The sequence below is a fragment of the Trachinotus anak genome, unplaced genomic scaffold, assembly GCF_046630095.1.
Source record: "Trachinotus anak isolate AG129_WGS33_773 ecotype Australia unplaced genomic scaffold, CSIRO_AGI_Tana_v1 ptg000007l, whole genome shotgun sequence".
NCBI classification, from domain to species: domain Eukaryota; kingdom Metazoa; phylum Chordata; class Actinopteri; order Carangiformes; family Carangidae; genus Trachinotus; species Trachinotus anak.
In genome coordinates, this window is record NW_027273858.1 from 21,434,448 (window position 1) to 21,717,593 (window position 283,146).

The window sequence follows — 283,146 nt, forward strand, 5'->3', positions numbered from 1 at the left end:
GGACGTGTTTCATTCAGTCTGAGCCTTTTCTCTCCACTTTCAGCTGAGTTCCTCTGGCAGGAATTCAAGGTTTGGGAGCGGCACATTCCACATCCTGGGATTTAGCTCTACCATAAATGGTAAGCTCGCATATAACACGGTGACGTACCGGCAGGCAGACATCCCTAAAACAAACACTGGAACTCATCTGAGAGGAGCGAGAACGTGAGGAGGGATCACTCTGCTCTGCTTTCAAAGAATTACATGACGTGGAAAGTTCAGCATTATTCATAAGAAAAACTTTTGACCTCAGACAAAGTAATGCTTTGATAGTGGAGATGCGCCCACCCATTGTTTAGTTTATTAGGGAATTACATCTACATGGAGCCAACCAAAATGACATCAGACATAATGGGCTACAATCTGACAAAGGAAATCCATTAGTAGACATAAAAAAGCACAGATTTCTCACTCTCATTCAACTGGAGTCCTGTCTTTCTGTAGCTTGTTTTTTTGAACAGCTGAAATTAACATCCAGGCTGGATCCTCAAAATGCAGTTTCAACCTACTGTCAACAATACTTTGAGTTTGGAGTTGATATGCCAGTCTAACTTTGAATATACAGGGTTTTTAAATAAGCAATGACACACAGGTGTGCTGATATGAAAATAATAGGTGATAAAGTAACGACGTGAATGTGCATGGCCCTGAGGAAGTTTTATTTTCAGTTTAAAGGCATAGGCTGACACTAACTTATATTATTCTTAAATCACCAAATCTCATGATAAGACCAAAACTAACAATGAATGACTCTGTCTCTGAATACTTTCTAACTATTCTCCCCTGTCTGTGGCATCCAGCCCCAAGCCATTTCATCCCACTGAATACATAAATATATATAAAACAGGACACATATGTCACTTCAGATTTTAAATAATCATTTTCCTAAAACATTTGGGCCCTGTAATTTTTTATTATACATCACTCAAACAGGAGTAAAAAATACATTTGTTCAGGACTATTTTCAGACACTGCTCTACAGCAGTTTATTATAAGTAATAAACTACCGGGCCCATGTTCAACCTGTCGAGGTAATATGTCACTCAGTGCAATGGTGTGGCTCACTGATGTGTTTTAATCGTCTTTGGACATGACTGGAGCTCTGAGGAATAAGATGTATTAGGCTGTGGCTACACAAACAATACCAGGATCAATTCACAGTTGTTTTTTGTCTTTTCATGGGATCTGTTAACAATAAGAAAAATAAAGCATGTTGCCAGTCCTAGCTTTTAACAGCATTTTTTTTAGAATCTGTGAGAATTAGTGAATGCAACACATTTTTTCCTACTTTCGCGTACCCACTGCGGAGTGATACATCTTCTTGATACGCGATCTTTGATCTCTCACTTATCAGCGAGGAAACTTCAAAATCTATTCGTCCGACTGCAACCTGAGGGTCCGCCCTCCTCTAACGCTGCAGCCCGGCTCCGACTCCTGGCTATCGATCACGGCACATGTCGTGTGCTGTTGGAGGTGGTCTGGTGATCTGACACAGCTCTTTAAACACAAGTTAACTACAGTCGGCCTCGTCTAAAAAACTCAACATTAACGACATGCCTGTGCGGGTGGTAATGCAGGGTCCCGGACCCTGGGGATTCAGGCTGGTCGGGGGAAAGGACTTCGAGCAGCCCCTGGCTATTTCCCGGGTAAGTTTTACTTTGCTGCATTGTTAACAAGTGGTGTAACCGCACCTGGGCTTGTCCCGACGAAACTTTCTCCTCTTTTCCTCTTCACTGGACTTCGCCGTCAACAGACAAACAGAAAGCGAGTTAACGTTGGCTCCTGTTTAAAACAGGCGACCGTTACTGGCCAGAAGCTGCGCTGGGCTCTCTTTAATGCAGCTAACGTTAGCCGTTAACCGTTACAGTGTCGGGTCGTCTCACCTGCCGGAGCTTCACTCAGACATTTTTACATCCAAACGTGGTGGTTTGTGAACGAGAAATAATTATGAATATCATTTTCATCATATCATCACTGTAGCTTTTATCGCAACCTTACAGGTTAAAAAGGTGAGAACAACTGTCGAAATATACCAGTATGTCATCACACCCAGACTTTTATATGAACTTGGGCTCTCATATCTTATCTCTCAAAGTCACAACTTCAAATTAAAAGCATCATATGCCGGGGAATTTTTAAACCTTTATTTTGACATCCCTCAGTGTCGATAAACCCCTAAGCTCCTCTTTACTTTGTGTTTCTGTTACTTCACCTTCACCACAGCATTGTACACATCAATACAAAGCTTTGTCAGACAGTATTACACAGGTTTACAGTGTGACACTCCTGTGGTGATAGTAATAAACCAGAATATGACTTTTCATTGTGTACTTTTGCCTAAGTGGAGGCTGTTGCTCCTGTTGTAAATGTTGTTACAGTCGTTGGTCCACTCCACCCATGGAAAAGTGATTAGGAATTCCTGGACTGTGCCGTAGTCTTCCTCTGCTTCCAGGGAAGCCTTTATCTTCACTGGAGAGGCTGCCCTGGAGCCAGTGCTCAGCCTGAGCCACTGGCTGAAAACACCTCCCTGCAAGTGTTTACTGTAATTAAAGAAATGTGTCCATGAGGGTCAGGAGTTAAATGGAGTAGTGGCAGTTAACTCTGACTGGATAAGAAGCTCTTATGTACTTGACTTTAAATAAGATTTGTGTTTCACATCTGTAAGAAGTTATTTAATGCTAGCGTGGCATTCGTTTTTTTAAAGAATCTCTCAGGACTAAATATTTTAAAAAGGGTGTTAAAGCACATATATAATGACTTTGACTGCAAAAAGACAAAATCTTATGTCAAACTAATTTACAGCCCCAAAGGTTGTTGCTTTTTATAAATTAAGCCTCCTGTGTTGCAGGTCACCCCTGGCAGTAAAGCAGCCCAGGCCAACCTGTGTATCGGAGACATGATCCTGTCGATCGATGGAGAGCCGACAGAGAACATGACTCACTTGGAGGCCCAGAACAAGATCAAGGGCTGCATAGATGAGATGGTGCTCTCCATAGACAGGTAGGAGGTGGCAACGTATGCCAGTCTGATGTGTATAGCCGCAGGCCTGAAAAACACAGAGCAATATGAGACAGCTCACCCGCAGTCCAGGTGTTCAGGAAGCAATGTTATGTTTATTCATGCTTTTTTAAAGGGCAAGTCTGTCTTTGGTTTTCCTGAAATCCTTAGTTTGTGATGTGTATGTTTGCTAAGCTTTGTTGTAATTCTGTGTCATGTTAGTGCATTACATCATAACTCTCTGGTAGAGGATGATTTCAAGCTGCAGGGATGTTGAAACGGAGTCAACAGGCAGGTCGAAGCAGATGTGTCTGTTCAAATTAAGAGAACATCAGTTGACTGTGAGGTGGGGCAAACCGCCGAGGAAGCCAAGCAAAAGAATATAACTACAAGAGCGAGCTCTGTCGCATTCAAATACACTGGTATATTATCGTGTTCATGTGCAGCTACACAAGAAAACACCCAGAAATGGAAAAAGAAATTCAGGCACGTTACTTTTAAACTCACTATGTGTATAATTATTGTGATTATAGCATCTTTTTTCCTTGTCCTCTGTTCCTCAGATCAGAAACTAAACTGTGGTCGCCGCTTTCATCCGAGGAAGGGAAGACACATCCGTACAAGATGAATCTTGCATCAGAGCCACGGGTGTGTGTCACCATCAAAGCTGAATGTAGGACTTGAGCTTTTAAAGTTGCTCCCCCAGCTCTGTTATTTAAATTAAAATCAGGGGAAATCCCAATTACAGGTATCTGTAGAGTTTCTGGAAGTCTGCACATTCCTTTCCCACCACACCCGCAAAGGCTTGTGGGTTTTTTTTTTTTGTTTTTTTTTGTTTTTTTACAGTGCCAATGATGAAGTCATTGTTTACTCCCCAACAGGAGGTTTCCTAGGAGACGGTAGTTTATCAGCCAAGCTCTGACGCAAGCCTCAGTTCCTGTCCGCTGAGTGGAAAGTTGAGGCCGAAGTGTGAATTCATGTAGGAAGCAGTGTGATGTGTCGCAGCCTCTGTGTGTTTCACGAGTCACAGATGTTACGCATTTTTCTCACACACACAATAACATATGTTTCAAGCACTTGTCTGGCGTCTGTCACTTTGATGTCTCTACTTTTTGATACGTTTAAACCACTGTATCATTGTTTTTAAGCTGTTCTAACACTGGTCCATGCAAGTATTGTCAGTGTCTTTTTGTGCGTTTACTTGCTTGCAGAGACTCTGGGGTGTTCTGTAATTTAGATGTCAGACACTTGAAGCATGAGCTGTATTTGGAGGCATTTCCATGTTTCCACTGTGAAGCATGCACTAGATTTGGTGGTATTTATGTGCCCACTTTGATGGCATGCCAGTGTCATGATGCATTCACTGGTCAGCTATAATTCAGGCAGAGTCCTGTCATACATTATGATGAATAATGAGTGACTTTGTATCAAATTAGAAGCGGCGAATTAAGAAGAAAATGATGTTTTCAGTTGAACAAACCTTTTTTCAACCAAGTTGCTGCAACATTATTGAATTTTACTGAAATGGCTGAAAGCTAGTAGTCAGTGTGTGTTTCCAAATGTTGAGCAATATTCATAACCCACATGATATCAACTGCATGTTTGTACATGTGCAAAAGGTTAAAACCACCACTGCATTGAGTGTGCACAACGTGTGTTGCATGTGTCAGACAAAGTGCAAGTTATTTTCACAAATACCTGCACTCACTACCTTTTTACTTTGTTACTCACAAAAAGTTTTAACAGAACATCTTTACTCTCATTTTCACAGGAAGTGAAACACATCGGCTCGACCCACAACAGGAGTGCACTGCCGTTCACTGGTTTCGGCTCCAAAGTTGTGACCAACCAGTACAACAGCCCGTCTGGTCTGTACTCCTCAGAGAACATCAAGGACTTCAACTCAGCTGTGGACGAAGTTAAGACCATGGCTGCGCCCAGTGAGCCCAACGAAAAGTAAGATAAACCTGAATTGATAGCACTTAAGTCCAGTTCAAGTGAAGACTGGGTCCCAAGAGGGTCTAGAATAAGTCAAGACAGACCACAGAGCTTTTTGAATCATGGAAACACTGGAAAGCCAATTACTGCTCGGCCCCTACTCTGTGCAGACTTTCAGTGACACAGTTTGACTCCAGGTTGAAACATGTAATGTGATTTTTACAAGTTAGCTGTATTTCAGAAATACTTTCTTTGCATTTGTGACCCAGTGAGCATACTGCATGACTCTTACCCATCTCAGTTTAACTCTAGTTTGTTCAGTAGCTAATTCATGTACTTAGTTAAGATTGAGTCTGTGTCATTATCCAGAGAGAAGTTTAATGACCTGCCCTAGAGGTTGCTTAGATGCTTTAGCTTAATGTTCCATTTAGCTCATTTGTTATTGTGGTTTATTGCTTACGATCCACAGTGCATTTTGTTTAAACAATTCCTGACAGATGTATCTACTATTATATAACATTTATTTTATAATTTTTAACTTTAACATTGAAGCTGCATTTTTTTCACTGTACTGCCTCATCATCAAGTTCTTATGTTAAAATGTAAAAGAAAGAATAACAATAACAACCTAAGAATATTTTTTTTATTGATTGATACCTTCACCCATAGGTCACTGATTGATTGGCTTCTAACTGCTGGAATAAGATGATTCTCATTAATTTTTGATCAGTTTACACAGCAAAAATTGAATGTGCAAGATTTAGGCGAGCTCCCAGAAGACTGGGCAATAAATGTCTTCCGAAATGATTAGTAATGTGGATTTGATGGCCAAGCTAGTAGAGATGTTCAGAGTTCACGCCAGGAAAAGACAACGATACAACACTATATTAAACTGTATCACAATATTCAGGAAAACAAAATCCAGGCAATATTGTGTCTCAGCTTTTCCCAGGTTTTATCATCTCTTAGACGTTTACAGCCTTTATGTATCAACACAAGAGATCATGAAAAGATTAAGTGTTTGCTGTCAGTTTGCTGCTGACATTTTTGGATCCTGGGCTCGTGCAGACAAACTGAAGTCAGCACTCTTGCTTTGCAGAGCTCCATCAGATCCATCAATGACGGGCAAGCGGCCGCCAGTGGCAGCAGATTCAGAGGTTTACAAGATGCTGCAGGAGAACCAGGAGTCTGATGAGCCTCCTCGACAGTCGGCTTCATTCAAGGTGCTTCAGGAGATTCTTGAGACAGGTACGGCCCCTGATTATTACTCACAGCTCCCACAAGGGCTGATTAAGGAGTTCTCTTTTATACTGTGTGGCTTTAGGGGAACAAATTATCTGTCACTTTTAATTAGAGACCAGATTTCATGGGTTTTTCTTTCCTGATGACTCATTGCTTAAAATGACAAAGTAGAACCAAAACTGTGTGTGGAACCAGTGAAACCTCAAAGTATGCTAAGACTTTTGGTCTTTGTGATGTTTGTAGGTGACTCTGATAAACCATCAGGATTCAGGAGCGTGAAAGCACCCACAACAAAGATCGGATCATCGGTGGGAAATGCAGAGAAGCTGCCCGTCTGTGACAAATGTGGATCTGGGATTGTGTAAGTGTTTTATGATTCCTCAGTATTGATGTGTTACATGTGGTGTGTTTTATATGCACTGCACATAGGAAGTATGTTGGAATTGGAACCCAGACCTCCATTTCATTGGTTCACCTGAACTGTCATGAGAGTCAATGATGTTTGATGATGCCATTTGTCTTGTTTAGTGTTTTCTCACTTGGAAAACTTCCACCTGGTGGCAAAATGTTGTGTTGCAACACAAAGGGCCCCAGAGTGTTGTTGTCTTTGTTAGGAGTTTGTCTCCTCCCTGTGGCTGAATTTAGTAAAAACCTCCAGATGAACCTCAGTCACAGCTGTTTTCATGAAGGTTTTTTTTACCCCCTCCTACCTCAAAATTAACTTTAATTAGTCGATTTTTCACAGTTAATATTTTCAGTATCACCTTTTCTTGATTTGAGTGGACTCAGTATCCCTAAAATGCTCAGTCTAGTTAAACCCACTGACTGACTTTGGGGATGGTTATTCACCCAAAAGTTTCCAAAGTTCAGCAATCAAACAAACTTTAGTTGTTAGAGATTTAAAATGTAATAATAATAATAAAAAGAAGAAAGTGCGAAATACCAACAATTCTGTTTTACGTAATATTGATTCAGCCATTTGTCTTGTTAGACATTGTACCATGGAATCGTTTCATTATTTGTAAAATCTGCCCTTTTTAAAAGTATGAAAGTGAACTTAATCATTGCTACATGTTGTGTAAATTGTATGACATGTCTGTACCAGCAAGATATGCTGGTTCAGGTTATGACTCCCTATAGACCACATACAGTTATCTTTAATAGTCAGCACTGTATGAGAATCTGAATGGGATGTGACATAAGGATGGTCTCATGTGAGGCTCCCCCATAGCTTAGCTAACCGTCAACCACCAAGTGAGAGGCTGTGTTTGCTGCATCTCTCTCTACTGTCTCTGTAGTAAAAGCATAAACATGCTCCTTCTTTATCTAGACGACAGTCACCACAAGTCCAAAGTCGGATCTATTAACAAGTGTTTTTCCCAGTTTGATGTGGAAGAACTTGACTGTGTGGCGTCGAGCCCTGACATCAACCCCACCCTGCACCTTTGGATCAGTGGTGTAGTCTACTTTGTTTCAGTGGGTGTACTGTAGATTGGCTAGTCAGCCAGCAGCTGCTGTTTAAGATCAGACATCCCTCCATGGGTGACTGAGAAGCTGTATGTGTCACCAGGGACAGAGCTGAGTCACCGATACTGTCCCCCATTCAGCCCTGTATCTCGACAGCCTGATGTTGATTCTGATATTCTGATAGCCACAGTGAGACAGAGACAGGATAGTCAGGGAGAGAGGGGGTGACATGCAGCAAAATGCCACAGGATGGATTTGAACCTGCACCGCTGAGGTTAGAACAGATCTTTAATGATATGTACTCTACCTGGTGAGCCACCGCGACATCATACTGTAAGCCATATGTGTAGAAGGCTACCACTGACGCTGATGTATGTCTGTCTCACAGCACACAGACCTCATTAGGCTACTGCAGCATCAGTTTTGATGCAAGAAATTGCTGAAGTAGAAGTTCTGTCACAAAACTATGTTGTTTCGTATCCTTGGGTATTTTTAAGTGGTTATACGGAAATTCTGGAGCTTTCTCAGTGGGTATATGGTGTAAATCTGCACCACAGCTTTGGGACATATGGAAACAGCCACTGCAAGTGAGGCCTTTTCACCCAACATCAGTGTGTGACCTCACTAATGCCATGTGGTTGAAGGTGAACAAACCTCCGCAGCCAGGTTCAGAAATCTGGTGGGAAAGCTAAACAGAAGAGTGGAGGCTGTTACATCAGCAGATTAATGCCCATGGTTTTAGAACGACATGTTCAACAATCACACGTGGGTCTAACGTTGAAGTGTCCAAATAGATTTGGCATGTAGTACAGTCACATATGAAGAAGAGACGTTTGTGTACATCAAGCTTAACATGATCTCTACATCTACTCTTCAGGGGGATGGTGGTGAAGCTGAGGGACAAGTTCCGTCACCCCGAGTGCTACACCTGCACAGACTGCGACGTCAACCTAAAACAGAAGGGACATTTCTTTGTGGAGGACCAGATTTATTGTGAGAAGCACGCACGGGAGCGAGTGACTCCACCTGAGGGCTACGACGTGGTCACAGTCTTCCCCAAGTAGAGCGCTCATGGAGCTCAGCCTCGGGACTGCACACCACTGTAGGACACCATGACGTCACAACATTTAACTCATGCTACTCCTGAGACTATAAGATGTTCGCTTTCTGCTTCAGTACAGTCACTGGTAGGCAGGACAGTAAAGAACAACATGTTTTTAAATGTTGATTTGCACATTAATTTTGGCTTCTACAAAAAGAAAATTAACAAACAACTATGAGATGATGACATCTTTTCTCTCCCTAAAAACTGTTTTCTATTTCAGCTGTGTTTAATGTTTGTCTGTACATTTTCATTCTGTTCTTTTGAATCATGGAAACAATGGAAAGCCAAACTCCTTCCATCCCCAACAGACCACATGTTTTCTACAGTTTTATTAAATAAATAGACCTACTTTTATTCAGCAACATAGTTTAAAAACACATTTGAATATCACAGCCAAATAAATATTTTAGCTTAAACCAGTCCTCTTGTCTTCCTAAATCATTGATTGTGCTTCACAGTCTTTTAGTGACATTGTGTGTGATTGTAAGAATGAATATAATGTGAGGCCAGCATGAGCATGGAAGCACTTTTCAACGCAAACAACTTCAACTGTTAGTTATGGCTTACTTTATGTAGAAAATGCTGTTGCGCTGCTCTGTATGGGCAGGTTTCTGTCCAATTAGAGAGCGCAATCAGTGACGTCAGTACAGATGATTTGCACCTGCTGTGACGTCACTGATCAGCCGCAACAGGTAGAAAAGTTTTCCATGCTTTGCGGAGCAGCGCAGTAGCAGTTTTCCTCTCTATACAGAAACATGGACATTATCAGAAATCAATAGTGCCACATATGAGTGAAACTGTCACCACGCAGTGACCTGAAATAAAAGGAGACTGGAATAGTGTTGAATTCACCACTTGTGCCGGTTTTAATGTTCATCTCATGAACTGAGGTGTCAGAGTTTCTCGGGTCAAATTCAGCTGACGTCACGTAGCCAGACTCCGCAGAGGAGACGCTCGCCGGGCTCCTCAGGTCTGAGGCCAGCGGCAGGTAGTCCGCCGCCTGTCCGTGCTGGTCGGCCATGCGCAGAGTCTCGGTCAGAGCCCAGATGTAGTTGTGGGCAAAGCGCAGAGTTTCGATCTTGGTGAGCTTGGCGTCGTCGGGCAGCGCCGGCAGGATGCTCCTGAGCGCGTCCAGAGCGGAGTTCAGGTTGTGCATCCGGTGGCGCTCCCTGTCGTTTGCCTTCATCCTGCGCCGGCCCCGCTGCCCGGAGCGCTCACACCTGGCTCTGTGTTTTGACGGGAGTTTATGAAGAAAAGTTTCCTCTGCAGTGTCACCAGCTTCAGTCACGGAGCCGCGGAGCGTCGCTGAGTCTCTGGATGTGCGCACTGTAGGAGACATCCTGCGCAATGAAAAGATGCTCATTTATCAAGTTATCATCAAGCTCTTATAAGAGTTTTTTTTTTTTTACAAGTCTGCAATGAGAAAACAACAACAAATAGCCTTTTTTAATGGGTCATTAAATGAGGCTTTGTGATGTCATGTGTCCTAATTTTTTCCTTCAGCCTCTAACACGTTTATAAATCTGCCACAGTGTTGAGGTGAATTTATTTATTTCCACTGCAGGTTTTTACCTCTTTAAATGATGTAAGTGATAAAAGGAGGCAGAATAAACACATAACTGCAACTACCACCTAGAAAAACTGTGGAAAAGTTCTGATAGATTCAACTTGAGAGGGATGGATATATTTGCACTTACTTCTACTCGTGCCAGGTGATGTCCGGATAAAGAGACAGCTCGTCGTCCTTGTTAATCCTCTCCTGCAGCAGACAGTGTACATGGGCAGCTGACAGTGAGGGATGGATGCGCATCTCTGTCATTTTATATGGCCTTTATCTTATCTTTTTGCGCGGTGGAAGCCTGAATCAACAGCGCCTGTCAAGTGGCCAATCAGCTTCCAGGCAGCGGGTCCTTCACCCTCCCTCTCTCATTCTTCACACTACTGTATTTCTTTGTGTATTCTTTGTAATGTTCAATTGAATATATGTGTAGTAAAAAAAAAATGCCATCAAAATACAGTCTATATAATAATCATGTTTTACAGTCTGAGTGAGATTTCACTTATTTTTCTCGCAGAATATCAACAATCAAACACCAACTCAGAAATCTAACAGCCTGTTTTTAAAATACTGGAGGCAATATTGTAAAATGAGACACGATACACGATTACTGCCTTCTCTGGGCTGTGGCTCAGAGGATTATTTTTTTTTTTATGATGAATAGTCTCACTTAGCATATAAAAAGTTCTAATAACATCTTGTCAGTCATCCAACCACTGCTCCACCTAACATTGGCAGTGGCATCTTGGTAAAAACACACCAGGTCCAGTGTTTCTAACACACAATCCAGAGAAACAAAAAAGATTCTTTTTACGCATAGAAAAATCTTTATCCAAACCAAACACTGTGAACACTATATCATTATATTACATAGAGGAGTGTAGATGGTGATTATCCAATTCCATCGGAGGCTCTGAAGGCTGCAGCGCGTTGTCATGATTGTTATAATGTGTCTGTGACAATAAAGTTTGAAAATAAACGTCCAAATTAGGCTGTTATTGTTTTTGATGTACAAAACCTTATGAAAATAGCAACTATTTGGTATCTTAACTTAATTTTATTATTATTATTTTTCTAGAATGGGAATATTTGTGAAGTACGAGGTTGCAGTTTGCTCTTGCAGATGTTATCAGCTCTCTGCCCTTGAGTTGTTGGCTGTCCTACTCGTGATGCCACATTTTACGCACTCAGAATACTGGCACGTGCCGTGCAGGGCACACAGTGGTCATGGTAACGTGGAGAAGTGGCTTCTGGGATCAACTTCAGGTGCATCCCAGCACTGAAAGCTGGCGTGAAAACAACAGCACCTGCACGATTATTTGCAAATAAATTGTTTAGAATGAAATGTGGAGTTGCGTTTCTTTGATTATGTGCGCTTATCACACGAGCTGGCGAGGTTGGCATTAAAGAACTTTGAACTGCTGCAGAGGGGTTTTCACTCGAGAACTGCCCAAAGCTTTTTCAAGGAACGACTCGTCTCTGTGTTAAATCAGAAAATCCTGCTTATATCAAAGAAAATATTTATTTTTAAAGCCAAACATATTTGGACAAACGTTTGCTTACTGCGTTAGAGCGCAAAGCTTCGGTATTTGGACAAAGACAATTACGCATGGGGCCACCTAACAAAGAGGATCTGACAGGGTGAAACCTGTTGTGCGAACTGATAATACAAAGGCTCCTGTTGTGTGTCACAACAATAAAAGCTCGATTTCTTCTTTAATGTGAGCCTGTATCTGTGCGCCATGACATCTCCAAAAACATGTCCACTATCGCCACAACTCAGTGGCGCATTACAAGTTTATAATGTAACTTTACTTTTAAAGTACTTAAGATGAGTAAACTGTGTCGGCAACATGCAGACACGTTTCAGCCCTGGTGAGGGGGAGAGGGGGAGTGTGGCAGAGCTCAAACATGATTTACAATTGCCAACAAAGGATCACAAAAAGCTCTCCTTAACTTTCTGTCTAAATATGTGTTTTGGGAACAATCTGATAACCATATGCTTTCAATAAACTGGACAAATACACTAGTGAGATAGGAGATGGTGCCTTGCTGTTATAAAAGGCACGAAAAGTCTAAAGTAAACTGAATATTACCACTTTACAAATAATCATTGATGCCAAATCCATATTCGGATATCGTGGACAGGTGTGGGTTTGAAGTTGTCAGTCTCTCTCCTTGATTTTTATCAGTGTGCTGTAGTGTCCTGCTTGTTATGCAAAGTATAGGCAAACATAAGCGCCCAGTTGCTGTGGAAATAGCAGATATCGGAGCAGACTTGGTACGAAAAGTGATTTAACAATATTTAACAATAAACTGAGTAAGCTTCAGAGCAGGTGATACCTGCCCGGTTCTCCTGATTAATACTTCCTCTACTACTTCACTTTACAGTCTCTTTTGCTTATTTATTAAACGAAATCTATTTATTATTATTTTAGCAAACAGAGGTACCAGGTGGGGCTTTATTTTCGTCTTCAGCTTTTTGTTTGAAGGACGTTTTGAGGGGGGCAATCAAAGTCCAACAACTCGCTGACCAGATTGTTGTCATCCCAAACTAGCAGCGCAGCCATTCAATGTGCCCCCCTCCTCTTGTTCTCTCTGGCAAAGAGCTGCTGGGAGAGAAAAAAGAAAAAGGAAACTTCTTCAAGAAAGGAAAAACATCTTTAAAACATTTAATTGCAACCCGGATGCCATATGTACACCTCTTGTGAAACCCCTCAACAATGTGACTGCCTTTTAGAAAGTATGGAGTGCGCCTTTGGAGACGTGTGCGCTTTTGGAGAGGTGCGCGCGTCGTGACCAGAATGACCCCGAGCACACTTATGACAAGACGTAATTCACTTTTAATGTGCTTTGGAGTTTCCTTTCACAGGCAAAGCATTGTACCTCTCACCTCAGCTTTTGAAGACAGTGTACACCAATTACAGTGGAATAGCTGTCCTTTGGAGGCAGTTTGTCTTTTTGTAAAGACTGAGGGTTTGAAGAACGAATAGGGCTGTGGCTGCAAGTCGCCCGCTTTCACCCCCTAAACTAATGCAGAATGTACCTTCTGTCTTCTGACAGGTTGTTTACAAAGCTGAATTTAGCATTTATCAGTGGCTCTTGTGGATAAAAAGAACAAATGGGCATTTTCTGTAAATGGATGAAGTCCTCAGATGAAATCCCACATTAAAACTTCTATAAATGTGTAAGTTAGCCAAAAAGAAGAAGCTCATATAACAAGAGGTCTTTCTTGTGGGGCTTTTTTGTTTGTTTGTTTTGAGAGTTTGTCTGAAGTGACATCAGTAGATATGAACATAAAAAGAGACTTGGTTACAGTTGAGCATCACCATCTTATTTCATTTTTCAGTACTCTGCACTGACACCGAGTGAACCCAACATAAACGACCACTGACTGCTAAGAATTCATCCACAGGTTATTTTAACTGTAATTTTAAACCCAGAGGACACACTGCAATCTTTCTCACAACTCTGGCAAATCAGAGTAAACGCTGAAAACATTGGAAGAATTGGTTGTTTGCGGAAGAGTGGGAGCCTTTGTATTAAAATCACAAGCAATTGTATTTAGCTGAAATGTACAAATTTTGAAAAAAAAAAAGTAACAAATAAAGAACTTAATTTAGTTTTTCCCCTCTGTACCACAGGCTGAGCTGACTGACTATCAGTCATTGTCAAAAATATTGGTCCATGCATTTTTTATTATTATTTGATGAAGTTCTTTGGTAGTTTGTCATATAGGAATATTTACACTTTTTGTGGTGGGTCAAACTGCTGTATTAATATCAAAAACGTATATGCATTATAAAAGTAGAGAATCTGTCTTAGGTAGAAATAAGACTCGTGTCTGCAGCATCTTTGTCTTTAGCACAGTGTTATTGCAGTGCCCCTGCTCGGCTGCTCTGAGGCGCTGTTTTCACTCCTAAATAAAAAACAACATTTCACGTCATTAAAGTAATACTAATTGATGCCTTCACGTAATGTAGGAAATGCGGAAACTATAATTAGGATAAAGGTGAATTGTGAATGCCACGGAGTTATCACCGTTTTCAAAATTCAGAACATCACATATTCATGGCTGTCATTTCAATCATCCATGTTTTTTACGCAACAGCACTTGGTTTGTCAATAAACATCAATTTCACATGAAAGAGTAGCTCAGACGTAGTAGGTCTATACCATAAGATACATCATATTCATTGCTATACTTTTTTCCCAGTAAAACTATATATCACTGAATGATAATTTTGAATTTGTTGGATACATTTAGGATCTAAGTATTACTGTAGCCTATGGATTGAAAAGAAAATGTCCTACTTCCTAGGCTAAATAAACCATTTCAGAAGAGTAGGATTATGAGAAAAAAAACCAAACCAAAACAAAACAAACAAAATCCCATGACCACAAAGATTTAAATCGTTCTACTCTTCTTAGCTTATAAAAAAGTTGAGAAATTGAATTTAAAGATCAAATAATTATTTAGAAATAAGTATATAAAGGACTTGGTCTAATGACCTCTGTTTATACTGTATTTGTTATTACTATCCTGATTGATCGATTTGACTGGTCTGGTAATCGTAAGTTACGATGAGTCTTTGAACGCAACATCAGCTCTCTGCTAACCCATCCAGTTGTGAGCGTACAAAGCTGCGCTGCGCCGCTTTCTCAAACGGGGGATCTACAGGCGCCGCGGCGCCTCACGAACAACAGGCTATCGCGCACTAAGCCCCATCCACAGCAGGTCAGGTCTGCACATGCGCAGGCGGCGCGCATCTACTGCAGGCCGCTGGCTACTTCCTGAATCTGGGTTAGCTTACTGCCGTGTGTGATAGGAGCATGTAGAGGAGCAGCTGAAGACTCACAGCAGACTGCGGGAGGTCACTTTCCTGAGGAGCAGACCACAAAAAGAGGGTTTTCGGAGAGAGTCAGCCTCGACGACATGGATTACTGGGTAGGTGTCGCCTCACTTTGGTCTGTTTTGGCTCATTACCTACACTGCGAGACTCGGGACAATGACAGCGCTGCTACAAGGCGCTCGGAGAGGGGAGGACTTGTTTATCGGGACTGAAGTGAGCCAGTGACCCGACTTGTTTCGCTCTCTGTGATGCTCCAAGTCCACACACAGCGAGTTTCACTGTGACCTTTGTTATCAGAGCCTTACGTTACAGAAGAAACACTTAACCTACATTGATGCTTTGACCCCTTGAAGCGGGACAAACATGAGATGAGCCACATTATGTTTTCAGACTATTATAATAACGCAATAAAAGAAAGCTGCCTATGCATAGCTACATGGTATGATTTTATTAAAGCAAAACCTGATTTATTTTATGATAAAGTGTCTGCTGGTGGAGAGCACCCCCCTGTAAAAGCTTTAAAGCTACTTCCTATTGTTTATTGCAGCACCCACTGTTTAAAATTAGAGATCCTGTTCAACATAAACCTGGAGGAAGTTTAAACAAAGCATTTCTCTCTGTACTGCGACCAGAGAGCTGCTGAGATTTGAGGGGTTTTCCTTAAAGCAGCACAATCAACTTTTGTTGATAGTAGACTCCAGCAGCAGATATAGACAAAAGACTGAGCACTAGAGGGCGGCTCGCCTGACACACATCTGCTGTCAGTGCAAAGTCAACCTCCAGTCTGTCACCGTGACTGGACTCATCAGGATCAGAGAGGGAGGGAGGGAGGAAGAGGAAGAAAAAGCTTGATTTTGAAATTTTGAAATTTTGAAATTTAGATTTTGGTCCTAAAATGTGAGTTCATGTCATGATGCCTCAGAGGCTCTGCAGGGCAGCTGAAGAGAAGTTTTCCATACACCACAGCTGTAATTATTTCCCCCCTGAATCTCTCTTTGACTACAAGCAGCAGTGATGTTGTGCTCAGAGTCTGTTTTCCCTTGATGTATCCAGGAGCAGCCACCTCACACCCAGTACATTTCCATGAGAACATGACCTCCCCTCTGAGACAACAAAAGCTCTCCTTACAGAATAGTCAAATGTTGTATGAGGGGGAGCAAAGGAATGGGCGTCCACTGCTCCAACAATGAAGGAGGACAATGCTGGTACAAGAGTCTTTGTGTGAACCCGGTTCAAGTTTTCCTGAGGCAAAGATAGCACTGAATGGGTTTTGAAGCAGTGCGGGTGGACCAGAGGGCGAAACATGGACAGAAAATGTGTTGGATAAAAGAGAGAGAGGCCTGGACATGAAGGGGCAGACGTGCCTTTTGCACATTAGATAACACAATTTAATCTTTTCTTTATGACACACGTGTCCAATGATCACCGCGCACCTGTGCTCGACATTTCCGTGTGAATATTGTCCCTACCATGAACACTCAAGTCAGGCCTCCTGAGACGACACATGTTAACGGCTTATTTTCCGTTGCTTCCCACTTGCCTCTGTGCAGCTGATCTTGCCAAACCTGTATGAGAACATGTTATCCAAACAGGCAGGTATGACAGCTGTGCTCCGAGCAGGGGGGGCGGACTCCTGTGTCTCACTGACAGCCCTCACACAGCCCAAACAAAGCTTCATTCACTGCAAAAAAAAACCAAACAAAAACTCATTTTCTCATCATGAAACTCTGTGGATGATGCAGACTGAAATAAAACCTGCCATCCTTTGAGGTTGGAACAAAGATGGAGAAACCTTCCAGAGACAATAAACACAGTGTTTCCTTTATGCAAGGGGAGGTTGCCTCATTGTACTATTATGGGATGTTTATGTCAGACAGCACAGATTGTGATTACTTAAGATACTGTCTTTTGAACCTTAAGCTCTTCTCCATCTGATTGTGGCTGAGGTGGTATCACACTGCCTGCTATTGAGTTGTAAAAAACACCACGGGGGAGAGATAATGAAAAGATAATTTCGCTGCACTTATGAAACGGCCTTCGTGACTCATTTCCTCTGATTTAAGCTTAGTCAGACCTGCTCAGACTGGAATCATCACATTCAGATTCCCTTTAAAATACTTCAATATTTATTGGTGATCATGTGATCTGAGAGCTAAACACACAGTGTGGTTCTGTGTGTTTCAAAGCGAACTTCCCTTTCTTGTCTCAATCATGCTTGATTGCAAAACAACCCCTCAGCTGGCTGGATGTGTTGTGGCCGGTTTGTGCAGTGGGCGGGGCCTGGTGATAGTGGTCCACTCGGCAGAGAGCGTTCCCTCAGTCTCACCTGGGGGACGAGGAGACGGCTGAAAAACTGAGCAGTGTTAGTGTGAGGAGGAAACTGAGCTGTGTGGGTCTCACAATGTCTTTTGATGTAAGTACTGAAGTTTGTGATCTGTGATGGTATCTGGTCACCAGGTTGTTCTTCCTGAATAGTGAGTTGTCAGAGTGTTTTTCTGTGTTCATCTACTGCACATCAAGATTTAGGGCTCGACTCGACTTTTATATGGATAATCAATCAAATCAATTTCCCTGTAAAGGGACAATAAAGATACTTTATTTAAAATCTTCATGATTATTACTGTAATTTAACATCCTTATATCTGGACATAGATTTTTTATTTTATTTTATATTTTTGGGGCATTTATGTCTTTTAATGAGATAGAGACAGTGAGAGATGGACAGGAATTATGGGGGAGAGAGAGGGGATGACATGCAGCAAAGGGCCCAGACTGGATTCGAACCTGGGCCGCTGCAGTTAGGACTGTGCCTGAGTGGTACACACTCTACCAGGTGGGCCACCGGTGTGCTCCTGCACTTCAATTCATAGGAATTGAATCTTTAAACCTCTTGTAAAAATTCATTGAAACTGAGTCATTGCACCATTTTGACAAAACAGGTCAAACAATGACAAACTTCCATCATCGCACTTCCTCATGTTAATGTGAGAAAATATTGATGACACATGTATTTGCAGTTACAAAGTGTTTTACTGTGAACATGAATAATGTGCTGCTGCAGGGTTTGACATAAGTATTAACAAACTGTTAGAGATCAAACTTCTTCTTTGTATCAAAATGTTGTGTGTCTGCACCTCAGTGTTTACAGTCAGTTCAGTTGTAATCCGTGAGTGTGTGTCTGTGTGTGCAGAGTGCCTTGGAGGTGTATAAGGAGATGGTCCTGCTGTACCTGCAGGAGGGCCGGCGACAGGTCAACCTGCGCTGTGCCGACCTGGAGCCGTGGCAGATTATCGGAGTGACGGTCATCACCACGCTGGGAGCGGTCTGGGTCAAAGGCTTCCTCTTCCAGCAAGAAAGTAATCTTTCACACATGACACACGGGAACAAAGCAGGTCGGCTGCAGGCTGAACCAGACACGATAACACATGAGATGAGCTGTTTAACTGTCTCCTAAAATTGTAGAGGCCATGTTCACAAAGCTTTTTGAGTCAGGCTGTAATTTGCAGGCACATTCACTGAAGTGTTGACATCAGGTTTACCCTCTGGTGATCTGCATGAAGTGTGGTCTGAGCAATGAAGCGAGCTGCTTTTTAAAGTTCCTCTTGTGCTCTGCAGTTAGTGTCCTCAAGTTCAGTACTTGTTTCTCTAGTGTGCGCGACTGAGAAATACCTTCAATCAACAAGACTTTCTAGATGTGCAATCAGTCAATCAATGGTTGAATTCCTCAGCAGCAGGGTCAGCTCCACCCGTCGCGCTTCACCTCAGAGAGTTCAAGTTGGTCAGAGCGGGGAAGCGCGCCTGAAACTCGCTGCACGTCTCCAGAGCTTTCAGGGTCAGGATAAAATGCTTTGTCAATATGGCTGCGATTTTCGTGGCACACGTCTTGTCCTCGCTTGTGATTATAGGTCAGAGTCAGCTGTTTAATATCTTGTGGTTGAGTGTGTGCCAGCGTTTCACCACAGCTGCTCCTTTTTTTTTTTTTTTTTCCCTGTGGCTAATAGGTCTCACATCCCGAATCAAGAAGCAGTGCTTTCGACTCATCAGAAAAATACCCTTTGTTGGCGTGGCAGTAAGTATCAGTGGTGAATCTGTTCCTTCTTTTCCCAGCAGATGTTCACTGACTCTGTGTCTCAGACTCCTGTGAGTCACTCTTAGATGACTGAGTACAGCATGCAGAGGGGGGAGGGGGAGGAGGGGGGGTCAGACCTTTGGCACACTTAACATCATGCACTGGTGATAACATTCGGTTACTTCTGGTCATTATGTCACCAGTGGAGAGCTCGCTTTCAGGCTTTATCAGAAATTTAGATTAAAGGCTGATAACACATGGACATGTTGTCACGATCAGTCTGAAACACACATCCTTCATCTTTATTCCATTTTCCAGCTTTACTGTACTGTTATTTTCACTGCATCCAGAGACAGTTAATAAAATCACTCTGTCCCCTCTTCATGGCAGATCCAGAGCCAGCTGAACAAGGCTTTGGATGACATGTCTACCAGTCTGTGCACGCTGAAGGAAGGGATGAGCTACACTAAACAGCTGCCATCTAAAGGTCTCTCTCAGAGCCAAGTGCTGGACAAAATCAGAGAGTACGAGACTCTGAGTAAGTCGTCATTCTTTCCTCAGCTCGGCCTCGTGCTTCAGTTCACGTCACAGCTGAGTCCCTGCAGAGTTCTTCTGACCTTTTTTGGAGAAAACCAGTGATTTCTGAAGAGAGGGTGTTTTGTTGCAGATGAGGTGCAGTGGGAGAAAGGATGTGTCTCGGGTGCAGTGTACTGGGGCGATGAATCCCTGACCAAACTCCTGGTGAAGGTTTGCATCTTTGTTTCTCTGGACTTTGTATTTCAAGCACGGATCGTCAAGGTCGAGCCTGAATACATTTTGGCTTTAGTCACAGTTACAGGACAAAGTTTTTTGATTTTTTTTTCTTGTGTAATTTATGAGAAACAACTCCTGCTTGTCCCTTAAAATGAAACAACTGCCACCCTGTGTGTGTAAATATTTAGACATTTGAATGTTCTTTTGCTCTCAGGTATATGGAGATTTTGCATGGAGCAATCCACTCCACCCAGACATCTTTCCTGGCGTACGAAAGATGGAGGCAGAGGTTGTTAGAATGTCTTGCGCTCTTTTCCACGGCGGGCCCAACTCCTGCGGCACAGTAAGTCACCGTACAGTCAGTCAGGAAACACTGCCAAACTGTAGGTGGACATATCTGACGCATCTTTACTTCTGCTTTGTCCAGGTTACTTCAGGGGGAACGGAGAGCATACTGATGGCCTGCAAGGCGTACAGAGACATGGCGTATGAACGTGGTGTCAAATACCCTGAAATGTAAGATGTTTCGTATCAGGCTACGTTCACACTAATATGTTTTCATTTTAACATGGTGTTTTAAATAAAACAGTTTCCATCCAGACGAGCGTTTTAGCTCCAGATCTCTGTCGATCTCCATCCATACCTACACACCTGAAAACACACGTGACCGTTCATGTACACTGGGCATGCACGAGCCGGTGTAAACAGGAAGCAGCCTGCAGTTGATTAGTTGCACAAAATACTACGAAGGAGGAACAGCAAAGGCAGTTGTAGTGTTAAAATGCTGAATTTAACTGCACAACAGCTGCTAGCAAACACAACAAGGTCAGTAACGCTGACTGTAATTCACTATTCGTGTTGCTTTCGCCACTTGTGGTCAAGGCTGATGAGACCCAGTCAGGGAGCGACAGATGGTGTCTGCGTCTTTCTATAGATCTCCATTTTTTGCCCGTCCAGATTGAAACGCAGATACTTCAAACTAAAACAGGTCGTAAGGCGTAAACATGTGGACGTAGCCTAAAAATGGGCCTGCTTTTTCCTTCTTGACTGTGTTCTCCACGGAAGTGTCCTAACTCATTCATTATTTTCCGACAGTCTTGCGCCTGTGAGCGTCCACGCAGCCTTTAACAAAGCAGCACATTACTTTGGGATGAAGCTGGTTCACATTCCCCTGGACAAGAAAACCATGAAAGTGGACGTGAAGGTGAGAACACAGAGTACACAGAGAGGATGTGCTAACTAAATAATAAATTGTTTATAACAAATAATACATTTTATGTATAAGCACCTTTCAAGATGCCTAACAAAGGGAATAGAACATTTAGAAGCATAAATAAGATAAAACACAAACAAGATAAAACAATATATGAATGAATGAAAATAAAAATAGATATGTGTACATATATACACACACACACATACTCATATATACACAAAAGTTTTTTTTTAAAATGCATAATGTACATTTCACAGGACACTAGGACAAGCCAGGCTAAATGAATGCTGTTCTCACACATCAGTTCTTCCCACACTGTTTGTTCTCTCTCCAGGCTATGAGGAGAGCCATCAACAAGAACACAGCCATGCTCGTGTGCTCGGCGCCTCAGTTCCCTCACGGAATCATGGATCCCATTGAGGAAGTCGGAAAGGTCGGGAGTGACAGATTTTTCCTCCTAAATATGTTGTGAAATGAAAACAGGGAAGTCAGATCTGTGACACTTTCCCTTGGTGTGTTCCAGCTGGCTGTGCGCTACAACCTCCCACTGCATGTGGATGCCTGTCTGGGAGGTTTCCTCATTGTCTTCATGGGGAAGGCTGGTTATCCACTCGCCCCGTTCGACTTCAGGGTAAAAGGTGTTACCAGCATCTCTGCAGACACGCACAAGGTAAGGAGTGGCTGTTTATTCCCATCAGATCACTGCTTCTTGTCATTTTATTTACATTATTTTTAAAACCAATAAACAAGCCTGACAAATAAATTGTAGCTATTTTATGATGTGTAATTCAATAGTCATGAATTATAAAGTTTTATCTCATATGTACCGAAGCCATGATTTTATGGTTGTTTTAATACAATGTGTGTGTGTGTGTGTGTGTGTGTCACATTCCTCTCCAGTACGGCTACGCCCCCAAAGGTTCCTCTGTGATCCTCTACAGTGATAAAAAGTACCGTCACTATCAGTACTTTGTAGCTCCCGACTGGCAGGGGGGCATCTACGCCTCACCCTCTGTAGCAGGCTCCAGGCCAGGGGGAATCATCGCCGCCTGCTGGGCGACCATGATGCACATGGGAGAGAGCGGATATGTAGACGCCACCAGGAAGATCATCAGCACAGCACGCAGAATCAAAACAGAGTGAGACTCTCAGACGGACACCGACGTACACACAGACAGTACAGTTTATCCTGTCAGCTCTAAGGTTCATTCATCTTTTCTCTCGCTGACAGAGTCCAGAAGGTAAAAGGAGTGTTTGTGTTTGGGGATCCGGAGGTGTCCGTGGTGGCAATGGGCTCAGATGTTTTTGATATTTTCCGTCTGTCGAACGCTCTGACGTCGAAGGGCTGGAATCTGAACACACTGCAGTACCCATCCAGGTACACGTAGGGACGGTAATTTAACAGATTTAATGGTATAATAAATATCCATAAGTAACCACTAACAACTGTGTGATCTCCTCTGTCACAGCATCCACATCTGTTGCACAGTTCTGCACACCCAGCCGGGGGTCGCCGATCAGTTTATCCGTGACGTCAAAGAGCAGGTCGCCATCATCATGAAGAACCCCAAAGAGAAAACCACAGGAATGGTGAGATAGCTCTGCCCACGCACTCGACAAATTCACATCTACTGAATACACAAAACCACCTAATTAGGTACCAATACAGTCTACACCACAGCTCAGCCATAATGAATCACCTTCATCACCATCATCATCATCATCTCACCTTGACAAAGTTTATAATGTTCAGTTTCTTTTGGAATTGTGTGAATTCAGTCACATGCTTATTACTGAGGTCACAGGTATTGATTATACTAAGAGGTGTTTGTGTGCAGAATATTAGAAACACCTTTCAATATAATGTAGACCAGTGCAACAAAGTCACTAACTATGACCTCAGTCCTTAAATGTATAGTTGAAACATCACTGTTTGTCAATAAAAACTGAACATTACAGACATTAATAATAGTTTATGACAGTACAGTTGCGTTGGATTTCATCTGGCAGCCAATGGTGCTGTCAACACAAAAGTGCTGATAGCGGTGGAGTCAACAATAGAGTAGAATGGGTTAGAATAGAGTCAAGAAGGGTGGAGAGCAGAATATGAGTTCATAGCGTTGGTCAGCTGTTTGTCTTCCTTGAGTGCTGACAGCGCCTACTAATTATAATACCTAATGTAGTGGACACTGAGGGTACGTTCACTACACTGGTATTTGATTATTATCCTGTACACTGTAGCTCTGTATAGGAGCTGAAAGACTTAAAGTTTTATTTTGCTGACAACAGCCTCATCACCAATTTTATCATCCCAAACAACATGGATATAAAAAGAAACTGCAACACTGAAAGAAACTTTCAGTATGACACTGTGCAAGTTGTTTTAGGAGAAGTTCACGCTTCAAAAATATCACTGTTTTAAAAAAAAAGCTGTGAAAAGCCTCTGTGGTGAAATCTGTTCTGGTCACAGTCTCAGAATGAATATCTCACTGTTTGGCTCTGATGCTCCACAATCACACAGTGTAACCTGTTACATTTACATTAACATGTTGCCTTCTGTCTATTGTCTATTACAGAGCTAACACATAGTAAATATATTCACTCCTGTAGTCAGTTTATAGTGCAGACTCCTCCTCAGCCGATCATCTGTCATTAAGGCTGAACATGAAATCAAACGGAAGCTGTTTGTACATGTGGCGTTTTGTTTTCTGCAGCACAGGCCGTCATTTCAAGTTAACACAAACTGCATGTGTTGTTGTGGGAGTTGGTTTTAGGTGAAGGGGAAACTCCACCTGTGAATGAAACGTTATCTTCATCTGAATATCAGACGTGAAAACAAAGGCCGCACACAGAGTAAAATCCTGCTGAAAAAAAACAATCCTACTGGAGGATTAAAATAAATCCAGAAATTACAGTATAACAGTATAAATAATTAATTTTCACACTCATTTTTCACTCACTGGTTTAATTTCAAACAAGTCTGGTTTGGTCTTGTCTTGAGGCTAATACAGGGGTGTGCCCTTCTCTGTATTATAACTCCGTCAAATCTAAACACACAGGCATGATGCACATAATTTTAGGAAATCATTATCCCTAACGTCCATAAATCCACTTGGCTGACTTGTTGTAGCTCCAGCATTTGGTTGAGAGTCATCATGTTTCCTCAGTATCAGAGTTTTGAATACAGACTTGCACTTACACAGGACTTTTCTAGTCTTACTGTCCACTCAAAGGGCTTTACAATGCTCGCCACATTCACCCATTCACTCACAAATTCATACATCACACCCCTACACACACTCATACATAGGGGCAAGATGAGGTTCAGTAATCTTGCCTACTTCAACACGCGGCCTGGAGCAGCCAGGGATCAAACCACTGACCTTCTAATTAGTGGACCACCCGCTCTGCTGCTAATCCACAGCCGCCCACGTGGTTTTCTAGTGATAATCATCTGCAAACTGCAAACAGGACCTGCTGACATCACACGTTTGCTGTTTCTCTCCTGACAAAATGTAAACAAATATGGACCAAAGAAGATGGAGCTCATGTTTTAGCCTACAGCTGACTCACTGACTCCATGGCAACAATATACTTTATGCTTACAAAGCATCATGACAACTGTAGCTCCAAACCTACACCATGACTGTGTACTACTGTGTCACTCTCTCTCTTCCTGCTGTTTCAGGGGGCGATCTACGGCATGGCCCAGTCCATCCCCGACAGATCGATGGTGACAGAGATCTCCAGAGGCTTCCTCGACTGTCTCTACAGCACCGAGGTACCCAAGACAAACACCAGCCACATGAACGGCAACGGCAAAGCTCACTGAAACAGGACTGGGCCCCCCCGTGGCCCCTGACCCCCACCGCACGCAGGGAAACGCGCTCGTCTCCTCCCAGAGCTCTGAGTTAATCACTCAACGGTTGCCTTATCTTGCATACCTACAGCATACAGAAAACACGTGCAGAGATCTGTGAAGCACAAGCCATCGTCATCTTAATCAGCCCAGACGGAAACCGCTTGTCACACTGCGCCTAAATGGCCCACAGAAGAAGAGACTGGTTTTAGTCTTTTTAATTTGATTTTCCTAACGTCCTAGAAGTGTTTGTGTGTTATTTTATTTGTTTTAAATGTTCATTTCAATTTTAGCTTTTGTTAAATGCACATATCTGTCACCATCTCTACTGATTTCACTGCAAAACCATTCAGTTTTTTGTTGTTTTTTTTCAAACTCCACAACATTTCAGCATCACTGCTTCAACATCTGTGATGACTCAGCAAAAACCCAGACCACTAAACGCTTGTTAGAAACGCTGTGCTGCCCTCTAGCATGAAACCTGAAGTACTGCTCCTGACTGTCTCCAAATGTGGACGTCTGTCTGTCGATATCATGTAACAGCTCTCTGGAGAAAAACAGCATTTTAATGGGAAAAAAAGCACTGCAATGCCCCGACAAGAACATATCAGGTTAATCTGTAAATCACTTGAAACCACAGTTCTCAGATGTTATAGTTTGTCTGTCAGCATGAACATGTTTTTTCTCGTTTGTTAGCACTTAACTTTGATGATATTCTTTCTGTTTTAAGCCTGTGGTCCATCTGCAGTGGTTGGATGTGTAGACAGAGGGAGAAGGATTTGGAAAGTAGGAGATCTGAATGTCATTAATATTCAATAAAAATGTCTTTAAATTAAAATAAGGGAAAAGTTGTAACCAGGGCAGGAATATTTTTTAAAAGTGGCTAAAGATCATCAGCCTCTTTGAGTTGGTGAGGAGACTTCCACACAGTGAATTAGCTCGTAAAGTAAAGCAGTGACAGACAGGACTGAAGGCTGTCTACTGTATATTATCAAGTAGCAGACACTCAGTATTTCCTCACCTGTGTACTACCTTATTTTAAACACGTGTCTCCTAATTCAATCTACCTCAGCTTCTACTCTAATGTCATTTATTCATCCACTGAAACACATTCGAACAGGGCGACCGTTGTTTTTTTTCCATTTCTAACATAAACTTCACAATGTTAGGGCATTTGACAAACTGTAATAAAGAGGAAACAGATCCACTGTGATGGAGCTCTCCAGCCGGTCTGAATGTGGATCTACAGGATTACGTACACATTTACTAACAGGCTGATAACTTAAAGCATACTGTAACACCAAAAGGACCTTGTGTTGTTCTTTTTGTTCCATGTGCTTTCCTAATATTGCTCGTTGATATTGTGTATTTCCATGAAATTATTTCCATGTTTGTGCAATATGTAACTTTTCTTTTTATGAATGAGACACAGGGGGAGTGCTCTACTATTAATGTTTAAGATGCGTTGTTAGAGGCATAGTGTTGAAGCCTTCTTGGTGTGATTTAACCATGTGTGTGACCACTGGGTGTTTATTAATCACTTAATTTGTGAGTCTTTTTTTGTGAGTTGTTTGTTTTAAAGAGATCAGACATGAATGTATTTAGGTTCCTGTTTTCCATCTTTTAGTCAGCGCCTGGTTGAAAGACTGACGCTAGACAGAGGACGTAACACCCCACCCCACTAATAACTGAAGCTCACACCATCATCCGTGTCCATCCTTTAATACTGCGGCCAGTGACAGGATGTGGAAACTCATGTCTGTGCAAAAAAAAAGAAAAAGACTTTTTTAACAATGACTCATCCTGTTTGCTTTGAAGAAATATCCTCAAAAAGTGTGACGATCGAATGGCTAAGAAATCCCTTGAATAAAAACTTTTATTGCAAATTCCTGTTCAAGCAGTAACTTGACAGTCATGACTCAGCAAAGTAGATTCTGTAAAAGTGAATGAATAATCTGTCCTGGTTTGTATTCTGGTGCTTCTGAGTGTTCACCTCTGTGCCTCCACAGGTTTAACTCATGACAACTCTGCAGTTTTTCTCTCTTAACATCATCGGGGATTTGGTATCAAAACGCAGAGGTCATTAAGGTCCTCTGCTCTCTCACACGAACACAGGGAGGACAAAACTTCACTTTAAAGCAGCACCTCCCAACCTTTTCCAACTCAGGGCCCACCTAAAAATGCAAGAAATGTTGGTGGCCCACAGCCGACCCCATAACAATACAGAGGCCATATAAAACCTTCTCAGAGTACTTTTAATGATAACAATGAAGCTTTTGCAATGAATATGGTCTTTGATTTTTTTTTTTCGGTCAGTTTTTATACCTTTATTTGATTGGGAAAGTGGAGAGATAGTGTGGAGAGAAACGCAGCAAGGGGTTGCACCAGGGACCTGCTGCTCAGGGCTCATTATGCCCATATGTATGCACCCCAACAACTCTAATGTAATGTAATGTAATCTTTGAGCGTGTAGTCAGACTGAGATAGCAAGTGGCGACAACATAAAAGTTTGCATCATTAGCTAATCACAGTCAAAGGCATTAATACAAGAAGAAAAACTACGAAAGAAGTTTTAAAATATTTTTAATGCTTTAAAGGGTCATTTCTTTTTAAAACATTTAAAAACATTTATATTTGTATCACTTTTTTTATTATTACATTTTTTCATCGAAATTGTAATGTTATGCAAATGTGTTTGGCCCACTTGCAATACCTTTGTGGCCCACAGGTTGCGAACCACTGCTTTAAAGTATATTGTAGTCCAATTCAGCAGCCTGTGACAAACACAACCTTATGTCAGGCTTGTAATATTGAATTTCATAGATTTTGCTTCTGAATGTACGAGGTTTAATTCTGTGCATCTTTGTTTAGCCGATTCATTTTTAGCGAGGAGGCAACTGCTGGTTTCTCTTAGCAAATGATCCATAGCAAACACTGTTAACACACTCTGAGCAGTTAACAGTTAACACAGCAGACGGTCTGCAGGGTTGTGTTTTCAATAAAATGGATTCAGTCAAAGGGGAATCCATTTCTGGTCATTTTTCAATTATGACGAGACATAGAAAACAACTTTTTTACTGAAAGTACAAACACACTTGGCACAAAAGACACGCGAGACAGAAGGACACGTACCACTGTGAATGTTATCTGGTTGCTGTGGAATTACTTGAATCATTTAATGTGTAAACATCATTTTACCACTTCCTTTGGTTAATAATCTCATATTCACCATGTGCAAAAACCAACAACAGCATATTTTCAAAAACACATCGGACCCTTTACAGATGGCTACATCATCCATGATGAACTGAGAGTAACTGGTTCATTCTCTGCGGGTTCTGTAGGTCACACTGTCAGACTGGAATGAATATGAAGATCTGTGATGTCCACCATCAGTCTTCCCTGTTGAAATCAGCATGTCGGTCACATCAGAGACGCTTGGTCGATGAAGGTGGCCAATGTGATGTCACGCTGGGACAAGCCCCCACAGTCATGTGTGCTGAGAGTGATCTGGACCTGAGGGGGCAAAGGAGAGTGGACCAGAGACTGTGACTCTCATTAGAAGAAATTTGTTTTATTTTTATGTTGAAAAAGTTGTGACCTCAGCATAATGTGGACTAATGTTAAAATCTGAAAATATCTAAAGAAAACTGAACAGAAAATGTTTTAAATCAATTTTTAAAATCTGAATTACATTTATAGTTTAGGAAGTAGTATACTATACTACATACTAAGAGCGTTATGTATTTTTTGGCTTGTTTTTCCGGTCACTAGGGGGCAGTAAAACAAGCTGTACACATATTATCACCTTAGCCGTTGATGCAAGTCATTAACGTTAACGTGTGGTTGTTTACCTTTTTGCTTACTGTTTTTTAAACACAGTCTGTTGTTTACGCTGCTTCAGCAGAGAGGACAGAAATCTTTATTCAGTGTAAGCATCTTCACCACTTTATCACTTTATCTTAAACATTTTTTCCCCCTTCGGGAACTTTTTTTTTTCAAAGGCTGAACTAGTGTATTACTACGCTCAACCACAACTACCGAGCGCACTATGTTACTCCGCTGATCAGCCGTTTGACTCAGACAGAGGTGTGCCAGGGTGCGCTTGTGCGTAGTAATCGGTAGTAATACGCCAGTTCCGCCGAAGTGAGGGCTGTTACACTTCAATTTATACTAGCTTTTCGCTCAGCTTCTCTCAGCTTCTGTGCCATGCTCCTGACTGCTTCTCCAAACTGGCAGCGGCGGATCCGAATCTACTGCAGGTAAATAAAACAAACCTCCTTCAACCCCACGTCAAATAACTCTCACTTTAAGCCTCAAATAGCTGGATTACACACTAATTTGCCTCAGTGGCACAGGCCCCTGTCATTGTGTTTCTGTCCACCTGACAAAGGGCCCTTCTTTTTAGCTCTGTTTTGGTCCTCACCAACTCCTGAGGGAAATATCTGAACTTTTACCACCTGAACGTCCCACTACTGTCACCAGATTTCTAGCTAAAAAGTGAACCAAAACAACAAGATAGAAAAAAAACTTTTCATAGCCCTTTAACAGTTCATGCAGTCATTTGGTCCAGTGTAAATGTAAAAAGAGTACAGCAGCTTCAGTGAGTCATATTGAAGCTTTATCTGCTTTAGGTGAAAGACACATCTGCATTTATAAGGGAAACAGCTTAAACACTTCTCTGAGGTGATGTCTAGCGAGCTTAACATCATGCACCTGTGTGATCTTGTGCATTTTGTGACAGCAGAAAGTTGGCTTTGTGTATGTACACATATATATATGTGTATATATATATATATATATAGATCACATTATTTAAAAGATGAATGGATGTGAAGCTCTGGTACATAGTGACAGTGCTGGGCTCCTCCTTGCTGTGATGTGATTAGTCTCATATACCTTGTTGTAGACATTGAACCACTCGGGATGATGGTCCATCTTCTCTGCTTGTAGAGCCACTCTGGACATGAAACCAAAAGCCTGGAACGAAATAACATCATGTCCTCAAATCATACTGTACATTACATACAGGAGCTGGTGGGTATGTGGGGTTTGTGAGTTTGTGAGTTATGATACACTACGAACCTGATTAAAGTCTTTAAAAACAAACTCTTTGTAGATGGCGTCCCGCCCTACAACCTCCACCCACTGAGCGTTGCGTAGCAGGGGGAGTAGGTGGGTCCTCTCCTCTTCAGTCAGACTCTGTATCTTACCAGCCTGGTAGGACAGAGCAGGGGTAATAGTGCATTTTAGAGGGGCAGCTTCACAAACACAAACTGTGATTGGTTGCACAGGATCCCATCTGGAAACAATGAAAGGCTGCATTCCTGGTTTAAAAAACTGGCTGGTTCAAAGGTATGTGGTGGGAGTGGGAGGGGGTGGGGATCCTTTTTGGTCATTCAGTCCCTAATCCTGACACATGATGCAAGGTCACATGTTTTTCAAAAAGTCAATTCATCTCATTTCATTCAGCCCTCATGACCCCGACTCCAAATCCAAACTGCACTGTCAACATTTCACAACATCGCCTGAACAGATTCAACATTATCGCGGAGGTGCTTTTGCAGGATTTGTCCTCAGATGAGTGGTCATGCTTACACGCCAGAGGAGCAAACAGATGCATGACCAGAGCCTGGAACAGAGAAATGACATCAACAGGTATCATAGCAACGCTCTAATCGGCTCTATCTGTGGAGTGAATGGGCAGCACACAAACAATACCCACTGAATTAAACCTCATCTATTCACCACACAGTGAGGCTTAATGCACAGACACACGTCCACAGGGAAATGTGCTTATGTCATTCTCGTCCCTGCAAAACTACACTGACAGATTAACTTAGTGTTAAATTTACTCTGCGTTTCTCCAGTAAAACATCATCTAGTGGTGTTTTCAGAAAATGACATTAGGTAAATGTCAACAGGTGTGTGAGGTGGGAGGCAGGTCCGACACACAATGCAGTGTGAGTTTGTGTACTCACCATGTTTGCAGAGTGTTTTCATGCACAGAGGAGGTTCAGCTCCGGCTCCAGCTCCCTGCAGCACAGAGGCAAATCTGCCGTGGCAGCCAGGGGGAACTGGAATGAAGCCTTCTGACACATGAGCTGTGGGTCCTGCTTAGCTGCCCCCAGTGAAGCCTGAACAGAAATCCCCACTGCTGAACAGTCACACAGCCACCTGTCAGCATGGGTTTAATCATAAACACTTATCTGTTGCACAAGGCATGCATGAGGCCAGCTACTGTAGCAGCACAAAGGCCAGTGAGGCAGTGTTTACTGTGTGATGAAAGGATATAGATACACTCTTTAATAATCTATTTTATGTGTGTATATGTACACATATTACACATGAATTTAAACTTCAGAATAAACGCCCACATAAATAATGTATCTATTAAAAAGGACAGCAGATTTTAAAGCAAGCCCCGCTCTTCGGCGGAGTGGAGTTCATGTCAAAGGTTAATGAGGTGCTCCTGAGAGAGCGCCCCGCTGAACTCATCTGTCACGCCGAACGCTCAGGGAAATGAACTGGTTAATGAAATGAGGAGAGGAGAGGAGAGGATGTGACAAGTGATCAGCATTTAACAGTTGGCTGGATGGGGAAATGAGAATGGGGCTTTAGTGTTTTGGTTATAAGGGAAAGTTATAAAATTCAGTAATTTGAAACAAAACCATTAGATTGGAGTCAAATAGAGGTGCAAAGTGGGTTTAGAAATGTAGATTATGTGTGACTTCTACACTAATACACACACACATGCACTTCTAAGCTTTTTAAATTTGAGAAAAGTTTCCATTCGGTCTTGTTTTGATTATCATTCCTTCCACAAATTATGACAGTCCTTATTGATTATTTTTGCCCCAAACGTGATTCCAAACATTAAAAGGAACCACGCCTGGCTCTGCCCTTTGACCGTCTTTTATATAGGTGTGAGAGTTATAAAGATGAGCCGTGGCTGTTTTGATAGTAGAAACATGGATCCCAGGATACTACTACAAGCAAGTCTAACATTGTTAATCTTTGTAGCCAGCAGCCATGGACAACACTTAAAATCAGGTGAGTCCAGTGTGTTTGATTAGTGGTGGATGTGGCCTGGGGACAAAATGTTCCTGTAGCTGCAGCTTTACATATAAATCTACCAAAGAAAAGTCTGTACATGTGAATCCAAAACATTTTTGTTCTCTCTTTAGCTTCTCGTGTTAGTGTTTGCTTCTCATAATCAAGTTTAAAATCTGATTATAGCAAATGGACATGTCAGTTAATCCGTAGTATCGATTCAGTGTTCTGATGAAGATGTGATACACCCTCTGCTATCTTGTATTTATGCCATATAAAAAGCTTTGTGCAGCAGCTGTAAATCATCAAACCATTACAGGGCCCCGTCTGAAAATGGACCAGGCTTTGTTAACATTTCACAACCAGCTGACAGAAGAAGTGCAGCTTTTCTACACGTCAGATTACTGCTACAAGGTAAAGAACAAACAGTGGACTGTCTCTGTTCGTATCTCCACCACCTCCTCTACTGTATCTCTCCAGGTTTCTCTGCTTGCTAAGACATGAACAGGTCAATAAACTTGGATATATGGATTTATCAGTTTTTGGGAGATTCATAATGATGCACACAGAACAAAGAGGATATTGCCTTACATACAGAAGAAGTCAACAGTGTATATGTATGGTGTCTATCCAGTCACGACTAAAGGGTTACACCAGGGATTTAGCATTGGACTGTCTTTAATTTAGGGACTCACACGGGACAAGAAATTAAAGAAATTATGGTCAACATCTGTGCATCACACCCTGACCTTTAGTTCCTAGTATAAATCAGAAACACTGGATCCCACATTTTCCATAATACAACGCAACAGCCCATGATTAGACGCACTCTGCCCATTCTGTGAAACCCAACATATCCAATTTTTGATTTTAATTCAGTTTTCCTGTTGAAAATCTGAAGAATCAAGATGTGAGCTATCATCAGCATTAATGCCTCAGATTTTATAAACCTCCCTTCAAACAGTATATTTCCAACAGATGTCTGCACTTAGGACAAGTAAACTGAGAAGAGCAGCAAGTAAATTTAAGGATGATTAAATGCACAACTTCTTTGTATTTTGTATGTAATTTTGCTTTTCTAACATATATACCAGTCATTCCCAACCTTTTCTGGCATGTGACCATTTTAAATAAAGTTAATAAAGTTAATATCTACTTGTAAGGTATTTTTTTCTTTTTTGATTGTTTTAATTGACAGGATTTTAGAGACCTGGGGAGAGGAAAATTTTAGGAAAGCAGGAAAAAAATCATTTTGCAGAATAAAAACAAACCTTTTTCGCAGCTTGAGTAGCACATTGTCTTCAGTGAAGTCTTTATACTGCCCTGCACATTGTCTATTTGCACCTGTGGCATGTGTACATTTTACTTATATTTATCTTTTTTTTAATCTTAATCTTTTTTCTCCTAATCCTCATTCTTCCTCTAGTCTTTCAGTACAACCTTAGGAGCAGCTAAGCCTTGAATCCTTATACTCTGAATCAGTATGACTCCATCAGATTTTCCTGTAGAACTCTTGAGGACAACTGTCCTAGACTGTGGGCTTTCTGATGGTTTGACATCCCAAATTTTTGAGTGTAAGGTACATTTAAGTCAGTGTTTCTCCTCTTTTTACTTCTCAGTGTGTGTACCAGCGCTTGGCCACAGTGAGACCTGACAACAACAATGCATCTGTGGTGATCAGCACTAGATTCACATTGACTCTGCAGGTGGAGTCATGGACCCGGAATGCAACTCTTTGCAGGTAACAAGTTTAATATTGAAACAAAGCATCAATAACACTAAACCAGCTGTTAATTTACAGTCCACAGAGGTAAAACTGCTGATTTGTTTCCTGTTTACTCATAACTCTGCCTGTGGGAGCGTATTGCTCTTGTCTGCAGACATAATATAGTGTGGTGGCATCCGATGATTGCATCAGCAGTCTGCATGATTATTTACAGGGCTGGGGGAGTAATCCTGACCTGCTTTCTGGACCTGAGTGATGCCCTCCCTTAAACCACCTCGCCGGGTATCGATCAGGAGCCTTTTTGGGGTTAATAAGACCCGACATTCCAATATTGATGAAAAGGGCTCATTAAAGCTTCAAAGCTACACGTCCTGTGGAAACCTCAGCGGGGATGTTAACTGGAGGAGGCAGTTGCCATATTTATAAACAATCAGTACTGACAAGATACCGGGGCAGAGCTTTCCATTTGGGGGGGGGGGGGGGGGGGGGGGCTGTAAACATGGGGCCAGGGATTTGGCTGCAGCATGACAAGCCTCTAGTGCTTTTTCTTGCCCTGGTCTGGTCCTGGGCTTCTTAGATCAATGCTGAGGTCTCTAACCAGACTGTGCTGCTATTGATTTCCTTCTCTCTTTGAAATAACACTCCAAGCGATAGCTAGTATGTCATCCCAACAGTGGATCAATATGAGCGTGTAATGCATGTTTTTGGGGGCTGAAACTGGACCTGACAAGATGACGGAGGGACACGCTATAAGGCCTTAGGCACTAGGTGGTGCTGTTGAACCATCAAGGGGTTGTGAAATCTCCAGAGGGAGATAGGAGTCAGGTCAAGAGGATGGAAAAAGTAATTACATGTATTCTTCAACGGAAATGCAATCTCCGAGGGGATCAAATAAAAACGGCCTGTCTGTTTTATGTGCTTTTGAGGGAGGCATTTCTCCATATTTCACTGTTTTTGATGCAGGTGGAGTCAGGCGTATGGAGAAGGTGGTCATTACTCTGTTTGGATCCAGATGTCAGAGGCTGCCAGTGAACCCAGCTGCACTCACAGTGTGGATAAAAGACCAAACAACACATACCTGCGTGAGTGCACGACCCTGATGAAGAATTCACGATGATGAAATTCAGTAATCAGTTGAATAGTTTTGAATAACTGTGTGATTGCCTCGTTGAGACACAATGACAGTAAGGGGACCTGTGTCCACGCTCATAGCCAAGCCTTTGATCCACTCCCTGCTTAATTGAGTCAGCAAAGAGGAGAATCACTCGGCTTGTCCACATCCACTGAGCAGTAATTCTCATCCATCTCTTGGGACATGATGTGTATTGATCAAATCAGACGTGCTTTCTTGAAAAGGGATAAAAGAAAAGCTTTTCTGTTTGTTTTGAGGGCCTGGCTCTGCGAGTGGGGGATTGTGGGTAATACATTAGGGAGTGTGGAAGGATTAGGACGTAATGGGATTTTGAAAGCATCTCCCTCCATAATGTACACTCTACTTAACAATATTGCAGATTATGTTGTAGATCGGACTTTTAAGGCCAAGTAGCCATTATCTGAGCAGATATATGGTCAGTGTGACTGCACCCCTCACAGTATGATGAGCTTCCATTAGCTCCACAGACCGGTGATTATACAAACTCCCTGTAGGACTTGCTCAGCTTAAGTAATGGTCTGGTCAGCAGCTCAAGACAGGTTAGAGCTGCCCTGCTTTTGAATTTCAAAGTTTACTTCTAATTGATCGGCTGCAGGCCTTCATGAGGTCATTTGCTGGGTGTGGTATTCTTGTACAGCTGTTATCAGATTCACCCTTTAATCATGTTAGTACTGTATTCTGCATTGTACCACAAACCACAAGTCACCTGCTGAGGCCTTAATTCCTACAAAGAAATCCAAGATATTGACTAATATTAAGTGTTTGACTTAAGCACACACGTCCAAGAACTGAACTTAATCTGGTTGTTGCAAATACCTCCATTAGTTTTCTGTTTATTCTGACAGTAACTAATAGAGCGAGCAGTGGCTGTCGCAGAGATCTGGTGCTGCTTCACTTCATGTGCTGAGAGCTTTATGGTGTTTTTATGGGCGGACACCAGAGATGCCAGGACTTTTCAGAGGCAATTAAGTGACCACTCTTTGTTCAGAGTGGGTGTCATAGTGTGGATTCAGCTCAGGTTAAAATGGCTTCTTTTTGTTTGTTTTTCCACTAAAGACAAACACTGCACATGCTGCCCCTTGATTTCCCATGCTTTGACGCAAGAAGACCACACTGATATCTCCTGAGCCGATGTGTTATAGTTTCATAAACAGTAGCACAGCTGTCAAATGTCTCACTGATATTTCAGTGCTGCTGGGGCTGATGGGTGAGCAATAATGTAGCAAGACAGATGGTAAAAATAAGTGCTATTTAGCATAATTTACATCATGCCTATGTCTCCATTAAAGGTCCCATATTGTATAAAGGTAGATGTCCATGTCTATTTTGATTATAAAGCAGGTCTAGGTTCTAATACTGTGAAAGTATCAAAGCTTCAGTCCACAGAGAAATGCACACAGCCTGTATTCAGAAACTGAGCCTTAAAACCAGCCGTCAGGACTTCTGGAACTTTGTGATGTCACAACAAAGCAGTCACTGCCCCCATCCATGCTCCAAGTCCAACCCACCCAGACCCACCATCCAACCTTGCAGGATTTGGTTTCTTTGAGTGTTTACCTGAAATCTGTCTTTTTTTATTTGATCACTCAGAAAACAGAAGAGAGGCTCAGATCCTCTCTTCTGATTGGCTGACTGACCTGTTGTTACTAGAACTCCAGAGAGAAGCCTGAGATGTAATACTACAAAGAATTTTTTCTTTTTACTTAAAAACCACAAACATTTCTTCTTATGGATATCAATACTTCAAATAAAAAGATTTGAAAAAAATATGTGAACTTTCAAATAAATATCTGCCTACATTATTCAGCAATAAACTATGATCTTGGAGAATTTCATTATTTATTGCGTAAACAAAAGACACCCAGGCCACCGTACTTGTCCCATCTCATATTATAAACCTTATCCTGACCCTGCTCCTATCTACGGTGCCCTCAGTCTTTGTTTTATCCTCCTCGGTCCAGTGTAGTCTTACATTTTCCTGTTCAGATGCCATAGTTTTAGATTACACAGAGTGATTTCTCTGTCATGGATCAGCAAAGAGGTTTCCATTAGGCTCTTGTTTGTCACTTGAGGGATTCCGTTTGACACTGTTTGATTCCCACATGGGAGTCTTGAGGCTAGTAAAACTGACAGTTTGGACTCGTCTATCAGCCTTTTTATCCTCAGTCAGCTTCTAATCTGATTGGTATGTACACTATAAAGCTCCTGACCTGGATGTTAAATTACTTGTCCATTTGTAAACATTAGCTTTTTGCATTGTTCTGTCAGCTATTCTGGTTTCAGCTCTCCTACTGGCCGTAATCGCTCTCTTATACTTTGTGGCACCCTCCGTCTACAGGTACCCATGTGTTTTGTTTTTTTTTGTTGTTTTTTTTTTTTTACGTCATCCATAATGAAAATACCATTCAGCACTGATTACTCCTTCATCAGAACCAGGCAGACCAGACTTGTTATCCTTTTTACAGGAGGCGTTGTACATCAAACTTTATAGAGACCATTTGCTGCCAAGGCTCTCAGTATTCAGTGGATGATGTAAGTAAAATGCTGCTTCTGATGAATGTGTGAGATTAGTATCTTGATAAATTCAACAAGAAGATATAGAGGCATGATTTCATTGATTGGATTTAGATCAATCATAAACAATTCATAAAATTTCCATTAAATGAGTGCTTAAGTGATACTCATCTGTGCAATATGTTCAACATGCACCATTATATCCAAATATTTGTTCACTGATAATGTGAAAAATATGTAGAAATTTATTTTTATTTATTTATATATTTAATTGGTCTCTTAATTCTTGAAATTCTTCTTTCATTTTGCAGAGAAACATTATACAAAAAAGAACTGCACCATCTGTAATTCTTTACTGCAGAAAGTGATTGACTTCATGCTTTTCTTGTCATCAAACATTAACATTGCCTTGATCCACAGAACAGTTTCACTAAATTATTTTTCACTGGCCAACTCTGCAGCCTGAGATGCATACCAAAATTGCTCAGAGACTCCAGTCATCAAGCCGTTTGGGAGACACTAATGGAATGATTGATACAAATGTTAGCAGAGCCAGTTGTGCTGCAGACTTACATAGAAGCCATAGAGCGTCGTATCCGTCCAATCATCTTCCTTGATGGCAAGAACTGTTGTGTATTTTTGGTGAGCGTGAATGGCTCCTCTCATTCTTCCATGCAAGATGTCTCGGTCTTCCATATGCTGTCTGGATGGCAAGCAGATCCATCATAACATATTAGTGCTGGTGTCTTCCTGCTCTGGCTCTTTAAACTGCTGCATAAGGCCAGAGAGTCAGGCTAATCCAACTGAAAGGGCAACAGGCCAGAGTCATCTCAATGCTGCCTTCACAGAGAGAGGGAAAAAGAAGCACCGCCACCCTGCCACCCTGAGAATGACCTGGAACAGAGAAGCCCAACATGATTTTGAGGGGTTCTGACCCATGTGGCATTTTGTACTTTGTTTTTGTCAATATTTTTGCATCACAACAATTATAGTTAGGCAAAGTCTTCAAAGTAGATTTAAATTACTCATATTTTGTAGTTGCTACAAGTATGCAGTATGATTATAATCGCTGTGTCAGAAGAAGGTCATTTTAAATTTAATGCCTATTAGCAGAACTTGTCAGCTATTAAAACCAAACTTGTAATGAGCACTTTGATATGTTTGATAAGTTTCCAAAGCAACATGAGGCAACTAAGAGGAAAAAGAGCAAAAGTATTTAAAGCTGCACTTGTATATTAACGTTGGATCAGACTACATGTAATGTGACAGGGCTCACTCATAGTGACAAATCTACAGAGAACTATAACCTGACTCTGCAGTCCCCTCCTCAGCTGTGCAGAGCCTTTCAGTGTTTTTCAGCTTGTTGTTTTGGCTTTTTTGTCTTGGTTCAGTTTCTGTTCTGATTTTAGCCAAAGCAGGCCATAGTTTTGAGTAAAGAAGCTCTGATAAACCTACTGATGTTACCTGCCTGGCACCTAAAGACACAAAGCATTTAGCTACTAAAGACCTAGATATTTTTCCCAGGAGCTGGTGGAGACCAAAAAAAGAGCTAAAAGTGAATTTTGGATTTGTATTCCTCAGGTTACCAGACACACCAATGTTGGTCCATGTCCACTAGATATGTTTCACAAATACAAATTTGCCTTATCAACTTTAGGAGGCAGTAGCCTTTCATTGATGTTTTTGTGCAGCTTGTCGCTGAAAACCGAGTTAATACTGCTTTAATGTTTAGTTGAACATTCTTGAAAAAACTAATGCAAACATAAATTAGCTGCAACCACAAAAGTAAACAAAAGTCATAAGTTGAAGCTACAAGGATTTAACATATAGCAGCAGTCATACAGTATATGTTGAGTTATTTGTCATACAACCTAATATGATCCACACTGGTGTTAACTTAAAAGCTAAAGCTCAGGCATAATTGTTTCTACAGGAGGGAGAACCTGCTGGTGAAGCTACCACCAAAGCCAAACCAACACGTCTGCGCTCACTGGACACTTTCCGAGGGTATGTACTCCATCAACAACCGTCCTCTTTATCAGTCTATCAGCACATGTGGCTCGTTCACATGCTAATTATTTTTGGCGCAGTCTGAGGCATGATGAAGATCTACAGGCCCTTCATAAAGAATGATTACAGGGGTCACAGTCTGGCCACATGCTCCCCCAAGCTTTTGTTATCAGGCGGTATAGCTTTGGGCATGATTTCTGATATCAGAGCGTCTCGGGTTTGGAACAGTGTGTTTCTGTTGGGCAGGAGTGATGCATGTGATTGAATCTGGGCTCCCTGCTAGCCTTAATTGTGGCCTGGGGGTAGACACAAAGCACGCCTCTCTGGAAACAGGATGCTGGTGTGGCTTTGACCTCCCCCTTGCCAAATAATTGATGTAATAATACCGTCAACATATCAGCACACATCCACACAGCCATAGATCTCCTGCCAAAAGGGAGAGCGAGAGGAAATCCAGCAGCGCAGGCAGCATCCAACAGACAATTGGCATCTTCTCCATCTGTGGTTTCCTCATGGATGAAAAGCCATGTGAAACCACCGTGCATATGCTGAATTCAAAATACCACATAGTTATATTCAGTAAGGGCTGAATTGGTTAAGGATGTTTAGCCCATAATTTGCAAAGGTTCAAGGGAAAGACACATTTCAATTTACACTTCCTGCTGCAGCATTGTTCAATCTTATTAGCTGAAATGTCCGTCTAGGGTTACAGATAGTTGTCGCATATTGATGTCTTGATTGGTAATACTGGAAATTCTCATACCTGACAACACACTCAATCAAACTGTGACTCAGCGCTCAAGATTAACGCTGCGTGTGCCTCCTCAGCTCTGTGACTTATGATCCATACCCCCGATAAGTAACAACTTTCTACAGAGAACAGACACATCAGTCAACTGCCATAAATGCTGAGACATTTCTGAAGGCAAAAGGTTTTTCTTCTGAGCTGAAAGGTTTTTCTGATCATTGCTCAGGCTCCACTGACATGATATACAGAGAACTGTGGGTAACGGTTGCACGTTAATTTTTCTAAAAGGATTTGAATTTTAATCTCGTGTCGCACTGCTAAAAGCCTGTTGCTGGCTTTCTTACTGTTGGAAATCGCACTGTCAGTAGTTAGCAGTGCCATATAACAGAGGGAACAACTATTACAGAAAAACAATGGATTGTCGGCTGCATTTAGCACCAGGTGGCTGACTCATTCTGTGCCTTATTTTGACTGAGCTCCAAGTTTTCCTACGGGTCAGTTTCAGTTATGCTCTGATGTTTGACCACAAAAGAAGAGCCTTGGCTTTTCCACTCCAGTAGTAATTTATTATGACTAGATTGGGTGTCCACATCCTTGATAAAGCCATCACAGTGGGTAACTCAATACTCTGCAGTGAGTGTAACTATCCATTTGCAACGGGGGAAATGTACTAAGCTAATACTCTAATTGGTAATGCATGTACAGTGGTTCAAATCAAAGAAGTCCATCAGCATCTATCAATGAGTCATAACCAGTTGTCACTGCTGCAAGACAGACATGTCTGCCTGTAATCTGTTAGCTGTAAATCATAGAAACTGATTCCCAGACATGAATTAAGTCTATTACCGAAGTGACAAATGTTCAATGGAGAGCTTTAGAGGGATATTTACAACTTAAACCTGATTAGGAACCAAAGAAACACGCCTGTGGTGCTTCAGCCTGGACAATATCTGTTCTTGTATTAACTTTAATGCAACAAAAGACAAAGTGATCGAGTACATATTATATTAATTAAGCACTTAATCATAATTAGCAGATGAAACTGTGGTGCATGTGTGTGGCATTTGTAATGTAACCTGCCTCTAATGGAGCTCTTATTCACAATCAGACACCAAGAGTGTTTTAATCAAAACAATGGCCAATAAGCCATGATACTGCAGTGATTTTCACCGGGTCTCATCTGGCTGGTGATTTAACCTTTGTCTTTGTCACTATGGCAACTAATGGATATGTTTGTCAAAAATGAAACGATAACCTGTGTGCATAAGTGTGTGTGTGAGGGAGAAAAAGAGTACATGGACACATGCACCAGGGTTTAGTCTACTTTAACAGCCCTTTTGAGATGATAGTGGCCGATTAAAATCTTGTATCAGCAGGTTGGGGCTAAAAGAGCAGTAATGGCTTTGGTGCACCTCTTAATTGAATCTGGGCAGAAAAAACAAGAGGAGGCAGAGGCAGATACAGTGCACCTTATCAGACAGTCTGATTCTTAGAGGTTGTGCTAATCTTGTTATGCCTCTTAAAGACCCCCTTATGATTTTATTTTTCTTTTTGATCAAATAACGCATGAAACAAAAACATAAATTCAAGTATTTAGGATGTTGAAAGCATGGAATCTGCAGCCGCTGGACCATTTACATTCCCCTGCAAGTTTGTGTTGTGTAATGGCACACACCCCATTTTCCTACATGCAACGCAAACACCTTTTTTTCCTCCAGCGTCTGATTCAGTGAAGCACTTCATCACGCGTGCTGTGTTTCAGCAGCCCTGGCCAGTGCTAAAGTATAAAGTGTATCATATATTAAACACAAAGTCTTTAGTCAGCACTCCTGCTTGAGGAGATCCAGAGGACGAGTGTTCATTTCCTGAGTGATTCATAATGCTTAGATTGCATTACCTTGCATTTGAGAGTGTGACAGAATAAAAAACCCCTCCCCAAGCCACTTTAATTTTAATTCAGAAGTTAATATTGAATCAGAATCAAAGTATTGCTGTTGGATTGTTAGAAATTGGTTAGAAATTATTATATTATTATGCATTTCACCTTCTTATAATGTATTTTAATGAAATATGTCCATTTTCACATATTTCCTTCATTTACTCTTTACCGGAGCATCAAGGTTAATCTGAATACTGATTGACTGAATAGTGTACTATAGTTCTTATTCTTTGCACTGTCTTTGTAGGTTTGCCTTGACAGTGATGGTCTTTGTGAACTACGGCGGAGGAGGCTACTGGTTTTTTCAACATGCACCATGGAATGGTTAAGTAAAGCACAAGATGTGCACAGATTTACAAAAAAAAACCAAAATAAAAGTAGCATGTACAGTACAGTCAGAAATTCCTGTTTAATTTCCCTTTGTCTACATTTGACCAGATCATGGTGGTCGGCATGTTTTAAGGACAGAGCAAGTAGGGGAGACTAGGGATGGTTGCAACAAGTCTTCAGAACATAGATATATGATATATGTTGATACTCATGCTGCAGATGCTTAGTTTGGCCCTCCTCCCACCAGGAAGACATAAGACATTCAACATTTGCGGCTGCATTTATTGAAACAACTTGTTTTGGAGGTGTGAAAGTTATTTTTTTCATGAACTGTATCTTTGTCAAACTGTCCTGATATTTTAATGAAGTAATCAAAACTTACTTAATTTGAATCATTGTTTTATTGACTTCTAAGTAACCTGGTTAGCATTTGTCAAGGTGCTAGTTAGCACATAATGTTCTGTCATGGGTAATAGGGTTTCAACAAGTTATTGTAACTGTCCCCAAACCAAGCAGCCATGTCAAAACAGAACACACAACAGTATTTTTCAACATTTTTAGTTCACAATTATATTGTATTCTAATTCTAAATGTATGAATAAATAATACTGTAATATTATTGAAAAAACAATTCATATTTTCAGAATACTATGCTCATTGAGACAAAAAGCAAAAGTTAGGAGTGGTGAAAAATATTTGTGAAATTTTATGTATTTTTATATTGTTGCAACCCTCCCTGATCTGGGTTTCAACTGTGCTCAGGGTTGGGGTCAGTTGCAATTGAATTCTTCCATTCAGATAAGCATTGTGAATAATATGTAATCAACTTTAAATGGTATGGGTAATTAGCAGATATGTGTAAGTTAAATATGTAAAAGTTTGGTTGTTCTCGTCCAAACTGTCTCTGAGTAACTGAGAGGAATGCAAAAAGTGTTGCAACCGTCCCATCTTGCATACTTAGTTGTCTGTCTTCACACAAAGCCTGATATGAAATAAATGCATGAACTCAAGGCTATTATTACTCAACGGAAGCTTTCTCCTCACCATGTCTGCAGCATTTTCTGACCTGTTGTCACTAATTATGACAAATGCTACCTCAGACCAAACACACAGGATGCCATTCTTCATACGAGCCAGATCAAAGCTGCGATCCATAGATGTTTATTGTTATTAACAGCCAGGGAGGAGAGAGGTGGAGGAAGGATGGGTGTTTAACTGACAGCTGGGAGAATATGGGAGGGTGTAGCGAATGAGAAACACTCCTCTGCTGCAGTTGCCAGTCTGCCCTTGAGCAAGGCACCTGGGATCAGAGGAGACAGTTGCTGGGTCCCTTTTCCCTGGATGAATAAAAGTAAAAAAAAAAAAAAAAACTAAAAAAAACAATGTCCCTGCAGCTTGTATGAAATACGTGTCATCGTTTAGGGGTGTTCTCAATTAAAATTTTATAATAGCCTCTACTCCACTTCTACACAGGTGTATTGATTTAATGGGTTGTTTGATTAATCTTCTCTTTGCTGCAGGGCCGCTACTGTCACAGGAGTGAAGATATTTATTAATCACACCTTTTCAAAATGGAAAGTTAATAACAGAGGTAGCACTTTAAGGACATAGCATTGTTCGTAATTCATCTTCTTGTCCTTTTGGATTGCCAGGACTAGAAGAGGGCAAGAACGCTGAACTGTGTATAATGGTATCAGATTCAAGTATCTGTGAGTCTATTGATATTAATTTATGTCTCCGTCTCTTGTTGCAGGTTTAACTGTGGCAGATCTTGTCATGCCATGGTAAGAGGATATTTTCAGCCCTATTTTCACACTATATTCACAGTTTTGTACATACAGTATATAATTATATTTTAATAGTTTAACACTGTTGTTTTCTTCCAGGTTTGTGTTCATCATTGGGACGTCAGTGGTTTTGGCTTTCAGATCCATGCAGAGGAGAGGAGTCAGCCGCCTCCAGCTGCTGCGCAAAACCACCTGGAGAACAGTCGTCCTCATGATGCTCGGCTTCTGCTTCCTCAACTACTCTCCACGAGACGGACCATGTAGGTGCAAAATATGTAGCACATACTGTAATGGTTAATGGAACTAATACATTAAATGTGGACGTGCTTGTTCTGTACTTTTTGTTTGGTTCTCTAATGGGGGAATTATTAAAACCCAGACTCCAGCATGTCTCATAATAATATGTCCACTTAGTGTATGTACACAGCTGTAAATCATCAGCACCAGTGGAGAACAGACAGACTTTTCTTGTGTTAATGCACCTGCTCATCTAAAAACTTAAACAAACTTCATTAGCTGCTATATTGTGTAACATCAAACAAATTTAATACAGGGTATCTTCAACCATCCATATTCATATCAGGTCATAGAGAGCTGCAACAATAGGTCAATTAATCAATTAGCCAATCAAAAGAAAAGAAATCAAGTAAAAAGTAATCAGTAATCAAATCATTATTTAAGTCACTTTAAAGCAAAAAATTATTTTTTCAAGCTACAACATTATATTAAACAGATCTGGGCCTGTAGTCAGACAAAACAAGACAAAACAAGACAAAATAACATGAAATAAGACAAAACAAGACATGTATTGACATTTGCTTGGCCATTTTTCATTGTCTTCTGATGTTTTATAGACCAAATAAATAATCAATGAATTATTGATTTATTATGAAATTGTTAGTTGCAAAAATCCAAGACAGAACTAATATACTGCGCAGCTTATATTTGGTATGTTCATAATATAAACAACACAAACTGCAGTTTATCAGGTAACAAAGACGGTGTGTTCAGATCCAGATTTGTGATGAAAGCCACAGCTGCAGGTTGTGTCAGGGTTAAAACAGGCAAAGCATCGTTCACCTGGGAACGCACAGGGCGCCCCTCACACATTAGCCGTTCCCGGTGCTAATGGACTTTCACGGGTGGATGTCTGCGTAACTGGGTTAACAAAAATATTGTTATTGTGTGTGCATTCTCAAAATCCAGCACCAGGGGACATTTAACAGAGGCAGATTGAGCAAAAACAACCGCTGTGGTAATGGACAATTATAAACAGATAGTATTACACCCTTCAGCCTCATGCAGCTGCTGCAGAGGCCGGAGCTGCTGGAGCTGCTCAGAACAGCACAGTGACTTTTACCATAAACTGCAGCTCTGCCCTCCGTCTCCAAGGACATCCTTAGCAGTTCAGTCGCCGGGTTTGATCTAATAAGAGAATGGAGACACATCAGCTCAATATGTTAAATCGTTTCAGTGTCAGATGAGACAGAGGAAGGTGTTAGCCTTTGACTTCGACTATGAGTCATTTCAAATAAATCCCGCCATGTCCAAATCACCATCAAAACAGTGGTAAAGACCTTGAACCTGTTTTAAACCATACTACTGTGTTGGTTCAGAAAGAAAAGTACCTGACTTAATTAATTAAAGTTCCTGTCCAGACATGTTTTACACTCTGTAGAAAAAAATACTCTGCTATGGTTAATATTTTGTTTAAGATGGTTAGAGGAGGGAACATCAGAGAGACTCAGCCTCATGATTTAGCCTCATTAAGACCCAGACTCAGATGAGGAGTCTGTTGAGACCAGAGTCAGAGACTAGCAGATGGATCAGAACGGTTAGCGTAATTAGCGTCTTTTATTTGTTTGTGTTGTTTGTTAGCTTGTAACTGGCAGTGGCTGACACAGTGCTAGTGGTTGTGCAAATGCAAACTCTCTCTCTCTCTGTACTGACAAGATTTCGGGTTTATTTAGCCCCGCCCCCTGACCCCACAAAGTTCTTTAGGTTATATGACATATCCCTGAATCCCTGTCTGAAACTGTGTTTATAAGAGTGCCATTGGTTCACTGCAGTTCCAAGGTGGAATTAGTCAGTCATGGTGTTGACTGATTATTTTGTTGATGATATGTCTTGTATTATATAAAAACGTCTAGACATGTTAATAAGGTTAAATACTTGATTTTAATCTGACTAATCTTAAATTACAGATTCCATTAGATACACTCAAAAATGCAGTGTAGTGAAGCTAAAAACATGGCTGTTTCTTTTGACTAGAGAAGCTGATATTTTGGACAGAAGTATTCTTCTGCTTAAGGACATGGTGTGTTTTCAATATTTTATCTTAGACTTTAACGGTGACAAATAACAAGCAAAGATGAGTCAGATGAAGATGAGGTACAAGAGTCAGATTCAAAGCCCTACTGAGGATGTGTGAATTAAAAAAAAAAGTCTTTGAGTTTTGAGGTTTTTCTTGGCTCAGCTGTTTTGTCCACTTTCTGATGGCTTTACTCAGTTTTGCTCACTTCCACCATAGAAACATTTTATTCAATCTATAACTGAAAGTGCTCAGAGATGGGAAGGAGACGGCAGAGCTTTCACTTCTTAAATATTGAACGTCAAAAAAGGTTTTAAATTTCACACACACATAAAAATAAAAATAAAAAACTACATACATTGATCAGAATGTGAAACAAAGGGTGTTACAGTGTCCTGAAGTTCACCTCACAACTGTAACTTTCACAGTGATTTTTACTGAAGTGAAAGTTTTATTGGGGGCAGATCCAGTAAATGATGCTGGGGGGGGGGGGGGGGTATTTAACATATGCATATATAACAAATGTGTCATTAGTGGGAGCTTCCTCTTTTCCTGTGAGGAGAGAGATTTCCGCCTCTTATTTGATTTGAACGGATCAATGATTGGGATTACACTGTTTTTACAGCAATTCGTGTGGGGAAGAGGTTTTCAATTAACTAATGTGTAGATTACCATCAATCTCTCAACCAGAAGCCAAGCCTATCCAAACCAATTTGTCGAGACCAAGAGATAAGTGGGAATCTTTGATCAGCTTCCCACCTTCTTGACACATCCATATCCTGAAGGCTGACACCATTTCCGTGTGTTGAGCTGTCCATCATCATCATCTTCCTCCTCTGGGAAGCAGTGAGAGAAGAATGATCGAAAAGATGTTCTCGTGTTCAATATTATGAAATTCCTGATTTATAATTGACTCAAATCAGCAGGAAAAACTATATATGATGAGTTGCATCTGTGCTCTGTGTGAATTGTAAGTTCACATGGTCTTTATAAGTGTCAAGGTGCACAGTGCTGCAGTGAGTGTTTGTGCTGTGTGTTGTCGACTGTGCTCTAGTGTCCTGGTCCTGGCTGAGGATCCCTGGAGTGCTGCAGCGTCTGGGCTTCACCTACTTTGTCCTGTCTCTCCTGCAGACTTTCTGGGGCCAGAAAGAAATCCCACTGAGATTGGTGAGCACCTCTGTCAAGTTCAATTTTGTCATTACACACAAGGAGGAAAAACACTGAAGAGTTCCAACCTGAAACTACCTCAAAGGAGTTTTAAATCGAAAGCAACTGGACTTGGTTATTTGTCTAGGAAGACGTTTCACCTCTCATCCAAGAGGCTTCATCAGTTCTTTCTCGCACCTGACCAGGCTGGGACTGGTCCAACTATCTGGTGTGGAGACCCAGGTATTTTTAACCTCTGGGAGGGGTTTGCACAAGGCTGATGATGTCACTAAGAATATTCACAGGCTTAACCTGAAACTACACATTTAAATTCAGCTGTAAAATCTGAAGTCGTCATGCTAACATGCTCAGAATGGACCGTGTTAGCATGCTTGAGTGTGGCAGGTGTAAGTTTATCATGCTCACTGTTAGCTAAGTATGTTAGCATGCTAATTAGCACTAAAACAAGGTACAGCTGAGATGTTGCAGGTATTTGCTTTAGCTTTTACTTGATAACACTGCAAGAAGTTGGAGGTTGAGCATGGTCAGCAGGAAACATCGTCTGGGACTATACAAACTTTTGTGCTAATTCATCAAATACATGTTGAGATATTTCATTGGAAACAAAGATTTTGACCTGCATTGCATTAGATGAAAAGTCAGGGGGTCACCAAGTTAGTATTCATCTTCTGGGAACCGTGAACATCTGCGCCAAATACCCAATAAAAGACCAACAGACATTGCTATTTATCCTGCTAGCATAGCTAAAAAAAAGATTTTGTGTACTATGTATTTTACCCTAACAAGATTTGTGTGTGATGCAGTATCACTGGTGGAACCCGGTCCAAGATGTGGTCCTGTATTGGCCCCAGTGGCTGATTATCATCCTGCTGGAGACCCTGTGGCTGTGCATCACCTTCATCATGCCTGTACCCAACTGCCCCACGTAGGTCTAAGCAAAACCAGTCTGCTCATTAATCCTCTGTACATATATGTTAAAAGGGTAAATTTCGTCCATCTCTCATGCCGAGATAATCTCCAGTTGGGGCTGTTGCGCTGCAGCAGAGGTGTTAGTGTGCACCTTGTGTTGCTGGTGTTATGAACCGTCATGATTTATGGGCCTGTGGTGGATGCTTCAGAGGGCATAATTAGCCAATCTCAGTCTGTCATGTGCAATAAGAGGAGCGGAGGCAGAGGATCCATCTTCCTCGCTCTGTGTCTTCTGCTCAGTGCTGCTTTTTGTGTGTTTTTCCCCATTTCTTTGACCCTGCATGGCAGACTGGGAGTTTAAATAGGAGCACTTTTCCCCTCAGCTTTTGTGCTTTTTCCAACAACCGATTGTTTTTTATTTTTTTAGTGGAATGTGATTTTATGTTGTGAAGACAAATCTCATACAAAGCTTAAAGACAAGTGGAGATATTTACTATCCGATAGAGAAACTGCCTTAGGAGCTTCCCTTGGCTTGCTTTTTCTTTTAGTGTTTACTCTTTTGCTCTAATTGTGTTACTTTATCAGTGACAATTTCTTATGCTACTAATAATGATTACACTCTTGTCTGTTATCAGAGGGTATTTGGGAGCCGGTGGAATCGGTGATAACGGTCTTTACCCAAACTGCACTGGAGGCGCAGCTGGATACATTGATAGACTGATGTTTGGTGATAACATGTACAGATACCCCACATGCAAGGTAAGATCTTCTCCACACACCATTCATTAATCTAAAACCTTTAAAACAACCCTGTTGATTCTTTTTGTTTTTCTGTTTTTTCCAGATGATGTATCACACAACGCAGCCCTTTGACCCAGAGGGGGTTCTGGGTACGATCAACTCCATTGTCATGGGATTCCTAGGGATGCAGGTAGGGACAGATCATGTATTTCTCCTCTATGAATCAACAAGTGTTTTATTTTTGTAACTTGTCAGGAGTTTTTAGAAGAGCCCACAGTATTCTGTGGTCATGGTTTATTTCCAAATTTCTTTTTGCTAAGAATCTTTTTCATGTTACTGTATTTTTAAATACAGATGAGTTTAGTTAAAAAAATATCCATCCATTTTCTGTACCGCTTATCCAAACCTGGTCGCAGGGGGGCTGGAGCCAATCTGAACTCATATTGTGCGAGGGCAGGGTACACCCTAGACAGGTCACCAGTCTAAGGCTCTGGGTTCAAACCCAGGACTTTCTTAATGTGAGGCAACAGTGCTAACCACTGCACCACCATACTGCCCTGGTTAAAAAATATTTGCAGAATGATTGTGATGTCTAACTGAATGGTCAGTTCACACTCTCCCCTGTCAGCATGCAGATGGTTTGGTTTTGTCACGTCTGGCACCACCTCAGTGAAAAATGAAGTGAATGACATTTCATTTGTGATGCTCAAACCATTTTACAGGATAAACCACAGATCTCACTGTCTTCATAAAGACTAATTGTTAATGTGAAAGAAGTTCCAGCAAGAAACCTGCACATGGTTTCTGGAAAGGCATTATTTGGGTGATTGTCTCTTTAAGTCCTCATAACTCTGGCACCTGATTGGCTGAGAGCAGAAGCTTCTTTTATTCAGATGGAGCCACACCTGCTGAGTGAAGTCCTTCTCATAATCAGCTGTTAAGACAGTAACAATCAGAAACGTGTAGCTGTAATGTTAATGTGATATTCGGGGTTATTTGACGTGGGATTGTGTGAGGTACTTATCTATAGTCAGTGTATTACCTGCAGTGGAGAAGCAGCAGGAGCACTGGTACAGAAGCTGAGTGATGTGCTGCTGTGGATGGGGTCAGCAAAAAAATCTATTCAGCCACTTGAAAAATACCCACAGAAAAAAAACTAATATCAGTTGAAGTTTATGCTATATTTTGAATATTTTCAGGGCTTTATCTGCCATCAAAGAGCCACTTTGGAACTACATTTTTTAACCACTGAACTACCATATTCCTAAGCGCAAGCGCACGTCAAATAACCCAAACTATCACTTTAATGTTATTTTCTTACAATGAATCCATAAATTAATTCATATTTATAATTAAAGAAATAAATTAATTTACCTAGGGCATCAGTGATAACATGATCTTGACAGGTCATGAAGACCCCTCATGGCAGTAAGACTCTCTCGACTTAAGTGAAGGTTATGTGAAGGACTCTTTGCCGCCTCATTATAAGAGCACAGCTGCCCTCCTTTATTGACAAAACCTTGTCAGAAAGCGAGGAGAGAGCTTTTGGTCTTTAGACCTGAGTCTCTAATGGCGACAGTGTCACTTATAACCATTTGTGTTGTGGGAAGTTGCCGGGCAAAAGCGGCCACATTGCTCAATTCCCAGTGGGCGGTTAGCACTGAGCCCTTCAGTCAGCGAGTCTTAGACGACACGCCAGGTGTCCGCTGCCCTCCTCTGTGCTTGCCCGTGCTAATGTCCTCAGCTGAAATGCATTCATCATCACCAAATTAATCAGAGGGTGCGGATGACTTACACCCAACATCTGGCTGGACTGGATAGGAGAAATGTGACCGGCATGCCAGGGACACAGTATTGACACCCACATCCCAGGCCTATTTGGTTACCGAAGGTGTTTACATGCTATTTCTCATTAAGTTTATGATTGAATGAGTTGTGGTCTCTGCGCTTATCTCTTCCTCCTTCTCCACAGGCTGGGAAAATTATCCTTTCCTATAAGGAGTTAAACGTCCACATCCTCGGTCGATTTCTGGCGTGGGCCGTCGTCCTGGTATGTTTCATCATGTGGAGGTTTGAAACGCAGCTGGTAAAGTAAATGAGTATAAAAGTCAATTGATAATTTAAAACCAAGGCACCAAATCACTTCCTGCTTCTGTGACTCACACAGCTGAGCGCCTGCTGTTTTACTTTGCCTTGCAGGTAAACTCTGCGGCGTGTTTTCCAGCCTCTCTGGTATTAGTCATAGCTGCTGAAGCCATTCATTAGCAGGACTTGGGAGAGGACATGTGTGCGATCTCAATACAATTAAACAACATCCATGTGTGGCTGTGTTTCCGGGCAGACATGAGTATCCAGCGCCTCAGGAGGGCGTTACACACTGTCTCTCACTGTCTGCCGTGCCTCACATGTGGTTTTAGATTAGTAGAGTTGTGCATATTACTTACAGTCAGTATATTAGCATGTGATTAAGAGCACGATCAATTCATTTACCTGCAGGCTAAGTCTTAGTAAACATCTACAGTCCATGCACAAAACAGTTTCAATAAAGTGGTATAACAGAGTCAGATTTAAGTCCATTCAGATCCACAATAAAAAGAGAAATTTTGTAATAAATCTGCATCTGACATCATATTTGTTTTGGATCTGTGCTCATTCTGGGTGGTCTCAAAACACAAAAAGAACCAAGCTGGCCTCTATTTCACTTACAGGGGCAATGTGTCCCACCGGGAGCAGCCTAGTGTTATGTGAGATGGCCCGTTTTGCATTTCTAAACCGGTGACAGGAGGCCGTTAGCCTGCTCTAACGAGATTGACAGACATCGATACAGAAAGACCAAATCTTGCTGAACTGTGCCCAGCTAATGTTTTTATCCACATACAGTGAGATGCTGCAGAGATGTAGCTTGTTTGCAAAATGGGGTTAGTAGGAGCTTGCATGCTGTGGGGGCAGACATCCTGAACTGGCAGTGCTGTGACCTGGAGCGATGATGGAGCTGGAGGAGCTGGCTGCATCACTCAGCCTTGGGAATCAAACTGTGCAGGATGAAAAGAAAGGGCCAGTGGACTCAGCCAGAGGAAACCACACAGGAAAAGAGACAGGTCTCATTAGTTTTAGGTTTTGTAGTCAATGTATACTACTGTGCCTTTTCTGTAATGTTAGACTTCACTCTGGTATGTGTATAGGGTTTATTTATTGGACCCATGTGTTTAAACCACACTGAAGGTTCTTACATCAAAGACAAGTTTTATTCATTAACTTTGTTTTATCAGTGCTGCATCTGTCAGATAGTCGGGTTTGTGAAGTTAAATGTGTTTGTATAGCTCAATGTCACATATAATATCTTGATGGGGTTTACAGGTCCACAATAGCAATGGGTCCTTGCCCAGACCGTACTTTCTAAAATGACAGGAAGAAAATTCCCCAGAAACCTCAGCATGTAGGAAAGTCTACAGCCCTCACAGCAGCTCTGTGAGGTTGTACTTCATCACAGCTTTGAGCTTAATACTTCTGTCAGTATGCCAACATGCTCTCAATGACCCTGCAATCACACCTGTGTTAAGGGAGCTATTTGCAAATTTTGCTATTGCTACATAGCCAACTTTAGCAGTAACAGCTGTTTACTCACCAGTCTTGAAGAAATGTTGTGAGTTCAGCATCAAACTTCATTCCTTTACTCACCAACAGCTGTCTGCAGCGGTGGAAAACAACCCTCTTGTTTTGCCTCTATTTCAATCACTTCTTTTCTTCTACTGAACCAGCCAGCCCTGGCCTGGTCAGACTGTCTTTCACTTCACTGTCATCACTTTCCGATACTGAGTCACTGTAGCATCCAGTCGGCCCTGAAAAAGTAGAGCTGCTCAGAGGGATTATAACCTCTTGTCTTGTAAACGCAACAATGGTCAAACTTCTTGCCAAGATTGGTATGCTAACTAGCTCCTTTTAGTGGTTATATTCACCATTTTAGTTTAGTGTGTTAGCCTGCTAACATTTGCTGAATAGCACTTAACACAGCTGTGGTACAGCTAGGTTGTCATATAAAATACAACAGCTTCATAATAGGTCCAATAATGATGTAGTAAATCCAATACAAGAAGTGCAGATGCCCAAAAATGTCTCTTTTGTGTTTGTGAATCAGGAGAATTCCTGCTTATCTACATGAGAATCCATTGAAATTCTGTTGTGAGAATTTAATATCATTAACCTCAATTCTTAAATGACAAATCTCCCCATTATGCCTCCTGGTGTTGAATCTTATTGACTATTATTGTGGAGTGAGTGGCTGGAGGGAGGTGAAATAAATTAGATCCATTTGGCTTCTCCCAGAGGCAAAGAGTGATAAAGTAACACATGACTAAATAAATAAACATTAGGCTTTTATGTTTTTCCACCTTATCCTGTGGTTCACCAGTTCATGCTACATAGATGATGTAGCTGAGGCTCAAGATTATGATGATATAATTCAGGATCATGCAGTGTTCAGTGACAGATCAATACAGAGACTTAAATCCTGCTTAACTGAAATAGTGAATAACAGTAAAATAGATTTTCTCACATGGCAGTGGTTGACAGAGAGAGCAGCCCGTTGTTATTGATTTTGGGAACAGATCCAGACCCTGTGTAAAGCATAAATACAGCACATAATCACCCCATGTGTTCTGCTCATGTATATTTGCTTTAATTTCTTCTTTCATTTTAGTGGTTAAATCTATTTTTAGCAAAATTAGTTTTAGTGATTGGCCTGTTCTTGATATTGACTTTTCTAATGCGATTTGGGCTCTGAGGGGAGGCAGGAAGCAGAGCTGAACTGCCTCTTGTTTCAGACATGTGCTCTTGACATTAGCAGGTCTCCTCAGTGGAGGGAAGGGGCTCATTTCTACACGCGCCCGACCACAGGATTGGTATTATGCACAGGAGGTTCACAAAGTACCAGAAAGAGTAGATACAGGGAACGGCAGAACCAGGTTCTGCACCAGAGTTCACTGATATCTGTGGTGGGATTGATATTCAGGGGCGGCCATGCATCTTCTTCCTAATAAACAACAGCCCCTGTTAATTAAAGTCCAACGATCAGGCTCCAGAAGTGAGAGATTGAAATTGAGCGATTGCCCCACATACCAGCCCTTTCCCACATCCTGCTGCCTGGATAGCCTGGAGACTTAATCCTGCCCCGGCTAGGCTATTTCCACACCATCGATTCTGTCATCTATACACATGATGGATAGCCACCTAACAAGCATGTTTGGATTCCGATCCAGTGCCCTGGGTTTCTCTCTGGAGCACAAAATGTTTCAAATATCTAAATCATATGTAAAGGTAAATAGATGAGACAATAAAAGCTTTTATTGATGTAGAGTTCATCAGAGAGTATGGTGTATTGTGGTACATAGGGCTGTGGAGTCAACTGGGCCCCAAATGGATGTGACTCTGCACTGTGAATCTTTGAAGAGCACAACTGTCAAGTATAGGTGGTCAAATTGGCGTGTGTGGAGTCCAGTGTGTGAAGCTTGATGGACTGCGTTCACCGGCTAATCTGCCGGACTTGCTTGATTCTGTTGCCTCATGTTTTAGCAGCCCAATACGGCTTGCTTTATCGCCCTCCATCGATTTGAAATCTGTTTCATTTCCACCCTCAGGGAATCTCTGCAGCCATCCTTTCTAAGTGCACACGAGACGGAGGATTTATACCTGTCAATAAAAACCTTTGGTAAGTGCTTCCTGACCCTCTAAATCCAGCCACTTTTCCTCACAAAAGAAAGGATGGGTTTCCAACAGGCACAAATCAAGGCTGCTAAAACATGGGTTTACTTACCTCTAACAACAGCTACGACTGTAAATAATCACCCAGGCTGTCGGGAGTGTGAGGTGGAGCGGCCCTACATCCTCCAAACATGATCATTCTTCCTTATGGCCAGGAGTATTAAGGATGCTTTATCCTCTCTCCCCCAGAAGCACTCAGTACACCTTTCACCAGCTGCAGTGGATGGGCTCTGGGAAAAGCATCTACATAATCATAGAACAGTCTAACTGCTTCCAAACTATCAGATCCCTTTTTGGACAAACGAGGCACAGCATCTTGATAACTGTTTGTAAAGAGTTTGCATGAAATACAGCGCAATTACTCCCTCAGACGTGGATTACTTTACGACCTGTGCGTTTGTTCCACTCCCACGTTCCCCTTAATATGATGTGAATCATTTTAATGTTTCAGCAGGAAGAATACCATTTCATCTGTGATGTGTAAGCAAATTCTTCATGATGTTCCACTGGGGCCCCCAGTAACACTACGCTCATCCCTCGCCATTACCTGACTGGCTTTTATAGGCAGTTCATCATGCACAGGTTATTGAGCTCTTGAGTACGAGTCCCTGCCTGGATGTCTAGAAGTAATTAACTCCCAGCCAAGAGTCCTTTTTGGCCCCACTTCAGCTGAGATAAAAAATAAAAAAGCCCAGTGAAAGGAGGCTCTAGGAGGCAGCCATTTTACATTAGATGGTATTACATCAAACATTCTTGCACTTAGGAACAGACAGGGACATGGCTGTCTGGCACGGTTCCACAGGGCACGTGCCAAGGATCCACTGCTGATGCTTTAGACCAATCCAACAAACTGTCCCACAGTTTGCTGGATTGGCTCGAGACCCCTGGGTGTTATTTATCTGCAGCAGAGGATTGATAGACTCTGTGTTTACACCCTTGTTCACACTGTTCTACTAAAATTTTAGTGATGCCCAAATGAGTAAAATGTTGCTGTTGCTGTAAAGTATTGCTGATGGCCTGTTTCTACAGGTCGTTGTCCTATGTGACATGTATGGGCTGTTTCTCCTTCCTGCTGCTGGGTGCCATGTACTTTGTCACTGACGTCAAGGGCTGGTGGGGCGGGCAACCATTCATATACCCAGGTAATGTTTATTCACAATTCAGAGTGCTCAGTGTATCATACTGGTGCATATGCTTTGGGTCAGATAATTTCAGAAACACGATCACACACCTTCAAAACATGAATTAACCAAACCCATGTAGAAATGTAATATTTAACATATGTTCCTATATTGAGAGTGATGTCACTTATATTATTATTACATATAGATAAAGGTTGGCTAGATAAAGATATACGTTTATAACATATATGAAATACCCATGGTGAACTTTGTATATGTACATATATTTGTGTATGCAAGTTCATTAAAACAACATGCATACACAACATATATATATCCTATGTTTATATGTGTTTTTCTTATGAGTTTCTTATTAATTTTAAACATACCTTCATCATACCTACCTTCCCATTCTGGGGAAGTGGCCTCAGACCTTTGGACCCTGTTGTTTATAATATCAACATGTAGTGACATTCAAGTAATTTGGAAAACAGGAATTCTGGTTTATTGCAACAAACAAATGTCAAAAATCTTTTAAAAAATTTTAATGGTTTTCTCAGAGTCTGACCAAAAGTAAACACAGAAATTTGCAATTTTAACTAACTTCATAGAGATCTACTGCTGGGGCATTTTGCCATCTAACTGAACAAGCTGTGTATTCACTGAGTATTTATAGTGTCCCAAAAGGCTGGGATTTCCTTGTATAATCACTTTTAGTCTGTGTTTAAAATGATTCTTGTAGGACTAAGGATTTATTCACTCTGTTATAGGACCAAGGCTGAAACATGCTGAAAGTGGAGTCCTGTTCAGTAACAACTTGTGTTTGTGTTTTCTTCCTCCTCCTCCTCCTCAGGAATGAACTCCATCTTTGTGTATGTGGGCCACTCTCTCCTGGGTTTCTACTTCCCATTCAGCTGGGAGATGCACTTCCAGCAGAGCCACTGGGAGTGGCTCCTCCAAAGCCTCTGGGGAACTGCACTGTGGGTGTTCATCGCCTACCTGCTCTACAGGAAGAAGTTCTTCCTCAAAATATAAACAGGATGATCATCCATCTCCCTCTTACTCTGTGGATACCATTGTCTTATTTTTTTCAATTAAAACAAACTATATCCATGGTGACGTGTATTGATTATCATAACATCTGTGGGAGTTTTTAAAAACCTGGCCCACTGTCGTTGGTGTAATTACTTCAGTTCAGTTTTTAGTCATGTGCAGTCTACCCACGTACGTTTGAACGAATTGCACTGATGCTACCGTCCAAGTCACACAAATCAAGCAGCAAAGAAGAAGTGCTTGAAGTTTTTTTTTTATCAAACACAGGCTGTAGCACAGAGCAAAAAGTATGAAAATGTTTCACCATCCAGTCTGTGAGGAAGACGTCTGATCCTCTGTCAGTGTGGACAGATGAGGTTTTATTTGACGCCACTTGTTTTGTGCACTGAACACACTGATTAAATCAAATATACTGAGGTGGTACTTAACAAATTAGGCCGAGTGATTCCACTACACACCAGGCCAACCATTATGAGCCTGTTGCCATGGCCACTTCTCCTTCTGTGTGTGTGTGTGTGTGTGTGTGTGTGTGTGTGTGTGTGTGTGTGTGTGTGTGTGTGTGTGTGTGTGTGTGTGTGTGTGTGTGTGTGTGTGTGTGTGTGCCATCTGCTGTCCAAGTGACAGTACTTTAATAGGGGTCAAGATGCACATCTCACAAAGGAGTGTCATTAATGGGACTGAAACCTCTTGTACTCGTTGTATTAGAAAATCAGGGAAATTACACAAATCCAATTCATCAGAGGACAGTGACAAGCCAGCCAGCCTGCCCCCCCCACCCCCTCAAAAAGCCTGAGCCCTCTGCATGTTATTTATTTATTAAATGCACAAAGCTACTTAACAACTGAAACCGAGTTCATTCTCAGACTCAGATTATAATATTTCCACATTGACAGTGGAGTTGAGGTGGTGTGGTGATTTATGCATATTTTTGTAGAGTTTATATGACGGTGTTGAACGTGCTCAGATCGGTGTGCCCTCAGGATCGGGTCAGGTGGTGCGTGCATCATGAAATGACCATCTACTTAATGAAATGAAACATCAGCATCATGCTCTTCCTCCACAGTGAAATCAAATTACCCACTCCTCAGAAGCCGTAAGAACCTTACGTAACACGCTGTGGTGGTTTTGGTAACTGTCTCATGAACAGAAGTTGTTGTTTGATTCCCACTAGGTGCATCCGGCCTTCCTGAACAAGACTCAGGCCCATTACTGCTTTCCTAAACTACTGTGCCAGCAGTGGATGATGCTTCTTTAGTGCAGTGATGCTTCTTTCATGGGGAGAAAATGAAATCGATACAGACTCGCCACTGAGGCCTAAAGATATCTTTTGTGTGTTTGCATGCAATGATAAAGCTTTTTATTTAAATATAAGCATTTAGCTGACTCATCCAGAGTGGCTTACAGTAACTGCAGCAGCATGACGAGCACAGAAACCATTAAACATCACAAGTAGCTGTTAGTAAAGACCAAGAGGATCGAAATATAAATATCCAGGCTGTGGAGGTGATGAATAGTTTGCTTGTATTTCAGATTGAATTTCTGCTAATCTCATCCTGCAGTGCTCTGAACTTCTTGCCGCTCTTGCGTTGTCTGAAAAAAGCCCATAAGACACCACCGTGGTTCCACATACCGCACTTCCTTGCCTTTATTGATTCTCTGTGAGCATATGTCTCAGGATACCTATGGTCTGTCATATGGAAACTTTATCCCAGATTCAATGTTCTCATGCAGCCCATGCAGCTTCTAATATTCACTTAATGAACCCCATGATCATCTCCCTTGATAGAGCCAGCAGAATTACACTCACCCTGTTTTGTAGAGTGAGTGAACATTTGAGAACAGTATCTGCTCATCAGATCATTTATAACAAATGTAGCAGCATCGGTTACACAAATAAAGTCAACATGATATCTTGAACGAAGTGACATTTGTCAGACCTTTTCTTTTTAAGCAGTAACTTTATTTAAAATGCATATACAGAGTTTTAGATTTTTATGTAACAGTTGAAAATATTTTGTGTCTGAAAAGCTGCACACAGTTTAAAGCGCCCATGTTTTACACATTTCTGGTGTTTTAGTTTAAATTTTATTTTACATAAGAAGATATATTCATGGTTTTAAGAACCAAAAACCATCACCAGTGTAGTTTTCTTTCTGGAGCTTTAGTAACAACAGGTCAGTCAGCCAATCAGAAGAGAGACTCTCTCTTCTGATTGGCTGACTGTTTTCTGGGTGATCAAATAAAAATATAAATGGAAAAACACTTTCAGAAACCAAATCCTACAAGGTTGGATGGTGGGTCCAGGTGGGCTGGGCCTGGGATATAGCTGAGAGCGGTGACTGTTTTGTTGTGACATCACAAAGTTTCAGAAGTCCTGACAGCTCGTTTTGAGACACAGTTTTTTAACATTTTGTCTGTGGATTTCACAATTGACACTTTCACAGTATCAATGTAGAACCTAGACCTGCTTTATAATCAAAACAGACATGGAAATCTCACTTTATACAATATGGGACGTTTAAGACAAACAGGGGAGTTTAAACAAGTTCAGTGTGGGTAATATGTTTTTACCAGCTGGTTAAAGTTGTGAAATCACCTGCCGTTCCCTCTGCAGCTCAGTGAGCTCCAGTATTTCTGCAGAGACATCGATTGGAGAGTGATTTCTGTGTGAGTGACTGGTGTCCTGCCCCGAGGTCACAGCAGTGCATCCCCCCATGGTGCCTAGTCACAGAGAGAGATCCCACACTTCAACGCAACCTTCAGCCTCGGACACACTCTCAGACCTGAGAGGGGAAAGGCCCCACAGAGTTCAGACTCACAGCTGCTGAGTAGACACTGCAGATGTCTGGTAGTCAGTGGTGAAGTCTCATTAAACCATATAATTTTGGTCTCATTAGTGAAATGGATCATTATTGTGCCAAAAACTCAATCCACTTGATGCTGCTCCACTTTGTCCTTCTCAAATGACACTTTCTGTGTGAAATATTCTGTTTGAATCCACCAAAATAAATATATGAATATCACTGATGCTACTGAATGGTGTTATTTTAAAATTAAATTTCCACACATAAATGATTACAAGTCTGTTAAAATGGAGCTGATAACCATAAGCACAGCTGATATACCTTCAAAAACAGCGCCTGCACCTTTAAAATGAGCCATTACACATTTAATGATATTTGTTAATAATTTTCCCCCGCAGAGTGTTAATGAGATGACTGACCTGCTGTTAAATTATGCTCTTAAATTTCCTGTAGCTGCCTGCTGCTGCGGAAGCAGGGGAGCGGCGGGCGGTGGAGCAGTGAACCTCCTCCCCCCGGTCAGCCAGTCAGCGCGGCAGCAGCCAGCGGAGCCGCACACAGCAGCGCGTCTGCGGGACACTGAGGACTTCATCCGTCCGCCCGGAGCCGCGCACACGGGACACACGCTGGTTTATGCAGCACCTCTCGGTTTGAATTTTTTTCTTTCTTCAATTTTTCTGACAAAGGAACTTTTTTTGAATCGCGTTTTCATTCAGAAACTTTTACTTATGGTTCGCGAAGATGGGGCTGAGTCGCGGTTTCTCTCGGGGAAACATGGTCGTGGTGCTGCTGCTGCTGCTGGAAGGTAAGGTTCACCAGCAGCTTAATGCTTAGCCTGGGGCTGGAGGAGCAGGAGAGCAAGTTGGACACAATTAAAAACTAGATGTGTTGCACTAGTGTGGACTATGTTTCCAAATGCACAGTGGCTATTTATGAAAACAAAACATGATAAAATAAAAAATCTCATCTAATTTCTTAACCCAGAAGAAAACGTTTGGATTTATGTTTGCTTTCCCTCCTCTGCTCATTTTGAATTATTATCAGTTCACCTGACAGATTCTTTTTTTTCTTTTGAGCATCTTGTTGATCTCTTGTCCTGCTGTCAGTCAGAAAGGCTGTGACTTGTGGTATGGGCACAGCAGAAGCTAAAATATGTTTGGCTTGGGATGCACTTTCAATTCACAAAATTTTTGATTCTCTGCAAAACTGACTCTGATGGTGAAAAATAATAATAACTGGACAAAGAGAAATACAAAGAGGAATGCCTTCTGAGCAGATGCACACAGAGACATTGGACCCGGAGTCTAGATGGCAACTGATAATTAACATAAAACTGGCCGCTCATGTTCAAAGCTAAATTACTTTTGCTAAATTGCAACATTTTGGAAGCTGAGTGAGTTTTTTTGAGGCTTTTCCTAAGGAAGGCTGGAACACAATGCCAGCACTGTTTCCTGCTGCAGAAAGTGTGCTGCTGGCTGTTACTGTTATGTGTGGTATGGCACATTGAGACCTAGTGTCAAATGAATACAGCCATATATCATAATATTATAATCCCCGTTCACAATCCCACAGCCCAACTGTACCAACACTGTCCTCCCATGCACGTCTATATTTAAAGTGTCTCTCATAGCTCAGGAGTGTGCAAATCTCAGTGTGCAGCAAGTATGTCAGATGTGATGCTTGGATAAATATAGGCCATTGTGTGGAATTCCTGAATTTGTTTTTGGACTTAACAGAGTTTACTATCAGTGCTTTTATTTATTTTTTTTAAAATTCAGTTTATCATCATCATCTTGGTTTCATGTCTGCAGAAGTGAGCTCACCATTAAACTTCAGGCTTCAACGTAATCGCCCGAGGGAGCAGTTTCCTGCAGAGTTGTTAAAATGATTGATGAAATTTTTAAGGTGCCACAGTTGTGTGTAACGCTCTCTGATTATTTTTCATTGTGACAGACAGTGGGGCTCTCAGCACAAAGAGGCTGAGGGAAGTAGATTCACATCACAGATACAGTGTGATGCTGCTATCACACACACTCTACCTACATTTACATCTCAGCTCTGCTTCTTTTTTCCACGGGTACTGTCAGCAAAGCAGACATTTCTCCTCACGTTCATGGATGGGCACGGTCGGTGTAGTTCAATTTCATGTGTCAAGGACGAGGTGGTAATTAAACGGGTGCTGAAATCTACACCCCTGCGTTGAACGGCGTGTCCATCACCTGCCTGTTTTGCTGGAACAAAAGACCTGGACTTGTTCAGAGGGGAGAAGGAGCGAGCCGCAGGCAGGTGTGCAGCAGCTGCTCCTATCTCTGGGCAAACACTGGCTGTTTGTTTTCTTTAGGAAAATATCGCCTGTTATACAAGTGCACACACTGTTCAGATTGCAGGTCGGATCGTAACTGGCCCCAGAATGACACATCAGATTGATTTTTGTTGTGTATGTTCAGGCTGATGAGTTTGTCTCACTTTTGGAGGATGTTGTGATTGTTGACATCAGTTACAGTTTTTACTTTCCTTTTAAAGGGTTTAAATCATCAAATTATTTTGCAGATTATTTTACAGATGACCTCCAATGTCACAGTGCAAGTCATTGAATATTTGCCAGAATCTAAGGAATGGTTACACTGCTTGTTTAGGTCGTAGAAAACAAAAGTTGCATCAGTGAGAGTTGGGTGATTCAAGTCTTCACTGTTACAGGTTACTGATTAGTTTAGTTTCTCTTGCTGAGGTAATCAAACAAAGGAAATTGGCAATCAGCGCTCACTATAAGAGTCATCAGCATTTTTAAATGTGGCTGCGATGTCGCCCTGCACTGAGGAGTAGTGTTAAGTAGAAGAAATAAAGCAGTTCGAGACATAAATTAGAGTTGGAATTAGAAGCTGGGACGTGGAGATCATGGAGCCGGTGGCAGTTTGGATGCAAACATGTTTTCTTGTTGTTGTTTGGGAGAAGATCCAAGTCACTGAGGTCTTGAATTCTGATATGAGCAGGAGGCATATGGACTTTGGTGTGCAACTGAAAGACACCTGAAATGGCCTTTGACTCAACTGATGTAGGTCAACAGAACCGGCTTTCAATAACCTTTATCGAAATTAGCCAGACCCTCTTAACAGACACTCCTGTGTAATCCATCACTTCCACAAGAAGAACCACAGATGTTTTCACATAAAAGCATTGATCGGTTTATCTTCCGCCGTGACCTTGCTACTGTATCTTTGACCCTGCCTCGCCCTCTGACCTTTGAAACCTTAACCGGGTGGTCATCCTCAGCGATGACCCCCCGCTCCATCCCAGAGGAGGCCCCGGTGGCAGCCTCGTTAGCTGCTCCTCCTTCTCCTCGCATTAGAGTGATGATTTTCATCAGCATATTTTGCTTTTTGAGAAGGACCAGGCCAATAAATCTCATCTGATACTTGCTGCTATTTGATTTAGCTCCTTATTATATTACACGATTCAGTAACGCCCGTGTCTTGTGTTGCCTATGGATGTGTTATAAATCTAAGTCAATTTTCCACTCGTGTTGTCACTACGTCTCTTTTAGTATAATTGGAAAACACGATGATACAAGTTGTTTGCTGGAGAGTTTGTCTTTGGTATTAAATTGTGTAAGCAGCAGAGCTTATTTCTTTGTCTTAGGAAGAAACTCGGTCAAAGCTGTTTCTAGCAAAAAGAAACTTGATTCTTTTTTTCTTTTTTTTTTCCCAAGAATATTCATTTAAAATTTTGGCATACAACACATGCCTCAACATATGATATAAACCACAACCATCTGGCTTCAGCTTCCTTCCGCTCAAATCTGCCAGGAAAAAATAAGTTTTTAACATACTTTTACAGGAAAAAAAAGAATTTAATTAGTAACACTGAACATGCTATAAATGCAGCTGACAGTAAAATCATCATCCAGTCAGGTTTTATCAGGATCAGAGACGTGATGCAGCAGTTTCAGCCTTTCAAAGTTGGATATTTGGGCTCTCCTGTTACAGCTCCGCCGTTTGCCAGCTTATGCATTTTTAAATCAGCACAGTGTTTGCGAAAATGTATCATCCCGTCCCGGTTTTCGACCTAACTGGACTGGTGGTTTCATTTAAGATGGAGGGACGCCGCCTGATTCATTACTGCTGCCTTTGCTGCGAGTCCCAGCCTCTGACTCTGGACTGTTGCTTCTGCTGCTGCCGGCGTTGCATGGATGCCGCTCCTACCTGTCAAAGCTCTCTCCCTGATCCTCTAGTCAGTTCAGGGTCACACTTCCCTCTCATGCATGGGTAGAATCTAATTTGCTGTGGTGAAAGGACAAGGAGACATTGATTGAAATTTCGCCCTCGGGGCATTTAGTCCTCTCGTTTCACATGGGTCTTGACAAGTTATTTTCCAGTCGCCTAGCGATGCACGCTGTGTTTGACCCATCATTTACAACAATCAACAAAAACTAAGAACGAGCTCAGCTCATTTGAATCCACATGGTCGGTGTGACACTGCAGAAATGAATGTGAGGGAGGGTAATATTTTAGAGGTATTTAATTCTCCTTAATAATAAAAAATTTTAATTTTGATGAAGGTTATTCAGTGTGTTATTCAGTGCTGGTTCTGTTGGCCCACATCAGCTCTTTAAACTGCTCTAATCATTAACTAACCTCCATTTACATGAATCAAAGTTAAATTTCAGTTATCTCTCAGTTGCACACCAAAGTCCATATTCTCCTTTTCCCATAAACCCCAGTGCTTCTTATCACAAAGAGGATGTTTTTTGCTCGCCCCTCCTCCACCAGCCCCACCCTGGCTCCACTCTGTGTCCATTTGTTTCAACCTCCACTTTAAAGAGGTGGGTAAACATGTTGGAAATTATTTTTCCACCACGTTCCGCCACCTGCCAGTGCCAGAAACTCTGAAAGCTTCGCATCCACTTGTGCCGGAAGATCAGCGCTCTCCATCCTCTGCCATAAAGCGACGCCCCCTCCCTCTGATTCCATAATGTGATCCATCATCCCCTGTGAAACCAGATGTGGTGGCACACAATGTAACAAACAGTCAGAGAATAGTGGTACAAAGAGTCACTGCTCAGCTAAACAGTGTCGTCTTTTTAATTTGAATTTATGTGGTGAAGATTTAATGATGCTAAATGCTAAACACAGTCTCTGGAAGCACTGCCACAATTAACAGGTTTTATATTTAATTCATCAGAATATTAAATGTTTACTTCAGTAGGACAACAGGCCTCTTTATAGACCGTCAAGAACATTTGATTTAAATATGTAGATTATAGTCGTGACCTATGCATGCCTGTTTTTTATGCTAGTAGCTCCAGGGGTAGCCTCCCTGTTGGTTATCAGTCTCAAGAGTAACCCTGATGTCTCCAATGATCCGCCAACCTTGACTGAGCACCTCAATTATCATCATTATTAATTATTATTATTATTAATTAGGTCAATATCTTAATTTCACCAGTACTTGCTTTGTGACCAAATACCTGCAAAACACGTCACAGTGTTAGCACTGTGAGCATGTTAGCATGCTGAGATTAGCATTTCCCTGTGCCTGTCCAGCCTCAGAGGTGTCAGCATGGCTTTAGGCTCTGGAGCTCACACTGTCCTTGGACACACAGAAGACGCTCTCACCGGATTAGTGTTTGATCTCGTTAAGATGTGACGAGTCTGTTTCTCTTGGTAATGATGGTGCAGATATGCTCTTTATGTGGACGCGGTTAATGTCAGGTTTAAAAAGTCAGTCCTTGATTCTCATATTCAGTCATGTACTCAGCTGAAACCTTCATGAAACCTGTGGCAGTGATTTATTTATGCAAATATAAAAGATTTTACTTTATTTTGCCACAGGCGGTTACAGCCTTTGCCTACATGGCCGCTCTGATGAGGAGAGAGATGTTTTAGCAAAGCAGACTAATGACTCAAACTCAGTCTCTTATGTACCACATGTTCAATTTTTGATGCCGCTGTCCCCCCAGAGGAATTCTTCAACTGAATTTATACTTGCAGCGAATCCCTGAGGAGATGTTCTATTAGATTTCTTGATGACTGATGAACATGGTTCATTGGATCTCAGCTCTTGTGTTCTCTGAGGGCTAATTGGATTACATTACAGGGTAATTGATTATTATGTTACGGTATGCATCATGGTAAACTGAGTAATCTACCTGGAGCCTGACTGCCCCCTCCAAACTGGGATCAGATATCATATTACTCTGATGAAAAGTTTGATGGCTTTGTCATCATGACGGGAAATGACTTTCTTTCCTCCATTGCACCTCGTTGTTGTGAGATTGAAAGCATCACACTCACGACTATATTAAATCCAGGTTCTGGATCCGGCGTGATATGACTGTGCATACTGGCACAGGAAACCAAGTGGGAGACTTTTCAAAACAAAATGATCAATAATAGCTTTCATAAGTGGAATTATAGCCCAATGTGCAGCTTTTTAGTTAATTGAATCTTTGAAGAGAACCATTCCCATAACTGTTACATCTTTGGAGGCAGAGTAATCGTGATAGGTTTCAGAGTGATTATAATATTTATTGTATTTATATCACCATTATATAACTGGCTGATATGCTCCTTAATGCTGCTCCCTGCAGCTGCTTCGTAATAGATGATGGATTCTTTGAAAATGTGGATATTGATGGAGCAAATTGTGGAGCTGGCTGTGAAATTAAACCCACACTGCAGATGTAATATTTCTGTGGCCATGCAGCTCAACCAAGTGGGTCCGTGTTCCGTGCAGCAGAGATGATTGCACACATGCAGCCCTCAGCCTTTTCTCCTCGTCTGTCTCATCAGTGGAATACAATCAGCATCACTGTTGATTAGTACGGTTATTGATTGGTCTGCTGCCAGATACACGGCCTTCCCGATGGGTCGTTACCAGGGACCGATGCAGCGCACGTTGACCTTGGGAATCAGAGGTTATGGGGCTGAGCTCTGCACCGCAGGAGCCCCAGTCTGCGAACAAGATTAGCGAGGGAATGAATCACCCAGCAGCCGGGCCGAGTCACTTTTCTTGATCTGGCCTTGCTCTTGACGAGGATGCTCGTGGAGGACGTCTGGGAGAGCCATGTTTTGTTTCATTGAGGCTTCCACAGAGGTAGATTAGTAAGCTTGTGGGTTCCTCCAGCACATGAGCTCATAGCTGGTAAATCTATCAGCCGAAGCACGCATTGAGCTAATTGAGTTCCTGTCTTTGTCTGGGACGACGGAGAGGGCGTTCCACCCTATCAGACTGTGGCTGACTGAGCATTTGGTTTCAGATTTGGTGATGAGTTTTTGTCCTTTTTGTCCTTCCACTGTTAAAATATGAGACAAAACAGACAAAGGCCATAATTAACTCAAGGAAACTGCGTTCATCAAAGACAACCAGGAAGAGCATGACTTAGCGGGGTTTCCATTGTTGTTTTTCATCCCTGCACAAGTCCAATGTCACTGTCCACTCAGCAGCACATGATATCTATTGTAAACATGGATTGCTACAAGAGTCCTGCTGTTCAAACACTGGCTTTGTTTGCAAAATTACTTACTCCAGCTTTTGAAGAAATGACACAGTATGTTGCAGCTGAGGATCAGTTTTATAGGTGTTTGAAGGCTGTAAAAGGTCTGCTCACGATGCTAATGTTTGCACACTTTGAGTTACGGCACGTCAAGGCAAAAACAGCTTCACGCTTAAATCTGAGAAGAGTATTTTTCAGTGTTCCAGAGACACAGCATGGGAATACAACATGTGCTGCAGCTTTTACTTTTAAAATCATTATCCGTGCATGGTGTTAAGAGGTGAAATGTCATTACTATCTGTGTTTCCGTCATTCTTGTGCATCATTTGTGGAAGCTAATGATTCATGCTTTGGAAAATCGTCATCATGGCTTCACAGACAAAAGATGCCATTTGCTAAGAGGGGCCTGCTTGATCCATTCAATTAATTAGTTTTGATATAAACTGCTTGCTTTCTGTTGGCCTCGGTCCTGGAAAGAAATTGAATTTTGAATGATATAAACGAATTGTGTTGCATGGGGTCCAGCAGCCAGCATGGCTCAGAGCCAAGGCCAGCATTCATAAATGTGCACGGCTCCTGCTGGTTAACACGTTGGACCTTCTAGTTTTATTTGTAGAGCTGCTGTCATCTACTCTGTTTGATTCATGACGATATCATGTGTAAGATTTCTGTGGATTAATTTTCCGTATTTATCTAATAAAGTTCTGTGGAAACTCGTACTTTTCTAGCTTATTAAAAACACAAATGAACAAGTAGATCTTTAGCATCTCATCAAATCAATGCAGACATTAGTGCAATAACGGATTATGATAAATATCAAGGAGCAGTTTTCCACTCTGTCAGGTTGGCGCCCCTGTCAGTCAGTGTGATAATGGCTCCCTCTAATGGTCATTTTAAGTATAGAGCCTGAATGAATTGTTTCACCTCCCATATTTTCCCACATACTCTCTGTGTTGTTTTGCACGTGCAACTAATGAATTCTTGTGTTGCTGAGATTCACATTTACAATGTTTCTAATACATTTAACAGGGAACATGTTGTATTACTGTGATAAGGCCGTTCATCCATGTTGAACCATTTTGTTTCTGCCTCCCACTGTACTGTATTATTTTGTTGCATTAGAAGTAATGCAGTGTTTCATGCCCAGAGTGCAGAGGTATCAAACAACTCAGTTACAATTTAACTGAAGAGGAAAATCTTCAAGTCATCTTCATCTTCTCTTCATGCCAAAATATTCTGGTTTGTTATCCACATCTTGATTTTAGTTTAGTTTAATTTACCATATTCCCAATACAAAGCATGAAAGTGATGTGTTGCACAGAGAGTTTACAGCTAATGCTAATTTTCAGCTCTTGTCCCAAGTGTAAAACAGCGTAATTAAAATCAGTTTTCATTACCCCTTGTTTGGTAACATCCTAACTTCACTTTGAATAATATACTTTACTGTGCAACTCAGGTGGAAACAAACACAACCATTTTAATCATCCTAATTTAAATTCTTGCTTAATACCATATCCACCACTGCAAACAATTTGAAATCAATGAATGACCTATTGCCTACATGAAAATTCTTATGTGTTTTATTTTTGTTTTTTTAAAGCCTTGTCAAGCAATGTTGTCTTGATTGTACCAAAACCTGCAAATAATAGAGAAAAGAAAAAAAAGATCCACAAAAAAAAAGCAGATGTGGCAGATTTTGACCATAACAAACCCACTCTGGGTGTCATCTGGCAGATCTCTACATCTGACTCTGCTCAAATAAGGCCTCAATACATGAGCACCAATGGCTCTATTTGTTTGTGATAGATTCAGGAAATGGGAAGTCATCCCTAAAATGTTATCCTTCATGAAACTGACTTCCTCCATCCCAGCAGTATTAACAAACAAGTGGCTCGCTGTTTGTTTTTGTTTCAGGAACACTTTTAATAAAAAGGGGCTGCAGCCTCCCTGAGTGTATCTCCATCTCTATCCTTCAGGAAGGACGGCCACATTTTATCCATCAGCTCAGCCTCCTGTCATCCAAGCCCCACAAAATTAAATCAATGTCTGAAACCAGAGCCAAAGCCTCAACTGCACCAACAGAAATAGAAAATCTAGTTTTGCTGTCTGCTAATGACATTAGTGCGTTCCCTAAATGGTCGCCTACTGTCGTCAAAGAGGAACATAACAGGGATATAATTACAGGAGGAACACTCGTATCTCCATTTTCCTGTAAAACACACAGCCTGCTATGGCTCTTTATGGATTACCCCCAACACATACATGCACATACACACCCCACACTCCCTTCTGACAGGTAATGATTCATTTATCCTCCATATCATGTTATCCCTTGTAATTAAACTTCTCAAGGTGAATACAAGGAGAATCGGAAACCACATGTTATTGACCACAGGAGAAATTCATTAAAAGAGCTGCATAAGTGTCATTTGAACCCTCCTTTCAATTTCCGCTAACAGGAGATGAAAGATGCATCAAAGGAGAACAAAAAAACAAAACAAACCTGTCATATTTCATGTATGTGTTAATTTGCATTCAGTGCCCAGACAGTGATGTCGGTGGCTATTGTTGTCACAATTAAATATCCAGAAAGAGATGTCTGATAACTGCTGATATCCTGCTCTGTAATAAGACCGGGTCTCAGCAGTGATTTCAGGCCTTATTATTCAGTTTTCCTTAAAGGGAACATGGCTGAGTTCCCCTGTGATTCACTTGGCTGCCTGTTCTGAAACATCTGGTTATTTCTTCCTGCAGGAGTGACAGGGCTGTACTTCCCTCAGAATGAGTACATCGAGACGGTATATGTCGGCCAGACGGCAGGTACGCCGATCCTCCAGGTCCACGCCATGCTGGACAGAGACACCGAGCGGCCGCATTTCTACCTGTGCTGGAACTCTCTCAAACGTCTGCCCCACAGCTCCTGGTTCCACCTGGACGTCAACACTGGAGTACTGTCCTTGAACAAAACCCTGGAGGAGAGCGACTTCGCCTTCCCAAGTGAGTTGGATGCAAGCATTTTCATGGTAATGTATATTCCTGTTTCAGTGCCAGGTGTGCCGTGCACATGAGAGTAAATTAGTTTCTGGACCTTTGTGCTCCTTGCATACAAATAATGCTTTGGCTCTGTGTTTGGGTTTCTGCCTTTGGGACGATAATGTAATTGCATTCAGGGGAAAAAAAGAGTGCAGTCAACAAAAAGAGCACTGTCTGAGATTAAAATGTCTCTTGTTTTTGTCTTGGCCGTGCATCTCATCAGATCAACATTCATGGTCAGTGAAGAAGTTGGTCCTCCACGCCATGGTTTTACCCAACCCCTCCAAGAGGTCCCATTGCGGCAACAGAAACTCCCTTCGGATCACCTTGGACTTTGTCAACGCCACATTGCCACAGTGTTCTCAGACAGATATGAAGGAGCTATGCTTCCCGCACAGAGACACCTCCAACCCCCACATAATGGAGAACAGGTTCCCCGGGGCCCTACGGCAACTCCGACGCCTCACCAGAGTCAACGTCTGTCCCAACTACACCATCACTTACAATGTGGAGTCAGGTTAGACACGTTAAAGAGAGAGTTTGTAACGTTTGAAAGAAGAAATAACACATTCTTCCTCTTACAAATGCAAAGTTGAACTCATGAACCATAAAATGCACCAATGCTCAATTCAGTCCATTCACTGGTTTTACTGCTACAGCCTCATGTGGTCTGGTGTGACCAGTAGCTTATGGTGGCTGATGTATTAGCAAATTTTAGGTAAATGTCACTGCATAAGACACATTACTGAGCCACTCTGCTTACTGTACGACTGTAGCTAAATACTATTGTACTATTAAAGTCATTGTAGCTACATTGGCTGCTGTTGCAAAAGTTACAGTCTTGCTTTAAATCACCCCTGTACCATCTCGGACTCAGTGTACTTCATTCATACAGTGTTTGGAGACACATGATTTTTGCTCTTCCTCTTGTCGACAGATACCCCAGCACCATTTGCTGTAAATGAGAACACCACAGAGCTGGTGGTGACCGCCCCGTTGGACCGCGAGGAAAGTGAGTGTTACAGACTCCTGCTGGTCTGCACCGTCCAAACAGAGTCGGTCATCACCAAGGTGGAAACTTCGCTGGATGTTTTTGTCAACGATGAGGACGACAACGCACCGTATGTGAACGGAACAGACACAGCAGATACTGTCATCAGCTTCAATCGGACAAAGGTGAGAGGACGACTATAACACTGAGCAGTTTTTAATGTTGGCTGATTTTATCGTCTTCACATCTTCAAGATTCAGTTTCTCACTTTCTCGTTTGTTTTTTTCCAGGGTGGATCTTTTGGAACCTTGTTCGTCTTTGACAGGGATTTGACCCCCATCTATCCCATAGACCAGAGTCACAATAAGTATGTGGGCACTCTGCTCAATAGTGACCCATGGCTAAACAAAATGTTTGACATAAAAGGCACCTTCAGTGAAAAGAAAGCTGCACATGGAAGCATTCGAGAGACCGTCCACAATTACCGTGAGTAACCCAGAGGTACTTAGATCAAAACACTGTGGTTTTGAGGAGACGTTTTACATGTGTACATGTTTGTTTCTCTGATTTCAGAGCTTGTCCTGAAGAGGAACCTGCATGTGAATGAGACTCGCACGGTGCAGCTGGACTACCTGGTCAATGACACAACCTATCCTGGTCTGGAGGGAACAGTGTTGCTGCACTTCAACGTCACCATCTTACCCGTCCAGATCCGCTTCGCCAACGTCACACAGATGTTCACACTGAGACGCAGAGCTTCTGTTTATTCACAGGTGCTCGTGGCCACTTACCACACAGATCCAAAACTCCCTGTTTAGTCTAGAATAGGAAGACATGTAATCATAAACATTATTCACATACCCATGTGTGTGTGATACGAGTTACTGGTCACTGCAGTTAACTCCTCCTCAACATAGAGGCTATGAAGTCTCTTCCTCGTGAAGTTTCAGTGTCACTGATGACTGAAAAATCTTCATCAGAGTATGAGACATGCAGAATATGCACAGAGCGGATACATTTTCCCTCCCTAAGCCCTTAGGTTGTCGATCCGCAAAAATTCCCTTTGGCAAAGCATTTATCAGTATTTCTCCCTCAATGGAGATCAGTGGTTTCGATACCCAAAAAACTGTGAGAGAATAAACTAAAAATGACACAATACTTCACATCCTGGTGTCTTATTCCAACCTTGTGCCTGCTAATGTGTTGTTTTAGGTGGCTGGTAATTTTCCCAATACAAATTTTGGTGTAGCAGGAGATAAAACCTTTAAAGGGGGGTTTCTTGCCTGAATGTTTATGGTTAAAAAAAAACAAACACTGGTTAGCACTGTTGCCTGCCGGCTGGTACTCCAGCTTTCTCCCAAAATCCACTGATATGCTGGTTAGGTTAACTGAATGGCTGTTTGTCTCTATGTCAGCCCTGTGATATACTGGCAACCTGTGATTGGCTGCAGCCCTCCCACAACCTTCAAAAGGATACGTGGTATGGACAATTAATGAATCAAAAAATTAATTCAGTTCTAGCTGTTTTAGTACACGCAGTAACTCACTCACTGGGAAGCAAAGTCAACAGAGGGTAAAAACCTTTAAGGGTGTGATTACAGTCCAGTACCCGACTCAATGTCACTGAAGTGGCTGAAATGCCTCAAAGTAAGAGGATAAATTTAACTCTCAAATGTTATAGAGTGTTATAGTGTGAACTTTATTCACCATATAGAAACCATAGCCATTTAAACAGCTTAAAAATATGACTTAGTGCTGACTCACTCACAAATATATTGAGACTGCCACCTGCTGGAGGTCCTCTCACTTACATTACCCCTGTATGTTAATGTTGCCTTTCCTCTCAGGTTGGCAGAGTCTGTGTGGAAAACTGCCAGCAGTTCGATGGCTTCACTGTCACATACCGGCTCGAGGTGCCAGACAGGAACGTGTCCGCTGACTTGCAGTCCTGCTACACAGCCATAAGCATTTCCCAGGCTCCCGGCGAGATGTGGGGACTGCTCTATGTGAACGACACGGAGGCCTTGCGCAGGCCCGAGTGCCAGGACCTGCAGTACCTTGTTGTGGCTCAGGAGGAGAACACACAGCAGGAGGCCAGCACGCAGATCCACGTCCTACTAGATGGTAACAGACACGGTGTAACATCTCAACAAAGTTTTTAAAAGGAAATTTTAACATAGCAATCTAATCTGTGCCAAGTTTTAATTTTACATTAGTAAACGCTCATGTTTAGAGGCAAAAGATCTTTCATTAGTGATACAGTTATTTGGGAGACAGCTTGTGGTTGACTAATTCAGTGCAGATTTTCAACAGTTTCCCCTTCTCCCAGATGCCTTTTAAAGAATTGGTTATGTGTCGCTCTGGCTCTGCTGTTCATAGCAAACAAGGTCAGCCAGGAGAGGCAGCAGTTCCTGTCCTGTGCAGAGAACAGACAGCGAGGAGACTGTGAGTCTGTCCGAGGCCTGGGGGCGACAACGGGGAGATGCCAGTGGAGGCAAGGCACAGAGAAAGGTGCATTTTATTTAATCAACACTTTCCATCAGCAAATAAAAGCTGATTTAACATCACCAAATCATGTCCATATTAATTATGAGACCTTGGAGTAATTTAACTAGAACCAAATGAGACCATGACTGAGAAAATGTTTCCCATAGCTGTGGCAATGGAACAAATTAAAGGCTTGTGTGCATTTTACAGTCACATCCTTTTGCAACTGGAAGCAAGAGTCATGGAAAAATGTGGTCTTAATTTTGATAAGCACAAGCACTAACAGCACCACATGATGGCCGGAGCTAGAGATGTACTGTTGTTTGAAGAGATACATTTTTCACCCTTAAGGATTTAATTTTCTGGCTAACATCAAGACAAACTAACCAAACTTCAGAATTTGTTTTTTTCACAATGAATTGCATGTGGTTTAGTTTGTCATGTGGTGTGATCTGTTATCCCACCTCCCCTTTTCACATTTCAGGAATATCTGAAAACTACTCAACCTGCTCCCCTGACCTGCGGACGTGCCCCGATAGCTTTTGTGATGCAGTGGAAAGAATAGATATGTCGATATGTCCCCAAGACTGTACAAGTATGAAACATGTATTCACTGCAAATACTTAAAGATGAAAAGCACAATTTCTATCACGTGAATAAAACCATTTTGACCATTTTATTTGAATCTCTGAAGAGGAAGCTGTGATCGGAGGTCATGAACGAGGCTTGGGGAACGGGATCAAGGCTGGTTATGGAACCTGCTACTGCTACACTGAGAAATGCTTCTGTGAGAAGGATGATATTGAGGGTGAGTTGTCGTAAATCACCCAAAACTGTTGGTAATGGAGTGAAATACTGTCTCCACAAGGTCCTGTGTTATGTCATCTTGAGAATGAACCAGAAGGTGATGGCTGCCTTATTGAAAAATGACAGTTTTGTGCATCATCCTCTCCTCCAGAGGTGATATGTGACGACATGTGTAAGACCATCATCGCTACATCTCTACTGCTCTCCTTCGTCGTCTCCATCCTCCTGTCCTCATACTTTATCCACCGGTATCACAAGAACTCGCCCAAGCCTCCGATCGCCTCTGCAGAGATGACTTTCCGTCGGCCCGCTCAGGCCTATCCCATCAGTTTCCCTGCTAACAACGTACGCCGGGGCTCACAGGAATCCATCGAGACTGACACCTTTAAAATACCTGTAAGCTGCTTCTTTCAACCTGAGACAGACTTTCTTTTTTTTTTACCTCTGTAATGTGTATTGAGGTCAGAAATGTCACGTTGTTTCAACAGGAGGATCCAAAGTGGGAGTTTCCTCGTAAAAACCTTGTGCTTGGCAAGACTTTAGGAGAAGGAGAGTTTGGGAAAGTGGTCAAGGCAACAGCCTTCAGACTGAAAGGAAAAGCAGGTTACACCACAGTGGCTGTGAAAATGCTTAAAGGTAAGACAAGCCAGCAATTCCTTGACAAGCCTGGAAGTGATGGTGATATATGAGGAGTGAATGTCTGAAGAGATGAATGGTTTCATCATCACAATCTCTGCTTTTCTTCCGTAACAGAGAACGCCTCGCATAGTGAGCTGCGAGACCTGCTGTCAGAATTCACTTTACTGAAGCAAGTCAACCATCCACACGTCATTAAGATGTACGGAGCCTGCAGCCAAGATGGTAAGACCTCAGTCCTCCTGCCATCCTCTCTCAGGGCATGTGTGTTGCACATGGAGTCTGAGTTCTGCATTTCTCTGAATAGGCCCATTGTATTTGATCGTGGAGTATGCCAAGTATGGGTCACTACGAAACTTCCTGCGCGAGAGTCGGAAAGTTGGCCCCAGCTACATGGGCAGGGATGCCAACCGAAACTCCAGCTATCTGGAGAACCCAGACGACAGGGCACTCACCATGGGCGACCTGATCTCCTTTGCATGGCAGATCTCCAGAGGCATGCAGTACCTGGCTGAAATGAAGGTACTTGATAAACTAGAAGAGGTTGCATTTTCTAAAGAAAACAGATGAAATAATAATTTCTGAAAATGTTATGATTGCAGTTGAAATAAAAATACTGAAAGAAGTGCTCGTGTTTCAGTTAAAGTCTAAGTATTGAGTGAAGCTTAAAGATCAGTTTAATTGAAAGGCTTTGAAGATTCAGTTGTAACTCAAGCACTTCAAGTAGTTGAATTGTCAGTTGAAGACAAAGAGATAATAAAATGAGTATTTTGGTCCAACAGCTTGTTCACAGGGACCTTGCAGCACGAAATGTCCTTGTAGCTGAAGGAAGGAAGATGAAGATCTCAGACTTTGGCCTTTCCAGAGATGTGTATGAAGAGGACTCATATGTGAAGAGGAGCAAGGTAAAGAAAGGAGACAGAAAAGTAAAATTTAAAGGAGCTATTTGTACAAGCTTTCAACTGAAAAATAAGAAGCTTTCTCTCTGTTTTCCAGGGCCGTATCCCTGTTAAATGGATGGCAATAGAGTCCTTGTTTGATCACATTTATACAACACAAAGTGATGTGTGAGTATTATCATCATATTAAGGACAAACTCGACATGTTGGGCAGTATTGATTTATTGGTGAAAGGTAGATGAGAAGATTGATGCCAGTATCAGCACAGTGAATATGAAGATGATTAGATGATTACATTAGTAGCATAGAGACTGGAAATAGGAGGAAACAATTAGCATACCTCTATTCTTAGCTAAAAGAATCTGTTTACCAGCGCTTCGAAAACTCACCAGGTGATATGATATATCTCGTTTGTTGAATCCATTCAAAAACAAGACTGAAAAAACAGAAGGAAATCACGCAGTTTGTAACAAACTAAAAATATCAGACTAGCTAATTCCCTGTTTCCACTCTTTGTGCTAATATAAGCTAACCCGCTGCTGACTGTAGCTTCATATTTAGAGGAGCTATTTGTAAGTTTTGCTATTGCTACATAGCTAATGTTGGCATTAACTGCTGTTTACGTATCAGTCTAGTAGAAACAAACTTTATACCTTTATTCCCAAACAGCTGTCTCCAGAGGTGGCAACACCAATGTTAACTTGTCTATATCACTTCTTTTTCTTCTACTGAGGTTAGCATGCTAACCTGCTAGCTGTCTGATCACTTTCTACTAGCAACTCACTGTAGCCTCCGATCTGCCTTGAAGACGTAGCTTATTATAACTCCTTGTCTTGTAAATGCAACAACGGCCGAAGCTTTTGTCAAGTGATAATCACCACCAACCGCTCCTGGCAAGAAACCACATTCAGAGAAATCTGACAAATAGCCTCTTTAACAGACTGATATTAGAGAGGTGTCAATCTTTTCACCCAACTCTTGGCAGGAAGGCGAACAAGGATATTTCCCTACATGTTGATCTTTCTTTAACACACAGATTTAAATGTTCTTACACTCTTGTGTTTTCTTCTAAGCTGGTCCTTTGGCGTGCTACTGTGGGAGATAGTGACACTGGGAGGAAATCCGTACCCAGGTATCGCTCCTGAACGCCTCTTTAACCTCCTCAAGACCGGCTACAGGATGGAGAGACCAGAGAACTGCTCGGAGGAAATGTAAGCTGCCTCTCCTCGTTTCTGGAGGGAGCAATAACGCCCCTCCAACACATTAACAGACAATCAGTCGTGGAAAATGACTCTGTTGGGAGGATTACATGATGCTTCTTTCACCCACTTAGAAATGTTTTCCTCTACAGGTATAACCTCATGCTTCGATGCTGGAAACAAGAACCAGACAAGAGGCCAACTTTCTCAGACATCAGCAAAGAACTGGAAAAGATGATGGTGAAAAGTCGGGTATGGTGAAGCTATACAATACATTATAATAAGTTATTCACAGTCCTGCACAGGAAAAACTGCTATTTATCAGCCTCTTTCCATGCATTACTGGAGCAATGTTGACAAACCCTCGGTGATGCATCACTGGGATCTGACAATCTGAAGTTAGTGTTTTCAGCTTTCTGCTCCTTTTGGATTTGCAGCGAGCCCAGAATGAGCAGTATATCATTTCTGCTGGACAACATGCCCTGCATAAACACAAACACATGCTGCGCCTGCTTCACTGAGTGATCTGTCACTCTTCCCAAATGTTTTTAGATACCATAATTAGCGTTTGAAGAGCAATCCTAAAATGTGGGCTTGGGCAGCGTAATCACAGAGCATTCCAGTCAGGCTCCTGCTGTTGAAGTGAGGCTAAATATAGAGCATTTAAGGACACAGGGAATGCAGACATCCCAGAATGCAGCAGGCTACTTCTTCACTGTTATCAAAAAGAGATAATGGGGCAAGTCACTGGATGTAATAAAGAGAATGGGTTTTGCACAAATGTCTGCAGGGTCTTTCAGTCAATGCACGTGTGAGCTTTAATATGAGCACACTCGGCCTTAGCGTGCTGAGGCTCCTCACCTCCTTAATCAGCCTAATCACACCCTCGTCTGCTCTTGTCAGGATTACCTGGACCTTGCAGCATCCACGCCGGCTGACGCCCTGCTGTACGACGACGCCCTCTCTGAAGAGGACACACCACTAGTGGACTGTAATAACGCCCCTCTCCCACGAACCCTCCCCTCCACATGGATTGAAAACAAGCTCTATGGTAGAATCTCCCATGCATTTACTAGATTTTAGAAACAGGACACACAACACAAGCTCTCTTTTTTGGCAAGCTGTGATTGGCTTTTCCATAGTCAAGTGTGCGTGACTGTGATCTAGGCATGCCTTTTGCTGATTAATGCTGACATATCTCCCATTTCATCGTAAATGAGAGGCTCAGTGAAAAAAAAAAGATCTTGTGTCGACTTTTTTTATTTTATTTGGACCTGATTCTAATGTACATGAATGCTGAACCAAAAAATGCCACATTTGTAAATATTGAATATAACCATCATTCATAATTTATAAGGCATTGCTCATACTCATGCTTCATCTGCATTTTATTTGTACATAGTTCATTTTTTCATTCCATCACACTCCATTTGTCAACTTTTCATCATTTGTTTGCATTGGACGAAACACTGTGTAACATTTGAAACAGGTCCTTGTTGAATCAGTCACTCACTGCGGTTTCAATTCCAGATTGTTTTAAATTTCTAATGTATATCAGATCAATAATTAATCAATAATGATTCCACAATGTTGAACAGAGGAACAGTAAGGCTTTTGAATGCAACTCTCAAGTGACTTTCTGAACAGATACAGGAAGGCAGCCATAGGTCAAATACACGGACGTGAGCCTTGATACATAAAAAAAAATAATAAAATACAATATATAATGTATTATATTATCTTTTTATTTTATCTATCATACACAAAGCCATAACTTTACACCTCAGAGAGTCAGATCGGGACTCTTTTCAGAGACAGGCATTGCAGAGTTTGATTTGAGAGCCTTACTGTCTGCACGCTGTTTACCTTTCACTGAGTGCAGAAAAATGATATGTTCTCGTTTTTAGGCATGTCATACCCGAACTGGCCTGAGAAGAGCCCGGTACCGCTGAACAGACATGATGCCACTAATCCAGTCTTTACAAGATATGCCAATGATAGTGTTTATGCAAACTGGATGGCTTTGCCCTCACCCGCAAAAGCTGTGGACAAGCTCGATAGCTAAAGACAAACCAACACTGTAGAAAAGATGACAAATCGGTAGATGTATATATTTCTATGAGACTGTACATATACAATCTGATGCTAAAGTTGGTTCCCCTTTATTTCTGTTGCATGGGTATTCAAGGTTTAAAACTGAGGTCTTCTGCTGCAAAACTGGCTGGATCAACATAGACCATGCTTCATTCTGCTCTTCAGTATGTTAATTATTACCTCATGGGTCATGTTGGCCAAGTTGTATCACTGCATGACTATTGTACCAGATTGTATGTCAGTGTCAATGTCTTTTAAGTGCCTGTGCCGCTTCTACAATAGCCTCCGATTATTAATGTGCGACTGTGAAGATCTTGTTCCAGCCCAGGAATTAAAGGGGACGTCTTTACCATCACCTGTTGTTGTAGACAGCCGGGGTTGAGTGGAGAAAAAGCAAAATGCTGAACTTGTTCTGAAAATGTAAAGTTTCTACTGTAGGAGGATTGTGCTCCTCAAAAATGTCAAAGACCCATTTTGTGTTTCTCCCACAAGATGTTTCAGAACTGTTGTTGCCAAAGAAAAGTAACACAGACATGTTCAGTGAACGGTTTCCTTGCTTTTTGTTCTTGTTTTTTTTTTTTTTTACATGAAAAATATCAACTAGTGAGTGCTACTCCAGTGTAAGGACATGACACTTAATGTAGATTGTAACCATGTCCTGTGTCAGACTACAGTTCACTTTTTCATTCATTGTAATTGCAGTCTTTGTGGAAAAAGTATGATTATGTAAACTAATGAGTGTTATCATTGTTATGTTGTTATTATTTGATTATGTTCCAATTAATAATAAACATTAAAAATATGCAGTACGTCTGTTCACCTCCATATCTCTGAAAGCAGTAAAAGTAGTAGTTAATTTCTGTTTTGTTTTGATTTTTTTATACAATCAACAAAATGCAACTTCTCTTTGGTGGTTTACATAATTTATTACATAACATTAATAATTAATGTTAAGCCTCTGTTCACCTCCAGACACGAGCTGTTTACTACACATTTTTGTTTGCAGAGATGTTTATTTCTAAATCATTATTCATATATATGCAGTAGTAGCCTGGCAAGCATTTGTCTACAGGGGCCATTTCATGTGTAAATATTCAGTGTTGCGGTATAATGCAGATTTTGTGTGCCTTTTCCAGCTCCACTGGGTCTCAGTTCTGCTCCACATGGTTTTGGCTGTAAGTAATGAGCTTATTGTAACTGATAAAGATTTTAAATTCTTTTCAGGTGTTATAGGAAGAGATTTTCAGTTAAGCACAATTTCAGTGTAATTTATGCATAAAACCTGTTTACTTTATTATTGTTTATTATCATATTTGGATATACGTGAGAATTATACCTGTCACCCCTTCCTCAATCATTTCTTCTGTTAGGATTTTGACCACACTCTGTGACACTGATGTCCCATCAACAGGTAACATTTGAAACTCTTATTTTCACAACTGTGAATCAGCTTGTTTACTTGTTTGTGACTAAGGCACTTAAAACATTTTCTGTCAGTAGAGAAAGAAAAAGGAAAGAAATGTTGATTGATTAAAGCTTTGATAAAAATAGCTCTGTGACAGACTGGTGACTTCAGTGTTAATATAATTCAGAGTTGTCGTCTAATGTATCAGCACAGATAAGGGTCGTTTATAAAACTTTTAACAACATAAAAGTAGTTGATAAAAATAATAAGAAAAAAATATCTGGGACGTACAAAATGATTTCAATATTTTTTAACGATCGGTTGTTATCAACACATTAATCATTTAATTCATATTTACCACACGTAACATAAAAAGACGTATTATTATTATTATTAGTATTATTATTGTTATTATTATTGTCATCATCATTATTATTATTATAACAAGGATCATCAGCGTGTTTGATGACGACATCCCCTCCCACACTCCGATTGGTTACTTGTTGACCGGAAGTAGACTACAACCCACTCTTTTCTCTTTGCGCCGTGGCATTTTGCAACACAAGCTGTCCGCCGCTGGAGGTTTCGCACTAAACCCGCCGCTGTGCGCGCAGGTAGGAATGGACAAAGACGGGAACAGGTGAGTGGTTGTTTTTCGACAATTGTAACTGATTAGCAGGTTCTCTGACTGCCATAAAATAACATGAAAGCGTAGTGAAGCTCCGAACGTCGCTAAGCTAGCTGCAGAACCGTGTCAATATCCGGTGGAGATTTTTCAAAGTAAGTGTATTCGAAATGTTTGGTGTCAATTTAAGATTACCCAGGTGTCACTTTTCACATGGCACTGTGCGAAAGAGCTGCCATCTAATTTATACTGCAGAATAATGACCACTGTGACATAATTGTTATCACCAAAATATGTGTGTGTCACACTGACTATGCTAAATATAAACTTCACTTAACACGTAGTTGTACTTAATGTGATACTCAGGTTTGACAAGCCAGTCTGAGACGGTCTTTCCAATCAGTTGGACCCCTCACAAACCAGACGTAATCATTTTAATGGCATAACTGAGGGATCAGGCATCATTTCTTATGGTAACCACAGTACATGTGTGTCTGTGTAAGTTGTCTAATAACCTGGGAACAGCTAAGTGAAGTCTGTGGAATTTATGAGTCCCTGTTGATGTATGAATGTGTAGTCTGAGTTTGCTGCCATCAGACAGAGGATACATTCATACCAAAGTGATGGTGTCATTGTGACAGTTTACTGTCGGCTCTTAATCCTGGTCCTTGACAGCTAGAAAGAAGACAAAGCTAAAATACATTTTGGAATATTTTTTTTACCCCCATGTAAAGCAATGTCTGATATGTTATGACTCGTGGGAGTTTCATGTGAATTTGTCTTGCATAAGAGGGTGTTTCACACAAACCGAAAAAAGGGACCAAGCCACAGAGTTTACTATTTAAAGTCGTTTCAAAGCAGAATTCCTCCCATGGAGTTCAGTATGAAGATGAAATTCCTTGTGTTGCAGGCTTGATATGTGCTGTACTCTGTTTCTCTCATTGATTGAATTCTTCTGAATGTTACACTCTGCAAGCTCAGTGTTTGTCTGTCTGTTTCTATTTGTGTGAATGTACTTTTGGAGAAAATATGACTTCCTTCTTGGAGATTTTTTTTTCACTGGCTCTGTTAAATTCTGTGTAAAAATAGCCCAACAAACATTTCTTAAAGCGCAGGTTTTGGTACTGGTTCCTCTTTTTTGACTGGTTAAAACCTTGAGACTTAGCAGAATGGTAAATATAATTTAGTTAAGTTAACATTATACTGCAGGAATTTTGTATGGCCTTTGGCATTAAAATCTCCTTTTCAAGAGGGAAACAGTGCTGTGTACTCTGGACAAGAAAAAGGACGTATTGAGGTAAAAAAGAAAAAAAAAAATCAACCTTCGAATTTAAAAGTGGTTTATTGGCATGCCAGTGCTTCAAAATACAGTTTTCAAAATATGAAATGCAACAAACAAGAACAAGATCAATACATTCAGTGTCCCTAAGGTTGTGGTATTTTGATATAGGGAATTTTTATCAGTCCTCACTTTTGTTGTGAAGCTGCTAAGAAATGCTTCGATAACAACAGTAGATTAGATAAGAAGTGTCAAACAATGGTGCTCAGCTCTGGCACGCTGGACTCAGAGCCCTGCTGGTTTTCATTATGGCTGTCTTGAGACTGATTTATACCAGCGAGGACTACAGTTGTCAGGATTACTTTGTGTTGCTCAGGGCTGGTGTCTGTGGTGTAGGTTTGTGTGACCTTCCAGAAACAATGTGGCGGATAAGAGGAGGCTAGGCTAGAGACTATGGCACCTGGCATCAGAAGTGAAGAAACCACCCAGAAACCATATCTGTACACAAAAAGCAATCAAAACAAAACCACTTTGAATACTTCGGTTGTTTTATACATTTTGTCCTCACGTGTAATTCCCCATCGCGCTTCCCAGTCTTTTGAATAGGTCCCGTAGAGTGTCGCGCTTTTATTTTGAAGAGGAGGCTGTGCAACCGGAAGTCAACCTTTAGCAGCTTGCTGGAGGAGCTTGCCCACCAGTTTCCTCTGTGCTGTTGTTTAGCAGAGAGCTAGCCGCCGTGTGCTGGCGAGGGCTTCCTCATGTCTCTCTCTTCGGGTTTGAATTTTAAAATGTAAAATCTTCGTGGACGTTGGCCACTTGTTGAACAGGTTTTATTCATTGATTGAATTGTCAGTGGCATGTTGGTTCATTACTAGTGTTGACTGACTGGTAACACAATGTTATTGTCTGATTATCTGCTGATCCCCGGTGTTTTAATCGGAGCGTTTAATCTAAGACTTCGTGTAGGTTTCCTGTATAGTAAAATGTTTTTATGTCTTATTGTGGATTTCTGTGATTTTCCCAGGTGATCACTTCATGGATTTACACAGGACCAATGTATGAAGACACTGATTCATTGGAGCCAAGAGCCAAGACCTTCACAGTAAAATGACTTAAACAGCCCTCTAGATCTCTAAGATGATGTGCAGAAACATATTGTAAGTAATGTGATCTGAGGGGAAAGGGAATGCAGACTTTGCAGCTATAGCTTGTATGTGAGCGTGATGCCCAGGCGGGGGTTGCCGCTCCAGGGCCGGGTCCGCTGGCTCTTCCTGGGGCTCTTCCTGCTGCTGGTGCTGCTGCTGTTTGCATACCTGCTGGAGTGCACCCCTCCGGCAGACGTCAGCCTGGTCCTGCCCGGCCTGGCAGGAGAGACCTATGGGAAGGAGTATTACCAGGCCCTGCTGCAGGAACAGGAGGAGCGCCACCTAAACCGTGCGGCCAGCCTCAAGCGCCAGATCGCTCAGCTCAAGCAGGAGCTGCAGGAAATGAGTGAGAAGCTGAAGCTCCTGCAGGACAAGAAGGAGCTCCCTGGGGTTCAGGGCCTCGCCGAGACTAAAGACCAAGAGCCAGGAGATCTGCTAGAGTACCTGCACTCTCAGATTGACAAGGCTGAGGTCAACACAGGGGCACGCCTGCCCAGCGAGTACGCCCTGGTGCCCTTTGAGAGTTTCACTACATCCAAGGTGTATCAGCTGGAGATGGGGCTGACGCGGCACCCGGAGGAGAAACCTGTCCGCAAAGATCGCAGGGACGAGCTGGTGGAGGTCATCGAGGCTGCGCTGGACATTATCAACAACCCTGACGATGAGGACGGCGTGGAGGACGACATGCCGATGCAGAGACAAACCTACACGGAGGGTCACTTTACTGAGGGTAAGACCCACCTAACTACAAAGTAATGAATAATGACTGTAGCTGATATGTTGTTCTCCATTTTCTTTGATTTGGCAGGACTGTACAGGACAGAGCGAGACAAAGGGACACTTTACGAGCTCTTCTTTGCCAAAGAGGAATCCAGCAGCTTCCGCCATGTCACACTGTTCAGGCCTTTTGGTCCCCTAATGAAAGTCAGGAGCACATCTGTAGAAACATCAGGAATGATAATTAACATCATTGTGCCGCTGGCAGGCCGAGTAGAAACTTTCTCACAGTTCTTACACAACTTCAGGTGAGACTGAGTCAGAAACTGTCCCTGCCTGCTACACATGAGCCAGCATGTTCAGATGTTGACACGTTAGCCTGGTTTTCATCACGGTTGTGAAATAAGATGCTGATGTGCTGTGTTGTTGTGATTAATTTGACACATGGATAATATATGTGAATGTTTTCAGGGAGGTGTGCATACAGCAGGACAGACGAGTGCACCTCACAGTGGTTTATTTTGGGCAGGACGGTTTACAGGAGGCAAAGTCAGCTTTGGAGAAAATGTCGAGGTTTGTCCTCTTCACACAGAAACAGCTATTCATGTGCTCCTGCTGCCTCTTGTGCCTGATGTGTTATGGGCCTTTTGATTTGTCAGGGAGGAGAGCTTCTCCAATTACACTCTGATCCCAGTGGACGAAGAGTTTTCACGAGGTCGGGGTCTGGACATCGGAGCCCATGCCTGGAAGAAAGGCGACGTCCTCATGTTTTTTTGTGACGTTGACATCCATTTTACACTGGAGTTCCTCAACACCTGTCGTCTCCACGCTGCTCCCAGTAGGTTTTATCATGTTGTTCCTCAGATTTATTACATTTGCAGTCTCTTTTAAACGTTGTTTTCAGGCTGAATGTGATTAAAGTTATAATATGTAACTTTTCTGCGTTAAAATGTCTAAAAATGATTTTTGAGTTGTGTACTTACATTGTCCCAAATGTTTCCATCAATTCTCAAACCTAGAGAAATCTGTGGTTTTAATCATGGTAATGCTTATGTGGTTGCCTGAAGCTCAAAATTGACATTGACATTGATTATTATCCAGTTTTAAGTCACATTTTTTCAACTTGGTCATTTTTAACTTTATATTTTAACCAGATGAAGGATTTTAGTTATCAGACGTCTGGTTCTTAAATTATCAGAGGAAAAAGCCAAACAAATGTTAGACAGCTCAGCTCCCAGCCGCTCTGAGACGCCCTGTGTCTGCTGAAGAGCATCAGCAAATCACTGATTTTTAACACGAAACTGCTTTATTCAGTGTTTCTAATGGTTTAATCCCCTGGGGAGGAGGAGACCTCTGGCTGCTGGTGAAAACCGGCTGAACGTCTGGTTCATAAGTTATCAACGAAACAGTTGAAGCCAAGGTCAGCAGCAGTTTCACATCTGCTTTATTCATAGCTTTCACTGGTTAGAATCACCTGGTCTGTTTGTGTTGGAGAGGAGGAGACCTCTGTGGTAAAAACCTCCTGAACCACTCACACTGAAGGATTCCGTGGCAATGGTGGTGACGACAACAACTCCCATGATCCCACACTATTTCATGACATCACCCAATGTCATCTTTAGTTATTGATTTGATTGAGAGACCCCTGGCAGCAGAAGTTCCTCACTGTGCCTTTAATGTACTGAAATTTGATTCTTTCTGTGTCGTAGACAAGAAAGTCTTCTATCCAGTGGTGTTCAGTCTGTACAATCCTGCCATAGTCTACGGAAATTTGGAGCTGGCTCCACCCATTGAACTCCAACTGGTAAGAACTGTAAGGTTCACATGTAGCTCTGATGAGTGTGTGTAAAGATGGTTTAATTCTGTTATTTTTATTTACCGGTACATAGACCTTCAATTCAGCCAAAAGATTTGGTGTTGACTTGTATGTGGTAAGAAATCACCTGTTTTGCTTTAGATTCACAAGAAGGATGCTGGATTCTGGAGAGACTTTGGATTTGGAATGACGTGTCAGTATCGATCAGATTTCCTAAATATCGGTGAGCACCATTCATTTGATTAATACTCAACAGAAGGATAATTAAACAGCTTTTAACTTTCATTGAACATCTTGCGAATGGATTTTATTCCTCCAGGAGGGTTTGATCTGGAGGTGAAAGGCTGGGGTGTGGAAGACGTCCACTTGTACAGGAAGTATCTTCGGAGCGACATGATAGTGATCCGGACTCCGGTGTCTGGCCTTTTCCACCTGTGGCACGAGAAGCAGTGCGCGGACGAGCTGACGCCCGAGCAGTACCGCATGTGCATCCAGTCCAAAGCCATGAACGAGGCCTCCCACTCTCACCTGGGCATGCTGGTTTTCCGCGAGGAGATCGAGGCTCACCTGCGCAAACAGGCCTTCAAGACTCAGAGCAAAACAGAGGACTGAGGACAACCTCTGCGTACCTGACGTCATTCCGGCGTCAAGACTGAGAGGTGCTGACTAGATTAACACATAACAGCAAAGACATGTTTACATGGATCCCTCTGCATTTCACCGCACAGCTGTAGACAAATGAATGTACAAAAACGAACAATGATCAATGTAAAACTTCACAACATGGTACAACTCTTATTGACGAGCTACAGCAGAATCAAACACAAGCACATGATCAAATGAGTAACATTTAACCTGAAGGAAGTTACACATGTAGTAGAAGTAATATATCTTTTGGATTTAGGTTGACATTGTGTATTACATACTGCAGTCATTTCAATAAGCATGCAGTTATTAACTTCGGATGCATAAACTTCTCAGAAAGCCATCCTACCTGCTTCAAACGTGGCGTCCGACTCGCAAGCCAGTTTCTTCACCTCCTCCACTCAGTCAGCTGTTTCAGGTGATTTGTGTCTTCCAAAAATGAGTCAGACAAGATCAAGTCCCAACAGCTGTCGACGTTCAGAGTGGCTCTTTAATTGAAAAACGGTTACAAAGTGGTAATGTCTTAATGATAACAATGATTTACTTACTGTTGCTAACAGAAGGAACGGTAAGAAGCTGCACTTTCTCAAAAAGCAAAATGTAAATCGACCCCACAAGAACCAGTCAATATCTGCTGGTTGATCAACTTTAGATCAAAGCAATCTATCACTTTATACAGTATAGCAGTTGTTAATGGAGCCATACTGTTCTGTTAGTATTATAAATATATATATATATAGGTTGGCATCGTGGTAAAAAGGGACCTTTTTTGTGTTTTATGTGACAGTAAGTCACTATCTTCTTTTACTGATGATTTCCAAGTGGTCGGTTTAACAAAGAAGCATGTTGATCAAATAGTGAGAGAGCCAGGAACAAAGATCTGCCTACAGCATGCAGCGCTATGATATCAGGACTGGTAACCAGTATTATTGTCAAAATAACAAAGACCTGTCATTTCTGCCCAGTGAGAATCGTTCACAGCGCTTTGACTCCTCATCCTGGGCTGAGATCGAATGTTACAGCCACTGTTGTAAATACTTTTCTAAATATTCCTCTCTTTCATACATGTGACTTGAATACTTTTGTGGTACGTGCCTACATGCTTTAAGTGACATGAAATGTTGAAGTGATTGTTTTGATAATGGCGGAAGCTGTGTCGACGGCCGTAGGCTCGTTAATTTTATTCCATTTCATACTGAGGGTGGATGTTGCAGCTGAGAGGTGTTGTGTTAAAGAGTACAGCTTTGGTGGAGCAGGCAAGAAGTGCTTTATTTTTCTCACAAAGAAAGCAGGTTATTCTTGCGTCCTTCATCCTGTAATGTAATTATTTTTGAATCAATGTTTTTGCAGATATTCCAGCTTTTCGTAGATAGTCTTAACGTCTCCTCTTCCTGCAGGAGAAATGTTCCATGTCTTCCTCTCAGCAGTTCACAACAACTCAAACAGAACTTGTGCGAGGAAATGATTTATTTTGACGTTTTGTCCATGAAATAAAAGTTACAGAAGGCTGCATTAACTGCTGCTTTGTTATTTCTGCTGTTTGCATTTGATTTAATGATACATATTTTCAGTAAACTTGACCAGTTCTATAATTTATACTATAAAAATGTAATATCAAACTTGTCAAGTATCTTTAAATCAACTAGCTCATCCGCATGTTTCTTAATTTAAGACAAATGGCATAATACAATTGTATTATTCATCTGTATACAATAAACTACATGAATAGAAAATAAAAGGGAAAAAAATAGAAAAAGCATAATCAAAATCCAGGAGAACTGACATGAAATAAACCAAATGGGAAAGTTTCAGACGGGCTTATTTTCATCTCAGGTACTTCATTGTATTAATGTGCAATCTGTTCTGGATGGATCCCCATGGTGGTGTAGATCTCTTTGAGAATGAGCAGAGCGGTGTCTTCAGATTGCCTAGAAAATAACAAACATGTTAATACAGAAGCATCACCTTCACCTGCCAGCAGGTAAAGTGATTGATCTGCAGATGTAAATGAATTCAGCCATCATGCATTTTACATCAGGCCTATTCATTTAAAAAAACCACCACATGCAGTGTTGATTCAAAAAATTAGCAAGAATAGATGATACAGTGGAAGAAATGTGATAATTTAACAATATGTGATGATTTTATTCAAACATGTCATCTATTATCTGTTAAGTCTGTGAGCAGTGAATTTTTTCATTATTGATTAATAGTTCCATCACAGTTTCCCAAAGCCCAAGAGGATGTTTTCGAATCAGAATCAGAATCAATTTTATTGCCAAGTATGTTTCACATACAAGGAATTTGTAAATGTAAAAATGTCTTATTCTATCAGATCAACACTTCTAAAGCCAGAGATATTTAGTTTACTGTAAAAGTAAAAAGAAGCAGCAGCAAATTCTTATAGATCCATCACATTTTTGGTATTCTTTTTTTGCTATGCTTGAAAAATAATTTATTAATTAAATTTATTTATCAAAATAGTGGCCGAATATCTGTCAATTAACAAAATTATTAAATGACAAATCATTTCAGTTCTGGGTGCAGTTGCAAATTAGTGGAGGAATTTAGAACTTTAAATATTTTACACCTTTACTGTGTTTTATTTTAAGTGTTGATATCCATCAGAAGATATAAGATAAAACTATCTCAGCGTAGTTTTACATCTCTCTGGAGCTCTAGTAACAACAGGTCTGTGAGCCAATCAGAAGAGAGACTCTGAGCCTCTCCTCTGATTGGCTTACTGTTTTCTGGGTGATCCATCTGACTACAGGCTGTGTGCATTTCTCTGTGGACTGCGGCTTTGATACTTTCACAGTATTAATATAGAACCTAGACCTGCTTTATAATCAAAACACATGGACATCTACCTTTATACAATATGGGACCTTTAAAACTTTTCTGTGCTGTGTTAAAAAGCCAGAGTGAAATGAAGTCTTCTGTACCAGTAGCAGAGGTGACTCTGGAGGGCAAACAGGTACTCATTGAAACTCTCGATGGGCTTCTCCTGCAGGACGTAGTCGATGCGATTCCCTCCGTTCAACATCCCGATCTTCACCTGAGGCTCCTCCTCTTTCTGTGGCTCTGGACTCTCTGGGATCTTATGCTCTGCGACAAATCACAGTGGAGTCAGTAATCTCACACAATACAGGAATAACCTGACTGAAGACACACAAATCAGAGAAACTCACCCTCCTCCGCCTGCTTCTCCTCTTCCTCGATCTGATTGGCCACCATGGCCAGCTGAGCCTGGAGCTGGGCAGACGAGGTGTGAGCGCGAGCGAACTCGTTGAGCGTCTGCCAGGCGCTCCTCAGGGAGCTGATGAAACCCTGCTTCAGGTCTGAGCCCATCCTGGAGAGACTCTCCTTCAGCTCTGAAACACAGACATCCACCACTTCATCCATCTGCACCACAAGCTTTTCTCATAGGTTTTTATTTTTACTATTATAACCAACACTTATTTCTGTCTTTCCAGAATATATCTATGCAGATGTATTTATTTTACATCTGTTGTCCACAAAATGAAACAACAGCTGAGAAGAAGCAAGACCAACGTTATCATTTCAATCTAACAAAACAAGAGAAACCTCACTTTGACCTTCAGCTTATGTTTCTGCAGAAGCAAGAGAGCGAAATCACTGTTCAGTCTGTTTTGCCATTTTACTGCTCTACAGCAGTTTCAGTGTAAGAATAGGTTCTTTGTATTTTGCCACCACACAAATTAGGCCACCCCACCCATATGAGGCAGAGAGGACTGAACCAAGGAGACAACATGTACTAACACCAGTCCACAACTCAGTTTAAGTTCTTATGGAGACATGTGACTGTGACAGCTTATGACATGCTTTAATTCATTAGCAGCTTATCAAATATGTTACCAGCATTATGACAACAGTGGTGGTGTTATCTCACCTAGATGAAGCCTCTTCCTTCCTTTGTGATGAGGAATCAAAACAGGCTTCAGCTCCATGTCTGGAATTATCATGGGCTCGATCCTGTACGCCACTGGGTCCAACTAAAAGAAAGTAATGAACTGTTAGAGGGTTGAGCAGAGAGTAACTCAGCAGTTGGGTAAGTAGGGTTAAGGGGAAATTATTTACATTCATGTTGGGCTGAGGATTGTTCAAAGTTTTTGATATTGGTATTTGATACTGATGTCATCACTTTGATATAGATTCTTAATGATACTTTTTTTGATACCAGTTTTATCAAATCCATTTTAACTAAAAGAAAATTACAATACACACTGTTAATTTACACACTCAGGTGTGTAAATAAACAGCCAATCAGCAAGATTATTAAAAGCATGCTGCATGCTTATTGGCTCACTGATGCTGATGAGATTTACTTCTGGTATCGAATGACTTGAATCTGGTATCGAATGACTTGACAGTATCAAACTAGTTTGGTTGGTCAATAAAAGAATCAAAGTTTGATACCGAGCCTTATGTTTATGTCACAGTACTAAACGTGTAACACACTAATATGAAAAAAGCCTAATTTTATAGCTGATTGTGACTGAATGAAATACCTTTGCAGACTGGAATATCTACAGACTTGCAACCAAGAACAATATAGAAAAGTTACAAGCCAAATGTGTGAACATCATTCATGCATGTGTAGCTTTATCAGCAGTTTTTCCTTCAGGATGCACAGGTTGGAGGAGCTGCGTACCGGATGGTAAATATTGTAGAATCTCTTGCACGTGGGCAGCTGGTACGTCTCCTCGATCTTCTCCAGCCCTCGCACGGTCAGGAACATGCCGATAGGAGAACCCAGAGCAAAGAAATTTGCTGGCTTAAAGTCCAGAGCGTGGTACACCACTGACACCTAGAGAACAAGTTATTGTTAAATGTCCAGTCAAAGACAGAATGTTCAATAACTTTAATATTATCCCTATGTTTGAAGTCACATTTACCTGTCCAGTACCAACTTCAAAGTAATTGTAGTCAACGTGGACGGAGGAGACGGTGCTGCCCACAGGAAGCTTCTTGACAGTGGGATCGGGGGGAGCTTCAGCTGCTGCTGGTGGTGCTGCTGCCTGACTGACCTCTGTGACTTCTGCTTTCTTCTCCTGAGCGGCCTGATGTGCAGCCTGCAGACATGAAAGCACAGCAGGGACAAAAAGCTTGTGTTAGTCATCACCACCAGTTTGCAGGCTGCACAAAAACCCCAGAGATAAACTTACCTGCTTATTCACTCTCTCTTTGACAAACTTGGCAATCTTCTTCCTGGGACCCAGTGGGATTCCCATCTCTTTCAAGTCCTCAATTGTGCACATCAGCTGAAAGAACAGGAGAAGGGGACAAAATTAAACAGCCGTCCTATCTTCTAAGAATGACCTGTTTAAAATTGCTGCTGGTATCAAATTACTTTCCAGAGTTTTAAATGTTACCAGCTTTAAAAACCGAGACCAAGATTCATTTTTCTCAGAAACTACATTATCTAACTTTTAAAATACCTTTTGAAGACTCAGAATCCTTTCAACTAGGTTAACACTATAATTAAAAAATAATATTAATTCCTTTAATATTTTACTCTTTTATTCTTACAAAAGATTCAATGTCGATCTTCTCCTCATCAAACGTATTCTTGTACTCAGACAGGCCCAGATGCTCCAGCACAGCAGACAGATCCTCAAACTCGTCTCCGTCTTCTTTGGCCTCGTCTTCTACAGCCGGAGGAGTGACGGTGTTATTACCCTGTGGTACAGGAGCTGCCGCCTGATGTGAGAAGCAGAACTGACAGTGATGTAGTGCAACATTATTTTTATCCATTCTGTACATCAGGATGTGAAAGAGCTGTTATTACATGTGTCACATTCAGGAATAAATACACTGTCTGATTAGCAGGATAATATATGACATGTTCATGTATATCTTTAATTAATTTAATTAATTAGTGTTTGACCTGTTTGGTGTCTCCATTAGAAGTGGGCATGACAGGCATGGCCAGTGCAGGAGAGCCGTTCTTCTGATTTGAAAGCAGGTCAAAGAGAATCAGGGAACCTGCAAGTGCGAAGGAGAGAAACGATACGACGCAGGTGAGAAACAGAAGAGGAAACATAGACCAGAGGTGGTGAAGCCACTGAACTGGTTTAGTACCTAAACTGTGTCCAGCCACTGACATCCCTCCTCTGTAGTCAGGGTTCCTCTTCATGAACAGGGCATAAAGTCTGTTAATCTCCAGAGCAACTGTGTCCATGATGGTCTGGCAGTAGGTGGGACTATTGTAGAAAAGCACATCTAACAAAGTCTCATTTGTAAAGTGACGTAACCGTCCAGTACTGGGCAGGGTGATCTTCTTTATCCTCCTGCAAAGAGAAATCAGTCCATCATTAATGAAGACTATTAAAGGATAAGTCTGCTGATTTTCTATATTTTTCTTATTCTTAACAAATCCTATGAAAAGACCAAAATTAATATAAGATTTATCCTCCAGTAAGTGTCTGTGTTATTCCACTGTGGACCAAAAATATTAACACCACATCTTGTTGTGCTGGGGGACATGTTCATTCATGACCATAAACAAACACTAGTTTGTTTTGACTCATCCCACACTGTCATACCGATATAAATAGCATCACTACAGCACTGAATGAGTGTTAATCCACAGCTGAAAATAGTCCCCAACAAATGCACCACTTCCTTTTGTTAGGCTAAAAACTACACTGACCAACTATAGTAGAAATTACTGAGCTTTTTTTTAAACAGACAAATGCATTGTTATGTTTGGTCTTTTCACAATAAGAAATCAGTATAAGTCCAGTCCTACCACAAAAATGATGTTATCCTACACAATTAATAGATAACTGATTTTGGATATCTGACGGATCCTAATGGATGGTTTGTCTTGGCTGATTAAAGTACTTTCTGAAATGGGTATTACTGAAGATCTATAAAACTTCCCTTTGTGTCAGGATTGACTTAATACAACAGTGTGTTTGAACCTGCCTCCCCTCACCTGTCCACCCCAGTGGCGTCTCCGTGTAGAGCCGTGTGCCACTGAACAGGTAGGAACTCCACCCTGCTGATGGCGTGCTCATCCATCGATTTCTTAAAGTGACTATGCAGCAGCTTCAGTGACACACTACGGAAGTCGTCCACTGAAAGCACAAGGATTTTATTTTATTTCATAAAAAATGTCAACATGGAGGGTACATCAGTATTGGCAAACATGATGTCCACGACTGTACTCACCGCACTCGACCATGCTCCTAAACCTCAGGTCACACACAGGACCGATTCCGTGAACCATGAATACGAGATGATCCACCTTGGGCAGCTCGCCTGGGGAAGATGCACATGATGGAAATGTTGTAATTAATTTTATTCACTGATCGATACAGTCAGTGCTGACATCCTGCAACAAAAACCTGAACTGTTAAATTATAATTAAACTGTGTTACATTTACAACCAGAAATTATAGGTCCCATATTTTACATTTTTCCTGTGTTTTAGCACAAGTGTTGATCTCCATCAGAAGATATATTTGTGGTTTTAAGAACCAAAAACCATCTCAGTGTAGTTTTACATCTCCTTTCTCAGGCTTCTCTCTGGAGCCCTAGTAATAACAGGTCAGTCAGCCAATCAGAGGAGAGACTCTGAGCTCTGAGAGCACTGACTGCTTTGTTGTGACATCACAAAGTTCCAGAAGTCCTGACGGCTGGTTTTAAGGCTCAGTTTCTGAATACAGGCTGTGTGCATTTCTCTGTGGACTGAAGCTTTGATTCTTTCACAGTATTAATATACTTTACTTTATACAATATGGACCTAAAAATATATCTCACAGTTGAATATGAATTAATTTCCCCTCATAAAACAGATTGTGATGGCTGGCATTTCCTCTAATGTACTTTGAAATGCCTTATCTAACTTTATATTGACCTGACAATCTATTTTTCTTTGGAACAATCTGAGCTTCCCTGCTGAATCAGTGAGCTTAAAGTTTATTTCATTTTGCACATGGTGTCTAAAATGACACAGCACTAGCTGAGTTTTGTGTTTGTTTTTTTTCTACACTTAGATTAAATTAACAAGAGGAGCTTCACTACCATCAGGCACTTCATCATGGTCATCATCAATCCCTCTCTTCACCACTCTGGGCCTGGTCTGCCCGTCCTGCGTTGTGCCCCACTCATCTGGCATGGAGGAGGGCTGAAACTGCACAATCACCTAAAGAGGCAAAGAGAACAATCCTCACCGCTCATTAAACCGAACTAAAAAAATGAATCATCACAAGACGACCACTTAGCACTAATCAGGAAAATGTTTACCTTTGGATTGTGCATGACAATGGTTTCTCCTGATGGGAACTCCAGTCTACGGTGCCACTGGTTGGTAGACACAGCTTTCTTATATTCTGTCTGTGTGTAAAGACACAAATATACACAGTCATTTACAACACAAAATTGTGCATTAGAGTTTGTAAGAACTGTATGAAAAAGGAAGTAGCAGTGTAAAACAAAAAGATTTTACCAACATAACATCTGCTTCTGTTCAAATGTTAAAGTCAAACAAACCTCCAGCTTGTCACTAAACTCTTCAGAATAAGGGATAAAGCGACTATCAGTATCCCCTTTGAAGAACCAGCTGCAGCGCCGGACCTCTGTAGGCTCCTCCTCCCAGTAAACTGCAGTCCGCATGCGGTCATAGAGCTGCACGTCGTAACGCCCTCCGTCTGTTCGCACAATCACATTTTCTGGGTCTGGCTGAACTGGAAGAACAAAAAGGGCCACAACAGCTTCAGCGCAGGTCACAGTTTCACTGAGCTGTGAGAGCACCAGCAAAGCCAAGGCTAGAGTTTTGCTCAGTCATCATATAGCGTGTGTCATCATACCCGAGTTGTACGTCTCCTCTAGCTGAAGGGAGTCAATGATACTGAAAGGCAGCCAGACGCTCTTTGACTCCACTTGCTTGCAGTAGAACCAATGAGGCTGGACAGGTTCATAGACATTATAGTTGTATGGCATCATGGGACCTGCAGGGACTATTGCTCCAGCAGTGGTGGCTGGAGGTGGAGGCGTTGGAATATGTGTGGGAGGAGGCTGAAGAGAGAAGGAAAAATATACTGATTATAAACTTCCTCTTCATTATCAACGGGTGCGTTTGAGGCATGTAGCTGATTTCATTAAGCTAATGAGTTAATCAAGTATCTGACAAACACAAAATGCAAGAGTCACTGATTAGCTTATGTCTACCTTTGTGAAAGTGGGTCCTGACAGTGGGTATGTCTGTGGTGGAGAGCTGAGGGAGTAGGGATTCTGCTGAGGTGTGTGCGTTGGCGGCAGGATCTCTGGAGCTGGAATATAAGGGCTGGCTCTGCTGCTAGTGGGGGTGTGTCGGTACGGGTTATGACTCTGTGGCTGCATCTGGGGAGGCGGTGGGGTCATTGTGGTAGGGGGCGGAGTGTGACGTTCCATAGGGCTCTGGTAAACAGCACTTCCAAATGCTGGAGGAGCAGGGTTCATCTGTCCACCTGTGGGCAGTGGTGGAGCCATGCTGACACTGCTGGGAACAGAAACTGGGCCTGTAGCGGTCGGAGCTGCTGACAGGGCCGGAGGTGGGCATGGTGACTGGCCGATGGATGCAAACGGATCGGTGCTGGTTACAGGGCTGGAGAAATAGTTGAATGTGGAAGTGGGTGGCCCATTCCCAGAGGTCTGACCTAGAAAGCTGTCTTCTTCTCCCACATCAGTAGAATCATCTAATGGACATCAAAACAGAGGGAAACTTTGACATTTGAACAGTGCAACACACACGCAACACTTGACACATTTAAACACAGCAGGGAAAGCAGGATCATATGCTTATTAGTTGTGCTGGAGCTATGTTACATCATTTAGTTTTAAAGTATTGTATTGAAATATTGAAACATCCCCATCATACTTTCCCAGAGCCCAAGATGACATCTTCAAAAGTCTAAAAAAGGACTTTAAATTGACAGGTAACTAAAAAATGTTTTGATAATAATATGTCTCTCCCAAAAAGCTGTACATCCCTTGCATGTAATAACACATCAGTCAGGGACAGTGTGTCCAAAACATACTACTGTCAGTTAGGCTAACTAGCCGGACAAACGGCTGGTAGCTCAGAGAAACCGTTTCTTTCTGTTTCTCTTTTTTACACTGAATAACAGCTGACAGCAGCACAGGAACCCCGGTTAGCTAGCTAGCTAGCTAGCTTAGCCTGCTAAGGACACAGCTAATGTTTAGACATTTCCTCTGTCGGTATTTCATCTCACCTCCTGACAGCACCGCCGGACCTGTGGCCTGACTCACTGGCATGAAGGGCAAATTGAAGTTAAACTCGGGAGCGGCGCTGAACAGTAAGTTTGCGCCGGTATTGGGAACATTATTATTTTTTCTATCTGCCATTTTCCCCTAGAATTACACGTAGCCACTACCGGAGCAGGCAGGCAGTGCACGCTCACTCCTCCAACAGCTTTTTTTTGCCCCGCCCACACAGATTTCACTGATCTCTAACGCGTCAGGAGGAGCGTAACGAAAGGCAGGACAACGTAACACATCGTTTATAGATCTGATAAAACCACGCAGGTCTTTTGACCGCAGTTCGTTGGTTATGGGAAAAATAAACAGAATCTCTCTCTACTGCCACCTACAGGCCAGAGAAAGATTACTCACACTGTTACATTTTATCAGTTTAAATGAGATAAAGTAAGAAAACGCATTTTTTATGAAGAGTTATTTTATTTTGCTTTTTTTCCTCACGACACCACCAACCTCAAATCAGAATGAAAACACACAGCCCGCTGAAATAGAGTTAGTCATTATGGTCAGGGTGATATGTCCGTGCTCCGGTCGGTCCCTGCAGGCAAAACAAACGAACTACGGTCATCCACTGGTGACGCAAATTTCCCGCCCTCACTTCTGCGATCCTGTGTGTGTAGGGGAAAGTCAACAAACAAGTGTTTTCACAGAGATTTTACTTTGATTATTTTATATTTTTCAGACGTCTGTCACTGGCTAACGATGCCTTCCACACACGACTGGATTAACGACCCCCTGGGTGTTGTTGAAGGGATGTTTGGTGAGAGACATACCGGAACTTCACTCCCTGACAGCTAACGTTAACGCGTGAACCTAGCTTGTTAGCTACATGGCTACGGACCATGCTATCCACCAGGCTCATCGTGTGTAGCGGTGCTTCTCCTTTCTCTGAGAAATGGCAAATAACTTCATCAAGTTTCTGCGGCTTGCCAGCGCTGCTGTATTTCTGCCTGTACACATATTCGTTTTAGTTACATGAAAAAGAGCCGTGTGTGTAGTTTAATCTGAAAACCTTTGTGAAAATCCACAACATGAGGCATTCAGGGATCCTTCAGATGTTTTAAAGTCGTTTAAGATTTCCTTCCGTGAAAGCACCGACTTGGTTCGGGCATAGATACATGTGGCATTTATATCCTAAACCAAGCTTCACAGTGTGTGAAACTTTGTGCTGTATTTGTTCATTTATTGACAACACAGTGATGATTTCCAGTGCAGTTCCTTTTATCTACTAGTGAAAAGGGCTTGTACCTGACATTTGTCATTATCTTTATATGTTAAAAATAAAAGCCTCATGACTTCATCCTGAAAAGCAAGCAGTAATTTTTGCCTTGAGAAGTCATCAACATGAAATATGTTATCCTTTAGAAATAAGGTAGATAGTACTGATGTGTATTGTTATGAGTTATGTTATTGAGCAGCTCTTGAGGCAATAATGTTTTTTTCATTATAGGTTAAGAAATCTACAATGACAAAACATACTATAAAAAACAATCTTAGGAAATGTAGTAAAATAAATGTTTCCTCTTAGTTTGAAATTCTTCCCACCACCACAGTTACATAGGGAATTATTTTTCTGTTTATACCATAAACAGAAAAACCTTTGTGACTCATTTTATCTAATGTAACTTAACCAGCTAATTCGATCAGACAGTATCCTCAAAGCCAGGGTTTCCTGTTATTATGAACAATCTGTGTCCCTGTTTCTTTACAAGACAAATAACATTATGCTCTTGTTGATATTTCAGCCGCTTCCCAGAACAATCCCAACCCTGCATGGGAGGCCAAAGCGGTCGAATTCTTCAAAGATCGGCTGAAGGAGAAGGACGCTCATACCTGGGTAATGCAGCTCTGGGATCCTTTCAGCATGTAAATTACGCTGAGATGCAAAAGATGCCTGGAAACGTCAGTGCCCCAGCCTGTTTCAGTACGCTCACTTGTAAATGATGACCACTTTTATTTTGGTGCAGGTCCCATCTTTGAACGATGTCCCTCTGCACTACCTGAAGCCCAACAGCCTGGTGAAGTTTCGTTGTTTAATCCAAGACATGTTTGATCCGGAGTTCTACATGGGAGTGTATGAGACTGTTGATCCATCTACAAAGGCTAAAGTAAGTGCTTCCTCTTCTGTGCAGCTGTTTGCATAAACACAGCCATCGCAGGTCTGCAGTGCATGTTGTTTGCATCCGATAATGTGTTAGATGTCATCATGTTATCATCATCTTATTTTACTGTCGGACTATCCACAGGTGCTGCGATGTGGGAGGTACAAAGATGTGACAGAATGTGGGGTATGTACACATGTTCAGTTATTCAGGGCATCCATAAATGCCTCAGTGGAGCTTCAGCTTTGCCATTGACAATACTGACCCATACATTCACTTTCAGGTGGATTTTAACTCCAGAAACATTGTAACTGCAGAGAGACAGACTTTCTACTGTGTGCCAATCCCTGGAGAAAACCCCTGGGTGAAAGAGATATCCTCATCATGATGGAAGCACTTCTCAAACAGGAGTTAAATGCATATTTTATCATCTGTCATTGGGAGTATTTTTGAATACTGCCTCCCTAGTTTTCCTTAATTCTATTGCACAGCTATGCCGGCTCCAGCCAAGCAAGAGTGGTCCCTTCCACCTCGTACGTGCCGAGCAGACAGAAACGAAGCTATGAGGAAGATGACGACATGGACGACATGGACACGCAGCCGCAGAAACAGAGGGAGCCACACACGGGTATGTGATGCTTGCAAAGTGGAGATAGGTAAATGTGTAGCTGATTGCAAAACAGGAAAATCGTTCATTCGATATTTAACTACCTATCAAAGTATTTAAAAAGACATGAGTCTTTTATTTTGTTTCCATGAAGCTGTTTTTCCTGCATGTAAATTCCTCCTGGGAGATGACGGTGGTGTAGCTGAAGCTGTGATAACATCAGCTGTAAAAGTCCTATTTACTAGTTTAGTTAAAGAACAGTTCCTCCTAAACTTCTTCACACCACAGGGTCCATCTAGTAGCTACTGTGACACTTTCAGTCATATCTCATAGTCTCTATTAGCAAATGGAGTCACTGATGTTTAGCTTTTTTTCTGAGCTCTTAAAAACCTTTCTATTCAGAGTAGCTGTTGTGCAGCTTTTGATCATATCGCATGATCGATAGTTCCAATGAATGAATCAAGAATGAGCTTTAAAGCTTGGTTTTTGTTCACACAGACAAATTACAGTTCATTTCCTGTCTACTCTGTTGTGGCACAGACAACACTCTTTAAATTAATTGGACGTCATTTATTATCTAACAATGCAAAGTTTTCCCAGGCTGGATTTTTGCTGTAAACGCAGACTGCTCCCTCTCTCACTGCAGGTCCTCATAGTCCTGCAGAACAGCACGGCAACGGCGACTGCAAGCGGCTGGAGACAGAAGCTCCGTCCAGCCAGGTGGCGTCCGCCTCTCATCTCGACCTCAACTTCCCCCTGCCAGGAGAGAATGGTCCCTCCTGCTTAGTTAAGGTGTGTTATCTTTGTAACGGGAGGAGGTTCTCTTTTCACTTCATTTTCATCACTGTAACCTGGACTCTTGACACAGTTATTGGTGGATGACTTATCTAGTCAAACACCTGTTCTAAGAGGTGATACCACTGTTATCTACAGACTTTCTGAGCGTAGCACAGAAGCTAAAAGGTGTGGTGTTGTTGGCAGGTGTACGAGGACTGGGACAGCTTCAAACTGAACGACACACTCGAGGTCTACGGGATCCTGTCTGTCAGTCCTGCTCTCAGTGCTCTGGCCGACGAGAAGTAAGACACGATAGTTCAGCTACATTTCCCTCCAGTGGCGATCTGCCTACTCACTCTTGGCCTGTCCACACAGAGACGCCTCCTCATCCCTCCTGGACCCCGCAGAGTCCATGGAGACGGCGGAGGAGCAGAGAGTGCACAGCCCACCCGCCTCGCTCGTCCCTCGCCTCCACATGCTCTACGCCAAGCCACTGCCACACAACAACCCCCTGCTGCCCTCCGTCACCCTGGAAGACAACAGTGCCTGTAAGGACAAGTAGTCGAGCACAAATACTGCCTGATAACCAGAGTCAGCTCATCTTTTCCCATGTGTGCGACTTTAAACGCCAGTTATCATGAATATTTCTTATTTTTGAATAGAAGGCTGTTTAATGTCCAAACCCCGACCAGTCACACTGTCAGAGACCGAGCCTGCTACAGATTATCCGACATTATCACATTACTGCAGCAAGAGCACAGATGTAAATGAGCCCAGCTGCAGTTCATCTCATTTGCATAAAGCGTTGCTAAATAAGACCTGATGCTGCCCTGTTTTGGCACTAAAGTATTTTCTACTTACATAATAATATATAATACTGGTGGAGGACACGACACTTGAGGAATCACAAGTGTGTATTCCCTTTATAAACTGACTTATTTACACACTAAAAAGAGCCAGAAATCCTCAGATTTACCCCCTCCCCATAAAACATCAATGACACAAATCAAAACCAAAACACTGAATGATTCAATAATTAATCATTTTAACAATTACATGTTATTACAGGAGACAGTGGAGGCTACATATCCTACTATGTAGTCGTAACCCTTGAAACAGCTGACTCTTTCTCAATGAGGGTAAAGTCACGTGACTGCTTTCTGGTTACAAGTCATCATCATCACTCGTCAACAGTGGATAATTTTTATAATTATTATTGATGGTCATTGTAACCTGGGGGTCATTTTGGCCGTGTCCCCTCACCTGTGTGTGACGATACCTGACGCTGCCCTCTCTCTACACTCAATTTGAACTTTGACAGTGACCATCAATAATAATAATTATCCATTGTTGACATGTGTTCAGAAAACTTGTGACCAGAAAGCTGTCACGTGACTTTACCCTAATTGAGAGAGGGTCAGCAGTGTTATTAACTACCATGACTATATAGTAGGACACTGTCTCCTGTAATAACATGTAATTGCTTAAATGATGAATTATTCATTATTTATTGGTCAGTCAGTTTGTATTTTCTAAGCTGGATCGTTTTTCTCTCAGATGAAAAAAGTGGCCAAATTTAGAACCAGTCTGGGACCAGCTACATCAACAAACAGCGTTAGCCTGCAGAACTAGAGGTCGGGTGCGGTGTGTGAAGGTGGAGTCAAATTCCCAGCCTGAACCACTGTTCCAGTCCGTCCCCCTGGTTACTAACTGCCAGCCGCTAACAAAAAAAATAGTCTTGCTGTGTTTCTTTTTTCACATACTGTGGTGCTTTTGAGTTCAGCTCTTATCAGAGTTCAAAAGAAAATTAATTAATTGTTCATCATTTTGGTAACCAGTTAAATTAGGGCCAAACATTTAATTGAAATATTATCAAAATCACAATATGAACAAGTACAACACCCAAATCTTTCTCAAATTTAATTCCATTCCAATTTTGTTTTGATTCACATGTATCTTTTTATCCTTCGTCTGTGCTCTAATTATATCTGTGTGCCAAGCTGCTTTAAAGCTCCCGTCAACATAAACCTTAGTTATAGTCACATTATCATGTTGCCCTGCAGCTGTGTGGGAGCAGAGAAAAGGAGCCATTATGTTGAAGTTGGTTTGTCTAAAGCTTCCCCACACGAGGAATAATGCAGCGAATGTTTTCCACTGAACGGCTCTGAAAGCTCACATGCCTGTAGTCACCATGGAGGGCTTTCTGTTAACTCTGTCCTTCCCCCTCAGTTTTATCGTCGACCCTGAGCGAGATGGCCTCCATCAGGGCAGAGCTGCTCACGTACTTCACTCATGTCCTTCTGGGAGATGCTCTGGCTGCTGAGTACCTCATTCTGCATCTAATTTCTAACGTGTACGTGTCAAATACGAGTCCCGTCTGTAATGTTTAACACTGACCTTCACGTCTTTGTGTTGTGGCTTCACGCCAAACCAAAAGAACTTATCTACAATGTGTTTTTCTTGTAGTTACTCCAGACGAGATGTTCTCCCACTGGGCAAATTCACCCTCAACCTGAGTGGCTGTCCCACAGTGGCCTTGTACACTGAGCGCCTCTACCAGATCATCCAGCAGCTTGTTCCCTCTGTGAGTGAATCTGATCACTTTGAGCCAGTGATGCTACAGTTGATTTCTTAAAATGAAAGACATTGAAAGGTCCCCCCCCCCCCCCCCCCCCCCCCCCCCCCCCCCCCCACATGCAGTCGTACTATCTGGGCATGAGCCTCCAGAACATGAACCAGATGAGGCTGGTGCCTAAGAAGGACTATGTGGCCAACCGGCTTGTGAGCGGAGCCCTGCAGCTGGCCAGAAACACCTCCCTCTTCCTGGATGAAACCAAGCTGGAGCAGGGGCAGCTGGACACAACAGGTGAGGCTTCAAGAAACCACAAGGGGACGACACTGAGAGGACAAGATCTGCAGTTAATGGCCTCCCTGCAGCCCGCTGGCACTGTTACCATGGCTCGATAAACTCACCAGGTTGTGTCTCCTTGTGTTTGTGTTTGGTGCTGTAGGTGTGCGTAACGTCACGGCCCTGGGGAACCTGATCTCGTGGCAGAAGGTTGATTATGACTTTAACTACCACCAGATGGAATTCCCCTGCAATATTAACGTGCTCATCGCGTCAGAGGGCCGCTCGCTGCTGCCGGTGAGGACAAAGAGGGATGAGGCGTGAAACCGCAGCACAAAAATGCACCACCACCCCACCCAGTACTGTCCCCCACCCTGCAAAAAAAAAAAACAAACAAAAAAAAAAACCAACCCTACCCCGCCCTCTCCGGCATGGCCAGGGAGGGGTTAGGTTTCCTGCAGCCTCTCATGAGACCAAGCCGTGTCAAGCGCTGGAGGTTGTTTCCAGCCGGCGTCATGCTGTCATCTCAGCTGTCATTGGCCAGCCGCCGCAGCTACCCCTCCAGCCGGTGGCTTTAGCCCCGGGTCTCACAGTGTTGCGATCAGCCTGAGGAATGTGCTGTGTGCTATTCCTGTGTGTTGGTCTAACAGGTTGCCATGGCAGCAGCTGTGTGCCACAGGAACAATCCTGGGAGAGGCGTCAGGCCCGGTCATCCATTAGTCCAGCAATGAAGGGCAGCGCGCTGTAAACAACTCCCGGGGTTGAGTAAAGTCACAAGCGGCACGGCTGTGTTTACATTGAACAGCTATTGGCTGACGAGCAGCTGGAGGGTCGAGCTGATCAGGTGCTTCTCGGTCAGCTCAACGGGGCTTTGCTCCTGTCTGGCGTGCTGTGAAGTTTTGAGAATATGCCAAACGAGGGGTGCACACATCAGGCAGAGTCTACTTCTGCATAGCAACACCTGTGGAAAAAAAAAAACCACTAGATACACATGCAGCTCCTCTGTGTACAAACTTCTTCCCTGGCACAATGTCAATATCTCTGTTTCTCTGGATCCCTACAGTCAGACTGTCAGATACACCTACAGACTCAGGTCACCGCGCCCCACATGGAGGAGTATCTCAGCAGCATCCACATGCACCCGCAGGCCTCGTCGCAGCTGAACAAGCTCAGAATCTACCTGAGTGTGGCGCGGCTGCTGGACTACAGCATCTCCGACGAGGTGACGAAGGTGAGACGAAGATTTTACACCGACTGAATTTATGCATTTGTTTCTCATTTCATTTTCCCTTCACTTTAACATCAACCTCCAGTGTAATAAGAATGAGAAGTTAGTACCAGTAGGTCGTAGATTAGTTAGTTAGTCCTTTTATCTTATTATTCGAACTGACAGGTACAATCACATTGCTCTGGTGCTCCCCCTCCCTCATTGGCTTCCTGGTAGATTTCAAATTGATTTTAAAATGTTATTGCTGACTTTCAAGGCTTTAAATGTCTCTCTCTAATTCGTTGACATTGTCTGTGCCCAACTGAGAACTGAGGTCTGCAGGAGGCCTGTTGGTCGCCCCAAGGTCAAGGCTTATGACTAAGGGGACCAGGTGTTTGCTATTAGAGCCCCCCCAAATCAGAAACTGTAACTCTTTAACTTCTTTTTAATCTCTTCTTAAAACACATTTCTTTGTCTTTTATGTTATTATCTATTATCTGTCTGTTTTATTTATGTTGTTTTATCCCTAATTATTGTTTGCTTTTTTTTTGCATATTTTATTGCCTCCTGTCACTTACTGTCAGACCTTTTTGCATAATGTTGATATATGAAATGTTTTCTTCTCTTTTTATTATGCTCAGCTTCTTTTACCTTTTTTACTTTTTTTTAAAGTACTCTGTAACTTTATTTATACAGTTCTTTTCTTAACAAAGTTATTATCATCATTATTATTACACTTTATGTTCTCATGTAATGATAAGTTCTTGTCCTTTTCTGCTGTCCTCAGTCAGTTGAGGATGACTTTGTAGATATGAGGAAGGATGACCCCCAGAGCATATCTGCTGAGGACCTCCACAAGATGCTGGTTGTGGCGAGGTGGGCTGTGATTTCAGTTTATATAATCCCCTTTACTTGGCATTTCTTTGCTTATACCCAGTGAGAACAGTAACAACAGCCCGTGAAGCTTCTTTAAAAGGAAATTTGTTAAATAACCACAGCAGTAATTAATTACAACAACAATGGAAATGCCAGATATGACATAAGCAGGATGACATTAGCTTCATGGGTCAGTGCAACCAAAATTAAAAGACAGACATTTTGACTTGCTGAATGCCTGAACGACTGCCTCAGCCAGGAAACTGAGATGTGATAACAGCGTCTAGAATTTATTCAGGCTGAGATATGTGTGAGTGGGATGTAGCTGACTGTCACTCTGTCCGCAGGTTGTTGTCTCTGAGCCTGGGACAGACCTCTCTGTCCAGAGACAGCTGGCTGAGAGCCAAACACATGGAGGAGCTGCGGAGGAGCCGGATGGAGCAGCACAAGTGCGTCAACGGCAACGAGCCGTGATCACGCCGACAAATGAGACAGCGTTTGTTTTTCTTTTTGATACTTAAAGAAAAAAAAAGTTTGTAATAAAGATGTTTTTCATATGCCATATAGTTCATGTTGTGTTCAGCTTTTTTCTGCACTGATTTGAAGATAAGATTTAGATATATTTTCACTTCATGGATGAGTTGTAGGTTGTATATACAGTAACATCTCAGTGTGTATCATTGTTCCCTTTTTGCCTTAAAGCCACAGTCTGCTGTGGGGTTCATGCCAGCGGTTTATGACAGACCAAAATTTCTGTTGACCGAAAATATAAAACTTTTTTACTTCATACGTAAATAAAATCATGAGGTCTGGAGGATAATTTCCCATGGTGCAGTTTCTTCTTGGACATGGTGGCACAGACACGTCCTGGTGATGTGACAATAAATGCAACAATCATTCACTCATGTACTTTTTATTCCACTGGAATATATCCCTTAACAAAGAGTGTACAGTGCACTTTGTTATCAAGTAACACACCCAAAAAGGATAAGAATAAATAGGATACTTTAATATACAATACAATCTCAGTACACTGTGGAAAACAATGACAATAGTCAGTTGGTAAAGGAGAAAGACATGACCACAGACATTCAGATGAAATGGTGCTAATGCTAGAAAATGTGCTTTAACAGTGCAAATCAAATGCTTTACGACCTCTGGTCACATGATAATTAGTCATAGTCCCGGGTCCTGAAGGGAGGGGAAGACAACCACAGCGAACAAATGAAGAGGTGGTTGCAAAAGCACTTGGTGTAAAAACAAAACACTATGGATCTAACTCTGCCAGCTTTTGCATATAAAAACCAGACACCAGCGCTCTAGCATTGTGGTCTCTATCAGGAATGTTGAGGATAACTGTTCCTTTGAGCTGAATACAGCCAGTCCAGGACAGAAGAAGTTTCTGCTTTGTTTGAGAACCGCTCCAGTGTTTGCAATCCTGCAGGAAGTTTAAAAAAAAAAAAAAAAACACACACACACACACACACACCTTATACCCTCTGCAATAAAACTTCGCATTACAGCTGTTACCTTCAAGCTTTGGCAGCACCACACACTATCAGCAGGTTCAATAAACTACCCACAAAGCAGCCAAGGCTACAGTCTCATTAACACAATTATAGTCAGATAAAATATACAAGTATCCCACATCGAATCTGCTGGTGAGCGAGCTGAATGCAGAAAACAGGTGAATGTAACAAAAATGAAACGTGACCGTTTATCTTGGGATATTTCAGCGGGAAGCAAAACTGATTATTATTATCATTATTTATGAGTAAAAGACACCAATATACACAACAGTGGGATGAGGTGACCTTGGTTCATTACATTTTCTTCTGGAGGACTGTAACAAGGTCCTGTAGGAGATTTTCACTCGAGTTTAACGGTAAAACTGTAAAGTTTGTCTAAAGAGGCAAAACCTCACTTCTTGAGGTTAACAAAAAAAAAACCAAAACACACAATATAACAATGTTTACAGCTTCATAGCACGTAAATATAACCAGAGCTCTGAGCAGAGCAATCCTAAACACCAGCAGCAGCAGGGATGGTCAAACACAACTCACACATACTGTACAGGACATACACACAACCAACACACTGTTTACATCTCTTAAACCTGGAGAATGTACAGTGCCAGTAGCTGAAATACCCCAAGATAAAGCCTGATGACACACAGAAACCCTGAACATGATGTTTTATACAGTACACCAAATGTAACATGTAAGAATGGACTTAAAAAGGTAGATTTTGCCATAAATACCTGATATACATAATCCCACTTCAATTCCCTGTTAAGGCAAATATGCTTTCAGTTTGGGGAGTGCATAAAGCGTCAGTGTTTGTTTAATAATTGGGTGGGTGCAATTGCATATATACCTACTATATGCTACTCTCCTGTCTTTGTCAAACATGCAACGTCAATATACAACGCTGGCTGAGACTCAGTTCAAAGAAAACCCTCATGATTATTTAGTACAACCATTAGCAGAATAGTTCTTTCATTACATATATCTATCAAAAACAACTCCAACCAGCAGTTTTCTGGTTTACTCATGGTCAGCCGTCTCTTCAAAATAAGCTGCCACCCTACCATTGATACAAAAAGCTTAAGGGAAGGCTCTACTGAGGGAACAGTTAAACATACAATACTCACTGTACATATCAACAACCAGATACTCTTACTAAGCTCTTGTGTAGTTGTTATTTCTTTAACGGTATATCTTCTAAGTTACACTTGACAACATTGATATTACATAGGATAACTAAGTACAGCATGTCGTCTGGCTAGTTTCTGACACCTATACAAAGGGTTATAGTTAACACAGAGTCGTCCTTTGGGAAATCACAAAAGACATTTGGTCGGATTCTACAACAACTGTTATAGACTGAAGGTTGTTACGAGGTCTCTACCCAACACGCCAATAAGTGACCTGCACATACGGGGATAACGTACAGTACATGTTAGAGTCCGAGTTGGTCTTTTCAACATGCAGCTAATGTTTACCTGCCCTGTTAAAATCAGCTGTCACCGTTAACCTCACATGCAAGCATTGTGGGTAATTGAATAACTTTTCAGACCGAGGACAGTGACATGTTTACAAGCACAGAAAGACTCTGGAAGTACAAGAGTTTAAAACGTCTTAAAAACCTAAATATCTTCCTGTTTTAGTTGTTTGTCTGTTACAATAATCAATGAAAATATCTTTGGAATTTAATAAGAAAACTATACTTGAACCAATCTATAACAGATTCCCCAAATGTAATTTTTAAACTACTAGGATACTGGTACTCCGAGACATTTTCATACTGTTGGAATTCCTATAGGGAAAGAATATATTGATGACAACTGATTATTATACCATAAAAGAAAGAGAATCTAATATTGTTATCAATAAGTGTGTGAGACTGTAGGGCAAAAGGTATAAGAGCTAAATGAGTGCTCTCATAAGAGTGAGGGAATCCATAATTATGTGCATGTAAACACGGTCACTGTCGTGATGGGCTCAAGTGTATGTCTGTAAGTTCTGTACAAGAGTCATTATTATTTTGGGCAAGTTGAACTACAGGGAAAATTTAGGAGCGTGTTTCTCGGCCGACCGGTGACACTATGTGCAAGCTTTTGCTACTGCTACCAAACAGGAAGTTTCAACACGTTGTACTGCTACATGGAAAGCACTAGATCTGGATGATCCTGGTCTGGCACTGTGTAAACATTGCCTTCAGCTCGTTCTCTTGGGCCTCGTTGACAGTATCTGGCTCGGGGCTCTTCTGCACCTTTGCCACAGCAAAGCTGATGCCCTGGGTGAGTCCTGCCTGGGTGAGGCTGGCCACCTGGACCATGGAGCTCTTGATCTTGGCAAAGGGGGACACCACTCGGCTGCCGTTGCTGTCGGCGGGCGAAGGGCCGAGGCTGCCCTCCAGCTGTGAGCACAGACTCCTCTGAGAGCCTCCTGAGACCGCAGAGCTGGGCTTCTGGACGGTGAGGAGGTTGGAACTGGAGGTAGTGGACTGGACGTCAAGCTGGGATGGCCTGGGGAGCTGGGGCTCTTCCGGCTGATGCTGCGGCTCTGAGCTTGGCTGCTTGTCTGAGTCTGCTGGGGTATTCTGCACAGGCACCGCAGGGTTGAATGGAGGTACAGGAGCTGGCGGATGTTCTCCAAACACCTCGACAGGTTTGGTCTGAGCATCCTGGACAAACTGGTGGCAGTAGGCATCAATGGGAGTACCAAAGTCAATCAAAATGGCTTCTTCAGCAACCGAGGCGGCACCTGGAGACTTGTCATCGCTGACTTGAGTGGAGCTTTCCTGTGCTCCGTCACAGCCTGTGACGCGGATTACGGAGGGGATATTTAGCTCCACGCTACCAATGGACTGGGAGCGGCTGCCCAGTCGTGGGTTTGATGCTACGATGCCGCAGCTGGGCAGCACATAATCCACGTTTTCTAAAGAACCAGAACACGGGTGCTCAGGGTCAGAATTATAGGAGTCAGAGTCGTCGGACATTTCAGAGTGCTCGTCACCGATGTCTTTCAAGTTTCCTGTGCCGGGGTTGTTATCCGACGTCTCCAAGCTGCTGTCTGACTTCCACAGGTTGACGTGCATAGTTGGTTTTAGAAAATTGACTTTTACATCAGGCTTAGAGAAGCTACCCAGCTTCCCGAGGGGCTTGAAGGGGCCAATGTTTACGTTTGTCTTGGTCTGTTTCACCTTCTGATTGAGGGAGGAGAATTTGTTGAGGAGGAAACTTTTGCCTTGTGCCAAACCAGAGCTACCCTGGACCTGGTCAGCAGGTTTGTTCTGGATCCCCATTATATCCTCATGAGGTCTGCTCTGTCGCCTGGAACACAGACACAGATGCTGTAATTATGCCAGAAGCAGCTCTTGTAGTTGTGTTTGTCTTTGTAACATTACATCATGTGTCAGAGAGACAGACGACTGCTAGTTAATAAACTACTCACCTCTCCAGCTTCTTTTCAACCACAAGCAGGTCCAACCCCGTAGACTGTTTTGTTATGCGAAGCATCTCAGCTATGCATTGCAATGTATCTGAAAGATGTCACAAGTGTCAAAAGAGTTTCCTTTTGCAGCCTTTAAAGAATTTAAATAAGTATGTTATGACCTACCTTTTCCATCATCCTCAGGATTTCGTGTTGCTGCTCTGAGCGTGTGAAAGTATCCGCTCGTCTCCTCATTTCTGTAATGCAAACGCATACAGCAGAACTTTGGCTTCCCAAACAGAGTCGGCTCTGGACCTGCAAAAGGAATCACAACTTTTAACTTCTTTTTTTAGCGATGTGCTTTCCTTGCATGAATCATAATCAACGTAGATGCTGCTAAAAGATTACTGAGAAACTGTTAAGCACACTTTTGGGAAGTGTTGGGTGACTCAGTGAGAGCACAGGAACCTTCACTTCTCCTTTGAGTCTAACTTCTCACCGATTTCGATCTTTTCCAGACCCTCTAAATTGAGGCGTTGGTATTGGTTGACTTTATCTGCTTCTTCATCGTAGCTACAGGAAAATAAATGAAAACATAAGTGAATCCATAAGACCTTTATTAAAAAAACATTTAGGAAAAGTTAAAGTCAGACTTACTAAGCAATGTAGTAGGCTTTATCAGACAGAAGCAGCAGCACATCCACATCCTTGTTGGTTGCATCAATGAGGCTGGTGGGAAGTAAGAGAATGGTATCATTAAAGAGGGCTCTTCAGAAACTACTGAGAGCTTAGAATAAAGAGCACCAACGTGGCTCATCATCTACAGATGAAAGAAAAGGTAAGAGAACCCTTTTAATTATATGAATCTATGTATACATTTGTCTCAGATCTTCATCTAAGTTACAATTATGAACAAACACAACTGATTTTAACTAGGTCTGCACCATATGCAAAAAATAAACATATTGTGCTTATTTTGGCAGACATTGCGATTGCGATATGTGATACGATTGCATGGTACAATTTTGGGCTTTGTACCAAACAAGAATTCTCCCTTATGTCTGGAGAATATTGTTTGTAGTCCAGGGCGTCTCTGTAGCACAACAACGCTTATGGTGCAAACAATGCACAACAATGTTCTGACACACCTGTGATTTTTTGCAGCTCCTGCGATTCGGATGTTGCACTTGGCCATATTGTGAATTTGATTATATTCTATTAATTGTGCAGCCCTAATTTTAACTAATAACACACAAATCACTGTACTGAATAACTCAGCTGATGACATCAACAAAAGCTAATTAGAGTCAGGAGTTATCAAGCTGCCCACTAACCTCATGTCACAATTGATGAGAGCCCAACCACCATGAAACTTCTCATCATCCGGCAGCAGCAGCTGCATGTAGGTCTGCAGCAGGAGGCTGACCTGCTCCTGAGCTCCTCTTTGACTCTCTTTCTCTTTCTCTTCGTGCTCCTTCTCTTTACTGAAGATGGAGTAGAGGTCCTCAGTCACTGGCAGGCCCATCATTAGGTCTGCAGGGAGAGGCAGGACTCAGGAGTTAATCACAGGCTAATTTTAGGACAGACAGACATATATAGATAAAATATGTTCCTGTTTTTCCATACCAATTACTGCCTGTCTGTAAGCATCCCTGAAACGGTTCAGATAGTAACGGTTTGCTGAGTTCACGCCGTCCTTCATCACACCAGCCAGTTTCCTCTCCCCTGTCCTGGTGAAATCTCCCTACAACAGATCAGTGTGTGTTACATGAAACTTTTGATGTACAAAACGTATGACTTGCACAATAAGCTCTGTCTTTATTAGTCATTTTGATGCGTTTAATTTACTGAAAGCTCATGTCTCAGTAGATTAAACTATCCACAAGACTGTGTCAGAAGAAGACGGCACACTTCACTACTGTTTTAAAAACAAACACTGATCCAGATATGAATGTGTAAGGACAGCGATGTTACCTTGAGTGCTGCTGTGCCTGCGTACTGTCTGCTGATGGTGTCTCCATTGTTGGCCCACATGATCTGATAAATCCTGTAGCACTTGAGAGGCAACGGCTGCTCTGGAGGCATCACGCCCAGTTTCTTCAGCTGCAGGAAGACATGATGAGACATTTTGCTGCTGCCTGCTGTTTACTCTGTGAGTACATTGTGACATCTCTCTTTTAATTTAAAGTGCATCAGTCTGTACCCATTTTAATGAGCTGCTTAATTTAGAATTGCGTTTGCTGACTAAATGCTGGATTTGTGAAAAGTTTTGTGTTGTATAGTCTATGGTTGTGCTGATGTGCAGTAAACAGCTCGTCTTCTATCCTTGTTGTTCAGCGCTGCATAAGCATCGAAAGTCTGTGATCTGTGTGTGATCTGAACAAATACACGCAGATGTCAGTAATCTGTTGTACAAACACAAAGTGAGCTGCCGACAAAATAACAGAGACAAGAATTCATGCAGCATGAATTACACTTACACCTTTTGTTAAGCACTTTGAAGCCCCAACTTTAGAAGTAGCCAAATAAAATAAATAATTAATGACAAAGTAGATTTTTCCAAATTATCAACAATGCTATTACTTCTAAAATATAACTTCTTTTACACACATTAATTAACTGCAATATTGTCAACTGTGTATTTCCCCTGAATAATTATCTGATTATTGCAATTCTTGCAAGTACTTAGTGGGCGACCAGGAGAAACAAAGTCTAATTTTATGGGCACTAGAGAGTCAGTTTATTCATCTGTGTACGAGTTTCAAGAGGAACAATGTAACTTTCAGTTTAAAAACCACAGGAAATAGTGAATTATGTTTAGAAAACAGAGTCAGAGACATTGCTGGTATGTGTATGCGCTGTGAGAAACTGATGTTCATTACTTTGCCTGGGGCCAGACAAAGAAAACATCTCACCTGCTGCTCCATCACTACCCGAGCAATAGCAGCCTGAACCACATTAGTCCTGTCAAGACAGTCCATACAGTTGACTCTGAAGATTCCCTCCTGCTTGCAGATGACTCCAGCTTGATCCACCCTGATAGAGGAGGACACAGTCAGAAGATTTTCAGCTAATCAGGAACATATACTACAGCCCCCTGGGGCTTTATTGTTGTTTGCTGTCTTACAAACAGTGTTCATGTTCTCAGCATTTCTCAGAAACAATATCAAGATGTTGACACGCCACTTACCAGGCCCACTTCATGTCAGTGATGATATCAGAAATAGCATCTGTCAGTATTTGTACGTTCTCAAACTTCATACCTCGGCTGAGAAACAGAATGTAAGGAACAGCAAAGGGGAAGTTAATGCATTGTGGTATAAAATAGTTTTTTATGAGTACGTTCATGAACAAGTTTCAGTACTGAGGAAAGTGTTCCTCTTACCAGTGCTCATGGAAGTCGAATGAAACATATGTGAGGTTTGAGTTGTTGTAAAGCAGGACTTGCTTCAGATATGCGTCGCCAATAAGCTTCTCTCGTCCACCTTGATCCACTAAGTTAATGATGACCTGCAGAAGATGATAAAGAGTGCTGTCATTTAGCCTTGTGGACAACATGTACTATGTGCCCCTCTGAGCTGTTCCAGTGGAAACACACTGAGATGCGAAATGCCAGAGGACAGACAAATGACTCAGCAGTTTTAATGGCACCTTGTTACATGGACAATGTTGACAAAGTTTAAGTTTACAATCTTTAAAAGGCCAATAGTGTAGTTTTTTGAAAGCTTAAATAACATGACTGCTACATACCAGGAGCTTAACAGCCAGACTACTGTTAGAACATTTTTAAAGGTCCCATATTGTATAAAGGTAGACATCCATGTCTTTTTTGATTATAAAGCAGGTCTAGGTTCTATATTGATACAGTGAAAGCATCAAAGCCTCAGTCCACAGAGAAATACACACAGCCTGTATTCAGAAACTGAGCCTTAAAACCAGCCGTCAGGACTTCTGGAACTTTGTGATGTCACAACAAAGCAGTCACTGCTCTCAGCCATGCCCCAAGCCCCGCCCACCTGGACCCACCATCCAACCTCTCAGGATTTCATTTAGAGGCTCAGATCCTCTCTTCTGATTGGCTGACTGACCTGTTGTTATTAGAGCTGCAGACTGAAGCCTGAGAGAGGAGATGTAAAACTACACTGAGATGGTTTTTGGTTCTTAAAACAACAAATATATCTTCTTATGGAGATCAACACTTCAAATAAAACACTGGAAAAGTGTAAAATATGGGACCTTTAAGTGTAAGTGGTATTAAGTATAGTGAGAGATGACAGTAGCATGGTAATGGCAGAAAATGTCACCAATTCCAGTCAGGACGCTGTCAGTTTGATTCTCAGTTACTACATGAAACACATGGTAGTTATACACTAAAGCCTCAGCCAGAATTATGAAATTATATATCACCAGTTGCTGGATAACCACAGTGGTGATAAATTCAAAATAACAATCCTAACACAAGACTGATGCATTCAAGTAGTCGATAAATATGCCAAGCACATACCCAAGCATCCACATGGGGAATGTGACTCACCTGCTTCTTGTAGAGTTTAAGCTGCTCTTCAAAGTGAGCAGCAAAGTAAGACATGGTCTCCTTCTCTCCTGAAACATTAGAAAAATATGATAATGATTTTCATATAACTGAATCTGGGTAAAAAACATGAAGACATCCGGTTTGCATGCTTTTATGTTACTGTAACTCTGAAGAAAGAAGTGCTGCCTCTTATACCAGCCAATGAGAGGCCGAGGAGTTAATCAAACTTTTTGATTCACACAAAGATACAGCACATTCCTCATATCCAATCCATAACCCTAGTCAAATATTTTTTAAAGAGATAAGAAGATAACTATATTTGGCTCAAATACACTGGACTGATGAGTCAAACACTGGTACTGGATCAAATGTCTTTTTTAAAGGGTACAACTATAAAAAAATTGAAGCACAAATCCATCATACTCAAACCAAGCCTATGAAAACCCTTCTCTGCGGGACTGTATACAAGATAATGTAGCTGTACTGACCTTTCTCTAAACGTGGCCGGGGATTGTAGCGGTACCCTGCCTGGCTCCAGAAGACAGGCACAGAGCCACGAGTCTGCACAAAGGATAGAGTGTGGCTGTGCACGTGGATCAACTGCTCTGTCTCCACATAGTTAGCCACATGGCCATCTGTGTCCACTCCTCTGCGTTTGTACCGCATCCCTTTGGACAAAGAGATGACATCAACATTATTTTTAATCACAGATCAAAACTTACTTGTCTACCAAGTTCTTCCAAGGTTTTTGTCACAGAAATCCTGTTTTGATCAGGTTAAACTCCTAATTACAAAACATAACCCACATATTTGGGCTGAATCAGAGTTCAAGCTGACAGAAACTTGATCTACCTGCACGGTGGCGACTACGTCTGGAGATCAGAGCCACAGTGAAGCGAGGGTGGATGTCATCAACACAGGTGATCTCCTGCGGTGGAGTCTCAGGGCTGCTCCTCTCCTCATCGTACGTCTCGTTGTAGTTCACTACCAGTTCCTCCACTTGTACAAACCCCTGAATGATTGGTATCACCCAGAAGTCGACCTCTGGGACCTGGAGCAGTCAAACAGTCAAAAAAAAAAAAAGCAAAAAAAAAGCAGCAGGACAAGAAGATTAAAATGCCGTCTGCCAGGCTGATAAGGAAGCACTTTGCATCCACCAAGTATCCAAAGTGGATAATCCTCCATAACTCAGAGCCATTATCGCTTCTGTTCACTGAGTATTTTCATACTCCTCCGATAAAGCTCTGGTAATTATCAGCACATACAACTGCCACACTTACACAGCAGAGCCAGCTACACACTTCGAGCTGACAATTATAAAAAAAAACCAAAACACTATAAATACTGTGTCAGCAAAGAAACAAATCTGGGCATTTCTTCAATTCTACAGATAGAAAAACAACACATCGTACCATTCTGTATTACTGTTTGGAAAAGTCAGTTACCTGAAGGTCAATAAGATCCTGGATCATGTGCTTATTCCAGAAGAAACGGTCATCCACCTTTAACAGAGATTAAAAACTACTGTCAGACAGATGTAAAGCATTTTTGAAATCAACATATGAGGAAAAAAAAGGCAACAACTCCAACCTTATGTTACCATTTCGCTTCTCTATTGAGGCCATATGAATGTACATACATCATGTAAACTACTGTTGTAATTGAATGTGTTTCATGTGCATTTATATACATCTTTATTTACCAGTATCTATTAGGTGTCTCTTTAGTGGTGGCTCTTGGTGTCAGTATTTGTTCTTGAACTTTTATTTTAGCTGTTTCTCATCAGGTGATGCTGTTGTCATGGTCACACCTCCTTCTTTAGATGTATCTCAGTAACATTCATATTCACTTTGTCAACTGGTGTTAAAACCTCACATATCTATATAAATTGTCACAGCCACTGCTATGTATAGGTATGATACTTATAGCTGAAATGTGTTTGTTCTCTGCTCCACATTAAACACGAGGACTATCTATCCGTGAGTGAAGGCTTTCTGTTTGTTCTGTTTCTCTCCAAACCTGTTTCCATAGGGGTAAGCTGGTCTTCTCCGAGTCTCCTTGACGCTGCACACTGTTTGTCAGGTCGTACGTCATGCTGTAGTAGAAGGAGTCGGAGTCCATGAATATCTTGTACAGCTCATCCAGCAGCCGCCTCTCCAACCGCTCCTTCTCTTTGTTTTCCTTGACCTGGAAGGCAGGGGAATACTGGATTGGGTGGGTGGGTAGAAAAGAGCATTAAGATGACAAAGCAAAGAGAGAAAATCCTGTGAGAACCTCAAAGCCTTTAAAAGTGGAAAAGATAGGACAGGGAGTGTGTCGTTTTGAAGATGACAGAATACATTTTTAAAAAGTGTACAAGACAAAAATACCTTTTTCTTGATGGGCACAGCAACATTAGATTTGATCTGACTTAAAGTTTTCATCAAAAACTTAGACTCATCAGGAGACTGGGCCAGTTTCTCTGGTTTGTCGATTCCAAAGTGATGCTTCTTGCAAAGCTGAAAAACAGGATCTTCTGTCAAATTTATGCAATTAAACAGATATTATCAACATGACAGTGAAATTTAGAAAATAAAGAAAATGTCATTTTGATTATGATGTTATAAATTAGTTTGGTATCACCTTGAAGCTCTGAAAACCAAACTGCCTTGTTGAAAAATCAGTAAAATTCAAACTGGCATACTGAAGAAAAAATAAAGTTTGATTCTACCCACAACAAACAGCTAAAAACTATAACATTACAGCACTCCACACATTTCTCACGTTCCTAGACTAATGCAGTAAACACTACACTGATCTATAGGATTTCTAGGCACAAACCAGGTGGAATGATCACTCATCACACTGCAGTACCAGGACGGGGTCTAACAGGATGGGGTCTTAAAAGCCTATCAGGGAACAATCATCCTCATCTGTATTTACTCACTTGAAAATATCCTGTCTCACCATCCATGAAGCTGCCCTGAAAGACTGAAATCTTAGCCACAGGCAACTTCCCTTGAGATTTAATTCTACATATATGGGTGAAAATAAAACAAATCTTTTAAGAAAATTAAAAAAAACGACATCTCATTTTGCACCACTGTCAGCTCATCTTCAGGATGAATCATATTCTGACGGATACAGGGTATTCTTGGGTACATAGAAAACGATTTAGGTTTCTCTTATAATTATTGTCAGGGGGGACGAATGCAATAATTAAAACACAACAGCGTGAACACTGCCTCGCTCCTCTCATTTACAGTATTAGTATGCACACCTCCAGCTCGAGCTCCTGCGGCTCTTCATCAGACAGAGGAATGACAGCTATCTTGGTGATCTTGTAGACCTTGTGGTTGCCTGGTAATTGGCCGACCAAAGCTTTCTGGCGGATTAATACGAGGCCGAGAGGAAGATCTGCCAAGAGGAGAGAGAGGAAGGGGGGGGTTGCGTCATGGGTGCAGAATTCCTCACATTCTGAAAGGTGTGAAGAAAGCAGCTGCACACCAGCCATTCACCACAGATTTTATTTAATAAGGCAACACAAGACATCTGGTAAATAAATAATTTAAATCCTGTTAATCTGTCTGATTTACCAGAATAATACATATATTTTCCTGTGACGGGTATAATATCAAACATCCTACTCTGAAACCCACAAAGACATGGAATAAATAAAACCTGATTTATCATCCATTGACTCATAACCTTCAACTAACTCCTCTGCATAACTACACACATTTCAAAGCACTTTGCACATTTTTTTCACACCTTTCCTTGTGAGTAAGAAACATACTGATGAGCACTGGATGATTGGGTAACTCAAGTGTCTGAGAATTTGTCTGTTCAAAGACAAGACTTCACTTACCTGTGTGAAGCTGTATCTTCCCAATGACACCTTCCACCAAACCCAGACACACCGGATTCCAAGCCAACAGCAGGTCTGTTGCTGAATTAAAAAAAAAAAAAAAAAAAGAGATTAAACATGAGAACAGTGGTTTCGCAAGACAGCTGATTCACTTTGGGTCAGATAAGCAGCTAGGATAAAATATTACACATTTGTCAGTAGGGCCACTCTGCTAATTGAGGCCTCCAGTTATCTCATTAAAGATTTGTGAGTATGCACATTTTCTGTCAGCTCAATATTCACACTAAAAGCTTCACCTATGAGTTCATCTAACAGAAAGCCATGACAGTCATGGTCGATGATTTCCTGTTACAACGCTCAAACTTGTTTTAAGTACCCAGTGAAACACTCTTCACTTCAAAGACATGAAGACTTAGTCTAGAGCCAGTAGTTGGGGTAAATGCAGTAAAAACACATAAAAGAAGGATCTGACTAAACCTGTATTTGTGGTGCATGTTGTCATTTTTAATGCATATTTACATTAAAAGTACATTTTACTGAAGAAAGCGTAAGTTGACTGAAGAAAAAAATGGCCTATCTCCATTTCATAATGTTTTCAAACAACAGCATGTTTGAAGTCAGTTATGGCAATGCATAAACTCAATGAGTAAACAGAAAACGGAAATGCTTCGCTTTGGTTACACACCAAACATCATAGTGGAGAAAACTGGAAAAATGTGAAGGGTGTGGCTGAGGGTGGAGAACACCAACTGTAGGAGCCTCAGACAATGACTCTTCCTGTTCTGTGAGCCAGAGAACAGGGGAACTGGCCGGGAGGGCCACACCAGGAAAGTCTCGCAGAGAAAAACAAAAGCAACACCACAGCTTCACTGAGTAACACTGTGGAAGTACTTGACTGTGTGCTTCAGAGGAGAGAAACCCAGTGAGGAGTGGAAACCCTTTTTCCAATTAAATAATGAAACAGTGGTGCAACTAAAAACCTGTTCAGGATGGCTGCACAGCCATACAACTTCAACCGACACAGAGGATAACACGCACGGCCTTTTGGTGTGTCTAATGAAACTTTTCCTTTACTGTGGCAGCCCTTTCACTTCAGCTGGGAATGTGTAGTTCCCACTGCCCACAGTGTCTCATTTTACTATGAAACAAGACCAAACACTTTCACAGTATTGTCACAGCTGTGAGAAGCAGCAATTCTTACTTCTGCAATGTGACCAAGGTGTAATGACTGCAGCTTCACAAACGTCAGTAACACATAACACACTGGTTTGAACCTGTATTTATTGTGTCTTAATGTTGTTGTTGTTTTTTTGTTTTGTTTTTTTTACATCAGAGAGGTGTTATAGTTTTCTAATAACTCGCCATACTAATATGGCAGTATAATATCTGTTACGCTGTCATATGTAAAGCACATGTTATCTAAACTTATATTTACACCCATTTACAGTCATGTGCTATGTCTGTTTGATTCAAAGAAGAACTGAAGAGTCAAATTTACCCTCCAGGAGGTAACATAAGAAGCAAAGCAAGAACTTTGGAGTCTGTGTGGGGTGTTGGCACTCCCGGAATAAAAGATAGGACGATGATTTCAAGACTTAGGAATGGCGCAACCAAAATTTTCTATGGCTCCTTTACCAAAAATATTGTTTTGTTTAACGCAACTGGATAATTTAGAGCCGTTAAATGATAATGACAACGTTTATTACAAAGATGAACGAGTGACTAATAATGAAGGAGAGATTAGACTAAACCGCTGAGGTGTTGTAGAAACATGTTAATGATAACAAAAGTAAAATAATGTTTGTCGATCCCAAACAGGCCAAGAGATACACGGCCTTTATTTCAAGCTAACGGGTAAAAAATGCCAAATGTTAGTTTCAGGTAAATGGCCGGCTGCAGCAGAGAAAGCTGTCATCCAGTAACGTACGTACCAGGTCTGACCGTCATGGTCCCATCTTTTCGGCTGCACCACAGAGCTCGGTCCCCGCTCTGGAGAATGTAATCGTCTTTGGCTTGGAACAGCTCCATTTTGTCCCTTTACGTTACACAAAAATGAGCAACTCGCTGGCTTCGCAGCCAGGTACTGCTAATTATCCACTTCCACGTCTTGGAGGTTAACTGTAGCTAGCCACGGTTAGCGCTTTTCCCACGGGCTGCCGAGCTACGGTAGCTAGCTACCTAGCGGGTTAGCAGCGGCGGCGGCGGCGGCGGCAGCTGGGAGCGCGTCGGATTCGTTTATTCCACATCTACGCATGTTGGCCATCAGATTCCTCTTCTACTGGACAGGCACCCCGTCCCACGGGCATGCCGGGCAGAGGGAAGGCAAACACACATCAATGAGTGAGATGAGAAAGTGTCCCAGCAGGCAGCAGCTGGTGTGAGGCGTTCAGGACGAAACCGACAGTTTCCTGCTCCAAACAAAGACACGTGATCTGAGGCTGAGCCGTCACCGCCGGTGTTCAGGTGCTGCATATACAACACATAGGGTGACCAGGCGTCCGGCCTTAGGCCGGACAGTCCGGATTTTCAATGCCCTGTCCGGCCGCTGTATGTTTGTGTAGCTGAATAGGCTACACAAACATCATCTTTAAACCACTCACAATTGTACTATAAATGAGAGTATACCAGAGTCCTATGTACACCATAGTAATTTATTGATATGCCGCATAATGTCCTCCTTTTTGGTGTTATGGAAATGCTCACCCTAACAACACATCATGTCAAAATGTTTACTAAAGTCAAACTCAGTCATTGTTAACTCGGCTATATGATGTTATTATGTGTTGAATAAACCATATTTTAAGGACAGGGGTACCCAACTCTGGTAGAAGTCACGATTTGGCAGAATCAATAACGTAAGCCTTTATTTTATTGGTTTGTTCCAGCTATTTCATTACCTGTGTGTCTCCTTTTTGTTAAAATACTTACATTGAAATTAAAACACCACAGCCACAACAGCTCTTGCTCAGTCACAGCAAGTTAAATTTTATGGATGTATGTTTTTTTTTTAATTAGAGGATTATATATATAAAAAACACACAAAAATAATGAAATCACTGTTCTGATGTTACAGGTTGGGGTCATTTGCATATAAATAAAGAACAAATTGCACCACTTGTGTCCCCACCGGCTCAGGAATAAGCATACAAACATGGTGATAGTTATGAGTCAGTGGGGCCTGCGGGAAAAGGCAGAGAGCAGCTGACCTGAGTCATGATTGTTCATCATGCCATTGAAAACCGGGATCAGGCAACGTCAGGGACACAGGTTTGCAGCCAAACTGGGAGCACAACAGTCATACATGAAAAAAGTGAATTTCTTTAGTAGGGAGAAGAGGTGCACTTTTAGTTCAGATTTAGATATATGCACACTAATAATATCCTACAAATTTCACTAAAAAGCTTAAGAGAAGTAGTGCTGAAACAAGTAATTAGTCAATTAATCAGTTAGTCTGTCGTTTTCCAAGCAGAGAGATTAAACATACCTCAAACCCATGAGATCATAATCTAAATATCTGTGGGTATGTTGGTCAGAACATACAAGACTCTTGATGACCACACTCTGGGCTTTAGTAAACTGTTTTGAGTATTTTTCGCTATTTCCAACAAATTATAGACAAACTAATCACCTCATTAGCAAATAGTGAAAATAATTGTTAGTTGCAGCCCTAAAAAAGTAGACAATACAAAACTACTGTCAAGCTCCTAAAAATAATAATTATAAAAAATAAATAAGTCTCAGTCTCAGACTTTGCTTAATTTATGGGAACCCAAATATTAGGCAAAATCCATGTCAAATACATTTTATTTTCAACCATACCAACAAGATTGATTGCTTTCAATACATCAGCTTGCTACTCATAAACTGTCATCAAGACTAAGCCACAATCCATAATTTGTAAAGGTGTGTTAGGCACTGGCCCCACCTTACAGATGGCTTGTGATCGTACTACAGTGATAAATTACTACACAAACAATTAGGGTAATCAGAAAAGTCACTTTCAACACATTTAAATCACAGATTAAAGTTTTCTTTACTTGTTTATGAATTGAGCAGTTTCTCATTTTTGGTATTTTTAAGGCTTTTAGGCCATTTTTGTGTTAGTGTTGTTACAGATTGTGGCTTTGGTAGTTACACAAGGACATTCTGACAATCATAAACTGTGATTCCTAATTAGCACTAGGTGCTGATTGTCTCAACTCAAGTAAGATACACCACCTCACCTTCATTTGTCATTACACATTCATAAATGTACCAAAATACTATATAATGATATAAATACTGATATAATGTTTTGAAATAACAAGTAAACCAATGCACATACAAACACTCAAGCACATCAATCAAAACTTGTGTAACTGATATATTTCAAATGAAGTGCTGCTGAACTTTCAGCATGATACATTTCAATGATGGCAAAGTGCAAAGATGGCAAAATCAGTAATGCACCAAAAAGCAGCATCGAATAAAACATAATTACTGTGTTCTGTGACAAAGCAGCTCTGACATGACCATGTGGCCATAAAGGAGAAAACGTTTTTCTGTTGACTGAGTTTTGCAGTGAGTTCTGCTTTAAAGCCCCAACGTATGCACTCGTGTACTAACTGAAGAGCTGACTGGATTAAGAAAAGCTCCATACAATATTTGATCAAGACAAAAGGCAACTACATGTAACATTTCTTAAGAAAATACTTCTAGTTTTCTTCCATTTATTGATAAAGGCCTCTTATTCAAACTTTAATTTGACTAGAAATTGTTGTCCACACCTTGATCATGACAGCTGTCTTATAATTGAAGACATTGGCACAACATAGAAGGCAACAACATTGGCTTGAAAAACACGATTGTACTGAGTTACAAATTATGTGCTGAATGAAGGGAAATACCAACACCGTTAATCAATGCATGCAACTTCCACAAATGCTGTAGACAGAGGAAGAGGGGAGTTAGCTGGAGCAGACTTGTTCACTATCAAATATGCAGCAGGTTTATCATCCTCTTCTCTTGATTATAAAGTGTGCAGTCATTATGATATCTCCTTTGCCATCTCCACATTCTCCTTGGTGATCATGCTGGGCTCTCCTTTCTGTGTCAGGCTGTCTCCCTCCATTGCGGTCTCGCTAGCAGGCTTGGCTGGCTGCTCCTCCAGTGTCTCCAGTTCTTCCAGTATGGTCTGAACACGACGGACTCCGTCCCGCCTCGCCTGCCGTACATCTGCGCGCCCCTCTGGGTCAACCGAGTCCAGTGCTAAGAGCTCTTTGGTCAGCAGTTCCTCCAGTAACAAGTACTTCTTATCATTCTTCTTTCCATCAAAACATTTCACCTCCTGCTCCAGTTTAGAAACCCGCTCGACTATCTGCTGTACCTTAGCCAAGCCTGGGTGGATCGGGCACTGAGCAGCCTGTTCAGCCTCAGCCTTTACAGGTGGGACCTCTGGGGGGACAGCTGTTGCTTCCTGGGCTTCCGGCTTTGAAGGTATTTGAACTGTGATATCTGCAGTATGTTGTTGTGGTTGCTCTGGTTTCTGGGGCTGCTGGAACTGCTGCTGTGACTGCATTAGCTGTTCAGGCTGCTGAGGCTGTGGAGACATCTGAGGTGGTGTCTGGTGGAAGTGTAACGGCTGCTGGAACTGCTGAGGCTGTTGATACTGCTGAGGCTGCTGGAACTGCTGAGGCTGTTGATACTGCTGAGGCTGTTGATACTGCTGAGGCGGTTGATACTGCTGAGGCTGCTGGAACTGCTGAGGCTGCTGAGGTGGAGGCTGTTGGAAGTGTTGAGGTTGTTGAGGCTTTTGGATGTCAGTTTCAGCGTGCAATGGCTGGGGGAGTTGCGTGTTCTCAGGTTTCTGTTGCGTGCTTTGTTGTTCCTGCTCCATTTTCTGGGGTGGGTCTCTTGTGATGACATGCTGCTGAGCCTTAAAGGTTAGAAAGAACTCATTAGGAAATGTCACAATCTAGATCAACAGGTACTGAACATCAAGAAAAATCAAAGTGAAAACACAAAAAAGTTAAACCACCTGTGGTCTCTCTCCAAGCACCTGCGTAACAATAGGTGATTGGCTTCTAATGTGAGGCGGGAGGTGAATAGTAGCAGGATCGCGATGCTGGGGAAACAGTATCGGAGAAGCTCTCTCACGGGGAGGCTGCATTGCTGCAGAGTAGCCAGGCCATTCATCTGTCTGAAGGCGATGGAAGGGCTGCTGGTGCTCTGAGTAGGGGACGCGCTGAGAATAGACAGAGGGATTTAACGGAGCCTGTGTTTGTGTTTGGCCTCCTCCACCCTCATGTATCACCGGGATAGGGATGTAACCTGCTTGAAGACCAGTGCTGCTGGGCCGCGGGGGTTGGTGATGTGGGGCAGTATAAACCTTCAAATTAAAAGATTTAAATTGAAACAGTGAACAATTAGTGTTCAGTCAATCCAAAAGTTTCTGCAATCATTTTTGTTCTTTTTTAAAACTGCCAAGTCCTACCTCTGCTGTTTGTGAAACAGGTGAGCTGACCTTTCCAGGCTCAGTGGAGCAGCTCTCTGAAGGTCCATGTAGAGGTGATCTAGGCCTGCAGTGGAGCGCTGGTGTCGGGGAAGGCGTTCGCCCGTCTGTCCGGATACTCTGTGCAGTGGATGGCTGGATGTAGGAATAACATGGATGCTGTTGCTGCCTCAGTTCTGCACCCTCATGGAAGACTGGGATGGGAACATAACCTGGGCGAAGAATAGGATGCTTCATCTCCCTCACAAAGGTCTTCTGTGTCTCCTGAGGGCTTGGTTCTGGTGGTATGTTGGGTCCATTTGCTGAAACTTCTCTGACCTGAAACACAGACAGTAGTATACTGAAATTAAATTGACTTAAAATGTCTTCTTTTTTTTTTCCACGTTACAAGCTCAGACAAAAGAAAGCAACTACATACGACTATTCCAAGCAGTTAGGGGGTCTTTTAGTCAACAACATTTTAGGCAACAGTTAGTTTCTTTACTCATTTTGAACAATTTAACCACAAAAATAGTTATTAGACATTATTAGTGAGTAGAGTGATCTCATTTACAGTAAACACTACAAACTTGGTTGACATTATTATCACTAAATCATGGGCAATTATTAAATATTAAATATTTTTTCTAAGTGATTGAGTTATTTTGAGCAATTAGAAATTACAAAATTATAAAAACAATTATTTGGTATTTATAACTTCCTCTACTAAAATTTACATTTAAATGAAGTCCATCTAAGTCTCTAAATGAACATCATAAATTCAACACATATCTGAATGTGTGAAGCTAAACGTGTTACCTACAAAGACTTATTACAGACATATTAATACAGGCAAACAAATGCTCTTCAAAACCTAGAGGTATTTTTAATAGGAAAGTGTTCTCAGTCCTGCAAAGGTTATAGGTCAAAGTCTATCATTTCCACAGAAGGATGCCAAAAGTATCACCTCTTTGAGTAACTTGTGATTAACCGACTCCAGTGCAACTGCTGTGTTTGAGTTTGATATTCTGCTCCACAGTCAGTAACATCAGACACCTGCCTGAATTTCCTAACTTGTCCCACACACTACAGTTTGGCACAACCTTTAAACTAACATGCTATTAGCTAATCATCATTATGTCACAGACACAGAGAGAGAAAGGACTCTTTTCCTCCGCCCTTTGATAAGTTTATTGAGGAAAAAAAGAGTTCAGATTTCAATTGAACTTTTCATGAAATATGGTGGGTAACTGAATTTCTTCCTCTCTTCCAATTCCTTCTTCCAATTTCTTGTCATTCTTCTTTGACCACACCTATTCTGGTCTAGTCTTGTGAAAAAGAGCATAAATGCAATTTTATACATACAGTACTTAGAATGGGAGTAGAACGAAGGCCCCGTTGGGAACTTACTATTGCAGGAAAGTAATTACAACATCACAGAGAACAACATTTTAGTAATATATCATAAAGTATAACACTGGCGCTATCAACACATTCCTGGATGTCAAACGCTTCAGGAATAATGTTGTAAATTTCCATTCGCCAGAGCAGAAGTTTTTCATTATTATTCTTATTCTTGACTAGACACCTGCCACTGACAGCTACAGAGAGGTACAAGCAACAGGTCAACTGATAGTTCAGCACTCTGGCAGTGATATATCTGGAAAGTGATCAAAGTTTGTCTTCAGCCTTTAAAACAAATGCAGAAGCCCTACAGGACAAAAACGTTTATATGTAAGCCAGTGGCATTTTCTGTCAAAGACAAAAGTTATGAAATAGCTGTGAACGACCCTTTGCCCTCTGCCATTTCAGTATGGGACACCGCACACTGCCAGCACCACTGCACCAATTTTATCCCCTGACAGCTGTGTCTTTCTAGCAGATTCGTCGGGACCCTAACTTTGGACGACAGAGTCTCTCCCCGAGGCTAAAGATTACCAAGTGGCAGCCTGTGAAGCCCACTTTCAGCCCCCGGGTTTTCTCTGCAGACCTCTTCTGTTCTCCCAGCGTGTATTGAACAGGGCTGAATATGATCGGCAGGGCAGCCAGCAGCCTCTGTCATGCTGTATACTCCACAGGCCAAAGTGAACGGGACCAGCCTCAATCCATGTAAGGCAAAAAGTTTAATATGAGCCGGACGTCGCAGTGTTTTCCACCGCGAAAGACGCGTTATTAAAATACCGGGAGCTCATCATAGGTAGCCTTTCCATACTGCAGGGTGAGTCATCGAGTAATAATAGTGTTAGATCATGACACGGGAACATAACGGGGTTGATCACCCGTTATAATAGGCTTATGAGCTGTCTGTGAGGGGGAGGTGGCGGTGCCAAACCAGGCCTATAGTCAACAAGATTAATATATAACAGTGATGTAGCACAACGCTTTTGCTGCTCTAACAGCGGATCTGAGCGACACTCGCTCTGTAGCCGACGCACCGAGACACAAAAACAGCCGTTAAAGAGTTGAACGACCGTTAGCAGTTACCGTTGACGGTTGAACTTTATCCCGCCGCTCTTTACCTTTTTCGTGTCGTGTCTCGGGTCATTCCAGGTTGTCGTGCGGTTGTTGTGATCCACAAAGAAGGGCCATCCTGTCTGAGGGTCAATTTTCACTTCCCAGCCGAGGGGGAGAGGGTCGTTGTCATTATTTGCCATTGCCAGTATCGGCGACTGTGTCTTCATGCCGTTCATGTTGCAGGCTGTCGAGCACTGAGACATTTTATACAGGCGACGGACGCTTTAAAGATTCCTTCAAGTGACGTGGAAAAGTGGGCTGGAAGTTTCTCGAAATAGCAGGGTTAATGTTGGGGGCGGACAGCGCCGGGTACGATGGCATGGGCTTTGAAACTTGTTATGTCGCAGACCCCCCCAACATAGACACAAACCAAACCTCTGCTCTGCATATTTTTTTTCCTCAGGGAATCCGACTCAGGAGGATTTTTGCTGCAGCTGCGGGGGAAGTGACAGTCGTATCCCCACCTGCTGACGGGGAAAGCTTCACCCTGATTTTGCTGGGATGTCCCTGGAGCCCGGTGACCCCTGTGCCCTGCCCCCCAGTTTGAGAATCATTTTCTGTGCATTAGACAAGGGAATCCCAAGCCTTTTCAAAATAAAAGATTTCCCAAATAGATGCACTCAGACTCCCACATAATGAATCTTGTCCAAGGGAACTCAGACTGGGTTTGCTATGATTTGGTAAACAATTACATAACAGTGGTGCTGTGATACAGTGTGGGCACAGTGACAGCTCTAATGACGGATCTTCCTTAATCACAGGACTACTCCAATTCAGCCTCATACCATTAGGGAAATGCTAGTAAATTAGAGTCATCCTCACTTGGCTGGAGGCTGAAACCACCACAGGTGTTTTTTTTAGAGATGCTCAAACACAGTGTGGTCTTTCCAGTTGAAGACAATTGATTTCTGTATTTTTGGACAAATGAAAATGGTGAGAAAATTGATAATAACAAAACCTTTATTTTGTAGCCTGTAGAGCCAGGTCCTGTAAACATAAATATAAACATCATCTTTCAAAATCCCCATGTACAGGAGTTTGTAGAGGGATAGGACAGCTCAATCTATATTTTCCAGTAGGAATATTATTCGGATTTTTATAGGTTATTGTTGTCACACAATATAAGTGTTACATATAGGAGATAATGAATCAAAAAGTAGCCAGATTAAATCAGTATGCTTTAGCCCCTCAACTGAATCTCAGTGTGTGTGTGTGTGTGTGTGTGTGTGTGTGTGTGTGTGTGTGTACTAGTGACACAAACACTTCTTATTGTGATTTTCATTTTGCTAGAGGAAAATGTCCAGTCAGCCACACATTGTTTAGTTGTATGTGCTACAACAACTGATGCCTTTGGTCAGTTGGATGATTAATACAGTGATAAATATCATTGACAAATGATTATTAGATTAATCATTTAGTGCTGATGTTGATGTTTCCAGAATATTCATGACAAACTTCCAGAATATTCACATACTAAGACTTAGAAGCATCTCTGGCTTTTGCAAGCTTTGCAACTAAACACTGATAAGATATGTATCTGGTAACCACCCACCATTAATCCTTCCTTGACTGCCCTCTGAGGTGGCTTCTGATGGAATAAAGACCTTAATGTTACTTTCCACAAACTGAAACCACTAATCTAATTTGTGGATCCTAATCAAAATCTTGATGAAAGAAGTGATTGAAAGGAAATCGTTAGTATTTTTGATGGGAAATTTGATCATGACACAGGATAACTTATACGTATTAGCCCTTTAATAAAATGATTTCAAAATAAAAGCACTTGCAAAATAATTTGTTAAAGCCACTACGTGAATAATTTTAAAAGAAAATCTTGTCTTTGTCTCCCCCTAGTGCTATTATTAAAATACACTGTACACTGTGGCAGACAGCAATACACGCTTCCCTACATTCTCCAAGGGGTATCTGTTTTACTGTGCATAAATTCAGCACAGTTTTTTAACATACAGTTTTATACATTTCCAACTTGTATCATTATTTTTTATTAATTGATGACCTTGACTACTGTATTTTCGTCTATAGCTGAAAGATGACGGTGGGAAATGATCAGGCAAAGGACAACAGTATGTGACCTACTTCCTTTAACGAAACTGTTTGACAGTTTAGCCCTATTTTCACCATATTTAAAAAAAAATCTTTTAAAAATAACTTTTATTTTAAGAAATAATAAATTAAATAAATAACACGTATGTATTTAATTCATTATTTGTTTGTGTAAATGGACAGTCTGTACAGATAAGATCATGTTTTCATTTAATATATTGCCTTTTAAGAGACATTGGTCATCACTAAATATACTTTAATACATCGTTTGAACAGATAGAGCAACACTGCTTTAAGAAGGAATTTGTTGGTTAATTCAAGAATCTGTTATTCAACACGTCCTCACGCTGAGCTCAGGGTTCTAGAAGGGTCCCGGAGGTTCGAGCCTCTGGGACCTGTGGGACACCGGTGAGTAAAACAAACCCACCCTTGCGTTTCACTTCAAAATAAAAGTCTCATGCAAATTACTTCCCGACACTGCCAAATGTGACAAAATAAATATTGAATGAGTTCGCTGTTTGGGCTTTTTGTAGTTATTAATTAACTAATAACAACCGCGAAGCACAGCCATTCTTAAGAAATGTATAGTTGCCCCTGCTGAAACTGAAACCTTTCTGTTACTGACCCTGACCTCGTCAGGGCTCCTCATCACGCACGTTCTCTGGACTCCCAGCGTGACGTATGCCCTAGCTCCCGGTTAGCTAGCTTCTAAGCTAGTTAGCTAGTCGTTGTAGTTGACAGCGCACACTGGAGTAGGTTAACGTTAGCTAACTAGCTAGTAACTAACGTTTTCTGCCCTGGTGACTGTCGACATCGGCCATGGACGACGAAACCCACCCCAAAACCCTGTAAGTAATTTTATGTGTCTTAACGGTATATTTAGGTGTCGTTAGCTTCGCTAGCGCAGGGAACCGGTGGCTAACTTAGCTACCCGCTGTCTTCACAAACATGGTAAATGCTGCTAAACATCATGAAAATGCAATACTTCACTAATGTCAGGGTAGTTAAAATATGGCTGAATTTTACAAACTAATACTCCAGTGTGTGTGTATGTAATCTCCAAGTATCTACGGCGACAGCTGCCTAATGATAGTCGTTACGTTGGGCCGGTTTAGAAGTCAAGTCGAACAAATGTAAATTCCGTCACATTAATAACTCACCATCGGTGACCACAAGGTGACACTCGAAGTAAGCTGTTAGATTTTTCAGCTGAAGTGTCATTATCTCTCATCGTTACCTGGAAAAAGATGCGAAAGATTTAACACAAAGAACCTCTCTTTTCCCCTCCAGGTATGTGGGAAACCTCTCCAGGGATGTAACAGAAATTTTGATTCTGCAGCTCTTCACCCAGATAGGGCCTTGCAAAAGTTGTAAAATGATCACAGAGGTAAGCAGCCACGATTTGGGTTGTATATACTTGTGAGCCTTTTCCTTTTATGTTCCAAAGCTAGTAATCCACAACAAGATGGTGACTACGTCCCACTTTTCACCTTAAACTTGCTCAGAGGTTTAACTAATATCGGGATGGAAAATTGCTACCACTGTTGGGAAATGTGTATACAATGAAAATGGATAATTGTTTTAAATTGCAGGTACATCACAGTTGTGTACAAAAAAAGTGGAGCCAATCTTTTGAACTACTGTGTGACTTTGTCCCTTGCAGCATACAAGCAATGATCCCTATTGCTTTGTGGAGTTCTTTGAACACAGAGATGCTGCTGCAGCCCTTGCAGCCATGAACGGAAGGAAGATATTAGGAAAGGTAGGCCAACCTGTCTGATCTAAAATTAAAAGTAAGGTTAGGCAGTTCATCTGTTGTCAGAATTCCCCTGTGATCTTTGTTTTTTGTGTAGAAAATGTATATTTTTCCAGCTCTCTGTTATAACTTTAAATCCTCTCTGTGAACTCTCTGCTTTCAGGAGGTCAAAGTAAATTGGGCCACCACTCCAAGCAGCCAGAAGAAAGACACATCCAGTAAGTGTTCACTTATTGACTTGCTGCTCTGCTGAAATCAAAGTTCACCAGAGAATAGTAAATGGTTTCTTCCCTTTGTTTGTTTGTCATTTGTTTGGTTCTAGATCACTTCCATGTTTTTGTGGGTGATTTGAGCCCTGAGATTACCACTGAGGATGTCAAGGCTGCATTTGCACCCTTTGGGAAAATCTCGTAAGTTTTCACTTTAAAAAGATATTTCTTTTTGTGTGCAGTACAATAATTTCATTGCTACAATGCAACCTTATTGATTTCTCTAAAGTTGGGCACTATTAAGGTACTTAAAAATCATCTGTATTTCTGTGGAAGAACGTCTGTGACCATGTTTACATGCATATGGCATGGGTATTGACTTAACTATAAATATATAAACATTAAATGAAAATCAGTAGTATTTTAGGAAAGAATGTTTTGAAAGGTCATCCTGAAGGTTTTTGTTTCTTCTCAACAGTTTACAAGCTACTGTCTGATCTCCGATTAACTCTTTTATTTTGGCATAAAGACATTGGTGTGATGTAATAGAAAACACTGGGACACCCTCGTGTCCTAGGGGTCAAGGGTCGGATGCTGAACTGCAATGTCCCCAGTTCGACTCTGACCAGGAACCTTGCTTGCATTTCACTCCTGTTTCTCCCCCCTCTTTCTCTCTCATCTCTCTGATGGCTATCCAAAAATAAATAAACAAATTCAAGTCATACTTACCAAAGAGCACACAAGAATGAATGACTAATGAGCTGTGAAGGGGAAACAAAAGCTTGCATTACTGAAGGAGGCCTAAACTACTGATAGGACATCTGTACAGATGGATGCCATTTGTAGTTTATATTTATTCATAGTTTTGATTCTGTATCACTGAAAATTGGTATTAATATGCATACCTTGAAAGAGTAAATTATTAGGTAGACAAACTCATATATGAGCGGATGTTTAGAGGTCAACAGAGATGTTAAGTGCTTCATTACTGTTTCATCTTGGTGTATTCTTTGTCACATTTTTATTATGTGCAAAAGACACCACATTCATGCATGTAAACATAGTAAATGATGGACAGAGATAAGCATCATGTGAAAGTAGATATCAGAATGGACTGAGCCTCTTTTAATCATATGTGTTGCTTTGTTTAAAAAAAAAACAAACTCTTGACAGATTGGAACAAACTCATTTAAGTTAGTGATTACAATGCAAGTCCTGTAGGCTATCAAGTACTGTGTTTCAGATATTTACATGTGGTCTGTGTATTGTGTCTCTCTTTTTTTTTTTATGACTGAAGTGTGAGCTTTTAGCCTACTCTTGCTTTTCCTTGCATATTTAGGGTGTGGTAAGTAAACTGTACAGTGTGTCAGCAAAATGTAAGCTGTGTGTATGAACCTGAACAGCTTTTAGTTGTGGGTCTCAGTGAAGTAATAGCACTTTGGTTATTTTACAGAAATGCTCATAGGATTGGACAGGAGCTTGAAGGCTAACAGCAAGGAACTGTGCACTCTGGAGACACAGATGTAGTTTTTTTCTCTATTTATTCCATTCTTTCCATATGTCTTTATTTGTAGATGCTATGTATTAACATGACCTAGCTTAGATTAACAAATTCCAATACTCAATGTATTCCTCTAAATCTCTGTTTAAATTGTCTCATTTGATTTGCATAGTGTTGTTTGTAGTGTAATGATCCTCTTCCAAAATTACTGAAAATGTCAATTTCTCAAAATTTGCAGCTTCCCAAACTCCATACTCCATATTGGTGGTAAAGAATTGACCAGGAAAAATAAAGAAATCTGTTAACAGGCCATGTATGCCGTTTAATTCCTTTTTTCTCTTTTGATATTTTCTATATTTCTATTTATAGGAAGAGCACCAACAGCAGATTTTAAGAATGCATGGTAATCCATATAATCTGTTCCTTTGTGAATTTAAATCAGTAGCCTACTGTTGAGAGGATTGAACAAAAAGTGGTGCTCTAGTGGCAAAGATCCATTAATACATCTGAATTTATTTAAGAACAATACTGTAGGCTGCATGTATTTGTACTATTTGTTTTTTTCTTGTTTTCAAGTCTTGCTTTGAAGTTACATTATGAGTCAGTGCTCAGTACAAGGCCATGATAGCTAATATACCTTAATGTAGGACAGAGTAGAGGATTCACAGTTCAGTGTGTTTTGCGTGGTTCCTTTTTTAGTTTGAAGCATTGAAACTGAAAAGTGCACTGAAGTTGTTTTACCGTCTCCCTCCAGGGATGCCCGTGTTGTGAAGGACATGGCGACAGGCAAATCAAAGGGGTATGGATTTGTGTCCTTCTACAACAAACTGGTAAGGCTCCAGTGCAAGAACACAGACTGAAGGTTATTTCTATTTTCTGTTTATTATCTTACTTTAATGCATTTACAGTAATTAAAATAGAACTAATAATAGTTAAAACCATAGTCACAACAACTTAAATCATCTAACATTACAGTTTCTTCTTTACCATCACCATCTTGAATATTACTTAGATTAAAAAAAAAAAAATGTATATTTTGAGAACTGATTATGGTCACTAATAAACTTTACAGATTTACCAGATCCAGAGGTTTGACTGTGTTTGATTTGGATTTATAGGATGCAGAGAATGCCATTATTAACATGGGGGGACAGTGGCTTGGAGGACGCCAAATCAGGACCAACTGGGCAACACGTAAACCACCAGCTCCAAAGAGCTCCCAGGACAGTAAGTTCTAAAGGCCACACAGGGGGTTTCACTTATTTTGGATGATTAGAGCTTCTCTCACGATGGTGTTGGAGTTTGCACACTGTGTTTGACTCATATCTTCCTCACTCTCTCCCACCCACTTTTATCTTTCTTATTTGTACATTGAGTCCAGTGAACTCATAAAACACCCTGTGTAGTTCTGCCCAGAGTGCAGGACCAGGCAAGCAGAATGAGAGAAAACACCTCTGTGGGCGTGCAGGGCAATCCTCAACCTCGGGCAGGTGGATTGAGGGACAAAATTAGATTCCCAATACCTTAATATTATTAATGAATGAATATTTTGGCAGTGTTTTTAGAGGATATTTATATGCACTAGGGTTTTTAGAGATCATCAGTTATATGGATGTGTTGAACACAGGCAGAAGCATTCACCCTTTAGTTTTCTCAGGTAGGACAAATAAGTTTAGGAACCTGAAGGTCCACAGCTTTTAACTGGGAAAAGGTAAAGTTATCATAGATGTCAATTAATTGTAAATTAGGTTTGATTGTAAGCTTAAAATGTGTGTGTAAAAGAAGAAACATCTCTTTTTAAATGCTGTTTGTTTTTATTTCAGATGGCTCAAAGCAGCTGAGGTTTGATGACGTAGTGACTCAGTCCAGTCCACAGAACTGTACCGTGTACTGTGGAGGGATCCAGTCAGGATTATCAGGCAAGTGTCATGTTCTCTAAAGATGCCATTGTGAAGGCTCTTAGTCATACTGCAATAGTAGTCTTATTATTATTACACTCTCCTCATATAGCCCAAGATCTAACCACATTAACCCTTCTCTGTTTGTTTCCTTCAGAACACCTCATGCGACAGACCTTCTCACCTTTTGGTCAAATTATGGAAATCAGAGTTTTCCCAGAGAAAGGATATTCTTTCATCAGGTAGTGCCTCAGTCCATTGCAGCATTTGGCCTCTAGATGTCAACACAAACACTTTGTATGATTTAATGACAGGCCAGTTAATTCCACACAGAGTCTCAGTGGCCTTTTCTGTTATGCTTGTCTTCACTGCTTTAATGAGGGATTAGGTAGCTCAGAGTTTTAATGCTCTGTATTTTCTGAATTGCCTGATTAATTTTCCTGCTAAGCTGCTGTTTTCCTTTTAAGGTTTTCCTCCCATGACAGTGCTGCGCATGCCATTGTTTCAGTAAATGGCACCGCCATCGAAGGGCATATTGTGAAGTGCTTCTGGGGCAAAGAGTCTCCCGACATGGCAAAAAATCCACAGCAGGTAGTAAAAATGTCACTGATAACAAAACAGATTTTAGATTTTTAGAAGTTGTATTTTAATGGACATGTTCATTAGAGATGATAGATGGAAGATGACAGGAAATGAGGAGATATGTGGACGATATGACAAAGATGTCTGGGCAGTGTCTTGATAAGGGCTAAAAACAAGATTCCTCAAATTGTACGCATTCAAGATCTGAATCACCATCAAAGACATACCAGTTTCAGAGTGGAAAAATAGACGAAAAATTAATTTTTAAAAGGGTACATCACGTTTCTTTTAATGACACAACCCTTGCAGTATTATACTATCTGCTTCTGGTTGAACATAGAAGTCATGTCTAATTGGACAGCTAAGATATGTGTTCTCTTTTCATTGCTGGTTTCTTTCAGGTTGAGTACAGTCAGTGGGGGCAGTGGAACCAGGTCTATGGAAGTCCACAGCAGCAGTACGGGCAGTATGTGGCCAATGGGTGGCAAGTTCCCTCCTACAGCATGTACGGCCAGACGTGGAACCAGCAAGGATTTGGAGTAGAGTGAGTTTTACTCTGCAGCTTATATTCAATTCATACGTAATAAAGTTTTCTGTGACTGTATCGGACAATAGGTTTACAACCGTCATTAAATGCCTCTGGATCCTGATGTATGCTAACGTGCCTCTAAGATGAAGACACAACACATCTGATCTTTGTACACACTGACTGCAGTCATACTAATCAGGTACTTGTGGGATCTTTGCAGGCAGTCCCAGTCACCAGCCTGGATGGGCAGCTTTGGATCTCCATCAGCCCAGGCTGCAGCCCCACCTGGTCCAGTCATGTCCAACCTGGCCAACTTCAGCATGGCTGGCTACCAAACGCAGTGAGCTGGCCCCAACCTAAGTGTAATACCAAGGGGATTTTGACATAGCACTCTTTCATCTGGACAGCTGCTCTGGTAAAAGAAGGGCAGGGGCCATATTCACAAAGCCTTTGTAGCTGATAGTTGCTCCTAAGCCAGTTTAATGATTATGTTTTAAATGACTATGTTCATTTCACTTAGAACTTTTTAAAAGTTTATTTGATGATCATTTATAGTTCTCTTATGGAAAAGTGCTCTTGGGCTTCTCAAGTAAAGCCAAACCAGCTGTCTTTGTCTGTCAGGTAGATGTTAAGGACATACCAATCTTCTGAATGTTTTGCCCTATGAAAATTAAACCAAGTATGTGAGGATTTGCAGCATTAGCATGCTAACTGGACAGGTATCTAACAGACACAAATGCCTTTCTTCTCATCACACACCGTAGAAGTTGTCCAGTGTAGATCTTAAAAACTAATTGTTACCTTCTCAGATGAAAAATATGAACAATGCTGCATCTGAAAATCATAAAATAGACAATAACAGCTGAGTTATTTTGTGGAGCTAAAAGCACATTTACAAGCCATCATGTTATTCCAGCAGCTCACTGGAATATGATTAAAATCCCTCGAAACCTCAAACTTTCTAACATTAATATTGAATTATTAAACTATAGCAATATCTGCTGTCAGTTTGCCGTCATGGTGTTATAGTATTTTAATATTTAAGTGAGAAGTTGTTTGTTACAGACTCGTCAAAATGTTTATTTACTTGTCGTACTAGGGGCATTTTTCTGTCATTTTGTATAACAGAGGACAAAAATCCAACCACGTCTTCATGCATTGATGAGTTAATTTTTGTAATGTATGTCAGTTTTTAAAGCAGCACACAGTGATCACAGTGTTGTACAGGTCAAGCAGGTATGGTCAGTTATCATGAATTTGTGTGGCAAAGTGCACTGAGCCACAACATCGAACCAACCTACTAAACGTTGGTCTGGGCTTAGCTTCAGCTCATACAGTATCTAGACATTTCGTCCTGTTTTGATATATTAATGAAAAATGCTTTGTGAATACAGGCCCTGGGACGGTAGTTTATCTTTCCAGTATATGTGAAGAGACTATTTGTACAAACAACTGCGGCTTTAAAGGAGACTTTAGTGTGAGGTGGTATCTCTTGGGTAAATTTTGTGTACAAAGAAAAATTTCGCCTACACTGCTGTCAAAGCAAAAAAAAAATGTTTTTCATGTTTTGTATCAGAGTGATCAGCATGTTCTTTGCAGGCTTTTGATGGATTTTAGTTTACACCTTCATGTAGCCTAGATTGGACTAATTTATAATCCTGTGTCTCAACGGAAAGACTTTAGCACATGCTCTGTTTATAGAAAATATTGTAAAAACAGCGTGACCCCCAAACTTTGTAAAGGTAACTGACGTTGTGTGCTGATTCTGGGGCTGGTTTCCTAGAGGAATATTGAATCTTAAATATTTTCTTCCTCCTTCCTTCCTCTTGTTAACCTCAGTTAATTGATAGTCATCTCTTTCTAATGGCTGTGAGAGTTTGCAAAGAACTTTAGACATAATTTAGCAACAAAACCAGCCCCTAACTACATTGCATCATGTTTTATATCATTCAACATGTTTTTTTTTTTTTTTTTTTTAGCCATCACCCACGTCTGTCATGACAAACTGTCAAATGTTTCAGGCTTATGATAAATTGGGATTGTTTTATTTTATGTTAATTCCACTGAAAGTGGAAGGTTTCCTCAACATGTCATTGATTTGTCAGGGCAGAAGGCACTTTTGCTGCAAGCATTCAGAATTTTCTCATTATTTACAGAATATTTCTTAATTTCCCACATAAACTATTTCAAAAATCACTGGCAAATTGTGACAAGAGGATTTCTCAAAGATGTCCTGCCATTTGGATTGCATATGTGCCATTTTGTACAGTGTACTGCATTCCTCCTGAACTCACTCTCCTTTTCCTGTTGTATTAGCCAACATCCATGTTGTAATGTTTTTGTTAGTTTATTAGAGCTGGGAGGGTGTTCATTTAAAAAAACAGGGTCATGTTGGCTGAGACCGTAAATACAAACCTTGATCGCAAACCATCAGAAAACTCAAGAAATAATGTACATACTGTAGGTAGAATGAAAAAAAAAATGCCATCATTAAATTTCAGCAATATAATTTATGCATAAGCCTTAATTGATGTGTTGGTAAATTCAGACTTTGTTCTTTCCAGAGGCTCCATCACAGATCTAAATTCTTTCCACTGTGGATTTTCCCATTTTTAAGTTTGTGTGCCATTTTGAGGACGTAGCAGCAGGCGGGTGAAGTTTCAGCTTGAACTGCACGCTTATGACATGTAATATATTTCTTGCTTAAAATAATGAATGTAATTGCAATTTGCTTTTATGACAATAATTCATGTAAGTTGAACGACAGAAGTGATGTTTAATAATAAAGGATGAAATCAATTTTTCCATTGAACGGAAAACCTCAATAAATCACTTCAAATAAAGAAACATTTGAACCTGCTCATTCAGTACATTTAATAGACACTAATAAAATGTGCTTTTACACAGACACTCTCACAGCAAAGCATAACTTCACTGTAAAATTATGTTTTTACAGAAACTCTACCAGACACAGTAACAATATTTAAACTTGGGAAACCTGGCGGATTTTAAAACAACATCCAGTGGATAAAATGTTCCATATCCAAGTATTTACTATTGAACATACATATTTTTAAAATGAGGTGGACACAGTTTACTGAATAATACATTACATATAAACATAACAAATTTATATTACTGAATTATTTTGTGGACATGTCACTCAATTGAGGAACTGCATTAGAACTAACATTCATTATGGCTAAAGCAAAGTAAACATTCACTTAGTCAGATGAGTGGCATATTGCACTGCCTAATATTGGATTATATTGCACAGCTCTCTTTATTCTAACTTACTGTTGAAATAAATGTATTTAATACAACGCTAACAATATACAGATTTACATTCAGGTCTCGTCTACAACATTGTTGTATCCTATAAATCTGAGCTTAATTTAGTTTGTTTTAACTCTAGTGCAGCTTTCTAGTAAGCAAAGGAGTTCAAAAACATTTACACAGTACTTACATGTTCTCATGAAATGAGTGGCTGAGTATGTAAGTCACACTGTCAGTAGTTTGTTGTTGATTTGAGTGCCTAATTGTTGTTTTTTGAACCTGAAGAATCTTTTGTTTGAACATAGGAAAAACATTTGTTGGTGGGTTGACCCGTACATCCTGATGTGTCAGCTGACTTCCAGGTGACCCCTGATTCTGTTCCCCAGAGGTTAATCACATATAACGGTCATATGTGGAGTTGGTGTGAGCTGCTGGTCTCCTGGATGTGCCTCTGTCCACACAAACCAGGACACTCCCATCTGAGGCAGTTTCACCACTCTGATAAGGGTAATTGAAAGTTAAATATTTTGTATTTATTAGAGGAAAACTAAGGAAGTCTGACATTACAGCTCAATTATATCATAACTACAGTTTTTACAGAGCTTCAAATATACTAAGTGTACTTCATGAACTGATAATCTTGTATTATTGTAAGGTGAAGCCTCCTAGCTGTTAATTCTTCCATTTAAAATTAAAGCATTTGACACTACAAGGTTTAAGAATATCTGTAATCTATTTCCCTACTCACATCATTACTGCTCACAGACAGTTTCCCTGCAGTTCCTTTCTCTTGTAATCCAAGTTTCTCCATAATCGACTCAATCCTGGTTGTGATACCTGCCACAGAGCTTTCAAGGTGGAGAACCTGTCTGGCCAGTCTTTCATAGAGAGAGAAAGATTTTGGTTAATGTTTGTTGGATTTAAATAATTTATCTTATTTGAAGAAGAAAATAGGCACTTCAAAACATATCACAGGTTAAAAATGAAAACTTTTCCTACTTTAGAAACTGTTCCCGATCCACAAAGGTTTGGTTCCTCTGCTCACTGGAGGTTACAGGAGGTTTTTCTAATTCTTTCCCATAGTTGGTTCCAAGATTGTTGAGTTCAGCGCTAAGAGCATCCTGACAGAAAAAAAAGGGAAAACTCATGAAAACCACTTTCTCTGTATTCAATCTTACATTAATGCTTGTCAATCTAGAGTACAAATGAGTCAAAAAACTGCATGAAAGTGATGACCATGTTTATCTTGTAAACCGGTTGCACAAACCCTCTTTTCCTCAAGCTCGATTTTCATCCTCTCCTGTTCATCTTTGTCTAGAATTTGGTTCCCGTCATGGTCAAACCGTGAGAAGGCTGCAGAAATTTCATGATCAGCATGTCCCATCCTACGAGATCATCAGACTGATGAGGGATATCTTTAACAATAAAGTCAGAATGCACTCTTCTTTGTAATATATATTGTCACTTACTCTTTCAGAGTTTCTCTGAAGTCCTTGAATTCGATTTCTCCAGATCCAGACTGTAGCGCCTTCTGAACATCTGATATTTTCTCCTTTTTGAGTTTCAGCTTCATAAATGTCTTCATATAGCTCTGAATTGCAAGAAAACATCAATTTCTTTCACTCTTGTAAAAATATATTCATTGATGTATCTATTTCTACATTAGTTTCATTGCCTTTACCTGTTTGATGATGTCCGTAATCTGCAGCTCATCTTTTTGGGATGAGAGCTCCTCCTTAACCTCAGAATATGTGTCATTAATAATGGCCAGAAACATGTTCTGAGGAACAAATGCATGAAGATATAAAGAGACTGCTCACTTTTGTCATTTTAAAATCAAGAATCTTATGTAGCAGAATGACTTACCAGCAAAACAAAGAAGACAAAGAACACGTAGGTGACAAAATAGATTGGCCCAAGAACTCTGTTAGCTCTGTCGATAGCATCATAATCAAAGTCTCCAAGGATAATCCTGAACTGTGTGAAGCTGCAGGGAGAGAAAAAGAGAAGAATTAAATAGTTGATGCTCAATCATCCTATTTAAATCTGTCCTGCTGAGCTGCTGTGATTGACGCCTCTTACATGCACTTTACGAAGGTGCTGAAGGATTCCACCTCTGTCCCAAACAGCAAATATCCAAGCTGAGCATAAGCAAAGAAGACAATGAAGAACATGATGGCGAATCCCAAGATATCTTTAGCACATCGACCCAGTGTGGAGGAAAGCTGAGTCATGGTCTTATTAAAACTGATGTACTTGAAAACCTACAAGGACAAGAAGAAGGCACACAATTCGTTGGGGGTGATGCCAGAGCCAGATCATTTTTAAAAGTAATGAGTTGAAGTGAAAGACATCTGTACTTTACCTTGATCCATGCAAAGAACAAGTTCACAGCGTTCATGTTGTTGTACTGTGTTTGCCAGAATGCCAGAAATTCAAAATCAGCGTAGATATCAGGTTGTTCTAGCAGTTTGCCAAGCAACTTTTCCACTTTTATAGTTCGGAACAGATTGAATACGATGGCAACGATGGCGAGCTGGGAGGTTGAGAGACTTTATTTTATAGAATCCAACTTAAATCAGGGAAAATGTTTGAATCGAATAAGAATTTTCTTACCATTATGACAACAACGTCCAGTATGTTCCAGATGTTTTTGAAGTAGGACAACTTGTGTATTCGCACCTCAAGAATCTCCTCCACTATATAGTAGAGGATGAATAAACAGAAGACCATCTCGCAGCCCAGGATGAAGTAATCCCAGTAGGTGATGTAGCGAATTAGTCTGACTGTTCTGATCTGGTAGGAAGGGATCGCTCCACCGGTTGCTGGGAATTCAACCACCAACCTGAAAGAAGCAGAACTTTGGTAAATCAATGAATGGTACATGGATGGCACTTACAGTACGCTTCTCTAGTCATATCGACCACTCAAAGTGCTTTACAATGGAAGCCACATTCATCAATTCATACAGTGCTTTACTCTACACATATAATGCTTTACTACCATATGTGCCCATTCACACACCAATGATACATTGGGGGCAATTTGGGGTTCAGTATCTTGCCCAAAGAAAGTTCCGGGAGCCAGAAATTGAACCACTGACTTTCCCATTAGTGGACGATCTGCTCTACCTCCTGAGCCACAACTTTACCCATGAGTTGGGTACCAACTCATGGGTAAAGTTGCTGCTGTTAATTGTGCTCCTCACCTGATGACACAGAACATGTTGATGTTTGCATTGTAAGTGGAGAAGTCGATGAAGACTGCCCTGGTTCCTCGGTCCAGCCAAAGGTTGTCTAACAGTTCCCTCAGTATGATGGTGCTATCCTCTTTGGTCTGACTCAGGTCTTGATAGTATCCTGCTCCACTGTAGGTGGTCAGCAACCCCCAGTGAGAGGAACCCTTCATCTCTTTCTCTGTGTGGTAGCTCCAACTGCAGAGGCACAAAAGAGCACAAAAATATCTACGAAAAGCTCTAAATTTTGCTTTTTCTTGTATATAACAGCACAGTGTCAGAGTGCCTTACGCAGTGCCATTAATGAGACCGAAGCTGAGGTCTTCCTCTTTCTTCTCATTGTAGACATCAAAACATCCCGTGATCTCATCTTGGAAGTCGTCATGGACCTTGCAGGAGTTGTTCTTGATCTTGATCTGCCTCATCCTGGGGACTCCCAGCAGCATGTTCTCATAGTAGATGAAGGACTGGTCTCCGCTGTCTAAGGACTGGTTGTTGTACCATTTAGTCCAGTAGAGGCCGTCCAGTAATGGACCCTGGGCATACTGTTCGTATAAAGAGATGATGGATGCACACAGATTGAAATTTCATAGTCTTATTTATCACTGTGGTGACCATGGAGGAAATGAATATGGAAGGAAACTCACAGTCCAGAAGTTGGCCATGGTGCTAATGGACTGAAACTTTACCCCACTTTCACCGGCTGTATTCACAAATAGGTCCGTCATGGCTTTAGTGTAGTAGTAGGTGCTGGAACTGGTCATACCATATGTCACTGAAAGACAACATCATCACACTGTTGATGCCCAATAATTGATCCCTATCTGGCTTTGCTCAGGCTCAGCTCTAAACATTGCTCCATTCAACAGTCCAAGATAAGACAGTATAGAGGCAGACATGCAATGCCTCATTGAAGACTTGCTGTTTGGCTGCATTTATGTCAGGGCCATCAAATAGATCCAGATTAGAGGCTGTAATTTGTTTGAAGAGAGAGCACACTGGCTTGACAAAAATAGCCTCATCAAACAATGTAAATCTAACTCAGACAAAGCAACAATGGACCAGGCCTAATGCTCTTATCGCTAAAAGGCAAGAGAACAGTGCCCATGTCCCTTTCACTCCTCAAGCTCAGCTGGACAATGGCTTTCAGGCAGATGGATGGGAAGGGCATTTGTGGTAGGCATTAAAGCAGGGTAAATCAACAATCTAAATGCCCCATACAGTAACATCCTGCCAAATTGTGGGCAGTGATCAGCATTGCTAAAAACAAATAGTTGATTGAAATCTACTAAAGTAGGAATATAGTACATAAATACAAGAACACAAAAGAATATATGCAATTGGCTTAATTAAAAATACACTGTCATGTATTAAGTGTTTGTCAGACTCAGAAATAAATTTGAATTCTCTTTATGGGTCATTAAGGTGTTAAAAACATACATTTGGGATGTCAATATTTGGAAGTAATTTCATCAGGTTTCATGATATAAATTAATATTATAATATTAATTTATAATATTATATTATTACAGTGTAAACCTAAGCCTTGTTCGGGTATCACAGCTTTCCTTAAAATTACTCAATTTTCCTGATGCAGAAAATGACTTTCCTATAATTCCAATAACTATTTGCAAATATTGTTTGACCAGTGAAATGGACATAGTTTCTGGTTCAGGATTGATTCCAAACTCATACAATTAGTGTGAGGCAAAAATTTTTGATGGTACGGGTAGAAAACTTACAGAGACATATGTCCACCAGGAACACCAGATAGACCAGTAACTCCCGTAGTGTGGTTCGGACAAACAGTTCCCTGTTGTTAGAGGTGTTTTCGGTCAATGTTGTGCCCCACAACCCTACACAAAAAAATATCAGTGTAAGCCATCAGTTATGAAATTATGACACAAATTTATTTTTTCTAGACAAGATTGTTTGTAAAGACATATCATGAAGAGTTGATTTGAACCATGAATTAAAGGGACGCAAATTATGCTCCAAGAAAGACCAAAATTATTTAGCCAACATAATAATTCCCAAGTATTGAGACATATCAGTGAATTTAGCAGAACTGAAGCAGTACCAAAGAAAGTCTCCAGAGAGATCAGTTTTTTGCCAATATCTCCATATCCATGAAACTGGTAGTACACTTGATATTCAAAACAGAAATACAGTGATAAACTCAGCAGCATCAGTTCCTACCTTTGAAAAAAGAGCAGCAGCCTCTTTGTTTCTTCACCATACTTTGTTCAGTGGATGGCGGTTGCTCAGGTGCATGGTGGAACGGGCCGGGGGTGTCCAGTTTGTAAATGCTGTCCATGGAGCCCTGGAAGAGAGGCTGAGGGTTGTAGATGGTGCTGACAGCTCGGGGAAGGGGTGGAGGAGAGCCACAGTAGCCCTGGTTCACCCAGGCACCATTGCCCACATTGTCGAACTCGCGCTCCACCTGTCCAGTAAGGTGGCTGTCAGCCCGGTTGTTCAGGCACTTCATGCTGTGAGGCGCTGGTGTTTCTCTGTATGAACTGCTGCAGTTTAGGTCAGAAAAGAAAATGAAGCAGAGCAGTACAGGCAGCTTGTGAACACCTGCTGGAGGGATGGTTATAAAGAGCTGATGACATAAGCTTTGTTGAGGGAGGAGCTGCTGGTCCTCTGCTGGAGCTTTTGTAGTCTTGAGATTGAGATCCTGTTAAAACACATTACAGTGATAACATAATAGGTGTGGTACTGATACAACAATGACATACTTGTTCCAGTTGTGCGCGGACACTTCAGTACAGTTTATCCAAATACAACACATTTAATCTTATTTTGGTGAGTGATACAATCAGTGGTGACCAATAAGAGCTCACATCTAGTCCTTTTTAGGTTTGATTGTATGACAGTGATGAACTCAGCAGCATCAGTTCCTACCTTTGACAAAAGAGCAGCAGCCTCTTTGTTTCTTCACCAGACTGATTGCACTTTTATTTGCCAAGTGCCTATAATAAATAATGTATTCAATAAATGATACTTTTCATGGTAGCAACAGGCAGTGCATTTGATAAAATACAATGAAATCAAACATCCCCGGCCTCCACATCACTATCAACCTTCCTTCAAACTGGCAAAGAAAAGTTGAAATGACTAAAAACTGAATTTTATAGTAGGAACCAAATATCAAATACCAAATATCCACCTATACATTTGCTGGAAATGTCTTACAAGACAAAGGGGAGGCTAAATAATTAAGCAGTTAAAAGACATTTTAATTTGTTTTGCCCTCTCAGTTACATACACGCTGAGCACATTGTTGTCACTATTGATTAACAACTCAGTTAGTGAGGAGCTCCTATTGAGGAAATCAATTAATTGCGCGTCGATTATATTTTCTGTCACCAATTGTTCACCACTCAGGACTGAATTAATGAAGAGCGTAATTGCAGTGTCACTGATGGTCTCCGCCTCATTACCGTTCCGCACTTTTGACTCTGTCCTCTATTCATTTTTGACATGCCAACTGTCAGAAAGCGTTTTATTAGGTATGCAAACATTCAACATGGCGTATGAATCATTAGGACCATCTGTATCAGTGTTTGGCACCTTGTCCGTCGACCTCTCCTGCCAACCCAGCAAGCCCCCAGCAACACTTCTTATGTGTTTAAGTGTTCAGTGATTAGTTAAGCAGATAGACTAGAGCTATGTTTCATTTTTGTTTTCTATGATTTGATATGTGATATCCCTCTGCATATTTATCTTTGTATCTATTCATGCCTTTTATTTTGTGCAGCAGTTTGTCATTAAACTAGACAGACTGGAACATGAGATAATCTAAAAACAACACATATTTCCACATATTTCCACATATTACCAACCAAATCAACTGCATGCTAATTAGATGTGTATAGTGTATTAGCAGTTGGACAATACAGTTCATGCGCTGTTGTAGATGTCTTCTCCTTAATGCAGATAGAGTTTGGGTCCAGCTATGGGCGTTCATGCCTGAGCGGCTCTGAACAGAGCGATTACACACAGCCATTACCACACAATAGAGTTTAATTTCTGCTCCCCTGCTGAAGCCGTGGCAGGATCTGGTACACAGCCTTTCTTAATCTGCTGCGGCTTGTGCCACCATTCAAACTTTTTCAAATCTGTAACAATCACTTTTCAGTGGCCGATGATTGCCATTTAAATCTGTAGCTGTGTTGGCTCCAACAATGGACAGCCGCAGATCACGTAGCATCCTGATGTATCTCTGCTTACACTGGACTGTCCTGTAGCAGACTCCGAAAGGCGTTATTTCTACAGAAGAAAATAGAGCATAGAATAATTAAATGATTGTACTTTGTCCTAAAAAGGACTCTATTTTCAACATTTGGATTCTGGTTACCCCACTGACGTAACAGTGTCTTATCTCAAAGCGCAGGAGCTCTGGACAAAAGGATGATTTGTGCAGATTGAGGCAGTGCAGTGGACATGACCTGCCATCAGAACCTGACACACAAAACAAAGAATGTGTTGTAAATTACTTGTTCTCTGTGATAACCCTTTCTTAAATACCAGACAAAAGTGAGGGCTTAATTGCCAAGGTTTTCTAATTAGAAGTTTTTCTGGAAATGAGAAAATGTGCCATAATTGTTACTGTTATGCTTTAAAAGATTTAGAAATGTTGATATTTTACAAATATAAATGTTTTCAAGGAAGGAAAAGGAAAATCAATATAATAAAGACTTGTTAAAAATAATAAAAACTCTAATATACTTAGCAAGTAGCAGTTACATACAGCAGATACAAGCTGCGATATAAAAAAATCCCCCATTTCACCATATTTACAAGACAATAAAGAACAAGAGAAATGTTTTTCATATAAAATAGTTTTTATTTTTGATCAAAAATTATAATTCAACAAAATAGAGGTCTGCGTGTGAAAAATAACATCTATTTTTCAACTCTACAAACATGTACACTTTGACAAAATAGTTACATATTGACTTTCACTAAGACCACAATGATTTTCTCAGAATCCATTGGACATTGCACAACATTTTAGGGCCATATCAAAATAACTGATAAACGTACACCATTGCCTGTATCTTCAGTACAATCTAATGGTCATTGTAACGACGCTACATTTCTTTCATTGCTATACTTCGAACAAAAAGATGCTCAACATTGCTGGGTTTCCTGGCAAAAAATAAATGAAAGACTTCAAACAGAAGCCTTTTGATTGTCATACAAATACTAGAAAAAGAAAGTAAAGCAATACAAATGTATTTACTGGCTCCTAAATTGGAGGAAGAATATTCACAGTCACCCACACGACATCACATGACTGACTACCTAACAGTTTATGCGTGGACCTGATGTCCATCAAACTGATAGGAGAACGACGAGTGGATGTACTCCTGTCCGGTCGGGGAGTCGTACCTCATGAGGCAGGCGTAGTTTTCAGGCTGCACACAGTCAAACTGCAGGTCCAGCCACTGCCTGTGAGGAGCGTTGTGCCTCCTGGCGTCTGTCAGGATCCGGTTGAGGGCCATGATGTAGCTGAGGGCCATCTGCAGGGTTTCGTACTTGGACAGTTTTTTGTCCTGGCCCCACTGGGGGACCACTTTGCGTAAGCGATCAAAGGCTGTGTTCAAACCCTGCATCCTCTTCCTCTCTCTGGCGTTGGCCGCCATCCGTCGCCTCGTGGCGGTCTCATACTTCTCTGGGCTCTTGGAGTCCGGTTCTGAGGACTCGGATCCAGAGTCGGTGCAGCTGGGTCGACGAGATTTCATGGTGTTTGTTTGAAGGATCAAACCGGTGATTGTCCTCAGCTCAGAGAGACTCACTGAGTCAGTGGGTTTGTCAGAGAAGTTTCCAGATTCAGTTTCAGGGTTCCTCCTCTATGTCACAGCCGGGCTGATGTCCACGCTGTGGGTCCTTTGTGTTGAGTGTCAAGTATTTGTAACCCCAGATAGTGGACAGCCTGAGGAGTCCAAGGTGTCTGTGATCCAGGAGACAGTGAGGGAGCAGCTTTTATAAGACGGAGCAGATGAACAGGTGGCAGCAGGTGGAGTCCCTAACCCCCCTGCCCTCCATCCTCAATATTGCTCATAGAGAAACCCATACAGACTCATATACACCCACACCCACTCTCAACACACACACACACACACACACACAGAGGCATATATATGCACACTGGGCACACACACACACAAACAAGACCTTAATGAAATTCCAATTATCTTGGGCTGGGCTATCTGGCTGTGGCTTCACTCAGAGCCATGTGTCACAAACACCAAAAGTCTGCCATCTGGTAGCTCAGCTCACCACAGCTGATAAAAGACTAAGAGTATGGATGTTTCCCTGTTAAACCTACATTCCCACCAATTACGTAAAATCACAAAAATACCCAGTTATTAAAGATTAAGGACTGAGCTCTTAATTAATCTTTAAAGTAAAAAGAATAGTGAGAAATAATTTAAAATAAACACTATCAGCTAAATACATTAAAAAACCTACATCACACATGTTGCTAAAATAGTAAAAAAAAAAAAAAAAAAAAAAAAAAAAAAATGTACTGATGTCATTTAGATCAAATCTAAAATTCACTGTGTCAAAGAAAGTATTTCAAATTTGATTGTATGTGCAAACATCCAGTATTTCACCTGATTGTTTAGTAAAAATGATTAAAAAATATATTCTTTATATTTTCTCTTTCTAAAATATTACTATTATATTTTAGTAAATAAATCTGTGGATATCACAATTTAACGTCTAATTTATCTATAGATTAGATAGATCATCTTTGGAAGCACCTCAGATATAAATCCATTAGGTTTTATTAAATTACATAATCCACCGAGAAGCCTCCTTTCACTTGTCAAGTAGCTGGTCTCTGTGTGATAATAACCATAATCTGAGATTAGCCCGAGGCAACAGAAGTGTAAGTGTGGCCTGTAACCTGAGGGATTTTAACAGCACATCAGGGGATTATGAGTCTCTAACAATATGGACCAAGATGGTGTAAAGATTACTGCAGCATCTGAGATTTGGAGAGCAGGTGTAGAAACATGAAATTCTCCAGAAAACTCTTCTACTTTATATCTTGAAAGTCCTCTGGTGTTTGATCATTAGGACCAGTGCTGTGGTCCTAATGAATCACAGTATGTGGGATACATTAATGTTCCTTATGTAGTGAGGAGCACATGTGAAATAAATAATTGATCTGTGTAGTGGTCCGAGAAAATGAGACAGACAGAATAATTTGTCTGTCTGTCCTCCCCATCTGCCAACATTGAATTCTGTAATACAGGAGGGTAGTCTCCTCTGTCTCTCTCTCTCTCTCTCTCTCTCACACACACACACACACACACACACACACACGTGCGAAACACACTATTTACTGTCACTCAAAAGCTACATAAATACTTCTCTACTTTAACCATACTTTGCTGTCATGCTGTCTGCCCAGCACAAGTACTCTGAGTATTTGAATTTTATGAAACTTCCTACTTACACTGGAGTGCTTTTTGGAGATATTGTAATTTTCACTCTGATGCAGCTGTAGTTACAGTTGCATTGCAAATTAAGATTAAGATTTTTAACGCTCAGAAGAATGAGCTCGTAAATTATCTAAACTACCCAACAATATACAATTAACTAAATGAATCAGTCTTTACCAGCTACACAATGAACATACATTTTACACATTAATGCATCAATAATAATAATATTATATATATATATATACTGTATATATGTATAGTAATATATGACTGCTTTGCACGGTAAAAAGGAGCCATTCTGCAGGAGAAGTAAATTTAATATTTAAATACATTTAGAGTATTTCAGTCCTTATGTCCTTTAAACTGAGATAAAAATGTGAATGCAGGAGTTTTACTTGTAATGGAGCACGTTTACACCACAGAATTGTTGCCACACAATGATCTGAATGTTTCCTCCACCTCTGCTGCTTTAATTTCCAGTGTCATCTTTTATGTCCTTTGTCAGGAGGGACACACAGCTCCTGCCACTGTGTATTGACAAACGCAAAGCTTGGGTGTAGAGGCAGGTTATGAATGATTAATCACTGCCAGAGGCCTAGAATAATGCCTGTCTCTGGTATTGGGTCATGCACACAAGCTGATGCTGTCTGGTCATTTTGGGATGGACTGGTTAGCTGTGCAATTAGGCATATAATCCCATCTACCAGTTGGTTCATTGATTACAGATTGATGTAGTTTGCCAGCTGCTGCTTGTCTTGTCTGAGGACCTCGTCTGAGACGTGGCCCGGCCATTCCGTGTCTTCTTTTTTTTTTTTTTTATTTTGCAACCTCTCACATGATTGGCTTGTCTGAGCACCATGGCTGAGCCATGCCCTCTGTCAAAAGCCATATGTCACAACCGAGGGGTGACCCGTTTGCTCTGACAGAAACCCGCACCCTCATAAATCCAGATCTCCTTATGGAGAAACTGAGATTAAGGAGCAAAGCGTATGTTTCAGTCCAGGAGAAAGTGTAAATCTCATTATCATCACAGGATTATTTTTAAATGAGCAGCATGAATAAGATCACACTTTACTTGTAATAAGCACAGAGAAACACATCACAAGTGTGTCAGTACTTTAGTTATAAATGTGTAGACTTGGTGAATTGGGACTTAAAACTTTGCTACCACGGTTAACTATTATTGTGTTGCTGCTGTAATAATCAATTTGAGCACAAAATGAAAATATGAAACATCATTTAAAACATTGTGGTAATGTGAGTCATCTATGAGAGTAATGAATAAAAAAGGAATAAAGAGTAAAAGTGAAGTTTTCAGCATTGGATTTTGTCAAAGTCCTTTGATATTTATTACTCAGAAACACATATAGCACCCAGTAAACAAGTAGGTCTGGCAGCTGGTGAGATGAGGCTGGGACTATAATTAGGTCAAGTAAGGTGAATGTAATTTTATGCCTATTTGAACTCTCTTTGCCTCTAATTGGACTGATTAGCAATGCTTAATTGGCTTCTGAGCTCTCCTATTTGTTTTGAATTCAGCATCAGTTTAAGCTAATAGGGCTGATTACAGCATAGTCAAAACAAGGTCTCCACAATGTCATGATTTTAACAACCTGTTTCCTTCTTTGAATGGGTATAATATTCTTAAATACAAATTATTTTCATGTGGAACATGAGATGAACTTCAGGAGCTGTGAAAATGGTGCAGAATCATTTTAGATGCTGTCTGTGTAGCATGCATACAAAACCACTTGTTCCATTCATTTGAATAAATATAACTTTATTCTGAGAAGGACAAAACTATTTTACAATGTGCAACTTTACATCAGTTGAATATGTGCTTTCAAACTTTCCTCCAATATGTTTTCAAACTGATTTTTTATTAATTAAGTCTATCAAAATTCAATAGTGACTCTGCAGGACACATTTGACCTGTTGGTGTTTTTAGTGTAATGTGACTTATTCCTCTGATAATACATTCTGACTGTAGATGCAATAAATAGGAGATAAATCTTCGTCAATACAAAGATGAATTAAATCACCTGAAAGCAAAAAAAAAAAAAAAAAATCAAAGTGTTTCAGTGTTTCAGCTACAAACTATGAATCAGACTCATCTAACAACATACTACTATTATGACTGTGAGCAGATACAGTGTTTGTCATGTTATACAGTACTGCATCTTCTTCAGCTATTGGCATGCATGCACATGAAAACCATGGTGCAAAACTGTGAACCAGTGATGGACATGAAGAAATAATTTAGTAAAGTGTAGAAAGAATCCCACCTTGCTGGAGCCATTTGAACTGATCTAAACGGCACATTCAAAAGTCTATTAATATACTCTCAACTAATATACTTTGATTATTAATAAACAATAACTTATGACTACTTTTTATATAAACTTTAAAAGAAACTAGTACTACCAGTGCAGGTACAGTGGCTTCAGGGAAGTATTCAGACCCCGTTACTTTCTGAACTTTATTGTGTAGTAGATTTAATTTGAAATGGATGAAATTCCAAACCACAGACTCCTCTCATTGAGTCTGAAGGAGCTTGAGAGGATCTGTCAGGAAGAACAGGATAAACTGCACAGCTTGTAGAGACCTACCCAAGAAGACTGGAAACTGTAACTGCAGATTGACTGGGGCTTCTACAAGGTACCGAATTAAAGTTTTGAATACTTTTGTAAAAGGGAGGTTTCAGTTTTTTATTTTTAATAAATGTGTGAGCTTCCTCCCAGAATACAAAAACATGCAGGTTAGGTTAGGTTAAATGGTGACTCTAAATTGCCCTAGGTATGAATGTCTGTATATGTCACCCTTGTGATAGACTGGCAACCTGTCTAAGATGTACCCGCCTCGCCAAATGTTAGCTAGGACTGGCTCCAGCCTCCCCTGCAACCCTAAAAGAAGGATAAGCGGTATGGCTAATGAATGAATGGCTGTTTTCACTTTGTCATTATGGATTGGTCAAAAATTTTAATTTTGTCTATTTAAAATCAAATTTACAAAACAATGCAGTAAAGGGGTCTGAATAGTTTCTAAGGCCACTGTACATGTGATTTGCAATAAAAAGAAGTGGTGTTAATACCACTCTGAGAATACGACTCACTATTAAGAACAAATGTTATCACCTACATTCAGCAACAACCTCACTATTGGAGCTGAATATGATGTAGAAAACAAATGTGAATCATTCAAACCTGTCTGAGAACAAGATCCAACTCCACTGATGGCTCATGAGCTAAGACTTTGCAAATCTGTCATTTCTCTGTATGTGAAACACTCTTCATACGACTTGAGTAAATAGGAATGGTGACAAACCCACTATCAGTGCTGATAGCTTTAACACAGTAATTCTCTGCCATTCTATTCTGAATGTATCACTTCAAATGCACCACACAAATCACATGACAATCTGCTCAGATAATCATTCTCCTTTAAGCCCTCTACTGTTGTGACCTCCATGAGGTCGCTGAGGGTCAATGTGCTGGAGTGACTGCAGCAAGCTCACAGCTCCTCACTCTCCAGCATGACCTCAGGAGGGGAGCTGGAGAACAGGATGGGGCTGGTTTCCGACGTGGGGAAAGCTGACTTGATGTCGAGCCCCTGGCCGGTCAGAGCGGCGTAGCGGCTGCCTGTGCGTGGAGTTTTCTTCATGGGTGCGGGGACACTTTGATGCCACTGTGCTGAAGGTGCAGCAGATAGCTCGTATTACTACTCAGAGTAACGTGCTGAAAATGTAGCACATCTCTGAATGAAGCTATACACAATATTTACCATAGATATCAAGCCTGCAGGTGCAGGACACAATTCCAGCCTCATTTTTTGCTGACACCGTGTACCAGCCAGCATCGTCTTTTGTTGTTGGCTGGATAAGGAGACACACATATCCTGTGGCATCCTGGGTCATGCTGAAATAAACAGAGAATGGGCAATTTATCAAATTCCAATAGAGATATTTGAAAGTTTTAAAGGTCCCATATTGTACAAGTGAGATGTCCATGTGTTTTTTGATTATAAAGCAGGTCTAGGATCTATATTAATACTGTGAAAGTATCAAAGCCTCAGTCCACAGAGAAATGCACACAGCCTGTATTCAGAAACTGAGCCTTAAAACCAGCCGTCAGGACTTCTGGAACTTTGTGATGTCACAACAACGCAGTCACCACTGTCAGACCCGCCCCAAGCCCCGCCCACCTGGACCCACCATCCAACCTTACAGGATTTGGTTTCTCTGAGTGTTTACCTGAAATATTTTTATTTGATCAATCAGAAAACAGTTAGCCAATCAGAACAGAGGCTTTCTTCTCTTTATCTTCTGATTGGCTCACTGATCTATTGTTACTAGAGCTCTAGAGAGAAACCTGACAGAGGAGATATAAAACTACACTGAGATGGTTTTTGGTTCTTAAAACCACAAATTTATCTTCTTATGGAGATCAACACTTCAAATAAAACACAGAAAAGTGTAAAATATGGGGCCTTTAAAGCTTGGTGCTAAAACTGGTAGTGAGGCTTAGAACTCCAACTAACCTGATTCTGTCCTTAGTTTTAGTGATGGTGTCATTGTCCTTCTTCCAGTAGATGACTGGGTGGGGCATACCCACCACCCGACACTCCAGCCTGACCGGAGTTCCCTCAGGGATACCCATGTTCTGAAGCTTCTCCACAAACTGGGGAGGGTGCTTCGTCTCTTTCTCTAAAGTGGACATGACTTAGATTACTGGAACTTCAAAACAGAACATGGGACATCACATTAAAGTGTTCAAATGAATTGCATATGGGTAATTACTTCATTTTTGTCATCTAACAGCAAGGTCATTGATTACATCTGGTCCTTACCCACAACTCTCAGCTCAAGACTAAAGGAGCTCTGTCCTGCTTTGTTGCTTGCAATGCAAGTGTACGTGCCGCCGTCATTCTGTGTCAGAGGGTCAATGACCAGGGAATGGATGCCGTTCTCCCGCACCAGCATTTTGTGATAGAGGTCTGGATAGATTGGCTTCCCGTTGACCAACCACATCAGCTCTGGGTTGGGTAGTCCACTCACCTGGAGGACAAAAAGGGCTGACAGTAAGGTGAGGGGAAAATGCAACATTCAAGTGATTGTATTTCATGCCAGGACCTGCTACGTACCTTACAGTCTAGTCTGCACAGTCTTCCCTCGTGAGCCAGCATGTCGCCAGGAGCCTGTAGGAAGTGAGGCCGAAAGAAGCGCTCCTGGGTTTGCTCACCTTCAACTTCCTGTATGCGGGTTCGCACCCTGACAAAACATGGAGAGGTGAGCACAAACCGCGGGCACAAACACTCACTTCGACATCAATCCATGCCAGTCTCAGTTATGGTGCATGTTAGTAGTTTAGTTTACATATCGATACAGGGTCTTCTTCTGCAGATCACCCTGCACACTCAGTCCTGCTCACCTCTGAGAGTGAATAGGTGCCAGTCGGTTTCTGGGAGTTCCTGTTTGGACTATCAAATGACCCGAGCAGCTGATTCGTCCCTGGTGGTCAATGAATATCGAACATCAGATTTTGCAGCTGGAGAGAAGTTGTTGACAACATGAACCTGAGAGTGAAGCACTACCTGTGGATTAGCTGCCATGATGGTGTAGTTGCCATCATCATCATTGGTTGTGGACTCTATGTGTAAGGCGCAGGTGCCGTCGCCCTCTCTTATCTTCTTGTAGTGGACATTCTTCCTTAAGATCTGCTTGCCATCCTTGAACCAGTAAACCTGAGGGGAGACACAGATGTGGGCGGTGAATGGGAAAGATCATGCTGTCACTTGTGCAGCACAGCTGTTGATCGCTCACCTTTGGAAGAGGGATTCCCACAACTTTGCATGAGAACGTGACAGGCACGCCCTCCGTGGCCCTGAAGTTCTTCAGCTTCTTGTCAAATATGGGTGCGATGCATTTTCCGGTTGGGACATCGTCGTGCTGCACCTCATCATCCGACTCCTCCACCGGCGTTCGCTCCAGACGGAATTCAATCTCGCTCATTAGTCTCTGCTCAAAACTGGACACTTTGTACTCCTGGAACAGGAAAACCACTACATCAAAGTAATCGCCACAGTCTGTGTTGAATTACCCGCATGCACCATCTGTCTCTGTGTCTACACCAAACATTCCTGACAGTCCATTTAATGTACAATACAGTAACATGCATATATTGTACATAGAAGCTTAATACATTGAGATAAAAAAACAAATGCTCCTGGAGAGTTGTGTTGCAATCAGTTTAAAGAGACAACATGTGCCTGTTCACCATGTAACAACAGTGGTATTAAAGTAACAATCCATAACTCATATCGCAAAACAATAAGGTACTGATTGTGACTTTAAACCACCTGATGACAAGGATCATGCAGTGGCATCTGTCTGACAGTATCACTCCTGGATGGTAAAAAAAAAAAAAAAAAAAAAAAAAAATGCTCTTCCAACCAAAAAACAAAATACGGCTGAGGGTAAAACAGAGAACAGACGAAGATGAACTGTAGAGATGAGAAACATCATTCCTATACATTGAAACACTTGGTTCATATTAAGAAGCTCTTGGCAGCTTTTTCATCTGTAGGCTGGCAGAAAGATAAAACTAGCAGGGTGTTAAGAAAGTTTGTGAAATGTTAAGGACAATATGTGGTGAGATTTTTCAGAAAAGTGTAATGGACTCTAAAATCTAACATGAAAATCAGGAAGACCAGGCTGCAAGCTTCAGTGGGAAAACTGTAAAATAAGTCAACTGAAAACTGAAGAATAGATTAGATTAGCTACAATTAAAGCAAACAGTAGAGTCCTTACATTTCATTAGCTTAATGAATTTTAACCCTAAAATATGTTCAGATTATTCGTGCAGGTTATATATTAGTTAAGAGTAGCTTGAATGCTTGATTAGAGTTATTAATTAACCATGGTATTTACATAAGTATATGAGAATATCTGGAGTTTCCTAAACTCGGCTTGAGACGTTATGATAAGTCAAACAGCCTCGAGCAAAGCAGTGCTTGGGACGGGAAGATCCTTGTACCTCATCATAGTTAATGACAGTAGCAGGAATGTTTGGTCCAAGCGGTCTGCTCGCTGTTTTCCCCTCATTACTCAGCTTCTATGAGAGGATAGGGATGGATGATGAACACCAACAAAGACACACAAACTGTACATACAAACGTATACTGATGGAATAACACACAAGCTATTGTTATTAGCATGCATGTATTGTTATGGTACATTGACACACAGTGATGGATAACCATGAGTGGCTGGGGGGTGGGGGTGATGGCTAATTCTCTGTTACTCACTGAGTCAGTTTCAGGGATCTTACGTCTATTTATGATTTTACATTGTGAAATATCCAGAAGGACAAAATGAATACATGAATGTACTATGGAGCTCCAAAGTGTTCAATATTAAATACATAATTATCAAATAATCATATGAATATATTGTGGATAACATACAAATGAGAATAATTTGTGAAATATCTGAATAAATTGTTATAATAGCTTATTATTATAGTTATATATATATATATATATGTATGTATTCTCTTAAGCTAGCAAGCTTACCAACTGGTACCAAATGTAGCCAGTTAGCTCCTGTTACTTAGAGCAACAACAGTATCAAAGTCATTATGGATCATCTGTGTAGCTGCAGCTGTAAATAAACACAGCGAACAGAAACTAACATATTTAATTTATTTAGCTTAAAGGTTCCATATTTTACACTTTTCCAGTGTTTTATGTGAAGTGTTGATAGTAACAACAGGTCAATGAGCCAATCAGAAGAGAGGCTGAGAGCAGTGATTGCTCTGCTGTGACATCACAAAGTTCCAGAAGTCGCCTGCTTTATAATCAAAAAAGAAATGGAAATCTACCTTTATACAACATGGGACCTTTAACTAAGCTGCCCATGCTACCTACTTAGCTGTCTAATTAGCTAAATGGGGTTGTCAGTTTGGATTATTTCTCATTTTACACAATTTATTCAGGTGACAATTTCATAATCATTTGTGTATTAATTTAATTGAAGACTCTGTGGTTCCATAGGAGACAAGTGAGAATGTAGCACAGTCTTTTGTTAATATAGAGTAAACTTTAAAGAATAAAATTAACTAGATTACAACAGTTGGTTAGTTAAGATTAGTGATCACATACTAACATGTAAATGAGCTGATCATTTATTGACATTCATATTCACACAGTAGTCCAATATCTAACTGAGCAAGGATGTAACAGAGGCTGAAATCAACATCAGCGGACCCACCTCATGGGCTGGGTTACAGCTTGTGAAGATAATTTATTGTTTATGCAAGCAGGTATTTGCATAATTACATATATGCACCACTACATCACTGCAACTGAGAGTCAGGAAAGCAGAAATCAATCACAGCTGCAGAGCTGGAGAACACTTAGTACCTGTTGGTGTGCAAAATGTGGAGTGTCATCTTTAAATCGAAGCTTTTTCTCGATGTCATGGAGGAGGATTTCTTTACTCTCACGAATGTCTTCAGTCGACGGGAGGCGCGCCCTGGGTACCTTCTTTTGTAACCTGAGGAGACAGGTGTGAAAAATGTATTAGAGCATGTGAGAGTTCACCAATCTCATGGGCATTGTAGTCTATCAGAGAGGGCGTACCCTAAAGGAGCTCCCTTGGGCAAGCCCATTGAGTTTGTGGGCTGACTCGGGGTCAGTGACGGCAGGACGGAGCTGAGGAAGGCCACAGGGTTTTGAATGGGGCTGGGAGTGGAGCTACTGGAGGTGGGAGAGGAGGCCTGGGGAGGCGACTGGGCTCGTACGGCGAAGTTGCTGTTCAGGAACTGTGCTGACCCCGGTGTGGGCGAGGACACGAGTGAAGGAGGGCTGGTGGGAGACTTAAGCACCCTTGTGGGGAAGATCCTGGGTGGAGGCGAAAATGGTGGGAGAGTAGGGGAGCTGGCTGCAGAGGAGTTGAGCTCAGCGGCCAGCTCGTGCAGCAGGGGCACTGGGGATTCAGTTGGCGAAGGACTCCTGACTGGCGAGAAGGTCTGAGAAGCTATGAACTCCTTGGGCCGGGTGTAGTTGAAGGTGAAGGAGGTGGCGGTGAGGTTCATGAGGGAGGCGTGGGTGCTTCTCAGCAGAGGAGCAGGGGAGGTGATCTGCTGTAATGCCGGGGTTGAATCTGTGGGGACTGTACTGAGCTTTGGTGCTGGAGGAGAGGAGAACTGGAAAGTGGGTGTAGTTTTGGCAAGAGCTGCAGGGGACAGGTTGAAGTGGGAGGCATGGATGCTGTTCATCTGGGTTATAGCAGCTGTGCTGAAGGGAGGAGCTGCGTTCAGCTGAGGGGCAGGTGGAGGTGACGTCATCAGTGAGGAAGTCTTGAGCTGAGGAATAGAAGGAGGGGAGCTGAAAGGAGGAGCAGGAGAAGTGTTGAGAAGAGGTGACAGGGTGGTGTTGCGCACTGGTGCAGAGCTCAGTGAGGGAGCAGGGGGGGCAGTGGTCAGTGGAGGCGCAGCGGAGTGGGGTGTCTGCCGAGGGGGAGTCATGGTGTTCAGGTAGGGCTGGAAAGGTGGCGGATGGGGTTCACGGTGCAATCTGGATGACCACAGCGGAGCTTCGTGGGAGCTTTGGACCTCTGGTTGGATCTGGATCTGGAATGGGGGCTGGGACTTAGGCTGGATGTGGGTTTGGGTCTGAGGTTCAGTCTCCTGCTGCTGCTCCATGAGGACTTGATTGTGCAGAAGCTGGAGCTGGGCTGGGTCCCTGTCGGCCGAGCAAAAGCAAAATAGCAGATCAACCACCAAAAAATGACACTATACATGGTGAGGATGAGAGAGGCTCAGTGCACTGCTCTCATAAATTAGACCCACGCAGTATAAACCCCAGCAGGAATGAGCCAAAGTCAGCATGAAGAATACTCTGACCTTTTATGGGCTACTAACAAGTAGCCTGCAAACAAAACACTGTTGAAGCTCAAGACACTTTCAGCTTTGATTCTAAACAGGACGCTCTGTTTTATTTATCATCAAATTACTACTAATTTATTCTGACTGTTCATATTTAGTCTCATATTTATCTTTAGTGTTTTAAGCCAGTGATGCCAAATATGAAAAACAACAGCGAAATCAAATCAAAACACACAAGGTTTCATTAACAGCATTATCTGAAGTATTAGATGAACATAAGTGCATAGAAGTAAACTTACAAATAGAAAATGCCATCCTTTGTTTTTGAAAGCCTGAAGGTCCACATTTGAAGTCCGCATGCATTCATTTATGAATTGCAACTGATTACAGCTTCGAGTTGAGCCAGAGGAGGAGGAGGAACCTCCCACCTCTCAACACAGCCCATCTTTTTCACTTTGATGCAAAATCTCTTTTCCTCACACTACACTGTTGCAGCCTTGTGTTAGCTCAGGTGTGAAATTTCTGAGACTCATCTACTTTTTTTTTTTTTTGGCTCTACTCACAGTTTGGGTTTAGCCAGCACCGGTGGTGGCTCTTTGTTGATGGATGCCTGAGTAATGTCTTCATCACACTGACTGGATGCATCACTTTGCTCATCCTCCTCATCCTCGGGCAGTTTGAAGTGCACACGCAGACCGACTCTGGAGCTGGAGCGTGAGTCTTTGTGGTTTGCCAGAGTGCCTGTCTTAAGGCAGGAGTTGGGAGGAGGATCAGGGAGGGGCACTACTATGGGGCTCCCGTTCTGATGGTTTGGGGTTCCCCTGACTTTGAGGCTCGTGTCAGATGATGTCAGCACAGGTCTGGACACTTCCTGTTCAGCTGAACTCTCAGCCGCTGATAGAGCAGTGAAGGGTTTTGGGATTGAGAGCACCTGTGCGCTGCCCTTTGGTTCTGGACATGCTCCACTGGATCCAGGAGGGTCCTGCCGCAGGTGGAGCGGATCCAAGTTTGGGGTGCTGGTGCTGCGAGAGTTCAGGCAGGAGGTGATGCTGCTGCTGCTCAGGCTGGAGGGCTCCAGACTGGGCAGGCTGGTGCGAAGGGGGTCTGGACGCAACATGCTGGAGCTGTGGGGGTCCAGACGGAGGGTGCTGGTGTTTAAGGGGTCCAGGCGTAAGGTGCTAGAGACGAGCGGGTCTAGGCGGATGGTGCTGGAGTGAGGCTTGATGCTGTTGGCCACAGTAATCTCTGGCTGAAGGTTTACGGTTGGAGCTGACGGCGATGGCTCCTGGATTCGACCGGGCTCCATTGTTAAACTGTTGAAAGGCCTCACGTGGTTGCTGTTTCTGCCATTGCCTGATGAGAGTCAGAGACATGGATGCACAGAAACTTCAGTGAACTTTTAGAACAATATCTGATGACTGCTCATGTTTTTGAAAAGTAAAACAGAAGCATTACCTCTGACCCTCAGCGCAGCAGTGCTGGACACAGTTCCATACTTGTTGCTTGCTGTACAAGTGAACACCCCTGAATCTTCCGGAAAGACCTCAGCAATGACCAAAGTGCATATTTCCTCTGGAGGTTATGGTAAAAAAAGGGATACTCACATAATCAGGTTGGTTTGGTGTGACTGCATCAATGCAATGAGCAAAGACACATGACTTGTGTTTGAAAAGCCTAGCGGTGGGGTGTCTGTGTATCACTGGATCTGCAGCTACAGGTTGTAATGATCTGCCATGGTGGCTCCACACAGGATGAGAGACTGCCTTATATGGTTCAGAGTCAGGGGAAAGCAGCCCTGGCTTATGCACAGAAGAGGAACAGACGCCTCTGCCAATGACTATAAACACTGGAGCACAGTAATATGTACACACTGCAGCATCATATACAGACAGGCAGCTGCGTTTGGTGCACTCAACACTTAAGGTTTTGACAGATGAGAATTTCAGAAAATATGTACCTGATTCAGCTGGAGATCTGGGCTCTGAAACGGAAACAGAAATCATTATCAAACTGTGATAAAGTGCAACAGCTGAGCCTATGGTTGAAGTATAATCAGCATTTCTCCAGGTCTCATTATTATTTATTATTAAAGATTATATACCAAGGACATGACTTTTAATTTTATTCAATTTTAAAATGTCCTTTAAGTAATATAATGACACATATTTATACTCTCAGTTCCACAACTGTAGAACATTTAGGGAGGAATGCCAAAAATGCATCAACATTGTTTTACAGAATGATACCATATACAGTATTTAAGCTGAGATTTAGGCATGTAAACGCATCCTTAACTTTAAAATGTTGTACAACAATATTAACATTTCAGATTATTTCATATCATCTTTTTCGGCTCATTAAAATTCCCACCACTGGACAGGATTTAATATGTCAGATTTTTAAAATAAAGAACTTGATGTTTTTATGTCTAATAAACACATTAATGTTTTTTTTTTTTTTAATTCTTTTGATGGGTTCTTGTTTTCGTGTCTGTACACTAAGGTTCTTTAGAATCACTTAACTATGAGATCATTGAAGTATATTTGAATTAAGCTGATTTAAATTGACTTATGAAGTCTTTATATGTTGATTTGAAACAAGGCGTGTTCAACGGGACTGCAGCATAAATCAGATCTTACTTTTCTGCAGGATCCTGAAGTCAGGAGAGTCCTCTATGATTTTTCCTTCTCTGTACCAGTCCACTCTCGGTGACGGTGCCCCCTTCACACGGCACTCTAGCACCACCAGCTGGCCTTCTGATGCAAAGAGCTCCTGTAGGCTCTGGTGGGAAAAGAGAGGCTGTATATTACATCAATAAATACACAACATAATTAACAGCAGCAGTGGACATGCTTTGCACACTGACCCTACCTTTGTGAACACAGGGGCCGCCATAAGAGGTTGCCCGTTTAATCCTTGTAGGTAGTTGTGGTGGGACGTTTGACTCTGAGGACAAAAAACCCAGAGGACATGTTGATTAAAATATACAAAACTAATCATTAAACAAAAAACTTGGAAGGAGGTGTTTGTGCTGTTTTACCTCAGGTTGGAGTGTTTGAGTTGGAGCTTCGTGAACAGGAAGCACAGGTGAAACCACTGGGTTCAAAGGCAGGGATGTAGCTATCGCTGTAGCTACCTGCTGTGGTGTGAATGTGCCTGGGTCAGATGCTGACACTTCCTGGGCCTCTGAAAGTTCTGTATCACGTTGTGTCAAAGTAGGAAACGTCTGTTCAGGTAACACTGTCAGCTCCTCATGAACAGGCTGTGCCGTGGGCGCCACAGATACTTTGGAGACGTCTGGGACAGACAGTACTGTGGTGGCTGTCTGCACCAGTAGAGGAGGTCGATTGGTTAATGGTAAGGAGCCAGACGCTGCTGGTTCCTCAGTGGCTGCTGCAGGCTGGGATGACAGAAGCTCTTCGTCTTCTGCAGAGAGGGTTTGGCCCGATGATGGAGGTGAAGTTGGAACTGACTCTTGAGTTTTCTCCTGCAGCCTTTGAAAGAAGAGAAGAGAGAGAAGAAAAGAATGATCTTGTTTAGATGAGGCAGCTGTAGGTGCATATATATTATTCTTTTAAGTCGGTCAAAACTCACTGGGCTACATGTTCAAAGTGCTGCTCCCCATCAGAATCCGAAGAGGAGGCACCTTTAGGACAAGAGAACAAACAGGTAATGCAGTTCATCTCAAACGATGTTTTACATAAGCCTGTAAAACTGATAATCACAAAAAAAGACACATAAGAATCACCTTCCACGTAGATCTCAGCTGATGTGGAGTCGGTACCATAGAAATTAGATGCAAAGCAGGAGTAGCGTCCGGTATCTTCCTCGAACGCCTCTGCGATGATCAGAGAGTGCAGCTCTCCGTTGGTGATGATCTGAATGTCTGGGCTGTTCTCCAACTCCTTGCCCTCACAAAACCACCTGTAATTGAATAAATACAGAAATCTGCTCAGCACAGCTTAGCATCGTAATCTTCTTCCAATGCTGCAATCTTCAAGAATGTCCCAGTTTTACTGAAAACATGTTTGATATAAAAATCTGTTGGTAAAAATCACCTTTGTGTAAACTAACATTAGCTTTAAAGGTGCCCTGTTTTTTCGACCACCACATGGACAAACATGGACGTAATCAATGCACAATTTAGGATATTTATTCATGAGGAAGGAGATGCAGACAGTGTTTGTTAAACCTTAAGGATACACACAATGCATTTTGCTGAGAAACACTGATTTAAACACGGGTTTAAAAGAGAATGACACAGGGCACCTTTAATTAAGTTTAACTGATATTCTGAAACATTTCAAAATAAAACCTACTTAAGGAAGTCATTTATTTATATTTCAAAAACTGTGGGGTGGCCTTTGGTGCATCAGATATTTATTGGAATTACTTCATATCTATTGGTCATCTATTGGCTCTCATTTCTGTAAATGAATAGATATTTCATTTACTTTTTGGAAAGGCAAGAATGGAGATGGACTTGTTGGTGTATATTTGTGATGAGATGGTGACATTTAGGAGGCCACACTGGCATTTTCATCCTGACCACATGTACAAATGGGTTATAAATCAAAGGAAAAACAACATTAAGTGTCTTAGAAATGGTTTGGGCCTCATTACTCTTGAACAGGCATAAATTCCCCAAATCTCTAGGGATGACCGCCAATCTTGAAAACACATTCCCCCATTTAACTGAAATTTACTTGGGTTGAGATCTATGAAGGCCAAAGCATATGATTCACATTATTTTCATACTCATTTAAACCCTTCTTTTGTATTCAGGGTTTTCCTCTAATTTGCCACCTGTCTGTGACTTCCATTGTAATGATGGTGCTGCCAAGTGACTTAACTATTATTACAGCAGGAGAGGACTCTCATACCTCATACCGTTTACTATTTAAAACCCCATCTTTACACAGTTCTCTTTTTCCTTCTATTAACCCGCTGACACTGTTTCTGAGGCTGGTACCATGTGGTGTCTCTCCCAGTTCCCTAATAGTGCCTCTGGCTTGGTGCCACTCAGTAGAGTTATGCAGGCCGAGAGGAAAAGGTTTTGATGAGCAAGCCCTATCTCTTTCCCCGTAAGACAAGAAGCAACGCCAGCACACCATGCCAGTTTGGAGGCTGCGTCAATGCACTGTTGATGTTATGAATCCAAATCCATTTAAGGAACCTAGAATAATGTGTTAAAATGAATGAAAAGTGTGTGAACCTAATTATCAAATCTTGGTTTATAACTTTTTTCCTTTATTTTTGAGCTGATGACATGAAACAAAGATTCTTAGCAGGACTCACCAGGTTACAGCAGGGCAGCATTTTAAGTGTCCTAACCCTAATCAATATTGAAATCTGTAATTTTATATTGTCAAATTAGAATAAAAGGCAGGAAAAACTTCCCACCTGGCTAACACTTCATACCTGGCATTACTCCTACTTAGTAATATGCTTGGGTGATTTAATATTATTTAAATATCTAAATACAGTGCAGCAAAAATATTGTGATATATGATATTATACAATATTTTTTACAATATAACTGTATTGTTGTATTTTATGTTGTTGTTTTTCAGGATAGTTGCATGTGGTAGCGGTGCCCACTGCAAACTGCAAAAAAGAAGGATATTGTGAAAAATATCACACAGTGGGAAATATCAGGATATTGGATATTATCAAATATTGGCCCAAGCCTCCTTAGTGACATCTAGTATCCTGGAGTGGCAGTTGGCAACAGTCTAGTTTTCATTACTATAATAGTAAACCTCTTACTTACCGCCTGTCCTGACCAGCAACATACGCAGCAGCGTCTGCGTCTAAGTCCATCTATTTTTAAGCACATGAGGCCCTGATGCTTTATTAAATCCAGCCAATAAACAAACAGGAATGAGGTGATGCGTTACCCTCTGTCATCATACAGGCATAAATCATGTCCAGTGCTTTCATCAAGCTCATAAATCACCAAGATCAGATGCTTTTTCATATAAATATTCAGGCAATTTTCCTGTTTGGCACTGGAGCCAAAAATGTCTCAAACTCCAGACTTCAAAAGACAGTTCCTCAACTCACAAACTGTGAGCTCCCTGTGAGCCTCTCTACTAGTCTGATCTATGGAGAGAAATTCATTTAAGCTTTGGTATCAAAAAAATGTACAGTGAAAACAAGAAGCCACACTCGAGCTCTGTTCCTGATACTTGGATGCAACAGAGGCGACGCTGCTGGAATGTGCTTTCACCGCTCTGCATGAGCTGAGCGATGTCCTTTCTAATGAGTAAGGGTCTAAATTGAAAGCATGAATAGGAGAAGGAGCGGCTGGTCTGTGAGTCAAAGACCCCGTTCCCCGCTGCACCTGTCAGGGCTATTTTCCCTCTGGTGACCAGAACCAGAGAGGAGATTCCCTCTGGAGCCTGGGAGCTCTGACTGGCTGACCCAGTCACATACGCACAACGCTAAACATAGATGTAGAATACACCCAATGCTATACACTGACACACCACAGACAGGAGACTGCTGCTAAATGATGGGAAATATAAACCAGACAACTCTTCTTTAAGTCATGCACACTCACACACACTCACACACACACACACACACACACACACACACACACACACACACACACACACACACACACACACACTGTAGCTGCATGAGCATGAAAACAAGTACAAACTTCCTATTAAAGTATGGAAACTGCTTCATGTCACCAGAATATGCAAAATAAGAACCAAGCTACAACACAATTTTAAGGAAGTCACATTTTAAGTAGGAACCAGAGCAGCAGAACTCACATCCTCAGACACTGAGGCCAAAAACAAACCATATAAAGTTAAACACAAAGCAATAACGGTATCAATCATCTCACCAAACTCTTCACGCTTCTGTCACAAGCTCGCTCGCTTCCATTATCAGACGCGACTACAGCTCCCAGTGCCAGTCCAGTCTAAAAATGGCCGAGAGCTACATTCTCCCCAAGCAAGTATATGTTAGTGGCTCAACAATGTTCAGCAGGACTAACAAGCCCATGCCCCATTATAGTCTGACACCTCAGCCTCACGCATTCTAGGCTTGTTGTCCTGGAAGGGAAACTGCAGGTTCAACCAGAGTTTAAAACATATCTGACAAAACTGCCATAAAAGAGCATGAGGTAAGAATGTAAACTGTCCAGTGCTGTGTCATGTTAGCTTTAGAAAGATTTATTCTGCTTTACTCTGATACCAAAGGCAGTTAACTGAGTGAGTAGAGAGTATATGAATCAACAGACAATGATCAACAGTTAATGATCAATATTAGGATGGTCATTAGGATGGTACCCAGTTCAGAACCTACTGCTATTTTTCTTAAGAACGACAGAAAGACTGATGTGATTTTTGTCCCAGACACAACCCTGACCACACAGACACACACTCACACCTCTCAGAATCAGCTGTTGGCTATCCTCACATGTCATGAGTCTGTATCTTAAAAACAGCATCATTCATCTTAACTCACACTTCTCAAAATACTCTGTTATAACAGAGAATTATCTGAAGCCAACACACAACATATCTCGTCATGTGGGTCACAAATTATTAAAAACTATTCTTTAAACAATGTTAATACAAGATCCCAAAAAATCTGATAACATTATATCAGCTGGTAATTGTTACTAAAAATTGGGTGAAAAAGATATTTCATTAGTGGGACATTTTACAGCTGAATAATAAACTCATCAGTGATCTCTGTCACCGTTCCTAAATTACCTCAAACATATCTATTGTGCTTCTCTGCTGCAGTTTCTTGTAACATATCAGCAGGGAGATGTGGTAAAAGCAATAGTATATATGATAAGTTAATATTGGACAATAATACTGGGCTCTAGTACACACTCTGTATTTCTGTGTGTATCATTTATAAACAGCGTCAAACTGTTATATAGTTATTTCATCTGCAAAATGACTTGATGACTTAAAATTCTAATTCTGTGTATTGTTTAAAATCAAAAGTAGCAATACTGTAAAATGAAAATACTCCATTAAAAGTAAAAGTCCTGCAATGTCACTTAAAGGTCCCATATTGTATAAAGGTAGATGTCCATGTGTTTTTTGATTATAAAGCAGGTCTAGGTTCTATATTAATACTGTGAAAGTATCAAAGCCTCAGTCCACAGAGAAATGCACACAGCCTGTATTCAGAAACTGAGCCTTAAAACCAGCCGCCAGGACTTCAGGAACTTTGTGATGTCACAACAAAGCAGTCGCTGCTCTCAGAGCTCAGAGCCTCTCTTCTGATTGGTTCACTGACCTGTTGTTACTAGGGCTCCAGAAAGAAGCCTGAGAGAGGAGATGTAAAACTACACTCAGATGGTTTTTGGTTCTTAAAACCACAAATATATCTTCTGATGGAGATCAACACTTCAAATAAAACACTGGAAAAGTGTAAAATATGGGACCTTTAAGGAAAAAAAATATGTGAGAGTAAAAGTACCCATAATTCAGAAAAATAGCCCCTGTACATGCTAAACTATCAGATATTATAATATTGCATTATTAAAACTGATCCCTTAAGTTTTGTTGTAGTACTTTGTTGTCTATTCATTAGACTATTTTTTAACAATGCATTTATTTTATATGGTTTTGTATGTAAAATCTTCATCTGTAAAGTAACTAGTACTCGCAGAAGTACCTCAGATTTATACTCAAGTGGAGCAAATGATTACTTTATGTTACATTCCACACCTGGGTAAAATGAAAATGATGTCACCTGCTGTGACACCTCACCTTCAGCTCTTATAACATCTTCCCAAAACAAACAGGTTTCCTTCACTACACTGCAAAATCACACAAGCTCACCGCACACTGACTCTTTAGCTTTTTCTATTACATTTTTCCAGTGGGACAAACTTGGATTGATTTTGAAAAAGGCTGGAAGCACAAAGTCTTGTGTCTGCTGCCAACTAAGACATAAACTAATGTTAACAAGCCAAAGAGCTTAGAAACCGTCTGGGTTTCACTTACCGGACTTCAGGCACAGGGAGCCCTCTCACAATGCAGTCTAACTGGACCTTGCTTCCCTCTGGGACCTCCCTGCTTTTCAGTTTCTGGATGAAACGAGGAGGCTCGCACACAGGCTCCGCTGGGTAGGGAGCGTCTGGCAAGGCACAGCTTTCAGCCTCCTGCTCCACCTCCTGGGAAACACAGTCGTACGGCTGCTCCTCAGTAATCCTGCAGTCCTGAAACTCCATATGCCCAGTCCCAGAGTCCAGCTGGACCTCTGGTTGGTGGCTCACAGCAGGGCTGGGTCTCTCTCTCTCCACCTCCATGGGCATGACAGCACGCTCCCTGTCGTCTGAGCTGAGGGGATAAGCTGTCTCATCGTTCTGGCTCTTGTTCTGGACCCTACTCCTGTGAGCTTTGCACGCTCTTGGTCGTACCCGCTTGGAGCTGTTGGCCTTGAAGAGAGAGGAGAGCTCCTCAATGAAGTCCGCTGCCTTGTTGAGAAACTCCTTTTTGGACTGGGTCTCTGGACCGTACGGGGCGTTCCTCGCTGACCTGTTAATGTCGTTGAATCCTTCACTGGAGTCCCTGCTGTTCCTGATCATGTGGTCCTGCCGTGTGGAGGCTTTATGCATCTTTCTGTCTGATGTGAATGTTATGTGTGCTGCTGGCAGTTCTTTGAACTCAGGGGCTGGCTGGGTGAAGGGCACAGTGGTGGGGGCAGCAAAAGGAGCAGGAGAGGGGTTAGTGAAGGGGACAGAAGGCGGTGTAGAGGAAGAGACTGAGACAGAGGAGACGTTAGAGGGGGTTAATGGTGCCACAGAAGCCTTGACCTCTGCCCTCTCCTCGTGAGGCTCATGTCCGATGGCCTGACGGGCCAGGTTCACACTCTTATCCAACTCCTCCTGGCTGAGGAAGGCTGAGAGGTCTGGTAACTGGGGGTCACTATGGCCCACAGAGTCCTCAGCCTTGCCTTTGAGTGACCCGTAGATCTGAAGACGTGTGGAGGAAGCGTCTGAGCGGCTCATCTCGCTGTGGCGCTGCTGGGCTCGGGCCTCTGCCAGGTAGCTCTCTCTTAAGAGCTGAGACAGTGACGGTGGTTGGTCAGTGTTGTTCTCTTGCATGCTGTGGAAATAATCACAATGCATTCAGTTACATTCACGTTCACTTTCCATCCTCCAACACATGGTGTGGGTTGTTGAGAGGTTGAGTGATTACCTCCCAAGTGGGTCAGTGTAGTGTCTCTTTAAGAGCAGAAAGAAATCCTGCACGTCTATCACTTGTATTCACTTTAAAGGTCCCATATTTTACCCTTTTCCTCTGGAGCTCTGGTAACAACAGATCAGTTCACTGTTTTCTGAGTCATCAAATAAAAATATAGCTTATTTCAGGTAAACACTCAGAGAAATAAAATCCTGCAAGGTTGGATGGTGGGTGACTGCTTTGTTGTGACATCACAAAGTTCCTGAAGTCCTGACGGCTGGTTTTAAGGCTCAGTTTCTGAATACAGGCTGTGTGCATTTCTCTGTGGACTGAGGCTTTGATACTTTCACAGTATTAATATAGACCCTAGACCCGCTTTATAATCAGAAACACATGGACATCTACCTTTATACAATATGGGACCTTTAAATGTAACTTTTCTTTTTTTTTGTCAGAGCTGTAATATCACAAGGTAATGCAACTTTTTTTTTTTAATCTTGGATTTAAAATCCCCCCCTGTTGAAAAGTAATGCATTCGGATGCTCAAATCTTTGCCAGAAAATCTAAATATTGAGTGAAAACAACTGAACAAAAAATAAAGTCAGCTAAATGTTCACATTGATAACCTGTTTAGTGCATATTTGATTTTCATCCTGTACTGAAAATGACTGAAATGAGTGGCTGTCTGGAAGATGGGTCATTAATCTAAAAATATACATGACATGATAATCAAAAGGAAAGATTAGTCATTAACTGATGGGTTGTGCAACAGAAAATGAACTGGCAAGAATTTAATTTATGTGTGCCAAAAATGTACAGGTTCCATCTCTTCAGTTGTGTAGATTTACTGCTTTTCTTCGTCTTCTGTCATAGGAAACTAAACCTTTTTGGGTTTTTGGCTGTTCTTCAGAACGACAAGCAAGACGTCAGCCTGAGCTCTGGAAACTGTGAGAGGAATTTTACACTATTTTCTGATATGATTTTATGTGCAGATTTAAATGCTGACCGTTAGTAGCAGCCCCAATAAGCAGTAGTGTATAGAACAAAACATGCATGGTACTGACATGTCTAACACCTTTAAATACCTCAGGTAAGTGAAGGGAGAATGACTTATGGTCAGATATCAACAAATGAAAAGTAAATGCTTGTTGTGGTCCCTTCACATATTGGTCAGATGTATCTGCAAACATAAAGACATGTACCATAGATGTAACTTGCATTAATATTACATTAAACATTATATTAAAACAATCCCTGGTGAAATATTAGTGCAAAGACAGAGCAGGGATACAGACACTGCAGTTAAAAGCAGGGGATATGTGGTAAAAATAGCATTTTATTTTAGCCTAATTTCAGCCTTCCTCTAGTCCCGACAGGGTATCAGGTTCATGTGCTGACACCAGATCTGAGCGGATAAAGGCAGGCGGGTTTCTGCCCCTCTCCACCTCACACCAACACTCACGTCGTTTAGTCTTTGCACAACTTTTTGACACTGGGCATGAGTAAGTTATTGAATACAGACATGAGATAGGGTACACATATGCTACTGACACTCAAATCAGCGTAATTAAGAGAGACAGCAATGCCCTTCCAACAGACCTGAAGCTGCAGCTGTTGTGTACATTAATCCTTTGCAAACAGCCTCTGGGCCCACCAAGTCATATCTAATAATAGCCAGGGGTCAGTTTACATGAAGAAAATCAACAAAAAAAAAAAAACAACAAAAAAACACTCCCCCTCATCCTGTGTGCCCTTGTTATCGTGGTTCTGATCAGTCATTAATTCAATTACACAAACATAACTATAATTGTCATTAATGGGGCACTGCTGAGTGAGATAACACACAGTCCCAGCCCACACGGTGGAACGGGCCCCCGGCTAAACACAGCACCACACATCCAGGCAGGTTATGATAATTCAATTAAACAGAAGCATAACATTCAAACAGAAATAGACTCAAGCTCAATGTCAGAGATTTTCTGAGGCTATACACAGCATATTAGGCTGATGCCAAAAGACAGACAACAGGACACTGTGAACAATTAAATTAGGGGGGTGGTGTGTTTTACCTTCAGAATAAACCCAGCTGGCCCCCTGTGAAGGACCACTAAATCCTCAGGGTGCACCTGTGCTCAAAGAGGGAGATTCCGGTCTTCCCGTTGCTGCCACCTGGGGAAATCTTGGGACACAGGCAGCTGCCCAGCCTTTCCAGTTTTCTCGCACAGAGGTAACCTTGGAGTTTACAGGAAAATATGGAGCCGAGTAGCTAGGGTAACCTGTCACCAGTAAAAGTAGCAACATTTGTCAGTGCAGTAGTCGCAGGTTATTTTGGGGGGAGGTCTGGCCCATGTGTCTGGGTGGCGTCCATGCTCATTGGCCAGGGGGGGCGTGCTGTAAAGGGATTCCTCCTCCAGTGGTCCGTCAGAGACCTCCGTCCTACAGAATTAGAAGCCCCTTGTTGAGCCTTGCACTAATGTTAACACTGCAGATCAACAGATAATCATTTGTTAAACACTCGGAGACTGTTAAAAATGCAGGTGGTAAAACATCTGGCTTTAACGTGAATATAAAAACATTTCTTCACCAAAGATTCTGAAACAGCATTTGAGCCAAGTGGAATTTTATTCATTTGTTTCAACATGGTTATTGTTGCAGCATGTTAAAGACAAAGTGATATAATCTCAGCAAGTAACATAATACATCCAGTGTTTGGCATCTGCAATGATTCTGACCTCCTTCTGCTCCATTAGGTTTATAGTAATGCATGGTTATTGAAGAGAATATCACTTCTCATAATCCAGATTTAAAGTACTGGATAGTGAAAAGCAAAATCCTCAGTGTCCCGTGGTTAAAGCAGCTATTTGTAAATTTTGTTATTGCTACATAGCCATTGTTTTTAGCATTAACAGCCATTTACCTACCTACCTACCTACCAGTCTTTCAGCTGTTGTTGCATTTACAAGATAAGAGTTGTAATACGTCCTCTGAGCAGCTACTTCTTGAGGGCAGTGACTGTGTCTGAAAGTGATGAGCCATGCTGACCGGGCCAGGGCTAGCCTGTTAGCTTGCTAACTTAAGTAGCCTAGAAGAAAAGAAGTGATATAAATGGAAGCAAAAGAAGAGGAATCCTCTCCACCGCTGTAGACAGCTCTTAGTGAGTGAAGGAGTAAAATGTGATGTTTCTTCTAGATAAGATAAGTAAACAGCTGTTGATGCTAACGTTAACATTCCTCACATTGTAGCAATAGCAAAACTTACAAATTGCTGCTTTAATTAAATGAGTTTATTTGAAAGACGATGAGAACTGTGTCCAAGACCACAGATGGAAAGAAAAAGCAAGCCTGAGCTTCTATTTACACTTAAAACAGTGTAAGACCTTGTATCAAATTCTTCTATTGAAGTGATGCTCGTGTACGCAGAGCACTATCCAAAGACAAAAACTATTTACATCAAGAACATGTTAGGAACATTTAATGCACAGGTGTGCCAGGCTTAGGTCAAAACATTATTTGCATATCATTTGATTCAATAAATCCATGAAGCAACAGGTTCAGTATATTTACAGTTGAGGGATGATTTAGGCAAGTTGTCAAACGGACTGAAGGACAATTAGGAAATTCTCAAACACTGTTCTGTGGTTGTCTAAGCTTTCTGGCACTCTGTGTAATGTTCCTGCACGGCAATCCCTGCCAGTCCTACATGTGAGGCTAAAACAAACAAGTAATATTCAAAGTTAGAATTTGACTTTAGTCTAACAAACGGGTCCAACCAAAGCTCAAAAGTTGTTAGTATAAAAAACTTAAATGGCTCAGTGACTCAGACAGCATACAACATTAACAATGTCAGCTTGAATCTAATGTATTATACATATAAAAGAAAGAAAAAAATTAAGTACTGCAAATCCTCTTTGGCATAACTGGAAAATACAATCCGGTTTACCAACACAGTAAAGGCAACATGAAGAAGAGAATCATAGTTGAGGTCAATGACTTAGTTTCCATTTCTTTCCACACTCATTTGTGTTGACTGTAGCCACTGGGTTACACACGCAGCGGGTGAAACCAAGGGATTTGTAGTATTAACATATGGACAGTATTGTTAGCAGCAATAGAAAGTCTTGATTACCCCAGTCTATCAAAACCACACAAGACACTTCCATGTTAAAGGTTAGGAATGAATTACCCACCATCAGCCTATCCCCTGTCGGGATATCTGATCGGACAGACACCGTGAAGGCACTCTTCAAATGAGGAGAGCATGAGGAAAACAGTCTGAGGACACACAGCAGCATCCAACAAATACTGAAGCTGGATGCGTCATGATCACAGAGGAAAGCACCATCATGGATGCCTGTGTGCTTGTTCTTTAGTGCAGCAAGATTAAGCTTCTGCTCAACAACTCAACATCACGTTCTCTTTGTTGTTCACAGTGTTTGTGACCTTGAGTCGAGGGAGATGAAACTGACGCATTGTTAACATTGTACCTAGTGCAGTGAGCCAACTTGTGATAAAGATGTAGGAGGCACAGTAATAGTTCCACAATGGATCTGGTGGCACCGGCTCGGCTATCAGGAGTCATCACTGGCACGCTTGCGGGACTGGTCACCTCTGGAAAACGAGGACAGTCCATTAGGGGCTTGAGGTAAACCTAAAGATGTAATATATCTTTTGAGACTGTGATTAGTCGCTATCGGAAACTGAAGCCTCAGAGAACTCACCGTGGAAATCCGTTCATGGAGAGCTCCATCTGTAGCTTCTGGTCATGAGCAGCGTAGTCAGACAGCAGAGACTCCACAGCAGGAGGGTTGATTTGGGGGATAAACCCAGAGAAGAGAGCTGGAGCTAACTGGGCCCACTCTGAAAGAGGAAACCAAACCTCTGTGAAACAGAAGAGCATGTGTGGAGCATCTGATTCTGCTCGAGGAATAAACAAATGTGTCAGTTTTGTTTGCTGTGGTGGAGAGAGAAAGATTGTATCAGCTTCCACTGAAATGACATTAAACGCACAGCATGTAACTTCTGCTGCTAGGAGTCTCTCAGTCAAATCAAAAACAAAAGACAGCATTGGGTGTTGCACAAAATAGCGTGGGAACATGGGAGTTGTTGTCTTCACCACTATTGCCATCAGCTTCTCACAGTTTGGATCTCTTCAGTGCCAGTGGTTCAGGAGTTTTTAGCAGAAGCCTAATTGTCCACAGAGGTGTCCTCCTCTCCAACACAAACAGACCATGAGATTAAAACTGGTAGAAACAACGGATAAAGCTGTTTCACTTTAAATATCAGTGATTTGCTGACGCTCTTCGGTGGCATAGGAATGGGAGCTGAGCTGTCTAACGTTTTCTCAGCTTTTTCCTCTGATAACTTAAGACCCAGACGTCTGATGTCAAAAATCCTTCAACCGGTTAAAATACTTAGTTGAAAATAACCAAGGTGTAAAACATATATTTTAAAAATGTGTTAAAAAAAATGGATAAAAGTCAGTTTTGAGATTCTGGCAGGCAACGCCAACTCACGAGCATAAGGGATATGATATCATTGACTGGCGACCAAATGAAATGAATTTTACCACGATCAAAATCACAGATTTCTCCTGGTTTGAGAATTGCTGGAAACATTTGGGATAACGTTATAAAATATATATATAACATAGGTCTAGTTGTTTTTAGACATTTTAATGGAGAAAAGTTACATATTATAACTTTGAAACAGATGATACATAGAAAAGCTTTGTGCCAGCAGAACAGGTGAGAAACATGAACATAGCTCACCTGGTCGCAGGCTGTAGAGGCCTTTAACCACACTAGCCATTGTAGATGGCTGCACTTGAAAGGGCATGGAATGAGCTTCGATGAGAAGAGCTACACAAGAAAAAAATAAATAATAACACAAATACTTTAGAGGTCACTCATGTCAGCAAGGGAACAAGTCTTCTGTAGGTGCAGTTTGTTGCAGACTCACAATTACAAGCAAAGGAATCATCAAATTCCACAACAGCCATCAGGGCTTCATATGAAGCATTACACTCACGCATCAGTGTGTTCACATGTTTTTCTGCGACGTGATCAGCAAACAGCTTCATCAGATCCTCTCTCAGGTCTCTGTTCAGCTTTGACTCGATGTAGAACTTGTTCTGAAAACATTAAAAATGAAGAAATTGAGAGGTCAGCACAATAGATAAAAGATATGGGTACCACCACAGCACCAGGCTAAACTCGGCTGCATGTGATAGAAATGTCATGTAATTGTTGAAGCTATATTGAATATGTGTTATATTTTAGAAATAGATGCCTACCAAGTACATAAACACAGGAACTATACATTGGAGAGAAGCTGTGTATTGTGTCAGTGCAACATTGAAGTTCTCAATAAAGTTCTCAGGTGGACTGGCCTGGAAGACAATAACAAGAGTGTTAAGTTAATAGTGTCTGTATGTGCTGCATATAATAATTTGCTTGTATTTGGATTTCCTTACTTGTAGATGGGTGGAGACCTGTTGCAGATGAGTTGTTATTTTTGATGTTAAATCATTGTAGAGCAGCTCAGAGTGCTGCTGACAAACACACTTGTAGATGTAACTAGGAAAACAGGAAAAGACAAGTAAAGTAAACCTGCAAACTACCAGTGATGCACATTGCAACTTCATGGCTCTCAACAGAAATTACATACTGTTGAGAAAGCTACACATACAGCTCAAGGGTGTGTTTAATCGACATCCCTTTACTTGCAAAGTCTTACCTGTATATCTGTGCATAAGAAACTGAGATGTGGTCTGTGGGATTCTGAACCAGCAGACGGTCAATTGCCTTCTCCAGGTTTGGCCAGTGGTTTTTCCGGTAGTCTTCTACTGCCATTGCATTCAAGACTAAATGAGAAGAGCAGAGCTGGTGTGAAAGGAACTGTTATACCAGATACCTGAATATGGTCAAAGCCATTAGGCCTAAGAAACCATTATCGGTGATCTGCCTGCCAGGAGCATCACTGTGTAGTCCCCCAGTAGCTCGGCCTGCTGCTGGGGGACAACAGGATGCCAGGCCCCGCTGTCAGTGTGTGCTTTAAATCAACTTACGGAACTTGGAAGTAGAATCGAGGGTGAATTTTCCCTCGGCAGCGGCTGGCGGAACCGTGCAGTCAGTCTCACTGACTTCGCTGTTCTCACTCCCTGAATCCGAGTCCATGAACTTTGACCCTCCGGTGGTGCCGGACCGCTGCTTCCCTCGTCGAGTCCCCGGTTCTCCTCCCGACACCGGTGCGCAGACGGGCTGCGAGACCGTCGTTACATCCGACAGTTGGCTGCTATGATACGTGCGGACTTTACCGCTGCTGCTGGCACAGTGGTTGTGGTTATGGTCGTCTTTTACGTCTAAACTATCATCCTCCATGGCCTCCATCTTCACCACCGGACCCGTGTGCCGAAGCTTGGCGTCAATAGCTAACGATAAACATTTCAGGTAACAAAAAAGATCAAGACAGAAACTGTCAACCGTCTTCGGTAGTGTCCATCTCGGTTTTGGTGTTGTTGAGTTTTACGACATGTCGTATCACCGGACAGCAGAGAGAAAGCAGGGAAATGTAGTTCCGAGGCCTGGACAGATAAAGAAGGTTAGCAGGCCTTGTTTATGTAAACCAGTAAAGACTAATTATTGAACACGCTGTCAACAGATCTGACTTACATGATATTACAGTATTATAAATTATAAATAGAAACCTTATGTTACCGTACTACGCCTGCGCAAACTAGTGACGTTTAACTGAAGTATTCCCTAAACGAAGTTATCGACTACATAACGTTAAATGCTTACGTATGGTTTTATACTGCTGTTATAAAACACTGTCCTGAAAATAACGCAAAATCTAAACGAAATGTGCCCCCACAGAAACCCTCTCACTGTAGTTAAGCTCTTTGAGAAGGAAAGAGGAACTGGCAGGGTGAGTGTGGACGCGCTAGGTGGCGCGCTTTTTGCATCTGCGCCACTCCACTGAAGCTGTTGATGTGAAATAACAGAAGTGACTGGTCAGTGTTTTTCATTCTTGTTTTTACTGAGAACCCCAAGAGAAATAACAACTATAATGATGTAAAAATTTCTTATTTCCTTAAACCGTAAACAAAACATTACCTTGTAAATGGCATGTGAATTATGTTGGTGTAGACACTTATCCCAACACACTGGCTCAAATATGTCCATCTACCAACACTTAATCTTTACAGGCAGAAGACTTCTCTGTCCGATGAAGGAAACTGTATTAACTTTATATTCTATGAAAAGTGACATAAGCAACAAAACTGGTTTCATAAGAAGGAAAAAAGTGCTGTTTTTCAATATGAACTCATGGAATATATTCCTAAGGCTTAATATTACAACTTAGTATAACTTTGTACAGATAAAATCATCTACTCTTCGATGAGTATGTCTCACATCAGAGTATAAAAATAAGAGGCTTGACCATAAAAAGTAGCTGCCACATGTCAGAAGGAACACCTTGTCAATACTTATATTTTTCTTCCAAGATTTAAATGACAGGTTAAACATACAAAGCTTGTGACAACATAGGAGCGGGTTGATGAAATGTTCTTTGGTCTAAAATTAAAGAGTACTGTTCCTTTTCCAGCATTCACCCTCAGGAAAGAGCAGAGCTGAACTTTTCATATTGCAAGTTAGAATGATGCCTTCAAGTAAACCGTCTTAAAGATATTATGTATGTGTCTGAAACTCACAGTACCCACTATTTAGGCAGGCAGTAGGTTTACATATTTACATGTTTCCCAATGGTAACATGAACCAACTCTGAAACACATCATTAGATCACAGCTGACATCACACTATGGACTGAGATTGACATTTGAAGCCTTTGCTTGTAATGACTGCGATTTTGGAATTAAAGCTTAATCTAGTGTTGCATTCGTGGTAGATGAGAGCATCTGCTAAATTTCTGAAAATGTGAATGCAAAATCAGATTAATGCATGGGAAAAAAACCCTAAAAGAGAAAAAAAACATAACTACTGCATTCTATTTAGTAAGTAGCATACAGTATGAGGTTTCAGACACAATGCATGTGACCAAAGTGGGCACAGAAAAAAAAACAAGGAAAAAAAAAACTTGATGCATATTCACACAAAGTTGTCAAGCAATTCCAACTTTATGAAAAATAATAGTAAGGTTGATGAGTCAAAAATATACGAAACATATATAAAGACAATTAGTGCTTTGTTGACAGGGTACTTTACATTTAAAGGTGTGTGGTGCTCTGAGTCTTTTCAGAAGTATTGTCTGTCTGCACACTTGATGTGGCCTCATTGGTTAAAGTGTGTTGTATTGTGTCTCTGAGGCATGTCTCTCCCTCCGCTGTTGCCAGTGCGTCAGCCTCCTCTGGCTCGCTGTCTTCTTCCACCCCATCCGCACTGCATTCAGACTCCTCACTGTCACTGCTGCAAGAGCTCGACGTCTCGTCTTCAGAGTCGGAGTAAACCTCAGCCCCATGGAAGATATAGTGATTCGGTGTTTGAAACAGGTACTGGCCTGCTGTAGGAAACAATACAAACAATTTATTGAACAGAAATCAATATCTGGAGAAAATCTATCATCATATAGCTCACATCTTTGGCCTTTATAATTATTTGGATTTTAGTATGTATGTAGATACTGTGTGAGGAAAACAACAATACTATAGAGCATGATGAATGAGATAGCGCCTGTGTTTAAACACACCCACCTACTCACTTTTAAATACACAGAAGAATATTTATTATATTTATTAATTTTAGTTAATGCTGTTGTTCTCTTTGCTATGGTCAAAGGCTTACTCTCAAGGCGTTTGCTGATTGGACTTCTGTTGATTCGACTCATCCAGCATCGTCTACGAAATTCAAGGTTGGAGGTTTGGTTCTTTAATTCAGTGGCCTCCTCTTTTGAGGCGTCTTCTGCTGGTAACTCTGAAGGCTCGGTCGTCTCATCACTGGGACACTGGGCATTTGGACAAGGCTCTGGAGGTGTAACATGATTACCAGCTGTCTCTGTGGCTTTCAGGCTTTCTGTCTTCTCTGAAGGCTTAGTTACTGAGTCTGTACTGTGCTGCTTCTGCTCCTCCTGAGCTGCGTCGCTGGAAGCAGGCAAGGCCTCGCTTGGTGGCTGTTCTGGTAACCGTGGGGGTTTCTCTGTGATCTCTATGAGTCTTACAGTGTTGTAGCAAAGCTGCTCAAAGTCTCCAGCCAATCGATGACAGAGCTCATTGACAATGACGTCACAGTCCCCAAGTAGCTCCACGTCGAAGTTGAGGTGAGGCAGCTGCTCCCTATTGATCAGGACCTGAGGCACTTCATGAGGAATGGAGTCTGAATAGGATGAAGAAGAGAAAACAGTTAAGTATTAAATGTTTAGATTTACTGCAAGCACAATGGAAACATGCTGGTTACTGCATGAATCTTATAGAAATCAGAAATCCATTCAACTGAAGAAAACATACTTGGGATGAGGGCAACTGGTCGGACTTTAAGAGAAGAGCCAATGACAATCAAGAGGTCCACCTCATCTTTATCCTGCTTCATGGCTCTGTGGAACATTTCTGGAAGATTCTCTCCAAAGAAGACGATGTCAGGTTTCATGATTGCCAGGGGAATATCTGGACACCGTGGACAACGAGGGACAACCTGCAAGAAGAGTTTATTTTATTAGCACTATAACAGTCATATATATCATCCTTACTTTGGAAGGGGCTGCATATCTATAAAATCCACAATACTAGCTACTAGCTTCTTCATAAGCACTACCTGTACCACCCTGATTTACTTCCACAAGTGACTGAAGATATGTTTCATTTTATTCTTCCTGCCCGAGGCTGTCACTACAGTCAGTTTGAGTTGGAGCTGACAACCACATGTTACATTTTAAAGTATGTTCATGACATACAGGAACAAAAACACCCAAATGATCATAACTGGATTATTTGGTTTATTACATGATTGTATTATGTAATAAACCAAAATATAAGCTACAACGATACATATTTTAATTCTTACCCCTGATGATATGTAGTTACGCAAACAGTTTTGGTGGTGGATGCCAAAATATTTGAGTTGAATGACAAGTTTGGTATTTTTATTTTGGATGAATAAACCCACTACAAGCATTATTTAACAAACCACCTGAAAAAACCTTTTCACTGTCATTAATACAACACCACCACGACAATCTCAAAAATGACTGTAGAGTTATTGACACTGGTTGATGCTTCCAATAACAATGTTATAACTGCACCAAGTTTGCATGACACATATCTATCATAATAGAGATTTCATAATAGATTGAAGAATTAAACATGTGTTTTTGCAGTAGCAATAAAATTCAAAGACCTTTTTCATTGAAGAGAATTTCTAAGAGCAGGAAAATTACAGGTGGAGCTCATTACATAAACCATGGCTCCCTTCCAGCAACTTATGCAATGCAGTGCAGCAATTAATAATTATTTGTTACCCCTGTGTTTGACATGTCAGTGTCCAAATAGCTCCTCCTGGTCATGTTTGCCATGACCCCGGAGTGGCTTTCAGTGCCAACATAAGTATATGGCATACACAAGACTTCTTACACAGCAAATATACATAGATCAGATACCTAGGGCCCTGCAAGATTCTTCAGGGGAAGTTGCTTGTTAAGGAGTATTTTCATGCATGAACCCTGAAGTTCTACTCAACACAGTTTTGTATGCATTTTCCATTAAGGTACTGCAGGTAATATGCAGTGTATGTAAGAGGCTTTAGGATCGGTGGGAAATATTTCAGTAAAATTGCAGTGTGACTTTTATGATGCAGTGTCCAACAGTACATTTAAATGTGTTATCCTGGATCAGTTTGTAATGAAAAAATACCTGGTTAAAGATGTCTTCCCTTATAGCCTCACAATCCACTTTGTGTTTACAGACGAGACAGGATGCAGTTGCAAATGACCCTGAAATAAAAGAGTTATTAATGGCCTTTCACCATCACCATGGACAGAGCTATATTATATTATATTACACACACATATATATATATATATATATATATATATATATATATATATAAAAAAAAAGAAAAAAAAGCAAGATCCAGCATTAGCTGTGTCACTTACCATGACACTGGATAATCCGCTGAACTCCAGCCACTTGTTCTAATGTATCAATGTTTTGTGTGTAATTGCGCAGTAGCTTCCCTTGTTTATCCAGCATAGATATGAATTTGTGACAGGGTGAAGGCTGGAACTGACCGGGGTAGATCTCCTGTAACAAAGAGGATGCATTCAGCACTTGTGGACAGAATCCAAAGCTTGCTATAATCATGCATCTCACCCTATACAGTTGTTTCACCACATCCTTCATCTTTTTAAGTCTTTGTTAAAGTGTAAATCCTGGCTAAGTTCAGTCTCAGAGCACAAACTGTTCAACCTTATGACAGCAGATGCCGCTGGATTTGCTGAAGCCTCAAAATATTCTCTGCAGAGAATTTCTTGGAGAATTTTATCCTAGATTTGAGGTAAACAAGTTCAGGATTCTGTTTTTAAAACTGTGTGTAAACACCGAAGCTGTTTTCTGCACACAATAATCTGGTGCACCATATATACTATACTGCATTACACAGGCCTTCAGGCAAAGAGCATGTGTCTCATCTCATGCTTGAGGTCAAACATTGTATCATACAAGTGCTAAAAAGTGTAAGAACAACAAAAATGGAAGTTACAGAATAATATGTATAATGATGCACACTCTTCATCTAAGTCTGTGTGACCAAAACCCTGAAAGACTATAAAATCTGTGTGTGTGTGTGTGTGTGTGTGTGGAAACTATTTCTAAACATCTCTTTCCAAAGTTTTACTTGAGCAAGTTCAATTTTAACATAACCTTAAAAAGTTTATTATCTTATTACATCAGACACCTGGATCTTAATTTTTTGAGTATGTATAAGAGTAAGTGGACACCATGAACAAACCTTAGCAAACTTGAAAAAGGGTCTTGGGTCCCGTCTGAAGTATTCGATGTCAAACATAGCTTGAGGGTCTGGAAGATCGGGAAAATCTACTGCGAGCCGTGCATAAATTCCATCTCTGGAACGAAAGTCTGGTATTCCACATGAGACTGACACCTACAAAAAAAAGCATACAAGCATTCTGACTTAATAGCATGAAAACTGGTATTAAGGATTAAATCAAAGACATGGTAATTTGAATAGTGCAACAGTACAGTACTAATGTAGATGCATACCCCAGCACCAGTCAGCACGAGGATCCTTTTACTTTCATGGAGTAGCCTAACCACATCTTCTAAGGTGTTAATGTCCTTCCTCTTCTTTCTTTTTGGAGGTTCTGAGATGTTGATGATGATCTGCCACAATGTCATGTCGTCTAAGTCTGGTGGGAGGACTGTCTCAGGCAGCAAATCCCTCAGAATGGTCCTTGGATCAGTCTCTCTGATGTGTTGCTGGATGAAGCTGTAGGAACCTGGCCAAGAATAGAAGAATCTCAGCATGGCTTTTAAATGCTGTACCACTGTATGCACTTATAATGCACGCTATCAGATGAGTGTTAAAAGCTGCTGCAGGGAAGAGTTGGGGCCAGACGCGACTCAGGTTCACCTACTTACCTATCTGCGGCTGAGGAGTCCAGTCGCTGGAGCTGGCATGGGAGGATCTGTCATCGTCCTCGGTGTGGTCCGGTGTGACAGCCAGCCCGTTGGAGGGCAGGTCATCATGCTCAAGGAAATCTGAGCACAGAGAAATACAGAAAATGAGCATACTGGAGATACGTGGCGCCTATTTCTGACAGCCCCTGTCATCAATTACAGAAACTTTCCATGACAAAAACTTCAGCGCGGTGACGTTAAGTGAACGTTGGTGTGAAACAGATAAAAACCGGCTAATTAATGCTAAGGTGCTATCAAAGTTTAGAGCCGTGAGGGAGTGAGTTAAATCATCAGTTTTCTCTCTACTTTTCAGCGTTTTGAGAAGTACACACCTCCCAACAATCACCCACAGACACTGTGTGTAACGTCAGCTAACTAACGTTAACTCCTCTGCTGTTGCACATTAAAGCTAACTCGCCGGTTAAGTTGGTAAAACAAGCGCCGTCTGCTGTGAGTCGCGTAAATACTAAAGCTTTGTTAAATTGCTCGGCTGTTTTCGTACCAGCACCCTCCTCGGTTGTCCCAAGTACAGCGCTGTCGTCTAGCTTAACAATTGGTTTGTGCGGCTCGGAGACCAGCAGTCCCAGTCCATTGTTGTCTCCGCCTAGCGCTGCTGGGGCCTGCTCTACCGCCATCACCGGCTTTGCTTCCTTCTCCGCTGGCTGCGCAAAATTCACCGCCGCCTCCCAGCTCTCTGTGTCCGCAGAGACGCATGAGAATTGATCTGCTTCGGCTCCTTTGAATCCGTAGTTGGTTCCGGGACTGATTTTCGACCTTTTCGCGGCAGGCTCGTCCATTTCGGAGGCGCCTGAAAAGCCCGTTCCGAGACTGTTCTCTCCGTCCGCCATCTTCAGCCCGCAGAGCCGCTGAGCAGAGCCTTCCTCCCGGACAGCTGGCTCATTTGCATAGCTCATGTGACCCGTTCTCCGCCAGTAATCACGACCGGAGCGCCCCCCCGGTACGTCGATGACATAAAACCATAACAAAATATCGATGCCTTCAAACACTGTCTGGAGAATTTCGGGCAAAGGTAAAAGCTTGTGAATAACAGCACAAAGTTATAAGTAAAACGAGGGAATCAAAGGTTTTTGATAGTAGACTGTGATCCATATCAATAAACATATTTTATAACTTGCATTAAATGTACACTTTGACATTTTAACTACAACCTCAATTACATGACTAGTGCAAATGTATCCATTTCATTTTAGCAAATAATCCACCTGCCATGTAGCCCGGTCTCCAGGATATAATGTTCTAAATAAGTAATGCAGTATGTTTTCTAATTATTTAAGGCAACCTCTGCCATTGTTTCATGCCTCCATGAACGGGACTTTTAGCTGGACATTTGAATGCAACATATGTCATATGGTTAAAAAGACAGCTCAGTTTTGCCCTCAACCACAACTTAAGAGAGAACTCCCACGACAGCTGTAAGCATTCAGCACTCCCTCCATCATTACCCAGCGCCAGCCGACAAAAGAGTAATAACTGAGGGTGAGTCCGCCACGGCAGCAGGGAGGGGAGCCCATCAGGAACCTGAAGCGAACAGAGCTGTGATTCAAGGCAGCAGACGAGCTGCTCCGTTACAGGAAACCACACACATTTCCCCAACACATTTTTTATGGAGGCTGTTTTGAACTGCAAACCCGAGGACTTGGAGGATTACTACGGGTTATTAGGCTGCGATGAACTGTCGTCGGTAAGTTCGGGTCAGTGGGTTGAGGCTCAGGCTATTTGCTGGGTGACATTATGGTTGTATTGGTCTACAAATCAAAACGTAACTGTTATAAGAGCTGAGAAGAGGACGATAACATAAAATACCAGATGTGCACAAACGACCGGTAATCTGTAAACTGTTAAACCGCAGGAGTCGTGAACTATGCGGGCTCTACACCGGAGCTGAGTCTGAACCAACAGAGACCTGTTGATGCTTCAGCTAAAAGATGTCAGGAGCTCGCACGTCATCCAGAGCCTCTGTAGTGTCACAGTATATGCGCTTTATGATTCACCCTTTAAACATGTCCATGTGCGTATCTATATGTAATACATGCTCAGCAGGATATTTTTTTTATATCAGTAACAGTTACAGTAGAAAGCCTGACAACTGATGAGAAGATCAACACATGCAGCCTAAATGCATCTAATAGACAGAATGAACTGTGATGGAGATAGCATGATATTAAAAATGTCTATATTGTTGGTAGCAGCACAAACATCAATATGTCATATGAGCAGTGAAGGCCACAAAATAAACTGGTAAATATAATTTTCAAGAGGTTCAGAACATCACTGGGTATTTTATACCTCACATGTTGTATGTAAGAATAAGACTGAGTTCGTTTTTTGGCCATTTAGTCACACAAAGATGTGTATTAATTTGAATGTGTTTTAAAAAGTGATTATTGTCCCTGAAAATAGAATAAGTGACTGATCCCTGACGTTTAGATATTTTTATTGGTAATTTATTTTTTATATCAGTTTATTCTGTTTCCTTGCAGCCTGAACAGATTCTCAGTGAATACAAGATCCGAGCCTTGGCGTGTCACCCAGACAAACACTTAGACGACCCAAGAGCAGGTAAATTAAAAAACAAAAAAAATTAGAATAACATATCATGAAAGAATTTACATAGCCAGAAGCGTGATCTGTTGTGAAGTTGAACCCAACTTTTTATTTTATTGCAATTTGTAATGATTATTTTATCTTTGTATCTCAGTTTTTCTTAATTATCTCACAGTCAGTCAGTGCCTCTTTCTGATGTCTTGACTTCAAAGCAAATTATGTTAATGGAGAGCTACTTACAGCTGCATACACAGGAGAGATTATTTATTTCTTGTTATTCATGCATAATGTTCCGTCTTAGACCCCTGATATTTTCTTTTTTTGTGACAGTGGCAGATTTTCAAAAACTGCAAGAAGCCAAAGAGGTTTTATGCAATGAAACCAAAAGGAAAAACTACGACCTGTGGAGAAGAAGTGGAGTCACTATTCCATTCCACGACTGGCAGGCCTTGAACGACTCTGTAAAAACTGTATGTGGTGTCTTTTCTCTGGTGCAGATTTTTCAAAATACTGTGTAATCTATATGAGAATAATTCCCAGTGCTGTATTTGGTCACCTGTTTGCAGTCAATGCACTGGGCTGTGAGAGATAAGAAGGAACCAATGCTGGAGGCCTCAAAAGCAGAAATCCCAGTAGCTTCCCAAGCAGAGGACGTTCACTGTGAGCAGGAAGCAGCAGGGAGCCCTTCGTGTGATGCCACGCCTTCCGCGAGTAAGTATATTTCAAAACCATTGGAAAGTGAAGAAACTTAAATTTCTTTTTATTTACAATACTTCCGATAATATATTTTCCTGAAATTCCCTGAAATATAAAATACTTTCAGGGCATAGAAATACCAGAGTTCAACAGTTCAACAGTGCCTCTAGCATCATTATTTTTTGTAGCTTAAGAACCGGGACCTCTTCCATGCACATGGTAAGGTCACACCAGAGAGGCACTTGATAATCAGAGGAGCACTCTGGGTGACTAGAAGAGAAACTTGGGCTGCTTAAGTGCCACTCTGGTCTGACGTTAGGTCCATAGAATATTTTTTTAAAGGGGCACTTAGATAAAAAATGTTTTTTTTCCCCTCCCCACACTTTTTTTGTGAAGTGTTGTGTTTTGCACTTCAACTGCCATTTGAGAATTGGACAAGAAGTCCAGGAAAGTACAGGCGGCATTCCTGTTCCGTCCATTAACACACAGTCCAGCTGCGTTGTTATTGTGATGTTTATTCGACTAAAGGACCATTTTTAGCCTTAGAAGTGGTTCCTGTGGGCCTCTGTAATTTTCTATACATTTCATTCAGTTTTCCTGATTAGTGCAGAGGACTGCAGTTGTACTTGCTGCTTCTGTGTTCCAGCTAACTGAGTTTGCCTGTGGCCTGACAGAAAAATCAGCCCCTTCAGGATGGTTAGATGGAATCATGAAGGCAGAAACAGTTTCAACACTAAAAATCTCATCTTTATGAGCTTATTATCACTACACAATAAAAGGTGATAGTATTGCATTAATAAAATGGGATAATGTGACAATACTTAAGGTATTACATGAGCAGATCTGAACTTTTTCCACTGTTCAGGTTTTACTTTCTAACAACAAGGTGTAGCTATTGCGAGCTATTGTTTCTTGTAAGTTGCTTTGGATAAAAGCAACTACCAAATGAGTAAATGTAATGTAATGTTTACAAAGTGTTAAATCCAATAAAATGAACAGACTTTTCATCTCCACTGTTTAGGTGATTACTGCCATCGGCGTTTCCGTTGGGCTGCTGACTCTCCATCTAGCCTGCTGCGGAAATTCAGAAATTATGAAATCTAAATGTATCAGCAGCTTGATTTTGTTTAAATGTTTGTGTTTTGTGTCTCCTTGTTGGGATTGGGTTAACAGTGATGTCAGTGTTTGTTAATATGGTCTGGCTGTAACTGGAAATTGTGAGCTCTAAATGTGTCTGTTGCATGTGTGAAATATTTTGTCTAAATTATATTAATGATGTATGTTGTTATTTGTCTTGCTCTGTCCCTATGTTCACTAGCACACATTGGAGATATGATCTTACCTGATACTGGAGTACCTTTAATGCTATAATGTGTATTTTTGGAGCATAAAACCCGAAACATGTCATGTACATCATTTCCTTAAGTGCATTATTTGATGTCTTCAGCTGTAATGAAGGCCATAAAATCATTATGTCAGTTGGAAACAGAACATCCAGTTTGCTGCTACTGTGCATCTGCATGGCATCATTACAGCTACAGTTATTTTCACTTCAAATATAGACCCACTGACTTCAGTGTTTGCATAACTGGGATGAGGTTTTGTCAGAAGTAATTCAAATCATCTAGACAAATGAGCTACAGAATTAGATTTACCCGGAGGTTTGTGGAAGCATATGTCAAACCTTTGCTGTAATTGTAAAGTTGATCATCTGACAGATCATCTGAAAGAGAGTCTGGACTCCAAATGTTTATTGTAAGGGGCAAGGAATGAGTAACATAGCTGGAATTGTTACTGTTATTTACTATGTCAGATATCATAAGGACCATTTTGAGCATATTCTGTCGCCATGTTAGCTGTGCTTCAAGTGGTCCTAAATGTGTTAAGGATGGCTTCATACTTTCTATGTTATCTTTAGTCGTCCATGTTGTCAAATACTAATCATGAAATAAGGACTGAATGAGATGTGCTAAGTTAAGATAAAGACTGGATCAAGAACTGAAGAGAGCAAATACAAGAACAGACTAATGACAATAAATTATGTTGATTTTATAATAAAGATTACTTCTGAATATTGATAAAGGACAACTGATGTGTAGTCTCAACTACACCCAGCTTTATCTGCATTTGAGGTAAAACAACTGAAGCTAAACTTTTAAATGACTTGCACTGCATTACTTTTTCTAATCCTAATAAATCATGAATTTAGGAATGAATTGAAATTAATACACGCTCAATTTGTAGCAGTGTATATCTGTTTTGAAAATATCGTCACCATCCATATGATTCTGCACTGTCCTTCAGCAGCTGGTGTTAAGCAGAAATCGGCCTTGTCCAAAGAGGAGAGGCCTGCTTATTTAATGAATGTACCCAACACTAAAAAATCTCCTCCACTGTGCATCAAGTTTGAAACACTGTGTGATGTAGTGGCTGCTATCTGCTACGATCTTGATTTATAGCACAGAATAAAGTGAAAAAAGTCTTTATCTGTTCTTATTAATTATACTTTTGTATAATTTCCCTCCACATTTTGGATTTTACATATGACTAGAGGGAAAACGTCTCATATGCATCTGCAGTAGTGGTGAAATAAATATTCAAATGTTTCTCTTCAGGAAAAAGTACTTGTGTAAAACCACAGTGTAAAAAATACTCCCTCACAAGTAAAAGACCCACATTCAAAATTTTGTTTGGGTAAACTACTTAAGTGTTGCCAAAAAACTACTCATCATAAAGAGCAAATTCTAACCACATATTTTTACAGTTTTATATATATATAGTTTATTCAGTAATCATGCGTCATATTTTGTAATGGAATCATTTAATTTGTATGTAGTCTCAAAGGGACAACTACACACATCAAACAAACTGCTTGATTGACCCATCTCACCCTCCTGTGGTAAAGTTGAGTTGATGTACCTGCTGGGGTGGGGTATCTTACACGCCATCTTACAATCCATCATCCTTAGTGGATGGGTTTGGTGAAATGCAGAAGCTTAAAACTAACAAAAAAAAGTAAATAGTAGTGATGTAGTGGAGTAAAAAGCACAACATTTTTCAATGATTTGTAGTAGACTTGAAGTTTAACATAGAAAAGTGTCTCATCTTAGTACTTATGTACAGCACTTGGGTAATTGTAGCCTATGTAGTTACTTTCTACCACTGATGTACAGAGGTCACTTTAACTGTACAATTAATGAAGAAAAACATGAGCGATTCTTTACAAATACAGATTCAGTTTCATGTTATATGAGGTTTGTATTTTATTTATTATTGTATTTATACTGTAATTTTGTTGTGAAGCATTTTTTACTATGTTATGAAAAGTGCTCCATAAATAAAGTTATTTTTATTATTATTATGTTATGTTGTGGTAGGAAGGTTTGCACATTAGTGACCTGAGACAAAGGAGCAGCAGCAGGTTGACAATAAAGCGGCACGTCTGTTTCAAACAGGCGGATAAAACCATCAGCACTTTCACATTCACATTATTAGGCTGCTTTGTCCATCGGTGAGCGGAAACTGTTCGAACGCTACATAACTTTCGCCAACAGATGTCGCCAGCGCTTTTTGATGACGTCACTTTTGTAGAAGCTAAAAGACCGATATGCACAGCAGCTCCTCGCCGGGTGCGGTGGCGTGCGCCTGTAATCCAAGTCACTGGGAGGCTGAGGCTGGCGGATCGTTTGAGCTCAGGAGCTCTGAGCTGCAGCGGACTATGCCGATCGGGTGTCCGCACTAAGTTCGGTATCGATATGGTGCTCCTGGGGGAGCCCGGGACCACCAGGTCGCCTAAGGAGGGGTGCACCGGCCCAGGTCGGAGACGGAGCAGGTCAAAGCCCCCGTGCCGCTCAGTAGTGGGATCGCGCCCGTGAATAGACGCTGTAGTGCAGCCTGAGTAACACAGCGGGACCCAGTCTTTTTACACCCTGTACACTCATCAACAAACAAGCGAGACAGCGTCCACGGCCAAACATCGTGTCTTTATCCGGTAGAGCAGCTTCTTTACCGTCTCATTTTCACGGACAACCTTCGGAAAGCAGCGCTGTTTGTCGGTGCTACAGCGCCTCCAGCTGGAGCAGCGGAGCAATGACCATCAACCACACCAGCCAGTGCCACACACACTGAACTACAGGCTACTGTCCTTATATTATCTATACTGTATCTATATTATCTTAGAGTAAAGTTGCTGTTGTTGTTCAGTGATTGATGTCAACCACAGACTGTATATAAGATAATATATATCAGCATAGATCACTGGTCATGAACAGGACGAAGGGAACAATAGGCTGCAATCCAGAGACATTCAAATGGGTTAAATAAGAGAAATAGGGACATAGCACACAGAGCAAGATTTTAAAACACCACGCACAAACATACTTTACAGCATAATCTGTCGTGTTATAGCAACCCTCATTCAAACTGAATGTGAATGAAAATATGGTTTATTATTTCTGTCCACCAAAACTAAAAGTAAGCGTTTAGTTTCAAGTGACTCTAAAGTAAAAGGGTGTCTAATTTAGTGAATCCCACTTGATGGCACCGACTATTTACTGGCGTTCCCCAAATCTTAGCCACTTTAGGTGGCTAGTAATATGCAGCAAACTCATGGACCTAGTAGATTTATGGTAAAGGTATAAAAAGCCACATATCTGTGTATATTCTCCTGCTTTTTTTTGGTCTGGGTATTAGCGTTTCACAACAGCATCACTTTCAAATTGTGCATCACTTTCACAACACAGAGATAATAGTGCTCCTGACTGCAGTGGTTCTGGTAAATAGGCTAAAAAAAACAGTTCTCTGGTTGATTTGCTGGTTTGGAGGACAGAATAACATCTAATCCTAACCATTTATTGGTAAGATTAATGTTACTCTGTGTAATGTTACTCTGAGTAACAAGTGATAATCAATAGTATAGTGTGATTCCATGTTATACATTCTGTGTGAATGTGGGTTGCAATCTAAAATTAGTGAATTGTACAACAATGTTTTTGTAGAGGTTTCAATATGGATGTTTAGTGTAAAATGAATAGTGATATGTCTGGGGATGAATTCTTATATAACTCACTCGTTCAAATTTTATTAAGGTTTAAAATTATGCATAATTGAAGGCGGGACCACTTTGAGTGACAGGGGGGTGCTGTCACAGTTGGCTAGCTGTCTGCTAGTGCCTAGGCATCACTTCAGCTAATTCAAGTCACTGAAGGCGACCTCTCAGCTGTTTGTATTGTTGGTTCTTTTGGAGGGAAATTCTAGTATTCTTTTATGTTAGCACTAATTAGCAGGTATCACTGACAGTGCCCACCACAAGATAAGACAAGATAAGCTCAGATAAAATAAGAAAGCCTTTATTAATCCCACAGTGGGGAAATTCACAGTGTTACAGGTCTGGTACTGCCAAGATGACAACAGCTGAGCAGCCCACTCTGAGCTTCATAACCTCTTTTCAGAAACCCATGGATGTCATCACGGAGGCTACATCTATCTTCACATACAGTCTATGGTTATGTTATAACTTTTTTTTTTTTTTAAAGATTTTTTTTGGGGGCATTTTTGCCTTTATTTGACAGGAAAGTAGGGAGTGACAGGAAAGGGGCAGAGAGAGGGGGAATGACACGCAGGAAAGAGTCAAGCCAGTCAGGAGTCGAACCAGCACTCGCCTGCTAAGAGCAACAGCTCATGTGGTACATGACCTAACCACTCCGCCATCGGGCCGCCCCGGTCATGTTATAACTTTTAAAAGACCAAACCAGGGGTTAGGCTTTTTCTATCAGGCTGGGATGAGATATACCATAAAACGCTGACAGTGCCTGTCTTAGTTGTGTGTGTAGAGGCAAGGGGCAGTATCTAGTCTGGAGACAGTGCCACAGGGGGATTCCATAGTTATTCTCGGGGATGTCAGTGCTCATATAAGCAATGACAGAGAATCCAAGTGTGGTTTGATTGGCACTAACAGCCTGTCTTATCTCAACCCTGTGCTCATCATGTGCTGTCCATAACAAATGCCTGGTTGGGCATATAATTACTGTCTGAACAACACCATGTATCTGAATAAGTTGATTTTTTCAGATCAAGAGAAGGATTAAGTGTTCCTTCATGGATTGAGGAGAGCCTACTCCTTAAGATAGATAATAAATACTATTGTTTCTGGAATTGTTAACACTTGACAAACGAAAGCATGAGGAAATTAAAGCATGAGGAAAATGGGGAACAAATGTATGTCACATAATTCTTGTTTAATGCTTTAAGGGTTCCCTGTCCATGCTCAGTTGTAGGCTGGAAATGCACACATACACACAGAGACCATTATAAAGTTGCAACAGGTTTAATTGGTATTTCTCTATATTAGGATAAACTATCAGAGAGATCTAAGTCTAAGGGGAAAAAATAGGGTTTTAAATCAAATGTAACAAAATCATGACTTTTTCTGGTCAAGTCATTTCAACATTGACTTGCTTGTTAGGCTGTACAGGTGGCGAGTCCATAGCCCAGGCAAGCCCATTCGTTGGTCATCTCCATGAAGCCTGGTGCTGAGATGAGTCCACTCGCTAGAATCAAAACATGGATGGAAATGATTAGTCATTCCACATTCATGTCTAATATTCATTAGTCCTCATAAAAGGGGGATGGCACTGAATTTTATCATTTAAGCAAATAAAACAGTAGCACAACAACAAATAATGAGAGCAATGTGATTCTTTAAAATAGTTTTAGAATTTCCAATGTAAAAATAATCAGGATTAATTGACTCACCTGACAGCAGGTTGTAGAGGTTGCAGTAATTGAGGCCATCATCAAGAAGGCTGGCGAATCCAAGAGAAGTGGACTGTGCCTGGGAAGTAAGATAGCACCAATATATACTATGATGTATGCACCGTTTCCAATGACTGAGTTGTTTCCAGCACATTTGTACATCAGTAATAATTCTGATCACCCTGCTTGTGAGCGAGCATTCAACAGTTAAGGACCTTTTTGTGTGTTGTATATGAATCAAGACAAACATCATTCAAAACATACGTCTTTAAAGGGATGGCTACTATTTTATCAACCTATATCTTACCAGTGTGTCAATTAACTATCTCCATTCATTGTCTTGGAGTAACAGAAGTCAGTTAACAATTGAGAGTAACTGATACTTACAGAGACACGGCAGCCACCAGCCATTTTGGTGGGACTGAAGGTGAAGGTTATGTCTTCAGCCTGAAGGCCATCAAGGGAAGTGTGGTTGGCTTTGATAGATCGAGGGAGGGCTGACACGAGCTGTAAGAGAAAATGATTTATCATTACACTACAATTGATGAGTGTATTTTTTTAAACTGTTTTTATTTATTGGAATTCAACCCATCTAAAACACCATTTCTATAAACAGATGAGTGGTTCTTACCATATACTGGCACTTGTCACAGCCATTCAGAGGGTTGAATGCTTGAATCTGTTTCACCATTGTGGTGCTGACTTCAGCACAAGGTGTTGCCATGAGCCTAGAGGAGAAGAGAAATAACAGTTTGGACACATTTCAACTTTAAACATGAAACCAAACATCCTCAGCGAAGTCACATTGAAATACAGAGACGCAAAATGACAGACTCTGATCCAGATCAGCAGCCCTGACTCACCACAGTGTTTTGCAGAAGGCATGGTAGGGACCAGGAACAGGAATGGAGAAAGGAACAGGGACGGCAGCGGAAAAGCCAAAGAGTCCTGCAAAGAGAGCAGAGGCCAGCAGCAGAGTGTTCATGGTCACAGTGAAGCAGGTTTCCTTCTCCTGTGGTGCAGTGTTACTGTTGAGAGTGGGTTGGTTGCTGAGTCCTTTGCAAATCAATTTATATATCAGGCTCGTCACGAGGGTCACAAATGATGCTTGAAACTGATTTGGTTAAGGGTATCACTTGACGGTCTTGTGCTGATTGTTCTAATCACCCAAAAATTGATTCTCGTTTTAAATTGTGCAAATATTCACAACAAGAATTTCATTTGTTTGTATTTCTATATCTCTAAATGGCCAAGTAGTTACAGACTACGATATATGATAGTATAATGAGACACAAGAATTGTTAGAAGTCAAGTGTGCTTGTCTTTTATAATCAGGCTCTTTTATATTAAAAGCTCAGTTCAGAGGTATTAGAGACTTGCACTATTAGGGTTCAGGAGGACAGTTTGGAGAGAAGAGGGGCAAACGTCTTTGCATAACTGAAGAACAGTTAATCTGAATCACAAAATAAAGAAAATAGAGAGAGAAAACTACATGAAAAACTCAGCAGATTTAACCACAGTGTCTACCTTGCTTGTTGCCACTATAGATAATTGTTTGTTACCTGTATTTATCTTTTAAAAGTTGGATAAACCGACCCTCTAGTAAATGTTTGATTCTCTTTTCTTTAATCTGACTCAATAATTCACATGTCGCACTCAACATACAATTAGTCATCTGACTTGTGAGTGACCATCAGCGTAGCAGATGCCTTCTTCTTTGTTAATGGAGAAAAAAATGACTTTATGAACATGATTTGTTATCCATGTGATCACTGTTAACAATGCAGAGTTTTCTGCGTGGAGACAGAGAAACATGTAGCATTGGAAACACTGGTAGACAATATAAGGACAGATGCATTTCTGAGCTATATCTGATGATCCGGGGCATCACATTCATCTGGGCATTTACATTGAGGTTAATGTGATGACTGTTCCTTAAAACAGAGGCAATAATAAGAATATATCCATGTGTAATGGTGGGTCTCTGAGTTATCTGCTTTTTCTGCCGTAGAGGCTGTAGTGACTGGGTATTACCACAAGATGGCGCTATATCCCCTGAAATCCAGATTCTGAGAAGCTGTTGCACAGAACACACAGGGGCAACTTAGAGAGGGGCTCTTTGGTGATTTTGAATTAAGTTCCCTAGAAACAGCCACGTTTTATATCATATGAGGTTCAGTTTCAAATAGTGAATCAAATTAGGCTTTACATACTCTACTAGTAACAGTAAAACATAAAAAGCACATCCTACTTTTAGATTCCACCAAGACAGCTAAATGCTTTTACATCACAAGCACCACCAACGATTTCACCCCACAGTGTCATCCATCCCATAAGCCAGCCAAGTATTTAACATGTCATTCAGCACCACTGGCTGTGTCCTCATGGCAGTGAGGAGATTTCTAGGCGTGCCTAAACTACCTACCTCTTGCTCTTGTCAGAGGGGTACAGCTCGACAGTCAGCACATCCAGGGAGTCCCAGGAAGTGATGCTGATTCCCATGAATAAATAGAGAAGAGCAATCATAGCTGATTCACTGTTGCCAAAGGGCAGGAAGAAACAGCTGATACAACATATCACGCTGAAGCCCAGAAGAGAAGTGTTGGAAAAGAGTGATGTATGAATAAATGAAGGGGATCCTCCATAATTTAACTGACAATTAAATGACGTTAACTGACAGCAGCTCGTTGTAAGCCTGTATTTTTTAAACAGACAGCACAAGGCAGAAAGTGCAAAAAAACATGGTCCCATCATAATTCACAAAATACTTTTGTTTCCTAAAACAAGAATGACTGACTCTTTTGATTGCAAAACTGACACTCTTAACGGCACTTTTCATGAGGAGAGTCAAAGCCAAATTATAATTCTTAAGGATCTAGACACATACCACAGTATTTATTGTTAAATTAAGTATGAAGTTGAAGCTGTTTAACAGAGATGATGCTTGATTCTCCAGATCCTGCAAACAACCGGCTTCTACATACACTGTGCATCCTCTAGACATCATCTCTGTATCACATTTATAACTTCACTTTTTATGTGGGCTGGCTTTATCTCTTGAGGTCTAATAAAGAGATTTATTATAAATAGATTTATTAAACCTCAGGCCTCACCAGAAAATCTGGAACTTATCAAACGTGTTCTGCAGACTGACTTCAGTATCCACTGGCAGCTCCACAACAGGAAATGAGAACTGGGCCGTGAACATCTAACTGATGATTTACAAGGCAGAAGAGAGTGTTTCCAATCTTTTATCTTTCAACACACATAATAATGAGTGATGTGGCCCTGCACCCATATTACCTAGCACCCTCAACCATCAAATCTTGTCCATGAGCTGCACGGAGACAATGTTGCCTTCAACACAGCCAAGGTGCCCAAGAAACTGACAAAGAGACATGTCCTCATCACTGAGAATGATGTCCTCTTTGCAGTGCCGGACAGTGTTGTTGAGTTTGCAGCTGATCAGCCTCTACTTGAAGAGATCTGAAGAGAACAGTAGGGATGAGGGGTGCACAGAGTGGCGATAGAGGAGACAGAAAGTTGGCAGGGCTGAAGGGGTAAACTTGTTGCCAGGATGGGGAGACAAGATACTGATGGCAATTACTAATCTGCTATTAGTGCTAAACAAGTCAGTTTTGGACATTAATAACTCAGTCAACTAGTGGTAACTAAAAAACCTTACCCTAGACTGCTGTAACACAACATCAGTAGATCCACAGCTAATTCTAGTGGCGTTTTCTGTGTCTTTTGAATTTGGTAACTAACGTATTCCTGCCTCACACATGTTGAGATGTGAGCGTGTCAAATGTGTACGTATTACTCTTTTACTCTATTACACTAAGGTATGAAGCACAGTATATTACTGTATGTAGGCTATAGTATCAGTTACATCAGCACCATGGACAGAGGACACCAGGAACTCAAAGTGAATCCAACGTATGTAATTAGCATCACTGTAAGTATATACAGAAAACTGGGTAGGCTATCAATGCTATCTGTTTTGCAAATAATAATATATTGTAGCAGTGCTTGCATCGCCAGAATAGATGCTCTCTTTCAAGCCAGTAAAGATAATACAGATCATGACACAGAGCTCCTACACACTATGATAATAACCTTTCTCCTCCAAGGACAAAGTGCATGTATTTTAACACAAAATTCCTATACACTACACTTTTCGATTAGATTTGCAGAACCGGTTTTTGTCTGTCTGACATGACACCATCAACGTCAACCTGAAAAAAAAACCTGACTTGAGGTTTCGTGAGAAGAATCCCCCTGGCCCTGTCTCAACACTGGAGATACCTGCTGGTGGTGTCTGTGGACCTGCGACATGAAAAAACATTTTTGTTTTTTTAAAGTATGAATCTCTCTGCAAGAAAGCTAAAGCTGGGCTAGTTGGCGCCAATTCTTCCAAACAAACTGCATACCTCCTGAAATGTCAGTCTATTCCTTAAAACAAGCCTCTGGGGTTCTCAAGGATCACCAGCTGTACATTGTTCATGAGAAAACTGAGCTAGGTCATAGCAGGAGGTTTCCCACCGTCTGGGTTTAAAACTAACTTCTTCTTTACTTCACTGAGTTAAAAGTGTCAACACAATGACCACAGCTGTCAGAGCTGCCTGTCCAGGTATGCATGATGCTCTTCACTGTGCTGCATGTGGCGACATGCAACAGGTTTACAGTCAGTGGCTGGAATCTGATCCACATTTTCATTTGATTTTATTCTTCATCGAGGCTTTTCTTCCGCAAACTCAAGCTACAGCTATGTGCATTTCTTCTGCACCGTGCGGCCATACTTCAGCCCGCAGTCTCCCCACGCAGCCCTGTGGCAGGCGGCAGAGTCAGGGGGAGTGGCTCTCTCTGTGCCCCCTGCCTCTCATTGGTCAATTCAGATGAAATGGGCGGTGACGGAGGGGAATTCCCGCTTGTCCTTTTTCAACAAATATTGCTTTTTCTGTGTCCTGTCACTCATTCACCTCGGGCGTCTCTGCGAGACGGTGAACCTGTGATACAGCTGAGAGTGAGTGTGCGTGTGTGTGCGTGTGTGTGCACCATGAATGGTGAGTACCAGCATCTTTATTTACTGTTTAATACCAATGGCGCGGTTAAGATGGAGACGTTAAGGCAAGATTTGATAGATGTCAGTGATGTTCAAAGACAGCCAGGCTGTAGGTGTTTTGTTTATATGGAGATCTGAAGTCCTCTTGTAGTAACAACACAAGTGCTTCTTTCTAAAGTCAAATATTTGTTGGCACTGTTTATTCTGAGTGTGCTCAACAACACAGTGAAACTTCCTCCTTGTTGCAATGATTGACAGCATCAGTGTCAGTAATTACAGGATAGCTTTAGCAGAAGTAAATGCTCTTCCAAACATTACAAACCAGTGACAGTGAACTGTTTCTATTTTGTCAAGTTGTTTTTACTTTTCAGTACAATTTGGCGTATATATTTTTGCCTAATTTGTTCCTATATGTCACATTTTCCTCCTCAGTCCTTATGTCCTCCATGCTGGGAGACGATCCACACCTGAGTAAGAACATTTTAATACCTCTTGTCTAAATTAGCTACCTGCCTCCCGAGTCAAAACTTATATCAAAAGTTAAAATCGCAGAATGTATCCCATTGCAGTGTTATTTCACTTCCTCATTTCTTTTTTCATTTTGTTAAGCCTTTTTCAGCCCTGTGGTGTGAGTGTGTTTGAGAGCCTGAGGTTCTTGGAGTCATCGTCTTTATAATTTGTGGTGTATGAGTTTGAATATTGTGTTATAAACGTCTCTGCGTGTGTGTGTCATCTTTCGGCTCTGTGTTTGTTAATGTAGCTGCAAAATGAGGAAGGCAGGACATGGCTGAGCCACTTTTTTTTTTTTGCCAAACGTACATTTCTTAATTATGTAGGAAATGTGACTTGACTTGTTTCATACTGGTCCACACAACATCTGTGTGTGAGCGCTGTGAGCACTTTGGTTGTGGTGTTAATTGTTGCTCAGTTGTCATGTCCACACAACCTTATTTATGTGCTGTTAAAACATTGGAAACACTGTACACCAAAAACAGACACACTTCCCGGATCAGTTTTAGTTCCTCTCTCACACAGGCATCATGTGGTGCAGGTTTTTTTTTTTTTTTTGTCACACAAAAGGGTCAAAGTTGTACAGACAAACCCGTTTCATGCTGATATGGATGCAGAATGTCTGAGGCTTGCCCTCGTAGTAAACACTGGCTGGATGATTTGCAGACACTATGCTTCTCGTCGGGCTGAATTTGGATGAAAAGTGACGTCTAGCTTACGTGCAATGTTATGTTCACAGTATGTCAGCAATTTATTCCAGTAGGAAACATTTAGATGACTTGTAAAACCAAATATGCTGAGTTTGTCTGTGTCACTTCCCAACCAAATTTTATGTAATTTTAACAGAAGTGTAGACGACCTGCAAATCAGTGCTTATTAGATTATTGAACTGGAGTGTCCATTTTAATTTTGGCAGGTAAAATCAGATGTAGAACAAAAACCGTAAGACTAAGATGAGTTCGTTAATAATAATGATAATTTTCACTGTTTTCTGTTTGTAGACAAAGTGATTTATCCACCTGTGCCACAACAGACATTTAGACTTTATAGCAGCAAACACACAGTTTGTGCTAATAACATTAATAATTGTTCCCACCAAGCCATGACCATGTGTGAGTGAGCAAGCATATACAACACCAGGAGCAGGAAACTGACACAGCCAAATGGAACTCAGCCATCATTCATTTTATTATCTACTCCTGTGCTTTCTAAAGTCAATAGTCTTCTTTGAAAAAGATCATTTTTAACCTGCAAATCTTGATGTCTTTTGACCTGCAAATCAGGGTTTTTAAATGTCAGGAACATGGCCACTGGCCACTACCATCACACCTGACTCCAGCCAGGAACAAAAATCAAGCATAAATTAACAAAATTGGTTTGGCAGCCATGTTTAAAAATGTATTTATGATCTGATCTGAATCATATAATTTGAAACCACTTTGTCCTTCAAATCTTATTTGATGAAAGTCAGTGAACAAACCCACTGAAAGCAGAGAATCATGTCTTGTTTGTGTAGCGACTCCCCTTTACCTCTGTTCTCTCATCCTCTCATCCCTTCCTCTCCACGTTCCCCTTCACTGACTGTTCTCTTCACCTGTGCTCTCCAGTGGCTGAGCCGGCCGTCCAGATCTTTGAGCAGCCGAAGCAGAGGGGAATGCGCTTCAGGTACAAGTGTGAGGGGCGCTCGGCCGGCAGCATCCCCGGAGAGAAGAGCTCCGACAACAACAGGACCTACCCGAGCCTGCAGGTCGGTCAGCTTAATGTTTGCTCAACTGAGTTACGTGTTCATTTGTACAGTCAGTATATAAAGCAGCCTCCTCCTCTCCATCCACAGATCCTGAATTACTCTGGTAAGGGAAAGGTGTGTGTTTACTTGGTGACGAAGAACGAGCCGTACCGACCGCATCCACATGACCTGGTGGGGAAGGACTGCAAAGACGGATTCTACGAGGCCGAGTTCGGTCCAGACCGCAGAGTGATTGCGTGAGTTCTCCTCCCACACTTGCCTCTGTCCAACAAACTCTGTCGTTGTCGTATTCTCTCTGTCACTGTCGTCACCTGACTAATTATCTTCTCAAGTCTCAGTCTTAATCAGCAACAATGCCACACACAAACCACAATATAATTATTAGTGTATTTTATGTTTTGCTTCACTGTTTCGGAAGACACCAACAGTAAATAGGTGACCACTGAGATACAGAGGAAGAAACACACACATGGGCGCGTGCTCACACGCACACACACACACACACACACACACACACACGCACACACACACAGAGCATATTTGTTAAACCATGTCTGTGATGAGGGTGGCAATATGGGAATTCCCCAAGTGACATCACCCATATTTAGAGAGAGAAAACAGAGTGTGTGTGTGTGTAATTGAGCATGTGTGTGAGAGTGTGAATGAGTCAGTATCTTTTGGGGTGTATAATTTGCAAATCCCTCATGGTTTTCAGTTGTAAATTTAGATTAATTTAGAATGAACTGCTGCAGATAAAATCATGAAAAAAAACTGCTTGTTGAAACATCATGAACTGGCCGAACCAAAAGGGTGAGATTAACTTCACCGTTGCTTTGACCTTAATACACAACTTCGTACACCACAGCATTTATATCATACTTCAATTAGGTGTGGCCCCGTGTGTTTAGTTTATTGTAATCGGGTTGCTGCAGTTGTGTCACTTTCTCATGTTATTGTTATGTTATTACTGACGCAGCTTCCAGAACCTGGGTATCCAGTGTGTGAGGAGGAGGGAAGTGAAAGATGCCATCGTACAGAGGATTACCAGAGGGATCAACCCCTTCAACGGTGAGTCTCCTAATTACAGTCCCAGCTGTTTTACATCTTTCCTAGGGAGAAAAAAATCCCACTGACATGTCAACATATTCACGTCAGAGCCTGATAGATAACAGATTTCTGAGAGTTCGGTTCACATTTACTGCCTCATAAACACTGTGGAGCGCAAACAAGAAATGTTAATGTTATAAAAAGGATATATTACAGTTGTAAAATGTTTATTCAATAACATTTACAATAACAGTTATCGTATATTTACTACTGTCATGTTCAACATGTTCTTGTTAAAGGACAAGACTATAACAATATTTTTTTTTTTCTCACAGTCAGTGAATCCAACACCGATAATGAACTGAATGAAGTGTTGTGTGTGTATCCAAAGCCTGATTTGTCAGATTCCTCTGTGCTATAGTCAGTGTTGTGTTTAGTTCAGTTCACAGAGATTACAATCAACTAGTTCACATTCATTTCCTAGGTTTTTTTTGTTTTTTTTTAAATGAGCAGCTCTCAGCTTCCCATCCTTCCCCTGCCCTCAGTCACTGCCACATTACTGCACTACAGAGACAGAGATTAATGTTTTACAATATAAACAACATGTCATAAAGCAGGACGACTCAAAACTGATCAGGTCAGAGCTGCAGTTTATTTAAACTGGAGATGCAATGGAAATTTTATGTAGCCTGCATGAGCCAAATGATGCAAATGATCAAGAACATCAACTAGATTACAGGCTGGTTCAGGCTCCACCGCTAGCTCCGTTACAGTCCCCAGCTGAGAGATGTGCTATGATTTCAGATCCTCAAGTGTTGCTGTAAAACACTCTACTTCTTCTTCTGATGCATTTGGTAGATTACTGCCATTGTCTGATGTGTTCATGTCGTTAACTACGCTCACGTTCATGTGCATTAGTTGAGCACAACACTGGCCATAGAGCTCCACTGTCCAAAATGATTAAAGATAGTGAGATTATGAACAATGTGCAGTAAATGAAATGTGTATGAAATCACAGGCCCCAGCAAATGCACTGTTTTAAAAAGTACCCTGGTCAGCTGATTTAGGAAATTATGAAGCTTTTTCAAATTATTAAACTATATAATTGTGATCAGTTTGTTAATAGTAATACTGTGCCACAACACTGTGCACACTGATACAATATATATCTGATAAACTAATACCATCTGATCAGCATCAGACTCTAATTAGCACTAGACAAAACAATGAGTGTCATTTTATTTATTTAATGTGTCATACATGACTGAGCACTGTGTTCTGCTGCTGCTGCTGCTGCTGCTGGTACAGCTGCTGTTATCGTTGCCGCTGGTTACTGTTACTGCTGTTGCCGCTCTAGCTTTTCCTGCTGTTGTTACTGGTAAACGGGTTGAAAACAATTCAAAAGAATTGTTTTCAAATGCTGGTTGACCCAGTTCTCAGGCAGATGAGAAGATTTTCCTAACATCGAGTCAAAAAAATCTGTCCTGTTACCGCTGCACTATCTACAGTAATGCCATTTCCTCTGTGTGCTTTCACTCTGCGGTCCTCTGGTGCACAGAGACAGCACTTCTCGTGTACAAACAGGCGTTGAGCTACTTCCCCATTCTTGTTCACAGTTGCTCAATTCAGCACAGTGCAGGATGCCACGTGAGAGCTGGGAATGCAGGATTCATTAAAAGGGGGAGGGGGGGGGGCCGAGGGGGTTCCCCAGCTCTCAGAGATGATGATAAAAGTAGGGTATGGTGCTTTACAGGTCTGTAAAAGTGTGGAGGTTTATAACCGGCTCAGGTTCACTTTCTGTCTTTCAAACATACAATCATGATCTCAGATTTTTGCAATTTGCTCTTGTGCTTTGACTTATTACTGTGTGTGTGCTTGCAAAAGCGTTTTTTTTTTTCTCATACTTCACTGTCACTTGGGCACATCCTACGAGGCCTAAGCACCATATACTGAGTTTCATAGAATGATAGAGTAATGACCTAAAAATAAACATGAAACCGTTCAAATGCAGATGGGCTGTGTCTGATATGAACCCCTCACCCCTTGCTGACATTTTTAGTCCTTTGCTCAGTCTACTGAGCTTCACCACATGTAACCACATCTCTGCTCCCTGTGTGATAGTATTAGAGTCGAGGAACTAATTCAGGCTGAGAGGTTCTTAGAAGTTGAAGATGGTAGTGGACCCTTTGGTCCAGGGTCATGAGATGAATATTTGTAAGCTCAGACATATCTTCCAAAGACAGCTGCTTGGGGTTGTAGATAAAATATTTGCATTCTTCGCATAAATGAGCACAAAATTCAAATTTATGTTTATGTCTAAAATACTGTTGGAAACATTCATATGGCCAAATTACAGCTCACTCATCTTATTCCCCAACAGAGCAGTTTTAGACCTACAGATTTTGGATGGTTAGTTGTCTTTGATAGATGGATAAACTGTGTGAAGAACATGACTACAGTCATAATTTTAATATTGTTTTTCTTTGAAAAGAATTGTTTCCTGCATCTTTATCTAACAGGGAGGGTGACGGTGATCAGATAACCTCAACTTCTAACATGGATGAGATCATATAAGAAATATTGTCGGTATTTTGTCCATGAAGAGTCATTCTGATAATGAAGTGTCATCATTATCAAGAAATTTACTTCCATCTAGCAACCATATAATTGAGAAAGGGAGGATTTCAAGTTGGGTGCCAGACGACAGGACTATATTTTCACTACTTTATTGAAACAAATTAGATTAAAGGCCCCATATTTTACTCGTCTGGGGTTTTATTTGAAGTGTTGATACCAACAAGAAGATATATTTGTGTTTTAGATATTAAAAACCATCTCAGTGTAGTTTCACATCTCCTCTCTCAGGCTTCTCTCTGCAGCTCTAGTAAGAACATGTCAGTCAGCCAATCAGAAGAGAGGATCTGCGTAGTTGTGGTGCTGTGACGATGGATGTAAAACAGTTACGTGATTCTTATTTGATCGTATCTGGTGAATGTAGTGTTATTGGTCAGGCAGACATGACAACAGACACAGATCGAATACATTTACTGCCACAGACGGTATAATGGGCAGCTGGATGTCTTTTTCACGTGGCTCCAACCTTCCCCTCTCTTCAGCTCACTTCTGCTGTGAAACTCAGCTGCTTCCTGTGTCGGGGGGGAGATAAGCTAGCGCCCTGCCCCCCCCCAATACTCACCCCAGAGCACTTGCACAACCACCTTTACGCACATACACATAAAACCCTTTCTGACCTCACCTCATGCATGTGAAGCTTTGTTCAGGCCACATCGGTGCAGCTGTCTGACCTGAGTCTGAGACCTGATGAGACTATAGAGTGAATGAGGTCACATCACCTGAACCAGCGGTGACACAACTGAATACTGTGTGTGACATAGTGATGTGTTTCTATATTACTATTCCCTCACATGGCAAGGGGCTGTAGTGGTGCAACTGGTAAATGTTTGTGTGGTTTTCTCAGGGGGCAGTGTTTTCTTTTCCAAGAAATACACTCAAAGACACAGCCCGCAATCATTTAAGGTAATAGGTGTGTCTGTGCCGTGCATTAGGTCATAGAGAGTAACAGACAGAGCAAAACTAAGTGCTCAAAGGGTCCATAAGACTTTGTTGATGTTAAGACATGATTTCAAAGCTTGTGGTTGTGAATCACATTTCCTGAACCTGTGAAAAGAAGATGTTTAAGCTTTAAATCTATATTCAGATTCACATTATTGATATAATTTTAGGTGGACATTCAAGTGTTGAATCTTACTTGATCTTTATCTGAGCTAGTTTTTCCTCTGTCTGTGACTCAGTTATGTAAAAACATTAGTGATTAAACCTGCACAGCCACGCCTATAACTTTAAATCACTATGGACTGTGTCATAGAGCAGGTTCCTCTGTTTTATTTTACAATCACTTTTCCCACAGGGTATAATTTCATCTCATCTCTCTTTATTTTAACCCATACTAAACATATTATTTGTATTTGGAAGTCATGCTTCACTTAAAATAAGTGCTGGAAGATGGTTGGTCAGTGCTGTTGAAGAATATTATAATGAAGCACTATTGCAGTGTTTTTTTACGCCACTTACCCTTCCTCTGTTTGTCTTTGCTGAAGACGGTTACTCTGCTGAAAGTGGTTTTTCCATTGGCCTCTCTGTTTGCCTCTGCCAGAATATTTAAGCTGTGTGTGTGTATCTGAAGACCCTCCATCATTTTATAAGCAGTAAAGCAAATTTACATTTATACATGATGTAACTTGAATATATGATTGTGTAGTTGTTGCCTCAGCCTCAGAGGACACACAAACCGAACGTTGCATGTGATGAGTCCTGGTGAAATTGTGAGTCATGCAGTGGAGACACGGTTTGTGGTGAGGCTTGGCACCTGCCTCCCCTTCTTTCTCACTCTCACAGCCTGCTCCCACATTCATTCTAACCACTTACCACGCATCACCGACCCCCCCCCACCTTCCACCCTCCCCCAACCCCCCACCGTCACTGTCTTCATCACCGCTGCAGCCGATGACCCCCCCCACCACCACCACCAATGCCACTCAGCTTCATGCAGCCAGGATGCCCATTGACTCCGGGCGTTGTTTTTTTTTCCATCACACATTCGCTCACCACTTATTTCACCTACAACCCACTTCGCTGCACCTGTCCATCGTCTGCCTCGCTCAACAGCACACTCCTCAAACACTCACGCATACAGTACACCACGCACGGAGACCAACTTAGTATGTTCCATCACTATTTGTTCTGACAGTTCCACTTTCATACACAGGCAAGTCTGCATTTCTCCCTCCTTCAGTTTCTCCACTGTCTCTGTCTCTGCCTCCCACAGAAGATAAACCTGATGACCAGACACAAATCTGAAATATAGCAGAGCTGCATGCAGCTGGAAGACTTTGTGCAGGGACCATTCAAACCCAGGAGTTTATATTTAATTTAATTTAATTTTCACAGTGTCATTTCTGTTGTTGTTGTTGTTGTTGTTGACGAAACATTGATCTTCAACATTACACGAAAATGATATTTTCTAAGAAAGGGGGCACCTGTTACGTCCCACCATCATGATTTATTATATCAGTGAAATGCTGTGGCAGTACTCAGACCAAAGCTCTATATTATTTATGCTGAATTATGGACAGTGACTCATGAGAACCAAGTGATGGCTAGGTGATTGATCGATCGTTATTTTGATCGGAATAAGTTGAAATAAATAGTAATAAAAACTAAAACAGGAAATGTCAGTGTTATGAACAAGCTACACAGGCTGTGCTTATGTTTTGTGTCCTTATGAGATGATGAAGTTTTATTGAATCAGTTTTAATGGTCTGCATCGTTGCTTGGTGTGATAATGTGAGCCTGACCAACAAAGACTTCAGGGAGGAGTCAACCTCAGTTTACTGACCTTTATAACAGGCAGGTGGTAAGAAAGGCTGCTTCCCTTCTCCAGTATCAGGTTGTGGGTTTAGGATCCGGAGACAGAAGTTTCCTTTGTTCCAGAGAGTATTTTACTTTATTGCTTATTTGAACACACTACTTGCTTTACTTTTGCTCTTTGACCTTTGACCTGATGAATGAACTCTTACATATCACTCTGATCATCATGTCATAGTGTCTGTTGATGACAAGTGTTTGGCGCTTTGTGTGTGTTTGTATGTGTGTTATTGTGTATCCTGGCTGCAGATCAGTTTCCCTGTGAGGGACAACTTTGAACTTTGAACAGTCCTCATATGGCTTCATAAATAACATTGAAAGGCATCTTACAATAATAATAATGACCAAATGTAGCTGCTAACATGTCAGTGGATTGAATAATTATGTTATTTTATTGTAATAAAATAATGCATGAAATATAATGGTTTTAAACCCGCTAAATATAAATGGTCCCCTGTCTGTAGCTTCATGTTTAACAGACAGAGATAAGAGTGGCATCGATCTTCTTGTATGACTCTCACAGAGAAAACAAATAAGCTCAAAATGTCGCACAAACAAAAGAACAAACCTGCAGTTGGTATAAAGAAAGTCAGACAGTCTGAGTGCTATAAAAGTCAGAGCCAGACTGACATGTTTGGCTGAATATGATATTTAATGTCTCAGAGCTTGGGAACAAAGCTTCATGTCAACACCAGACAACTTTGGTTTTGTGTTTTGTATCACTTCTCTGTAAAAATGCTCAGGGAGATGTGGAGAGAAGATAAAATGAAATTGCTTTTTTTTAGACTCAAGTCACAAATTTGATGACTTCTGACTAAGCAAAATGCAAACAGACTTGTAACTGCACTTGTGACCTGTGACTTCACTTGGACTTGAGCCTTGAGAGGAAAATCATGGCTGGTGCCAGAGGTGCATGTAGAGACAGAGCAGGAAAAATACCTCGCTAGCTGCCTGTGCTGAACAGGTCTAGTGACACATTAAGAGAGGATGAGGGGTTTCCCTCCATCTCTTGTGTAACTGCACGGCAGGTTTTTGTTTTTTTGTTATACATTGAAGTAGTTCTGGGTGTTTGACCAAACTCTGGTATCACACTGTTGTAAATGACATTTTCAAATGATGTTAGATTTGAAAAGAAACTCAAAAGAGAAAGTTTAAGACTTGAAATTTGACTCTTGCTCATGTCCCACCACTTTCACACACGTCAGGAGCCACCAGGGTCACTCGTGCAGCAGTCTCATCTCTTGCCTGTGTGTTGTGCAGAGGCTCACACACACAGAGGCACACACTCACACTTCTTTCCACCCTGAGGTGACGTCGCTGAGCGTCACCGTAGCGACAAGTTGTAGGCGGGGATGGCCTCGACATGAGCAGGACAGATAGAAATTGAGAGACGGAGGAAGAGAGTGTAGGCAGATGTGAAAGCCTAGTGTGTGTGGGCGTCTCTCAGTAAAAGCTCTCCCCGCGAGGTGTGTGTTTGTGTGTTGCTCTGAGGGCGGGATGTGTGACGCTTGCATGTATGTGTATGTGTTTGCGCAAGTGTGCTGATGAGAATGTAGGCTGGGGACACTTATCTGTGACGTGTTCATTTTGATCCAGAGTTGAGGTTTTGGGGACGACCTACAGATGTGGCAGAGGCATGAGAACATTCTAGATAATTTATCCCCAGAACTATATCATTCAGTTTCACCCTGTTTATATTATTCTTATAATACCTCATTTAAAGGGATGTAGTGGAGAGTGTACATCCATATACTTAAACTAGGTTTAACCACCAGTTTGTTTTTCTGTCAGTTTACCCAAATTACAGATAGTCCTCTTTTCCACTTACCTCCAGTCCTCTCTGGGCATGCAAATATTTTGTTGAGCTGACATTTTGAAACATTCATATTTGAATATTTGACATTTGTTTATGGTGGTCAAAGCAATTAAAAACTACACTGGAAAAATTCAACAGGAAAGTGCATTTTCCTAAACAATGAGGTGGTTACACAAGAGAATTCACAGACTGTGCAATTAACGGTTTTCATAGCATAGTAGAAGTCAGGTTCACTGACAGTGAATTTTTCATTTCCCAAAGCTTCGAGCTCTGCAAACAAAAGTCTATTAACTTAACTCCATTATTTAAGGTTTGTGGCTGCAGAAATCTCCTAACACTGTCTATTTGGATGGGGTACATTGACTCAATAACTGTACTTAAGTACAAAGTTGAAGTACTTACATTTTATTGTAAACATCTACTCCCATACAATCCAGAGGGAAATATTTTTCTTTAATTTGAAAGCTAGTTATTTTACAAATTAAGATTTTAAAACAAAATCAAAAAAACATATGATGAGATATAAACCATATATAAAACTGTTCAAATTACTGTGAAATGTTACTTTCACATATATGCATCAATCATAATCATAATCATAATCATAATCCAATAATATTATGGATTATGATTATGATGGGCTGTGTATTTGCAGTCAAAGTACTTTTAATGTTGATGCATGAAGTACATTTTACTGATAATACTTACATAATTTTCCTTAAGTAACATTATCAGTGCAGGACTTTTAGTTGTAATCAAATGTTTTAATTGTTAGGTATTAGTACTCTTTTCAAAACATTGCAACTTATTGTTATTTTGGTGAACTGGTCTTTATAGATAAAGTAAAAACGGATGACAGTCATCCTTTACATTTGCTGCATGTCACTTATCATGCCTTTAGTAAGCATCTGTGTGTTTTATCTAATTTTCTGTGCCAGTGATGTTGACACTCATGTTCATGTGTGTATATGTGTTTGTGTGTGTGTGTGTGTGTGTGTGTGTGTGTGAACTCAGTGCCCCGCGAACAGCTGCTGCAGACAGAGGAGTACGACCTGAACGTGGTTCGACTGTGCATCCAGGTCTTCCTGCCTGATGAGAACGGCCACTACACTCGATCACTCAACCCCATTGTCACCAACCCCATCTACGACAACAGTGAGTGTCTGTGCTCTGTCTGTATCAGCTGTGTTACTGCTGATGTGGTGTTTGGCAATTACAGCATAATGAAATTCCCATATAATTGCACACCGGGGAAGTCAGGCTGCCCTAGGTGTGTCCACCTTAGGGTTCAGTTGATAGAGCTGATGATTATATAATATTAAGTAAAGATGCAGATACTTTGTGCTAATGTTAATGAATTTCATCAATGTCATACAAATTGAAATAAAGTAACAATAATAATATGCAATAATTGAGGAGTTATGTAAATAGGTGTGTTTGCACATACAGTTAATTGAGCACGTACCTGTAGCTGCAGTGCATGTACACACAAATGTTTGTTGCAAGACCTGTGTACGTGTGTCCAATAGCTATTTTCTCAACACTGTTTCAAGTGTTGCAGTCGGTGATCTAGTTCAGTGTTCCTCACATACATTGAGAAAGGGGAAGTTGTTCATACACACTAACCCTCAAACAACACTGTTACCATGGAGCACTTCCTCTTCTGACAACAGGCATGTGACATGTAACTCAACGTGGTGAGGCTTCGACTGTAAAATGAATGTGAACAGAGACAATATTAAAGCAGCCACACTGAGTCATTTAAGCTGGTCACAACAGTTCATCAATAAATCAGTGTATCGAGCAAAGGCAGATTCTGATATTATCCTACACACTTTTAGTTATTAGATTTGTTGTATATGTTGGGGTAACGTGTGTAACCTATTTCTGCATCATCAGGGGCCCCAAACACAGCAGAGCTGAGGATCTGTCGGGTCAACAGGAACAGTGGCAGTGTTAAAGGCGGGGACGAGATCTTCTTACTGTGTGACAAAGTACAGAAAGGTGTGCACTATCAGTGTTCTGTATACCTTTGCAATGAATCAATCAACAGTTTATTATTTTACACCGTTGTTCAATGTTTTTTAATATAGTTTGCATCTATTTTTTCTTCATTCATCTTCATTCATTCAATGTATCCATCAACCCATTTTGCTTTTCTAGCCATAGTGCCCATCTCTTTGCATGTTCATTCAGTTTTCCCATTCCTGTCATTCAATAATCCCCCTTACCTCCAGATGACATTGAGGTGCGATTCTTCTCATCCGACGGCTGGGAGGCCAAAGGCTCTTTCTCACAGGCTGATGTTCATCGCCAAGTAGCCATTGTCTTCAAGACTCCACCCTACTACAACACTTCTATAACAGAGTCTGTCACCGTGCAGATGCAACTGCGGAGACCTTCTGATCAGGAGGTCAGCGAGCCAATGGACTTCAGATATCTGCCTGACGACAAAGGTGAGCAATGAGTGACTGGTAAATTCAAACTATCACCATTCTTTTGTGTCCAATGGTAGTGTCCAGTAAATGGGACCCAGTTCTCAGTTGTTTTCAGGTGATTTATGTGAGCATTTTGTGTTTGCCATAGATCCGTATGGCTACAATGAGAAAAAGCGCAGAAGAGAGCACTTGATGAAGATATCGGGGTTGTCAGGTAAGAGACATGGTACTGTACGAAGAATACAACCCATCTGATATGATTCTACATGTATGAGCCTGTCCTATGTGTGTCAGTATGAGTGTATGTATTGAAACAAAGGTTTTGTACCTTCCTCTAGGTGGTCCTTTTGCTGGTCTAGCTATGAACAGGCCAAAGGCAGTCCCACAGAGTACCATGAGTCATATGCGGAAAGGTAAGAGGTTGAACTTGATTTTCCTCCAATTGCCAAATACAACATTTCCATCCAGGTTTGGATAGTACTGCCCTGATGTTGCACTAAAACTCACTATTTGTCTTATAGACCTTGGCAACATGTACCCGAGACAACAGCCCACACATACGATGCAGCAGCAACCTACTATATTCAACCAGCCCTACCAAGCAGGGCCTCAGAATGCAATGATGGCATCACAGGCTTCCAATTTACAAATGAGCCATTCGTGGGCAAATCCCAACACAGCACTCTCAATGGATACAGTCACCATAAACCCATCTGGTGCCATGAGCAATCTGCCTCGTCCTAACAACAGCAGACAACAGCAGCCAAACCGTGTATCTGGTTACCCCCACAGAGTGGAGCAGAACAGCTGTGAGAATAACACCCTACCCCAGCTCTCCATGAGGGACTTGCAGTGCTTGGATACAGTCACCCAGGCCTCCGTAATGAGCCAGTCAGAGTCCCAGCAACTCTTTCACATGCAGCACCCAAGGGATGAGCTAGCCTCTGAGACCCGAGCCCAGAACCATCTAGGAAACCAGAACCAGGGTCTCCAATCTGTATGGCCCAGCTTCAGTCAAGTCCAGAACACCTTTAACGGGTCAGTACCTGGAGGTGGAGGGGGGTCACAGGGGCTGGGCTCTTTCCCCTTCCTAGAGGGAATGGAAGGGGATTTTCTGAAGAGCCTGGTGGGAGGAGGTTCTCAGACTGGCTTCCAACTGAAGCAGGAGCCCCAGATCACAGTGGGGCAAGAGACCCATGCTTCTCTCATGCAATCCCCAAGGGAAAACCAAGGAAATACTTACACCAACTTGCTTCCTCGTCCAATGAGCAATGGCACAAACATGGATCCAATGAGGCAGGATGGTTGTGGCAACAGCCAGATTCTTAAAAATCTGCAGAATCCTTACTCAAACAACAGCATGGGCACAGACGAACACTTTCCAACTTTGGCTGACTGGCTCAAAGCAACTCGGCCAGGTGACTATAAAGAGTGACATTTCTGGTATCAAAAAATAAACAGAAGCAGCTCGATGGAGTACATCGGCCTTGTTTAGCCTTGTTAAGCCAGATATTTTACTTCTCCCATTCTGGCCTGGTCAGGCTCAGTGGGCATTTGCTTGGGTTATTACATCTGTAGGCATAAGACCAAAGTTATTGGCAGCCAATTGTATCCAAAACCAGACAAAGACATTGTTTCTAGGTGGTACAACTGATTACTATCTAGTTCCCTCTTACACAAAGACATCACCATGATTGCTTGATATGCTAAACGTGGCAACTGGTAGATTTTCATTGGTCTTTGCCTCCAATTATTAATCCTTGAAAATTAACCAACTGAATCTGGTGTCTTGGCAAAGACATTGGCCATGCAGTTCCTCATTTTATTTCAAGGATTCTTAGTTTCATAATTTGTGTATAGCGCAATTCAGCACAGGTTACACCCCAACCATTGAAATTGAAAATGTTGGTGTGTTTTAAGAAGTGCCAAGTTGCGTCATCACTCTCATCATTCCCCCTAATTAGTCCTGTCAATAAAAGTGAGCTCACATGAATTCAGTTGGTTTCTTCAAGGCTAAGACCTGTATGTGGACGAACCCCACCTTAGGGTGTAATGATAATGACTGTTTCCTAGCCAAAGTTAGATTTCTGAAGGGGTGAATGTACTACCTTCTTTCTTTGTCTTTCTCAGGTGAAGTTGGATTCACTCTCAACATACTGTACAGTAATGAATGTTTTGTTGAGTGTTTGATGTTGAAAAAAAAACAAAAAAACAGGGCTAAATGGATTTTCGGGATTTTGAAAGTACAGCATAACAAATTGCTTATTATCATGGATTTACTTGTTATTGCCTTTAAAAGATTCATACATATTATACATGTCAGTTAAAGTTTGTCACTGTTTTATTGATTTTTTAAAAGTATTTGGTGTTAAATGCACTCTGTACATACATGTTAGCCATAGTTGAGAGTGAAAGCAATGACTATGCTGAAACACTCAAGAACTGGCAAGGTACTGAAATTTCCAATGAGGAAGTGGGAGGAAGCACATTCAGGAGTGTCTTTCCTTTGTAATGACTATGTCATACCAGAGATCACATGTGTTATCCAGAGTTCTCAGAGCATTTCTACCAGATGTTTTATAGATACAGATTCAAATGTTGTGTGTTATTGTTTTATTCATTCAACTGATGCTCTGAGGGACAGTTACAGAAAATGCCTTGGTCAAGATCAGTTTGATGGGACACATGGCAGCAGCCTGCAGGGGAACTTTGTCACCACAAGCATAGCTCATCCTGACTTGTTTTCTTACTTGTATTTCTTGCAAAAGTTTTTTGGTCTTAAATAAAAGTAAATATTTTGATGACAACTTAAGTTTTACTATTTTTGCATTTGTTTTTTTTCTATGGGATCATTAATAAAGAGTGTCTTTATCCACATCATTTGTCATTTATTATCATGTTTACATTTTCCCTACTGGGACCACATATAACTGACCATATAATGAAAAAAACCCAAAAAAACATAACAACCAAAGAACAAATGAATGAATCATTTGTCCATATAACATAATAGATTATTATCCATATAATAATATTGTGTTAAATTGTGATTTCAAGATGTCATGGTTAACAGTTCTCATGTCTACATGAATAGTAACTTAATTATTACATAAATCGATCACATCATAATCACTTGAGAACTTTTATTTTTGAAAAATAATAGAATTTGTTCAAATCAAAAAGTTTGACTCACTGTGATTTTTAATAATTAATTGTATTTATTTATTATATAATTCAATGAAATAATTATCTGGTTGTTATGGCAATATCATTTTTTCCTTATCACACAACCCTCTATGTAGTTTTGCCTGCAGTGAAGGATCAGTGATGTTGCCACTTTTTCATGCTGTTTAAAAGAAGGTAGAGGTGGTTACATTGACACCTGCAAACCAACCAGAATCAAGTATTTTTGATGGTGATGGTAGAATTATTTAGATTTTGTAAAGGTACAATCCCCAACTTTGTTAAAGGCCCCAATGGGGTGTTTCTCTTTAGGTTTCTCTCATTCACAAGAAGCCATCGTTGGACTTCATTAAGCCGTGATTAATGTCAATCTTATCTCTTATGATGACAACAAGTCCATTTGGAGGGATGGACAGATAATTGGAGAGATCACCATGTGTGATCGAGATGAAGCTAAATTCCCAGATTGTCACCATAGAGAAGAGTTTACATAGTGTAGTGCTGTAAAGCAGACAGTTCTGGCCATTATGTATGATGAAATATTTTCTCTGGTGGAGATAATAAGGTGTCGACAGCCTGACATTGAGCAAGTCTTGACGTGTCTCAACAACAAAGTGATGAGTAGACTGGGCCACATGACTCAGCACTTTCAGTTTGAGATACACTGAGTCCTTGCATTACTTTTCATCGTGATTTCGGTCAAGACCAAAACATTTGCTTCCCTTTCTGAGTCCAGTTAGACAAAACAACAGCAAAACCCCTAACAAAGCCAGACTTAATGTGAAATGAAAGTGAGCAGCAGTGAAACCTGGATTTAGTGGCCTGATCGAAACCTGCTGCTTTCATGTCCAGGCACAATTGTAATGTAATGTAAGGTAATGTTAGACTTGATGAGTTATACTACTGTCAGCTATGAAATGACAGCCAGGAGACTATGAGCAGGGAGAAACACTTAGCATGGCTCATGTCTGAAATCTGTCTGTATGTATACATATTGAATTTCAGGTACATATAAAAATTATATTATAAAAAGCCCATTAGAAATTGGATCTATTTATATACTGCCATACAGTATATGTCTAGCTAAAAAATAAAGTGTTTATGTATGTATGCTTATACTGTTGACATATGTTACATCTATGACATATACAGTATATGTCTTATATTACATTTCTATGGGAGGATTTTGTTACCTTTGGACAGAACGTGCTGTTTCCAACCTAACCCAATCCTGGCTGTATATTTACCACACAGACATCACAGTAGTATCAAGCGTCTTATTTTAGCAAGAAAGCACATAAGCTATTTCTCAAAATGTCAAACTAATGCTTTAAACTGTTCAAATTTGTTCAGTAAATCCTAAGCACTCACAATACCTCCACTCCTGTGGAACTAGTTAAATTCATAAAGGTAAAACTCCTATGATGGCTTGAACATACAGCACACTGGACTTGCATAACACACTGTGTGTCTGAGAAACACACTGCACAGAATATGGTCAAATTTAGAAGTCACCTGTCGCACAAAAAAGGAAGAGTGACTATAATTACAGTCAATACTGTTGATCACATCAGTTGGGTAAAGTGGATACGTACCTGCACAAACCTGCACAAACCATTATTTATTAATCATATATTGATATTTCATATATTTATATCCTGCCAAATCAAATGTCAAAATACTTGATTTCTTTTTTGATAACTAATGTCAAGGTTTTTTACAAATTCTTAATGTTAGAAGTTAATAAATGCATACACATTCACTTAGCATCACTTCAGTGGGTAGAACTAAATTACTCAGGACTGTTTCTTTTAATCTCAAGGTTTATTAGTCATGTAGTTTCAAAGATGAGTACTTCTCAATATTCTCTTTTGCAGACATTATCCTACCAGCTTTCTAGAGATGCCCCTTTTAGTTCCTCTTGTGGCGTCATAATGCAACTTACTTGAAATCTATTGACTCACCTTGTTGTCACATTTGTACCAAAAGCACATAATCTATCTAATGCCTTTTTTTGTGACTTACAGGAGATAAAATCAGATACAATCTAGGATGACCAAGTCACCATGTCATCTCCTGTTGTTTGTGTACACCTGTCATAATAATGAATTCTGACGTGCAGTTATGACACATGTGAAACTGATCTTTACTTCAAGATTTCAATAATCTGATGGTTAAGTGTGGGCAAATCTCTAGTCAATTCCTATAAAAAAAATCTTTAGTCCCAGCCACTGGAGCTCAGTGCTGCAGTGTCTTGCTCAGTGGTACTTCAACAGGGCAAATGCTTGCTGTAATGGGCAAAAATACATATATGAAGCAGCAACTAAATGCATCTATTGACTGTTATAATCCATTCGTGAGTACAAAAATAGCCACTATTCTGGTTACGGTCTGGTTACTGGTAACGGTCTTCATTGTTCTTAATTGTTTCCAATTAAATGTAAGTTTTTCTGTTTTATAGATTTAATTAATGTTTTGTTCCAATATGACATCAGGGAGTGACAGTCATGTAATAGACTTTTAAATTATGTTTTAAATTGATTTGTTGACGGTAAGAACCTCTGCACTTTGTGAACTTCACCACTTAAATGCATCGGTTATAATAAAGCTGCCGTTATGGCTCACATTGACACATCGATACCCCTCTGGCAGGCCTCCCTTCACCATCAGTGAAACCCTTTACTGATGCAGCAGCCCGTCTGGTCTTCGATCAGCCTAAAAGGGCACATGTCAGTCTGCTACTCATTCACCTACACTAACTACCCATGGCCACCTGAATCAAATTCTAGTCACTAATGCTGCCTTCAGAGTGACTTCTGCGTCTGCACCCATCTATTTGAACTCAATCATATGGCCTTATGCTCCTTATACATGCACACAAGACAATCTCAGTCCAGACTGTTCTCGTCTGTGGTTCCCTGATAGTGGAACAAGTCTATCAGAGCAGGGGTGTCCTTCTCTATCTTCAAGAATCTCTTCAAGACTCATCTGTTCTGAGAGCACCTCCTCTCCTAACACCTCTAACACCCTAACATTAATAATAATGTAAATTTAAAATGTATGTGTGTCTGACAGTAAAGGTTCTGTATGGCAGCTACCTCTGAGCCCAAGACAAATTCCACCAAGGGACAATAAAGTACATTTTCATTTGAATATTAATCATCTGAAGATTGAAAGACTGACTTTTTAAACTTGGTCACATATTTCATTTGCTATAAGCACTACTGATATTCAGATGAACTGAATTTTTTTTTCCATGTTCACCCCGCAGTCCTTATTGTCAAAATGTTAGAAAACCATTGATCCCAGCATCAGCATAGTTTTTACGCTTTGACTCACATAGGCAGTACTGTAAGATGTGAGGAAAACATCAGCCTGTTTTTGTAAGAACACTGACGATGACGGTGACTTTGTTCATATTTACCTCAGTGTTGTTCACATGTGAAAGTGACAAATAAATATATTGATTCTAATCTTGTTTCTTGTAAAATTCAACGTTCACTACAGGTAATTTACAAGCAATGTGTCCTGAAGCGTCATTACCAAGGAACCCAGGATGTGCTACACTGGCTATGTTGGTTTTCTCTTGTATTGGGAGACTGAGGTGAAATGCTCTATGTAGCTTCCTTCCTGTCTCGTTGTAAGGAACCACAGTGAACCCAGATTTAACCTCAGTGCACAGGATACTGTCAACAATCCTTTCACGGGTTTTGGTTTTCATTGTCTGGTCCTAGCTCATTTGCAGACTGCACTTGTTATTGAACTTTCAATCTATTCCACAGTATTTGGTATTTTGATTCAGTCATGCTCCTGATCTGAAACTTAAATGAGCTATTTGTAGGTGTTGCTATTGCTACATAGCTAATGTTAGCATTAGCAGGTGTTTACCTATCAGTCTAATAGAAATGTGGTGAGTTCAGCTTCACACTTCATTCCTTTACTCACCAACAGCTGTCTGCAGCGGTGGAAATCATCACCAATGTTAACTCGTATTAATCACGTTTTCTTCTGCTGAAGTTAGCATGCTAACCAGCTAACCCCAGCCCATCTCATCATGCTCTGATAGCGGCTGCAGCCTCCAATCTGCCCTGAGGAGGCAGCGCTGCTCAGAGGGCGTATCATGAAAAATAAAAAATTACAAATACCCCCTTTAAAAGACATTAGCCCCCAATGTTCATAATATTAAAACACATTTGACATAATAATCTTATAAACTTGATGTGGCTCATAGTGTTAACAAAACAAAACGTTTTTTGCCACGTGACAAATATGTCTTATTTACTCTCCTTTTCGCTCCATTTAGCTCTGTTAGATGCTAGTTGCTAAATGCCTAGTGATTAGCATGTACACCAGCTAATCACTAATTTTGTTTGCCAGTTGTTTTAAAGTGGTGAGGTACAGCACAGTCTATCAGAGCTTGTTTACTACACTTCGAAACAGGATTGATGAGAGCAGTTACTAAACGCCGTAAAGTTGCAGCTGTAAAACCAAAAAACGAGCTGAAAGGTGCTAAAATGCACCATGGAGCCGAAGTGTAGAGTCAGGTGATAATTCAAGTGACACCTTTCACATTACACCAGCTCATAAAACACTTAAAACATTATGTGAAAAACAGCAACAGTTAACAATGTAATCTGCAGGTGAAATGATGGTGATGAACCTAATGTGTTTGTTCCTGTAACATGGATTACTACACTGACCTTTTGACAGAACAGTGATACTTTGACATCAGACTTGGGCTGGTGCAATTTCTTTCTTGACGTTGGGCAAGAGTTCAATTTAGAGCCAACCAAAGGAAAACTACCTGTGGACTGACATGCACATTGACCTTTCTTCCTCTGAGAGCATCAGTCCAAAGTACAAGGTGTGATGCTGTGTGATTATTACATGTTCATTAAATTCCAAGTCAGCTTGTTCAACTTGTTCAACACTTGAAGACTAATAATGAAAAAAACAAGGTCATTCAGTTCTTTTTCAGACTTGAGCCTAGGACTGACTAAATACTGTGTGATTATTTTCAGGTTTATTTCCCATTATACATTATAGATTTATTCTTAGATGGCCATCTGAGGATCTTATTCCTGGGATCTGAGTCAATAAATACATGTGTTAAAAGAGTTTAAACTAGCACTAGGGTGTGTAATGAAACAAGGTATTACAACATCAAATCCAGTTTATTGGTAAATAATAAGGGGACCAAATGTTCTTGCATAGACAGAACAATGAAGTAATTCTTTGACAGTCAGGACGTTCCACTTGTGCAAGAAGCTAAATTAGTATTGAGGCCTGGCAGAAAGTTGTCACAGTGCAAGCACGAGTGTGGTTGTGCACATGCATGTGCAATGTGTTGTGTCTGTGTGTGCTCCCATGTTTGCTTCCCTGTGCACACATAATGAGAGTTTGTCATAGATGCTTGGTGTCTCTTTCAATATTTCCTAACCATGTCCTGGAAAAGGCAAGCTAGACCTGTTTAGCCACCTATTTCCAGTAATGCCCCACCTCTGCTGCTCTGTCTCCTCCCCCTTCTCTCAGCTCCCCCCTCCTCCCTCTCTCTCCCCTTCCTTTGAAGCTTGCAAACCCTCTCGCACTGCAAATGGTTGCTGACAACACCGGCATCCGGTCACACTCCACCTGAATGAGTGTGCTATTATCTCATCAAATTGGACTGGGGTTACCACAGGGCAGGCTCGTCATCGATGTATTCAAACAACACTGCACTGAGAGAGGAATGTGCATGCAAAACTGGTCACCGAAAGTTAGATTTTAATGGTATTCATCCACTTCCACTCTGTATCTACTTACATGTTTTACATAACGTAACTGGAGATTTAACTGATGTTATCTCACACATATTACAATGAGCTCAATGTCCATGGTATGTGTATATTGACATTAAATTCAAGCAAGTTAAAAACAAATCAGACTATCTGGGGTTTCATATTACAACATATATCCATAAATTCGAACATAAACATGCTTTTTTGTCTTATTGTATGCACATTTCTTGCTCAAATAAGGAATAATGAACTCCACTACTTTAAATTTGTCATAACAACATACAAATCTTCAGCACCTATAAGATCACTGAGCCAACACCTCAGTGAAATATGGAGAACGGTTATTACTTCCATTCTCTGAGTGCAATTTCCCTGATCCTACAATTTGCAAACTTCCTGCGGCACATTTTAATTATAGGTGTTGTACTGTATGTGTAGCTAGAAAGGCTGCTCATGCAAGACCTAACTCATGTTTCCAAGCAGGGAAAATCCCACAAAGCTCTTACTGCGAATGTTTGACCAGAACAGTGTTTACATGCGTGTTATATGGTGTTCATATATGTAGTGCTTTTTTTAGATATACTAATCTATAGGTCAGTACAGTAAGTCAAGTGAATCACCATGCTATCTGTTTATATATGCCACTGTGGATAGAAATGAGTGGAATAACTTCCTGTAATTTATTCAGAATTGATGTACAGTGAACAAAGCCACAACACAATAACTGCATATGGTCAAAATTTTGTTAAAGTTGGTGGAGGCAGTAATTCTTTGGTGTCAATGGGCAAAAATTCCACAATACCCTTTCAACACATTGTAATTCAAGTGGTCTGGAAGCAAAGCCACTTGGGTCTGTTTACAGACTTTATAAAAATCTAGTTCATAACGATCTTTTCATAAAGAGAGAGCCTTCCCATATGTTGTTCTACAAATGCAGATACGTGTGCGTGTCCTCTCAGATGGACACGTGTCAATATCAGCAAAGCGTTTCAGAGATGGAGAGAACTTGTACTTCTCTTGGACAGGTTACAGGCTGCTAACTTCATTTTCCTGTAATATCTATATGTTAAGTAGTGGTTGGCTGTGTAGGTAGATTGACTGTGAAAGCAGGAAATGAGTGGCTATGTTGAATGTTGCTAATAGTTTAGCTTTAACTTGTGCTAACTTTAGCCAAAGGCTGTGTTGCATGTATGTATGAATGGTGTGCATATGTGCAGATTTTTTTCTAGATTTCTGCCGACCCCAGCTTTAATTTGACTTTTGTTTTTACATACAATTTCATTATGCCATGGAAAGGTATAATTTTTTAGGGGAAAAACTGCACAAACGAGTGAGTTAAAAACCAAATGGCTAACCTTTGCTAAAGCTTATTTACTGACTTTTTTGCAACATTTTTCCTATAATCAAAAAATCTATTTTATTCACAAATGTCTTAGTAACTGAGTTTGTAGGACTACATACACAAGGCACTAGCTAAATGAAATCATAATAGAGAACAAAGTAAATCAGATAAACTAGTCATGCTAAAAGGTAATTAGCCCAGCATAAAGGCTCTTTAAACATGGAGAAATTATCTGATTTGGATGGTATAAAGTTAAAGGTCCCATATGTAGCACTTTTCTGGTGTTATATTTGTTTGTTATAAGTGTTGATATCCACAAGAAGATATATTTGTGGTTTTAAGAACCTAAAACTATCTCAGTGTAGTTTCACATCTCCTCTCTCAGGCTTCTCTCTGGAGCTCTAGAAACAACAGATCAGTGAGCCAATCAGAAGAGAGGATCTGAGCCTCTCTTCTGATTGGCTGACTGTTTTCTGAGTGATCCAATAAAAATATAGCAGATTTCAGGTAAAAACATTTCTCTGTGGACTGTGGCTTTGATACTTTCACAGTAGTAATGTGCAACCTAGACCTGCTGTATTATCAAAGAGACATGGAAATCTCAATCTCACACAATATGAGACCTTAAGGTTTTACAACTGTTTGATACTCTAGTGGCCTTGAAACCCGTTTTCATCTTCAGTTTCTGTAGTTTCTGCACTCTGCCTTTTTACACTTACATCTCAGAAGACAGGACTGGATAATATTGCCCTTGACTCCATTACAGCAGACACTACAGTGTTGTCTGATTTGACGCTGCAGACACGGACTGTATTTCCTTTTTTGACAAGCAGCCACACAACCATGTCAACATCTCACTTCAGTGAAGCTCTGTATGTTCCACCGATATTTTCTCTTGACAGTTCCACTTTTCTATAAACCTCCATCTTCCCCTCCGCCATTTATATTTTGTGCAGTGCTCGCGTACGCAGCACAGAACACACATACACACACACACACACACACACACACACACACACACACACACACACACACACACACAGAGCAAGGGGGAACCAGTGCTTGTGAAAAGTACACACATCACTTTCAGGCCAATCCAGCGTGCTGCCCAGCAAAAATACACCACATAACCAGTTACAAACACTGGAATTTCAGAACGAGAGAAGGAATGCTGTGTTCGAGTGAAGTCATTGGTCTGGCTGGACCACTTTGCTAAATCTGTATTCAGGAACAGAAAGAGATTTGACAGATATAAGGTATCAGGGGAAGCTTAGGGATTCTTTTGGTGTCAAACTGTCTTTTATGATTGCCATCTATTGTGTCTGTGTAAACACACGGACAGACAGGGTAAGTTTGTGGCTGCCCCAGCAAATTTCTTTTTTTTCAATCTTTGTGAAATGTGTTGGTAATAATAGACCAGCTCCTAGAGAGAATACTGCAATGGTGCAATAGTACCCAGTTGGACTACAGATTTGTTTCTTTTGCTGCATCTTTATTTTGGTGATTTCCCGCCATCCAGAGGAGATCAGTTGTTTTTCTCAGAATTACCAAACTTTGACGCACTGCGCCTGAGGACCTTATACTGCTGAATTATTCGATTTCCATGCATGACTTTGTCTTAATTTAAATTAGTAACATACACCATAATGGTGTATGTGATTTAGGTCCCTTAGTTTCTGTAAAAGGAGTAGTTGTAGTAGAAGATTGACACCACTTCAGTTTTTGTGCAGATTAAACAAACACAATATAATGTGTTAATTACTGAGCTTCAGAAGTGCTGGTGAGAGCAGAGCGAAGCTAGCTGCTCTCCCTTTCTTTATGCTAAGCTATGCTAACCTGTTTCCTGGCTGAATGTGAGCAGTTCAAGCAAAGGGTAATGTTCCTTCCTCAGATTTCATTTTAATAGTTTTTACAGGCATGAAGTCGTAGCAAAGTCTGAAAAAATAAACACAGTTTTGTCTTCCATGTCTTTTCGTCTGGTTTCAAAATTGTTAATGATGTTTCGACCTCTTAAGTTAATTCCATGATCCCCTGAGGGTGCTCAACACCCAAGTGGGAAGCTTTTAGACAGCAGTGGTCTTCCAGCTTGTGACAACAGTTTAGAGAAGGCTATTCTCATGAACATTGCCAGGTCAATGAAGTGTTTCTTCCAGCTAGGTTTAGAAGAATTTGACTGGCCTGCACAGAGACCTGACCTCAGCTCAATGCAACACCTCTGGGAGGAACTAGAACACTGCACACAAAGCAGACTTTATCACTTGCAAATGCTCTTGTGTCTGAATGAAAGTAAATCCCTGCAGCCAGGTTCCAACATCTAGTGGAGAAACTTCCCAGAAGAGTAGAGGCTGCAGAATATTTACAACCAACAATCATATATGGATGTCCTCATACTTTTGACCATGTAATGTATTTCTACTGCTCATTTTTACAGTTTTACCAAAATGTAATGATCCTTTATTGTCTTTGACCCTCCTATATCATCACAGTGCGAAAGGTCACAGATGCATAGCACAAACCCCAAATACCAGGGCCATCATCAGCTCAAGTATCTTCCCACGCACAGCGACAATCAAGGTCAACACTTTGGATTCCCACCTTTCACCCGGGATTCTGACTCCATCATGTCACAAACAGCAACCTCACACACACGCACACACACCCACATTGCAGCATCACATAGGTATCTACTGTTGTCATACCCCTAGAGAATATATCGTGACACTCCCCCACACACAACACTTGACATCACAGGGCTCCCTCTTAAAACCACACAATACACCCTTGCACTTTGTGTTTGCGCTCATGCAGCACAGTCACAAGTCGCCCCCTCACAAACTTTACTACAGGGTTAACTGAACAACACTTGACTTGATTCTGAGAGCTAGCGAGAGCTCAAAGGGGAATCCATCCTCAAACAAAATACACGCATGTCATTGTAAGTCGAATCTCAGAGCTGCTATATCAGCAGTAAAAGGAGACTGATGTAGGAAACTGATAGTGCTCAATGTGACAAGATAATGTCACTACAGACTGTTTTTTAGATTTAGGCCTGCAAGCATTCTGCTTATCAAGCAAGACTTGAGCTACTGCCTATGGTTTATGTGAAATGACTGAACTATTTCAGATAGGTGTAAATTAAATGCAACGTCTTTCTTAGAATGGATTTTCAGAAGAAGTAGAAGTATCTGTCTGCAGATCTTAGCACCTAGACTAAAGTGTTAAAAGAGGAAATCATATGAATTGTGCAACGCTATGTTCTCATGAAGGGTCATCAGTGTGAATAAAGCAGACTTTGTGTATAATATTTACTTGTCTGTTTGTTTACTTGTTATTCAGCTTACATTTCATGTCTGAACTTCTTAGTGCAGGCTGGGCAGTTATATGAGAAATTTCCAAACATCCCCATACAGAAATCTAATATATGACATATATGTCACATATATATCATATATATATCAAGAGTGATGTTGCCAAATATATCACCTATAAGGGGATATATGAATATAACATATATACATCCTCTGGATATATAAAGATATAACTTTACAACATGCATGAAATACCCATAGTACAATTTGTATACGTACATATATTAAAATATCTATATGATGAATTGTTTTGTGTTATTACTGTTTTGTGTTATAAATGTTAACTGTGTACATTCAATTTATATACAATATGTTTATTAAAAAACATACATGTAAAAATTCTATATGCTTATATATGTTTTTTTAAATTAATTTCTCATCAATTTTAAACATGTCTTTATTGCCATTCTGGGAAAGTGGTCTCAGACTTTTGGACCATACTGTATATAATATCAACATATATTCATAGACGGGGTATGGGATGGATATATATTTATGTAACATATGTCAACAATATAAGAATACATACATAAACATACATATTTGTATGGACTAGACATATATGTTAATATATGAAATGGTTCCAATGTTTTAATAGTTTACATTTATGTTTTTAATGTATATGTACATGTACATTTATATGTAATTTGTGTATGGGTCAGGGTAATGTTGGTGTCTCCCTATAGCCAAATCAGTATTTGGATTTGAAATCACTGTTGTCAATGTGACATTAATGGACATTAGTTAGCGAGATACTAATGAAAATCTGAGATCTTTGTTTAACCACAGTGTATTACAGGGGAGGGAAATTCCCTTTTATTTCTATTATTGTGGGCTGTGGATGTGTAGGGTTATCTTTTCTGATAACTTACATTGCCCTCTGCTGGATAGAGGCGGAAAGTGCATTTTGTTTTACTAATCGAGCGTGGAAAATATACAGGGTTGTTATTGGATTTGGGAGGAAGAATAACCAGTTTCAAAATATAAAAAGAATAAATTACAGCGACTGCTACTTTAGTTTTAGGTTGATAAAATCCAGTGACAGTAACAACACAACCTCTGTCAGTTATTCACGTCAGACCACAATACTTCCGCCATTCATTGTCGGTGCCTTCAGGAACCGTGGGGGAAATTCCTTAAAACTTCCTCCCTTCCCTGGAAATTCCATAATGTCTAATAGGCATAAATATTGCGGATGCCGTGCCACCATCTAACTTACAAAATGATATGTACAATATCAATATCAATAAATCCAATGTTGTTTATTATCACATATAGTCCCTTTAGGGATAATCCACCCAAGTACCCATGGGCTGATATCGGAAGGCAGAAATTACGAGGAGCACGGGAAGGCAACAGGAGAAACAGTCAGTGGGGACAGGTTTCGCAGTATTTCTGTGGACATATATTTCGCTATGGATTCACAACCTCCACCAAAGCCATGGGAAAGACGCATTCCAGGGGCAATGGTTGCACCTGTAAATTACAGGTAAACGCACTTTAGCCAAGTTAGCTAACTCGCTAACCTGAGATTCGCTTGTGTTTACTAGCTACAGCTGGCCCGCTGTTGTTGCTCGCTAGCTAGCTATCACTAAAGTTGTTGCATGAGAAACCAAAAACTGAACACGGCGGCAGTATGACAGGAATCGCGAGTTATTATTTAAGTCCAGTCAACCAGCTATGCAAACGGATAATTTACCAGTCGTATTCCCGTTTGTCTGTTAGTTTCATCTAGCAACGAGACGTCTATGCTAGGAGCTAACCTCTGAGCTAGGCCCAATAAGGCCCTGTCATGTGCCTTTTCTGGTGCATGTAACAGTGTTTCTTGCCAGACTCCACATATTATTCCTCCGCCTCTTTCTTACCTTTTCTATTTATGAATGCAAACACCACATAGTGCATGAAACAAATCTAGTAATAATTGTTACCTCCATCAAGGAGGTTATGTTTTCACCCGTGTCTGTTGATTTGTCAGATGGGTTACGTCAAAAGTATTGCACCGAGCTTGGTGGAGGGATGGGTCATGTTCCAAGGAAGAACTCATCACATTGCTTTCAGATTCGGATTATTTACTATAAATATAATGTTTTTTTCTCTGAAGTCTGGTGTATGTTGTTTGACACTGGACTCTCTGAGTGCCCTTCTAGTTAATTGTCTTTCCATACAATGTTCAAAATAAATAAAACTGTCTAATTCTATTGTTATTCCCATAGTCTGTACCGGTTATGTTAATCATGAGGCACCAGGTTGTGTGCAGTTGTAATGAGTTTCATGCCGGGACCGTTTTAACCAGGTTTGAAGAATCTTATTGTCAGTGTGTAAGGTTGTTCTGTTAAACCAGAGGTTTGTTTTCAATATCATTAACCTAATGCCTGCTGTAGTTTTATTTAAACTTTTTCATTTAAAGGGCCTTTGCTTATAGAAATCTCTTCATTGACCTCCTATAAGAACAAAAATACATAAGTACCTCATGCTAATATATACGTAAGGTAATAATATTAATCATTTGTCTTATCTTGGCCTTTTCATCAAATAGATCTGCAGATTTTGTACCAGCTGCAGGACCCTCCACTTCTGCTGGCCCTCCTGTCCTTACCAGGATGGTGCCCCCAGTGCCTCCTCGTCCCGTCCAACAGTCCTACCGTCCATCCTACAGCTCTTTCACTTCTTCCTACAGCCCCTATGGGAGCTCTATCTATGGTGGCTACAGCCCTTACAGCTATGGTGGTGGCTATGGCCTGGGAGGGTACAGTCGCCTCTCCCACACAGAAGACGTTGCCCCCAGCAGGTTTGTGCAGCAGGCAGAGGAGAGCAGCCGCGGTGCCTTCCAGTCCATTGAGAGCATCGTCCAGGCCTTTGCCTCAGTCAGCATGATGCTGGATGCCACCTTCTCTGCTGTGTATAACAGTTTTCGTGCGGTGCTGGACGTTGCCAACCACCTAACTCGGCTGCGTGCACATCTCACCCGAGTCTTATCAGCCTTTGCTCTGGTACGCACCTTGCGTTACTTATACCGACGGTTACAGAGGCTGCTGGGGCGGAGGTCAGATGCTGAAGTTGAGGACTTATGGGCAGACAGTGCTACTGATGCCTTAGCTACCACTGCATCTGGAGGATATGGACCAGGGATGGAGGATCAGACTGTCAAATCCTGGCCAATCTTTCTGTTTTTTGCTGTAGTCCTGGGTGGACCATACCTCATCTGGAAACTGCTAAGCTCCAGCCCTCGCTCTGAAGAAAACGGTGAGAGTTAGAGTATATTCAAGTATATTTCTACTTGCAGACGAGATAGAGAATTTCCGCATTTTTATATTTGAAACATTTTAAGTTCAAGAGTGGTCTCCTCTTTTTTGGGGCTTTATTTGTACTTTAGATCAGCACCTCTTATTCTGACCCATTGCAGGTGTTTTTCCAGCCAATCGTATCACTGCTGGCCTTATCAGTTACTTGCACCATCTTGTGGTTCAGTGGAGACAGTTGAGAATCACTTCTTGAGACAGTTTCAGTTACACAACTTTCACTGATCACTGGGAAGTAAAAGAAAGGCAGCAAATACTGGGGAATGTTTTCTTATATTTGATACCAGAGGAGGCAGGGATTGTCATGGTATTGGTGTACTGTATGTAGCCAGTCTTTTAGCCCCAATCATAATGAGTGAAGATGTTTTGTGTTTCTTTATTTAGCCACTAACTGGGCCAGTGGAGAGGATGACCACGTAGTGGCCAGAGCCGAGTACAACTTCTCAGCTGCATCTGAGGAGGAGATTTCTTTGCGGGCGGGAGACATGCTCAATCTCGCCCCTAAAGGTGAGAGCTCTTTAATGACCGTCGGCCATTATTTTCAGACTTCAGGTTTCCCTTGTAGAGAAATGGTTTAATATTTCTGCACTAGGCCTTTATGTTTGATGTTGCAAATCTGTGAACGCACATTATGGCAATATTGGATTTTTACATCGATGTAATGATGTTTCTTGATTTGGTCTCTCATCTGGTTTTTTCATCCATAAACAGTTTATCAGCTGATTTTCACAAAATTCACAAAATGCACCTATCAATACCACATTTGAGGATTTCACCTACTCCTGGTCTGGGATATTTTGGTAGATTACTTGCTACTGTTTTACAATAGATAACACTTAAAGCACACGCTATCTTTAAAAGACTTAATAATTACACAATTATATAGACAACTTTTGTAAAGTCAGTCAGGTTTGAGACTTATTTCAATTAGTGAATTAAAAAAATCTTATCGATATTTGACAGATAATTAAAAATGTTTTATCTGTGTTGTGTATATCAAAAATAAGTATTTACTTATCATGTTTTGTGTTTGGTGCGATTTTGAAAGTAATATTGTTTTCATAGGTGGAGATTATTTCCTTAAATTTATTATTGCATTGTATCAGGTTGAGGTGTAACGTTACACATGTCCATGTGGTATTGTAAGAACAATGTGTATATTACAAAGATTTCAGTCAAACAGCCTTTTAAATTTAGTCTTCTGAGTGAAATTTGCATCATTAATCTGTCAGTAATAAAGGAGGAAGGCATGCCACGCAACAGTAGGGTTGTGTTTTTGCAAACAGAAAGTTATGAGTCCCTCTGATTAACTTAGAGTGACCAAAAATTCCTCCATGTTGATGAGCTCAGACTTTTTATTCTCTCCTCTGTGTAGAGCAACAGCCCAGGGTGCGCGGCTGGCTACTGGCCAGTGTGGACGGTCAGACCACAGGGCTTGTCCCAGCCAACTATGTCAAGGTCCTTGGTAAGAGGAGAGGCCGTAAGCACGCAGAGATGGAGAATCTTTCTCAGGTCCAGCAAGGGAACACGCAGGCCTCCCAGACAGCCTTGGCTGCACACCCACAACCGAATCCTGCCCAAGGCTTTACCCCCGGCCTCGGCTCAGCCTCCACCTCAGCTTCATCAGAGGAGCTGTTAGAGTCATTGTACAGAGAAACACCAGCTTCCTTCAGTCTGGGAGCATCCAACTCCAGTGTGCCCTCCAGCACAGTGCTAAACATCCCTGAGAAGACTGACCTGTGATGTTTGTGCATGTGTACATATCTCTGCATGCAGATCTGCGTGTGCTCATAACATTGGTTAGCTCAGTCAGTACTTGTTTGTAATGTTTGTAACTCTGACGCTTGACAAATAATCTGCTGACAATAGATATTTGGAGAAACACCATAGACCTCATCAAGAATTGCTCAAAGTAGTTCTTAGACTCATTTAACGATTCAAATCATCTAACACAATCTGGACCTTTGATAAGATTATTGGTTAAAAATGGTTGTACTGTTCTGTTTAGAGGCAGTGTGTTTCATATTAGGAGGTTATCTTGACATTCTTTAGTGCTGATATATCACCTGTATGACAGTTTAAGAACAAAACCAATGTGTTTTTGTTTGAGGCTGTAATAATGTAACCTTGTTTGGTCTTGGCCCTCATTTGTAGGCTGCTTGGTCCTCTGTGCTGTCCTTGTGAAGCAAATGGGAGTGGATTCATTCTAAATGAGAAGGGGCTAATTTTGCACATTTTCAACTGTTGACAGGAAATAATTTTGTAAATATTTATTATAATTATTTTGAAAATAAATATTTTTCAAAATCATTTTGTCTGTTGTGTAATATTATTATCTCTCACACACACAAACACACATTTAATAAATAATGATGATGATAATAATAAGAAGAATAATAACAAATTAAGTTTTCTTAAAAGTCTTAGGATTTATGGCAGAAACATTGGATTTACGACCCTTGTCTCTTAGCAACAGAACGCCTATCCTGCTGCACTGCGACAATGGGGACGAGTCACTGCTGTAGATCTCGACGGAACCATTCAGAAAACGTTTATTCGTCTAAATTATCTTAGGATCTGACCACCGAGTTTGTATTTTGCAAGTGCAGCCTGTCGCTAACACCTTCCCCGTGCTACTGGGTTTAAAATGTACAAAGACCTAAGTATTAGTACGTACTTTCTTAGCTAGCTGATGAGCTAGCTGAGTGAAGCTAATGCTGCCTTGAAAGACTATCGGAATTACTGGTGTTATGGATGGAATCGAGCTTTAAGGTTTATTCCTTACCTAGTAAATAGTAGTTAATAAAACATACATGAGTCTGGAGCCACCTATTCCTAAATATCTTACAGAATTGATCGCGTAGCCACTTTGATCATAAGGCCTGTGCCATAGGCTTCCGCAAGAGTTGTCCACTCAGACAAAAGCGAGCACATTGTTAATGAGGAGTATACAATTTATCCCGACATCAAAACATAGCAAGTAACATGCATAACTTAGATTATAAAACACCACAAAACAACAACTAAGCAATACCATGCGACTGATTGCATCACTGGCGGTCGTGACGCTTTTTGTGGGCTGGTGAACAGGTGTTTACGAGAAGTACCTGAAGGCAGCAGATCCTGTCCAGCAAAGTTAGCTAGCGGTAGCAGAGGATGCAGTTAGCCGGTAGGAGAAGACCGCATCAACAGCATCATCCATCCACAATGACATAAAACAAGCACCAGCTTTCATTTCTGTACGACACGACGGGGAGAGAAATCTCAGACACCAGATAAGTATGTCAACAATATTTTCTCCTTTTTGCTGTTTGAATTGTGTGGAGCGAACCGGCTGAGTTAATTTGACCTAAAAGCATCTGATGTTGACGGAGCAGGAGGAGGACAGAGGGACTCGGCCTGCGGTAGCATCACTACTCCACTGACACTACAGATGAATTGATATACACCTGAATCAGCAGCTGTATGTAAACCTCAGTGACTGTCTACAGTCATTGGTAAAAATGCACAAATGCTCTGCCTCATCTTTGGCTGCTAGATGAATTCGAGAGTAGTTACTGTTATGTATAAGTAAATTGTGTGAATTGAACATTTCAAGGTTAAAGTTAGTGTAGAAATATGACTAAACTTTATTGAAGCTGGCTCAAGTTGCTGCTCATGAACCAGTATTGACATATTGATATCTCATAAATGATATTTCAGTATTTTGTGTATGATTTAGTGCTGACATACCACATTTAACTTGAGGTAGGGGAGGTATGAAAGTAAAATCATGAATAATTTGGATTAGAGCTAAACTATTATTTATTATAACTATTATTTGCATCATTGATTATATCTTGATTATGTTCTGAATTTGTCGTCAGGGCCATAAAATGATAGAAAATGGAGAAGAAAGTCTCCAGTTTCCGTAATTGCTTTGTTTTGCCCAACCAACAGACCAAAAACCAAAAGCATTCATTGTTACTGTAGCATTCATGCATGAAAAGTGACTTAAATTATTATCAAGATAGTTACCAATTAATTTTTGATTAATCAGTAATTTCAGCTCTAATTTGGATATGTGGATCAGGCAGACAGAGGCATTCATTGCTGACTTACTGCCATTTGTTTCTTATCTGTCTGCCTCTGTAGAGATGAGCCGCTTCTGCTCAGACAACAACAACTTTCCTTATGACAACAATGTCCTAGTTCTGGACATGGTGCTGGGCTCTCTCTGGGGAGTACCCCAGCCCATAAACTGGGACAATGTAGCCAAGCTGGTTCCAGGATTCACTCCCAAGGAGGTAACTGGAATGTTGGGTAACTACGAACGCTTCCACCCATCCACCCTTCCATCTATCCAGTCCCATCCACCAGTCATTGCATGATTTAGGACCATTAGGCCTGTGTTGTTGATAAGAAATAATATCATGGCACTGATGTGATCATGCAGTGTGCCCGTCGATACGAGGAGCTGAAGAACAGTGGGGGTTTTCCTCATGTGGACAACCAGTGTAATGCCCTGACAGAGGGACATACCTCCCCTTCAGACGGCCTGTCCACGCTGATGGACACCGGAGAGATGGGGGAGACAGCAAACAATCAGAGCACCAGCAAACTTACAGGTTAGTAAACTTTGTTTACCTTCTTTTCTTGACATTGTTATATTATTTGCTGCTTTTACAGCTTGGCTTCCTCTCACGAATCATTTAAGCTTAACTGAGTTAATATGGTTTATTTTTAGCTCAGACTGAGATCGCGTTTTTACCTGAAATATTCTCAGTAGAAAACACAGATTACTGACTATCGAATATTTTAGAGCAGCACAATACTTTGTTAAAATCTGTGTCAGTGCAGCTGTGGTATTGAAGGTTGCTCTTTTTTTATAACTGGGTTCAGATTATATTTATGTTTTTTTCGGCTGGTGTCAGGAGGCTCTAAATCAACGCTCTCAGGAAGGGTTAGCGCTGTGGAGAAGAAAGAGAAAAGAGTCTCAGTGGAGGAGAACGACAGACCTCAGAAGCCACGAGAGTAAGTTGTAGAGACTCATCCTCAGTCTTTACAAGGTGCTGTTTCCCATAGCAGTGAAGCCAGCTCACATGAATAAAAGTGTGGATTGCTCACACATGACGTGACACTCACCTCCTGCAGACGTGCTGTAAAAAGTCTGATATATTTTCTTCAGTGGAAAAATTTTTCCTCCTGGTATATTTTAGCAAATAATGGATCTAAACTTTCTCTTACAGTCCCAACATGGTCATCCACGTGTGTGATGAGACCAAGAACCTGAAGCAGGACTTCACTTGTCCCAGAGATCTTCTAGTCAAAGAGATGCGTTACTTTGCTGAGTATTTGTCTGTGGACGCCCAGAGATGGGAGGAGGTGGACATCTCAGTCCACTGTGACGTGCAGATCTTCGACTGGCTCATGAACTACGTCAGGAGGAACTCTGCGGGAGAGGGAAACAAGGACAAACCCCGGCTCGGTAAAATCCCTGTAAAACAATAACAGTTACAACATTATTCCACATGGGAATGCCTGAGCACCTGTTAGTGTAAATCAGTGGACGGTGCTCAATTTATTGGTCACTAAACGTGGTGTGTGTTTGGTGGGTCACGGGCTGCGTGTTCTGTGTTGTTTGTTGGTTGTGGGGTTTGCTTGGTTGGTCATGTGGTGTTTGTCGGTTACAGAGCCCAGCAATGTGATCTCAATCCTGATCTCCTCCGAGTTCTTGAAGATGGATACGTTAGTAAGTGTTGTGACGTGTGATGCTAGGTGTGGTGATGACCTACGGGCCCCTTGTTTTTCAGATGTAACTTGGAGAACTTACATTGCTGTTTAGAGGGCTGAAATTGACTGGTGGAAATGTTCTTGTAAGTTTTCTCTTATATTTACATTTACAACTCATTTTCTGTTTTGCAGCTGATAACTTCTCCTCATTCAGGGAAAACAAGAGGCCCATAGATAGAGCTTTGTTAAGTTGATGTTGCATGGATGTTAAGAGTGAGGATCCAGGAATTATATAGTTTTCATAACTGACCTCATCACAGCTGTATTTATTCAGGCTCTGTAAGAGGAGCTAACATCGTAGCAGTGGTGTTTGATCAGTGTTTGTGAAGATAGGCTCATAGAAATGAACGTTACAGTCCTCGTGAAAGGCTCTTATAAAAGCTGTACGTCTGTCCATGTTCAGGTGGAGGAGTGTATCCAGTACTGCCACAAACACATGAGTGCCATCGTGGCTACACCCTGCAACATGAACTGCATCAACAGCAACCTGGCAACGCGCATCGCTGAGCTCTTCAACCACAATGAGGCCGACGACATCAGGGACAAAAAAGACAAGTTCAAGAGGTGAGATGCCAACAGAAAGGCAGGAGATGCAAACGCATGGAAATAATAATGAAGTTAATGAGTTTTCACTTCTTCAGGAAACTGGACTGAAATCATCAGAGTGTAACAATCAGGAGCATCTTAAATCAAAATTAAAAAATTAAATTAAAAAACATTTCTGTGACTGTGTCTAAGAGCGAACAACGTGTCATCTGTAGCTTCTTCAGGTTTCGCTCACAGGTGTGATGAACACATATGATTCGTGATTCATGACCAATTATCACAGGCTTCATTTTGTTATGTTTTCAAAAAAATTTCACATTCAAAAAAACTGTTAAAATACTGTGAATATTTGCTCCTTTAGCCTTGATTACAGAAGTAGAATTTACTCTTGAAACTGAGGACAAGCGGCAGTTTTAAAGCTAATTCAAAGTTTTTTTTGAAGCATGAAGCCATGAACACTGAACAGAAAAAACAAAATGATTGAAGATCTGTAGATGTGGTCTGTTGGGAATGCGTGGACACTGGTCTGGGCTGATGTGAGATTCCAGGGATGAATTATTATCTCGGTTTGACCCTGGATTGAGGGTCCCAGTGTTAGTGGCAGCAGGTTGCTGATTTAACAGCTGTGGGAGGAGTCAGGCCTCTGATGATGAGTCATCCTCACACATTCACTGATTAAACAAATGAAATATATTTTTCATATCAGTGACAGCATCACAATTCAATATCAAACAATGTTTGATTTTTTTCCTTCCTTTATTCCCTTTCACCTTTAAAGCAAATTGTTCCAGAAGAAAATTGAGCGTCTCTTCGATCCCGTCTATCAGAGTAAAGACTCACTGGGGAACGCCTCCACTCTCTACAGGTGAGTGGGAGCAGTCAGCTGCTTAGTTCCTCTAAGTAAAGTTTCCTTCAAACAGGTTATTAGTTTCTCATGTTTGAGAGTTCATCAATATGATCTGCACTTTTTCTCTTAGCTTCATTTTTCTGGATGTTGTTATTTGTCAGGTGTGGTCTGTGCCTTAAGCTGCTGACCAAAGACACAGAGAGGAAGATTTCCTGTGTTCCAGGGAAAATCAACATCGATGCTCGTGGAGAGATCATCTATACACACACTAGGTATTACAGCAGCTGCTCATTGTGACTCTGTGATTATGGCTTCACAGGAATAAACAAAGACAAGATTCATACAATCACAGTTCCTGTTTTTATTCTGCTCAGAGAACACAGAGAAATATTAAGGTTTACTGGGCAGCAACTTTCACTTCTTTATTTCCTTCTTCTTTGTGTTCATGGACACCATGTGTGTATGTGTACGTTCGTGTGTGTGTGTGTGTGTGTGTGTGTGTGTGTGTGTGTGTGTGTGTGTGCATGCTCATGTGTGTGTTTGCATTTGCAGACAGAAGAGCTGGGATGTGCATGAATACATCAGTGGTCTGTATGAGGACCTCAAGTCCTGGGTCCTGGTCTACTGGAGAATCTGGGGTACCATCAACTACCTCACCTGCTCCCGGTGCCAGCAGGTTAGTGTGTGTGTCAGTGTGTGTGCATGAGACTTGTGTGTGTGTATTGCACAAGTGATCAAATGAGGAAAAAGTTAATAGTGATTCTCATATCAGAGAAAAATCACCAATCAAAATTTTTGTTTTGATTGGCACATGCTTGTGTGCGAGGAGAAGATTATTCTATGAACATGATGCATTTATCAGGTACCTTGTGTGTGTGTGTGTGTGTGTGTGTGTGTGTGTGTGTGTGTGTGTGTGTGTGTGCGTGTGTGTGTGCGTGCACGTGCAGGTGTTTGTGTGTGCAGAGCTGACCCACTGCAAGTACCACCCAGACAGTGTGCTGTACCCCGGCCTGGGTGCAGAGAAAGGCTTGCACGGTGCAGGAATCTACCCCTGCTGCAACCAGAGGGTCCTCCGCTTTGATCCCACTGGTATGCCCAAGGTATGGACTCACACACACACACACACACACACACACACTTACTGTGTAACTTGTGAATATTTAGTTTTTATATAAATAAAATGATGCATGTTTTCACAGTCTCTTTATGTTGGTCAGGTGGATTAATTAATGGCTGCACTGTCAAGGTTTAATTTAACCCTCATTTGTACTTTTGTCTCCATGCCCTCCACCCACTGCATGCTGGGAAGGCCACTGACCCCTGTTATCCTCTGTGGCTGCAGAGACTGAAAAAGTGCAGCTCACAGTTCATCCTGACACATTACACAAAGGTTAACAAGAGCTAAACTGCTGCACTACAAACGTTACAAACGTCTGCACAAAGAGGAGCAAATTCAGTTTATTTTTACTTAACTACTCCTGGGTGTTCCTAGTTTTCTAGTTTTCTGCTGCTGCCTGTGATTCTACTGAGAAGAGGAAATCCTGATACAGTCAAGTGTGTTGTGTGTGTGTGTGTGTGTGTGTGTGTGTGTGTGTGTTCAGGGCTGTAAGATGCGAGACCACATAGTGAGCGTACCTGATGAAGAGAACTGTGATGAGGTGACCTCGGCCCAGACCAGAGTCCTCAATGACCTGCTGCTGCACAGAGACGCAGTGTGTCTGTCAAACACACCGCCTGCAGACGGGTGAGAGGATGATTTGAAGATGATTGTGTGTCTGGCAGTGTGTGTGTGTGTGTGTGAGAGAGAAGTGCAAGGAAATACAGTTTACTTATAATGTGTGTGTGTGTGTGTCAGGACTGAGGAGAGTCCATCCAGTGCAGAAAAGGTTCAGGACTGTGATGTTCTCTTGGAGCCAACACTACTTGGACCTCTGAGAGGAGACGGCAGCACTGTAAGTGCTCTCTTTCCCTCTCTTTCTCTCTCTCTCTCCCTCTCACTCTCTCTCTATCTCTCTCCCTCTCTCTCTCTCTGATGTTTTTCATGTACCTGTGTGTTTCTCTGCTTCTCTCTCTCTCTCTCTCTCCCACTCTCTCTCCCACTCTCTCCCTCCCTCTCTCTCTCTCTCTCTCTGATGTATTTCCTGTACCTGTGTTTCTCTGCCTCTCTCTCTCTCTATCTATCTCTCGCTCCATTTCTCTCTCCCTCTCTCTTGCTCTCTCTCTCTCTCTCTCTCTCTCTGATGTTTTTCATGTACCTGTGTGTTTCTCTGCCTCTCTCTCTCTCTGATGTTTTTCATGTACCTGTGTGTTTCTCTGCCTCTCTCTCTCTCTGATGTTTTTCATGTACCTGTGTGTTTCTCTGTCTCTCTCTCTCTTCTGGCTCTGACCTCAGCTACTTTCTCTTTTTGACCAGTTTTCCCTTTTGAAAAACTGGAGTCTGCAGCTGGTAGGACTTTTCCCTCATTTCCTTCATTACACAGAATCTGTTTCTCTTCTGGTATCGATCATGCTGTTAACCAGCTGATCACTTTGTTGTGTAGAATTACAGACGCATGCAGGTGTGTAGCTTTTACTGAGAGCTGTAGTGAGATCAGTCGAACGTAGGGGCATCAAGCAGCTGAGTGTTAATGTGTGTGACCTCTCCAGAGGCAGCAGGCTCTCCTGTCAGAGGATGAGGAGTACACCACGGGGTCAGAGGTCACTGAAGACGAGGTGGGGGATGAAGAGGAGCTGTCCAAGAAACAAGGTGGAGTAACCCTAACGATATGGAAAAACAATCATGTGATTATTTTGACGGATATATTGTGATTGTAACATGAGTCATGGTTTGACGTTTTTTCATTTTCACAGAAAATTTTTAAAGATGCTGATGATGTGATTTTTGTTGAGACTTGTACCAGACAAGCATGTTCCCTCTGGAGAACATGAATTGTTGGCTGTGGCGTCTCCGTAGCACCACAACACTTATGGTGCTGACAATGCACAACAATGTTGTGACACATTTAACCTTCATCAGAAAAACTCCTGTGTTTGGATGTTGCACTTGGCCTTGACTATATTTTGAATTAATTGTGCAGCCCTAGTACATAATAAATGATTAAATGATTTATCATTTAAGTTATGACTAAAATGATATATGTTTAACTTTCTGTTCAGCTAATTGAGAAGTGAACTTGTCATTTCAGAGAGACAGTTTGCACAGTTGTGGGTTGAACAAACACAAGATTTTATCCATAATAAAAAAATCTATCAATCTAAGCCGTTAGATGGAGAAGAAGAAAATAAGATGATCGGTTATGATACTAATTAGTAATCATGGATATATTCTCATGATGAGGATGCTGTAGGGAGCTCTGATTACAGGCTCATAACTGTCGTTGTCACCACTATTATAACCACAGTGTCGTACTGTGGTGACAGTTTAATTACAGTTTCTATGGTTCATTGTGTGTCGTCACAAAAACTGCATGAGTGGGCAGTGATTGAAAGTCATGACAGTTGTTACTGATGCGACGCTGGAATATTCTTACAACAGAAATTTACAGTCACTGTAACTGTGGCTCATGGATGAACTGTTACTTATGTTCTTATAATCAATAATCAGCTCTTATAGTTTTTATCTGCACTGATTTTCATGTTGTCATCTGAGGACTGAGAAAATCACTGAGATGAAGAGGTAGACATAAACCTGGTGCATCACTCTGACTGACTTTTACCATGTAACGTGTGATGCCTTCAGGGGATGTATCTGTGTGACTAATCACCTCTGTCCTCAAAATAAATGTCATGTTTATTTGCATTTAATGTGTCATTGTATTTCGGTTCCTTTGACCCCTGTAGTGCAGCTTCAACACTGAGTCACCACCGTGGTTTAAATGATGAAAGTGAAGTGAGGACACGTGATGAGACGTTGCTCTATTTTTAGCTCATCTCCACCATCCTGCTCTATTTTTATCATTTCATTGTTCCAGCTCTACATTTTTAAGGCGGGAAAATAAAACTGTTTGTGTCTTTGACCAGCAGGTGGCATCAGAAGCTGATGAAATGTTCATTGAGGTTTTTTTTGTTTGTTTTTCTCTTTTTCCAGCTGCTAAAAAAGCCAAGAAGGCTCATAGACCTCTGAAAAAACAAATGTCCTCTCCAAACTTCCAACGCAAAGAGAAACCAGAGAAAGTGAGTCAGTGATTTTATTCATGTCCACTTCAGATTCAACCTAAATATCTGAAACATTTGGTCACTGCTTTGGTCTTCAGGTACAATCCAGTGTAAGGTAGCAGCACAGCAACAGTTGTTCTGTAACAGGGTGTGTCAGTCATGGAAATGTCTTAAAGATATAATATAGAATATAATTTTCACAATATAGTGACTTTTTATTTTATATGAAATTAGGAGCTCACACCAGAAGTTGTTTATAATTAGTTTATCCGAGCAAAATAATTCAGCTTCAGAGAATTTGACCTTAAATGTATGCATGACTTCTCCAAAACATCTGCTTAACAGTTGAACATCATGTCCCTGAACGCATCTTGTACACTGGTTATTTATGGTTCCTGAACTTCCATTAGCTGCTGCAGATTCAACCAGAAACACTTTAGACTGTTTGTGTTTAGCTTCTCTGTTTACATTATATTGTTTTAACTGTGATATTTACTCCTGCTCAAATAACACAGGACAGTATAAACAGTATTTTACACTTTAAAACAGGGGTCTCCAACTTTGAGGGGCTAAAAGGTGCTGGAGGCTTCTCATGTCTTATATTACTGGTTAAATTTTTTCACATATCAAACTGATCTCCAAACCAAATCAGATGAATAAAATAATATAAAAAGTCATCAAATATCAATATCCAGAACTTACATTTTGTACCAGAAATATCTGAAACTCACATCAGTGTCAGTTTTTCTTATCTGAGTCATGATTCAGAGTCAAACTTGAAACACAGGCACGATACCACCACTGCAGATAGACGTCCGACATAAATCTGATAAGAAATCAGAGAAGAAGAAGCTGCTCAGTGAGTGATCCACTGATAGCTGTCAGAGCGTCCAGCCGTGCAGAACAAACAGGAACTTAAATCAGCTGAGTTGGTACATTTCATTTTCTAAAATGTAAACAAACATGGGCTGAAAAAAAAAAAAAAAGAAATGGCCTCAAGTTGAAACCCACAGTTGAGCTCACTGTAACCATGGCAACATATTTCCTGTTTCTTGGAAAAGTTTAGTTTATATCTGATCTGTTATCCAGAGGAGTTGATATCGCTGCACGTCTCCTGCAACATATCTGATGTAAACAAACTCATTTGACAACTGACAGATAATGATGTGGTGTTGAAGAGAAGGGGGGTCAGTCTGTGCAGGGGGGGTTGCATTTAGAGTAGATTCACTGAGTGAAGCTGCATTGCCATGTTGAACTGTGCATCCCTGGTTTGCACTGTGCTGGAGACTGTAGTTAGACGAGACTCTCCGAGCCTCTGGGCCACATTTGAAGAGCTCTACCTGCACTGGTCTGTTTTCTAAATCTGGTTTTCTTCCCTTCAGTCACAGACCAGGGACAACACACCTTTCATGTGAGTCCATCTGCAAACACCATCATATGTAACATCCTCATACACACTTACACCTTTCTGTATCTGCTGCTATTGTAACTATTGCCTGTCAGTATGTGTGCATGCTGTTTGACTGAACCCTGGTTTACTCTGGTGCCTGTGCTGTGTGTGTGTGTGTTTTGTAGCGTGAGCGTCCAGAAGAGTAAGTGGGACAGCTCTCGCTCTATGCGCTACAACCAGGATGCCCAGAGAGAGGAAGGTAAAGGAAATGAATGTTATTAATACTTTGATATTTTAGGTGTATCAGTTAATGCACCAGGACATTCAGATCAGTCTGAGTTTATACCTGCTCCCACTTTATTCTTTGATTATTACATCAAGTTCTTCTTCTTGTGTTTTTATTGTTCTTGCTACTTTCTGTCTTCATGAACCAGACCAGCGTCGCATGGTGGAGATCATCGGCCACCTGACAAAGATGAGGTTTGGAGACCAGGAACACAGCAAATCTAAGGACACTAAAGAGGTGTGTGTGTGTGTGTGTGTTTCAGAGGATACATGTTCAATGATGTGTAGCATCACAACGCTGAAAATGCAGAAGTTTGACCAGGAATTTTTTCACATCATGTGAAAAAAATCACATGTTGATGTTGAGCTGTCAGCCTGCTGTCCTAGTTTTTACAGCTGCCTGATGTTGGATTGTTTGTGTGTGTGTGTGTTGTTGTTGCAGCCTGCAGGGGGAATCTACTCCAGACTGGAGGCGCAGTTTAAGAGTGCCTCACAAGCCAGACACAGTTCAGAAAAGACACCCAGGTACCCTCACCAAGGTTATAATTCTTATTTTTTATTCTTATTTCATTTTGACTTTTCTCAATTTCAGTTTAGTTGAGTTATTAGCCTCAGTTTTTTTTTCAAAAAGGTCAGAAAAAGTAGTATAATAAAAACATTAAACCATTTCATTAAGAAGAAACAACTCAAAATGAACTGGACCCTAACCCTGCCTAGCAGTCGTCGTAGGTGCTGCAGCTCATCACTGCAGTTAGTTTACAACCAAATACTTGACGTCACTAATGCAGTGAATGTTTTGGATACTGCTCCATCTGCACAGCTTGATTTCTCATCCACCCAAAATACTTACAGGCTGATGTATGAAATAAACTGACGAGACCAAAACTAAAGACAATTTCTCTATAATTTCAGTTTATTTTAGTTCATTTTGTAAACACACAAACACACATTTTCAGTTAGTAATTATTTTTAAAATTACGGCTCACTTTTATTTTTGTTACATCATATTTAGTTTATGTTATTTCATCAGTTTTAGTTAAGGATAATAACCTGAGTGTACACAGACACACACTCTCTAGTGTTTGCTGATGTTGTGTTTCATAATGAGCTGTCGTCTTCTCACTCTGCCTCTGCAGATCTAAGATGCGCTACGCTCAGATCCGGACAACATAAAAGACCTGATGCGGGAAAAAGCCACTGAGCTGAACTGATGAAGAGTCAGTAGAACAAAGAGGAAGAGGCGAGATCCTCCTGTGAGGGCTCACACAGCAAAATAACTTCCTACTGACAGCCCCTCTAGCACGGCCACCACCTGTAACCTAACTGTGGACCCTCTCCTGTCCCTCACTCCCTGTCAGCCCCCACCTCCCCCCTCTCTCTGCTTAACTCAGGTGACTACGTATGGATCACCATTAACTGCATCCTCTTTCGCTCAGCTCGCTGTTTATTTGTGCAGCTGTGACCAGCCCTTGAAAAACAAGGAGAACTCTGGACCCGGCTCAGCACTTAGGAAATGCACTTTGACTGATCTCAGTGTTTCTTCAGGAACCAGACAAGTGGGGGTCTCTGCAAAGGACAGCTGAAGTCTCCTCCGTCTGTCGTCTGAGGATCCCAGTTGTTTAGGTCCAGTAAACACTTGAACAAGTTTAAGAGAAAAGACCAGATCCTCCGTCTGCTGGAGGCCAGATGGGAAGATGAAATGTTTACTGCATCAACACAACTCGGCTTGTTTCAGTTAAACTGTTGTACATCAGCACATTAAAGTCTGCGATAATTCTCATTGTCCTCTGCGGTGACGCTCGGCCATCTGGATGAGACAGATGCTCCACTTATTACCCCCCCCCCCCCCCCCCCCCCCCCCCAAGTTCTGGTAGAGATATAGTTCTAGTCACTTCTATCTGTACTGGAATGTGTGTGTACGGTACAACACTGGGACCAATAAAACATGAGCGACACTGAACTCAAACCTTCATGTGATGTGTTCTTTCTGCCTGTGGTCCACCGGGTGGCAGCACATCACCTCAGAGGAGACACTGGGCCCTCAGAGGTCAACTTTGCCCCAGTTTGACCACAACCTGTCGCCTCTGCTCCAGCTGACAGCCAGGTGGTGTCACTTTCATCAGCTTTCCTAAAAGAAGTTTTAGGAAGTAGTTTTTAATCTTTTTTTCTTGACTTGAAAGAGCAGAAGCAGAAGGTTGTAGACACTCTAAAAGTCCTGGGCCACTGGGTGGGATGTCAGTCACCGATCAGTGGGTGTGCTAACCTGGGTCTTCCTGTCAGACTTACTCACAGGGGTATTAATAACCTGCCTGCCCACAGTGCACACACAGAGCGGGGCATAAGGGGGCACAGAGCGTAGAGCCAGCAGGCGGGCATGCATTTCTTTTTTTTTTTTTTTGGTGGGGAGGCGGGCGCTACCCCAGCTGTTCCCTCTTCTCCTCGACAGCAAATGCCGAGAATGGCTGAGGATCTCTGGATCTGGGTCAGGAAGGGGGGGGGGGGGTCCAGTTACAGCCGGACTGAATTATGGTCCTAGAAAGATGCAAGATATAAAGCATCAAAGCAAACATATGAAATAGTAATACACCAGAAGAGAAGAGATGCTGAATCCACAGAAAAGAACACGTCGTGCAAAAAGTTGTTTCATTGCTGAACACAACCACACAGACTTGCTGCTGGTGCAAAGGAGCTGGGGCGGGGGGGTACAGGCCTCTGGGTCCAGAAATAAACCCTTAAACTAAAACCCACTGCTGACATTCATGACCTCTAACCAAACCAACCAAAGTAGAGTAAAATGAAGAGTTTAATGCAGAATTGAAAGTCAGATTATGATCATGATCTGCTGGTGTTAAAGTTCAGCTTCCTGTGTGGTTGCATCAGAGCTGACAGGTTGTTGGGTTTGCATCAGATCAGTGTTTCAACTTTCAGTGGTGAAGCATCATCATAACCTTTAATGTAATACCAGTAAGTTAACAGGGATTAGAGGCAGGGTCAACTTACACAGCGCCAACCTTGGCCAAAGATGTCTGAGCAGCAACGGCCGGATGCCTCGGGAATAGTGTGTGTGACATACGACATCCGTCATCGTCGCCATCATCATCTTCCTTTCCTTTTAGGATTTATGTGGATGTGGGAAGAGAAGCGTGTTTGAGCTCAGGTCAGAGAAGTTCAGGTGAGTCTGATCCAGATTTGTCATGATACGGCAGCCAGAACGGTGTTTTAACTTTTTCTTTTGGTTTTACTGCAAATGCACTTGTTTAAACTGGAAGTTTTTAATGACGAATCTTATCATAACAAACATTTCCTAGAAAGCTGCTCGTTTTACTGACGTTCCAACATCTCGATTAAAACCAAAATGTTTTTCTCAGAATTTCAGTTGGCAAATTCCTTTATCAACAAACATTCATGATTTTATTTGGAGATGGATTTCCCAGCCTAAAGAGGAGACAGGTGGACAAACAATGACTGGTTCACTATGTTTAATGAAGTTGAGATGAGGCAGAATTCAGCTTATCACCTCTAAACCAGTGGTTCCCAACCTGTGGGCCGGGGCCCATCGGCGGGCCGTGAAGGTATTGCAAGTGGGCAGACAAATCATTTGCAAAAACAGAACGTTTTTGGTGAAAAGATGTAATTATAAAAACATTTCTGAGATTATCAAGAGGGCCAAGAGTTGGAAAAGGTTGGGAACCGCTGGTGTACACAGTACAGGGTTTCACAGAAGGCAGTGCAGTGACTAAGATCTTCATGTTCTGTTTTCTGATTTTTAAGGACAGTATGATAAGAACTAGTTAATCTTACATTCACATTTAATACATTTAAAATCTCCAGCGAAATCTACTTCGTAACTGTTATTTTACCAGTAGCTTTTCCTCTGGTTCTCTCTCAGTAAATGCGGACAAATAATGAAAATATAAAGTGTAAAGTTATTTTTCTAAATCCCAGGACAACAATGTCAAACTTGAATCACCTCTGCCCACATGATCTCACTTCATCTGCAGAAGCAGTTTCAGCTTAATTTCACACAACACTCACATTATTTCATGTTTCCACGAGCTTGTCCAGAGGTCTAAATATTCATGATTATTTTTCCCCATTTCTGTTAAAACTTATTTTTATGTCCACACTTGCCTTTACGTCTCTAAACAAATGTCTCTAGAAACAGGTGCCTGTGGTGAAATAAAGAAATCTGAGCAAAGGCAGGGTTATAAAATTCTCAACTTTAATCAGTTCAAAAAGTTCACAACAAATGTAACACCTTGAGAAGGGAAATTTGCCATTAGAGATTGGGTACTTATTTGGATTTATACATTCTTTTCCTAATTAAACTCGTTGGCAATTCATTTGCTCTGTGGACAAAAAGCCTTTTGTTTATTTGGACAGAACTCAAACAGGTACAAATGAAAAATGCAAAAATACAAAATTAAATGTAAACCCAGTTTTATTTTTCATTTTGCTCTAAAGGTAGTGACTTGAAGCACTACTGCATGGTAAACAATCTAAATTAGTACAATTCAAAATCTTGAAAGCCATCTGAGTTAAACAGGAGTTGTTATAAAGATGCAACCAACCAAGAGCCCATAAATACCTCCGCCACTTCCTTAAAACATCCCATTAATGAAGGCTCACAAATGAGCAACAATCCTCTTAGAGGAAAACAAAACGCTGATGTCGACTAAGCGACAGCACACACGCGCACACACCCACAACAAAAAGAAACAATAGAATAAAAGGAAAAAAATGTTCCCATGGTAGTAAAGATGCTATACAATTGGGATGATATGCACATATTCGGTTTTGCTTTCCCTAAAAAAAAAAAAACAACTAAAAAACAAAACAAAACAGAACAAAAAAAGCCTCCTGCCGGCAGCAGCAGCCAAACACTTTTTTTTTTAGGTGAAGCAGAACTCATGAGCAACAGATGCTGATACATGAAGCAGCATCTCTCAGCCTTCATTCATTATCCGTTAGATTCACATTCTCCCACAATGCCGTGGGGCACCAAATAAGCGGCGCGTGCGCCTCTAAAAGACCACCTCCGTCTGTCCCGCCCCAGGTCTAGAAGCCTCTATGCCGACTTGACACATATGCTGTTTCCACAAAAACCCTGCTCAGACTGTATATATAATATATTTATATATAAACAAATATATGGGAGAAAAAGGAGGAGCTGGGGGGAAAGAGGATGGGGGAGGAGGAGGGAACAGAAAAAAACAAGATGGTTAATTTGTTCAAATTGTTACAACCTCATCATGCAGGTCTTGGGATGGGACAGAGACCAACAGAATGTGAGTTTAGATTAACGTTCTGGAAAGATATTACACAAAAGTCCCCATAGAAAACGCAGATTATGTAAAAAGGGCCACAGGGTGACGCGGTAATCATGTTCAGATTATTGGCATTGTTTTGGTCAACAAACATCCAGTGGGACGGCCCGCTCTGCAGAGGGCGAGCGGCCCCCCCACCACAATCAAGTGCCTCTCTTGGGTTTTGTTGTGTTTGCTGTGGTTAGGGTTTGTTTGTTTGTTTGTTTGCTGTCTGGAGTACTGTACAGTTTGGTTGAGCTGACGCTCAGTCACACATCTCCTCAGGGATCTCGTGAGGGTTGAGGATGCCCGGGACTGACATCTGGATCTTGTGTTTCTCCTCCTGGGCCTGACGGAGTGACGCCTCCCTCTCCTCCAGGAACAGGTCTGAGGTGTCTTCACCTGCAAACTCCTGAGAGCAGCAGAGAACAAGGAGACATGATGGTCAGCTGCAGGGCTGAGACTGTGCGAAGGAGCCAAACCATTTTCTAAATCTGCTCATCCTACTGATTTCATTATCAAGTCATCTGTCAATGAATTCTATAATTAACTGATTAGTCTCTTAGTTTAAGAGCCCAACGTGACAACTGTCCAAAACACAAATCTGTTGACTCTAGAGGTCCCATATTTTAACTTCTGTGTTTTTATCTGAAGTGTTGATCTCCATCAGAAGACATATTTGTGGTTTTAAGAACCAAAAACCATCTCAGTGTAATTTTACATCTCCTCTCTCAGGCTTCTCTCTGGAGCTCTAGTAACAACAAGTCAGTGAGCCAATCAGAAGAGAGAATCTGAGCCTCTCTTCTGATTGGCTGACTGTTTTCTGAGTGATTTAATAAAAATATAGAAGATTTCAGGTAAAAACTCAGAGAAACCAAATGAATACAGGCTGTGTGCATTTCTCTGTGGACTGAGGCTCTGATACTTTCACAGTATTAATATAGAACCTAGACCTGCTTTATAATCACAAACACATGGACAACTACCTTTAGACAATATGGGACCTTTAAAATGATTTAAAACAGAAAAAAAATAATTCACTCTGCAAAAATGCTGAACAATTAACTGATTATCAAAACTGTTTACAATCTGTTGATTTGTTGAAGTGTTTTAGCTCTAATCCTGATTACACCTCAATAGATCTTTTATTTTCAGATTACACTCAAAAACTAAATTACCACAAAAACCGAGCCTCCTTTGAGCCTGACAGCTGAAAACGGAACCCATCAGTGCACCAGAAAAACTCAACATGTCCTTCAGGGACATAGCACCTCACTGTGTCACTCTCACACTCACAGTTTTATTCCAACAATAAACTGGCACAGCAGCCACAAACCCTCCATATACTTAGAAGGGCAACCTGGCCATGTAGGAAAAGTAGTTATTTCTGGAAACAACAGCTAAGCAGCCAACTATGTAGTCACTGATAACCTCTGTGAGAGGAGACAAAGGCTGTGCAGAGGTGTGGAGAGCCTTGTTCAGTGTAGTTCAGCTTATTAGCGAACAACAGACATGGACACATAATTCAAATACATTAAATTTAAGTAGAACAGCTGAATTTTTGGGGATGATTCACTCCAGTAAGCAGTATGTATGTATATGTAACACAGTGACTGCCAAGAAAAAAAAAAAAAGAACAAGCTTTGTTTCTTCTGTTCCTACAGTAGCTGATGTGATGCAAACAGACTTAGGAATGAGCAGAACGTGGTTCTCTAAAGACCTCACCTTTATCTGGACGAGGAAGTCCCTCAGGTGCTCCTTGAAGGCAGGAATGTCCTGGTTTAAGCTGAACAGCCCGGTCACAAACACCTTCACCTGAGCACTAAACCAGACACACACAACCACAGTGATGTTAGACAATGAGTGTTTTACTACACCATGTGTGTGTGTGTGTGTGTGTGTGTGTGTGTGTGCATACTCACTCTTGTAGATGAGGGAAGGCGGTCTTGAGCAGGTTGGCCACGTACTCCTGGATGAAGACCTGGTTGTTGGTGGGGCTAGCAGGGTTCAGCCCTGTGGTGATCTTCCCCTCCTCCACCAGGTTGAACATGTAGGCCAGGATGGACGCGTGCATGGTCAGGCCTGTGGGACGCACATCAACAAACACCCACTTACAACAGAAACGTCTGTCATCTCTCTAAAGTGATTGTATCTGTGTCCTGAGTAGCTCGGGGCCCCCTGGGTGTCCCCACATGTCTGTAAACTCACCAGCAGTGTGCGATGTGTCCGTGACCACAGAGAAGATGTGCTGCAGGATATCACAGAAATACGTCTGGTAAAAACTCTGAGCGGCCGCCTCCTCCTGGGCCACGTTCTGCAGCATCGTGTAGAGGATCTGCAGACCTGGAGGAGCAGAAACATGGACACAACTTCAGCTCCACATTCCTCACGTGACTGAGAGGCCAGAGGCGCAATGTGACACGAAAATATGAGCGAGAGCTGAGGTGAAGTGTCACCTTGCACCTGCAGTATCACATTTCTACCTTTTAAACAAATGACCCGGGCCACCCTGAGTTTTTGCTGTTGAAGATTAAAACCCAGCACCCAGGTGTTTACATCATTATTATCCAAGCTCTAGGTGCTCTATGCATCATGACCATTAATACATGTAGTAAAATATGTGTGTGTGTCCCAGCAGCCTCACCAGTGTCAGCCACGTTCCTCATGGTGTGTTTGAAGGCCCAGATGATGGAGTCCAGCACCAGTTTGAACTGGGCTGGGGGGATGGCGAGGAATGCAGGAAAACAGTGAGAGTTTACAGCTTGGAGCAGGTAGAAGAAGTGAGTCCTGTGCTCCGGATACTCCTCAAAGTTCTGGTAGAGACACACAACACAAAGAGTTGTTTAATGGTGCATTCAAGAGATGTCAGAATAATCAGAAAAATTAGTTTTCAAGTGAAACTTCATGTGAGGTAGGAACAACAAGAAAGACAAGCTTTGGTACAGGTTGCTGACGTCACATACGCAGAAACATGGCGGATAACAGTAAATGCTTGGTTGATGATAAGAAACTTTTAATGTTTTTTTTGTTACATTTCATTTGTAGTAGGACATTAGGATGTGACTGTTAGTTGCTGTCCACCTGGATTAGTGAGAAAAGTTTTCCATGTGTGATAATTTTTTTTAATCTGGTTTCCAGCCTTTACTTTGAAACTACAATGTGAACTAGATGTAAAATACTGAAAAATAACACAAATATAATATAAAATGTAATCCATTACAACTTGAGAGGCCCTGTTCCTGTACTGACCATATCAACTTTGTTTTGCTCACATTATGAAGACTGTAATGAAGTGACAGCTGTCAAAGCCACATGATACAATCTGATCATTTATGTGGAAATGAAATTTTCTGATTCAAACTGCAGCTACACAGGAAGTGGTTAGACCTGCCTGATGTTTGTTACACTGGTGCTAATTGATGTCAATCTACTACTGTTTATCAGATACAGAACCAGATTCACTGTGTCACATATTTAGAAAAACTGAAATATCCACACAGTGAACTGTCCTGTGTGCAGCACTGGATAATTAATGTCAGCCCACTCTGAACCTGAACTGTCTCATTAAGTAGTGTCCAGTCCATCTCTATGTCTGACCTTGTTGATCATGTTTAGGGTGCACTCGAAGACGGCGTCAAAGATCTGGGGTATCTCGCTGGTGATGTGTCCCCCCAGCTTGTTGACAATGGTTGCCATGGTGCTGAGGACCTCTGGTTCTCGGGCAGCGGGGACATTGCGCTGGTAGTCGATGAGGACGGCGTCAAGCAGCGGTGGAACAAAGTTCTCCCCGACCTGGAAGACAAGAGAAAGGATGAGTGAGGATCAACACGCAAACAGCAGCAGGTGAAACCTAAGAATCTAGGTAGATAACAAAAGGTGCAGCTCATTTTTTTGCATGAACTAACAGTCCTGGAGTAAATGGAGAAACTATGAATATTACATAGAGACACCATGAATATTACTCTGAAACTGAACATTCATTGTTATGCAGATAAAACACAGCTCAGGGCAGAAACGGCCACAGGGCGATGTCTGTGCTTGATCTAAAAATACTGACTGGATTAGCTTGACTTCTTTTCTACTGTCAGCCGTTTCATTGATTGTCACAGTCTGCAGTTTCACCTGAGGACATTCAAGGGTAAAAATATATCACTGCTGTTTGCTCAGTGCATCCTTATGTATGATTTTGCTTCTTCTTTGTGAATGGATTGTTTCTCATGAGAGCTTCAGAACATCAGGCTGCAGTGATGCGCATTTCTCACCATCTGTGGGTCGTTTGATCGGCTGACCCAGCCTGAGATCAGTTTCAGTGTCTCTCGTTTCACTGTCCTCATACTCCGGATCAAAGGCTGTTTTGTCACCATCTCACCTGTGCACAAAGAGGAGACACACATCAAACACACTGCGTGAGGAAAACGGACCCAGACTTTTGTCCAACACTCCTGGCTGAGGTTTGTGAAGGTGTGTGACAGCACAGAGAAGAGATTTCAAACTAAAGGTGCACTGCACACCTCCAAACACTCGTGACATGCAGTCACATTATACACTGTTGAAAGCTTAGTCTCCTGGTTCTATCTACAAAACATATCACTGCAACACTAGAGTTGATTCAGATCTGTGGTTTTCCACACAAAAAGATCCTACTTCATGTCTTACAGTCTTACGTTCCCTTTTCATGCTAAAAAAAGAGCAAAGCTAAAACTTTCATCACCACCATGTTTGTGCCTGTGTAACTCATTCTGACTTTTTGGTTGTTAAATCCTAAGAGTTAACTTTCAAAGGAGAGCAGGGGTAAAGAGCTGAGGAACAGTTTCCTTCTGAGTTTGGGTTTAATGTTTTTGAGCTTGTTGTTGCAGTTCAGTGAAGAGGACTGCCAAGACTGGACATTCCCAACAGATGATCCCAACAAACATCACCATCACACAACAAGGTTTTAACAGTTTTTCTGTGGGTAAAGCTGCTCTGCTCCCTCAATGTGATACTTTTGTCTTATTTTACAAACAGATGCAAAGTCAAACTGAATCAAAACTAAACTTTTGAACAGGATTTTTTTTTTCCACCATCTCTCCACTGCTCTGAAGCAGAGACTAAAACGAACCCTTGATATTCGATCATTACTGACACACCTTGTACTTCACTTTCATTTCCAAGCACAGAAAGACTCAGAGATGAGTCACCAAAGATGCATGCAAGAAAAAAAATCTCATCTGGTTAGCCCATAAACCCGGATGACAAAATATTAAAAAGTTACAGCAGAGCAAGCACATGAGTAAAGTCTATAATAGAACAGAAATCTACTGTAATTGCAGGACCAAACAGAAACACTGAAGGATAGTTTGTGTTAGTGACTGTAGCTTTAACTTTCATTTCCAAATGAACTCATTCCACGCAGACTGATACCACATGGCACTGAAAGCATTTTCAAACCTGGCAGCACGCTGAGGCAATGCTGCATTTACACAAAGGACTGCATGACAAAACAAAATGATTCAACGCAGTCTATGGACTGTACAGAAGCGTACACAGGTTTAACAACACAAACAAGTCCTCCACGAGTGCAAGGTCCAATGCCGGAGAGCAAACATGTCAGGTTAGGACTCGTTTTGAGGACAAACACATTGATATTTTATCAAAAAAACACAACAAATGGTTTGTAGAGATGGTAAAGATATAAACCTCATAGACTGAACCTCCATGTTTATGCTGCTGCAGCGGAGCTGCTGTAACGTCCCTGCCCTGGTGTGTGACAGGACATCACACAATCTCCTGACATCCACGCCCAGCTGGTTACATTTTCACACCTTAAATAATATGTCTGTAAAAACTCTCATGTGACTCCTGTGAACTCACTGACCTTATGTGACATTATGGTGTCAATAACAATGAAATCAACGTGGACACATGTTAAAAGTCAGCTGTATGTATCACAAACACACACCTCCCTTACCATTTGTCTGAATGGCAGCAGAGATGTTCTCACTGAGGCACTTGTAGACGTTGAGCATGTCAAGGTAGATCCGTCCCAGCTGGATGACGAAGGGGTGTCCAACAGCCTTACAGGCTCTCACATTGGTCTTCAGGATGCTGCCCAGCTGCTTCACAGTCTCTGGGTCCTTCAAGATGTCCACGTTCTGGCGGTGGAGGGAAGGAGCAGATTATAGATTAACACACTGCTCTTGTTTGTCGATCACAGACATATAGACTGGTATATCAGGTAATCGTCAGAGTTGTTCTGATACTAGTATTACAGATACCTCTGATACTGCCTATAAATACGGTATCGGGCATCAGTGAGTATGGAAGTCTATGCACTGATCTGATACCACCTAATTTATTAATAAGCTTCATATTTCACACTAGGATAAAACAACAGTTTCCCTCGAAATCAATTCTTCTTCACTGCTCTAAAACAGTAGCTTACACAGGAAGTTGCACTGTGCAGACACTGGCAACTACTGTAGAAAGCAACATGTCCAGTATGTAAAGCTTTAATTTGGAGGGAGGGGTGGCACTACTGTTAGAGCAACTAGTGTAGGAAGTATTATTTATGTCAATATTTATTTTTTATGACTGACAGTCAAATAAGATAATAAGAGGAAGATTCTATGGCGTTCATGTATCTGCTCCTGTTGTTAAAGGGTTTAACCTGAGCCATACAACAATGACAGTGACCATCACATCCATACAGGGTTAGCAGTCTACAGGCCCACATACAAGTTCATGTATCAGAATCAGTACTGGGGAAAAAGACTGGTATCAGAGCATCTCTAGTAATAGTGGAGCTGTGTCTTACCTTTGTGGCCTGCTGGATGATGCTGTCCCACACTTGATTAGGCAGCAGCATGTATTTCTCTATGAGGTGCTCCTGAACAGCCTGATCTGTCTGGGCCCCGATCATATAACCTACTGCCTCGTAGAACGTGTGCACCTGGACACAAACAAGAAAACTGTGAGCCGGGAAACCTGAGAGCGGGCAGGTGTGAGACTGTATTTCTTTCGAGTGCTCAGATGGTGAATCTCTAGATGATGAAACTGCCTGTGTGTATCATGGTGCTGACCTGTTGTGGCTGCAGGTCACAGATGATGGTGTTAATGTTGTTGAGGATTTCGTCGATGAAGGGCATCACCTCTCCCACCTGCACCTGGATGAAGTGGCGCCGGCACTTCTGGGCAATCTTGATGAATGTGTCACAGGCCATATCCTGAACTCCATCATGGGTCTCTGTTTTTAAAATATGATAATTTAAGATTCAGCACTTTCAAACTGCTCCATGTGAATCTCTAAATTCAAAGTTTTGTGCACAGAGGTTTAAAAAAAGAGAATTTCTCACCATGCATGAACTCAAACAGCTTATTGACCACCGTTTTGAGGAACTTCCAGTGGGCTCTGAGAAAACGTGGATACTGGCCAACAATATACATGATGTTGGAGGCTATGATGGCCTTGTTGTCCTTCCCTCTCTTCTGCTCACACAGACCCAGCAGATCCTGAGACAGTCACATGATTATTCAGCTTCACAGACAAACAACTTGGACCCAGTTTTCAGTAATTCATTAATGTACAGTGGCTTCAGAAATTATTCAGACCCCATTCACTCTGCACATTTCATTGTTGTTGAATTCATTTTATATAGAAAAGATGAGCATTTTGCTCATCAATCTATGTCAGTGCAGGAGAACAGTCTGGCTGCCCCCGTTATCATTCTGCTATTTTGGGAAAAAATCCGGTGGCTTGTTTGCATGTTGAGTTTCTTTAAACCAATCACAATCATCTTGGGTGGAGCTGAGCAGAGGATGTGGCACAGTACACCTCCAAAATATAGTTGGAGGTGAACTTATTTTGTAGGAATATTTGCTGGTGGGGAGGTTAGTGCAAAGCCAGTAAAAGACTAATTCTCTGCAAAGAAAACATCAAACACATATGTTGATTATGTCATTGCATGATCCAAATCTTCATCAAAACATATCATTTTCAGTGTGGAGGTCACTTGCTCTGAGGTTGTTGTTGTTTCCCCATCGAGAAGGGGATTTGGAATCAGCAACATTGAGGGGAAGCAGAACGGGAGAAGAATGCTGCCTGGACTACGCGTCCAATGGCAGGCTTACACCTACAGCCTGCATCTGCTGAGTCAGACTAAACTCGACTAGACTGAAAAATCCATAATGACAAAGTGAAGAGATTTTTTTTTTTTAAGTGTTTGCAAATGTATTCAGGAAACAGGGTCTTGAATCTTGAGCTTAGATTTCAAGTTTTAAAACAATAAGCATGTTGGTTTGAACCAGTGCTCCTACAACTCCGTTGCCACCCTAACACATATTTGGACAAGCTCAGTGCTTTTTTTTTTTTTTTTTTTTTTTTTATTAAATACCTTGATGACAGTGACCAGGAACCTCTTCTCGTCCTCCTCGTGCATTGCCCCGCTGATGGATCCAATGGCCCAGCACAACGTGTTGAGGTTCTTCCAGGACCATTCAGTGCCGTTCACCTGGTTGTGAAGCTTCTCTGTCATTATACGCTCTGTGTCGGCGTAATCCAAGTGAGTGAGGTACACTGCAGGAAGACAGAGCGCATTCACAGCATCAGTCAGTGTTCGAGGGCTGGTAAACAAAAAGCCTCAAGAACCTCTGTGTCCGGTGGTGAACAGGGACAGACGTGGCAGGAAACATGAGACAGCAGACAGTGTGGTGAGTGACACTGATCAATATATCCATGCAAAGCCAATTTCACTAACAGCTGCTGCTATACAGCTGTTTTACCAGCCTGCAGTCATCATCATCATCATCACTACTATAAGAACTGAACGATGTGAAAAAAAAAAAAATAAAAAAATCATATTGTGACTATTTTGGCAGATACTGTACGAGTCATGATTTCAGTTGAGTGGTCATTTCTTCATTAATCACTGAAAGAACATAACAATGATGGTGAAGTGATTTTTGTTGGGTCCTTTACATGTGGAGAAAATGATTTGAACGCCGGGGCGTCTCTGTAGCATCACAATGCTTCATTTGTTGTGACACATTTTACCTTTGACCGAATAACTGCAGATCCTGTGATCTGGATATTGCACTTGGCCATATTGTAATTTCAATAATATTTTGATTAATTGTTCAGCCCTAATCACAGAGTCAATATTACAAACAGCCAATAGAGAGAGAGAGAGAGAGAGAGAGAGAGAGAGAGAGAGAGAGAGAGAGAGAGAGAGAGAGAGAGAGAGAGCACAAGTATAAAAACTACAACTTTCACTACATCCATCCATTGTTTAAACGGCTTATCCTCTGCTGGGTCACAAGGCTTGCAGTCTATCACAGCAGTTTCCAATCAGTCTAACCTGCATGCCTTTGGACTGTGGGAAAAAACCAGAGCACCTGGATAAAAATCCACACAGACACAGGAAAAACATCAAAAGGTTCCAGCCAGCCGGCAGAGCTAACCATTCAGCCACATTGTGCTGATAATCCTTCTACACTTGAATATCACACTAGTGCTGAATAATATTCACTTAGTGTTTTGGAGGGCTCATGTGATCAGTGAGTATTTATGCAGCTGCACATCAAAGAAGAAGTTACTGGGTGGATGCATAAATTAGAAGCTTTACAAAAATCATATGACTGTTTTTGGTTATGATTAATAAAATACTACATATTTGAAAGCAAGAAAAGGTACATTAAAAGAATAACGACAGTGGGTGTGAGCTTTGATGTTCTCATTACGGAGCCGTACCAAGAGTTTCCCTCATGTTCTTGTAGAGGTTGATGGAATCTGTGTCCTTCATGAACTCTCTGACCACCTCCCCCTGGTCATTCTCCACCACCAGTACTTCCTCCGGCTTGGCCATCCGACTTACCATCAGCAGACGCACCTGTCACCAGAGATAAAAACATGTCAGCACATACACACGTCGAAGAACTGCCTTGCTTATCTGACACTTGTGCAGAGGCACATTTCAAACATATCACAGCGTAGTCTGTGTGGGCATAAATGTAAAAGGACAATAAAGAATCCAGTGTTTCAGGGCTGTGCTCACACTATCTTGTGGAAAATAAAATATCATCACCAAAAAAAAAAAGTCTGTTGTCATTTTGCTTTAGTTGCTGCTGATTTTCAGTGACATTGTAACTAGCAGCTCTTTTGGCAGCAGTTCAGCAGCCACCTGTTGTGTGACCAGTGCCAACTGATTCTAGTATAACTGCGAGCAAAGACTGGGTCAGTAAACTGGAAGCACTGAAATCATTATAGCCACGTTGTTGATGTCACAACAATACATTAATTTGTCTGATGCCAACATCATCAAGTGGAAAAAGGGACGATCAAAGCTGTGTATGTGTTAATTCTTTAGCAGAGCCGTGAGCAGCACCTTGGAGAGCACAGGCAGATAGAGCTGTCTGCGTGGTGGCACGTCAAAGTGCTGGTTGCCGGAGAGCAGAGGGGACGTGGATGTGGAGAAAGGACTCTCTCGGTAGAGCTCAGCAGCCAAGTGGTTCCAATACTCCAGACAAATCTTAAAGATCTCAGTCTCCTCCACCTCTGACACCAGCAGCATGTAATGGAGGGCCTGAAAGAGGGAACGATATGTTTTTGTTTGATTATTTGTTTAATATTCCCCCTATTTCTTTCTGTGTTCCTGTGATTGAGAGTGCTCTCTCTTACTTCCATTAACGTTTCTCTGAGGTTGAGCCGCTTCTCGATGAGCTGCCCGTGCTCCTTCAGGAAGGTGCAGAGGAACAGACTGAGGTTCTGGATGAAGTTCTGCTCATCATCTTTCCCGTTGGCGTAGGCCAGACGAATGTTGGTGTTCAGAGGCAGCATCTAAACAGACGTGGCTCAGATTAAAACTCTTCTGGGCGTCTGAGACAGAAGGAATGTCAGTGTTGTTTCACCTGAACACATCCTTTAGCTCACCTGTTTGAGTTGACACATGGTCAGCGTGAAGAGCGTGACGAACTGCTCCTCATACTGACTGACGCTGACACCGGCAATCTCTGTCAAGCACTTCAGTGTCACGTTGCGAAACATGGGCACATTCAAGAACTGAAAACAGTTGAAACATGTTCAGTTAAAGTCGAGTTTGGTTAAAAAAAAAAAAGTGTGTTCCTTTTGCACATTATTGCTACATGAGGTTGTGTGTGTCTGGGTGTTCACACCTTATACACCAATGTGCTGATCAGTTTAGTTTCAAAGATGTAGCCCAGAGGAATCCAGTTGAGGAAACGTAGGAGGGTCTCCAGAGTGGCGTGGACCAGAGGGGCATTCTGGGAATTTTCCTAAGGTGCAACCAATGGGATGACAAATGGGTGAAGACTAAAAACTGGACTGTGACAGAAAATCAAATATTGCACAACAATGGTGAAAAGTAAGAGATGAGGATGTGCATACCATAACGAACTGGCACAGCTGGAATATCTGGGAGAATTCATTGCACATGCTGAGAGAGACAAAGGGACATGTTAAAGAACATCAAACACACAATCTTCCTTTGAGAGAGACACACAATCTCTCTGTCAAGAGCTTCCTGAAATTTAAACACAAAGGTTTAAATTAACTTCATCTTTATATTTTATATCACACGCTGTCATCTGCTGAGCTGAGTCTAACAGATCATCATACTTTTGTTTTGATCAATTGATTATCTAAACAATCATTCATTAATTATGTGACATTTTCTATGTGGAATAGCTTCTCTGATCTTTTCCCTGAAGCCCAGTGTTTTATTTATCAGTAGTGTAATAAATAATATTTTTTCTGTTGGAAGCTATTAAAACAGGAAAGTCTTCACAGGGGAGTGAAAACTGCAGTTATACCTGCAAAACGTATGTAACACACACGAGCTACAGGCAACAGTGTATAAAACCTTTAGTCAAATTTAGTGGTTTGAAGGTGTGAGGATGTTTCAGCTGTGCTGGAGTCTGTGGCTGCAGCAAGACAGATTATACTCTAGGCTGCAGACACCTGCCAGCAAATGTAGGTGAAGAGTCTTTTACAGGCAGAACAATGAACTTCAACATGCACAACAAAGTGCACACACAAAAAAACTTGTACAGCTTTCAATCAACATCTCTGAGAACATCTCAATTGGAGCAAAATAATCTGTGGGCAAACTGGAGCAACAGGATCAAGTATTGAAATGTCAATGTGAACAGTCAATCGTGCTTGACAGGAGACAATTGTCCTTGATTAAGGACAAAATGAAGCTTATTCATCTTTGAAATCCTGCTTCAGACTGTTCCCTGTGCTGTGCGACCAACAGAGCAGCTGAAGAGCTGATTTATACTGTGTTTATAAGCTGGTAATTAAAGCAACATTGAAACTGCAAATCAAATAAACATTAGAGTAATGCTGATTGATTGTCAAATGCAGTTTTGTGGTTATTAAGTTATCCATCTCATATAAACATCTCATATTTACAATTGCCAACACAATGGGATCCAATTTTGTGATGTTCTGAAATAGCTGGAATAAGGTGGACTCAACGACAGATGTTTTATAAATATTTGAATATTTAGAAATCTGACTTTAATGAGATATCCTGTGGTTTTTAAACCTGTGTATTTACTGTAAAGCACTTTGAGCTGCATTGTTTGCATGAAAAGCACTATGAAAATAAAGTTCATTCATATTCCTCACCCTGTAGATCTGCAAGGTTAATTTGCATAACGATGAAACGATAATCATCAATACTAATTGCTTGACAAAATGACATGATATTGCTTTAACACAGTGAGCTGCAGCAAACTGACCTGTCTTTGAGGTGCTTGGCTTTGACCTGGGTCATCTGGCCGCTGGAGAAGTCAAAGACCTCTTCACTGAGCAGCTTCAGAATGACCATGTTGTTCTGACACAGGCTCTCACTGGTACGACTTGCCCCCACAATGTCACTGATGAAGGTGGGCCAGTGTTTGGGCCACTCCTGCTTCAGGATCTGCGCACACAAACACACACACACACACATGTATCAGTGTTACATGGGTCAACATGGACATTTTCTGCTGAGACCTGAAAATGAAAAACTGAAGGGAAGAATCTGCGACTAAAAATAGCAACTTCTGTCAATCTCCAGTCAAGTGTGTGCCCCTGTTTAAACTTAATAGAAAAACTTACTACCACCACAGAGTGGTAAATACACAGAAAAACAAAGTGTGTGTATGACATTAGTAGTATTACTAGCACAACAGCAGCACTTGTACAAACACACACAGACACAAACATTTTAAACGCAGGCTCCTGAGGATGAGTGTGGAATCTGGAGCTCTGCTCCCTCAAGGCCAAAACAATGTTAGCTCAGCTGACGCAAGCAGTGACTCACTCTCACTGACATTAATGCCAAGACACTCGTGAAGCCAGTGAGCCAATAGCTCTCTGCCTCTTGCAAATATACATTAAACAGACACACACACACACACACACACACACACACACACACACACACACACACACACACACACACACACACACACACACACACACACACACACACACACACAGTGGTGTTTCAAAGTTACTAAGGTCTAATTGATTAGTCTCAAGGCCGTTCTGATCTGATGGATCTCATCGACTCACAACAGAAAAGTGGTCTGGATTCATTTGGTGATCAGACGTCGTGGGGCAGCAGCAGATCATTTCTACAGCTGAGTGTTTACAGGATTCAGCACTTTCCTGAAGAAAGGCTACAATTATCATTGACACTGTTTATTATATAATTTGTGGTTGTGTACTTATATTGTGCGTCATTGCTGGTTAAAAATCAGTGATGACTGGAGGTCTTACACCCTGCACTGCTTCTTCTGCAGATCCTCTTTTCAATCATGAGGAAAATTAATGCGTCATTAATCATTAGCCTAAGATGCTGACAGTTTTGGGGCCAGATAGACTAATTAAAAGTGACATCTTCAGGTAAAAAACTATCACTACAAAAGCTGAAGGGAGCAACGAGGCTGCAGCTTGGTGCCCAAAGCCACATGGTTATCCTGAAACTCTGGTATCCTGTTAATCACTGGGCTCCTCACTGTAGCTGCAGAAAAGCATTAATCCATAATCCACACTGAGCACTGCCATTAAGATTAAATCGCTGCTGATAAAGTCATAAATTAGTGCTATTAGTTTACATTTAAACCCCTAATTTTGAGATAGACGGCTTCATCTACTATAATTAATTTGTAGCCATCTACCTGTAGGGTCGGGTATCGTTTGAACTGTTTCGGTATCGGTTTTAATCGATTCCCTGTTTCAATTCCAAATGGCACAAAATAAAAAAAATATTAAGAAAACAAGAATATCTTTATTCGTTTAAGCATTAACTAACATTCACAAAGTAAGTTGTATTTGTTATTTAGTAGTATTTACTAAGTAAACTCAGTAAAAATGTGTGATCCACAGACAAAAAAAAGGATAAAACTCAATCTAGAGGATGTTTGTGTGTGTGTGTATATGTGTGTGTATATGTGTGTGTGTGTGTGTGTGTGTGTGTGTGTGTGTGCACCCGTGCGTGTGTGTGTAGCAGTGACTAATGGTGAAAGGCAGAGAGCTGGACAGAAAGAGAACATGCAATATGCAATTAGCTCCTGAGTGAGGGGGTATTAAACGCAGGCTGCTTGTGTGGCTGTAATCTGTATTAAAGTAAAGCACTAAGACAGAGATGAAAAGGTGGACGGCTGCACAGATGGATTCATTTTCTGGGGCACGATGCAGTTAACAAAAGTACATGTTTCAAAAGAGTTTCTACAGCCTAAATACCATCACAATAACTCTCTCCCTCTTTCTTTTATCTTCTTCCCTCTCTCTATCTCGCACGGTCCATCTTTAGTTGTGTTTGACTCCATAACGCTCTGCGCAGTGTTGACTTAACGTGATGCATGTTGGACTTAAAACAATGCATACTGGTTGGATATTTGGCTGATTTCTGCTAGTACTGCAGAACAAACCCTTTTGAGAGCAAGGTGGCTGCAGTTTCCTGACCCAGGTGCTGCAGATGCTCTGCTCCAGCTGCACCACCTGGGAACCAACAGTACTCGGGCCTCAGGTGCTTAAGGCTTCACTGACACACACACATAAACATGTGTTTTAATTCTACGAGGTTCAGATCTGGTGTCTCCTTTGGTTCTCTCTCTACAAAGGAGGTGGTTCATTTGATCTCCTCCTTCTGGCAGCTCATCTTTGGCTGAACCACCTTACAAACATTAATGTCTGTGACTGACTGAGTGAGTGACAGAATTGAGTGATCGAGTTACACCATTGGTCAGCTCAATGCCATGTGACTTGAGCCGTGAAGTTACACCACTGGTCAGCTAGCCAAGTGTTGGGAGTTTTCTCGATGGCTGTTACGCTTTCAAAGTGAATTGGCACTAGACTTTGTTGCTAGATTTTGACTTTCATTCAAAAAAATTTATGAATCTAGTGACAAATCTTAGCTATTGTCCATGAAGAGAGTCACCAGTAATGCTCTGTGAGTGAGAGGTACACCTCTCTCTGCAGGGTAGAGCAGTGTTTGTCTTTAAATTATGCGTTTGGTTATTTGGCGAACAATGTCGTGGTTATAAAATCAGAAATGTAAAAGCAGAGCAGCAGCTTGGAAATGGCTTGGAATGGAACATGTAGTCTTAATGGGCCACAATTTATTCACCATTTCATATTTGTCTGTTGTCTGACGACATAAACAGAAAAACATGTAAATGAGGACAGCTTCATTGTGAATTCAGCTGTATTAAAATACTGTACATATGAGCACAGAGAGGAGAGAAGCAAACAGATAAAGAGCTGAAACCGTCTGACAAAAGGCAAAATCACCACTCTACAACCACTATTTTGCTTACTACACCTTGTTCTGTAGATGGTATTCTTTTCTACTGTACTCCCTATCAAAAGTCTTTCAGTGTTAGTGGCTGTCAGTCGTCCTGGCCATTGAGTGGGATGTGACTATCTGTCCTGAACTGAGTTCCCTGCTCCAGTGAACTCTGCCTGTCAGTGTGGATAACTTCACTGAAACCGTTTGCTGCCACTTCTCTGTGCCTCTGCACTACTCACTCACATGCAACACTGTGGGGTTAGGAAAATGTCAGCGGTTGAACAGAGCACAACAAAGGTCAAGCATCATATAAACTCTTATGTATACTCTTCAATTTAAAAAATACAAAACTTGCAGACTGATTTGAAGCAGCTCTTCAAAAAGCAAAAACAATAATTTTGAAAGGCTGAAAACTTGTGCCTGAAACTGTAGTGATAAACATGAGGTCCTCTGTCTAATAACATTACTTAAAGTTTGCTATTCTCAAGCCTCAGCCGTCTGAGTTTACAGTTTCCAATAGCAACAGGGGGCTGAGCTACAAAAACAGCTGATGTACAGTTTTAGTTTTGAAAACAGTTAAACTGTTCAGAGGAGTCCTGACTTGTCATTAGAATTGAAGACTTACCTGAACAAGGATCATGTTCAGCTTCCCGATGTACACCTTTTCTTTCTACAGTAAACATAAGGAGGGGATAAATGAATATTAGCGATGCCCTCTGAGTTTGAGAACACACGTCTTCTGTTATTTTCTTTATTATTATTATTATCATTAATAATAATAATAATAATAATAATAATAATAATAATAATAATAATATAAAAACTAGCCATACACTGATATGTAATAACAAATATGAAATGAAGGATTAAAAAAAAACCAAAAAACAATCTGACATTTAGGGTGATATGCTAAAAAAAGACATCAACATAATGTTGTTATATGTAATATTCCATAATGTTACCCTATGTTATTAAGATGTGTGTTTGCAAGAGATGATTCAGGACTGGTTAATTAAATTTGAAAATAAACTTCATAAATCCAATTTATCCTAAAATTATAGTCTTCAGTAAAGTCAGTGATTAAGTTAATTTAATACTTTCTATCTAACTGCAGCAAATTATGGTTTTTCAAGTTGGATGATGTTCTTATTTCTGAATAGCTGGGATTCTTGAGTAACAGACCATTTATTGAGCCTTTGCACCTGAATCCGGTTGCTGTGCAAAGACAACCTGGTCAGCTTGGTTGTCTCAATAACCTACAGTAAAAAAACATGAAAGGTCTGTGCAGTTAGATTTAATGTGTAGTTACATGTCGGCAGAGCTGCTTTTTCTCAGCATGAAGTTAAACACTAACAGCCAGGTGGTGGTATATATGTTTCCCTAATGACATTTAACAGTAAACAGTGGCCACTGTCTTGCTCATTTCTGATTTCACTCATAGTTTAGCTTTCAAGATACATTTAAAGTTTTGTTTCATTCCTAGAAATTTAGAAGTTTTATTTTGGTTTTGTTTTTTTCATTGTCATGAATTTCAACAAATGCTGTTAGTTGTTGTGTTTGTTTTCAGGTAATATTAGGTACTAAAGGGAAAATATAGCTCAGTTATAACTTGTAACTTCAGTTACGCTGGGCACACACACAGACACACAGACACACAAACACACACACACACAGTGTGACAGCTGCTGTGATCACTAACAGATCAGACTTTCAATTTCTTTTATTTCAGTGCTGAATCACACCGGATCGTGTTTGTTTACTTGCTGTCTCTCCTCTGTGAGTGACGCATGTTTTCAGGTGGGCTGCTGATAAGTCAGCGACAGCTATCTCAAAGAAGTGATTACAGCTTACATTTTAAACCCAGTCACAGTATCTTTCTTTAACAATTGCAGCCTCTGGTTGTTGGAGTGATGGAGTTGGCTGAGAAAACTGCTGAAGTCACCATCTTTGGTCTGAATTACACAGCACTGTGGTTACCAGCATTACTAACTGCTATTCTGACACAGGCCTAGAGAACTGACTGTTTACATGATGTAACATGGATACAAAAGCAAAATAAGAATCATTCTCATTAGTACATCTGTTCTTCAGTGACAAATGCCACATTGTGGTGAGTAAAACTTTAGACAATATATAAATGCAGTTAAGTGTGACCCTTGACACTAGAAAGTTGGTCCAATTCATTTTATTGACATTAAAACATTTAAGACTTAGATTTTCAGTCCATTTTTAGAAAATAACTTAAATATTAACCCCAACATTTCATCAGGATTATTTTAGCTACATGACACTCAGTTGTTGCCACGGTTTTGTCAACTTCAGTGGTATTAAGTACACATCCTACACTAATGCGGCCACAAAATTGCACCTAAAATGTAACTTAAATTCACAGTTTACTCACCTCCACATTTGTTGCATCTGATGAAGTCTTGATAATGAGACCAACAACATACTTTTTTATACCTGGCAAATACACAAAGATATCAGAGGAGCACCGTTAGTATGCAACAATAACATGTGTAAATCTCAACATATCCTGACATGTCGAGCTGCCTGGAGCATGTTTCTCTGTAACCCTAACACTGTCTGCAGGCTCATCACTAGCTGAAGGTGTGGTCCTCCATTTGCTTACTCTTGCAAAGCCAGTTTGTAAATACATGGATGTGGGCTGCAACTGCCACTGAACTTCTACTGGGCAAAGGTTTTGGTCAGTTCAGTGGCAGCTACATGTCACCAGGTGTTTTCACAGACAGTCAAGATTGTCAGTGTGAGCAGAGCATCTTTAAAAAACTGTGTTTTCAGCTCCCTCGCATTTGTTTCTAGACTGTAGCTGAACTCAAGTCTGAAAATGATGTGCTGGGGTGTAGTGAGCGGAGCCGAAAACAAGAAATACTCTGGCACAAGGGGGGAAAAGACATACTTGCCGGTCGCCCTGCACTGGGTTTGCCACTTGAACAAAATTCAGGCATCTACGGTCAGAAGTAGGGAAGTCTTAGGTCAATGGAAAAATGAATTTTGAGCAAAATTATAAAAGAATGGAGGGAGGCAGAATCAACTGATTTGCACATGATTTCATAATCATTCCTTTTTGCTCAAACCAAAATCTTCCGAGACAATTTTGTATCCCATTGTTTAAAAAAAAAATCTATGATTAAAAAATGACTTGAGCAGTAGGTGCTAACAAAGGACAATAAATTTAGTTTTAAAAACTAAGAAAACAGGGAAATGTTGAGATGAGCTGCAGTAGAATTGGCAATTGGGCAACAATTAAAGTCTGAATATTTAAAACCTGCAACGGCCTGTAGTCTTGATGCTTCAACACATTATTCTAGGTCTAAAAAAAGTAGAATTTTTATTGTAAACGACGTCACATAATGTTCATAACAAAGATTAATGAATATTTGGAATTTTTCCAAAGACATTTCATTAAAGCCCCTGTGAGGAACGTGAACATTTCTGACTCTTGAAGATAATGTCAAAGAAGACACTGCAGCAGACAATAATGCTGCCAGTAACCCGTCCCTCTTTGCCGTATGGGGGCTTAATGGGCTTAAAGGAACACTGGGAATGTCTTATTTTTCTACAGACAAAAACATAAGCCATCAGATTAATCTGAAAGACACTGTCACATAAAAACACAACAACAAATGGGGGCTTTGATATCTTAAAGCTATGTAAGCAAGTGGACTAATAACTCTAACTTTAGTTTCCCTACTTCTTTAAATATGGCCCTCTCTCTAAAACAACTGCTACAGTGCAGAACCCAACCATTTTGCAGCGGCCAGTGCAAGCCAGTCGAGCAGAAAACAAACCAGCATGCTTAACGGGGGAATACTCTTCAACTTGGCAACAGCACGTCACGACACTTAAAAAGGCACTAACACTGACAGAATGCAAGTATTTTGTGAATTATACCACAAATTAAGAGTTTTACCTTCACATTGATTCCTGGGGAGAATCTTCCATCTTGTTTTGATAACCGTTTCCAGAATCTGAAGAGCATAGTACTGTAACACGCAAGGAGGGAGGAGCATTAGCATAAAGCTTTAGGATAACAGTCAATAACAAACACTGTGTCATTTTTATACAAACCAAAAACAGTATGAAGTGGACCAGCCTGTAATAACTTGCATTTCTAAAAAATTGGATTGGCCTGAACCACATCTTTCATGCAGATTTTGTGGTGTGCAGAACATTCACTTGAAGTTGGTTTTTTATATCTATGCAAGCAGCATTAAGCTGGAACACTGCAGAAGTCCTGCTGTTTCTCCCAGCATCACACCAGACAGAAAAACACAGCAGAAAAATACAACAATTCATTAAGCAGCTTTGGCTCTGATTGCTCCAGGGTTGGGTGTAATAGGCCCTGAAGACAATACAAGGTCTAAGTTAACTGTTCTTTTACAGAGACTACAGAACCTATGTAGGGTTGGGCATCAATAACTGGTTTTGAATTAGGACTGGTCTTGGTATATAAGAACTGGACATTCGTTATGAAACGTGCTCTCTGATTTTGCTTAACAACTCCTGTAGGCAAGTATACAGCTTCTGTACTTCCATCTACCTCATCAGTTGCTCAGACACAGGTGTAGTGCTTACAGCAGACAGACTGGAGCTTGAGCTCAAAAATAAGTTCATGCAAACAAGAATGTCCGTGTACTGTGGCAAAGCATTTCAGCACGGCTATAAGAACACATTCAGACCAACTTTACATGAAAAACTTGGATGGATGAAAAGATGCACCCCATGCATTCATTTGAATTGAACCATTTTATTGATGAAACTGAGGAGTCAGTGCAGTCGCCCCACAAAAATGTTGACCCTGGGTCAACTTTTACTGCAATGACTGCGAAAAATACAACTGAAAATTGATGTGATGAATTTCCAGAACAATAAACTCCTCACTCAAAATACTATAAAGCACTGTGCAACTTTCAAATTCATGAATCTATCGCTCAAACTGGAAGTCCTGGATTGTTTTTCACCTTTACCTGAAGCAACACAGGACTGATGTCAGTCTGGTCACTCACCAAAAATGCAGCACTTCTATCACCCTCAGTTACAATGCCCAAGAATCTAATGCTATAGTGTCCAAGTTAAACACAGTCAGGTATAAAATTGGGATATTTTCATTCTATAGATATTTATCTTGTTTTTTTCTTCCTAAAAGACAGAATCCCAAAATACCTCATTTTTTCTGACAAGTGACTTTTCATGGCAACCTAAAATCAGCTGAAAGTGAAAGTGGTTTTCGATAATCAGAATCCAAACCAGGGAAATCTCATTGATACCCAACCCTAAACAACGTGAGAGATTTTCCTAACATGAATATACACATTAGTCTAAGGTAAGTCTAAATCAGATCCCTTTAACTGGTGTGTCATAAGGAACAGCAAGACCAACCACAGGTTATGCCCTGTATTAATTTCTGATTTCTTAATAGTGAAGCATGAAGAAAAACAATTAAAAATTAAAGTTTTTAATTTAATTTAATTAAGTTAGTTTTTGATCTAGTGTTACTTCAACTGACTGTTTCAACTGTAGGGATCATCAATTCAAGAGAACAATGATGCTAAAAAATAATGGATGACATGTAGTTAGGATGTTATTCAAGCAGGATTAACAATGTGCTACAGACAATGGATGCTGGAAGATTAAAGGTGAAATCTCCTTACAGGCACACCAGTGACTGTACACCACTGACAGGTGTCACTTGGAGTGCTGTTGGAGTGCATGTTTAGTTTCACCTTTAACCGCCACACACTTTGCACAAACCATCACAATTGGTAAGACAAGAGAAATTATCAGCAGGAAAACTGCCAAATGCTTTGCAACTTTTTAGCTGGCAAAAGCACATCATTAAAACAGTCTTGGCTGAAGAACTGAGGGAAACGGGGGGAGCAGAGGAAGAGGATGCGCTGTAAAAGGAGAGGAGGGTGGGGCGGGAACAGAGCCATGATCCCTACAGGTGAAATTAAGTCACCAAACAGATTCTCTCTCTACACTGGATCCTACTGACTGCAGCCTACACCCTCCCTCTGTCCAATGAAACAGATGCAATAGAAACGGATGAACAGAATTCAGTCAAAGGGAATTTAAAAAGGGTAGACCTTGTGGAGGCCTGCCGTCAAAGCCTAGCTGTGTCATGATGCACAGGATGACACACCCCTTTTCTTCCTATTACAAGCCATAAACATAATGGAACATTGTGATTAATATCAAATAGTCACAGCTTGAATTCATTACATTTTTTTTTTTTTTCAAATATCATAATTACTGTAGTTACTAAGAAAAAAGCCAAATATTCAAAGTGCTTTGTAATTATGCACTTTTTAAAGTAATGAAACAAGGTAAATGCAGAATTCAAGAGGTGTTTACCTTTTGTTTCCTCTTTTCCTCTAATGCCCCTTTTTTTGGCAAATAACAAATTTAAAGACTAGAAAAAAATACGGTTGATACATCAACTCAGACATTAGTAATGAACGTCAGTGTTAAAAGCAATCTCACAGGCAAGCAAAACAGAAAAAGACAAATGTCACCATTACTTTGAGGAAGTCGTGCACATTCATTTTCCATGGACAATGGATTAGGCCTAATTACTTTAAATATCATAGTCCATTTTGTTTGATACAATTGTGAATCTGAGTGCTTCTGAAGACTGAATCACTAGGTTCACTATTCACAGTCAGTTTGTTTTATTGGCTGTATCACAACACAGGAGGGGCACAATGTACAGTTATCAGTGGGCATGCCGTAAGGGGCTGGACCTAATCTGAGAACTTCACATAACAGAAGAAATGAGCAACGGATGTTAATGATTTATCAATGTGCAATTTATTTCTGTTATTCACCTGATAAAATCAAGATTAACTGATGATACTGGAAAGTGTTTACAGCTGTGTGAGTGGTTTTAGTAATCAGACTTGTGCCAAAAGTTCATATATCTGGGTACATAGCAGAAGTGATTTTATATGACAGGAAGCTGTAGGGTAGAGGGTGTTACAAACATGCTTCTGGAAGTGTGACTTCACTCTGTGTACTGTGACTGAGGTCGTTTTCTAAACTTTAGCTCTCTGTCTCTTGCAAAACTGATGCACCAAATCATAATCAACGAAGAGTTACAGTCCTAGCCTGCACATGGAACTGACACCTGGCCATGCGACCATGCCCATATATCTCACTAGTAAGAGGGCTGGGGTAACCAATTTATGTTTCTATTTGATGTCACTGTTTGTAAGCTCCAGCTCATTTTATAGATACAAGACAAACAAACAGGTTGGACTGCTGCTGCATTTGAGTCTCATCGTATTTATGTGCGGAAGGGTACACAAGTGGCACAGGACTGTGTTTAAACGTTACACTTTCATGAGGCCATTTGTTGAATAATGACAAGTGAAGCAGAAGCAACAATTTTGAACAACTGGATTATTCTGTTTTATCCAATTTATGGCTCAGAAATGTACTTGTGTTCAATTTTGATTCAACTACTTAAAAATTTGACTTAAAAGAGTTTGTCTAGTCAAGGGATTAAACTGAAGACCAATATTCTGACTACATGTTAACACACTAAACTAGTACCAACATTGACTTAATTATATTAGTATGGCTGGGAAAGATGAGTCAAATGGCGAGAGCTCATTCACATCCAGAACCAATAGGGCAGAATCTTAAAGGGCTTATTAGGTATTTAGATTATATTAAAACCAGGAGTTGACAGGCAAAGTCCATTGTTTGTCTGGTAGGTACAGATCCAACTGAATTTGTTTTATCAGAAGGGCAGAGGTCCTGCATAGCTCAAGCGTTAGGGCATGGAGTAAATGGTGCCAGGACTGTGTAGCAGACTTCTGTTGGGGCCATGTGCACCCACATTATGCAGTTATTGTGCATAAAATGGTTTCAATAAAAAAGATCCAGCATGTAGTATATTCTATATGAAAAGCATGCCATAAACAAACCACTGTGACTTTGTGTCATTGTTTTTTTTTTGTTCTTTGTTTTTTTTCCCCCTCCATTGTTTTTCAAAGACTTCTTCCTCAAAGCACCAGTAAATGTCTTTCCACCTGTGTTTTCTGGACTGGCGTTAGCTTACTTTAGTGTTCATGTTCTGGGAGAACTCAAGGATGGTGTCCACTCTCGTCCAGGCATCTGGGTGCTCTTTTAGGTGTGTCAACACTTCTTGTGCCATTCTTTGCTGTAATACAAATATGAATGACACTTTACATTCGACCCTGAGTTGCCATGAAGAGACTTGCAATCATGCATGGGAATCGTGCATCATGGGTAACATGGAAATTGTAATTTGTAGACATGTCTGTTCCTATAACCATCATGTGAATTTGTCAGTCCTGACTGAACAGACTTATTTCACAGGTAGAGTAGGAAATGAAGAATTTGCATTCAATGTGTTGGTGAGGTATAGGTTTAAGAGAACTTATGGCATTAAAAAACACAGCTTGTCAAAAATGTTGGTCAAAATGAAACACTTTCCTTTAGTTCCACGCACACACAGATGCACGCACACGCGCACACACACACGCACACGCACACACACACACACACACACACACACACACACACACACACACACACAATTTGTGTCAGGTGGCTTATAAATCATTTGTTTATGCTTCAAAACATACCTGTGGTCCCACCCCATGATATAGACAGTTCACCACATTATCCAGCAGGTTGATATCCAGTTTCTGGTTGAAGTCCAGCAGCTGCTGTGCTGCATGGTCTGCTAACATTGTCATAACTGCTGGCATAGAGCTCTGCAACAAGGACAGCATAGGGAGGGGTCAGGAGTGCACAGAACACATTCAACAGGCAAAGTCATGTGAACTGTGTGTTTAGAAACAATTCCAAACAGCTGACCATGTAACAAACACCCCCTAGACCCACTAGTGAGCCATCATTTTAAGAAGTTAAGCTCACAGTGTCACGTGCCCGTCACTTCTCAGAAACTACATAAAAAAGCAACGTTTTCTCTGCTCGTTTGTTGGACTGATTTTAGAGAACTGCAATTTGGCTGCAAACTTTGGACACAGTTCCCTGGTCAACCCCAGGAGTCAGAACCTGCAGGTACGGACACAGGGAGCAAACACAAATTAAGTTAATAATCTCACAGAGTGGCCTTTAACACGAGACTGTTACTGTAAAAAATGTCTCAAAGCCTCAGGTAACTTTAACTTGTCTTTGATAGCAGGGTTCTGCCGGACTGACACCTCACTATCTTGCCATAAGTAGGTTAATATTAACCTGTGGAGTACACCATTCATAAAACTCAAAGTCAATGAAATTTCCCATCGGGTTAAACAAACAACTTAACAGACTCAACCTTGGAAAGAAGCCGTTCATATTCCTGCTCTGCTCCACTAATAAAGATCTCCTCTCCTCGACCACATCAAGCAGGTCAAGCCAGCCACGTGCCACATAAACAGGGCGACGTCACGGTGTTTACATCTGGAGGTGACGGGCTCAGCCGCCACACAGCGGGCACCGTCATCAGCAGCCGGGCCCATGTATGCAGCTCACCGCTATGTTGACAGTTACTAGCATTACCTGTAATGAGGCTGATGTAAACAGCGTTTATGCGGCACTGGCGTACTTCACACAGAATGCTAGCATTAGCTAGCATTAGCCACATTTCTCGCTGTCTATTAGCAGTGTGTCGCACAAACAGTTCACATGTGGTCCCTGACTACTGACTACAACCACTCCCACCAAGGATACCAGGGACGGGTGAGCGCTCATAATTTCACTCACTGTATCATTTAACAGCACTGTTTAAGGAAGTTGATCGTTTGTGTTGCGGATACTCTCCAGAAAGACTGGCAACGCTTTCTCCCAATAATTAACACAGCATTATTAGACGCTTTTTACTACCCACAGACAAAGTTAACATTGGCAGCCGCTAGGCACCTAGCAACACCAACTTGACATCCGCTCCCATCACGCACACGAGTGATGCTGCTGTGGTGGGAGAGGCACGGATTTAATCATACAGCGTTAGGTTACTTATTCATCTGCAGTGACACATGTAACCTTACAAAACGCAGCCCCAGGTTAGTTATGCATTTAGTTAGATTAAGTTACATCACTTTCTACGACACTCAGCGTTAGCTAATCCTTATAAAGTGGTAAATGCTAGCTAGCGGGCAGTCGATGGCTATGTGGTTATCCTACTGATGCTACTGCATTCTGATTTAGCTTCTTTTCAGGAGCACTATGACAGGCAACGTAGACTACAAGCTAACATAACTTAATATCCACACCACAATGCATTTGTTCCCCATGTACAGGTAAAGCCAAGAAACGTTAATCACAGCATGGCAGGTTTGCACTTCACCCCAGTTACCTACCTAAAGTCCAAGGCTCTGACTGAAAAGAGTGGCGTTTGCCAAAGAAACTATAAGATATAGTGAGCACTTCAGTATCACTGTTGATTAGAAAAGATTTCCTATTTCTGCAGCGTTGACTATCTCCAGCTCCAGTAGTGAGTGATGTCTGGCTGGTAAGAACCACTGATGTGGATTCCAAAACTACTATCACGGCAAACCCAGCAATATGTTACTCCGATACATTTTACGAAACAAAGTAAACCTTGATTCACTAATTAATTCGTTACTCTAATAATTTTCCAGCGGGGCGGTATGGAGGTTGTGTGCCTGCGCCTCCTCTCCTCTCTCAAGCAACTAACTCGCAACCGGTTGAAACCGGTTCAGACTGGGAGATTCCATCTCGGTTTAGTTTTCAGCCGATGGCGCCGCGTAAAGTTTGGACCTGCGTTACGCCCACACCGCGCCGCGATTGGCTGCGTCTTTGGCGGACACTTCCTAGTTGGTGTCCTATTGGATGGTCGAGCTGTCAGTTCAGTTCAATTCGCTCAAGCGCCCACGCTACTACTCCGCCCGAAGAGAAAAAGAGGGCAGACTCCCATGCAGAATGGACTTCTTCATGACTCCGCTTATCAGAATAGCGAATAACTTAGCGGCCACTGTTTTATTGCCACTCCAGAGGGTTAAGTTATACATTACCGCCATTCCTGTAAATGTTATATAGCATTACTGCACAGGCGTGGAACAGGAGGTGTGAAACTAATGCCATTTAATGATTTTATCCACTTAGGAGCCTGCGAAGGTTGCACTACTTTTACACGTATTGTATATCCTGAAGAGACAGTGGTCGTCTCTGGCAGGTACGCTGTTAGGTAGAGCGATGTGATGAAGCGCAAGTACCATTCATTTGCCTGTTGCTTGTAAGCTGGTAATTTTCCACCAGCCACGAGTGGGAGTGGTTACATGATCATGAACGCACGGGGTTAGAAAAACGACCTGGAGGAGAAATTGTTTCCCGAACGGGCAACAGTATCAAAGTCAGCGGCGGATGTTTTAAATACACACTTCCAGTTTCTGCAGAGACAAGAAAATGTATGATCCCTGTGTAGATTGTGGTAACTGGGCCGCGCACAGTGCGCACGGCCGTCAGCTGAGGATGCAAACATGACAGCGTTTTTTCTGCCCTCGCTGGTCACGTGGTCCAGCGCGCTACTTGATGGAAAAATACTGGATTTGGTGTGTGTGCTGGAGACAGTGCTCAACCCGGGGAAGTCATCCAGGGAGGGTTTTTCGAAGGGCGTTTGAGTCCTTACCCAGCAACACTGTCTGCCACTCATGTTCTTTATGTCTCTGCGACCCACAGAAACATGTCCAGCTCATTTATGGCATTTGAAGTAGTTTGGTGCTGAAAAGCTGCATGTGCGCAGCGTCTCACTGCTGCTTTTTGAATTGCATGTTGGCTTTGGATTGGAAAACGTGTTTTTTTTTTTTCATCTTTTCATGTTTTAGATGTATCAGGCTAAGTGTGTAACAGCAACAAAACCTGTTATTACCTACAAGTTGCACATTGGTCACTAGAAGAAGGGCAATAATTCAGTTTTTGCATGTCATTGTGGATTGCATGGTAAGCGGATTTCTAATTGTGATATAAAGATCATACTTTGATCAGTTTTATTGAAAAGAAAATCATTTTAAGAGCATAATACTTTCCACCTCAAATGAAAGTTATCTGTCATCTCACCTATGGTATCTGTGCACTGTTGGTGTCATTGTCCTTGGATCAGCCTCACACCCCAGACAGTCGGCCTCTGAGAGGGCCTTTGTTATTAACAAACAAGATTTCAAAGCCTATTATCTATGTGTTGATTTCTGGATGCCATTTGCTTTGCCTGCCATGCTGTCACATTCCCAGAATCTTTCACCTGAGCAAGAAACAAAACTGGTCAGCCTACTTTTTATGAGTACAGTAAGTCTTGGAAAAATCAGAAAGTTCAACCGAAAACACACATGTATGTGGACTGAAGGATGTTCATTTTGGTCCATTTAACTCTCTCTGTCCCATGACCACTACTTAGACTGCTGTGGTTTCTAATTTACATGTACTGTGCACTCACACTTGTCCCCATGTTGGATTTTGACAATTATATCAGATTTGCAAATAAATAAATATGCAGAGTCTTTCAGTACTTTTTAAAAGATTGAATCCACTATATGAGGTATACTTTTACTACCTACCCATTTAGTCTTAAATACCCGCACCATATATTGTGAGTTCAAACAAAAATAAACCTGCAAGTAAGCGTGTGTTACCTGTTTCTTAAACATGTATCAGGTATAGTCAGTGACCTTCAAGTAATAGTGATCTAAAAGGTGGCTCAACTCATACCATGAAAAGTGAAAAAATACGTCTTCACTAATGCCTGTCACTAAACATAGGCCGCACTTTCTAAAGTTTACTTTAGTCTGATATCATTAAAACACTGTAGTAGTACGTCATCTCATTTCATCCAGAGAGTGATTATGTTCATGAAAAGTCAAGCGCCTGCAGGCCCTCACTGTCAACACAACTGCGCCTCTGTCTCTCCTGGTGCAGTGCTGGAATTTATTGATAGACATGTGTGAAGTTTGGAGGTAAGCAAAGTCAGCCAGGCGTAGGCTGGTTAAATCTTGTTCTGTCTGGTCGGGGCATGGTAGCCCATTTACATATATTATCATTGCACCACACTAGGGGGCTGACCTCTATGTGGCAATCAACTAAAAAAACTTGTAATTTGTTGTGCTGGCTCACGCTGCTCTTGTCCCATTGCCTGAATGCCCAGGCCTGGCATCTTGGCATGTGCGCTTATAACAGGAAAGGAGAAATGAAAACTGGTGCACAGTCTCAGAGATATTACACAATAATAGCAATGTGACAACAAAAGTCAAGCTGTCATCATATTTAGGTTTCCTGGACATCTAAAAGTAAAATTAATCATTTCACGCACTTATTTTACTTGCATGTAGTGGGTGCAGGAAATATATATATATATTTTTAACCCAGGACAATAATGCTGGCTTTTGGTAATCCTGCTACTGCACTCCATGCTTCAGTCGGGACATTATATAAACAAATAACAGCGCCACCTGCTGCAGCGCGGTGTCTAAAACCACTGCATCCGATACGTGAGCCTGGAGCGCCCCCTGCTGGGGAAACGACTGCATGTCTTCATTACCTGGACATGTCTCTGAAAACAGCAAGATAATGACTGAAAACATACAAACTCCGATGTAAACTAGCCAAACTGGAATCTTAACACATTTAACTTTGATTAAATAGTTGAATTTCTATGTAAAGGAAACAAATGTAAAAACTGTCAAAGCAAAGCGAAATCATCCGTCTACCCAGACAACATTTTGCTGTCTTTTCTTTGTCTCAGAAGAAATAAGGAAGCAAAAGAAGATCTGAGAAATCAAACCTATCGAGTTTGAGAATAACAGGAGAAACACGAGAAAAGCAGGAGATCTGATGCTGTGTTTTAAAACCTCCATTTGATCACAGTCACAATTTCAGGTGTTGTGCAGGCTCTTTTATAACCTAAGCCAGTCAAGTTTTCTTTAGGATCTTACTGTTGTCTTAAAAGCTGATTATTTCAGACAAGTAAAGATAAGAGCAGTGATGGACTAAGCCTTTCTTAAGATCTTAGGAACTGAGATTAAGAAATACCAAATAATGGTCAAAATCTTATATTGATCTGAAATTGACCTTAAATTCAAATTTCACTCACTGTCCCTTTGAACACGTTTCACTATCTTCAGTAGTTAATGTGTGAGTTTCCTCTCACACATCAGTGAAAAATGACTGACATGCAGTGTGGTGACTTCTAATCCTGATGAAACTTTTCTTGTGTGTCTGTTAGACACCAGGGAGGTCAGAGAGGCCCACGAGTGGAAACATCAGAAAGTCCATGACCACTGACCAGTCCCACCTGCCTCCTACAGGACAGGTTTACTGCCGTGCCACCACAGAGACTACCAAGTCTGCTGGTCACACTGTATCCAGCTTACAGCCTCTGAGCTAATGAGGCATTTGAACTCTTTTTTTTCTGCTTTGTAGGCAAACAAGCAAGCAAAGCTTTATTTATGTAGCACATCTCAGCACTGGTGGAAGCACAATCTGCTGCACAAAGCAGGAGTTAAATTGCAACCACTAAAACTATGTGGATAGTGTAAAGATAAAACATTGGATACAAATGAAAGCAATTACCAACCCATTAATGATACGCATGAATTCAATATCTTTATAAAGAAAATAGAATTAACAACTGATCAGTAAAACAAGATCTAAACTAACTAGTATAAGATGTGATTGAATAAGATACTCATTAAACCAATAAAATAAGACAGATAAAACCAATAAAAAATAAAATAAAATGGTGAATTAAGACCAGAACACCAGACTACTGGAAGGGGCAGCTAAAAGGACTGTTTTCAGTTTAGATTTAAAAGATGACAGCATAGGAGCATCAGCATGTTTCAGTGGCCGGGAGCATAAAAGCTGAACACAGTTTCACCAGTTTTTGTGGAGACAAACCAGACGCCTGTTCCAGCTGATCTGAGGGCTCGAGCAGGTTCATAGCTCACAAGTCAGAGAGATACTGAGGTGCTAAACCATGTATGGCCTTAAAAACAAGCATTACAATTTTTAAATCAATTCTAAAATTTACTGGAAGCCAATGTAATGACCTCAGCAGTTATATGGTCAAATTTCCTTTTTCTAGTTAAAACTCTGGCAGCTGTATTCAGGAGGAGCTGCAGATGACCCAAATATTTTTGGGATATTCCTGTGAGCAGTGTGTTAGCCTACAATAGTCTAGTGGACTGAAATAAAAGCATGGACGAGTTTTTCAGCGTCCTCCTGGGATAAAAAGCTCTTAACTTTTGCAATATTTCCTAAATGGGGAAAACCAGTTTTGACCGTGCTGTGGCTCTGGAAAGAGAGGTTCCATCCAGGATCACTCCAAAGTTTCGAGCCTGTGTGATGGTTCCCAGAGACAGCTGTGATCATGTAAAAGGAGATTTCCTGTTAAAAAGGTTACATCCACTTGTCAGTATCATTGATGCATTCTTCCCGCTTTGAAAATGAGGGTACACATGAGGAACATCGTGACAGCTGAATACTGATTTGTATATTTTCACTTGAATCAGAGCATTATACACTCATCTGCGCATCTCGTTTGATAAATTCACTTCAAAGTAATGAGATGTTTTGAAAGTTTAAAAAGCTTTTTTATTGCTGCAGCCTCCAACATGTATCAGTTCATGGCCCTGCAGCTGGAGAAACAGGGTGAAGCAAGTGACATCTCCTGACATCTCCACCGCCTTGAGGCTCATTGATTCGTTTAAGGACCTTTACACTGGAGGTGGGACAACGAAGGCAGCGTGCAGAAAACATCATCAGCAACACCGAGGTTTACTGAAAGCCTTCCCATACAGAAATGTAATGCATAAATGTGTATTCTGTACATGGAAATTCATATATATTACATTTGTGTAAACAACAGGATCAGAGACTGCTACATCTAGAGCAACACAAAATCACAGCAGAAGATTAATAAATACATGTATCTCAGCACTTTGTTGCAATAGAGAATAAATGGTTAAACTTCAGACTTAACAACCTCAGAAGCTGAAAAGCTGTATAAAGATTTGGAGGAATACTTTCTTAAGCCCCTGTATATCAACAAACAGGCATTATATTATTAAATGCTATTTATTATTAATTGGACAAGTAGGATGAGTCAGTTTGGTAATGTCAGTAGGACCTACACATACTCTCACTCGCACACATACTTTAAAGTTATACTCCTTCAGTTTTCAGTTCTGGTTGATTTGGGAACAGCGAATGCAGTTGAATACTCCGGCCAACACTCTGCTGTCAGAAATACGACCGGCGTGTTTGTTTAGAGTGCAACCACAAAACTCATGTTGTTGTGTTGTTGTAGGTGTGCATAAGCAGGCCGACTCCTTCACTGACAACAAACAAGTCAACATTAAGATAATAAATACAGAAATTGATCAATTAATTAACTAATTAAGATAATATGACAGTATCCAGTGGGTTTGATTTGGGTTTGATTTGATAAGAATTATAGCTCAAAATCCCAAACATGTTTTTATTTTATTACACAATAATTACATATGACTAAAATTCAAAACATCCAGTGGTGTTTAAACTCGAAAATGAAATATCCTGCAGTGTTTGGCAAAATTACAGTAGCCTTTAAAATCATAACTTGACAACATTTTTTTTTTAACTTGCAACACTCATTCAATTTTATGTCATTGAAGTTGTGAGTTTCTGTGTCCTGGTTTGATATGAAAGATTTCTGGGAAACTAAAACTTCCCATGGCTGAAGTCAGCTGCACTTCTGCACTTCAACCACTAGATGAACCTGTAGTTGTGCTGTAAGAAGCTTCAGATATGTTATTACTGAGACACTTTGACAGATGGTGAACCAACTATATAGACAGTTGTGTTTTTATCTTTGATATTATACTGAATTTAAACACATTTGGACGTCCAGGTGAATGATGAAAACAATAGCAAAATGTAAAATGTGATATATACATGTAAATAAAAGCTTAAAAAAATAAATAAATTTCTTATTCTTTTCATATTTCAAATTTCTGAGACAACGCTTTCAGGAAGTGACCTATTTTCTATTCTATTTCCATTTTACTGTCATGTCATTATAGTTATATCATATATATGTATATAACTATATATGTTATAATAACATAATCAGGGAGGAACTCAGTTTTTCTGGACTTGCTCAGTTTAAGGACTGTGAACAAACACACCTTTGTTTTTGTTGCTTGATGAATTGCAGATGTGAGCACTGACATTTCTCCTCAGAGAAAACATATGTTGTCTACTTCAAACTGAAAGTGTTTCCCGGCTAAAAACTGACATCATTCAGGAGGTTATTTTGTTGTTTTCTTTTAGTTCTACAAAAACTAAATAAACTCACTGGTTGCATGAATCCTGGACAGGGCAGAGCTGAAGATCTGCATTTTTTCTGGCCCATTGTGGAGTGGTTTATTTGAACTCTGGAGTGTTTGGCTCAGTTAATTTGGTGAAGTGAGAGCGTTTGAAATGAAGCAGCGACAAATAACAAACACAGTGCGACAGCTGAAAGTGTCTGAGTCTGAGCTCAGAGGTGAGAACAAGCTGCAGGAAACAAACCCATTACACCAGTTTTGAGCTTGTTTGTCTCTATATTGTTTCAATATTTGTGTTTTTATAATCCTGACTGTCTGTCTCGTGCTCCTCACATGTTTACTTATCTTGTTTAACTTTCTGCTCACTTCTCTCTCTCACTCTCTCTTTCTACTGTCTTGTCATTGGTCATTGATGCTCATTTATCTTCATAATACTGACTGAATACCTGTGGGTCTGTATCCTAGTATGGCTTAACTGATGAGGCCTGATATCATATTTGGAGGATTTAAGTTTTTGATTGTATGTATTAATTCCAGATTATTTGACGGATAATATTATTTATTCACTCAGTTAAAGGGACAGTACATCAGTCTATTATTGCACCTCCAGAAGGCTAATTGGGACAAAAAAAATAAAATATGAAAAAGAAAAATCCAAATCCATGCAGCAGCTGTAGAGATGTCCTGACTGACTCCAAAACCATTTGGTCTTACATTTACCTTAATGCATCTGAGTATGATCTGTGAGGATCCCATGTCTTCTGAACTCCACATCCAGCTTGTCAAACAGGCTTTCTGTTAAAAAAAAAAAAAAAGCAGTTCCAAGATTAATCTGATACAATTCTGACGTCACCATGAGTGTTAATTTTTCATACTTCAGAAATCCCTCCAGTGCTACATGACACATTTACACAGGATCAGTAGTGCTCCCTATAATGAGTAAACTCAACTTGATGTTTAAAATCCATGAAGTGCTGACCCACATATGGTTATGCTTTATAATACAGCCCACAAACTAAAGTGTAATTATCTCCTACATTCACAAAGCCAATACAGTTTTTTGTTATTTGTGTTTTGTCTTTTTGATTTTTCCACATATTGTTAAATTATGAGCTAGGGTAATATTGTCAACAATGCTGATATTGCAATACTTATTGTATGTGACAAAAAATAATTTCATGAAATCAAAGAAATATATTTTCATTAAATTATTTTTTAATAACTTTATAGGATGTATTTTTTTTAATTACCTACGATGTGCATTGCTACTGGGGTTAGAAAACATTAGGCTTGGGTAGAGTGCATCTTGTAAAGACTGTAAGTAGAAAATAGCTACAAGGAACAGTAATGTTTCTGGGTCAAATGTAGTATACTGTAGGCATATATCAAATAAAAATAAAGGTCATAAAAGGGTGTGTTCACTTTTTTCTTTTTTTTTTTTTACCATCATATTGTCAATACATCCTCTGACCTGAACCTGGTGATTTGTCTGGACTCCCTACCCTCTGGTATGACCCACAGGAGCGTCTCCTGTAGGTGGCAGGTGGAAAACATGCACAAAAAAACCCACCAGGTGTATGAAAAGATAATGGTTTGTGTTGCAACTACTATGTCAAGGTTATGTTGTACAATGTTGAACAAAATACCAGGTGGAAGTAAACAGGGCATTAATAAGAAAATAGTGAGAAGCTCTGCACAGCGGCTCAGCAGCTACTGTTCAGCCACTGTCCCTGTGAGTGTAGTCACTATGTCATTAATCTGGCTGTACTTTGTGGTGGGACCAGAACATACAGCCTTTAAACTACATTTTAACTTAAGGTCCTACTAGAAGATGGGGCTTTAAGATTAGGTGTAGTCCCATCTCTACATGTAATATATTTAGATTTACATATATGAAATACATATAGAATGGGAAGGAAGGAAAAAAAGGAAGAAGAATGGGGGGAAAGACAGAAATTCATGAGAAATTCATAAGAAAAAGATG

General features: G+C 41.1%; 21 protein-coding genes and 1 long non-coding RNA gene across 54 annotated transcripts; 12 read left to right on the plus strand and 10 right to left on the minus strand.

The window, feature by feature from the left end:
- The first annotated feature begins 1,415 nt into the window (after positions 1-1,415).
- pdlim1 (PDZ and LIM domain 1 (elfin)) lies at positions 1,416-9,208 on the plus strand. Its single transcript, XM_071481395.1, has 7 exons — positions 1,416-1,685; positions 2,888-3,039; positions 3,600-3,684; positions 4,808-4,992; positions 6,074-6,222; positions 6,460-6,577; positions 8,561-9,208. The coding sequence occupies exons 1-7, from the start codon at positions 1,593-1,595 to the stop codon at positions 8,745-8,747; spliced, it is 969 nt and encodes a 322-aa protein (XP_071337496.1). The 5' UTR covers positions 1,416-1,592; the 3' UTR covers positions 8,748-9,208.
- Positions 9,209-15,131: 5,923 nt separating this feature from the next.
- Positions 15,132-26,982, plus strand: sgpl1 (sphingosine-1-phosphate lyase 1). 2 transcript variants are annotated; one of them, XM_071481390.1, is made up of 14 exons: positions 15,132-15,294; positions 18,390-18,555; positions 19,201-19,268; positions 19,659-19,806; positions 19,936-20,015; positions 20,236-20,364; positions 20,449-20,537; positions 21,117-21,225; positions 21,572-21,670; positions 21,761-21,907; positions 22,138-22,376; positions 22,469-22,615; positions 22,707-22,827; positions 24,926-26,982. In XM_071481390.1, exons 1-14 carry the CDS (start codon positions 15,283-15,285, stop codon positions 25,067-25,069), a joined length of 1,698 nt encoding a protein of 565 aa, XP_071337491.1. In that variant the 5' UTR covers positions 15,132-15,282; the 3' UTR covers positions 25,070-26,982. The 2 variants fall into 2 exon arrangements, with proteins under 2 accessions (XP_071337491.1, XP_071337492.1); XM_071481391.1 differs by lacking the exon at positions 15,132-15,294 and adding an exon at positions 17,465-17,612.
- Positions 26,983-27,662: 680 nt separating this feature from the next.
- pcbd1 (pterin-4 alpha-carbinolamine dehydratase/dimerization cofactor of hepatocyte nuclear factor 1 alpha) lies at positions 27,663-31,244 on the minus strand. The gene is made up of 4 exons (XM_071481396.1): positions 31,078-31,244; positions 30,182-30,313; positions 29,996-30,076; positions 27,663-28,612 (listed from the first exon to the last, which is right to left on the minus strand). Exons 1-4 carry the CDS (start codon positions 31,078-31,080, stop codon positions 28,520-28,522), a joined length of 309 nt encoding a protein of 102 aa, XP_071337497.1. The 5' UTR covers positions 31,081-31,244; the 3' UTR covers positions 27,663-28,519.
- LOC139623283 (heparan-alpha-glucosaminide N-acetyltransferase) lies at positions 28,974-57,475 on the plus strand. 9 transcript variants are annotated; one of them, XM_071481379.1, is made up of 21 exons: positions 30,313-30,451; positions 30,569-30,754; positions 32,021-32,149; positions 32,469-32,563; positions 33,769-33,890; positions 34,839-34,957; positions 37,297-37,366; positions 37,494-37,560; positions 39,476-39,549; positions 42,487-42,563; positions 44,323-44,353; positions 44,456-44,616; positions 47,799-47,834; positions 47,962-48,056; positions 48,638-48,759; positions 49,379-49,502; positions 49,588-49,674; positions 51,457-51,534; positions 55,118-55,188; positions 56,271-56,383; positions 57,216-57,475. In XM_071481379.1, the coding sequence occupies exons 2-21, from the start codon at positions 30,574-30,576 to the stop codon at positions 57,395-57,397; spliced, it is 2,034 nt and encodes a 677-aa protein (XP_071337480.1). In that variant the 5' UTR covers positions 30,313-30,451; positions 30,569-30,573; the 3' UTR covers positions 57,398-57,475. The 9 variants fall into 9 exon arrangements, with proteins under 9 accessions (XP_071337488.1, XP_071337487.1, XP_071337484.1 ...); XM_071481387.1 differs by lacking the exons at positions 30,313-30,451; positions 30,569-30,754; positions 32,021-32,149 and adding exons at positions 28,974-29,027; positions 29,286-29,358; XM_071481383.1 differs by lacking the exons at positions 30,313-30,451; positions 30,569-30,754 and adding an exon at positions 29,230-29,358.
- A 3,286-nt stretch (positions 57,476-60,761) lies between these two features.
- Positions 60,762-80,663, plus strand: ret (ret proto-oncogene receptor tyrosine kinase). The gene is made up of 20 exons (XM_071481376.1): positions 60,762-61,021; positions 70,463-70,705; positions 70,965-71,258; positions 71,679-71,917; positions 72,023-72,218; positions 72,306-72,505; positions 73,580-73,856; positions 74,112-74,243; positions 74,704-74,814; positions 74,914-75,027; positions 75,178-75,422; positions 75,515-75,662; positions 75,780-75,887; positions 75,970-76,184; positions 76,445-76,567; positions 76,659-76,729; positions 77,635-77,772; positions 77,913-78,012; positions 78,664-78,811; positions 79,668-80,663. Exons 1-20 carry the CDS (start codon positions 60,958-60,960, stop codon positions 79,823-79,825), a joined length of 3,324 nt encoding a protein of 1,107 aa, XP_071337477.1. The 5' UTR covers positions 60,762-60,957; the 3' UTR covers positions 79,826-80,663.
- Positions 80,664-81,746: 1,083 nt separating this feature from the next.
- csgalnact2 (chondroitin sulfate N-acetylgalactosaminyltransferase 2) lies at positions 81,747-89,002 on the plus strand. Of its 2 annotated transcripts, none has more exons than XM_071481392.1 (8): positions 81,747-81,899; positions 84,188-85,038; positions 85,117-85,333; positions 85,497-85,598; positions 85,685-85,863; positions 86,735-86,829; positions 86,983-87,064; positions 87,161-89,002. In XM_071481392.1, the coding sequence occupies exons 2-8, from the start codon at positions 84,387-84,389 to the stop codon at positions 87,451-87,453; spliced, it is 1,620 nt and encodes a 539-aa protein (XP_071337493.1). In that variant the 5' UTR covers positions 81,747-81,899; positions 84,188-84,386; the 3' UTR covers positions 87,454-89,002. The 2 variants fall into 2 exon arrangements, with proteins under 2 accessions (XP_071337493.1, XP_071337494.1); XM_071481393.1 differs by lacking the exon at positions 81,747-81,899 and adding an exon at positions 83,935-83,953.
- sec23ip (SEC23 interacting protein) lies at positions 88,936-97,923 on the minus strand. Its single transcript, XM_071481377.1, has 18 exons — positions 97,731-97,923; positions 96,688-97,193; positions 96,327-96,534; positions 96,010-96,203; positions 95,764-95,853; positions 95,542-95,662; positions 94,687-94,776; positions 94,451-94,592; positions 93,592-93,800; positions 93,398-93,495; positions 93,040-93,210; positions 92,676-92,771; positions 92,406-92,582; positions 92,162-92,317; positions 91,400-91,502; positions 90,678-90,860; positions 90,432-90,594; positions 88,936-89,414 (listed from the first exon to the last, which is right to left on the minus strand). The coding sequence occupies exons 1-18, from the start codon at positions 97,861-97,863 to the stop codon at positions 89,333-89,335; spliced, it is 2,922 nt and encodes a 973-aa protein (XP_071337478.1). The 5' UTR covers positions 97,864-97,923; the 3' UTR covers positions 88,936-89,332.
- A 426-nt stretch (positions 97,924-98,349) lies between these two features.
- Positions 98,350-107,663, plus strand: mcmbp (minichromosome maintenance complex binding protein). Its single transcript, XM_071481378.1, has 16 exons — positions 98,350-98,536; positions 99,522-99,613; positions 99,744-99,884; positions 100,023-100,064; positions 100,162-100,251; positions 100,368-100,506; positions 101,132-101,277; positions 101,467-101,564; positions 101,638-101,810; positions 103,492-103,615; positions 103,729-103,846; positions 103,963-104,128; positions 104,274-104,407; positions 105,174-105,341; positions 106,105-106,193; positions 106,541-107,663. The coding sequence occupies exons 1-16, from the start codon at positions 98,479-98,481 to the stop codon at positions 106,665-106,667; spliced, it is 1,905 nt and encodes a 634-aa protein (XP_071337479.1). The 5' UTR covers positions 98,350-98,478; the 3' UTR covers positions 106,668-107,663.
- On the minus strand, positions 107,182-123,150 carry inpp5f (inositol polyphosphate-5-phosphatase F). Of its 2 annotated transcripts, none has more exons than XM_071481374.1 (20): positions 121,443-123,150; positions 119,512-119,592; positions 118,924-119,060; positions 118,034-118,162; positions 117,684-117,851; positions 117,110-117,166; positions 116,517-116,715; positions 116,153-116,332; positions 115,665-115,732; positions 114,516-114,640; positions 114,321-114,398; positions 114,046-114,166; positions 113,105-113,233; positions 112,757-112,874; positions 112,465-112,663; positions 111,788-111,859; positions 111,630-111,703; positions 111,317-111,445; positions 111,152-111,239; positions 107,182-111,030 (listed from the first exon to the last, which is right to left on the minus strand). In XM_071481374.1, exons 1-20 carry the CDS (start codon positions 121,537-121,539, stop codon positions 109,869-109,871), a joined length of 3,411 nt encoding a protein of 1,136 aa, XP_071337475.1. In that variant the 5' UTR covers positions 121,540-123,150; the 3' UTR covers positions 107,182-109,868. The 2 variants fall into 2 exon arrangements, with proteins under 2 accessions (XP_071337475.1, XP_071337474.1); XM_071481373.1 differs by having other exon boundaries at positions 117,684-117,869.
- A 147-nt stretch (positions 123,151-123,297) lies between these two features.
- On the minus strand, positions 123,298-128,899 carry bag3 (BCL2 associated athanogene 3). Its single transcript, XM_071481389.1, has 4 exons — positions 128,500-128,899; positions 125,984-126,319; positions 125,528-125,878; positions 123,298-125,425 (listed from the first exon to the last, which is right to left on the minus strand). Exons 1-4 carry the CDS (start codon positions 128,695-128,697, stop codon positions 124,538-124,540), a joined length of 1,773 nt encoding a protein of 590 aa, XP_071337490.1. The 5' UTR covers positions 128,698-128,899; the 3' UTR covers positions 123,298-124,537.
- LOC139623290 (uncharacterized) lies at positions 127,714-129,109 on the plus strand. Its single transcript, XR_011691462.1, has 2 exons — positions 127,714-128,089; positions 128,898-129,109. It is a non-coding gene; the product is annotated as an uncharacterized lncRNA (long non-coding RNA).
- A 1,920-nt stretch (positions 129,110-131,029) lies between these two features.
- Positions 131,030-139,880, plus strand: tial1 (TIA1 cytotoxic granule-associated RNA binding protein-like 1). 6 transcript variants are annotated; one of them, XM_071481398.1, is made up of 12 exons: positions 131,072-131,406; positions 131,849-131,945; positions 132,222-132,320; positions 132,478-132,532; positions 132,637-132,724; positions 134,779-134,854; positions 135,143-135,251; positions 135,848-135,943; positions 136,080-136,164; positions 136,390-136,513; positions 136,906-137,048; positions 137,254-139,880. In XM_071481398.1, exons 1-12 carry the CDS (start codon positions 131,378-131,380, stop codon positions 137,375-137,377), a joined length of 1,125 nt encoding a protein of 374 aa, XP_071337499.1. In that variant the 5' UTR covers positions 131,072-131,377; the 3' UTR covers positions 137,378-139,880. The 6 variants fall into 6 exon arrangements, 5 of the variants coding, with proteins under 5 accessions (XP_071337499.1, XP_071337500.1, XP_071337501.1 ...); XM_071481399.1 differs by lacking the exons at positions 131,072-131,406; positions 131,849-131,945 and adding an exon at positions 133,977-134,046 and having other exon boundaries at positions 132,234-132,320; XM_071481400.1 differs by lacking the exons at positions 131,072-131,406; positions 131,849-131,945 and adding an exon at positions 134,394-134,427 and having other exon boundaries at positions 132,234-132,320.
- A 12-nt stretch (positions 139,881-139,892) lies between these two features.
- Positions 139,893-146,296, minus strand: pkd2l1 (polycystic kidney disease 2-like 1). Its single transcript, XM_071481405.1, has 15 exons — positions 145,744-146,296; positions 145,287-145,400; positions 144,192-144,319; positions 143,836-144,089; positions 143,518-143,742; positions 142,926-143,154; positions 142,675-142,845; positions 142,392-142,573; positions 142,176-142,296; positions 141,991-142,089; positions 141,779-141,900; positions 141,577-141,694; positions 141,309-141,430; positions 141,058-141,187; positions 139,893-140,807 (listed from the first exon to the last, which is right to left on the minus strand). The coding sequence occupies exons 1-15, from the start codon at positions 146,030-146,032 to the stop codon at positions 140,703-140,705; spliced, it is 2,409 nt and encodes an 802-aa protein (XP_071337506.1). The 5' UTR covers positions 146,033-146,296; the 3' UTR covers positions 139,893-140,702.
- Positions 146,297-148,387: 2,091 nt separating this feature from the next.
- Positions 148,388-149,496, minus strand: atoh7 (atonal bHLH transcription factor 7). Its single transcript, XM_071479761.1, has one exon. It carries the CDS (start codon positions 149,295-149,297, stop codon positions 148,866-148,868), a length of 432 nt encoding a protein of 143 aa, XP_071335862.1. The 5' UTR covers positions 149,298-149,496; the 3' UTR covers positions 148,388-148,865.
- A 3,280-nt stretch (positions 149,497-152,776) lies between these two features.
- mypn (myopalladin) lies at positions 152,777-173,512 on the minus strand. 3 transcript variants are annotated; one of them, XM_071481406.1, is made up of 21 exons: positions 173,142-173,512; positions 169,891-170,994; positions 164,646-164,821; positions 164,492-164,543; positions 163,938-164,391; positions 163,769-163,843; positions 163,537-163,678; positions 162,855-162,878; positions 162,353-162,469; positions 161,461-162,250; positions 159,651-160,754; positions 159,432-159,564; positions 158,045-158,122; positions 156,832-157,053; positions 156,603-156,752; positions 156,440-156,519; positions 156,153-156,279; positions 155,859-156,066; positions 155,550-155,715; positions 154,794-154,927; positions 152,777-154,702 (listed from the first exon to the last, which is right to left on the minus strand). In XM_071481406.1, exons 2-21 carry the CDS (start codon positions 170,991-170,993, stop codon positions 154,524-154,526), a joined length of 5,514 nt encoding a protein of 1,837 aa, XP_071337507.1. In that variant the 5' UTR covers position 170,994; positions 173,142-173,512; the 3' UTR covers positions 152,777-154,523. The 3 variants fall into 3 exon arrangements, with proteins under 3 accessions (XP_071337507.1, XP_071337508.1, XP_071337509.1); XM_071481407.1 differs by lacking the exon at positions 158,045-158,122; XM_071481408.1 differs by lacking the exons at positions 161,461-162,250; positions 162,353-162,469; positions 162,855-162,878; ... (5 more) ...; positions 169,891-170,994; positions 173,142-173,512 and adding an exon at positions 161,197-161,435.
- Positions 173,513-173,667: 155 nt separating this feature from the next.
- cacul1 (CDK2 associated cullin domain 1) lies at positions 173,668-178,890 on the minus strand. Of its 2 annotated transcripts, XM_071481410.1 has the most exons (8): positions 178,138-178,884; positions 177,807-177,933; positions 177,544-177,646; positions 177,364-177,459; positions 177,099-177,201; positions 176,840-176,929; positions 175,790-175,928; positions 173,668-175,679 (listed from the first exon to the last, which is right to left on the minus strand). In XM_071481410.1, the coding sequence occupies exons 1-8, from the start codon at positions 178,457-178,459 to the stop codon at positions 175,640-175,642; spliced, it is 1,020 nt and encodes a 339-aa protein (XP_071337511.1). In that variant the 5' UTR covers positions 178,460-178,884; the 3' UTR covers positions 173,668-175,639. The 2 variants fall into 2 exon arrangements, with proteins under 2 accessions (XP_071337511.1, XP_071337512.1); XM_071481411.1 differs by lacking the exon at positions 177,364-177,459 and having other exon boundaries at positions 173,682-175,679; positions 178,138-178,890.
- A 197-nt stretch (positions 178,891-179,087) lies between these two features.
- On the minus strand, positions 179,088-185,642 carry sirt1 (sirtuin 1). The gene is made up of 9 exons (XM_071481409.1): positions 185,216-185,642; positions 184,675-184,794; positions 184,297-184,532; positions 184,025-184,177; positions 183,171-183,318; positions 182,929-183,008; positions 181,531-181,714; positions 180,872-181,399; positions 179,088-180,590 (listed from the first exon to the last, which is right to left on the minus strand). The coding sequence occupies exons 1-9, from the start codon at positions 185,625-185,627 to the stop codon at positions 180,298-180,300; spliced, it is 2,154 nt and encodes a 717-aa protein (XP_071337510.1). The 5' UTR covers positions 185,628-185,642; the 3' UTR covers positions 179,088-180,297.
- Positions 185,643-186,049: 407 nt separating this feature from the next.
- dnajc12 (DnaJ (Hsp40) homolog, subfamily C, member 12) lies at positions 186,050-190,456 on the plus strand. The gene is made up of 5 exons (XM_071481412.1): positions 186,050-186,415; positions 187,215-187,293; positions 187,609-187,748; positions 187,845-187,989; positions 188,996-190,456. The coding sequence occupies exons 1-5, from the start codon at positions 186,338-186,340 to the stop codon at positions 189,076-189,078; spliced, it is 525 nt and encodes a 174-aa protein (XP_071337513.1). The 5' UTR covers positions 186,050-186,337; the 3' UTR covers positions 189,079-190,456.
- Positions 190,457-199,662: 9,206 nt separating this feature from the next.
- Positions 199,663-215,672, plus strand: rel (v-rel avian reticuloendotheliosis viral oncogene homolog). Its single transcript, XM_071481413.1, has 11 exons — positions 199,663-199,793; positions 200,225-200,263; positions 201,910-202,049; positions 202,137-202,285; positions 203,026-203,117; positions 211,372-211,512; positions 212,257-212,361; positions 212,595-212,813; positions 212,944-213,009; positions 213,134-213,208; positions 213,317-215,672. The coding sequence occupies exons 1-11, from the start codon at positions 199,787-199,789 to the stop codon at positions 214,228-214,230; spliced, it is 1,947 nt and encodes a 648-aa protein (XP_071337514.1). The 5' UTR covers positions 199,663-199,786; the 3' UTR covers positions 214,231-215,672.
- A 12,114-nt stretch (positions 215,673-227,786) lies between these two features.
- pex13 (peroxisomal biogenesis factor 13) lies at positions 227,787-232,074 on the plus strand. Of its 2 annotated transcripts, XM_071481422.1 has the most exons (5): positions 227,818-227,954; positions 228,679-228,758; positions 229,002-229,708; positions 230,149-230,271; positions 231,140-232,074. In XM_071481422.1, the coding sequence occupies exons 1-5, from the start codon at positions 227,907-227,909 to the stop codon at positions 231,505-231,507; spliced, it is 1,326 nt and encodes a 441-aa protein (XP_071337523.1). In that variant the 5' UTR covers positions 227,818-227,906; the 3' UTR covers positions 231,508-232,074. The 2 variants fall into 2 exon arrangements, with proteins under 2 accessions (XP_071337524.1, XP_071337523.1); XM_071481423.1 differs by lacking the exon at positions 228,679-228,758 and having other exon boundaries at positions 227,787-227,954.
- A 177-nt stretch (positions 232,075-232,251) lies between these two features.
- Positions 232,252-244,719, plus strand: sanbr (SANT and BTB domain regulator of CSR). 9 transcript variants are annotated; one of them, XR_011691464.1, is made up of 23 exons: positions 232,252-233,043; positions 233,899-234,050; positions 234,200-234,371; positions 234,678-234,777; positions 234,993-235,231; positions 235,437-235,495; positions 235,940-236,100; positions 236,861-236,947; positions 237,091-237,201; positions 237,482-237,605; positions 237,877-238,029; positions 238,239-238,319; positions 238,531-238,673; positions 238,785-238,881; positions 239,343-239,375; positions 239,576-239,675; positions 241,017-241,102; positions 242,467-242,495; positions 242,660-242,733; positions 242,909-242,997; positions 243,202-243,298; positions 243,896-244,012; positions 244,118-244,719. XR_011691464.1 is itself a non-coding variant. In XM_071481417.1 (23 exons), exons 3-23 carry the CDS (start codon positions 233,901-233,903, stop codon positions 243,958-243,960), a joined length of 2,250 nt encoding a protein of 749 aa, XP_071337518.1. In that variant the 5' UTR covers positions 232,252-233,043; positions 233,142-233,227; positions 233,899-233,900; the 3' UTR covers positions 243,961-244,719. The 9 variants fall into 9 exon arrangements, 7 of the variants coding, with proteins under 7 accessions (XP_071337518.1, XP_071337517.1, XP_071337515.1 ...); XR_011691465.1 differs by having other exon boundaries at positions 243,202-243,284; XM_071481417.1 differs by adding an exon at positions 233,142-233,227 and having other exon boundaries at positions 243,896-244,719.
- A 2,240-nt stretch (positions 244,720-246,959) lies between these two features.
- On the minus strand, positions 246,960-274,571 carry xpo1b (exportin 1 (CRM1 homolog, yeast) b). 5 transcript variants are annotated; one of them, XM_071481427.1, is made up of 25 exons: positions 274,206-274,571; positions 272,484-272,615; positions 271,934-272,035; positions 267,779-267,851; positions 266,246-266,307; positions 264,470-264,514; positions 260,804-260,985; positions 259,443-259,491; positions 259,211-259,330; positions 258,969-259,097; positions 258,717-258,875; positions 258,424-258,621; positions 257,790-257,928; positions 256,435-256,616; positions 255,397-255,553; positions 255,124-255,287; positions 254,859-254,993; positions 254,013-254,196; positions 252,328-252,434; positions 251,663-251,857; positions 250,710-250,878; positions 250,274-250,408; positions 249,988-250,147; positions 249,791-249,887; positions 246,960-248,477 (listed from the first exon to the last, which is right to left on the minus strand). In XM_071481427.1, exons 2-25 carry the CDS (start codon positions 272,607-272,609, stop codon positions 248,331-248,333), a joined length of 3,216 nt encoding a protein of 1,071 aa, XP_071337528.1. In that variant the 5' UTR covers positions 272,610-272,615; positions 274,206-274,571; the 3' UTR covers positions 246,960-248,330. The 5 variants fall into 5 exon arrangements, with proteins under 5 accessions (XP_071337528.1, XP_071337525.1, XP_071337527.1 ...); XM_071481424.1 differs by having other exon boundaries at positions 248,295-248,477; positions 254,004-254,196; positions 274,206-274,347; XM_071481426.1 differs by lacking the exon at positions 274,206-274,571 and adding an exon at positions 273,406-273,429 and having other exon boundaries at positions 248,295-248,477; positions 254,004-254,196.
- Positions 274,572-283,146: the final 8,575 nt, after the last annotated feature.

Coding starts and splice junctions, on each gene's coding strand:
- pdlim1 (XM_071481395.1), top strand. CDS start 1,593: ATGCCTGTGCGGGTGGTAATGCAGGGTCCCGGACCCTGGGGATTCAGG. Junction 4,993..6,073: donor CCCAGTGAGCCCAACGAAAA/GTAAGATAAACC, acceptor CTTGCTTTGCAG/AGCTCCATCAGATCCATCAA. Junction 6,578..8,560: donor AAATGTGGATCTGGGATTGT/GTAAGTGTTTTA, acceptor TCTACTCTTCAG/GGGGATGGTGGTGAAGCTGA.
- bag3 (XM_071481389.1), bottom strand. CDS start 128,697: ATGTCTCAGTGCTCGACAGCCTGCAACATGAACGGCATGAAGACACAG. Junction 126,320..128,499: donor CGAGACACGACACGAAAAAG/GTAAAGAGCGGC, acceptor TCTGTGTTTCAG/GTCAGAGAAGTTTCAGCAAA. Junction 125,426..125,527: donor TGCTTGGAGAGAGACCACAG/GTGGTTTAACTT, acceptor CTAACCTTTAAG/GCTCAGCAGCATGTCATCAC.
- atoh7 (XM_071479761.1), bottom strand. CDS start 149,297: ATGAAATCTCGTCGACCCAGCTGCACCGACTCTGGATCCGAGTCCTCA.
- pcbd1 (XM_071481396.1), bottom strand. Junction 30,077..30,181: donor TTTTTAAAGACTTTAATCAG/GTTCGTAGTGTA, acceptor ATTTCGTTCCAG/GCTTTTGGTTTCATGTCCAG. Junction 28,613..29,995: donor GGTTCAATGTCTACAACAAG/GTATATGAGACT, acceptor TTGCCCCCTCAG/GTCCAGATCACTCTCAGCAC.
- mcmbp (XM_071481378.1), top strand. CDS start 98,479: ATGCCTTCCACACACGACTGGATTAACGACCCCCTGGGTGTTGTTGAA. Junction 100,252..100,367: donor AAAACCCCTGGGTGAAAGAG/ATATCCTCATCA, acceptor ATTCTATTGCAC/AGCTATGCCGGCTCCAGCCA. Junction 101,278..101,466: donor GTCCCTCCTGCTTAGTTAAG/GTGTGTTATCTT, acceptor TGTTGTTGGCAG/GTGTACGAGGACTGGGACAG.
- rel (XM_071481413.1), top strand. Junction 200,264..201,909: donor GGGAGACGATCCACACCTGA/GTAAGAACATTT, acceptor TGTGCTCTCCAG/TGGCTGAGCCGGCCGTCCAG. Junction 213,209..213,316: donor CATGAGTCATATGCGGAAAG/GTAAGAGGTTGA, acceptor TTTGTCTTATAG/ACCTTGGCAACATGTACCCG.
- mypn (XM_071481406.1), bottom strand. CDS start 170,993: ATGCAAGAGAACAACACTGACCAACCACCGTCACTGTCTCAGCTCTTA. Junction 162,251..162,352: donor TGCTGCGCTGAGGGTCAGAG/GTAATGCTTCTG, acceptor GACTCTCATCAG/GCAATGGCAGAAACAGCAAC. Junction 155,716..155,858: donor TCTTGAGCTGAGAGTTGTGG/GTAAGGACCAGA, acceptor TGTCCACTTTAG/AGAAAGAGACGAAGCACCCT.
- dnajc12 (XM_071481412.1), top strand. CDS start 186,338: ATGGAGGCTGTTTTGAACTGCAAACCCGAGGACTTGGAGGATTACTAC. Junction 186,416..187,214: donor GCTGCGATGAACTGTCGTCG/GTAAGTTCGGGT, acceptor GTTTCCTTGCAG/CCTGAACAGATTCTCAGTGA. Junction 187,294..187,608: donor CTTAGACGACCCAAGAGCAG/GTAAATTAAAAA, acceptor TTTTTGTGACAG/TGGCAGATTTTCAAAAACTG.
- sgpl1 (XM_071481390.1), top strand. Junction 20,016..20,235: donor TGACCAAACTCCTGGTGAAG/GTTTGCATCTTT, acceptor TTTTGCTCTCAG/GTATATGGAGATTTTGCATG. Junction 20,538..21,116: donor GGTGTCAAATACCCTGAAAT/GTAAGATGTTTC, acceptor ATTTTCCGACAG/TCTTGCGCCTGTGAGCGTCC.
- LOC139623283 (XM_071481379.1), top strand. CDS start 30,574: ATGACCCCGACTCCAAATCCAAACTGCACTGTCAACATTTCACAACAT. Junction 33,891..34,838: donor CGGAATGCAACTCTTTGCAG/GTAACAAGTTTA, acceptor TTTTTGATGCAG/GTGGAGTCAGGCGTATGGAG. Junction 51,535..55,117: donor TGGCGTGGGCCGTCGTCCTG/GTATGTTTCATC, acceptor TTCCACCCTCAG/GGAATCTCTGCAGCCATCCT.
- pkd2l1 (XM_071481405.1), bottom strand. CDS start 146,032: ATGAAGTGCCTGAACAACCGGGCTGACAGCCACCTTACTGGACAGGTG. Junction 144,320..145,286: donor CCTGGTGGACATATGTCTCT/GTAAGTTTTCTA, acceptor GTTGTCTTTCAG/TGACATATGGTATGACCAGT. Junction 142,574..142,674: donor TGTTCTTTGCATGGATCAAG/GTAAAGTACAGA, acceptor TTGTCCTTGTAG/GTTTTCAAGTACATCAGTTT.
- inpp5f (XM_071481373.1), bottom strand. CDS start 121,539: ATGGAGCTGTTCCAAGCCAAAGACGATTACATTCTCCAGAGCGGGGAC. Junction 115,733..116,152: donor CCGGCCACGTTTAGAGAAAG/GTCAGTACAGCT, acceptor CTAATGTTTCAG/GAGAGAAGGAGACCATGTCT. Junction 112,875..113,104: donor CAGGCACAGCAGCACTCAAG/GTAACATCGCTG, acceptor GATCTGTTGTAG/GGAGATTTCACCAGGACAGG.
- ret (XM_071481376.1), top strand. CDS start 60,958: ATGGGGCTGAGTCGCGGTTTCTCTCGGGGAAACATGGTCGTGGTGCTG. Junction 77,773..77,912: donor GAGAACTGCTCGGAGGAAAT/GTAAGCTGCCTC, acceptor TTTCCTCTACAG/GTATAACCTCATGCTTCGAT. Junction 78,013..78,663: donor AGATGATGGTGAAAAGTCGG/GTATGGTGAAGC, acceptor TGCTCTTGTCAG/GATTACCTGGACCTTGCAGC.
- csgalnact2 (XM_071481392.1), top strand. CDS start 84,387: ATGCCCAGGCGGGGGTTGCCGCTCCAGGGCCGGGTCCGCTGGCTCTTC. Junction 86,830..86,982: donor CACCCATTGAACTCCAACTG/GTAAGAACTGTA, acceptor GTTTTGCTTTAG/ATTCACAAGAAGGATGCTGG. Junction 87,065..87,160: donor ATCAGATTTCCTAAATATCG/GTGAGCACCATT, acceptor TTATTCCTCCAG/GAGGGTTTGATCTGGAGGTG.
- cacul1 (XM_071481410.1), bottom strand. CDS start 178,459: ATGGAGGCCATGGAGGATGATAGTTTAGACGTAAAAGACGACCATAAC. Junction 176,930..177,098: donor ACATGTGAACACACTGATGC/GTGAGTGTAATG, acceptor TTTCTTGTGTAG/CTCTTCTCATCGAAGCTCAT. Junction 175,929..176,839: donor CCTCTACAGCCTGCGACCAG/GTGAGCTATGTT, acceptor TTCCTCTTTCAG/AGTGGGCCCAGTTAGCTCCA.
- sanbr (XM_071481416.1), top strand. CDS start 233,901: ATGAGCCGCTTCTGCTCAGACAACAACAACTTTCCTTATGACAACAAT. Junction 234,372..234,677: donor GAGCACCAGCAAACTTACAG/GTTAGTAAACTT, acceptor GGCTGGTGTCAG/GAGGCTCTAAATCAACGCTC. Junction 239,376..239,575: donor AAAACTGGAGTCTGCAGCTG/GTAGGACTTTTC, acceptor TGACCTCTCCAG/AGGCAGCAGGCTCTCCTGTC.
- sec23ip (XM_071481377.1), bottom strand. CDS start 97,863: ATGGCAGATAGAAAAAATAATAATGTTCCCAATACCGGCGCAAACTTA. Junction 97,194..97,730: donor TCCGGCGGTGCTGTCAGGAG/GTGAGATGAAAT, acceptor GATGTCCATTAG/ATGATTCTACTGATGTGGGA. Junction 92,772..93,039: donor AGATCGACATTGAATCTTTT/GTAAGAATAAAA, acceptor CTGTTCTTTCAG/CTGATGTGCACAATTGAGGA.
- xpo1b (XM_071481424.1), bottom strand. CDS start 272,609: ATGCCAGCAGTTATGACAATGTTAGCAGACCATGCAGCACAGCAGCTG. Junction 266,308..267,778: donor CCCCAGGAATCAATGTGAAG/GTAAAACTCTTA, acceptor TGTATTTGCCAG/GTATAAAAAAGTATGTTGTT. Junction 257,929..258,423: donor ATCTGCCTGTGCTCTCCAAG/GTGCTGCTCACG, acceptor CTCTGGTGACAG/GTGCGTCTGCTGATGGTAAG.
- sirt1 (XM_071481409.1), bottom strand. CDS start 185,627: ATGAGCTATGCAAATGAGCCAGCTGTCCGGGAGGAAGGCTCTGCTCAG. Junction 184,533..184,674: donor GACTCCTCAGCCGCAGATAG/GTAAGTAGGTGA, acceptor ATTCTTGGCCAG/GTTCCTACAGCTTCATCCAG. Junction 183,319..184,024: donor CCTTTTTCAAGTTTGCTAAG/GTTTGTTCATGG, acceptor TCTTTGTTACAG/GAGATCTACCCCGGTCAGTT.
- tial1 (XM_071481398.1), top strand. CDS start 131,378: ATGGACGACGAAACCCACCCCAAAACCCT. Junction 131,946..132,221: donor GTTGTAAAATGATCACAGAG/GTAAGCAGCCAC, acceptor TGTCCCTTGCAG/CATACAAGCAATGATCCCTA. Junction 136,165..136,389: donor AAAGGATATTCTTTCATCAG/GTAGTGCCTCAG, acceptor TTTCCTTTTAAG/GTTTTCCTCCCATGACAGTG.
- pex13 (XM_071481422.1), top strand. CDS start 227,907: ATGGGAAAGACGCATTCCAGGGGCAATGGTTGCACCTGTAAATTACAG. Junction 227,955..228,678: donor GTTGCACCTGTAAATTACAG/GTAAACGCACTT, acceptor TTATTCCCATAG/TCTGTACCGGTTATGTTAAT. Junction 229,709..230,148: donor CCCTCGCTCTGAAGAAAACG/GTGAGAGTTAGA, acceptor TTCTTTATTTAG/CCACTAACTGGGCCAGTGGA.